The sequence below is a fragment of the Semicossyphus pulcher genome, unplaced genomic scaffold (assembly GCF_022749685.1).
Source record: "Semicossyphus pulcher isolate SPU_LCO1_2020_fin unplaced genomic scaffold, fSemPul1.0.p SCAF_10, whole genome shotgun sequence".
Taxonomy (NCBI): Eukaryota; Metazoa; Chordata; class Actinopteri; order Labriformes; family Labridae; genus Semicossyphus; species Semicossyphus pulcher.
Genome location: NW_027211604.1, coordinates 27866496 through 28139670, shown reverse-complemented (window position 1 = coordinate 28139670; position 273175 = coordinate 27866496). Strand labels below are relative to the sequence as shown.

At 41.4% G+C, this 273175-nt stretch overlaps 2 protein-coding genes and 1 long non-coding RNA gene across 9 annotated transcripts; all 3 read right to left on the bottom strand.

Annotated features, from left to right (window-relative positions):
- Window positions 1-34009: 34009 nt before the first annotated feature.
- Window positions 34010-92068, bottom strand: LOC138594043 (uncharacterized). Of its 4 annotated transcripts, none has more exons than XR_011308348.1 (4): window positions 91576-92068; window positions 53667-53729; window positions 35086-35123; window positions 34010-34566 (listed from the first exon to the last, which is right to left on the bottom strand). It is a non-coding gene; the product is annotated as an uncharacterized lncRNA (long non-coding RNA). The 4 variants fall into 4 exon arrangements; XR_011308350.1 differs by lacking the exon at window positions 91576-92068 and adding an exon at window positions 70366-70533; XR_011308352.1 differs by lacking the exon at window positions 91576-92068 and adding an exon at window positions 70056-70147.
- Window positions 92069-119961: 27893 nt separating this feature from the next.
- Window positions 119962-168277, bottom strand: usp25 (ubiquitin specific peptidase 25). 3 transcript variants are annotated; one of them, XM_069666838.1, is made up of 26 exons: window positions 168094-168277; window positions 160308-160385; window positions 159780-159924; window positions 158285-158408; window positions 154661-154823; window positions 151655-151741; window positions 149905-150042; window positions 147479-147555; window positions 145434-145507; window positions 144419-144570; window positions 140451-140578; window positions 140244-140339; window positions 139909-140073; window positions 139460-139692; window positions 139264-139334; window positions 138942-139170; window positions 137804-138064; window positions 136592-136731; window positions 135062-135235; window positions 133133-133228; window positions 131500-131678; window positions 128773-128851; window positions 128521-128600; window positions 126453-126576; window positions 122666-122858; window positions 119962-120852 (listed from the first exon to the last, which is right to left on the bottom strand). In XM_069666838.1, the coding sequence occupies exons 1-26, from the start codon at window positions 168133-168135 to the stop codon at window positions 120680-120682; spliced, it is 3501 nt and encodes a 1166-aa protein (XP_069522939.1). In that variant the 5' UTR covers window positions 168136-168277; the 3' UTR covers window positions 119962-120679. The 3 variants fall into 3 exon arrangements, with proteins under 3 accessions (XP_069522939.1, XP_069522940.1, XP_069522941.1); XM_069666839.1 differs by lacking the exon at window positions 135062-135235; XM_069666840.1 differs by lacking the exons at window positions 133133-133228; window positions 135062-135235.
- Window positions 168278-184621: 16344 nt separating this feature from the next.
- nrip1b (nuclear receptor interacting protein 1b) lies at window positions 184622-232321 on the bottom strand. Of its 2 annotated transcripts, XM_069672482.1 has the most exons (3): window positions 232106-232321; window positions 224723-224804; window positions 184622-190974 (listed from the first exon to the last, which is right to left on the bottom strand). In XM_069672482.1, the coding sequence occupies exon 3, from the start codon at window positions 190514-190516 to the stop codon at window positions 186875-186877; it is 3642 nt and encodes a 1213-aa protein (XP_069528583.1). In that variant the 5' UTR covers window positions 190517-190974; window positions 224723-224804; window positions 232106-232321; the 3' UTR covers window positions 184622-186874. The 2 variants fall into 2 exon arrangements, with proteins under 2 accessions (XP_069528583.1, XP_069528574.1); XM_069672473.1 differs by lacking the exon at window positions 224723-224804.
- Between the last annotated feature and the right edge of the window lie 40854 nt (window positions 232322-273175).

Sequence of the window (273175 nt, the reverse complement as noted above, 5' to 3'; positions counted from 1 at the left end):
TCTTGCTGCCTGGCTGCGAGTCTGTCTCTGCAAGTGTCAGCACCCGTTACCAACACACAATGCACTGTGTTTTGGTTCGCTTCCCATATTAGGTCCTACTTTAAGTCCGTTTATGTTCTCACCTGAATCAAACTGGGCCGTGGTTCACTTTGAAACACACCAAGTCTTTTCTTGCAGATGGTGGTCCGGTGGTTTGGTCCGCACCAGAGTTTGAGTGTGTGTTCACACCTGTCAAAACGAACCAGACTTTCTGAGTAAAGTCCGGACCAAAGCTGTCAGACGTAAAAGCGCCCTTAAACGGCTATAATAGGTACTGGCTGGGTCCCAGGTGGGCTACATTCAACTCATATAGGCCTTGTATGGAGCCAATCAAGGGCCCTTCATTGACCCACCAGGGCTAGGCCATGTGGGGTGCCTGCCATCGTTAGAGTTTCTGTGCGCGTTCCTGGTCAGAGCAATGTGAAGGCAAATGTTCAGACGGGTTGTGCTCTGCAGACTGTAACAGAAAAAAAACAAAGCAAACACTCACGTTCACTGTTCAAATAGAAGAAAAAGATCCACCCCTTTGCTTCCTGTGTAGACTGGAAGAAACGTGCCACCTGGTGGCTGAATGCAGACAATGCAGTAAAACAAGCTTTTCAGTATTAAACTGAGACATACCTCCAGCTGCTTGCACACTTGAATATTAATCCTTTCAAGAAAACATAATTAAGGTCTGGATCATTTACCATGTAGGTAAATGAACACCTCTCTGACACAGTGAAACTGAACATCAGAGTTTCACAGGGGTAGAACAGCCGTTATATTGAGCTGCGCAGGATTCAGAAAGTTTTCCACCCACTGTCACAGGGACAAGGTGAGACTCCTGCTAAGAGGCCGTGCTGAGCCACAGGAATGTCACAGCAAAATCTAATCCCTCAAAGCTGCCTCCATCCCTGGATTTATGAGCGGGTTCATGTCCCTGCTGTGTGCACCGCTCTCTGGTGGACCTCTTACACATCTTTGAAAAACAGAGCATGGACTCGAATGCAGAGAGAATTAAGATTAACTTGGTAATTCAACCTTTAACTGTGGAGAATGTTTTGTAACAGCAAAAGGTCAAATATAGAAATAAACCTCAGGTAGAACAGGAGGGTGGACTCTGCTGTGAGCTCTTCTGGCTGCCTCTGAAAGGCACAGGAAGTTCACTCTTTTTACGCTGAGTGTGGTATCCTCAACAAAACTGCATAAATAGGGAGTCCCATCTCAGCAGGCATTAGAATAGTTCATTTAAAGGAAAGATTCACAATGGGATAAAAAGACACTTATCTTTATAAACAATGTAACTCCAAATTAAAACACCACTTTGACTGTGTCATTCCTTATAAAACTTATGTTCTTAACCAGAAACTTGCAGTATAATGTTGAGTAGAGGAATATCTCACGTCTTCTTTAAGGCATGTGTCTGTGATGATAATCAATCTTTTGGACTCCTGTTGGTTCCACCATCCTTAGTCTCAAGTAATGGGCCTATAACAACACATAGACTACATCATCACTGCTGTGATTCAGAAAAGATCATCACAGCCGTAATGATATTGAGTACAGCATCACAACCTTAAACAAGTTAAACAAGAGGCAAATAATAGTAAACATTAATGATCAACAATAGATTTCTTTTTTGCTCCACCAACTCAACTAGTTCCACAACTTCACTGAAACTGGACCTTTGTTGCCAAGCAACCCAAACATCCTGCACTCTGTAGCTGTGTCCTAATCCACGGGGTGCAGCCTTCGAAGGAGGCGGTCCACGGAGGATGCTCCATTCGTAGCCTCCGTAGACCGTTAAAGCCAAACTGAAATGTGACGGTCTGGTCTACCATTGCGATACCAAACGCTGCTCCTGTCGCCTAGCAACAGGTAGCTAGCAGGCTAACTAAGTAGCATAACTAACGCTGCATAACTTAACCTATTTTTTAAAGATAATTTGTTTTAAGGGCTCTTTCGTTTTCTGAAACATGTGTGACACTAGCTATTCGATTGAGTTGAAACCAAAAACTTTTTACATATTAAAGTGTATTCCTCGGCCGTTTTAAAGTCTGCCATTTCGTTTGAATTGCCGCGCAATGCATCTCGCATTTGTCAGACGCATCTGGAGGAGCCTTCGAATTAGGGGAGCCTTAGAAATGGGAGACGATTCGACGCGCTTCTGTGACGCAATCGGCCTTCAAATAAGGCCTTCGAAGGCTGCAGCCGCTGGATTGGGACACAGCTTGTGTCTCCAGGTTACCACAGATCAGCTGTTTTTATCATGTACATTTATCTTTTTGTTTTAATTTATCATCAACCAGTGAGATAAGAGTCTGCTGTGTGATTCAGAGGTACTAGCTTGATCAATGTAGACATGCACGGTCTGCTGTAACGTTAATTAACAGTATTCAGAACACCTGGCTAAGGCGGAGTGATACACAGAGTGAAAAGTCCCAGTGATGCTGTTCTCTATATCAACACTCATGGAATGCCTCTCCAATCAGATTACTTGGTCTGAACTAACTGTTGTATGATCTTGCTTTACTGGGATTGTTGACTTTTAGGGACTCTTTGAAGGGAGTCACATCTTGTGTCTCCATTCCTTTCTGAGAGCCGATCATAAGAGCAGCTCATTGTTGCTTTGAGGAGGCAGAGGGTTAACATTCGTCTACACAATGTGACACTGCTATTCAATTATTTTCTTCCCATGCACTTCTGCGTCTTGTGACTGGCTGGATCTTACTCTAAACATTAATGGAAGGGGACTTGATTTCTTCTTTTCAGTTTTTATTGGTGGTTGGTAAATCAGCAGAAAGGTACGTTACCAACACCAGCTGGACTGGAGCAGAACAAGCAGACTGGATTTAGGGCAGGCATCAAAATGTTCGCACAATGCTGAAAAAGAACGACTCGAGTATGACTCGGTTCAGTTTGTAAGAGCTTCAGAAAAACAGGTTGTCTGTGAATTTTTTTAAAGATTATTTTTTTGGCTTTTTATGCCTTTATTTTATAGAGAGAGGACAGTGGATAGTGTAGGGAGAAAGAGTGGGGATGACATGCGGCAAAGGGCCGAGGGCAGGAGTTGAACCCAGGGCTGCCGCGTCGAAGACTATAGCTGTATAACTGTATATGGACCCCAGTTTAACTGCGGAGCCAAACCGGCACAATAAACACTGACTTAAATGAGAAAATATTAAAGATGCTACATACGTAACATATTATCTCCCATAGAGACATTTTGTCAAAGACTTCAAAAGCTTCGCCTTGTGAATAATGAAATGCAGTGGTAGAAAAACAGAGTCTGTGAGTCTTTGGTGGACACAGTGTGAGATGTAGCAGCCGTAGAAACACATATTTCAACCAGGAGTTTGTCAGACTGAGTTTGAGAAGTGGACGCAGCATCTTGGTTTCAAAAGTGAAGCTAATTCAGGCTGCAAAACTAATTCAGACTGTACAGAAGCAGATGATAAATGACCCTACTTCTCATGTGATTTATGACCTCAGAAAACTTTTTCAATAAAACATGATGTTTAGTTTGTAAATTATGGTCCCATTTAGACTCAATTAGATAAAGCAGGAGATGATTTAGGACTCGGCAACCTTGTCGACCAACCTTTATCCTCCAGGATAAAGGTGTAGCAATGCAAATCTAACCTCTCGTACAGATGTGGTTACCTCTGGCTGAAAAAAAGACAAGATGGAGACAGTATGAATGCCAAATTTGAGGCTTCGAAGGGGTATAGTTAACAAGCTTAATACAGGGTAAACACTACAAGATAATTAAGCCAGTTTGGGCCTGATTCCCCACTTCAGACTAAAGTAAGCACAGATGATCTCTCCAGATGTTCCTGTGGTGTGAGGGATGTTAAGAGTGATTTTACCTACCCCGATCTGCTCGGAAGAATGACGTGGTTGCACTGATTTCAAATCATAAATATTAAAAACATACAATATTTACAATCCAATATCCTGTTGTGTGGGGGGAACCCTGAGGACAGCCGAGCACGCACTCTGTAGATCGTCACGTGGAACCAAACGATAGCCAATGGGGACACAACAGCTGCAGTAATGGCGGCAAAAGCAAATGGGGAGCATAAAGTAACATACAGCCCATGTTCACGCTGTCTCCACCTCTTCATCCACAGTTTGTTCTATTTTCATCGGCAATTCTTCCTGCCCGTTATCTGCCATGTTTGTTTACTCTAAAGTCTCGTTTGACCGCGAGAGATTTAGTGAGATTTCCAGTGTCGAACTGGTTGTTGGTGAATGGATCTGTTATAACCCTTTCCCACCAAAATTAGCACGTTGATGCAGGTTTTTCAGACTCGGAAAGACCCGCTAATAAAAGCCGATGGAGTATACTCCTGTCTCTCTTTTCTGCTGCGTCACCATCTGACAGCACAAACGTGGCAGAAACAGGGCTAGTAAACAAATGGTACACACAAATAACTTACATTATACTCTTTGGTAAGCAGCATGGAGGCCAGTGAAGATGCTACGGTGGCTAGGTCTTTATTGTATCTATTACTCATTCAGTCTGTTTTTCAAACTCGGTGTCAACAAATTTGGAACAATGTTCGAGCGCTGCTCGGACAGAGATGGGCGGAATTTGTTGTCAATGTGCCTCATAGCATCGCACCGGAAAGGGGGTGGAGATCATTGCCGATCGGAGCTAAGGAAATAATTACCCCGGTCTGCTGCAGAGTCATATCGCTGCTCTCCACACTCTCCACACTACACAAAACTGTTCAATCTATCATGATTTGTCGTCACGTCTGTCACATTTTCAACATGTGTTAGGACTTTAAAGATCTTTTAGTGTCGTGACGTTGGCTTCGTCCATGTCTTATTCAGAGTCTCTATGACAAACCCAGAGTAAACGACCTGCTTAGCACCCAGTGGTATACAGACTGAGAAAGCAACTTGGTGAACATAGCTGAGAATGAAGCATCTAGAGAGCCAGATATTATCTTAGCAGCCTAGTTGGTGGAGACCAAAACAGAGGTAAAAGGAGAGTGAATATTGGACTTATGTTCACTATGTGACAGAAAACAAGATAAGCTAATTTTGATAAGTATCTGCTGTATAAAGAGCTAACTGTTTGCTAACACATATTCCTCATCTGTGTAGGGCATTGAAGTTTCTCAGAGTAAAAAGCAACTCTTTTTGTGATTAATAATTAAGAGTATTTTAAAAAGAAATGACGTGATCCGACTGTTTGATCGCTTTAGGCTGCTTGAATGTAAAGTATATCAGTGGCTGCTGGTTGACAGGCATGCCGGCTCATCATGTTGATTGTCTGTAACAGTTGTGTTATTCCCAGAGCGCGAGCCGAGTCTGAGTCTGAGCTTCATTAGTGAAGCGGTGGCAGCAGGCCTCACAGTCAGGTGTCTGTCAGAAGCACTGAGCGGACTGACAGACAGGCGGGTTTTATTAAGACACCAGACACCATCTGCTTCTTCTGACTGATGTCTTCACTGACTTTTCTCCTGCTGATTTACTACATGAAGTGATCAAGCATGTATCGCACTACACAGATAAAGACGCAGAGGAGCAGGATGTGGTCCGACTGCTGATGGCGGTCAGGCTGAGCCTCCTCTCTCTCTCCGCTCACGAGGACAGCTCAGACGATGAGATGAGTCGCTGCTGACAGCTCAGGATGAATATCAGAGGACATCACAATGTCAACATCAGTGAGGCTGCGGTCCAATCACAACACAGAGAGGGAGTGCGTTAAAGAGGGCTTGTTTACATGTTACAGGTTAAAAAGTGTACTGACCACTAAAGTCTGTACTCAGGGTTGAAGTGTAAGAAGTTACATTTATTTGATTTGTTTTGTACCTGGCTTGTAAAGTGTTACACACACACATTTGACATTGATGCATCAGTAATAAACTAATTATTTTTTGAATGTTTACATTTGTGTCAAAGTTTGTCGTGCACAGGAGTTTAGTTCAGAAGCAGTATTTTCACTGAAAGTAGCTCAATAAACAAAATACAGCTCAGACATGCTGTTTGCAAACAGTAGTGGGCACCAGGTGACAGCTCCACCCTGTGATAACACCTGGTGTGCTGTGAAACCAAAATAACACTGACCTCATCCTTAACGAGCACACACAGTTCACACACACATGGTTCCTCATTTACAGCCTCTCTGCTCCTAACAGTGGGACATGAAACACTGAGGGTGCTTCACAGTCTGTGGGAAAACACACAATCTGCAAATCATAACTGTACTGCTTAAACATCTTAGGAACTATGCAAAGCACTGATATGACCAGAGGGCTGCTAGAAGGTACTCCTGCTTCCTCCCACAGTCCAACGACATGCTCGTTAGGTTCATAGGTGACTCTAAAATTGCTCGTAGGTGTGAGTGAGTGAAAGTCTGTCTCTGTGTGTCAGCCCTGTGATTGACTGGTGATCAGTCCAGGGTGTAACCCCGCCTCTCGCCCAATGACAGCTGGGATAGGCTCCAGCCCCTCCGTGTCCCTGAACAGGATAAGTGGTATAGATAATGGATGGATGGACGAATGAGATGACCAGTGATAGCTTAAGGTCATGTCCACACGTACACGGGTGTTATTGAAAACAGAGTTTTTGCCTCCTTCATTTCCAAAAAAACCCCCCGTCCACATAAGCACGGTTATTAAAAATCCCTGTCCAAACGAAAACGCAAAACACAACAGAAACGCTGTCATGAGAATGCCACACCAACAGGCACAGAATCACGGCCAATCAAAAGTCTGAAAAAATCTATCCCGACGCCTTTGTTCCTCAATATAGCAGACGAGTAACTGTACATATATGTGTAAACATGTAAAAAGTCCTGTTAGCAGGTTAGAAGCATCACTGTTTTTCTCACGACTGTCATTTTGCAAGGAATGTCGCCTCATTAGTGGTGCGTCACCATGGAGATAACGGCACACAGCCTGACGTCACAAGCCAAAATGCTGTTTACCCTGCCTACACATCTCCATGGAAACAGAGTTTCTAAAAGTCCTCGCCCTGGCCAGAGTTTTACAAAAGATCAGTTTTCAGTGACATAAAAAGGCGTTTGTGTGGACGAAAGACCAAAACACAGAGAAAAAGCTACGATTTGAAAATCACCCGTGTACGTGTGGACATGGCCGAAGTGTTAGTATGTAAAAATACAGATATATTTTTACATTTCAGATTCTGATTGATGAGGAAGAGCTGTGAATTAACTGTCTGTGTCAGACTGTCTATCATGTCAGACAGGCTGTCATAACTATCAAGGTATAAATGTCCCAAATAATTTACTGATTTTGGAACATTTTGTTTGAAATTATTTTCTTTTTCTTTTAATCCACGTTTGGTCTTTATTGTTTCATTAAACATCCAGATCAGCGTTAATGCTTTTAACTACTTCTTAACCATTTCCCCTTTTTCATTTATAATACTGCAAGGAGTTTTGAAGTGGTTATGAATCAGTCTTAATTTATCCCTGATGCCTCGAGGTGACCTACAAACCACACCATCAGGAAGAAGATTTTTCTAATTACTTTAAATGTTTGCCGCTGCTTTCAGCGGGACGGATTCTGACAGAGCAATTTGAGGCACACAGACCTAAAAAGCCTGTATTTACATTCTCAAAGGCAAAGATTTCACAGAGAGGGGAGCAGGAGGAGATATTTTAGAGAATCCTACCCACACACGCGCAGGAAAGGATCAGCAAAGAGATCAAAGACAGAGAACTTAGTGAAGATAAAACAGCTGAAAGAGCACAGGCGACTGTATCTGACCCTCATTTGCTCCTCTTCCTCCCAAACAGGTTTGTAATATGTTTTTTAAATGATGAAATATCCTGTGAGACCTAGCTGTGAAGGGCCTATGGGTGTCCCTTTGGACATTACTGTAAACGATGTAACATTCACGTTGGCTGCAGAGCTCCGACTTAAGCTGGTGACACATGTATCAACTTTTACATCAACATCAACAGACAACGTCAACATCAACATCAACAAGCAACATGATGAGACACAGGGCAACGAGGCTCTTTGTACTCCTCTGTTCCAGTCACAACTACGCCGTCGCCATAGCAACCCCTAGTACGACCGCAATTTAAGCTGGTTCAAACAATTTAATACAAATCTGCTCACTGACAAATTTCACGGCAATAAACCATCTCAAACATGTTACTAGTTTATATGCAGTTATTTGTACCTGACAGATGTTCTCCACACTTTCACTCACTTTGAGTTTGTGCTTAGCTCTGCGCTAGCTGAGTCTTTTCTGTCTATAGTACCCGATCTGTTAGCAAGTTGCTAGCTCCAGCCAATGCTGATTAGTCTTTAGTTTTTGTATATTTTGTAAATAACTTTCACTTACTTTCAAAGCAGTAGGGGTGAATCGCCATTTTGTTAAACGCCTTTCGTCCTGTTTTTGTTAAGTTAGGGAGTCAGGTTCAGTTCATGTCTTTCTTTGTTTAGGGATTAGTTAGTTTCTCTGGGCTAGCTTTGTTTTGTTTGTTATTTTGGCCTGGATTCACCCTAACGCCTGAGTTTCTCTTTTTGTGTCTGTTGAATTGTAAGTAAGATTATTGTTGCAGCAAATAAACTGCTCACAGTTCAACGCACTCTCTCTTGTTGTTTATATGTTGCGCCCTCATCCCCTAGAGGGGGTCGTAACAGTAAACAAAGGCTCTTTCTGCAGCAGGCTGTTGATCCATTTGTCTGACTCTGACTCAGCAGCGTTGGCAACAGGCATTTTAATAAACAACTATATGAAAAAGCCAACCTTCTCTCTGATGGTCTCTTAGGCTTTTGTAGCTCATATAGAGACATCAGTATCATGTTTCATAACCAGCTGAGGTTCCTCACAGCAGATTTAAAACAAGTTGCATTTTTCTTGCTTCCAGAACAAATTCCCACACTGGCCAATTTACGACCTTAATAAAAGGAGGTGTACCGGATTTGTCCACAGGGGGCGCCAACACAAAATGAAAGCTTCTCATAGCTGCTTTAAATTTTCCTCTAAGGCTGGAGACGTGCTTGCTTTTTAACCTTGCGTCCGTGTACACAACCGGCTGATCATGAACTCATGAGCTCAGGCCGTATGCGACTGCTGGATGTGCCGGCTGTGGCTCAGTGGTAGAGTAGGTTGTCTCTCAATTGGAAGGTTGGGGGTTCGATCCTTAACTGCTACAGTCACAGGGTGAAGTGTCCTTGAGAAACCAAATTGCTCCCAGTGGCAAAGCCAGGCGCTATATGAGTACAGTCCATTTACCATGTAACAACAGACATGGCGACACTCGAGGAGGTTACTGTTATGTTCATTCTGAATTGTCATTGGCCTGGTGACTGCTCAGGCGACTGATGAGCGGTGGACAGAACACACCGGCGGCACCGTCCCCACTCCAACGTGTTCCTCCGTGCACGGACATAACAGTCCCAGACTTGTTTCTATTTAGTTTTGCAGGTTTCTTCTAAAACAGAACTCATCTGTCTCCAGCTGTGTGGACAGGCTTGTCGCTGTGCAGAGACATTGTACAGATGTGGATATTGGAGACTTGGTCTGTCAGCTTGTCATGTGCATACTGCATCGTAGCGTTCATTTTTGAGGAAGTGCACAGCCAACACTCCAAACAGATGTAGGGCACACAGGGTGGCCATCATGTGCATGCGAACGTGTAGTTAAAAGCACGTACATCTCTGAGTTAGTAATAAATACTTTTCTTAAAACAAAGGGCCTCATAATTGTGTGGACACCCAGTTAGTTTAATTCCAATCTCTATAAACAGACATCTGCATGCTCACAGCTAACAACAATCTGTTCTAGATCTTAAATTCAACTTGAGATAAGTTCCCTGACGCTATGCCACGAAAGCCGTTCAGCATTAAGATTTCCCGACTTCCCTGAATGCATCAGAAATTATCGATCTGACCTCCATTCAACAAACGAGCATTTAAAAAGTAGCTTTCTTCTCCTCTTGAGGATAGACCTGACAAAGCTTCAGTTTGACTCTTTACTAATCTGCATTGTGATGTTGAAATTTCGGCAAAGACAACTTCATTAAAGTAAATTTAATTAGAAAAGTTCAAGTATATCACAAGAAAAAAACAGGTTGTTTTTCTGTAAACAATGCAGCATGTGGAAAAGGAAGTCATGTCGCTAACCGCTGGCTATAGCCGATGGGATCTGAGATTAGGTAGACAGTGATGCTCAAACTGAATATTTTCCTTTTAGTTTTTTCCTGCTGCATCATTTATTTGTACTGTGAGTCCAGGGTTCATTTAAAGTTCGTCACTGAGAACCTGAGTGATCAGTAGACTTTAAGCTGTGCTCCAAAGTCAGCGAAGAGTCAGAAGTCAAAAGACAGAGTGCATGCTGGGAGGAAAACAGCTGCTGCAGCCTCTGATGACAAGAAGATGAATCAGTCCTTCAGTCTGGACTGATGTTAGTCCCTCTGCTCCTCACATGGAGACATCCTTCTTTATCATAAAGTCTGTAGAAAGCTTCTATTTCATATTCTTTTTAGCATATAATAACACAGATTACAAATCCACAACACAACAACCATCACCCGGCTTATCTTTCAGCTTGGTGTCAGTTAAAACCTGTAATAATTAAATAAATAAGAAATGAGTGTGAAGGTCAAATGTAATGTGATCCATTTAGTCACATTAATCTCACGTTAATTTACTTCTTCTGCTGTTAGTAGTTTGTCAGGTGTTTTCACACACACACACACACACACACACACACACACACACAGACGACATCAGAATGGGTGAGTGATGATGTCAGGAGTGAAGGTGACATTTCTCCATCAGACCTGCTGCTGGTTCAAACAGAACTGAGTCATTCAGAGGCTCGTCTGATTAAACTTTGTGTGTCTGATTAAACTTTGTGTGTTTAATCAGACACACTGATCAGCACAAAGACAGATCAATGAGCAGGCCCACGTCCGTCAGTATGAATGGTTCATTAATTTAAATCAACAGTTAATTAAATAGACTTATTGAATTATTGTATCTTGTGTATTTGTATGATTAAAAGAAGAAAATGTGTCCTTACAGGTCGACTCCTTCTAATCATAAAGATGAATTAGAGGCGTTATAATGAAGAGAGGTCTCCTGGTGGACTCTGGGGTTTCATTTGCTTGGATCAGATGATTAGAACAGAAGAACCAGCTGCTCTCACAGAGGCCGAGGAGCTGCAGATAAACCGTCTGAACGTTGGGATCAGCTCTGTGAACAGGCGTTTATAGGAATGAAAGCTCTGATGGACTAAGATAAGGGGGAGGGAGGGGGGATTCAATAAACTAAAACAACATTACAAGCAGTCTAAACAAACAGTTATTGTTTTTTCCAAATTGAAATGAATAGCTTAAACTCAGTTACATTTGAATATTACCACGCCAATCATGGTATATCAACTGATTGAAAACAAGAAATGGATATCCTGAGCCTGCGCTCTTAGCCCGAGCTCGTTTGACTTTCATGGAGACCTTTCCTTTACACACAGTGAAACTAATGACAGGTAGAGAAACAAAGAACCTTATTAAATGCAGCGACAAAACAAGCTTACATTAGTAGTCTTGACTCAAAATCATTAGTTCACTTTAGAGATGTTTCAGACCTGAACGATTGTTCAAAAAGAACAAATCTTTTGGAGGAGGGCTGTATGTATCAAATCAATGACCATCATTGGTTAGGAGAACTACAGAACTTATCACTTGACCGAATCTCTCTCTCTCGCGCTCACTGAGCGAGAATGGTCCTGGTGAACGCAGCGACCCGATTAGGAACGGAAGTGGGACGGAAGTATTTCAGGTGTGCATACAAAGCCAATTCACAGACGTGTAAACCACTGACAGACGAACACAAACTAAATTATTTATTTATTAAGACATTATAATGTCAGAAGGTTTTGTAATGGACAAGTTGGGCCCAGTAACTGTTATATCGTGATGATTTTACGAGAAGACCAGTGAATGCAACGGGAGCCGTCAGCGTTCATGAACGAGTGAGAGTGAGGGAGGAGTGAGTGAGTTACGACCAAACCGGAAATGTCACTGAACGACCTGGAGAACGATTGTGATGAACGAATGTTGCAGCTGAACGAGATCTGAAGCAGTGAACGATAGCTGCCATCTGTAGTTTACTTAAATTAAACATTATAGAACACTATGTAAAATCATTTGCCAATATTTGTATCTTTTCTGTGATTCATTTCATTATGATTTCACCGTTCATGCAGGAAATACATTCTACTTCATCAAGAGTGAACAGAAGACAATCAGCCACACTCCAATGTCTCACTGCAATGTAGCAACTTGCTCAGACTGAAGGAGCTTTGGCAGCATGTACTACATAAATTACAGCGAATGTAATAAAATGCAATGTTCCCCTCAGTCATGGTGCAAACAAAGTCTAAAATAAAATGGTATTAAATAACATAAAACAATGTCCTCTTCATGCACACACTACTGACTAAATAGTAAGTACATGTTTACAACATTAACATGTTGAAAACAATGACAACAACTAGAATAAATAATAATAATAATAAATTAAATTAAATATATACTTTTACAAATATAATATGATATAAATCATCACTTATGGGCCTTTATACATGTGTGTTGGTGAGTGTGTGTGCAGACCCTTGTGAGACCCTTCCCTAGGGTGACCATACGTCCCAATTTAATCGGGACCGTCCTGTTTTCAAGCTCCGTGTCCCGAGTCCCGACAAATATCTCTAAAACACTAACATGTCCCGGTTTTGAACAGGCCCTGTCCTGGTTTTGGACCACCTGCCTAACATTGTGTAGTCCCTCCTTTTGCCATCAAAACAGCCCTGACCTGTAGAGGCATGGACTCCACTAGACCTCTGAAGGTGTGCTGAAGTATCTGGCACCATCAAATTCAATCAAATCAAATTTTATTTGTATAACGCCAAATCATAACCAGCGTTATCTCGAGACACACAAAAAGAGCAGGGGTCCATTTCACAAAGCAGGTTTATTGAAAACTCTGAGTCTGTTAACCCTGAAATGAGGGAAACTCTGAGTTTTCCGTTTCACAAAGGGAGGTAACTTAAGCTCTCGGTCAGTTACCCTAGTAACAGACTCTATGAACCTAACCTGGTTGCGAGCAGGTTTTCTTCAGGAAACTCAGAGTTTCGCTCCGTCTCCTCCCTCTAGAATATAAAACCCTCATTCGACTTCCTCATTCATTCAGCCCGTCTCACGCGTGTGTTTAAGCGGTTACCGAATTAAAAGAAGAAACGTTGCGTCTCTGTGCTGCTCTGACCGCTTTGCAAAAGTCTTTTATAATTATGATAAAAAAAATCAAGAGACAAATCTGTGTCAAAGTCATCATTTTTAGATTTTCCACCACCACTGCCGAGAGCACTCAAATAAGACACCGTAAGTTATTGGATTTTTCTTTTTTAAACTAACACATTCAGTTTAATCAACATGAATTATAATGTATGTGAAGTCAGCATCATGTTAGGGATAAAGCTAATGCACATTAAAACAGCCACTGAATGATATTTCATTAGTTTAATATTTAAAATATGATTGAAGTGCTTCCATGTATGTTTTTTTCTCCCGCTGCATTGCTCCTAAATTAATATAAATTTTAGCTTCCGGTCGTGATTAAGTTTTAAATAAATAGACCAGTTCAAACTTGCAAATTTACTCGAGCAGCAGTTTCTTCCCACGCCACTTCTCTCTCTTTTGCAGCTGCAGCCGTGTTACTTTATTTTTCTTAAAACATGCTCGTATGCGCTGAACGTCCGCATGAGGATTTCCAGCTCCACTGGTGTGACGTAGGAGGACCTCTTTGTGTACCGTTGCCATGGTGAATCGTGGTGTCGGGGCTCCATTAATGCTGACTTTTTACAGTCAGTGTGCACACACTTAACTCTGGCTGAACCTACTCAGAGTTGATTGAACTAACTCTGATCAGCTGTTCTGGAACCGAAAACTCAGAGTTTCCTATCTCAGAGTAGATCGACTCAGAGTTCAGGGTTAGACTCAGAGTTTGTTGAACCTTCTTTGTGAAACGGATCCCTGGTCTAGACCGACTCTTTGTTATGTTATTTAAAGAGAGGCCCAACATGAATCACCATGAGTAGCACTTAGCAATATTCAGCACATTGGCAGAAAACTTCCTTTAACAGGCAGAAACCTCGAGCAGAACCGGACTCATGTTGAACAGCCATCTGCCTCGACTGGATGGGCCGAGAAGTGGGACAGACGGAGATGCAGGATAGAGACAGGCAAAGAGAGCAACAGCAACATATGTTCTTGTTACAACAACGACACATTTCCTTGTTAGCGACAGATCCTTTAAGTCCTGTAGGTTGGATCGGACTTGTTTGTCCAGCACATCCCACAGATGCTCGATTGGACTGAGATCTGGGGAGGCCAAGTCAGCACCTTGAACTCGTTGTTCCTCAAACCATTCCTGAACCATGTTTGCAGTGTGGCAGGGCGCATTATCCACTGTCATTAGGGAATACCGTTTCCATGAAGGGGTGTACTTGGTCCGCAACAATGTTTAGGTAGGTGGTACGTGTCAAAGTAACATCCACATGAATGGCATGACCCAAAGTTCCCCAGCAGAACGTTGCCCCAAGCATCACGCTGCCTCCAACGGCTTGCCTTCTTCCCATAGTGCATCCTGGTGCCATTTCTTCCCCAGGTAAGTGACACACACACACACACACACACCAGCTATCCACATGATGTAAAAGAACATGATTCATCAGATCAGGCCACCTTCTTCCATCGCTCCATGGTCCAGTTCTGATGCTCACGTGACCATTGTAAGCACTTTTGAGGGTGGACAGGGGTCAGCATAGGCACCCTGCCCGGTCTGCAGCTACACAGCCCCAAACACAACAAACTGTGATGCTCTGTGTGTTCTGACACCTTTCATCAGAACCAGCATTCACCTTTTTCAGCAGTCTGAGCTACAGTTGCTCTTCTGTTCGATCGGACCTTACGACCAGCCTTCGCCCATGACTCTGTCAGTGGTCATAATGTTATGGCTGATCGGTGTATGAATCCTGTGTGAAATATATGACAGCCAACATCAGAGTCAGATTTTAGGACCCACAGATAAAGATGCTGCTGAGACGATGCTGTGTTGTTTGTCCTCTCTATCCCCCGGCTATCTGACCTTTCTTTATATGGTGTCTTTTACGCTGGGAGGATAAATCAGCAGGAGCTAAAGGAAGGATAAGTCATCTCCTGGCCGTACTAGTGATATAATACTTTATAATAACATGTCTAGAGGGGCACTGAGCTGCAGACTGTTCCTCCTGTGAGCTGGAAAGCAGCGCTGTCATGGTCACTTTGCATGTTTTACTCAATGATAAAGAAAAAGGAGACTCCTGTTCATATGGAAATCTCTTGGTGTTTTATGTGTAATATTTTAAGGATGAGGTGCATCTATACCTTCAGAAAGGAAAAATGTTATATATAAACAAGAGCAAGACAATTATGTAATGACTGACTTTCAGTTGTAATTCATTATTTAAGAAGAACCAAACTTAACATCATCCATCCAAACTTCTCTGCAGGGATTCAGTCTTGTAAAGATTGTTGTGACCTCTGGTATCAGCAGCATTTGGGTTATTGCCTGAAGAAATTAAACAAGTAATTCTTCATGTGATTAATGATGACAGTGATTTATAGCTCAAAGTTCATCCAGCTTGGCTCGTGCTCTCGTAGCTCTGCAGGAATCATCTGAAAAGAAATATGGCCGATGTTAGGATATTTTTTAAATATAAAGTAGTGATTTAGTTTCTTGCTCAAACAGAACAGTTGGTGCAATGATCAAACTGATCATTGCACCAACTGCACATTGAGTGCAGCATTATAACCTTGGACGTTGACCTGCAGTGCAACATTTTAGGTCAACAACAGGACCAAGAGTCTTTAGCCACACCAGTAGCTGTTAGAGGCTGAACTGAGGCACAGCAGTCTCTTTCTGCTGCTGTACTTGCCTTTGGACCAAAACTGCACCAGGCTACATTGCATTTTAAGAACACACCCATGGGTGCACCGGGAATGAAAAACGCATTAGATACTAGCAATGATCATGATTGTTTTGCTCTGCACTGCTTTGCACCCAGTGCAGCACAGGCCACCAATGGTCAACAGCCATGCTAGCAGCTTCGCAGCTCTGTGAAGCTGTAATTAGCATGGATGTATTATAATAATACAGAACTGTGCTTTGAGTTAACGTCTAACATCATTATGCTAACATGCTCACAATGACAATGCTTATATAATGATGTAAAAAAGAGAGTCTGGAAGGCAATGTTCAAGCAAAGTGTTCTGAAGGTGCTCTTTGGTGGGGAACACAGAAATTCAAAAAGGTGAAAAAATCAAGGCGCTCTTCTGGGAAAAAAGTAAAAAGTCTTTATCCATTTGGCTATTTCATCATGAAAATGTTAAAAAAGAAAACATTGACGGGTCATGTTAAAAAACAAGCTGAGTCCTACAGGCTACAGCCCACTCGTAGTGGCACAAACAGCCTTCTTCAGGGTGGAGACCTCATCTCACAGTCTGCCACTTAAGTACATAACAGATAATGGCAAACACCTGAGCAGGAGGCAATTGAGCTCACAGGTGCAACACCTGTGAGAGTTAAAGTCACTTTGCTTACATTCCTTTATGTTGGTACAATGGCTGCAAAGGCCACATTTCACGGTGCCCTGAAGAGGTTGATGTAGCCATGTTTTCATATTTGCATGGTGATGGCTCTCTACTAAACAACCCATAAATACATAATGATGTATCCGGTATAGTGTTTACCATGTTTACCATCTAAGTTGTTTGTGTTAGCATGCTAGCATTTGTATTGTGTACATTTGTACAATCTTGCCTTAGTAGAACGCACATCTGTGCTTTGAGCTAGCCACTAAATTCAGCATGCTAACATGCTCATAATGACAATGCTTACATGATTATGCAGCAGGTATAATGTTAGCTATGTTTCATGTGTCAGCTGATTAGCTCTAATAAATACAGTGCAGCTGAGGCTGATGGGATGTAATAAGTGTCACTTGGTTTCACTTTAATGTCTTCTGTATGACAACAGACTTTATTATCAAAGGGAATTTTCAGCACTTTGTATGTGCACATTTTATTTCATTGCATGCTTTAGTGATTGGGAAAGCAAAGTCCTCCAGCTCCCAGAGTTGGAGCGCCTCACAGTGCCTTTAGATACCAGAATGCATTGCACCCATGGAGCTGCAGCTTCGGCTTTATTTCTTTTGTACCAACCTGTACCAACTCGTTGCTGATGAGTCTTCACTCAGTCGGAGCGTGCAACACTAGTGTTGGGAATTAAGGGTCTTTGAAGGGAGCCGGCTCTCACCTACAACTCCCATCGTTAGCACCAAAGAGCTGTTCAAAAGAATCCTAGTGAACACTATGCAACACACTCTCTGAGGCCCAATTCCAATCTCCACACTCACAGACTCACAGACTTTGAGGTGCGTTCCCAGTAAGTGTGTAAGTGCTTAGTGCTGTCCCTCTGTCAAATCACCAAGCACGTGAGGGCTTTGATGCAGACTTCTCAACGCAAAATTAAGGACTTCCTGTGAGTTCGCTTATCTGCAGACTTTTCTTTGGTACTTAGTTTAGTTGAGTTCATGGCCAACTATTCAACAAAGTTTGAACAAAAAAAACTAAATGTAAACAATGCGAGAATGGATGGTGACGGTGAACCACAAATACGTTTAATCTGGAAGTGACAACAATAATGCCTTTCTGACTTTTGAATGTTTGTTAAAATATGTAAACACTGTAAGACACAAATACATGCTGCAGGTCGACTACTTTGCTATTAGATTTAATGGCCCATCTGGTTTCCAGGCAACGTGTGATGCCATGATAGTTTGTCCCATTCCTCATTTTTCCTCTCAAACCCTCGAGGACTCACAGACTCGCGCACTGCACGCCTGACGCCATTAAAGTCCGTGAGTGTTCAGTGTTCAGGCTTTAGGGTGGAGATTGGGATTGGGCCTGAGTGTGATAACCCTTCAGTAGCACACGACCAAAACAAAAGACACCACCTTGTGGGCCGCGAGCTCCGGAGTCTATCGTGCCCATTCAAGTCAATGCTCATGATTCCACAGCACGCGCCGCAGTTCGTCTCCAATACGCCATGTACAGACCGGTACAGACTCCTGTTTTTATAACATCCACACACTGAAATCTTGAAAAAAGAACACTTTTAATAAGGTAGTGTCCTCAGCCATGGTAGAAGCACAACAATCATGGAATGATATCCAAATGAGCAGATAATCAACCTCGGAGATGCAAACTGAACTGTTGTTTGTGTGTTGCTCTGTTTAACGTTGATGTTATCGCGTGATTTTGCAATCCAGCTGCTTGGGCCAGCGCTCTGCTGCGCTGCGGATCAGGCACGCTTCCTGTGGGCGAGGGCTCGCGCCGTCTGACGGACCAGAACCACAGCACAGACGGAACGTGCCGGACACGGATGATGTGGGATCGAGATGTAGCCAGGCGACACTGATCGCCACCGACACCCTGTCCATAATTCTGCAAATGTAAAGGCTTTCATCAGTGGGCCATAGGCTCAATCACCATTGTGTTACCTCATTCGGCAATAGATAGAGACTTAACAGACATTTATTTAGATGAAAATCTTCCAGATTATTACTTTAAGACTCACTATCACTCTCATGATTTGCATTTCCTGATTCATGAATATCTGTGTGTGTGTACGTGTGCATTTATTTATGTACTTATTTACATTTTTTATGATCTTTCTATTCAGCTTGTTGTAAAGCACTTAAGCACAAACTTTTAAATCGCTTTATTAATACACTTGACCTTGACCATTTCACGGCAATCATCATCAATCCAGTAGTCTTTAATATATCAGTAGAAGTTGTTATCTCTGTATAAAAAGAAGGAAAGGTCTTTGGGCCTGTCGGTCTTTATGATGAGTCATTTCTCTGCAGTGGTTCATTGTTTGAGCAGCTCTTGGCTTTACAGCTTCAGGTAAATCAGTGAAGTGATGAAAAACAAACTCACATTATTTTCACTATAATGGGTTTGTGCTGATTGTTTGCCGTTCTGTACACAGTCCCTACACAGGCAGGTGTTGGAAATAAATCAGCGATAAGCACAGTTAATGTGAAACATCTTTAATGAGTCATACAAACCCCATCAGGCCGAGGAGACGACGGCTCTTCAGGAAGATATTTGCATAAGCGACTTACAAAACCAGCTGCAGAGACAAAGAACAAAACACTGCAGTGTCAGGATGAAAAGTGTTCATTACTGCCACCTGCTGGTGGACCTCTTCAGGTAAAGTAATGTCAGGTTAATTCCTCCTGACAGCCGGGCAGCACAGAGGAGCATGTTCTTCCTCTGAACTGTAAATTAACCTCGTTCACATCTTTAAACTGTTGTGCCACCATGTTTTTTCTCTCTGTGCCACTTTCACTGCTGTGATGTGTCGCTTATTTTCTGTGTGACAATGTCGACGCCTCAGCAGGAGTCCATACTAACAAAAGCAGTTATTTTCTGTATGATAATGTAGCTCGATATATGAGAGAGAAAAGCTGTCAACCTGTCAGCACCGCACTGTTAACTGATATTATTTAAGGAGGCACTTAATATGCAGTGACTCATACATCAGAGGACAACAGATTCTCTCACTTACCTGCAGTCTCCAGAGGTTTTAACCATGCAGAGAGCTGCTTTATGTCCAGGTTTTGAAGGATCTGTCATGTTTGTCACAACCTCAAAACAGTGGAGGGGAACAGAGTTTTGTTTATGTTGCTCACAGCCCCCCCACCCAGGAAGTGTGGCTCTTTGTGGCTGATTACGCCTCGTCTCAGGCGGAAGAGAAAAAAAGAAAGAATACAAGTCAGTTATCATGTAAGGAAATGTTTTGTTATATTATTTATTAAATCTTTGTCATAACTTAACTGAACACGTAAACATAAAGATGATGCGAAGATAAGAAGCGCTCCGCTGACCAGTTTTTGACCTGTGACTCCTTCTAAAAAGCTGTGTGTAGTTAGGACCATGTTACAGATGACCGAGGCTGAAAAATGCAGCCAACAAAAAAAGCACAAAAACTGCAGTTCCTCAAGCATCCACTAGAGGCTCGCTCCAAAAGTGAGCCGAGTCCCAAAGAGCCCCATGTTAAACTGCCAACTTTACAGCAGAAATGTTTACAGTCTGGTTCAAACTGGTTTTGTCTCTACAGCTCATTTCTCTATCCCAGTGAGCACCGGCCGGGATTTCTTTGTTGAAATTTGGTTGAAAACAGGGTGAAATCAGTTCTGATTCATTTTTATAATGTAATACAGTTATGACATCAACGATCCGAGACACATTTTTGTTGTATAATTTTGTTCATTTGTTCATTTTAGAAATGAAAGGGTGACGAAAGTGATGATTGTAGCGGCTTTTCTCCAAAATCATTTGCAGCAGAGGGTTTAATCAAGGTCTACACAAAAACATCATTTCAACACGTTTATTTTTCATACAAAAATACGTTGCTTTATGGGCTGTGTGATGTGAACAATTCAGACACGTCGTAAAGGGAGCAGTTTTGAACATTCCCCACACAAGAAGAAAAAAGCAGACTGAGCATGCTCAGGCAGAACGACCCCTGGATGCTGACATAGTTTATTAACACCTAACCTCACTTGTACAATCATTTTAGCCGCTATGTGACTTGAAAATTGCCGTTAATATGTGTGTGAGTGTGTGACGAATCTTGTGACAGAAGCAGGTGGAATCTGGTCTAAAGGCAAACGTTTAATCAACATCTTCAAATAGTCGGTGAAAAAAATTTAACGTCTTTTCAATGGAAAAATGCTGACTGGTATGCATTACTATGTATATATGTGAATTTTGATATAGCTCACCCATTTAAAGAATTTTTACGGCTTAAAGTTATGCATAATTAGGGGTGTGGCCTCTTTGAGTGGCAGTTGGGTGCTGCAAGCTGTTTTTAGTTGAGTGAAATTATAGCACTATTGTATTTATATCAGTGACTGAATATAAAGGTAAACAACACATCTCCACGTCCTCTCATTGTACAAAAGTGAAGCCAAATACCCCGTTAGCAGAGCCATTCGTCTGTGCAGCAGACATTTACCTTGTGGCCTTGACGTGTTGGACCCTCAGGTGGGCTCAGTCTGCAGCAGAACAGCTTCTTGTGTCGGTCTGAAGCAGATATTCACAGTTATGAAAAGTTCAATGACTGTAGTGGTAGTGTTAGTTACGTCTCCTCTCTCCGTTCCTCCTCTACTCTGCTACTCGGGCTACTGCTACTTTTGGCCTTTTTCCTGCAAACAAGGTGAAGCAACATCAAACTTTAACTGCTGTGATTCAAGGCTCTGAATAAAGTTCTTTCCACAGTTACTGTCCCTGTAAATCTGGATTATAAAACGTGTTCTTTCTGCAGACAATTTTACATCTCACAGAACAAAAAGGTAAAAGAATTAAATAAATGATAGGTGAATTCCTTTAAGCTGCCTTTAAAAGGATTCATGCAGACAGACATCACCGTGTGAACAGAACAGGATTTTGATGTTTGCATAAAAAGGGATGAGGTGTCATTGCACCAAAATGATAAGCTTCTTGCAAGGCCCAAGTATTCCTGTTGTTTTAAGGGATATACAAATGCACCAAGTTAAGATTTCTGACAGCAAAAGGTTTTTTAAGGCAACACTGTCTACCATTGTTGGTGGTATTCTCTGCTGAATCAATGTGAAGTATTTCAGAAAGTGTTGAGCATCAAAGAATACTTTGAATGATGTTTTGCACAACAAAAGAAAATGTTTTAATGTTAATTGTGTTATATTCTGGCCTCAATGTGTAAGAGAGAGTCTGATACAAACAGTTTATATAGCTCACCTGTTTAAATTATATTATGTGTTAAAGTTAAGCATAATTTACCTCTCTGACAGGTTGTACTGCGTAAAGATGTCCATTCATCTTCTCTCCCCTTTTTAATGGGTGTACCCCAAGGTTCAGATGTTGGACCAGTGTTATTCACCATTTATTCAGCTTCAGCTATCATTTAATCTCCTACAAAAACAGCTGCATAGCTTAATAATTATTGGAGCAGTTTTCCTCTCTGTGTTGGTTATGGGGATGTTATTTATGGTAGGGCGGCCAGAACAACTCTCACATCTCTTGATGCAGTGTGTGACTCAGCTCTGAGATTCATTTCCATTAGTTAAGGGACACATCATTGTTTTCTTCTCCAAAAGACTGGCCTACTCTAACAATAAGATGAGATCAGCACTTATATTTATTTATTTATAAAGCAATTTTTAAAAAAACTCCCCCCTTAGATCTGAACTCTGCTTTCTTTTATCGAGAGTAGTCATCATACACGCTCCCAGCCACGGCTTACCCTGCAGATTCACAGAGTTGGGAGGATCTGCGTTCTGTTTCTATACCTCAAATACTGACCACAATAATACCACTGAGACAATTCCATGTTTTAATTCCAGATCTTATTGATTTTAATGTTTTAATTGTTCCTACTGTTTTTATTGTTTTATTGATTATTTAAATTTTTTTTATTTCTCTCTCTTATCTGTTTTATCCCCGTTTTCTCTCTTTTGTTACCACCTAGCCTCCTCCAATGATTTTATTTGTATCTGCTCTATTGTTGTCTGTACCTCGGCACCACTTTAAATCAGGGTTCTCCCTCAATGTGTTTTCCGAGGATTTAAATAAATGAAAACAAATAATAATAATTTGGGGTGTGGCCTCTTTGAGTGACAGGTGGGAGCTGCTAGCTGTCTGCTAGCAGTCACCTCACCTAATTCAGTCACTGAACTCAACCTCTCGACTTTGTTCGTAGTGTTCAGGGTGCTTTAGGGGATATTTTTAAAGGTAAATGTCAGACAAATAACTCGGTTCTGTGTGGTTTATTGTAACAGACAATAAAAAGGCATAGATGGACAGAGCCTGATGTTGTAGTTTATTTAAACAATCCTCTGCAAAGTTTCCTTTAATTTGAGGAGTACACACTTTGGTCATTTGTAAAAAGAACACTTTGGGAAACGTTGTGTTTTGCACAGCAAAGGAAAACGCTTAAACTTTATTTTTAATTAAAAATGTAAATTCTGTGGGGAAAACGCAATAGTTTGTTGTTTAATTACACGATGTTCCTTTATTTATAAGCACACCTACAGACGTTTTTGTTTGATGATTTAATGGTGGATGGATGTTTATGGGTCCTGATGTTGTTGTTATCACATCTACCACTAGATGGCGTCAGAGCTCTCTCTGATGATAAAGTAGCACTGCAGCTCTTTTGTCCAATCAGCTGAGAGAGAGGTCTGCACATGAGTGTTAGACCTGAGGAGACCAGAGCATAATATTGACTGGCTCATAGTTACTCTGATGTTTATTATTGTATGAAGCTGAGGAGGAGCTGCAGAGGACAGTAAAGAAGTAGTAGGGAGAGGTTTATAACTGTTCATGTGTTGAGTTAATACACAGGCCTCTGATGTGCAGAGCTGTCAGTCACTGAGACGTTTCCTCTCTGTGTTTCGTCCTCTCACAGATGATAACTGTCTCTTTAACACAGTTAAAACACAGCAGCTCTGTCTGCTCGGTTCCAGCAGCTAATTCTGACACGAGTCTGTCCTCTCCTCTCATTTCCATCAGTGAGCCGCAGTGAAACGGCTGTATCCTCCGTCTCTGCTCTGATGGATGTGCGTCTGACAGGCTGATGTCTGAGCAGCAGCACTGCTGTGTGCTGAGCTCGTCTCGTGTGCAGGCACCAGTGAGCCTGTGAGGGACGGAGACATCTGTATATTCAGGTTTTCTGCTCCTGCAATGTGCTGCTCAGTGTGCATGGCGGGACACGAGGAGGTGCACGCTCGTCTGGCTGCGTGGCGAGCCGTGGCCGCCATCATTGTTGTGTGAGACTGTGAAATAAAGATGAATCAATAAACTCAGGATATATTTGTATGTATGTGTGTCTGTGTTCTGTGCAGAGGCCTATAGGCTGCATGAGGTTTACTGTGTCCTGGAACACAAAGGTTAAAACAAGCAGGATAACAGTCATTGATGAATTTTAACTTTTCAGTCATGTTTTCTGTCCTTATATAAAATATTAGCTGGTAGGTCTTCGGCTGGACTCACTGGTGAAGCTTGTCTCTACAATTTGGTTTCTCCACATACACAGAACTCTACGATACCTGTGTCTGACTATGCTGCTCGAGTCTGTTGATATTTAAAGCTAACTACTTATATAGCAGTGCTATGGGCTAATGCTAACTTTAGCACACTTACAAACTCACACATTCAATGCTAACCTGCTGATGATCAAAGTTTAGCTATTAGTCATAGTTAGGTTAGCCTGTAAGCTAAACTACGATGGTGAACATAGCAAACATTATACCTAAAACATAAGCCTGCTAAAAAGCTAACATTAACAAAGCATGCTATTATACTGATGTTTGTTGAAGTTGGCCTATAATGTTTAACATGTTCACCACAGCGTTTAGCTTACAGGCTAGCCAATAACGCTAGTTTAACTTACTATCTAACTGTAGCCATTAAACAAAACTATGATGGTGAACATGGTAAAACATTACACACACAATGAAAATGCTAACATGCTGATGTTTATTAGTGTTTTCTGTTGCTGTGTCCCAATCCAGGGGCTGCATCCTTCGAAGGTTGTATTTGAAGGCAGAGTGCATTTTTAAGGCTCCTTCAGATCCTGCTGACAAATGCGTCCTCCTTTTCCCAGGCCACCAAGGATCCGTTGGGTGCTGCCTTCATGGCCCAACGTATCCCGAGATTCATTGCGTGCCAAAAAGATGGCAGATCGTCAAGCGCCCTATGAATACACTTTTATGTAAGTATTTGGTTTTAATTAAATCAATTAGCGACAAATGTTAAAAACAAAAGGGGTCTTGAAACTTCAAATTATCTTTAATATAATAGGTTAAGTTATGTAACGTAAGTTATGCCAGCTAATACGGTTTGGCTGCCTACATCCGACCCCAGTTGCTTTAAAGCGGTCCTTGATACTCCGTCTGCAAGGTTGATTTATATTTCATAGTGATTTGGGCAAATTTATAAATAATTTATACTCCATATTATGTACATACATGGATCAAGGGGAACACATTTGGACAGGTTGTGACCCCTTCTTGGTTTTTCATACAGTTGAATAAAACTTTCAAAGTCCAATACAAACTCTGGGATTGATTTCGCAGCTAACCTGAGCTGAATTTGAATTTTGGTACTTTGGTACTGTGGGCTGTGTTTGTTTGGTGGTATCAAGCTAAACCTACTCTAACATTTCATTTTGTGAAATTTTTGGGGGGTTTTCACAACCAGCTAACTAGCTAAACTTGGCTCATTAGAACTAAACACAAAGCACACTTCAGGCTGATGGGAAGCTAATTAGATTTTAAGGTATTTGGCCATAAACAAAAATATTGTTGTAACATTTCAAATGCAACCTGATGACGGCACTGAAAGAAGACATAAGGGATCTCCAAAGTTTGTATAATTCATCTTGAGGGGATGGACAGAATAACAATAGCAACTGTTTTTGGAGCAATGTTAACTGCTGGTGTTAATGGAGGCAATAAATACATCATTATTTAATCACCTTAAACAAATACTAACATTTAGAGAACCTTTTTAATGCCTTTATTTCCAGCATGGAGGATAATGGTGTCTTGGTCTGGTCTTTCCAAAAAGACCACCAGAGAACTTCAGCTCATTCAGATTGCTGCCGAGTTATAACTACAACCAAGAGAACTAAAAACATTAAATCTTCACACTGGTTTACAGAATATATTTTAAAGTACTGCTGTTGGACTACAAATCACTCACTTTTCTTGGATCAAAACACAGCTCTGAACACTTTGAAGAATATAAACCAAGCAGGGCCCTGTGATTTTTATGATTACAGTTTTCTCTACTGTTCTGTGCTTTGTTTGTTGCATGTTTACTTAAACTGCTCAACAATCTGCACTTTTTAAATTTGTTTAGGTTCAGATTTATTGTATCTAAATATATATTTTCGTCGTATTTATCTATGATTGTTTTAAAGGGTTTTTTAAATTGCTTTTATTTGCCTTTTCTTGCCTGTGTGCAGCCCTTTCAATGCCTGTGTTTGAATTGTGCTATATAAATAAAGCTGCAATGACTTGCAGTTGTTTATAGTTACAATATGCCATGTAATCCCATGTGGTGAGGATCTTTTCAATAATACAAACAAGAATAAAAAGTAATTCATTCATGTATTCATCACACAAACGCTTTAATATGAGCTAAAATAAACTAAGCTTTAGTAATACATACTGTATATTGTTCTTTTGCATCTGGATATGGAAAAGTATAAAAGATCCAAAGTGCATATGGTATATTCATCTAAAGCACGCACACACAGGCCTCATGAGTTTGTGGGCTGTAAACACACACACACACATATATACTTTCAGCCGTACTCTGTGGCTCAGTTGATGTGTTTTCAGGCCTCATTTGCAACATTTGAGAAGCTTGAGTTGAGTTTTTTTCCCTCCGAGTGAGATTCCCCGAGGCCACGCGCTCACAGAGACACAGTCAGCAGATTGTGGTAACGTGTACAAGCATGATGTTTATTTTACTCATCACAAATCAGAGTCGTCTTTGTGCCCGGCGAGGGTTGGATTCCCAGGCTTCAGAGGGGTCTCTCTGAGCTGCAGCGTAACGTGTGCAAGCTGTGGTTGATTCGCTGTCACAGAGATTTGAAAAACAGCTGTGAAGCTCCTTCAGAAACGAACCAACACGATGCTAAATGCTGCAGTGAGACACCTCTGCAGGCCTGAGGGACAGGGTCATTAAGTGGAAGCTGTTAATCAGGAGGAAGCAGGTTATTTACTTTTAGTTTCTGACTGTAGTTGATGTGAAAGGTGCTGTTTGCTGTTGATATTCTCATAAAGTCACAACACAACGTCTTGCACAATAATTCCTGTGAGTAATAAACAAAGGACTCGTGCTGCGTTCAGGTCACTTGGGAATAATCGTGGAAAGGAAAGTGTTCTGACTTTAAGCACTTTGAAGCTTTAAAGACGTCGTGTTTAAACTTTTCTGTAGATTTCAGTTTCTCCTCGTAGCTTCGTCCCATGTGTGCTGTGTTACAGAGTTCATGTTTTACAGGGAGCCAAACATAGACATGTAAACCACAAATGACAAATCCAGTGAGCTGTGCGCTCTGGTGCTATTTTTTCATGTCAGCAAAAAACTACTGAGGTCATAAAGTTGTTTCAGTTTATGCTGAGCTGAATGAATGATGCGCTTGAGCACTTTCTTGTTAGTGACACAAAGATTCAGGGAATAAAGGCATCAAAGAGCAACAATCGACCTCGTTTCTCATGACCCAAAAGCTCAGCTGAACGACACTTTCAACTATATTATGAGATATTTTTTTACTCTCTAATTCAAAGGACATGAATGCAGCATCATTGCTGAAGTGAACCTACAGCAATCCACTTACTTGGACTGTTTTTAACCTTTGACCCCGAAACAGCAGCTGACAAACAACATTTTACCTACTTAGCATTCAGTAGCATTTATAAGCATTAGCATTTATAACAAATGAATTGTTTACAATGTCATTTTACTCATACTCATTTATATATTTGCATTTAGAAGTAGTATATGTATTCCTGCAGTCCCGCACACCGTGTCTTACTTCACCATCAGTGGAAATGTTTCCATTTAATGTGAGTAATAACAGCTAGCTTAGCTCATTTTAATGTGAATAACATTAGCAAGGTTAGCTCATTTTAATGTGAATAACATTAGCAAGGTTAGCTCATTTTAATGTGAGTAATAACAGCTAAGTTAGCTTATTTTGATGTGAGTAATATTTGCTAGGTTAGCTCATTTTGATGTGAGTAAAAACAGGTAAGCTTATTTTGATGTGAGTAATAACAGCTAGGTTAGCTTATTTTGATGTGAGTAATATTTGTTAGGTTAGCTCATTTTGATGTGAGTAATATTTGTTAGGTTAGCTCATTTTGATGTGAGTAATAACAGCTAGGTTAGCTTATTTTGATGTGAGTAATAACAGCTAGGTTAGCTTATTTTGATGTGAGTAATATTTGTTAGGTTAGCTTATTTTGATGTGAGTAATAACAGCTAGGTTAGCTAATTTTGATGTGAGTAAAAACAGGTAAGCTTATTTTGATGTGAGTAATATTGGCTAGGTTAGCTCATTATAAGAAGGCTACAGGGTTAACCGTTGCTATGGACGCAGCTCTCAGGCTATTTTTAAACAGAAAACAGAAATATAATCATTTTTAAATTAATAAAATAATTTCCAAATATATTGTGTCAAATAATTCATTTCGTAAGTAAAAAGCTGTGTAATTTAGGGGCAGGCAGAAGAAGAGATCGAGTACTAAACTGTTATATAACAGTAATCATTGATATATGATTATAAAGATGAACAATTCTTATTGTGTTATAACACATGTATTAACTGAATTTATCATTCATAAAAGACAGGTTTCATCAGGACACACTGAGGTTAATTTTTGACCTCTGAAATAGTAGCAATAGCAAAATCCAATCTCAAGAGCCACTTTCTAGATATAAACACTTTCAGATACATGGTGTCTTCTTCAGCAGGTGGAGTCATGGGGAGAACGATGAAAGCTACTGTGAGGAACCTTCGGTTTGCGCCGATCCTGGCGACCCCTGTAGACAAAGCGGTACCTCTTATCTCTTTGCTGATCTTGTTCTACACATGTGTAAGTATTTTCTGACAAAAAAACATCTGTACTTTACTTGAGTATTATTTGTTTGGGAAACGTATTACTTTGACTCCACTACATTTGAAAGACCAATATGGCACTTTTGACTCCACTACATTTCTATGAATGTTGTCGTTACTCGTTAATTTTGTTCTATTTTCTTTTCTCTTCTAAAATCCGAAAGACAACAAACTTTGTTTGTGTAGTTCTGCATGTGGTTTGTCTAAGGGGTGTTGCCGTACCTGTACCTTCCGTGTCTCCATGGTTGAACATAGAGCAAACGCAGAGCAAAACTCAGATTAAGCTGTTTATTTCATGGTGGTAATGAAGAGAAGGATCACAATTTACTCATGTATTCTTGCCTGCACTCATGCTGTTATACTTAAGTTTTTTAAAAAGCAAGTACTCGAGTACTTTAACTCAAGTAATAATAGACGTCAGTATCAATTTTCAGTCTGTCGGTCTGTTTCACAACCAGCTCAGAACTCTCTTTAAGTCATCGGGCATCCGTCTGTTGAAGCATACTATCAACACAATTAATATTAGTTTCACAGTATTCAATCACATATTAAAAAAAAAAATGTTTTAACATTCGTTACACACACTCTTATTTAATACAACAATGAGGTATCTTCCTGTCTTATTTAAAAATGTCTGCACAGCAGTTCAGAAATGTAAACCTCATGTTCAAAGAATAAACAACATCCTTTTTAACAGAAGACTTTTTAGCATATCACAGGAGGACAAGCGCAGGTGTTTACAGTAGAATTAATGATGGCTGTATTCCGTTTAGCTGCTTCAATTTCATGGTCCTGGTTGTCTGCGTGCTGACTGCCTGTCATGGCTTTGTCAGACACCTGAATAGAACAGAAGCATTTTTAAAGTTATTAACAGCTGTGCCCTTCCTCCTGTTAGAAGTCAAAATGTCCGCTGTGAAAAAAGCCCATTGAACCAGCTGATGAACATTTTTAATGAACATAGAAATATGAAGAAATGGCTGATTTGAAAAAAACTTTATTATATGTTTACACTTTATAAACCAAAGGCCATGCATGTATGTTTTTTTGTTGCTCAGAGGCAGCTATTTCATTTTGGTAATACGTTAATACACACATTTAATGTTTTCCTTTATTGTCAATCGTCAATAGTATAGTATTTACACACCAGTTACAGTACTCCTAATATATCTAACAAATATATTCTGTGTGTTACAAATCTTTGAATAAGTTCTTATGAATGCAAAATAGGGGGATTTATATTATTCTTACAATAAATTGTTAATTCCCTACAACATTCTGTTGACATGACTCATGATATTACTACAGTTGAGACATGAATGTGGGCAGCACATGTTCATGCAGAAGGCTAATATTCCTGCTGCAGTGGCGTGCTAACTGGCTAACATAAATTACCTCCCATTAACATGTAGATGGTTCGTTCAGTTCGTTTGATCAAACTTGCATGTTACACTGAGATCTGAGGCAGGCCGTGTCCTCACAGCGTTTATCATACATTCATGGTGTTTAAAGTTCTGTCAGCAGTTGAGCTCGCTTCAGCCCTAATCTGGATCAAAATCAGTCCCTGACACGACAGGCTGAATGAAAAGTGAGTGTTTAAAATCTAACATTGTTTCTATCACGCACAGGAAAACACTTTCCTCTCATTATCTCATCCTAAAGTTTGCTTAAATAATTTGGCAGGATAAGCTCATCATTATTCAGGAGGAGAAACCTGTTGTTGTGATATCATCTGCTTTATTTCCCTCTGAATGCTAAATGCTAGCACTAGCTAATCAGTTTCATCACTTTAGAAGGAAAAAGCTAATCCTGCCTGCATAAAAAAACATGAATCCATATATATAATATTTTTATTCAATACAAAATCAATTGATCCAGAGATTCAACAAATGTTACAACACTTTTATAGTTACAAGTAAAAACAGTTTGTATTGTAACACCAAAACAAAGTTACACATTTTTCCAGATGAATCAGCGCTGTGTGACAACAAGGCACTTTAACAAGATTTAAAGATGCAAACTCAGGATAACTACGACATTCATGGGGGTGACATGAAGTAAAGTCCCAGTGAGGGGGAGGGATAAGGGCGTAGTTGTTTCTTGGTCTTTTATTTCTTCTTCTGTTATTTAGCTTGTTGATTTATTTTAGCTTGTTGTTGTTTTTAATTTAAAATGAGGACAAATCTGAATGTTTTATTGCTGCTTCCTCAATAAAAAAGATTTAAACTACAAGTTTGTGCAGCAAAATTAAGGAACATAATTCAAATGAAACTGTCTGTAGATCTATGTGTGAACTTACAGCTGTACACATGATATGATACTTGAATCATAAACAAATCATTTCACATTTGTTATAATTCAAATATTTATATTAGTTTTTTCACATAAAGTATAGAATCACAATAGAACTCAACACTCCAAAATAAGGTAAACATAAAGATACAAAAGAGATTATTGCCAGGCATTAGAATTAAATTAAGTTCAGCATCAATGACATAAACATTTTTTTAAAAATTGAAAAATCAAAGAAGCAACTCTAAAAGAAATAAATGAAAATTAGTCTCGAAGTAGAGTAGATATTCCAGACCTTTTAAAACTTTAAAAAACATATTTAAGCTGTTGTAACATATTTAAGTTTAAAGAGGGGGTATCATGCTGTTTTCACAGTTTAATGTTACAATGTTGGATGTCCAGTTCAAATGTGTAGGTAAAAGCATGTTGGAGTAATCCCCATGTTTCTCAACTCAGTCTGCAGGCTGCTGTGAATGCCAGGTTTCACACTATTTTATTTTATACTTTGTGACATCACAAAGTGCAGCCTCAGCATGCTTCAGGGAGCTGGCCAATCAGTAGAAAGTGGGCTTGTGGGGACGGGGTCAGAGCTGACTGAGTTGTTTCAGGCAGAGGCTGTATGAGGGCCTGCACTGAGCACCAGTGTGAGAAACATGACTTTTTAAAAAAAAACAACAACTGTAAATTATGCTAAGCTGCTCCACAGGTATCACAAAGTGAAATATAAAGCTTGAAATTAGCATGATACATCCCTTTAAGATGGGACATTACCTCCTCCATCCAGCGCTTGCATGATGGTGGTGCAACTTTCTTCCAACTGAGAAGAAGCACCATCAAGCAAGGAACAGAATGCTATCGTGAAGAGCTTAGAATCACATTTGTAATACTGTTACTGACCCTAACCCATTGACTGCATTGTTTAGCTTAATCAAAAAGGCAACTGGGTTGAAGTTCTTGAAGAACTTCAATGGGGTCAATTTGGGACATAGCCAAAACATGTGGCTGAGGCTGGCTGGGTCCTCGCTGCACCTGATGCAGGTTGGGTCTAAACCAGGGTAGATTGTGGCCAGCTTACTCGCAGATAGATGTATTCTGTGCAGAACTTTGATCACCGTTTCACATTTGTATTTTTTAGAAACATTTGAAGTGTTGGTTTGTCAACAGTAACTAAATGCAGCTCTGTAGTTCATTAAAAAAAAGCTAAGTTTGTTAAATACTTTACATGTAACTGTAACAGTTTTGTAAAGAGTGTTTTTATTATTCCAACAGTTTTGTTTTTACCTTTTTTAAAAACCCATATACATTTAATTACACCCCTCCTAGACTTGTATATATAATATTGGACTTCTCATTTATAAAGTTAACTAGACTTTGACTTCATATCTGTGTGAGGATTTGTAACTCATTCTCTTAGTCTTTGGTGTGACATATTTAAAAACTTTTATTTTTGTTTGTGTAAAACCTTAACTTCATAGTGAAAGTGTTACCTGTAAGTATATGATATAACAAAGAGAATGTATTATAGGCTAAAGCTTCAGCCTACATTGTAATTATTCATTTATATGTGCATTTATTTAAAACAATTGTTACCACAGGTTGAAGTTAACTCAACAACATGCCTCAAAAGAAAGTGGGTTTTTAACATCCTTTGTTTAGTGACACCACAAACTCATAAAAGTTGTCAGGCTGAAAAACTGTCCAACATCTACTCACACGACACATTAATGAGCACTAATTTCAGCCTCATGCCGGTGTTTATTTGATGCGTCAGACCGCAGAGAGACAAATAGAAACACTTGCTGAGATGGGAGATAGTTCTGGCACGTATAACAAAAGCTATAGAATATCAGACAACAGCTTTATCACACAATTAGTCACAGCCAAGCAGAAAGCATGTAATCCAGTTACAACAGCTAGTGCAGGCAGGACTTTTATTTTGAAAAGACAGTGACTGCAGTGCTTTGGTACCTGGAGAGCAGATTTTATTTACTACGTTACCATTCATCTTTAGATTAAATAAATTAATATAGGTGTGAGTTATAAACCAGAGAAGAACTCGTCTAAGGCGTTCCTCTGTTTCTGCAGCTCCAACACTGCAGTGTCTGATTCCTTTTGAGTGTTTTATAAGGTGTAGTCTGTGCTAAGTGTGTCTGCTGGATGATGGGAGGTGTTCGTCTCTCAGCTGGCGGTGTCCCGAGCCGAGCCGGGTGCTTTGTTCGCGGTCCGCAGGGTTAATGGAGCTCCGTTCTGGGTGGTGAGGGAGGAGCAGGTTTCTCAAGCTTTCTGTGTCGGGGAAAAATTAGGATGCAGCCTCCGTTGTCAGAGCCGGGGAGCTGTCTGCCACTTTCCCAGCAGCCCCTGGGCCGGTGACAGGGAGATGGATGATATCTGCAGCCTGGCCGCACTGCTCCCCCAACACACACACACACACACACACACACACACACACACACACACACACACACACACACAGCCTCTAGTTCTCTCACACACACACACACACACACAAACAGAGCAAACAAAAACACACCTACACACGGCCTCTCTTTCCTCCCCTTCTTAGCCTCTCCTCGTCTTCTCTTTTCCTCCGACACACACACACACACACACACACTTAGAGAGTGTATGAGTATTTGTCTAATGCACCTTGCTCTTTGTTGCCTTTGGCTACAAAACTAATATCCAACATATCGAGGGGAATAAAAACCTCACAAGTGAAAACAATGAAAATGTTTTGAGGGGAAGCTGCAGGATTTCTTCGTTGTTTGCTCACATGGAATAAAACATCAGATTTCTAAATAACCAAACACACAACAAATTCAACTTTTATTGACTTTATTGAAATCATAATGTCGTAACATTCTCTGCAATTTACAATACAACATACGTATATTTCTTTAACTTATACAATTAAATTAAATGCAAAAAATGTAAATGAATGCATGTTGGAAACTGCACATAAAATACAGAATATTTTACTTACATATAAACATCTGCATCATCCAAGATACTTTGTACAACCATACCTAAGATAGCATAACTCAGCAGGCAGCATTAGTTATTATAATTAAAAGAAACAGACTCTTATTCTGTCCTTACTGCAGCTGAAGGAGGAGGCATGAGCCTGAAAATATGCAAAGTGTGTAAGTGTGAGTATGTGTCCTTAAAAGAAGTCCATCCTTTGCCTTCCTCCCTCGTCCTCCCCCCTCCCTGTCTCTCCTCATTTTCTCCCGCCTGTTCTCATTGTCCTTACCTGCGATCCCGCGCTCCGCCGCGCTGCTGATGTTCCTGCAGTCGGGACCGAATCCAGCGGCCGTGTCACCTGAGCTACAGCCGCTGCATACTGATGAGGAGCCGAGGGGAGGGAGGGGGGAGGGAGGTTGCTTGACTCTGCTTGCAGGAAGCGCCTCCTCCACTTCACTTCAATCCCCTCCCCACTTTTTCTTTCTTCTTCCTCTTCTTCCTCGTCGCTCTGGAGGAACAGAGAGGATACGGGCGGACTGTAAAAGGCGAAGGATGGAGGAAAAACAAGGAGAGGAGAGGGGACAAATAAGGCGAGAGCGCTGTTTGAGTCGAGGGGAGGAGGGGGGAGATATGGTGAGATGAGAGAGAGGGAGGGTGGAGAGGAGAGCAGAACGAGGCCCGGGTAGGGAGCGTGGGGGTGTTAGGGGAAACATCCATCACTGTTTTAAGTGACTGCAGTGGGACGGAGCTGAGTAAAAGGTCGTCTGGTCTCTTTCTGTGCACAGTGGGCACCTGGGCCGAGCTGAGCCGCTTCCAAATGACTCCGGGCTAATTATGTCGCGCAGGCCGTCTGTTACCGCAGCCTGACACTTTTACTGACTCACACTGCTGCTGCAGGAGCGCAGGCAAAACAAGGCCGTCATACAAACAAACACTATTTATCCTCCACTCTCACAAAACGGATTAACAGAGAAAGACTAGAAAGTAAGAGAGGTTTCAGATTTACGAGAGTTGTAATTTGTCTTACCTCTGAGCGCGGAGAAAGACAGACGATTGCCAGGACTCCTAGACGAGAAGAGATAATGATAGCAATTTAGAAACAGTGTGGGAAAAAAGAACAACACTTTACAAGGAGGGAAAACTTGAAACTGAGAGCAGAAGGTAGCAGAATGTATCTCTAAAACATCGGCTCTTTTGAGGCGAAATATCAAAGACAATCTCTGCAAAATTACGAGCCAACACGCTGTGATTATCCGAGTGTCCACCTGCCCAGGAGCTGAACGGATTCACTTGAAGACACACCTGGAATTTGTGGTCATGACCGGTTTCAAAGCGAACCAGCAGGATGTGACTAAGCTAGCTGAACGTGTGTGTTTGAGGAAGAAACCTGCAACACTTATATTTCTTATGTCCACACTTTTCATCACTCACATTTTGCAGACTGTATTGGACACGAGACTAAGGCTGCGACTAACAACTATTCGTATGATCAATTAAGCTTCCAATTAACTTCATTAATTATTCAGTCTATATAATGTCAAAAAAAAGGAAAAATGCTCATAACAACTTTTTAGAGACATAGTGACAATTGCTTATGTTGCTGTGGTCAGTTATAGTGTCTTGTCTTATATATTTGAATGTATCTGTGTTGACAACCAAGGCTAGTTGTGTTGGTGAAGACGAGTGTTGGGGTTTAGCGTGGGGGGTTTGTATGTACATTTCGTGATGATGATGCATATTATCTTGTACAAGAAAAAAAAAAAAAACTGTTAATCACAATAAAGAAAGAGACCAAAGTGACGTCTTCATTTAGCTTCCTTTGTTCAACCAACAATCAAAAACCCAAAGACTGTTCATTGACTCTCATAGGCGAAAATCAGCGAATCCAAATGCAACAGACAAGACTAATGGATTACCGAGTAGTTGTCGATTACATTTCTGTCAGTCAAGAGAGCAATTAATTGTTGCAATTTTGCATTAGACGAGAAAATAGCTGTTTGATAATTATGTTGCAAATTGTATTTTAAAATCAAACTGCTGACATGAATGTGTTATTCTTACTATGCTGTCAGGTTTCATATTTCGGATCGGCAAACCCAAACTAAGAACGCCTTCATCTACCTGCTGCTGCCGTCAAGTTCACAATCCCACCGTGACTCTGCTCAAAGAGGAAGTGAACTAACTGGTGCTACCTATGCTTTCATTATTTTTCACATTAAATAAGTAATATTATAATATAGTCCCTCCAATATTTTTTTAGGCTCTTTTATAAATAAGATCTGTGCATCGTTGTCTATTTACTGTGTCTATAAAAAAACAATATGAACACAGAGATGAAGAAAAGATCGTCCCATTACTTTTCTGATAACTATGATATCAAATCTCTGCACAACTCATCAGAACCAGAATCAGGCTTTATTGCCAACTTTACACATACAAGGAATTTGTTTTGGTGATTTTGGTGCAGAACAATTAACACAGAACAGGAATAAAAAAAGTAAAAGACTTAAATAGAACAAGATAAAAATAACTGAAAAAAAAAACTGTACAGATATGCAGGATATGAAGAGGCATTAATGCATAGAGTCTGATTTAGAGTCTTAACATTCGTGAAATCTTGAGTGACTGAGGGGCTGGATGAGAGTCCATGTCAAGTAATATAGACATTAAGAGCAGTTTAATATTTGGGTATTTGTTATATTATGTGTTTATGTAACTGCAAAGGAAACAGAAAAGGTTGGACACAAATATTTTTCTATGCCCACATTTATTGAAATGAAATGAAATGAAATACCCTTCCTTCCCTTTCAGTCTGCACAGAAACCCTGATGTGTGTGTTTCTGCAGCAGTAACAGAAAGTTTATATTTAAAACCAGAAGCAAACAAATTTGAATAAAATTAGTTTGCAAAATGAGCACCTGCAGTGTTAATGCAGCACCGTGTGCAAAAGGTGGAGTCAGACTGAAGGTGTAAACTGTGACTGGGCAAAGTTACAGCCGTTCATTTGTCTGGTGGCCGAGGGGTTAAAAGCTTCTGCCTGTGGCGACAACACTGAACCAGCTATAGGTCACATTCAAGTGCCAGCGACTAGACAGCCAACCTGCAAGACAGAAGCATAATTATCTCGGCCAGTTTCAGTTCAATAACTCCATCAAGCTGCTCGCCAGATAGCAGGTTTCCCTGGAAACGCCTCCGAAGTGAATCACAGATCAGACAGAGGGGGAGATAAGGCCGGACCCGGGGAGGACAGAGGGGGATACTCCCTCAAATACTGTGGCCCTTTGGACGACACACATGTTCAACACTGTCACGCACACATGAAGCAGGTCTGAGATCAGTCCAGTTGGCCGTGCAGAGACCTCTGGCCTGCTGGGCGTCGCTCCGCTCCCTCTGAGCTTTGTTGTTTGGTTTTCAATCATCAGCCTCACTTTTCCAGACTCCTGCTCTGTGCCCACAGGCCCCGCCGTGAAAATCCTCCAGTCTCAGCGCGGCTCGACTGTCCTTTAGCAGACACCCCCACCTCCCTCAGCACTTACTGTAATCTGAAAAAGTTAATGGAGTTTATCTGTCGCCGCCGTCGCCCAGAGAATAAAAGAGAAACTTTTGTGCTGTCGATGCACCGGGATAATTACATTACACATTTATACCCTTGATTGAATTAAAAACAAAATTAAATTGGATGTAGTGCAGACTTAAAGAGTGGGGGGAGGGGGGGGTTGGTGTGTAAAATGTGCATGTTTTTAAACAGGTGCATGTGTATGTGGCATCACAGGCGTGTGTGTGTGTGTGTTCAGGTGACTGTCTGGCCTCCTGCCGCAGTGTCTGGAAACTCAGACGTCCCCCCCCTCTGTTCCACGCTGCTCGGCTATCAGGCGTACCTGACGCTCCCCCACCACCCCGCTACCACCTCCCCTTCCCCCGCTGCGATAAGGGATCACTAAGCTGCTCCACCAGACAACACAACCCGACAATCAATGCAAAAAAAGAAGAGGAAAAAAGAAAAACAAGCCCTCTAATTCACTAAATCCATCTGATTTCCGCGTCAGCTCGAGCCCAAATCCTAACGTGGGGATAAATGTTAATCTGTCCTTATTACTTTTATCGGGGAGCGATGTGGCGGCGCGGCGTGTTACATGACCACCTCTGAACAATGGAGTGTAATCTCTCGCGCACACTCGGGTCCATCAGCTGGAGCCTTTGGTTTATCTACACCTATTCAAGGTCTGAATCAATCTTTCCTGCAGGAACCTGAAGACGAGCCGCTTGTCGCAGCAACACACTAAATGTTTATTTAGGACAGAATTATATTACACTATATTTATTCTCACATTCTGCTGAGGTGCTGCATCAGCTACAGGAGCAGACGAAAGAAGCCAGAGCTGAATTTCTGCTTCGTAAATTCATTCATTTGTTCTGCACAAACTGTCCCTGATTTATCGTTTGAGTAAAACAGTGTCATCAGCTCCGTGTAAACACACCACTGTTATTTGACCTTGACCATTTAAAGATTTATTGTGGCTGCATGTTTTTATATCAAATAAAAGATTTCATAAAATGAACATTTGCAGAATCAAGAGAAATTCGTTGCACTGCTCTTTACCTTAAATAAACCAACTCTTCTGTGAAATACACTCACATTTTATACGCTTAATTAATGACGCAGAAACAAAAGCGCTTTACCGAAGCATCAACATGTTTCATAAAGGTCAGATACCAAGAAGTCTATTAATTTGTCTTTTATCAAAAGAGATAAAATAGCAGCTTTTACAGAAAGCTTCCTCTCTGTCCCGTGTTGCATCAGACGCAGTGCATCGCTCAGATGAAACAGAAGACGTCTATTAAGCAGCGGCTCGTTGAGAACTAGTTTGACTTTGAACAAACTTTGTATTCCCTGTCGAGCGGAGTTACAAACTAGCCGGGAGCAGATTTTTACGGGGTGATATTTATTGGATCCTTGGCGGATTGCTCTGAGCATGCTGCTTTGTTACTGTTGGGGGAGCGGTGAGGATTTCATCAGTGGGCTCGGGTGCTGCCAGACTTTACTGCGTGTCAGACAGACCCTAATAAAACTGTCTGGCTGTTTGTGGGCACCAGCTCCGCTCTGGCTGTGCTGCGTCTGACTGCTCAGCACTTGTCGCACTGTGCTGGCTGTTTGGTATTCATGGGGCACGGCGCTCCTTCAGCTGTTGCTGGGGGCTCTGTGGCATCGGCACAGACTGATTAGTTGGCATCGGCATTGTTCACCATGAAACCAAACGGGGAGACGGGGTGAAAAAAAACATAATTAGGGAGAGAGGGGGACTGGAGACTGGGTGAGAGATGGAGAGGAGGGTATTAGAGAGAAAATCAATTGTTTTGAACTGCATTCCTAATATGGGTAATTTAGCAGAAATTAGGTTTTGAGAAAAGCACGCTGCCTTGGGAAAAATTGAAAGTTTAAAAACCAGGTCAAGCTGTAATGACGAGTGAAGGCACACCTTTGAAAAGCATAAAGGAAAATAAGTATTTTTCAACAGGCCTGATTGATTGTAATTGCACTTCTATACTCGTGTTTATTAGAGATCCCTGCAATATTTTCTTTCTCTGTCCAACGTTCAATCTTGTCTTTTTGATGAATAACCACGTCTGTGTCCGTCCTCTGCCTCCACTTTAAATATGCATTTAGACCAATTTGGCTGTGAGATCTTAGACGACAGCAGACAGAAATGATCAAATTACAAAAGCAACAAAATTCATATGGAACTGCTTCGACATATTTTTGTGCTCATTAAATGTGATGTAACATTATGTTAGATTTGTATCTTCTGTGGAAAAAGGACACAAGCACTTTCTCTCCACTGTCATTAAAATACATATTTTAAATCATTAACATGATAAATGTGATTTTTCAATGTAGCCATTGAAATCAATCGTTTATAAGCTAATCATTTCTCTGTGATTGTCATCGTTTATTTTCTTAAAACAACGTATATATGTTTCATGTCTGGGGGTTCCTTACATCTTCAAAATAGTTGATAAAAACTTTGTAACTTGCTTTTTTAATTACTCTCCTGAGGTAATTGTTTTTCATTGCTAAAATCTGATCTTGTTTTTTATATAATAATATTCAAACACTCATACAGCTGGCCGAGAAATATAACGAATGACGCAGTAAATGAAAAACCATAATGTAGATATGCTTAAAATACTAAATGAATGAATGAGCTCCCGGCGATGGATTCAGTGAGCGGGCGGCTAAAAAGGAACCAGTAAACCGTGTGTATTTAAACTTTCAGTTTTACAGTGTGAAAAACACACCAGCAGCACATACTGCCCTCGTCTCAGACTGCTGCTGCAGCGTCTGGAAGAAGCTGGAGTGATCAAACTCGACTGCTTGGTAATGGAGGATCACATACGTGCAGGCTGGCTCTGTGCGATGCTGTGCTGTGGTGCTGACAGGGGTTAATCAACACCAGTCTGGGGTGTGGTGGTTTGGTGGGGTCGGTGTCCTGCCATTTCTAATCAGATCATGTGTTACTCGAATGGTATTCAAACAGAGATGTTGACACAATGAGAGATTACAATGTCGGCTGACAGCACGGTGCAGCGTAGACGAGGGTTTCCGCTTTAGAGCGAATCACGAACGACGTTCTTGATGAATTTTTTGGAATAACAAAAATAAACGGCTATAACAAACATGCACATTCCTGCATATATTGTTGAACCAGGGCTGCAGTTTAAGTTACTCTTTATAAATGTTACGGAGGAGCCGATCGAACAAAAATGCTGCAAACATTCGCTCTTTTATTTTCTTTTCATGTTTCGACTCTTCTTCCTTTTTTAAGTCGTCTCCACCATTTATACATTTTTTACAGTAAATCGCTGGTGCTTCGTTCCGACTCCACCCTTGGAACATTCAGGAGAAAGACGATTGTGCCCTCCGCCCGCGTCCCAAGAGCCTAACCCGTGATTTTTTATCAAGAGAGCTCACAAGTTAGGGTCTCAGGGAGCAGGTGAAGTACGACAGGGTCTACTGAGGAGCTGCAGTCAGCTGCAGGGCACCGAGTGGCACTGACACCTTTCTCACTCTCTCTCTCTCTCTCTCTCTCTCACTCTCTCTCTCACTCTCTCTCACACACACACACACGCACACACTGTCTCGTCTTTAACCTCTGCCACTTAAAAGTACCAAGTTTGAGCCCAAAGGCACCCGACACCACAAAGTGTCTGTCTGTAATCAAAAAACCAAACAGCTCTGCACTCTGGATAAGAAAAAATGTTCTCATGATCCTCCTTCCTCCTCTGCAGAGAACTTATGTCGTTCGGCTCGAATCCTGTGCACAAAAAGACATGCAAAGGTAGAAACATTTCAGACTAATGCTCAAAATGCACCAGACAACAACAGCGAGAGAGCAGAGATGAGAAGGAAGACAAAGAGGTAAATTTGTTGAGCAAATGATCTTCCTGGCAGCACACAGACAGCAGCAGCAGAGGCTCAGACAGACAGACGAGCCTGCACTGCTGCTCTGTGCTAACTAGCCTTTGTGCTGGAAGAGGAAAAGCCCCCCAGCCAAGCAGCCCGGCTCGCCTTTGTCCTAAAGAGCGTCGGCTTGATCATCAGTCTGCGTCTCTCTTCCAGGACTGTTGAACCCGGACCAGTCTGCTGGACCGTCCGTCTGCACTGACTGATGAACCCAAAGAGCCACCTAGCAGCCTCAGCCTCTGGCTCTCCGCCGCAGGGCGAGCACCCATAGTGATCGGTCAGATATCAAGTAAAAAAATGCAGCGGCTGCTAACAAAACAGGTAAAACCGACTCCAACACCCCACGACGGCCGACCCTACCACCTTCCCGCCGAACTCTGCCGACATGGCGGCAAGCTTGGCATGCAATAAGTTGTCAGTGTCAGAGGCAACAAGCTTCAGTCAGACATCAAACAGCTTCGATTGAACTGAAGACAGCAGCTTCAGGCACAGTTTGAACCAGAGAATCCTGACGTTAATTGCCAAAAAACTGCAGTGAAATCAACAAAGTAATATTGAAAACATTCCCATGTCATTTTTGCCTGTCATGTACCCAAACACACCACCGACTGCCCCCACCCCCCTCCTCCACCTCGTCCCCCCATCCTGCCACCCACCTCACAACTCCTCCCCCTCAGACTAAAGAGAGAAAAAAGAATCAGATAGATGTCTCTGACTGTCTCCTTCTCTCTGGGGAACGCCGAGCAAAGTGGAGGCTTCCGGAAATGAACGCTCCGCGCCACCCGACGCGTTGCCCCGCACGCTCGCTCCTCCGTCTGCCACCAAGTCGCCTTTTGTTATCCGCCTCCAAGCTGAGGAAGAGGAGGAAGAGAGGGAGAGGAAAAAAGGGCAGCGGCGGTAGAAGAAGAGGGGGAAAAAGGGGGTGAAAGACAGAAAGAAAGAAAGAGATGAAGGCTGGGAGGGGGGTGAAGCCGAGGTGTCCGCGGGAAGCTGCAGCCAGACGCAGGTCAGTGAGGTGGGACGCCTCCCCCCTCCACCCCTCCTCTCTCTCCCCCCCCCCCCCCCCCCCCCCAGCACAGAGCATCGCTCCATCCCAGCGCTTGCATTGTCAGCTCCATCTCAGCATCTTCACCCCCCACCACCACCACTCCTCCTCTCCTCCTCCTCCTCCCTGCTCCAGACACTGGGACATCATCCATGTCGTGACACTGTCATCTACACCTTCTACTTTTATTTCTCCACCTCTCCCTCCTTCCTCCATCTTCACAGATCCAACACGAAAACGGCAAAAAAAGCCAAAAACATTTCCTTCCTTTAGCTGCCGCCGCCGCCGCCGCCGCCGCAACCAGCTCCCTCTCACTCATCAAACCCCCCCTCCCCCATTTGACCCCTCCACCCCCCAAGCCCTGCCTCTCCAGCATCTACTGCCCTTTACCTCCATCTCCACTCCCCCAGCCCCCACCCGTCCCCTCCCATCACACCAGGTCTGTACCTGTCTGCGTGTCTGGTTGTCTGTTACTCCCTGTCTGCAGCTGCTTGCCCAAAGTGAGATACTGCAGCAGGAGTCTGCAGCGACAGCCCTCGCTCTTTCTCTCCCTCTCTCTCTCTCTCACACCCTCCATCCAGCCTTTGCTGGTGAACACGTTCCTCCCTGTGCTGATCAATTTCTTCTCTTTTCCAGCGGCGTGCAGACACACACACATCGCACACACACACACACACACACACTGCAGCTAACTGCTTGGCCATGGAGGAGGATGCACTGTAGCGATGTTACAACTGTCTCTGAACATGAAGGCAGCTCGCACCCTCACATGCAAACACCCATCAACAGATAAAACCTGTGATACAAAATTAAGCGCAAGCAGTCGTCTGAGACGGACGACACACAAACATTGACGCACACACGCGCAGACAGAACTGGCAGCACCAGCAAAGGCGACAGCAAACAAACTAAAGACAGAGATACCCAAAGCAGCATGAATGAAGAAACACGAGTGACACCACACACACACACGCACACAGGCTGTCACACAGACACGCTGTGGTCAGTGTAAGCATGAACACAAACAGTCGCTGTCACAATATTGTGACTGAGGCTTGAAAGCAGCAGCGGCAGCGTACGACTGCTGGAGGGAAAAACATCGGCCGATATTCAGTCAAAGATTTACTCGATAAATGGAAACTGATTTTATATTTGTTGATTTGAACACGTGTGTAAAGTGTTTTCTACACATACACACACGTCTGAGTGCTGGATTAGCAGCACAGACACACACCAGAGGCCTTCACGTACAGACACCATGCCACCATACTGTAGACTGCCAATGCAATACTTGTCATCGAAGCTGCAAAAATTAATCGATTAATCATTCAGTTGATCAAAAGAAGATTAATTGCCAAATATTTTGATAACCAATAAACCGTTTCAGTGATTTTGTTCTTTCAAAAGCATTTTTCAAAACTTTCTGACATAAAAAAAAAGACTTAAAAACAATTAATCATGAAAATAATTGATAACTTTAATAATCGATTGTTGCAGCCCTTCTTATCATACAGACTAATACCAATAAAGCAAATAAATATCAAATGCATTTGAGCTCTTTAATCACAATTTAAAATCCAACTATTTAAGATTAAGATTCCCAAACTATTCTGCAAGGTTAGTAAAACGTTCATGTTGAAACGTCTTGTCAGCTAAACGTTCCTCAGATGGATGTCCCAGCAGGAACATCATTTGATGGTTGAGATGTTTCAACACCTGCTTCACTAATGAACATCACACACACCAGACAAACACCTTCCCCAAAAGTGAAAATGTGATAAATGTTTGCTTTATTTCTCCTTCTCCTTCTGTCTGGCTGCGATCTGCCCTTGACAGCTTGTTCTAATCTCGAGGCTTAATCACCTTCAACACCCTGGATAAATTAGGGTTATGACCCTGTGTGACACGGAGGGGGCAGGGAGAGAGATCTGCAAATGTTATCATTGATTGATTATGCCCTTTAATTCAAATGGAAAACAGCAGCTTTTTAACAGAAAAAGGCTGACTAGTAAAATGTCACTTCATCAAACATGGCGGATACGTCCGGAAGGTTCTATCCTACAGAGACGAACAGAAACAGGGCGGCTGAAAAAGCCGAAGATGTGTGGAAGTAATTCCTGCAGCCAATGTCAAAACCGTGGCCAGGTTGAAGTCTATGGGGGATGGTAGGTCTTCACAGATTGGCTCGGTGATGGCGGTGGTGACGCAGAGACAGGGGGGCTGGGAGTTTGCTGTGTGCTGAAGCCGGCGGGGCCAGCAGGCGGCCGTATAGGTGATCAATCAGCTCCATTACAGCCGTGTCACTGCAGAGTCTGGAGCTGTCGCCGCATCCCGCCCATCACCCCTCGTACACACACAAACATCGCTCGCCTCGTTTCAAGTCTAGACTGGAAATATAACCCAAACGACGTAGTAAAGCAGAAACACAATCCAGCCGCTGTATCAATGACACATTTTCACAGAAGCTTTGGGAATCGGAGCACGTCGGTATCTTATAAGAGCTGGGATTTGCCATCGATCAGAGAATACACAACCAAGTTGTTGTGACAGAGTTGAAGCAGATTCTAATTCGCTTGCTTTGAAATGTACCACGACAGAGCTTTTCAAAGCACCCAAAAATAGGACCAGCTCCATTGTGGTTGGTAAGTAGCACACACAATGAGCCCAGAGACATTATGCTGCCGACACTCGCAATGAACCCGCTCGTTTTTTCTACAATAAAGTCGAAAATATCTCCACGCAGCCCGGAGATTCATATCTGTGCCACAGATGCCAGGCAAGCATCACTCAGGTATCCAAACAATGGACTTATCTCAGTCACTGCAAGCAGCACAGAATGGGAACATGGAGCAGCAGAAGTAGGAGGGGGAAGGAGGAGGAAGACGATGAGAAAGAGGAAGAGGAGGAGGGGGAGGGGGAGGGGAGCAGGGAATATGTGATGAACAGCGCCTTGCCAGCCAGCCAGCCAGCCAGCCAGCCAGCCAGCGGGACATTAATGACGATCATGTCTTGTCACACTAGCTGTCGGGCCAGTCAGCAGATCCTGCCCTTGTCCCTGCCCTTCTCCGATCAATGCCATTGATCTGTCCCAGGGGTCAAGGGGCAAGAGCGTATCAATAGGGGGAGAGTGGCTGATGCAGCAGGCGGAGAGGGGGCTGACTCCAGACAGATCAATGACACCCCCCGTCTGCCATCGCTGTGTTATGATTATTCATTTGCCATTAACCCGACCACATTAAGGGAATATGTTTCCTCAGGAAGAAATAGTGCTCGAGGCTGCTCGCTTTCACGGGGAAGTGAGATTTTATGAGTTGGGGAGCTAAAGTACCGGTCTGGCCAGAACTGACAGGGTTCTGGTCTCAGACGATTTGTTACTAAGGTCTCCACCCGTCTGTGACGTCAAGAACCAGAAGCCAATCGCTGCTAGTGGAGCGGTTACAGACACGGGCGGCGATTGGCTGATTTTACAAGTACTTTATGCCTGAGTGTGACTCTCAGTGATAGATTTGGATGCTCTTGAACACCTGAGGAAGTGAAAGTATTACAAAGTCTCTGATATTACCTCTGTGTTCTGGGTTCATGCCTTCATGTCTATGCAGAGTTTCTGTCTCTAAATGGAAAAAGCAATCTGCCTTGTGATCACGACGTGTGTTCTGGATCAGATGATAAAATAAAAGAATGTTAGAAACTGTGTTTAACTGGAGCTATAAAGAGCTCTGAGTCTCCTCCAAGTCGTTTCTTATGGTTTAGGAGACACAATTAATAATTTAAGACATAATTTAATAAACTTTACATGCTGACAATAGGAACGATTAATTCATACCTTTGAGTTTTTAAGAAAAGTTTTAAGTACTGAGTTGACATGAGGCAGATGTGAGACTATACTTTTATCACCGCCAGCCCAAAAAACAGTTTGTGTTTATGGATGACTGCCTTTATTGTTCCGTGTTAATAAAGTTTGGTGTAAAGGTGACACTGAGTCACTGTCGGGCTTCATGGCACTGCCAGCACTTTGTTTAAAACTCATCTGTACTGCAGCGTACCAAATTAAATAAAGAGAATCTTTATTTTATTAATCCCTAAAGTCAGCTGAAGAACCTTGAGACTCCTAACCAGACCGATTTCTCAAAGGTTCTGCTACAGCATCGAGAGGCTCTGTGGCTCGATCCGCCCCTATCTAATCCCATAATTTATTTGTTCAACCATCCCATAAATGAAGGCCCAGCTGGAACCAATGACTTTTAGCTGTGCTGCTGGGGCAGCTGGACAGGGGAGTGCTGAGGCAGCAGGATTCACTGCAGCGATGCTTTTCCTCCACACATCTGGAGGAACGATTTGGGTTCAGAGGTGAGGAAAGATGAGAAAATCACGATTCTTTAAATAAACTCCAGTGTGGCACATCCTGACTCTGTATGCTCTGTTAAATTTGTGAGAGCTAAGGAAGAGGAGAGGCGGTTTGTTTTAGCTAAACTGTAAAATAAAGTATCCATTTCTGATTAAATAAAGAAGCTACATATGTTCCTGCCTCAGTAGTTCAGGCTGCAAAGCGTGATCCTCCCTCTGTGTCACTCAGCACACTCTCTTAGTGTGAGGAGGCCTGCATGATACCATGCAAACAAACTAATTCTGAAGTTTGAATATTAGCAACACAATTCCTTTGTGTTTCTGCTGTTTGGCATGGTTAACAGAGTAAATGTGTTTGTAACAATCTGAATCAAAGATAATTACAAACACAACAAATGTTTTTCTCATGCATTGTATTTTGTGCATTCTTTTAATATGTTTATTGTACAGGCTCTTATCACAATGACAATAATGCGACTTACTGTGCAGCCTTACTGTCTGTAGCCCTTTAAATAAAGAGATCCCACAATAACATCATAAAGTAGGCTGTGCTTTTTTACGCTGTCGGAGTTCCACAAACAAGAAACATGATTGGCATTTCATATAAAGTATGAAATAATGTCAGGCAGCTACATAGCTCCCTCAACTAATAACGGCCCTTTGCCATGCATTACATGGCGGTTGATGAAGTCTGCTCGGAGGGTGAGGAGCTCTTGGACCTTGTTGCTTTAGGTTAGCCGTTAGGTACTGGTTAGCTTCTTCTTCTTTTTTGGGTTGGCTGCCAACTGCTTCTGGCTTGCACATATAAAACATCCTCAAAATGTCACACCTCTGTCCTGTACGACTCGACTCTGTTTCGAACTTAGAGGTGGAACAATGTGCCCTCTAGTCCCTGTTTCACACAAAGAAAAATAACAGGACTTCTTTTGAGAATTATTTTGGATTCAGGGACAAAATCAAAAGCTTAGGCACTGCTTAAAACATGAAACTATAAGTTAGAACTAATATGCTCATCCAATATTTGTTTACTTATTGCACGTCATCAGAATATTACTGTGTGTACTGAGCAGGCCTTAGTGCAACGTTCCCGCCCTGTACAGTCTGTGTAAAAATGGCTTAAGTTTCATGTGAGTGGGTGGAAGCAGTAGCGATGTGAACCCTGGTAATGTTTAGCTGAATGAAGAGGCGTGATCTTCCTGACATTTGGGTTACAGAACAGGAGATAAAAGGTTGTTCTTGGGTTTCCAGGGATTTTATACGATCACATTCCCTCACAGAAACCTGTTCGATGACAATGACTCTGTTGGTGATATGAGGCTTAACAGGAACACCAGGCTTCAGTCAAGGTGTTAGTATCACTCCACATTTAATTACTGATGGTCTAAAAATAACTGCTGCCAATTAATCCCATTGAATATCTGCACTGATGGGAAACAAATGAGGGGTTTTCCAGGGTTGTCTACGTGTACAGGATTTTTTTGTTAATATAAAGAAGAATGGAAGGACTGGTTTTGCTGTGCAGCTTTATGTGTGTGGCTTCTCACTATAAGTGTAAAATAAATAGTTTCTCTTGATTATTCCTTTAAGTCTAAATACACGAGAGCCTGACTGAATTTGGATTATTTAAGAGTGATGAAGACAAGGAGAAAAGCAACTGATTACCGATGTGGTGGCACATACTGTAAAATAATAAATCAGCAACCGTTTTGATCATTAATCAGCGTATATCAAGCATTTATGAAAAATCTGAAGACTCTTGGTTTTGGACTGTTGGTTGGACAAAGAAGCAATCTGACGACATCGCGAGATATTGTGATAAGCATTTTTCATAAGTAAGTGATTACCTTTAGTGACGTGGTTTGAGCTGCTGCAGAGTAATGACTCCTCATAATTAACGTAACTTTAACTATTTCAGCTCACTCGCTGTGAATGGAAACACTGGCTGCTTATGTTAGCAAGCGTAACTGTAACATTACCGTTAACATCAGTCTGATGTTAGCTAACTGCAGGCTTGAGGAGTAATGGAATACAAGTAACGGCATTACGTTAGGATACAAACATAAGGCAACTGTATTCTGTTACAGTTAGAGAAAACAAGAGGTAATTAGATTACAGATTTATTAAAAATGGGGATTACTAGCAGGATTACAATTTTAAAATACATTTTAAAATGAAGACGATATAATACCAAAGATGCTCTATGACATCTGGTCTCTCATTTATAAACTGTCCGTCTGACCGTCTCTGATAACACCATGCACCTGCGTGCACACGTTACGACACTTCATTACACACAAGTCTCACAACACCGCTCCTCAAAGCAGCCATCATCAGTCTCTGGTTGCCCTGGCCTGTGGTGAAAAAAATGCTTTCACTGGGTGGAAATGGGACCAACATCGCAGTTCAGTGCACGCCCTGCCTTCCGGCTGTGAAAATGCTGTCATTATCCAAGGACTCGACATCTAATTTAAAGACACATTTACAGGTAAGACCAACTGCTAACGTTAGCTGCACATAGTTCCAGTTAAAAATGTTAGCTAACCTTTCGTCTTCTTCTTCTACTACTGAAACATGGTTTGACTCTTGGCAAAGTACATTTAAATGCACATAATTACCGTTATTAATTTAAACAGGCATTAACACATTACAAAAGTATCGACATTTCTTTTCTCTTGTCTTTATTTGCTGATTTAGTACTGAAGTAATGCAAAAGTAACTAACAGTATTCAGTTACGTTACTTTAAAATTGTGACACTTGGATTAGGTTACTGATTACATTTTTTCAGGTAATTAGTAACTGTATCAGAATACATTTTTAAAGTAACTCTCCCAACCCTGGCTAATTGGGGACGTACACATTAATCAGCCTGGCTCTGCTGTGCTTTGACTTTGAAAAAACCCAGTATCCAACCGCGGGACATCCAGTCTTTGTACATCTGACATAGATTACCGGCAATGACAGGCTCGTGTCTGACAGAATTAGCGGGCCTAGCTCTGTGCTGTGAGCGTGTGCTCATGTTTATGTTGCCAACGAGGTTTAATAACAACTGTGTGACAACTGACCACTTCATCCCTGTTCATTGTACGGTAACAGCTTTATATTTTCATTCAACTGTCATCTAAAATTTGCTTTTTTTCATTCAACTCTTGTCTCAGATTCGTCCAAAAATTAATTTTCATCCTCCCCTATCTTATTTTAAGGACCTCTCGACGTCCCAGGGCCGTTGGGAGGTCCTTAAGCTCGAGCCCTGGTCATGATGACAGCTTTCCTCACGCAAAGCATTGTTTTCAGCATAATATGACCTGGAAACAAAGTTTTCACAGATTTGCAGGCTGCAGTTTATATGAAATACTCCCACACTGGCCAATAGTATCGGCCTGTCTCTAGTATATACAATCCTCCAGCCAAAGGGAATCTTAATAAAAATAAATCTAAAGAGTAAACAGAGCCTGAAGGAGTATAGTAAATGATTACGTGTTTGATTTCAAAGTATAAAAGCATGTCTGGCTTAGTCCGGGGCCTGTTCATTGGAAACTCTGAGCATCAAACACCATAAAAAAAGATTTCATCTCAACTACTTGAAACCGAAGAGCTAATTGGACAGATGACAAAGGTTGCAGGAAGGTGGTCCACTCAGCCCTCGCCTTAAACACAGCGAGAGTGGTGTCATCCATCAAACCGGAAAAAAAAACACACTGTCACAATGATAAAGAACTACAGCAAGAAATTACAACAACCCTCCCAACTCTCCTAAAGCTGCATTTCACATCAGGTCGTCCTGAAGAGGAACAAACTGAGGTAACTCTCGAGCCGGTCGGCTCGGACATTTTTCTCCTGTGTGGTGCTTTGGAGTCGTTTTACAAGCCGTGGCTTAATGCCAGACAGAGATGAAGTCAGACGCTTTCAGCCGAGTGGACAAGTCTACAGTAAACAGAGACTTCAGTGTCGCCGAGGCAAGATTCAACCTGAAACTGGACCTCATGTCACAGATGCTCATTGTATAGAACTGCGGACAATATATCACAAGGCCTTGAGACAATGTATAAACATTCAGCTTTTCCCACACTGAGAAACCTGGGATATAACTGAGGTCTACGGAGGAAACAGCTTTAACAGCAGGTATGATAATCAAACCTGTACATCCGTCAGAAATGTATCTAACCTGAGTCAGCTGCTACAAAATATGAAAATGTAACGTGCATATGTAAAAGCACAGGACATGGCATTCACCAGCATGAATCTGTTCAGCAGAACAAGTCAGATGTATTATGATTATTATATTTCATATGTTGTGTTTATATCGAACCATCTGTGCATCATAATGTTTGGCACATAGGACTGATTCTGAGGACGCTGCGTCCCCACGCTCACTAAACAGACTGAGGTGTAAAACCAGGCCGCAGAGATGGAGCAACATTTGAAAAGCACAGCGATCACTGTGTGAAACACCTTCAACCACACAATTACACCTCAGTGACAAAATGGTGTTTCAAATACACCAAGAAATAATGATACTTCCAACATTTTGACACTTTGTGTCATTTACATAGTGGTTTTTCTTTGCAGATCAAAATGCCACAGTGTTAGTGAAACACTTAACTTTTCATTTGATCTAATAACAAGCATAAAGTTGCACTTATTCTGAATATTTGTCAAAAACTGGACTTATAATCAGGAACTTCAAGACAAGCAGTGGAAAGAATAGACTGTTAACATATTCGCTCTGTGTGTTTTGGAGTTAAACTGAAACCATAATGCAATCGATGCAGTACGGTTACTCCAGCTAACCACAATGTATAATGTCTAAAATACAGGAAGCTAATGCTAATTGAAGGTTTTGTGGCTCAGCAGGCAGGCCATGGCTAAAGGTCCGCTGTAAAGTGAGAACCTCAGGTGGGCAAACATTACACTTAAACAAAGAGTAAACACTTCATCTTACACATTCTCACTCAAGTTTTCAGACTTCTCTGAAGATTTTTCAGACCATATCTGACATGAAAGTACAAAAACTTAGATTTATATCATGTATATAAATCAGTTTGAAAACCAACTATTAACATGTATGTTACATTGTGTTTCTGTATGCTAGTATGTTGCCAGGCTTTAAATGTGCGATCATCTATTTGTCTTTGTCTCTGTTTATTTCAAACTCCTAAAGAGACGTCTATTCTCAATCCTCTCTGCACAAAACAGGCGCTAACTATAACTTTACTTCATCATCGTCTCTTCACATATTGAATAAATACGATTATATTATTGTTCCTCATGTATTGTTTTCTCTTTTATAAAAAAAAAAAACAATAATAATAATAATAATAATAAATGTTGAAATAGTTGAATAACTTATTTTTTCTGGCACATGAACAGCTTTATTTACATGTCCATGGAAACAATGATGAACAAATATAAAGAAAAAGTGTTTACTTTACTAAATCACTGCTTTGTATGTACGCACTTGCAATGAACATGAAATTGCGCCCATACTCTGGAAAATACTTTAATACTATATTTAGAAATAACGTGAAACAAATGTAATGCTTTGTATTCTGCGTAGGAACCCGGTGCATGTAGGCAATATAAGATTTCACTCTGCATGCTGCATCAAAAGCACAGACTGATGTCATACGTGTACTCCAAGGAAAGCTAGAAGGTTGTACAGTTAACTCCCAGGATGTAATTCTAAACCATACAACCTACTACCTCAACCCGGATGCACACATTTGCTACTAGAGTTCCTCTGATTTATTTGATAAACAACATATAACCTTTAGACAAAGTAACTCTGGGCCCTCTTTATCCGACACAAAACATCAGCACCACAAGCTGATGTTAGGTTAATGTGGTTACTTAGTCGTAGTTAGTTAATGTAAAGTTTTGCAACTAACAGAGATGTGCTTTACTGGGATGTTAGAATGAGATGATGTGATTAAAGTTCCCATGAAATCAAAATAGATATTTACGTTTTTTATCACATATTGTCACCTATATAATAGTATCTGAACAAGCAATGACAAACAAGTACTTTTGTAGGTATGCTTCAATATATTTTAGAGTTGTCATGTCCTTGAAAATAAAGTTCTGCACTCAAGGGCGTTTGTCAAATGGGTCCAATGAAAACATGTCCGTCCTCAATGACTCCTCCGGAACCTAACTGCGGCAAACACAAATCAATCTTCACAACAAGTTCCTCTTTAACTTCCTGTTTTTGAAGGAGACATGTAAATATGTGGAATTAAATAGCACTCTGCTACCCATTTCATGGGAACTTTAATGTCTGTATTACACCTATTTATATAACATTTAGGATCTAAGTTATTGGAGCAAAAAGAAAACAAAAGGTTAAAAGACGACGTTCACACCACAATGACAAAGACCCACAGAAGCGAGCTTGTGCTGACAGATTTGCCACAAGATCGGATCTACGGGTTTGTGCCAAATGGTTATAGCCAAAGTATCAAAATAAGGGAATAAATGACTTAAAACTTAGCATTAATCTGTAATCACTGTAGAACTTTAAAACTGGATGTGTTTGACAGGTCTTAGACAATGTATTTAGAGAGAGAGCTGTCACTCAGAAACAGAGTAGGCGTTCTTCAGCGTTCATTTAAAGCTCGACAGAGAGAGTGAGGCAAAAAGTATGTACCACAAAATGTTTTCAGTTCTGTTACAGAAACTGCAGCGAAACGAAATTCACCCCAAAATACAAAAGTTCATCAAACAGATGGAGAAAGGATTGTGAAAGGATTGAAAACTTACCCTTGATGGGAAGAGTCTCGCTCAGGGGGTCCTGCTGCTCAGGTCACTTTTTGGATCGCCTCTCTGAAAACAGGAAAAAGAAAGTTTGTTTTTAAACTCCACTCAATGGTATGTTACTGCTGATTTTTAAGAGCAGTTGCTGAACGGTAATGGTTTGTGAATTATTAGCAACATTATCAGTAAACTGCATCAAGAAATCAATGAGTAGTGTAAAAGAAAAAAAGAACAGTATTAGGTTACAAAACATGCCAGAAACTGTTCTGACATCAGATCCACATGAGGGGGAAAAAAGCACAAATGACTGTATATTCTTAAGTTTCTGTGCCTCGGTTTTGGAGCGCCACATGCCTCAGAAATCCCTAGATATGAAATTAAGTCCATAATAATAACAATCATAACTCTGCTGTGGACTGCCATACCAAACCAGCCCGCAGAATTGCCTTAGCAGCCCTCTTCCTGGCCGGCAGCAATGTGGCTGTGGTGAGAGGTTAGCAAAACTTAGCCAAGACCGCAGATAGCAGAGAGCGGAGCCTGAGAGGGATGCCAGTGTAATCAAGCATGCCACGGTCAGCTACCATTAACTGTGCCAGTGCCAGAGACACACAAACAACGGAAGATTCCTGCGGCCGCACTGCGACAAAGGACAGTCTGAAGTGAGCAGAGAGTAAAAAAGACACTTACCCAGATTTCTACTCTCCTGTCTGATTCATAATCTCTCTTATTTCTTTAGCCACACTTTCTACATGTGAGCAATGAGAATCGAGCGTTATTGCAGTTTCTTTTTTTTAAGTAATGAGAGGAATGATGAAAAGACCGAGGGGCACTTCTGAACCAAGCTCGCTGATACGGGTTCAGTTTAGCGATGTGCCGTCCGCCATTTTCTCCGAAACAAACAAGAACAAGAGCAGAAAAAAACGGGATAAAAACGATTAGCTGGCATCATTATTCAGAGTTTTCCCTCTTTCCTCCCTCTCTGTGTCTCTTTCTGTCTCTCTCTCTCTCCCGCCTGGCACCATTACAAACCCCTGGCTGCAAAGATCACATGATTTCCTACCAGAAAGCCACAGCATTCCCAGTAAGTATTCTGCTGACATTGTGAAGACATCTTTTGTCTAAATCAAAACGTTACCCCGGCCTGCCCCCCTCCCAAAATCTGGCACCTTCTAGGAGGGGGTGAAGGGGAGGCGGCAGTGTAAAGGGTGGTGTTAGGAGTCATGGCAACCTCTACCTGGCAGGCTGCCCAGCACCCTGAGGTGGGGAGAAGTAGGGGCTAATATGGTGTTGAGCAGGAATGCTAAGTGCCTTCCAAAGTCAACTCTATGGGCGTGCTGGTTGCTTAAGATTTCAGCTCTGATGCCAGAATTTTTTTGACAGAGTAAAGAGAAAAGACTGGACGCACGACACGCTAACTCAGACTGAAGCTCCTGATTCAGAGAGATGACTGGATCGAAGGTTATATGCTCTTGTTATTTTCTTTTAAAGCAAAAAAACGCAGTAGATGATTTGCAATATATTAAATAAGTCAATGAATGAATGTAGCTTTGTTGGAGGGTGCAAGGAAAAAGTGGGTTACTGATAGATACGAGGGTCATTTAGTTTAGTTATTTTCCATATTCTACATTTTAATTCCTGTTGACTTCTCTTTTTTCTGTGATTGAATAAATATGGCAGAGATATTAATGTGACCCTATAAAATGCTACATGAGTTAATTGCTTGAATAATCCTGTTTGTTTAAATTAAAATTATAATACATTCTTTAATCAAAAGACAAGACTGTCTTTCATGTCATCACCTCTGTTATTTTATTGTTATTACATCGATAGCTTAAACTTACAACTTTTAAGTGGAACAGATTTTACAGATATAAAGCTTTTAAACAAAAAAGACAGTTTAAAATCCTTAATCGCTTTTACTAGACCCCCTCTAGGTTACACTGCTTAAGCCTCAAAAACACAGCAGACTGTTGGAAATGTCAGAATTCAGAAGGCACACTACGACATGCCCTCTGGCGGTGTCCCAAGATTAAAAACTTTTGGGAACAAATACACGCCTGTTTAAAGGAGATTACTAGAGATGATTTTGAATTCTGTCCCAGGTTATATGTTACAGTACTTTCCATAGTGAAAGACTGTGGAAACACAGAACTGATCCAAACAGTCGTCATGGGGTTGACAGACTTTACTTAAGTTCCTTCGTATGGAGAATGGTTCACTGAAGTTGGGAAGGCCTCATATGAGCAACCTTTCTATAGAAAGAATGACAGGTGGGAGGACTACCTGGTAAAATGGGAAGAACACCAGGTCTTCATTTCAAAGGATACAAAACACTGATTAAAACTATGTAACTATTGTTTTGTCCGCCTATATGTACAGCTTAGAAACCCCGGGTGCCACTGGTGGGTGTGGTGCTTTTTAATATTTTTTAATATTATGTTAATGTTGATATCTGTCCCTGTTCAGTAAGTTAAGCCTCATAATTGTACAAAGTTCTGTTTATATCTGAGTGAACAAAAATGAAAAAGGCAATAAAATATAAATCATAAAAGACATCAAAACAAGCAAAAATACCAATGAAGGCACTGTATTTCTTTAGCAGGTGAAACTATTCTATACTCTCTTATCAAATGACTTATGATGTGAATACATTTTCACATGTGTACATTAAATTTCATTTTAGATAAATATTTTTTGTATTTAGCAAAATGTGTTGAAAAAAACACGTCTTATTTCATTTTTAGAATTTCAAAACACTCCAGGAAATGACGTCACCAAAATCAAAAACTACATTTCTACTGCAGAGTCTACAGGGTTTAGGTTTGAGCCTCTCAAGTATCAACATTAGACGAACTTGTCTTTCCACGCCTCCTCTACATTTAAGCCAGAACAGTAGCCAAACACAATCAGGTGGTTTGTTACAATAACACGAGCATATGCCACGGACCTGTGACTCACTAAAGAGCAAGGTATCCACCAGAGACGGGATTAAAGTTTGCCCCGAGAGCCTCACATACGCCGGCTCTCTCACTCAATTTAACACCAAACTGTTGAGCATCTGCTGCACTCGCACAGCTCCGGTCAACATTAAAAAGATAATGCTCTGTTTGTAATTGGAGCGGCAGAACAATGGCCAGAGCGGCTTCATATCTGTATTACTCAGATTATGCAGTATGAAATCTGTCTACATAGCATTTGTGTAGAAATAATTAAATCTTAGTTTTTTTGTTTCAACATATAATTATAATATTCGTACAAATATATATGGAGCACTTCTATCACATATTACTACATCAAAGTGTTGAGACGGGAGGAAGGTCCCACTGTAAACTCCACACAGAGATCACATATGGAAGATTTACTGTAAATCAGTACAAGCAGCAGCTATACTTAAGATATTCCTTGTGTATATCTGAACAGCTTTCTTTGTTTTAAAGTGTTTATTCAGAGAATATCGATGTCAATAAAGTAAGGTAAGACTTTAGAGCTGCTGCTAGAAATGCCAATTTAAAACAGATTGTTGTGTATGTTCTGGCAGCATGGTTGATATAAAAAAGCAGATGATGTTAGAGGAAACAAAATATCAGCAGTGCATAGACTATATATTATTCATCCAAATTCCAGTGTGTTATCATTACAGCCAGTGTTAGGTACCTCTGACTGGTGTGATGTTGGTGCAGGAACTAGTTCAAACAGCATCACCACATCTTTCATGCCATGCACGACAGGTTTAGCACAAAAATGGGAGAAGAGGCACTATCATGCATGCACATTACGTTGATTATATCACGTGCAGTCAACATCTCTGTACTGCGAAATAAGCACAAAAACATCTGTGCTTCTCTGCAAATCAAAGTGGTTCCTTTAACTTTTAGTCTTATTTATTGCAAACCACTGGGGGTTGGAAAAAGTGTCATCCTGGGGACATATAAACACCCTCCATCTGTCGAATGACAAAAGTGTGCTTAGATTAACTGCACTGTTCTTTCCTCAATGATTGACACTAAAGCTGCAACTAACAATTATTTTCCTTATTGATTAATCTGCAGATTATTTTCACAATTAATCCATTAGTCTTTAAAATGTCAACACATTGTGGAAAATGCTCGTCGCAATTTCCCAGAGCCCAAAGTGACATTGAAAAGACTCCAATCAACTGTCTGAAACCCAGAGACTTAAAGGATTTGCCCCCCGAGAATTGAGTTTGTGGTGGTAAACCAGAGTCATATAAGTCCAACGTTGAAAACCCACACGTAAAAGACAGCAAACAAACATATCTGCAGGACAAAGTTGAATAATCTGTCCATGTCAAACAAACATGGTTTCAGATTGGAGGCCTTCATCAGAGAATGGAGGAAAATTGAGGTCATTTTATGCGCAGGAGTTGACAGACAAAGATTCTCTTTTTGTTTTCCTAAATGAAAATAGGTAAAAAGGTAGAGATGTTCTGATACCATTCTGTTCTTCCTGATACTGAATTCGATACCAGGATGTGAGTATTTGCTGATACCGAGTTCCTCTTGTGTTTTATCAACTAAATCAGTTCGTCTTTCCACTCTGGAACAGTTTTTATACAAATTGTTACTGTGTAGGCTTCTGTTATGGAAAAGAAGAGGTTAATCTTTAAGGTGGATAATAAATTATTGCATCAGATTGTGCAATCACAGAAACCCTTAACCCAGTTTAGTCTGAATCTGCGCTGAGGCACTGCTGATACTGGTATGTGTACAGGAAGAGCTCTAAAACAAAGGCAGCATATCATTAGATTTAAGAAGCTGGAACCATAAAATGTTTGATATTTTTGCTTGAAAAATGACTGAAACGATTAATCGTTTATCCAGATAGTTGCAAATCAATTTTGTTTTGACCAATAATTGATTAACCGACTAATCGTTGCAGTTTTAATTGGCACGTGTTTATTAAATACTGACTGGCTGAGAAGATCTGATTAATTACCACGCCGTATGTATGTTGCACCACCCGTTTGCACATAGGACAGAATATAAAAGAAATAGTCCACTTAGACACATCCTCTTTGTCCACAAACACATGACTCGTCTTGCACAGTTAAAAGAGTCTTCAGATGTCTGAACAAAATGACCACGGAGGCACTGAGCCCCTCATCATTAAACAGAGTCAGCGAACACAGATCCAAAACATTCTCCTGCTGAGAGGGTCATTTCATATCCTGAGAGGCAGGAGGCCAGGGTCAAAGTTCAAATGAGAACGGGGGTGGTAGAGGACTTCCCTCGGGGATATACCATTGCACACCAGACAGGGGGGAAAAATCAGACAGACTACTCAACCTGGTAATACATACGATTGTGAAAAATCTATAGTGAGTGGGGGAGGGAGGTAGAGGTGGACACAAAAACACATTAGATGTGCACCGATATGAAAAGGCTTCATATCAGTCTGTTGAAAAGCCACAACAACAACAACAACAACAACAACAACAACAGACATCTGTGTAATACCAGAGTCATCATTGGACTAAAACCAACAAATCTGAGATATCTCTTTATAATGACCTTAAGAAATGAAGATTGTGACGATGACATTTGTCTGAAGTCTACTGCATCACAGCAGCTAAATTTGAAAGATGAAACAAAGGACAGAACTCAAAGACAATGTACAACGAGACATACATGTCACATACATAAATATAACAGAAGAGCATATCCAAAGCCCTTCAATGTACATTTGATCTGGGATTAAGCTACTAATCTAATTGTAGGATTATATGGTGTACAAGAGAGAACTCCAGTCTAACCTTATTAAAAAGTCAAAGGCAATGTTGTTGTCCTGCATTTACATATTATTATATAAGGGATAATTCATTGAATTTATTGAGTGGTTGGCCGACAATCACTGAGCAGATTTCTGATTGGTGGAGCAGTTTGACTTATAACGTGGTTCTGCCAAAAATGATCACGAGTAAAAAACAAAAGAAGAATTTGTGTACTCGTAACAAGAGATCAAAGATGGCTGACAAAATCAATTCTTTGTTTTGCCTTTTTGTAGACTACTGTAAAATCCAGAATATAAATCCCACCGGAATATAAGACGCAGTCTGTTTTTGGGGGTAACCCAGGGGGTAAAGGGTTTTCTATAGCTATTTATAAATAAAAACGTTTACACAAGTTATTTCAACACTATTCATTACAGCCTACCATCTGTTTTCACCATGTCGAATTCACTATCCTGCTAGCTACCGGTGCTGTAGCTAGCAGTAGATGGCAGCCAATGGTAACGTTGCTCGTTGTGAGGGTGGTGGCTGCAATAGAGGTGCATGTCCGTTGTAATAGGACTGCAACAAATTGTAAATAGGAGACGATGTAGCGGCTTGGACCCTGAGACACTTTCATGCGGACCGGTGACGTCGCCACTTAACAACCGGATAGCTCCATCATCTGGGTAAAATACCAAAACACAAAAACAAACCTCTCTCTACATTTTATACTGGTATATTGGTCGCACCTGTTTATAGGACACAGCCCACTTTTTAGATGTAAAAAAAAGTATTAAAAGTGCGTCTTATACACCAAATTTTACGGTAATTCGATGAGGTCAAAATGGTTGATCATTAGAGCAAAGTCTGAGTATGAAAATACCTGCTTCATTTATCTCTTCATGAATAACAATAGAAGCTTTATGAGAATCAGATAGTGAAACAAATACAATTTCCTGTTTTTTTGTATTAATCTCAAGAGCCGAGATTATTGTATGGGAAATTAAAAAGAACTGTGCAGACTAGATCTAGATTGAGACGTTTATCAAATACACAAAAATATTTGTACACAATGCTGTTTTAATCAGAGGCTGTTTACTTCATAGTTGGCATTTTAAAAAGTCGAACACATGATTTTGTTATCTTAACCAAAACCCTGCAAACCAGCAGCCAAAACTCTGAATGAAGATAATTGTGCTATTTTATTCTCCACAGGCACACCAGAGACGGGCTGTTATTTTGGGCTCAGAGCTTTTATCTCCATTAATTTAATGTTGCCTCAAGCCGTGACAGAAAAACAGTCAACAGGTTAATCCACACAGAAGTTTATGCAGTTCAGTTCAATGAGAGACATGCCTATCCAGCAAAGTCAGAGTGTTTGAGAATGGGACTTGACTTGCCAAGGATACAATAACACAATAAAAACCCCAAAATGCAAAGAATGTGGTGGATAACGTCCCTTTCCTGAGTTATTTTGCATATTGGGAAAAAAAGCTGCAGACTATGATTGGCAATGAATGAGAAAAATGAAGCTGCACACAATTTCCCCTGTAGAGAGGCCGAGTCTTACTGTGCCCTCGTCTGGCCCCTTTTTTTCAGTGTTCGGCCACTGACAAACACGATTTACAAGAAAATTCCTCACTTCAATATCAGAACAAATGTAATCATTTTGGCGATACAGGTATGTGCAAAAACTACATCTAAGAGAATAAAGACTCTTGCAGATGTTGCATCCCGTAGTACCAGCAACATAAATTTTGTAAAGTGAGCCCTGCAATGCACACGAGCAGTATTATGCCATCTGTGTGCAAACAGCACAATAAGCTAGGGCTAAACTAGGTGCTAAAAGCCAAATTGAAAATTCAGTAAAGAGAGAAGATCCAGGTTGTTTGTTTTTTCAAAATCAGTGAGAGATGCTTCCCATCGTCTCGGCTTTAAAATAAAATTGTTCATACTCTCAAATATTGACTAAACTGTTTAGAATGAGAGAAATTATGTTTTACCACATCGGGGTGTAATGTTGCTTTAAAAAGCTAGCAGAGCTTTGCCGTGCAGCCAGCCGGGGCGATGACTTTGCCTGACCCACCTGTCTGTTGATCCTGCTGCCTAGCACCAGACTAAACACTGACATTTTTACAGCGGCTTATTGGCTGTGGCTGACTAACAGGCAGCCAATCAGCGTGCAGGGAGGGACGGATGGAGGGCGAGGAGCAGACTGTGAGGGTGGAAGGGAGAGGAAGAGGTTGTGCAGAGACAACCAAACCTCATACAAAATCCCAACACGAAAGCACGCCAAGAAAAAATCTGCACCAACATGACACGCTTTCAGCACGTTGATACTTTTCCCTCTGAAAAGGGCGTCACACTCTGCATCTTAATTTAAGGAGACTTAATGATAGAGATAGCAGCAGTTTTTGCTGGGGTTTCAAATGTTGATCCATAACAATAACAAAGTAAAAGGGCGTCTGTTTCTGAAAGGCACTGAATTGATAACGGGGTCTGAGACGAGGCTGCTATCAGACCGTGCTTTTACTGTCGCTGGAGGAGATCAATACTTAATGAATTCCAAACGGCGGAGTTTCAGAAACATAAATGTATCCTACACTCGAGTGCATAAAGTAACCTCTGCGGATCGATGAATATGACATTACACACAGCCAGAGGAATGCATCTTCTTAATTGACCTGAGCATTTTCAAATTAATTCAAACGACAATTAAAATGGATCGGACTGTGCGGCACCTCCGTCCTGAAACATCTGAGAGCTTTTTACTGTGTGTGCGATTCACCTCGTGACCCGGCCTTGTGTTTTAATTACCGCTGTCTGCTATCAGGCAGCTCAGGCTATACGACAAAAACAATGGAGGAATGAAAGGCTTAGTTTAGCATTTACATAGTGATGGAATTAGCACTATACACAGATAAGGTTAACATTGTCCTCTAATCAAATGTAATTAAAAAGTACACAGCTGCTGTATAGAAATGTAAAGGGACTAAAGATGCTGTTAAACTGTTAGTTTTATAAATATGGATGCCAAAACTCTCCCTTAAGGAAACGCCTACGTGGTTACATTGTTAGCAGTTATTGTTTTAAGTTGCTTAAATATTAAAATTTACATAATTTGTTAACACCTAACAGACAGAGACGTAACAGCTTTGCTAATTTGACATTGTGATATTTATCTGATCTTGTTTTGCTCAGAACAAGTCATGTGAGTGGGAGTTTTTATGATGAGTTGTTGTTGTATTCTTTGTATTTTTAGTTTTTCATATTTTTCTGTTTGATGTTGTGTTACAGACAATATTTTAGCTTTCGGAAAATGTCTAAATATTTGATCATTTGTGCTTTGATGCTATGACAAAACTGTTCCTTGAACTTTCAAATGATACTCAATATAATTGAGTGCATGGTTTTAGTGTTAAAAAATGTGTCAGCCATTAGAAAGGATACTCGTAGAGATAACTGACAAATGCTCTTGACATTATCGTAAAAAACAAAACATTCAAACTGTAGGCTGACAAACAGAGCAGAGTGTAATTGCCATTAGCTCATTTTAGATGTATAACACACTAATACACCAGTAGAGGTTAAACATTAGTGCAGGTGAGTTAAAATCATTCAACACACTCAACTCTGAGAACGACAAACAGTTACACCATTATTCCTTTCAAAAGAATCTCAATTGTTTCATTATGACATTCAAATATGATTTAAACAGCCGAATTCAAGCATCAACAACACGCTCAAAAAGAGTGTCCAGTTTAAATCCCTCCAAAGGTTATCTGAGGAAACACTGCTGTGGTAAACAACATACTGGCAGCAAACAGACAGTTTTCAGCTTCTACCTGGCATAACATCTTAGCAACAGGTGTGTCCATTTCAAAGAAACTCAGACCATTATACGGCACAAATAATTTCAACAGGCTATCTCCAGAACAGCGCCCCGTAATCGACTACATTAAGGATGTATTCTCATTTAGGAGGCAGAGCAGGCAGTTATCATAATGATACCTTTTCTGTGCATGTCCTCACCAAATGCTTCTCCAAAGATAATCCCCCTGCACAACCTCTCATTATCAAAGCAATCTCCCCACAATGGCAAGAGGAACACTGGAAAGGACGGGAATTAGTGTAGGACTATGGAAAAATGATTGCCGATTCAAGACTTTAATTAGGCTCTTGCAAAAACAATCAGACACAATTAGGAGGGACCAGTCAATAAGTTAAACTCATAAGCAAGAAGCAGATGAATTAATATTTGATGATTTTTAAATGGCTGTTTGAGCTCAGATGCCTCTCGCTCACAGTGGGATGCTAGTTGGTGGAGGGAGACCACAGCTCTCACTGGGCTAATACAGCAGGTGACTTGCAGGTAAATCAGCAGGTGCAGCAGCACTGCCTTCCAATGAAAACAGCCATTAGCTTGTAATTGACTTCCTAAGCACCGTCTGAGTGGGTCCACTCTGAATGTTTATGATGTCCACAGAGCACCATACTGATTTCAACGAGGTCAAGCAACAACTTAAATACTACATCAACATTAAACTTTTCATTTGAGCAGGCTGTCAATTATGCCAAAGCCTAGTCAGATGTGTTAATAACAAGACACATTATCATCCATTCTTTTAACAGGCTGGAATAATTATAAAAGGAGCTAAAATTACACGTTGATTGCTTGCTATAATTATCAAGGCATTCCGTCAACTTTACTTCACACATGTTCAAAGGCGGGGTGCATTCAGGACCTCACTTTAAGCCATTTAAAATCGAAATACTGCCCTTGATTAATTTTTTACACCCATGATATGCTGTAAGGCTTGCCTAAGTAGAAATCAATCCCTAAAGTTTCAGTTACAATCTTACTGTCAGGCTAGAAAAGACAAGAAGCTGAGATCTGTAATTATGATGTTGCTCTGTTGTGTCTGGTTATTTAGAATAGTGATTCCCAAACTGTGAGCTGCACCTGGTGGTATGTAAAAGCCTCGCTGAAAGACCAAACAAGTGCACTATGGCACAGGTCCTGAACAATATGTTGATTTAACTTAACTAAAATTAGTTTTCATTATTTAAATAGTTTAGAAATAAAACTTCTAATGAACGGGCGACAAGAGGTGACGTCCAGTATAGCATGAACTGTTGCATTCTGACTCTTCTTTGTTGGTTAAAGGGAACATATTTTAGCTATGCAATCAATTTTCTATTACTCTAATGTGTTTTTGAATCACGTTGGTGAAGTTTGGTTTCGTTTAAAAAAAAAGTATACATTTTAATTTAATTATTTTTCGGAGCCTCTCCTCCCTCCTGAAATGAACAAGCTGTTTTGCCATTCAAAGGTTAGACCTCCCCCACATGTGCGATCCCACATGGGGGAGTGGCCGTCACTCCAAAGTTGTAGAAAACATGGCTGCTCTAGGATCGGTTATTCGGCCTAATATGTACGAGCCAGACTCATCAGGAGGTATCGGAATGGCAAGTTGAAATCTTGAGCCTGAGGTGAATGACAGTGAATGACAATTGGTCGATTTCAGTCAAAGCAAGGTCTTGCGTAGAAACCTGCAGCTTTTCTGAACGGCCCATTTCAGAGGCGACCTTTTTAAAATGTCATTCTGGAAAAACACGGAATTATGCAGTTTTCACATTTTCACTGTGAACGATAAACACCCGAAAATGTGAAACCCATGCACAATATGATAATATCCATTTAAAGAAGGGCTCCTTTAAATTAAATTTTGAAATGGCAGCAAGGTCCAGAAAACAGTTGAGCTGCAAGTGAGTACGCTGCCTCGGCAACAAGCCTTATAAAACAGGCTCATTCGTCTCCCTGATTCTCATAATTATTATTATAAACAACTTGGCAGTTTCATTATCACATTGTTGGTATCTGCAATGAGAAGTTGTACCTGTGAAATTTGGTACACAGTTGCACATGGTCTGAAAAGTTTGCTGGCCTCTAATTTAGAATAATCTTTTTTTTCACAAGGAAATATTAGGATTAAATAAACAAAATCTTACATTTTCAAGGTATAGAAATGCAGAATCTAAATATGGTTACTGACCTAATTTGCTTTCCTTTTGAACAGACACACAGACACAGACAGACATGTTGGGAACATCAGTGGACCTGACATCTGTGTAACACTGTATCATGTAGTGGATTTATTGTGCTATGCCTCTGTGATCTCCTGCATACAACCAGATCCATATGACACATGTAGACCTTCAGCACACTGTATGGTGCTGTAGATATGTAGGACAGCTCAGGGCTCGAAGCATGAAATCACATGCAGCTGGTCCGGACAATAAAGTCAGACAACCGTCCAAAGTTCATGTTCATCCATTTGGAATTAAACCATTTGTCTTTAATTATTATTCCACTACAAAAGCGTGAAATATCCTCATGTGTCCGGGAGCTCTGTGTGTGTGTGTGTGTGTGTGTGTTTATCAGTGTGTGTGAGGTGATGCACTCCAGTTGACAACATGTGGCTGCTCTCACCCCACAGCCATGTCTCCTCACAGAGCACATGTCAGTCAGGCAGAGGAGCGGGACGGGACGGAGCAGGATTATAAGGCAGCCTGGTGTTTCCACTGGGGTCTCCCCTGCTGGGCTACATGGTCCCCGCTCCCTTTGTCTGCTGTTAACCCGTTAAATTCCGTGGAAGAGCCCATTCACAAATGTGTCACACACCCCGGGGGGGCATTTTGTGAGGAATAATGATCTTAAAGGGGTTACACAGCATTGCCACTGATTCCAAACCCCCCCACGCATCACCCCCCCTCACACATTCATTTGTTTCATGGGGTGTTTGCGGATTCAATTATTGTCAACTGTTGTCCTGAGTCCTAACAAACACTTTCTAAAAGAGGACGTCCCAATGAAGTCAATCCACACCAACACAGTAGTTGTTAAAGAGACTCCAGCGTCCCATCATCCCAGGACAAAGAGGATTCTTGTATCAATGCATTTATGTATGGTTACCTATCGCTTAGCTAGTGACAAACTGATTCTAGTGCTGACTACAAGCTTGAACAGTTATCCACATGCTCTAAATTGTCACTATTTGAGACTATTAATGTCACTTTTGAATAACTCTCCAGCCAAATGACTGCACCTTCAGTCATTACAAAAAACAAGCTGAGCTAACGTTAGCAGCACCTAGACACACAGCGAAAGCTTTGCAAGGACATTGATATTTAGTGTTTTTAGTGACCTCTGCAAATTATTTGGCTACCAGTAAAACCTTCTGTACAAGGAACACATAACCTAAATACAAGCTAACCCCCGAGAAACAAGTTGTGCTAATTTTGCTAGCATTAGCTTGGATATCATAAAAACAGATTCTGTCTTAATAAATGAATTCTGGGACGATCATTTTTTAATTCTGTTTTTTGTAGTTGAAGTTTTGTTTTAAAGATATTTCTTTGAGTGGAGAAAATACTTCTTTAAATACTTACTTTTTAACATTATAATTGTGTTTTTTTATTTAACGGCTAACAACTACACATAACAATTACATCATCAAACATATTTCTGATTGGGAGAATTAAAACTATTTTGTAAGCCGTTCCACAGGGCTGTGAAGAAGTAAGTCTGGATTTCACAAATGTTTTTAAGAAGGATATATATTTACATTTTGATGAGGATATTTGACCTGTTATTACACCTTAAGTGCACACTGGTATGCAGTATTTTAGCAACAGTTCAGACACTTTACTTCTCTCCTGTGCTGTTGCATTAAGCATTCTTCCTAGCTAACAACATTTGTGTGCGTTTGTGTTACAGACAGAGATAGGGAGCGCACACGCGGGAAGTGTTGCGGGTTTACTTAGAGAAAGTGTAATTATACTGCAGTAATGCCCTCCATGATTAATGATGTGGGCCTCTGAAACCAAACCATCGGGCCATTGGCAAATTACCACTATAAAAATAAACCATGATGTGAACAGGTCAGCGAGGCCAGAGCACAAAATGTCTCATAGTGTGTATATATATACAATGTGTGAGTGAGCGGGGAACGAGCTCCAGTAACCCAATTAGTGTTCGTCCACTGTCAGAGACCAGCTCCATCTACATCAATGTTACGCAGCTCAGCAGCCAAAGAAAAAAGTGTTTTGTTGGCATTTTTGAGACAAGCTCACACATGTACATTTTAAAGTTGGAACAAAGCATCTCTTTAAGTGCTAAGCTAGTCCGAGTAACGCCTTTAGAGCTTAGAGAGCCAGAAACAACGTGCTCTTAATTCTTGTTGACATTGTCCCATCATCACGGCTCTCGAAGGGAATGTGGTGCAAATGAATATCAAATGTCTGACTGTATGACCTAATCCTCACTGCACAAGTCATTCTGAGAAACAAGGAAGCTTGGGCTGAATCTGACGAGCACAATAACCCTACCACTGCTTTGCTCCACGCACAAATTCCTGAAGGGTCTCTTAAGCTCTGCCGAGTCAAGTTCACATTTCTTGTCAAACACTGAATACACCGCTCTGTGCATAACCACATTTGATTAGTTCTCCACAGCCCCCTCCACCCAACAACACACACACACACACACACACACACACACACACACACACACACACACACACACACACACACACACACACACACACACACACACCATTCTCGGATGGAGAGCACTTGACTCGTACCCAAATTGAACTCTTATGCACTCTACTTGTATGAACGATAATGCCTTTTTGTAGCCAAACTGCAGTGGAGTATTTTCAGTGAGAGCGCGGAGCTCAGAGTAGCAGCAATCAGGGATTCTTGTGGTTTTGAATCAACATTTGGAGACGCCTGTTCTGCTGTCGTAAACATGACAACTATACAATTATCACTATGATCATTTGCACATTTATTTTCTGTATTTTCCACGTACTCACCACAAGGGTTAAATCAGAAAGAATTAACCAACAGAACTTTAAAGAATTACATTCATTTATTTATTTAGAATTACATTTATTTATTCCTAAAATGTTCAACAGATAACTGAGTGAAACTACACTTGATAATATTGTCCTTAATTCATCTCAAACACACACTATCTTTAAAATGTATCCTTTAAAGATTTGAAGGCTTCAAAAATAATATTCAATTGAGGCAGAATTGGACCTGATATCTGATCTGATGGTGTTTGAATGTGAGGACCTCTTTCTTTGGCAGAAATCTGCACTCAGATCACAGAGGGGGAATCCCTGAATGATGAATAAAGAGCTACCTGTCTGGACGTCATGCTACACTGATCATCATTCCACTTATGACAGTGATTTTTGTTTTGTTTTTTTCATTTGTATGGTTTAAAAAGGACTTTCACACTTGTCAGCACACACTTAAGTGGCATCTTCATAAATTCCAGCATCCAAACGCTACATGAAATGAACAAAACCCAACGTTTCAGCGCCACTAATTCATCCAACTTTATTGCACGTTCAAACAGATAATTAATGACCTATTAAACGCACGGCCCTGTGGTTTCTTATGAGTATGAATTTGAAGTGTGCATGCATCTTAGCATCAATCAGATGAAAGCCTGACAAACGGCCCCCTTCTTTTTAATAACAATAAATCAAAGCTAGCACATGGCCGTCTCCACGAGGGAGAGAGATAATCAAAAGCAGAGAGAGAGATGGCCAAACATCATGTCTAATGTCCCACAAACTGAGCATCAACTGTTTCCAATTAGGATTACAAAGACACATGCGAGAGATAGAATGAACCCATCCACCCTGACTCCCTTTGCACACAGAAAAAATTATATTTCACAGCCATGTTTGCTTTTCTTTTAGAAAAAAAATTAAATAGTAAATCTTTTTAATCACTCTCCGCTTGCTCTTTTTTTCTCTCTTGAACAAAATATGGGAAAATTCTCGCTCTTGCACGCCATCGTCCATGTTAGTTTTCTTTTCGAGCTTCTTTCTTTGCTGTTCAGTCACATCAGCTCCCTGAGCAGGTGAAGTCAGCCAAAGACTTTCCCACGGTCTGAGAGCAAATCCAACGCCCCGAGCCCTTCCTGAGGGCCGGCCATCTGTCCGCTCTGTTTGGAGTGTGTTAGGGGGTAAAGCGTCAGCTGCATGACCAAATTCAACGTTCCAACACACCCCTCCTTCATGAAGAAAAGCCCAAAGCATCCATTCAGCTCCACACACACACGCACATGCACACACACACACACACACACACACACACACCCACACACACACAGCTTGTGCCCAAACACAAACAAATCAACACAAACAGTCAGATGTGACTCCTCACATTCGGCAGATTTGCAGTCCAAAGCCCGCACACACAATCTGTTTTAGTAACAATTATGCTCAATGATCTGTTGAAGCTGCTGAAAAATACAAACATTTTACGTGGTTACGTTTTTCTGATAATTAAAAACAATAAATGTTGAAGAATAAATTCCCGTGAAAAGCAGACAGATAATTCCCTCCTTCCTCTTTTTTTTTACAAGTTGCTGTTTGGAGCGAATCCTCATTAAGATGAAATCGCTGCCTCTTAACAAAGGAGTTCAGCACATAAACCTTGACCTTTGCTCCCCGCGAGGATAAATCATCTGAGCCTCTGACTTCCACACAATACAATTTCAGCACAAAAGCAGCTCAAAATGTAGACCGAGAAAATGCAGGAACATTGTGGCTCACCGAAGAAAAACATCTTACTTTGAATTAGGATTTGCCACGATCATGTGACGCATTTCTTTCTTTCTCGAGCACATGCTGCCGCCCCCATCCCAAAGCGTCCCCCCTGCTCTTTTTTCCCTCCTCAAACTGACGTGCTATCATTTTATTTCCCCTCTCAAAGAGCGACTCTGCCGCTGGTGGATATGGTCCTCGCCCCGGCCTGACGCATTTTTAAAATGCGTGACATTGCCTCTGTGGGAGCATGAGAACGGAGCTTCCTCAATAGTAGGGTCCCCATACCCGGCCCGTAACCATGGAAGCAGATGCCTGCCCTCCCGGCCCTCCTTACCTCCTGTCGATCGCAGGCTGTGAGCTGCTTCGGCAGTGAAAAGAGGCTGTGCCTGCCTTTCTCCTCGCTCTGACCGAACTTGCCCCACTCCTCAAAAGGAGCCATTGAACAGGTCACTGGTCTAGACTTGTTTGCACGGTCCAGGGAGCAGCCTTGATGTAACCCTTGCTCTCCTCTCTCTCTCTTTCTGCCTGCCACACCAGCCGCCCAGCGACTGCAGACTGTGGAGGGGTGGCGGGGGGGACATTGGAGACGTGGATTTGAAAAGGAGCCCGTCCGATTTTGCCATTGTGCCTTTTCATTCATCGATCGAATGAATATCGAACCTTCTGTCCCTGCGTGTGTGAAACGGATAGCTTAGCAAGCATTTTTTTCTCCCCTCTCTCCTCTCAGGTCGTGTTGTGGGCCCAGTGCGCTGATTTCTTTCGCACTAATTGTAAGAACGTCGTTTTTATTTAAAACAATTATTCCTCTTTGAATATTACTGCTAAGTTTAAATCTGATGCAGCTGCTATTTTTATACTTTATTGAAGCAGAAATGAGGTCTGGTTGAATTTATCTCTCTTCCCTGCTCACTGAACAACCCGAGTTTGATTATTTGAAATGTTATTTATTGCTTTAACTCATTTTTACACATGAACAAAAAAAATCTAATCATTTACTACTGATTTAAATCAACAAGAGCATCATTTTAACTGTAATTAATAAGAGGTGCATTAGGTGCAATAATAGGCGTTAAGCAATTATATATCAAATCTTAAAGCAGGTTTAGAACTCAAGAATTAGCTGAAGCCCTTAAATCTATTAAATATTAAAGTCTTAGAAGACAAAAAAAAGGAAAATATATAAAAACCTAAAACAGAAGCTTGATTTGTTAAAGCTGCTGTTTGTGGTTGAAATCTTATTAAAGTGATTGTTTATTCACTTATTTTGCTTTGTTTCATTTCATTGTTTTTTATATTAAATGAATTCAGATTTAAAAAAGACATTAATGCGTTATCTGACCCAAACTAATAATTATTAATTCAGACAACATGACAAATAACCATGATTATCATTTCAAGTCAAAATACAATTAATGGGTCAAGTGCTGCATCGACCACAATAACTTAATCATTATTTCAGGGCTGATAAAATTCTATTTGTTTACTTTATTAACATAAAGTGTGTGTGTTTATATATTGACCTCTGCAGTAAATGCGTATGGGTAAGCTTTGACAGGACAGAGAGAGAGAGAGAGAGAGAGAGAGAGAGAGAGAGAGAGAGAGAGAGAGAGGAGGGCGAGAGCTTCGATGACAGCTTCAGTAAAAGGTGAGACGATCAATGTCAACATATCAATATTGTTCAATCAGGGACGAAAGCGCGGAGAAGGTGACTATTTGTTCATCTGATTCATAAAGCAAAACTCATTTTGCTGTTCAAGCTTTCATGACTTTTCCTTTAACATTAAAATGGGTGCAGGAGAAAAAGAGCTCAAATATATTCCTGCTTTGTTCTGATTTTTATCTTTAAATTGGGCAAAAGAAATAAACATAATGTTGCCCATAAAAGCCAGAAACACCTTCATCATCCCATAATTTTACTGAAAATCTTATAAATACATCTAATGCATTCTAACAGCAGGAGGTAAACACGTATTTCAACTGTGCTTAAAAGCACAAAGAGGCAAATCAGCAGCAACTCAAACAAGGTGAAAATCTAATTGTTAAGATTGTAAACACACGATTGAGAGTCAAATTTTTAAAAGCAAACCCTGCAGAGAGGAGCAGTTATAGCCTCCATGCTCCATGTGACAAGTTGCTATGCAGGGGCCAGTGCGAGGGGGCAGGAGGGGGAACAAAACGGGGCAGAAAATGAGCAAATTCAAAGGCAGAGGAAGGAAAGCAAAAGAACCAGTGAAGTAAGAAGGCGAAGGCATTGTGTCCGCACCACAATCAAGGCTGCTCCCACAGCGAGTACCAGGCCGGCCTGCGAAAATATTGCTACCAACGCAAACCCACATCCAAACAGCACAAACCCAAAGAGCTGCAGCAGGGGGTTCGCTGCAGGTCTGACAAAATATGGTTTCATGGGAAAATAAATGTTGCAACTTAACAGACGGAGGAGCAACAGTGAGAACATGCAGCGAAAACACTGACAACTTCTCATTAGTTTGAGTTTTATGTGATTTAGTAAAATCTTAGAAACAAATCTACACAAACATAAATATTTCTGAAAAATGTGGAGCTAAAAAAGTCTAAATTCTTCTGTATCAGGCCCATTATATAAAACAGAGATGTAATAAACCTGGACAAATGAGGAAATAGCTATTGTGATTCCTATTTATAACAAAAATAATAGTAACAAATAAAAATGTAATCAAATAAAGATGTAGCATATGGGAAATATTAGTGTGGTTAAATTATTTGGTTTAAACATGTTGTTTGCGATCTCTTCTACTTCAAAGGCAAAGTCTAAAAATGAAGGTATAAAGAAGAATCAAATAAACAATCCACAAAACACTGCAAAACATTATTCCTCCTTTTGGTTAAGAAAAGAAAACAGAGCTATGATATACTAACAACAGATGTGGCATGTTGGAAACAGAGCTGGCTGATTTGAGCAGGAACAATGGTGGAGAGAGGGGGTGTGTGGGGGTGAGGGGGGTGAGGAGGGGTGAGGGGATGTCTCGACTGAACCAACATACAACACAGCGGCAGGGACAGGCCGGCCAAATCTGCCACAAAGACACGCTCAAACCGTCCTGTCTCGTATTACACACGAGCACCACTTTTACACAGAGACACAAAATAAACAATATGAAGCGATAAAATGAGGGAAAATATGAATAAAAATACAACCAGGAAGCTTTTATATTTTTCCAATAAAAGCTAAAATCGTTTAATGCTCCCTGCAGTTTTAAACCAATTCCAAATTGTGCTATTTCCTAAACCTATCTTAGAATAAAACACGGTTAAATAAATACAGAAACACGACTTTATTTTCATTGTAACAAATTATCTGCAGAGGAAAGTGCTGTTTTTCTCACTGCATCAATCAAATTTTGGATGTGACTAAATGACTGTGAGAGCATAAATCTGTTAAAAGATAAAGAACAGATTTCTCTGCACCACACACACACACACGCTGACACACACACACACACACGCCCTAACAGCAGCTCTGGCAGATGTTCCCCGGGACACACGAGCAAACCAGCGTCCCATCATCACCACCATCCTGCCTGGAAACAGAGGCAGCCGAATGCCAAGTGCAGCTCCATCCACCTCGTCTGCTCGCACCGCCGCAAAGACACGACCCAGTGTCAGCGGCGCGCACACGCATCATTACGAGGCAGTGAGGCTGACCAAATACAAGGGAGCATTTGCAAGGGATGAGAAAACCCAGCTCCCCTCGCCTCTGATCGGATCCTGTGCCGGGTTCGTGAATGCAGATTGGGCAGACAGCAAAGCGTGTGACTGCAGCGGCTGACATGAGACAAATCTGCACAGCTACCATAAATTTAAAGTGGGACAAGACACAGACGAGGCTGATGACTGTCTGGAGTCTGGAGGTACATTTTTAGAATTAATCGACACCCCTTATGTGTAAAAAATATACATACATAAACGCTATGTATTCCTCTGAAAGTCTGAAATGTTCAAAGCCTCTCAAACAACATTTAGAGCACAATGAGACACTAAAACTCCCCTGAAATCCAAACTAATGAAATTCTTTTGAGTTGTCTGGGTGATGGGCTACATTAATTCAATGGCGTGACAATCCAGGAGACATGAGGCCTTTAAATAATGAATCTATTTTCAAAATTATCAAATGAACTAAATTATAAATTGTGCAAAGACAGTCAGATTTCAATGCAGTCTTTACAATTTGTTCCTACGTCTCTGTGGTCATGGAGGAGCCTCTGGACTTAATAATAATTTTTAATAAAAAGGCAAAAGTCAACTGAGTCAATCCCCACAGCAGCTCTTGAGTTGAACTAACTTGGACACCATAAGTCATGATCTGTTGTTCCTTCTCAGGGACACAAAAGCATGTGTGTCCCTCCCTCAGGTCAAGCCCATAGGCGGCAGCACAAAACACAGAGGGGCATCGTAATCTCCTAAACCCCCCCTGGAGTCGACCCCGCTCAAAATCAACAATAGAAGAAGATTCCAAACATCTTCACTATATTATCGGACTCATATTAGAATGAATCATTATGCCTGCTTATTACAATATTGTTTAAGAGGATGAAAACATAAGAAAATAGGTCAGTTCCTCTAAAGATGCACTAATTTATGGGATGAAACACGCTTTGGATCACAAACAGCGTGATGATTGTTGTGTAAGAAAAGGCACTTCCTGTGTTTGTCACAGCGACTGTCAGCAGAGTCAAACATTAAGCTTTTGAAGGTGCTTTAGAAGGTGAATTGGAACAAAAGGCCCCTCGCCATAACCACCACTCAGAGCACGCTTTAATTAGGTGTAGAGCAACAAATCCTCCCCATTGAGCGGCCGGACACTTGTGGTGTTGGAGTGGAGTGTATCGTCGGTGAAAGACTGCTAGTCATAACACTAGAGGAGTGTCCCCCCCCCTCCCTCACAAAGACACACACTGGTTCACTAATGCCTGTGTGTTAACAAGCCCATCGTCTGCTTCTCTAACTCATTGTCTCCTGAATGGGTGCTAATGGAGAGACAAAACAGCACACACACACACACACACACACACACACACACACACACACTAACACACACACACTGAGGCCCTCCTGCAACGCGCTGCTCTTTTTATAGACTCAGACTGAACACTTGTGCCTATAAGTTCAGAGCTGACATACCACACAGCAGCCCGTCAGAAAATATGCTCCCACTGAAAATCACCATCAACTCTGAACCTGGACAATCAGAATCATTTGACGGCTTTCCAATTAAAATAAACAACAATAATATGGAGGCAAATTTATATTAAGAGATTTAAATTAAGGTTGAATCAAATTTTAGAAACAACAGTGTTGAGTTTAATTATTCTACATCTAATATCATTCAATAAACTACATGGAAAATTCAAGTTGTGTTATGGCCCTGTTATCTTTGTGAAATAAACAAAAATCTGTTTACCTGAAAGCCTATTTCTAATTTTCAAACAGTCATTTGTTTTAAAATCTATATAAAATCTGCTCTTTTCATTAACTGTCTTAAAAAAAACAATACAATTAGTCGGTTTCTTCTCTTAAACTCTACAGTATAATAATTTGTTTTGTACTTTTCAATAAAATAAGAAAAGCATTTCTGTTTTTGTTGAAATAATTGTATCTTGTATTTTTCAGTTTATAAAATGTGAGAATCACTGAGGTAAAATGGCCGATATGATTTTCAAAAGGCTGAAAAAAACAGAATTAATTTTTCCCTGAATCAATTAAAACTCTACAGGCACACTTTTTCAAACTGTCCACACGGATAAAAGACAAAGTTACTCAGACTGGGGTCAAATATGGGTGGTGGGCTCTAATCCTGAAGGACAAAACCAGCATATCCACCGAGACAAATCTTGTTTGATGGATCCCTGCTGCTAGATCCAACCGCAGCAGTCCGGTCTGGGAGGCCCATTGTGTCAGAGACGCTCGGGAAGGAAACACACTCAGGATTTATTAGAAACGGGACTCCTCAAATACAATATTAATTCACGGACAGCGCGGTCAAAGCAAATTATCTTAATCCCACCGAGGCCTGTGCGTTCTCTCAGTGGGGATGCACAGTTTTAATTTTCTTGTTCCAGTATTTATCTGCTCGGACAGAACCACAAAAAAGATCTCACTTTCCTCGTAACATTTTTTGATTTTTCACACTGAAGTTTACATCTCTGTTTTAGTTGCAAATATTATAATAAAATATAGCTCTTCTTTAATGATACATACATTTCTCCCCAGTGCAAATTAACTTAACCTAATTATAGTACACGTAGATAGTTAAATGTGAAGGAACGATTGTATAAAATGAAACTGTTTTGCCCTTTTTATTCCTTTTAAGCACTTTGTTATTTATGTATTACACAATTTTCTGGCAAGTTTAACAATAAAAAACAAATAAAACAAAAAGTCTGTATCCTGCTAAAATAGTGCCATCATCCGGTGAGGGGATGGTGTGTGTGGCAAAAGAGCAAAGTGAGGGTTAATAAAATAAAGAGAGGATTTAAGAATGAAAAAAGAGCGTCTTCCTGGGATTAAGCATGGCTGTCTGTGTATGTGTTAGACAGAGACAGCGGCAGAGAATAAGACAGCGTTCAGCGTGCTCGAGTGTATCTAATTGTGTGAGTGCAATTATGAGCATCTGCTTTGCTCATCTTTGGTGTGAGCGTATGTATGCGAACACACCCACGCGTGTGTGTTGCAGCTGAAAATGTGCTCGTCTCTGTGGTCTGAGGGCAGAGGCCGGGCAGTGCCTTTAAGCCGGCTCGGGGTCAGTCCAAACACTGGCAGCTATTCATGACCAGATCAAGTTGATGTGAGATTCTGTCCCTCCTCTGCCCCCCATTTCCATATGAATGTGGAATATGCTAAAGGAAAAAAAATAAGCAGGATCCTTGTCCCAGGGAGCCACCACCGGGTGAGAAAACACACATTTGCAGGGGGGGAGCCTACATCCTCCCCCCACGGCAAATAACAGAAATATTGGCATCATAAGCACATTTAGATGGAATAATAAAAAACAGCTTCAACACAAACTCTCTATCTCCTCCTCACACACGCTCAAACAGAGCCAAGGTCAACTCTGCTGTCAGCCGGGCAGCTTATGAATCAAAACATCATCGCACACACATATTTAGAAATGCTTTATCATGAATGAGCACACACGCACATGCACAAGAACACATCCCAGTCACTCTGTATGAAGGGTTTAAGCAGACAAAGGGTTCGTCCTGAAAGACAAACAGCAGGAAGCACGGAAAAGGCAATGAACATGATGCAAGAGATGTACGAATCGAGCAACCCCCAGGAACAGCCAGAGACTGAAAAGACATGAGAGTAAAAAATGAACAAATATCACAGATCTGCATACCCTGGACGTCCTGTATCCTCCCTCTGCTATACCTGGCAGGCCCAGGCGGCATCAGACCCACGCCGTCACGTGCTTCTGCGTGTGTCTCAGACAGACGTAGGCCTCCTGATACACACAGACACAATGTCACGCGCTCCTATTGTTCCGCTCCATCGTTTGGCCGGAGACAAACCCCAGTCTGGTCTAGCTGTTTAAAGGTGGGCTCAAACCCACAGCGATGAGGCCATCTATTACCGGGAAAGTGAGGGGAGGGGGGACAGAGACCCCGAAATAAGGGGGAAAGCTAGGGTTATAACTGACGGTGAGCACCAGGAGCGACCTCAGATACACACGGATACAATGAACGTCAAAGCTCCTTTTCGGATTGAATGTTTTCCACCGTTGAGATGCATAAATAAGAAAAAATTTAAACATAATTTTTCTTGGTCATTTATATGGCCAGAAAGATAAAGATGTAGTGGAAGAGAACACGCTGATAGCCTTTTAAATCATCATATAATATATTTGACCCACCTTTTTAACTACCAGACATATCCCTGAGGTAAACTGAGCATGTGCAGAAACATGGTTAAGGAAAATAACATTAAAGTAACAAAGAGAAATAAGAAAATTGATTAGATATTACACAGATTGTTTTGCATTAAACATGATAATCCTGTGTTTCTATTGTTGGTTCTTTGCCTTCTGATAATCAAACCAATTCACTTCTTTTTGCTGATAATAGTAACCAGTAATAACAATAGTAAAATAAACCTCTGCATATCTGAAAAGGTATTACAATGATAAAATAAGAGCATGTCTAACGCCTTATCATCAGCCTCTTCTCCATCTAAGTCTAAACTTTTGTCCTCCTGGGCCTTTCAATAATTCCTAACTGCACATTTATTAAATGTGTCGCATTTTTACAACTTATTACTGCACTGCAGTTTGCACTGTAACTGTAATTTAAATATGTTGTTTCATTCATCTTAATTGATCCCATTCTGGTTGGTGTTGCTCGGACATTGTTCCAGTGTTTTTACATTATTTCCATCCTTCTTCACAGAACAGTTCAGCATTCCTCATTTTGAATTTTTTACTTAATTAAGCCTTGAAAAATATAAAAGGGCTAAAAAATGTCAAAGGATATGTTGATATTTTTTTAATTGAGTGTGGAAGCAGTCAGTGAAAGGAGTCAGGCTGAAGGAAAACACGGCAACAAAAAAAGAGGAACTGCAAAATGAGCCGCTCGTTTGAAGAGCAGGGAAATGTGCTTCAGTCCATACTTATCACCAGTACTATGTTTTTTAAATGACTATTTGTGTTAGGTATGGAAAACAAATCTGTTTTCCTCATGTCAGGAACAGCATGCATTGCTGGTTGCAGTGCAGTCATCATGAACAAAGCACCACAAACTCTAACCGCTCGGTATTTTGCAACAACATTGCAGAGTAATTTAATTACAACCATCCCATGTGCATTCAACTGCATTAATGTAAATTAAGTGAGTGAGATTCAGTCCAAAGTTCCCTGGCAGAGTTCCTTTTTGACTTTGTCCTCTTGTTGGGACTAACACCAGGCTCCATTTCACGACTGTTTCGAGCACTGTGAATCATGCTGCTCTGAAGTATCTGTCACTGCTAATCACCGGGCTTCAGCCACATGTGTGTGTACATGTTTTTATTTAGAAAGAGCCAATCAGAGAGCAGGGATTTTCCCTCCCGTGGTCTCCCCTTGTAGGACACAGGTGATACTCGTTAGGACCAGTTACTGAGAGACCTCCCCAAGATGTACACTGCACACAACCTGATGAAATCAAACTAAGTTTGACTGTGCAGTTATGTAGTGTTCAGCTCATCATTTTTTTGTGTTATATCAGCTGTGAAAACGTTCCATTGTGTGATGTTTCAGTGACCCTGACACAGTTTAAAAACAGACTGCTGCTTTCTGGGATATTACAGCAGTGATTTATTTTGCAGACATTACTCTGGTCTGGTTAGCATCAGCCCAGCGCCAGACACCTGTACAGCAGTCCTCCTGTATTTACACTGAGATAATCACAAAGGAGGATCTCGACCAGATTGTGTGTCTTATCTACAAAGAGCGCTCACTCCAGTCTGGATCAAAAAGTTACAAGAGACTCAAACAGATTAAAAACCAGGAATGTTTGTGCAAGATTTCAAATGATCCTGTCAAAACAGAATCAAAGAGAAAACCAGAAACTCGCTAAAAACACGGTGGATTTTTGTGGCAGCGCAGACAAAAAAGAAGATTTTATCCTGCTTTTTGCAGTGTCCTACTGGGCTGTTCTGGTCCAACTGAGTCATAGTGTGCGACCCTCTCCAGCAGCACGCCGGCCTCTGCCAGCTACACAAACAGTGAGAGGGAACATGACATCACCCCTCTATCATCCACTGGATACACTGGAGGCTTACAGTTCAGCAGGTTCAAATGCTGCATGCAGATGGAGGCTAATGTTAACTCACTGAAGCAAGAGAGCCTTGCTGTAGTGCGGCTGCGGCTCAGGAGATAAAGCGGGGTTGGCAGTTTGATCCCCGGCTCCTCCATGTTGCAATTTTAAGTATCCTTGAGCAAGACAACAAAGGTCACGTTGCTCCAGATGTGCAGGTCTGCCCATAAAGTGTGTGTGTGTGTGTGTGTGTGTGTGTGTGTGTGTGTGTGTGTGTGTGAGTGAGGGAGTGAATTTGAGGTGAAGATTTAAAGTGTTTTGAGTTTGTTTTTTATATGGTAGAAAAGCTGTTTGTGAATGCAGTCTATTTACAATGATTCTACAGTGACAGCTACCTTTTTAAACTTTACACAATGTGCTGTCCTGCCTAACACACATTGGTAGTCAATACAGTACAGCCTGACCGATAAATCAGTTTACCGATGTTAGCAGCTGATATGTCTCATGCCCATATAAAAACTTAGCAGAAAAAAACAGAATGCAGAAACAATAATGATTTAGAAACTGTCATCACATACTGTAAATTAGCACGGCAGAGTTTGCTCCTATTCAGCAGTTTAAAACACTGTCAGCACTGTCTGCAACACATGTAGCAGAGCATCACAGCTGAGCAGACAGAGGTCCACACTAGAATTGGTTGACAATGAATTATCATGCTAAATACTCTTTAATAGGGATGCATGATATACTCAGCACGTTATCGATATCTGCAGATTATGGCTTGAAAATCACATGTCGATATCGGCAGATAAGTCATTTTTCTGCCAATATTTTCAGCTGATTAAACAATGCTTTATTTCTGCCTAAATGCTGGGTGGTTCCGTAAAAAAGCCTGACGTAATGCTACGACATTAGCTCGGCGCATGCACCATACCTACACTAAAAATGTAACCGTCCATCTCAAGAATCTGCCAGTGGGCCACAACAATAACAGCAGGCATGATATCAATCAAAAACATGTGCCTAATATATCGGTATCAAAATCGGCAATCGGCAAAAAGGGTTAGAACATATTGGTATATCGGATATCGACAAAAAATCCAAAATCGTGCATTCCTACTCTTTAATTACTTTTTTTGTCTGTCATTGCATAAATTTGCAAAAATCCACCTTGAAAATGTACTTTTTTATTCCAGTTCAAAAGTTCACCATGCTGGCCATCAAAGAGGTAATATAAGAGTTTTTTTTCCTCTACAATATTGGTATCAGTCTCGGTCTCAAAAATCAGCTGGCTCTTATAAGATGGGGGTTTTGCTCTGGTTTGGTCTGAAACAGCTATTTTATTTTCCCTACAAGTATCTGACCGATGTGGGATTTTGGAGACCGATAACAGACCGACTTTAGATTGGAAAATTCAAAGTATTGTTAACTATCCAGTTGGAGTGTTGGTGAATTTTTTTTGCTCTATATGGCCAGTAAAAAGGTTTAAAAATCCCCAGATCAGAACATGGAAAACATATGTCATATATGCCTGTTTACATATACGTATATCTATTGATTTATATTGATGCCAATAATATCCTGATAATATCGGCCACCCTTTAAATACACTAAAGTGGTGACAGAGGGAGACAGACAACATGCTGGATGTAGGCATGTGTCCGATGTTCCCTCCTGACTGTACCCACAGTAGTAAGCTGACAAACCTCAGCAGGAGTAAACACAGACGAAATCTCTCTTAGCTCTGGGCGGCCCACCAGGCAGGACACATCAATTCTCCCCTTGCAATCACCACGTCTGCATTCACGCAGATTCCATTACACCCTGGCGACATCACACCCTTCAACAGCTAACATGCGTAAATGATTTTTGGATTTTGTCTCAGTTTAATAAACACAAATACTCCAGATTTGACAAGAGCAAACAAGTGCATGTTGGGTTTTTTTTTAAATGGGTCAGACTCAAAATGAAGTGTCATTATCACAACATAAAACTGTCATGACCCTGTGGTGCATTTTTCATTTTACCTATAACAGGAAAAACTGCAGTTTCTGACAGGAAAATACAACCTTGTCTAACTGAGGTAGAGTGAAGGCTGGTGGAAGACGAAGAAGGAACAGGAGAAAGAGAAAAAAAAACAGTAGTCCACCATGTGGCCCACAATCTATTCATTGCTCCCGTTTAATTTCTTTTGGGTGCATAATCCTTTCAGTTTCAATAGCAAATTTAACAGTCCCCAAGGCCTAAGCACCAGACTGGTCAATACAAAACCAGACAACTAATTACTGAGCGCACCACACTCTCCTCCACCCCCTCCTCCCCTCCTCCCTCCCCCATACTCCCTCTCTCCGGCAGCTGTGGGGTTCATGTACACAAGAGCAGCAGTCAGGCAGTATTAGGTTTCCACTTCCCAGATCTCCCTTAAAAGCCTGTCCCATAATGGCCCTTCAGTCACACAAACACGCATAGGGTTTCATACGCAAAGAAGCACACACAGTTGGACAAGCACATGTGAATATATAGAATCACTTGAGCCATTTTAAGATTCCTAAAATAGAGTTGTGCCTGCCCTCATTTGTTTTCTTGCTTTTCTCTTTCCTGCTTTTCAAAGCGGTGTTTCTGACTTTGTTGCAAATGGTTAATTGTTTTGATTGCATTGTCTCCTGGTGGCTTAACAACCTGAAAGTAAATTGCACGTTTACTGCGAGACGACAACATAAATGTTCATAATGTGTTGCAGTTAAGCACTAGCTTTAAGAGCGTGTAATTACCATGTAATTGACGACTTGTTTTCAAGTTATAAATTAGAGCACAAGTTGACAGGCTGTTAGGCTAATAAAATATGCTAAAAGCTGACCTACATCTCAGCTCTAAAGAGGCGGAAATGAGCAGCCGATTGATCAGTTACTCTATCAAAGGAAAATTAATTATTTTGACAACCTGAAATTTTTAAGTCACTTGTTAACAATAATACAAAATATGCTGTTTCATGCCTCTCCAGAAACATTTATGTAAACTGAATATCCTTCAATATTGGATGATATGTATCAGGCAGAACAAGAACATCAGCTTGGATTAAAGAAACTATGATTTCGACATTTTTTTGAATCATCGTTCATATCAATAAGAAACATGACAATAAGTTGCAACCCAAGTGATTGTACTTTTAGAATGTTATTTCTTGATTCATAAAACAAAATCCTACAATATCAATGATCACTGTATAAAACTGAAATAAAAGCTAAATTGTATGAAAACGACTATACATCATTGTATTGTATAAATACAGACTATACATTCCTCAAAAAAAAGCTTTAACCCTAAACAGAGGGCTAGCATGATTGTATTTTGGCTAATTTGCGGACAGAAGTGGATGCATATGGTGTATGAACCCTCCGCTGACCCTCTGACATATGGTACTTGTGGTGTTTTTAGTGTAGATGAGAAACAACTTATCCTCTGCTTCCCATGAGTAAATACCCCGGCTGTGACAATGATAACATGGTCATGATAGCATGCTCGGTGCTAACCCAGCCCCATGTTGTGTGGTGTTGTGACTGCTGTCCCATGCTTTACAGCCCTGCTCTATAAACAGACGCACTCTCCAGGCTTTGATCAGGACCCGATGCACACACTAACCCAGCACAGCCCCTAATTTGCTGATGGGTTTAAAAAAGTCCCTCAGTTAAGATCACTTCCCTCAGATAATGGGAAGAGTGCCCCCCCCTGTGACCTGAGCGGAGGGTTCTTTGTCTCACTGCTAATGTTTGCCTTAGCCCATTGTGTCTGCATTATCCTGCACCTCCACCCCTCCTCACAGCACAGCTTTGACGCGACACCACACTGGACTGCCCCTCAAAGAGGAAATACTAAATGTATGGAAGCCATTTCCCAGTGTGCCCCTGAGCTCTGTATGGGCCCCCCTCCCCCCGGACCCTGCCACCCCCCCTCCTCCAATGTCAATCTGACCACCGAGATGGTTAAAGAAGCTGAGCTGTTTAAAATGATGTAGAGAGAAAGACACACCAGGTCAGACATGCACACACGAACACACACATGCACACAACTGATGCCACAAAGAAGTCCAGCACCCCCATCGCTCGCAAACAAGGAGGACGAGCTCCTGTCAGCTCAAAGACAAGCAGACAAATTGCCTACGATCTCTTGACCCGAGCAGCTCTCCAAAATAAGCCGCTCTAAAATTAATGGAACCTGAAATAGGATAATAATTTATGTGCATAAAATGTAAACAGGATGCATTAAAGCACAAACAAAGGTCGGCTCAACATCCTCGTACCAGCATCAAATTACCTCCAATACAGCCTCAAACGTTGGCTCATGTATTGACACATATGCCAGTTCATCCACTGATCAAATACCAGAAATAATTTGCAAAATAAAAAAAAAATAAAAAAATACTTGTGTCACTGAAAAACAATTATTTTTACAGCTCCAGAATAGTAGCCTACACAGCATAAACAGGAAGCTGCCACCGGAGACGGTTCAGATCGTTGCTGCCATCTTGGATGTATTTTCGCAGCCACCAACAACCACAATTGTAGAGCGGTGTAGAACTGATTTCTGTCATTTATCATGTCACTTTAGCAAACAACAGTGCTGTGCTAGCAGAAAACATATTGATAGTCAGAGCTAAATGGCTCAAGTAGTCTCATATTAGAAACATCTTTGTCGCCAATACTCCAGTATTATTCTGCAAAGCTGCAAGTCCAACTGCTGCTAACATTAGCTCAGCTTGTTTGTTTTAAAGATTTGTTTGGGCCTTTTGTGCCTTCTTAGAGACAGTGGATAGTGTTGGAAACAGGGGAGGAGAGAATGGGGGAGACACACGACAAAGAGCCGAGGTTGGGAGTCGAACACAGGGCCACTGCATCAAGGACAGTAGCCTCCGTACATGGGCCAGCGATTTAACTGCTAAGCTAAACCGGCGCCCCTTAGCTTGTTTCTATGTGCACTCGTTTTTAGGTTAGGTTGTTGTTACTGGTTATCATTTACAAGGTATACACTTGGAGCTGAACCATCTGCAGAGGTCTCCGTCTTCACACACAGCAGTTAATTGAGTCCAGTAAAATCACTGAAAAAAGCAGTTTCTCTAACACTCTTCAGATGACATAAAAGAAAGAGAGATGTGTCAGAAACATCCTCCACACTGAATTGACATCCATTCCTACATTCATTGATTTTTTTCAGTTAGGGTCAAGTGTTAAACTATATAATAAAAGGAAGTCTATGGCATTCACTCTCTGCAGTTCTTTGGTCATGTTTTAAAAAGGATATACAGGGTGAGTAGTATTTACAGTATCACACTATTGGATTGATGGGTTTCGGCTGAATTATACATTCAGTTATCTGATAAAAATGTTATCATAATCTCTACGATTTAATGGCATATAGATTTATCTGGGGGTGGCTGGGGAAAGAATGAAATGAAGGGTTACTCATACACCTTCTTTCTGTCTTTCTTCTGTTCATCCTTTCCTTCTTTTTGCATTGCCTCAGTTTAAGGACAGCTGGATAAGAAATGGATCAGTGGTAAAGGGACACAGCGTCTCCATCACAGACATGACATCACCCCCTTTATAACCAACCCATTGGGGGCCATTTGTGCCAGAATTCAATGCTGTGTGTGCGTGTGTGTGTGTGTGTGTGTGTGTGTGTGTGTGTGTGTGTGTGTGTGTATCTCTGCATGCTATGAATTACGTTTTTGCAATATCTGTTTTATATAACTTCAAGTTCAAAGACCAACATGTTGTTCTACTTTTCTTATTCATGGTTATAAAAGGATTTGCTGAAAATGTAGCTTTGGGTATTAATCTATTACAGAAAACAATAAACACTTAACATCTGTGTTATTTTCCACTAGCAAGACTTGGCTCGAGGCATTAATAATTCACTAAAGAGCCTGACTTATGATGCATATCATCTGTCTTCATTATCTTAGTGTTGAATGACATCTTGCATCCATCTGTCCTCGATACTATTAATCAAAGTGAGTCATGCTTATGAATAAAGTTTAACTTGTTTCCAAGACTTCCACAGCATGTCTTCACATTCAGGGATAAAGTGTGTTGTTGGTCATCCTTTGGTCGCAGGTCGAAAGCTTTACGCAGAGACGTAAAGGTATATTTGGTGTTTTAAATCGTAAGCTTTGATCCAACACAACGCAGCAATACACAAGCAACTCACGTGTTCTGCAAGGGAAAATTGCATGTTTTGTTCATTAGTACAGCCATTATTATTGTCACAATACTGAAATGGCTACAGCAGAAGCAACCTACTAAAGCAATTGCAAAACATCTGTATGCATTGGTAATTTTTACCTAAAAATATGTAGAAAAAGAGAGGCTAAAGTAAAAAAAATTAAAATCCAAGTTCATGAATTGTACTGTCTTTGGATAATCACTGCCCACACTTTAATGGATACTCCTTGACGTCTGACTTCAAACTGCAGCAGCTCAGTAGTGGTGCCCCATTAACTGGGTCAACCTGGTGAAGGTCCCTAAACGATTTACTCAGAGGCCTCATGTACATCACATCTCCTGAGAATCCTCTCATCACACAGAGGCCTCCTTCCTGGGCGAGTGAGCCAAAGCACTGTTCAGAACTGCAGGATCTTCACAACAGAAGCCTGTAAAAGTCTTAACAACTTAATGGGAAGGAAATTAAAAAGACGTCCCAGAGTTTGGGTACATGTTAATATACCAGAGTTCTAACTGATGTCTCTCTATTTCTTATCATTCTTATCATTTTCTTAAAAAAGTCATTGATAATGTTTAATACCTGCAGAGCGCTTGCTGTGATCTTCCCTTTATGTTTGAACAAAACAAATGTTTAGAATGTTGGTTCATTATTATTCTCTACATGAAAAACATACCCGTGCTGTAACACAAAAATACACAAATAAATTAGATCTATAAAGTTTTAAATCATATAGGCCTACATAGTAAAGAAATGACATTGACAAACACTCTGGAACAGAATAAATAATGGGAAACGAATTTAAATAGGAACCAAAAAAAAAGAAAACAAAGCTAAACTCCAGGTGGCGATAAACAACAAAAACCCACAGGCTTAAAAGCCTAATAACAATAAGTACAATGATCCAAACCGATCCTGTTGATAAACCTTGACATGAACCGTTGCACATAAAGCACAGCACATTTCCTTCACACTTCAACATGCACATTTTCATGAAGTCTGCCATCATAAATCAGGCTGCCCCTCCAGTTTGAGCATTATCAGGTGCCTGGTCCTGTTGGGAACACTAAGCTGTGTGCATGATGTTTTTGTGATAATAAATGTCCAACCATCCACGTTTAATCAACAACCTCAAGAGGTCTTTCTAAGAAAGGCTCCTGTTCTCCTGCCTCCCGGGTCATGAACTCCTTACAAGAACAGCTGCATTGTTGGAGCACTTATTGTCATAACTGCTCTCATCATATTTCTTCCTGGAACAGCAGAGATTCACAGTCCCACACTGTGTGTTCACATTAGTCAGCAAAACTCAACTACAGGCAGATCCCTTCATCCAGTCCCAAGAGGGTAACTCGTCTGCAAATGGCCTACTTTCAGTGAAGAACCCAGGTGTATCTTTGAGGATACCTCACATTGTCTTCACTTACACTGCAGAAACAGCTTCCTAGACCTGAAAGCCTGAGGTTATTACCATATAGATTTCTTGTTCAAGAGGCAAATTCTGTTTCTGTGTCTTTTGCCCATATACCATACAATTCAGTGTTTAAGATGCACTTTCAATCATTTTCTCTTCATCTAAAAAGTGGGCTGTGTCCTATATACCGGTGCAAAAATTATACCAGCATAAAATACAGAGAGAGGAATGTTATTGTGTTAGGGTATTTTACCCAGACAATGGCGCTGGTTGTTAAGTGGTGACGTCACACCTCCGCAATAAACTGTTTCCGGGACCGAGCCGCTACTATGTCTCCTATTTACAATATGCTGCAGTGCTGTTTTGTGTTTTCCTCGCTTAAGCAACTTGATTGTTGCTTACGCTTTGTTGCGGACATGCGCCGTCATGATTGCCATTGCAGCCACCACCCTCACAACAATCAACGTTACCGTAGGCTGTCAGCTAATGCTAGCTACAGCAGTGGTAGCTAGCAGGATTGTAAACTCGACATGACGAAAACAGATTGTAGGCTGTAATTTGTGTGTTTTGAATGTGTTTAAAAAGAAAATAAATTGAAATAGTGTTGGAATAACTTGTAGACATGCTTTTATTAATAAAAAGCTATAGAAAACCTTTTTCCCGCTCCGATACCCCCAAAAACAGACTGCGTCTTATATTCCGGAGTGTTGTGGACAGAACAGAGAGGCCAACAGGGTTGTCACTCATTGCATTTACATGCACTTCAGTAATTTGATCACAACCCGAGTAAGGCAATACTGAGATTATTGTCATACAAACATCTTAACAAAGTTATGTTTCTTGCATTAAGGTTGTAACCTGAGTAAGCACAACTCGATTTACAGAGATGGATTACTCATCGATCTTTCAAATGACTCTCGACATGTAAACACCATACAGCCTGGTTTCTCTCAGCGGTTTTGCACCATGTGCCACAAAAAGCAACAGAGCGAACCAGATGTGAAGCAGTGACTTTGAAAAAAGAGCCACCAAATGTGCAGCCTTGGAAAAATAAAGCATGCATTATAGAAAACAACACATGGTTTTCAGATTGAAAGGGCCACTGGTTCTCTGCGTATGAATCAACACCAAAGTGATTCAATTTTACTAAACGCTCCTGTTTTCCATATCGGTGTAGATCTTCACGGATAATTATGGATGTTATCAACAACTCCTGTGATGTAGCTGCATCCTAATTACAATCATGGTAAATATGACAGGAATCACACAGTAGCACTATTAACGTGCCCTCTAAAAACAAAAAAAAAACGGTCTTTGGAAGGAAAACTAAAAGGTAAATCATGTGTTTTCTCTCTTGGTTGAGTGGCAGAAAAGGAAACCACCTCCTATTTCCTGAAGCGGTCAGATCCTGCCTGCTCTCTGAGTCTCTGTTTTCATCCTGAATGGCACCTCTGTCACTCACATGGCAGCAGCAGCCTAACAACTAATAAATCACTTCTACTAAGTGAGCTTTTCCTTTCACTGCTTGCAAACAACTGGGCTAATTTATAACCAGAGGGGGCATGAGGGAGAGGCTAAAACTGGCTGCAGAGGTCAGGCAGGTTATCTGACGACGTGTTTTCACCTGGCATACAGGACGACAAACAACGAGGATCGTCTACAGACACGCACCATACAGACAATATTAATACAAACATGAAATACTCCTGACTTACCAAACTGTACCAAACCAACTGACTTGACAGTACCTTTCAAAACACTTTAGCCTTTTATACTTGTAGCATAATTACCCCTATAAATTCAGTCATTTAAAAGTAATAAAAGGCTTTTAAATTACTTTATCGGTTAAAATTTGGTTTTATAATCAGTAGAAATTAAAGGCGATATATAAAAAGGAAATACAGCTGCTCCACAAACTCAAACTATCCCTTCAAGGACAAACAAAGTATTTTGAAAGGAAAAACTTTCCTCAACTTCTTTTTCCCTGTTCAAAGCAAAGAAAGCTTCGGGATGGCAGAAAACACAAAAATGTTCCGAGTTCATTTTAAATCTTGACATTTGTTCAAGTGCTGTGCCGGAGACAGAAAAGATCTGATATTCAAAAAAGGCTCCTGATAAATGTGAAAGTAGCCCACAATTCCTTTTCTCCTTCTCCATTCTGAGCAGGCAATTTGCATGTTTATATTTTGTTCCGGTTGAGACTGAAGCAGCAGCCATCTCAACCGAGAATAAAAGTTTCTGACAGTAACGAGTTCTCACAGAGAAGTTGTGCAGTGCAGCTTCATTATACTGTGACCCACATGCCCAAAATAGAGAACTAGATCCTGCAGCAGACAGTTTGTGTGTTAATAAAAGAGTAGTACCACTGACTGGAGCTTCTCGCATACTGTATGTTAAACAGATATTATATAAAAATTTATATGTACAGATAAAACTAAATTCAACATTTTTTAATGCCTTAAAAATCCTTCTTTAACTCCACCTTTCACAGGTGCCGGTCAAACTCTTCATTCCCGTGTTCCTAGGATGGTTAATGAACAGAGGGAGCGAGGGAGGCACAGAACGAGTCAGTCAGAGAGACGGCTTCTGATTTCTTCAAAGAGACGAGGGAGTGAGGTCAAAAACCCCAAACTGCCAATGAACCATCAAGGTGAGGCACATAAATCACAGCTCTGCACTTCAATAGACTCTGAAAAGAGTTCACTCTCTCACTCAGCCCAGCTCTTTTCCCAGACGTACGCACACTACTTCTTTTAGATTGCAAATAAGTGAAGAGTCCACAGAGTTTCAGAGTCTCAGAATTAATACAGAGAAGTTGTAAAGAACTTTTGCCCCTCAGAGAATGTCTGTCTGTTTAAACAAGTGTACATGGATTAAGGAAAATTATATTTAATGTTTAAGATTTCTGTAAGTTTCAGTAAAAGACATGTTTGTTGGGGGATTAGACTTAAACATGGCGCCACGTTTTATCTCTGAAAATAATGTGTATGTACAAACCAAGTTCAAGACACAAAGGGGTGTTGGCTAATATTATTAATTCTGTATTATTAATTATCTGATCATAAACAATTAGTGGGGAATGTTACTTCTACAAATTGCCAACTTCTACTTCTACAAAACATATCAATGTGTAAAACTGTAGCTTTAATATGCACGTGTACTGCTCAGAGGCTACTCCTTACATTTAGCACATAATGCAGTTAGTCAGTGAGCCTGGAGTGATGCATTAGTTTGCACTGCCAGAAACATGACCTCTGAAAAAAATTCTACATGGTTAAACCAACTGAAAATATTCAGCCACATGAAGCCCTTTTGTACTATCCACATAATCTGAATTTATGAGGCATTGTGAGATCTATAGCATGGCTTTGTCAACAGGAAACACTGTGAACTTGAAAGTTTAAGCTTCAGTCTGATTTCTTCATCAAAAATAAGTTAGAAAAGAATATTTGAGTGTCATTTCAAGCCACTATGGTTTAATTTTTGTAAAATAAATTAGTTTAAAATAAATAATATAGCAAAAATAAAGCGTAAATGTTTTCGAAGATGGTCAGGGTGTGTCGAAAGTCGATGCTCAATGTCTCAGAACCCAGACTTTAAAATCACAAGCCATTGAAAGAGTGAAACTACGAAGCAACTGATCAATTTCATCAGTTAAATAAAATGCCTCCACGATAAAAACCTCTAACAATCCAGCTGAAACTTGCAGCAGTTTACAGGTTTGGAGGCAGGCACATGTTTCGCAGCGACTATGTCAGACTGAAAAAAGTTTTCAGAGCCATTGTGCTGCCTCGGCCAAGTGCCTTTCTCTTTGACCCCTCCGAATTCCCTTCCCCCAGTCGGCCTCCGCTCCATCTCTACTCGCTCTACCTTGACCCTCAAAACCAAGCAAACCGGTACAAACTCAAGTGCACAAAGCTGCTCAAAAAAGGAAATAAAACAAGAACACATGAGCTTGGACTCAGTGAAAGGAAGGAGGGGGAAATTAGGCTTTTTATTCTAAGCTGAAACAACAAGAAAAACTCCAAATAGGTAACTGTGAATCAGAAGTAACGTTGAATCAAACACGCTGCTGAGAATTCAGGCTTGAGAAGACTCTTTGAGAGTACAGAACTTCCAAAAAGTGCAAATCGAGAAAGAGAGACGCACTCACCACAGAGATCCCGACATCCGAGCCCAAGAATGACAGATTCCTCTCTTGTCTATCTCCGATCCACTTCCATTTTTCTGAGCTCCCATATGGCACCCCCCACCCCTCCGAGAGGCAGAGAGAGTGCGACAGAGGGAGAGTCAATAACACACGGAGGGAGAGAGAGAGAGAGAGAGAGATAGAGGGGGGTATTAGTCCTAGTGTGGAGATGGAGGGGACTGTTGCAGCTGTGCGCCCCCGTCAGTATCTCCCCCAAATCCAGTCCTCTCCTTCTCCATGTGTGTCTGCAGCACCGCGGAAAAAGGCAACGGAAACAAAGTGATCCTCTTACACACAGCCCAGAGAAAGAGAGAGAGAGACAAACAGGGAGAGAGAGGGTGAGGGAGGCAGAAAGAGATAGGGAGAGAGAGAGAGGGAGAGAGGGAACAACAGGAAAGAAAACAAGTGAACTACTTAGGGCCGAGGCAGCTGGAGAATAGCAGGTTCAAGTTTTCAGCGTTTCCTTTGCTGCGTCGTAGGAACTCTGCCGGCCGAGTGGGAGGGAACAAGCCGGAGCTTCGAGGAAGCAAAGGAAAAGAGTGTATACCTTCCAGCTTCTTTCTGGCCCCACTTCTCCCTCCCTCCCTCTCTCTTTTCTCTCACTCTCTATCACTCTTTCTCTCTCTCTCTCTCTGTAATAAGCCTGGCTGCAACAACCCCCTCCTCCGGGCGCTGGAATGCAAGGCAAGAGTTTCAAGAGGCCCAGTTAGACAACGCTCAGAGTCTCTGCACCTTGACCTCCGGGTCAGCCGCAGTGTGTATCTGTGTGTGTGTCTGGTGTGTGTGTGTGTGTACGCAGGAGGGGCAGGGTAGCTTTAGTTGTGTCTGTGTATGCTTAAATTTGAGGGGCCAGCTTTCCCTCACCAGATCACATAACCGAGCCCGGACAGCCACTTGACAGAGATAATGCTGTCGGACATATACACGGCTGCAGAGAGTGGCAGTGAATGTGTATCACTGTAACATGCCACAATAGCTGCCTTCACTCTGTAACAGTAATTGTATGAAGCTGTTTTGTATGTGGAAAGATTATTACATTACTGACCCTTATTCTTTGAATTATCTAATTAATTTAGTCTGAGGTTTTTTGTTATTTTCATTATTTCTTGTCAACTGAATAAAGTGCTAACATTACCGAACCCTGCTGTTTCTAAGACAAGGGCTGGGAGATAAACCATCTTGAGAGGGGAAAACAATAAATTTAATAATAATAATTAAAAACATTGTACATTTTTACTGAATGTGGATAGATCTAACTGTCTATCACACAACAGAAATAGGGAAATTAGCTAGCTAGTACATGTGCAGATTATCGTCTGTGCATGCAGGAGCGCACGCCAACTTCACACTGCAAAGCATTGTTTGAGTGAGAGTAGGTGGTTTATTTTGTGTAGAAGATTAAAAAAGAGTAAAACCAAAGGACATGTTAGCAAAGGTGAACGTGAACACTGATTATCCTCAAAAGATGAGACAAAAGAAGGTGAAGGTGTCAAGTATATAGATGTTGGTGGCAGCTCGGCGAGCAGCCCCCTCGATGGACATCCAATGTCTGGTGAAGAGTGTTAGAGAGACAGTGATTTTTAAATAAAACTGCTTTATTCAGTGTTTTTTACTGTTTTAATCACTGGTTCCATTTGTTTTGAAGAACCTTTGCTATGCCGCAGTGTTAGGGCCACATTAAAGAAAAAGAATAATTTTACGAGAAAAGAAGGTGAAGGTTATCCTGTATCTTATTTTGAAGGGTAACATCAGAAGAGCAGCCAGTTGCCTGCGCTAAAATGACTAAGACCACGAGTCATTTTCATTTTCACTTTTCAGAGTCCTGAAAGTTCTGACAAAGTGGTGCTGGTGTTCCGAAAGATTAAATATTTTCGTATTTCGTTCAATAAAGAATACATAAATACAATAAATACAGCTCAGGCTAAAGTTGTGTTAAGCCTCCTGTGCAATCATTTATAAGCAAAACTTCACAAGATGTTCAATACTTCATACGTTCCTCATTTTAGTGCAGGCGGCTGCTGCTCTTCTGATATTTATAACATTTAGGCTAGAGAGTAACGACTTTATTCTCGTAATATTATGACTTTTTTCTACTAAAATTATGACTTTATTTTCGAAACCTTAATGTTTTTTCTTTAATGTGGCCCTAACACTCCGTTGTACTTTGCAGATAATTCAACTCCGGTTTAAATCTTAGAACTAGGGATGCACGATATTGAATTTTTTGCTGATATCCGATATGTCGATATTTTCCAACCCTTTTTGCTGATTGCCGATACATAAGCCACATATATATTTTCCAACAAATTGTAGAGAACATCAAGTCACCCCTGTAGCGGAAAAATATCATGCTTACTCTTATTGTAGTGATCCACGATTAAAGCCAACTGAAATAATAGAGAAATAGTGTACTCTTTTTCTCAGTGTTGAATTAATGAGACTAATAGGCTAAAAAACTGCCATACTACAGACATCTTGCACCCTTCTTCAAGCTTGACGAAAGAGGCGTGGTGCAAGTAGAGCGCGCACACTCGAGTTAATGTTGTAGCGTTACGTCAAGCTTTTTTAGGGAATCATTGAGCAGTTAGGCATAATTAAAGCGTTGTTTTATCGGTGGAAAAATTACAAATCTGCCAATGCCAATATGTCATTTTCAAGCCATAATCTGCAGATATCGATAACGTGCCGATAATATTGCGCATCCCTGTTGTGAACAATGAACACTGAACGAATCATCACCCAAACACAAGTTAAGCTCCTAGTTCACTGAGCTAATGTTAGAGGCAGCTCTGCATGAAGCCCCTCAGACATCCTATGTGTGTTGAAGAGCTTCAGAGAAACACAGATTTTTTTATTTCAATGAGAATTAACTTAATCTATATAATTTTACTGTTTTAAATTGTCTTCATTTAAAAAAAGACAATATAGCATAATAATATTTAATAGACAACTTTAGCACAGGTGTTAGATAACAGACTTTGTTCTTGAGTTTAACTAATCCACTGTCTGGTGTCTGTAATTATCAGGATATTAAATATTGATCAGTATAGAAAAAAATCATTATAGTTTTAGTTAAGTTAATCAGCCCTACTTATGGCATAGCTGACAACACATTGAAAACCCTTTCTGCATGCAAGATGCTTTAAAAGAAATATTTTAACAGGGTCTCATTTAGGAATTCAAACTGTCAGACACAACTAGACCTGAGGTTACAGCGCTTTCCAACAGTCTTTCATGTTTTGTTTTTTTTGTCAGATTTCAGATTGGTGGCAGTAAAACAAACACAACCAGACTTGGATCTGTTTGGACGCTCTGCCAAAAAAAGATTTTAAATCCCTCCAATCAGGCAGGTTTGCGTCATTTGAATCGGAGAAGCTGGTACAGTCTGCCAGTCAGGGCCCAGTATATTGTGGCTGTTCTGCTTGTAAAAACCTATTCTTCGAATTCATTCAAGTGTCCCAGCTAATACGGGTCCCTCCTGCCCTCTCTCCCTCCGTCTGTCTCTCACTCTTTCTTTCACACACACAGTACCCAGTACACACCTTGGAGCAAAGATATGTTTACTAACACTTAAACTGAGCTTAAAACAGGACGCTCGGATGTATCGACTAAGTCAAATTAAGAACAAATAGTCTTTGAATGTCTTTGTCAATTAGGTAATTTTCTTTTGCAAGTTTGAATTACTGAAATACTTAATGCATTCTGTAACAACAAATATCATGTATAAAAAAACACCCTCTCTTATACAGCTAAATAATATTATAGTAAAAAACAGACTCACCAACTGCAAATTCATATTGCTGCTGCAGCTACCAGGCCAGTCCTGACAGCAGCACCCTGACAGGAAAGGAAAAATATACATTATGCATCCACTTCCAGGACCCATCTGTGCTTATATCACAAAGTGAGGTATAATGAGGTTACAGACCCAACAGAAAAGGAGAAACCTTACCCAATTGGACTCTCAAATGCTTGCATAACACCTAATTCCCATATATTTGCATTTTTAATTCAGCTTGCATAACGCAGTCAGTCAGATGTTGTTTTGGTTGAAGGAAGATAGAAAAAAACTTTAAATTGAATATTAAAAGGTACTGTGAGGAGTATTTCACTAGTTATGAAACAGAATCAATTTCTACTGATACCTCTCTACAAAAGCAAACGACACCATCACCTGTTTTTGATGCCTGTCATCACACTGGATTATGAAGCTGTATTTTACAGCATGTGGACTGAAAGAGTTTCACAGCAAGTGAAACATTAGTTAAAAGAAAGCAGGAGCAGAAAGAGGACATACAGGACAGGAGCAGCAAAGAGATAAGATGTGCCACTTTGTCCACAGGGAATACCAAAATCGACATAAATTAAAGTTACTCAGCTGTTTTTAAAATGTGTAATACTGGTGATACTTTTGTTGATTCAGAGCTTGTTACAATAAATGCTTTAATTTTTGAATGATAATATTTAAGATTTTCATTTAAATAAATGTCTGTTAAGTCATTTTCTATCGCCGAATGAGGTACCACAATGGTGATTGAGCCTATGGCCCACTGATGAAAGCCTTTGCATTTGCAGTATTATGGACCAGTTGTCTGTGGCGACTTCTGTGGAAAAAAACACAAGCGGCGCCCAGTTAGTGACGTGTTTTCCATCAGCCAGCAGTGGTTGGTCTGCCAGAGAGGGTAGGCAGAGCTTAGCGGCTGCTTTTCCGCTCTCTGCAAGTGCTGCGAGTAAACAGTAATCTACTATGGCTGAACAAACAAAGAAAAAAACAATGACTACAGATACAACTTCAACAAGAAGAGAAAATCCAAAGAACAAGAAACAAACTCGACGCTCAGATGAAGCAAACAGCCTGAAAAGGAAAGCGACCGCCAACGAGGAAAATCAAGAGTTACAACCGGAGCCAAGCATGGACGTCACACATGCAGCACTGTCTGGATATCTGGGAAGTGTGCTCCCGCAATTACCGTTTATCACTACAGGTGCCGCCAAAGAGAACAAAACTGAGATCTTCGAGATTACCACTTTAAGAGCTATGCCAGTAAGTATAATTTTTAAAAATCTAATTACAAGGTAGATGTTCAGGCTACCACTCTTGATTCTTTGCAATGTCTATTTATAGTAGTTCCCTGATTTATATTGTGTATTAATTACAGACTGCAGAAGTTGTAATACATTTAAGGGAATACTTTCTTTTTCAAGAACAGATAGAGAGTCTCTGTTTGTCTAAACCTTGATGACTTATCCCATAGTTTAAGTCTATGACAAAAGAGCATTAAGGTAAACTAGTGAATTAGTGTTACATGAACAAATCACACCTTTAATCATAATCTGTGAGAACAGCTACTGATAAATATTCAAAATTGTTGATGGGGTTGCTACTATGTTGAACCCAAAATGTGCACGAAAAACTACTTTTTTTTTTACAGAAACACCTGCGTTAAATGTCCATTCTTGGCAAATCATTGATATCTGACAGTAGTAATGCATTATAACCAACTAAATTAAATAGGGACATTATGGATCACATGTTCAGTTAGGTGAATCTCCAAAACTAGCTTTTAAAAATTCAATTAGAAACCATGTTTGTACCAACAGCTGCTACAAGTGAGAGTGGAATGCCTCAGGGTTCAATCTCGGGCCTCCTTCTGTCTTGACTTTAGCTGCTTTCTCTGGATTATTTTATTCACAAAAGCACAAGTTTTTCCAGTATTGTCCTGCTGACAGCCGGTTCTATTCACCAAAAACCCAAACTGACAGCCATGAACCATAGACACTGAATGAATGGTCAGATTCTCATACTTACATTAAAGGAGAACAAAGCTCTCCATTCTTTGTTGGTAAAAGGTTTTGGAACGTTTAATATAGATGGAAACATCTTTTGAAATACATTTGCTCGTTACAGTTCACATTGTGGAAATCTGGAATGTATCTGAACAGGAAAAAATATCTTATTGTAAAGGAAAAGTTACTCGCTCCTTTGAATATGAAGCACAAACAGACTAAGAATAATAAACTTACCTTCAGTGTTTAGTTCCAGACTTTTGACCACGTAAACATTTCACAACACGGTAGCAAACAACATAAGTAAATCATCTGTCCTGCTTAAAACAAAATAAAATGACCATACTGACCAAATACAGCAGCTTTGACAGCGGCCCAAAGCTTCAGTATATGAAGCTGCAGGTTCCACCCTAGGTTCATTTCTGCACACTGTCTTCTAGCTTATTGTTTTGATTTGCAAAAGAGGTCAGTTGACATGCTATGAAGAGTGTGAAAGTCTGCTTAGAGTGCAGGTAAGGGCCATTAGATATGTCGAACAAACTTTCATCCAGAGGACAGAGGTTAGAAATAACTTTGTACGTATGTGAGTATGTAATTAAACCCAAAAAATGATATTTTCCCTTAAACCTACTGAGTTTTTAACTGGTTATGAAACAGACTCAGACCCAGACTTTATATGGTTAGATAAAGTTTGCTACTACTGACTGGGTCTGACGAAGGGATTTACCGCAAACAGACCAAAAGAGCCGTTATTTAAATCTTCCTGCTGAAGTCTGCAGTGAGTAGTAAATTATCCAGCTAAAGGGAAACAGAAGTGTTTTGTCGGAGATTACTGTGCAAGCACATGAAGGACGAGATCAGCAAAGAGATAAGACGTACTGCTTTGTCCAGAGGGGACGCCAAAATCAAAACAAAATTAAAGTTTCTCACAGTTGTTTTCACATAATTAAATCATTTTGATGCCAAAACATCACCATACTGCATCCGTTTCCCAGAAACGAGTAAACTTGAGTTCATTGTTTTTGCACGCTTGAAATGTTTCTCAAAAGGTTTTATTTTGAAAGTCTAACCACACATTGCTTATTTATCATGGCTTACATGACTTCAGGGACTGAATTGCAAAATTGATGCTAGAGGGGTACCAAGATTGTCGTTTAAAGCATAGGTCCTGGTTGGACCAGTTGCAAACAGCCTCAGTTCATATTATAAAAACATATAGAAATATAATATGATGGAATTTGTACATGTCATAGCAACAAAGCTCAGGTGTTAATATGTTTAAAGTTATAGGTACGCAACAGTGGTCTGCAATTTCACTCTGTGCCTTTGGAGGACGCTATCCACTTCTCCAATGGGCCCTGGAAAACCTCCGCCAGACGACATAAAGCGCGTCGTCTGGCGGAGGCCAGGGAGCTTGCTAAACTACACTTCCTCAATCTAGGACGCCGCCTCTGATGTCATGTCTCGTTCAAAATCCAAAAAGTATTTTGGATTCTGTCCCGCTCTGAGCCATTGCTTGCAGTGAAAACGGTAGTATTTCACTCCCGTCCTTTCAGAGGGAGGGGCGCAATGCACGCTGGGTGTTGTAGGAATGTAGAATGAGTGAAACCACCACGTTTGTACAACTTTCTCCACAGCTATGGCGCCAATTTAAAATATTATTGCTTCTACCAATTACAGAGAACACCAGCTTTGACTGACAGTGGCTTTTTCCAGGGGTAAATAGCTCGTTTAAGAGTTTTTGGGGAAATAAAAACAATTTAATCACACACAATTCATCAGACCTAAGGGAAAATGTGATCATACTGGAGCTAGTTTGATAAATTGGCCATGCCGATATAATATAGCCTATATAATGATAATTTAAATTAGCTTACAGGTGGTATCTCGTATCAGTGTAAATTTTGGTAGATAATTAACAAATCATTTGATGTGTCACTGTCACATAGTTTGTCCAACAGAGAGCTGGTCATATTTTTAACTGTAAATATATTTTTCAAGAGATCAGTATCAAAGTTTTACTGTATTTTCAGTATTTATGTAAAGAAAAAATATTCATGATTGATAGTTTTCAAACTCAAAAATCAAACATCAGTGGTTACAGATCCTATGATACTTTCTACTAGAGAGCACGATTGCTGTCCAGAGTCTCCTGGAAATAATAAATGTGATTACTTGAATCCAGCCATTTGTTTACAGATTAGACATTCAGGGGCCTTTAAAATCTAATATTCCAACATTTTAACACTATGATAAAGAAGTAGCCAACATTGTCTTGTACTGTATGGATCCTTCTTTGCAGCCTCAGTGAGATAAAGTATACGATGTCTTACAATGCATACAATATGCAGCATTGGTTTCAATACAATAATTGTAAAAAAAAAAAGCTTTGTAGAGGTAACACAAACGTTTTATGAGCTTAACCATGATGGGAGTTGTTAACAAAAATACCCCACCTCCAAAGTTTCACCTCAAGGTGTTCTTATACTGCAGGCATGTGTTAAATCTCAGGCTGTACTGTTGAGTCAGAATAAGATGGAACATGACTTTGAAGGGTCTGCTCAGTAAGGGTTCAGCTTTGGGTGCAGTATTGTGCAGAGAGGTTTTCAGCTTTGGTCCACACTGATTGGCTGTGATGCTGTTGTTCTTCTTCCTATTCTTATTCTTCTTTAAACACTACATGCAGCCTTGATGCATCTCAAGCCTGCTGCTGCCCTCCACAGGTAACAAACAGAAACACTTTTTTAGAAATGTGTATTTTCCCTTACTGATCAGCCACATCTAATACAAAAAAGTCATAAATAGCTTCCTGTTAACATGCTTCTAACTGTTTTAGATAAAAAAAAATATATTTCATCTTAAATTGGTAGCAAAAGGAAATTTCAGATACATTGCAATCATGCTTGATGTCTCTGCCTGTTGTTCATCTGACCTTATTGGGATTCAGTATATTATAACATTTTTGTGTGGAAAAAGAGGAGCAGATATTTATTTCTTTATCAGTGAATTTTTATGTAGAAAATATTTCCTGTGCTAAAAGGGACAGGAAAGGTCTCACAGCTTCTGATTATGTGAGTCTAAATGTGTGACGCCTCCACTTTTTGATTTCACGGCGATTACAGACCTTCAAACCATTGGAAAATTCTGTTTCCTACTACATTCACAGGAAGGCTACACCTATAAGCAGTCAGAGAAGTGTGTAAACACTCATAAACACACACTTACTATACACACAGGGGATATATAACTATAAGAAATGTTCTGAAGGTCTGAGGGCATATGATCAGGAGATTTTATCATCACACTGACTGAGTTTGTGTGACACTGAAGTCTAAGCTATGGTTGTACGTAAAACCTTTCATTCTTTTGGCAGGTGAAAAAACTACTCAACATCCTTCAGTACATCCTTATAAGATCAAATGGAAACCTGTAATAATACAGTCCATGAGGCGCAGGAAGTAACCCACTCTGTGTCGCTGTTAAAAACTAAGTTACTGCATTTTCCTTGTTGTGACTTTTTAAGGTGATATTTCATAAACCTATAAAGGCATAACCACATCACTGGCTGTGTGTCTGAAGTATGCCCAGAGGCTCTTTCTCCTACCTACAGAGAATGATTGTGTCCTGGAGGAGGCTGATAGGAGGTAAGACACTCACCTCAGATAATGTATAACTATTTGCTCAGCCTTTATAATACAGGTTGTGACCATGGGTCTTGCAGGTTTAGCAGATACTGGATGAATGTGGTCTGACTCACCTCTGGCTCACACAACAGTCTATCAACATTATCAGGTTGAAACTGTTAAACAGAGGCTAAAGGATCAGTTCGTGCAAAATGGCAAGGTGAGCTCAGAGTATGACATCTCGAGATATTTAAGTGGAGTTAAAGCAAATGCTTAAACTGGAAATGTTTAATTCCTACGGTCACTGGGAGAAGATCAGCAAGTCTGCATCCTTTGTAATAATAACCATCATCATTTCTTTGCTCGTGTTATAAAGTAGTGTTTTTGCACAGCAGCCAGTGGTACATGAACAGACACACTCCTCTCCAGCGGCGTCTAACATTACAAAGTCTGATAAGTAATAACTCCACTGCCTCGTCCCGCCCTATTGATCCTGCCAATAATAAACCTGTGACACTGAGCGCCCCCTACAGGCCTGGAGCACTTCTGTTGTGCGGACTGGATTTGCAGCGTTTTTCTTTTGAATGTGTTTTTGACTTTGCATCGTTTCTGTATGTGCAGCGGGTTTGATGTTAACGCATTTGTTTTGGCTTTCTGCAGCACGTTTTTTTCATTTGCAGCACTCGTTTTGGACTTTTGCATGTGTTTTTTAATTTTAACATCCTTTCTGAATTTGCAGTCCATTTCTTTTTATGGAAATTGTTTGGCCGTTGCAACGCATTTGCCCTTGTCGGCAGAGAAAGGTATTTTCCAAAGTATTTATTACATGATTTAGTTATAACAATCATACAGGCCAACAGTTATTAGTAAACTAGGTGTGCTTCCTGAGAAAGATTTGTTGTACTCCAGCCATGCAGTGTGCTATCATTTTGTGATTACTGTATGTTCTGTTTGGGCTATATACCATATGATTATGTTCTGGATCACATAGAATAAAATAAAAATAAAATGAATTAGATTAAAAAATACTAATAGAAACCAAAAGTAAAGAACCTGCTTGTTAAAGCTACTGCACGTGTAAGTAGTGTTTTCTGACAATAACCTCAACATGCTGTCTTTTAACTGTCAAACGTATCACTCACTGTGAATCTTTTCCATAAAATGTATATCGAGGCTGTGCACATGATGTCATGGTAGGCAGAGTCACTGCGGTTACACCCACTGATTTGCAGAAAGCACGTACGAAAACACATTAAAGACTTCTAAAAATGGGAAAGAGCTGTCGTGTGATTGAACAGATTGAACAAGAAGTGGGAGCTATCTTTTAACAGACGACAGAAAGCTACAGAAAGAGAAGCAAATCATTGCAATCCGTGCAGTCGTTCAGAGGAACAGCTGGAATCCAGGCACTGAAACGTGGATCTGAGTTTACCATTTTGTGTCATATATGGATTTTAACATTGGTAATTGGTAAAATCACACCTTAAGTTATAATGTTCTGACTACTAGTCATTTAAATAGCCAGTATCTTTCATTTATATTCTGTGTATTCTTTGTTAGCATTCATTAAAAACCACCTGATGATGAGCCTTGTGTTCTACAAACTGAAGTGGCGGTGTTTAGACAGTGTTAGCGATCAAAGACAAACTTAGTGTTCCTTATAAGGGGGTACGCCACAAAACAAGCATTTATTTAGCCAAATAACTTAAAGTTTCTAAAAATTATATGGAAATTTAGTTTATCATTAGCATCTTATAGATGACTGAATCACACTACTCGGCTTTTGTAATCCCCTCCAGATACATGTGTCAGATGTTAAAAGTAATGATGAAATCATGTCTATTTCCTGTACAGACAGGAAAATAAACTAACTTTAAATTCACCAACAAATCCTGCCTTGAAGTACGACCAAGCGTCAAAGCTTTCTTATGCCTTCAGTCTTTGCTTTGTGTACTTCTACTACGACTTTGAAATCAGTTGCATATAAATGTCAGGAAACACACCACATATTAATGTCCACACACCACTGTGTCTTTAGTACAATATAGGGACTCTTTTGAGTCCAACTGCTCTTGATCTAAGCAGATATTCATCTGTTTTAGTCACGTTTTTCGTCGTCTCCCCTACTGAAGGCAGCCATGTTGCAGGATGTTTTGCCACTCAGTCTGACTGAGGGGGCGTGTTTCAATGGGAAAGTGACATCAGTGTATATCCTTTAAAAAGACACTTCTGGTCTGGGTGTTGTAGGCCTATCTGTTTCATCTGAAACCAACCCAGTGGAAGATATAACTGGCATTAATATGATTATATAGAATTAGTCAATCTTCTGACTGTTGGTCTGGTTTGCTTTTGTAGCTCATACAGAGGCATCACTAATTTCAGCCTGTTCCATAACCAGCTAAAAACATCTCACAGGAGCTTCAATGGGATTAATAATGAATTAGCTATCATGATACTGCAGAGATAAACTTCACTTACCAATACCCCAGTATCACACTCTGTCTTGCTTCCCCTTCACAGACTGAAAAAGAAAAAACAAATAAATAGTGCACATCTTTATCTTGATTTCTAGCTCCTCAGTTTAGTGAATTCATTAGGTCAGCAGTTACCTTGCCTATTTCCAATTCAGCATTTTGATAATCTCATCTCACAGTGTGCAACAATCTTAGAAATGTTGATGTGTTAACATATTAGATTTCACTAAGGGAAACAAAATTACAACAGTCAAATTCAACCAGCATTCCTCGCAATTTAAGGTAAGTTTGTCTCTATGAGTGACAAAATAAAGGTCACCAGCAAAGTACAGAACAGGATTTTCTTCAGTCTTAAGTTTTGCTCTCTTCACACATGGTCAAAACAAAAGGAGGAATTTGTTTGATTTACTATAAATACTTTTAAAAAGTAGTTTGAACTAAATGATCAAATGAAAAAGTTAATGTAATCCCAAATTCCGACAAAATATAAAACACACGCTGGCAAAATGTCTAACTCAATTGAGTTTATTGCTAAAAAGCCTAACCTGTACACAGTTCCAAAAAAAAGAAACCTAAAAAAACCCAACAACACATTATTCATGGGAAAGTGTGGCGAATGTAAGCTTTGGTTTTGTGTCAACATCCATCAGTCAGAAACCAGCCTTCAAAGAATGATTTAGTGCTCGGGTAATGGCAAATCACAAGGGAATTTATCTTAATAATAATACACATCAGCCTTATTAAAAGAACCAGTTACTGTTTGAAAAACTCTGTAGTTGGTACACTGGATATGATTAAACAAATGAAAACATTACTTGAAGTTTTAGTACACCAAGGAGTCAATCCAATTCTCCATTTTGTCTTCCAATAAATTTTATAAGTCGATGGCTGCTCTAGACTTTAGAGGGATGGAGGTTATTACTGAACATTTTTTAAGACAAGCAGGATAGAGGAGCTCCTACATGTCTTCTGTTTGATTAGTCTTAATCGAAAATACTTCTTACTGTGAGGAGAAATCCACTGAAAGGCTCTAAATAAACAGTGGATGACAGATAAATGAAGTATGGCTGACTCTAAGCCCTCTTATGAAAATTAGGTTTATTTGACAATGGCCACTTGACTTTACTCACCCCCTGCTTGTCCTGCTGTTTCAGTGGGATGTCAGCACGAAATGAGGTACAAAAAGGACCCAAACGTTGTTGGCTGAGGCAGCAATTTTGCCGTTAAAAGACGTTAACAATGTGTGCGTCAAATTCTTATAGCGGTTTAAGTAGTTTGCACCTCAACAGCCTCTTTTAAACAAAATGTCTCATCATTATATACAGTTTTAACCAAATTAGAGGAAAATGAAGTATTAATTTACCAGAATAACAAGCCAACTAAGCACGACAATAACCGTTCTTATCCGTTAATTAATTAGCCTATGACATCAGTTAACAAAAAATAGTATTATGATAACTCCTTAAATAAATGTAAATTAAATTCATTGTTTTAAAAACGGAAACCAAATATAAGTTGACCACAAACACGAGCACGAAAATGTTGAAAAGAGACGCTGAAACGTCTTGACAAGTTGTAACATGTATCAGTCAGAAGGTCATGCCCGGTCAGAGCAGAGAGCCTAGAGGAACGAGATACCACCGGCTGGGTGGATACCACTAGTTGTAACTGCAGGTGAACGCAATGGATTATGGGACATTTTTGAAAACCAAATGCTAAAAGTAGCTTTTATTCAGACATTGTAGACCGATATAAACGTCAGAGACATTCTCGAGAATTACTGGCCTACTGTCTTTTATTGTCTGCACTGTTTTGAATAAATTGTAGACAATAAAAATATTAAGTGCTGCTCATGGTGGATTCATGTGGGTCTCTCTCTAAATAATATAAAAACAGAGTACAGTCTAGACCTGCTGTTTTTGTAAAGTGTGCTGTGATAATTCTGGTTATGTTTTGGTGCTAGTAAAGTGGACTTTTTAGCCATTGAAGTTTTAAAGCTCTACTTTCATAACTAGAATGGACAAAATAGATTTGATATGCCTTACTGTGATGTAATTAATATCACATTTATTTCTTATGGTGATATGATAAACAGTAGGCTATGCACTGTATCTCTGTGTGTCTCCTCATGACCTCTCACCAGGTGTCAAGATGGATTTTAAAATCTTTTTTTTTTTTCCGGATGATGTTTTTTGTAACAATTTCTTTAAGATATAAAGTTAATAATCCACACACACACACACACACACACACGCACACACACATATATATCTTTAAAAATGCTTTATCTAGAAATTAAATGGATGTAAAGTCAATCAAAATTGAATTAAAAAGCAATAAATTAAATAAAAGCATATAGGATTTTCAGATGTATAATGGTGTAGAATTAAATAAATGTAACACTTTATAGATTTATAAGAAAGTATAGGTCCTTTTGGATATAGGACGAGATTTTATTTTAATTTACTGAAATTATTTTTGTACATATATGTAGTTAACAGTATGCAACTCCTATCGGTAACAGTCCGATTAAATAAGATTAGGAGGCTGAAGCACATAAGAAAGATTATTATTTTAGTGTCGGTTCCAAAATGAAGCGGAAATTCTTCTAACAAATTCCTTTTATAATCCTGCAGGACTTTCTGACTACAGGGTCATCAGATATCCCGGCTTCCTGAATGTCTTCCAAACAATTTTTCAAGGTTAGAGCATCAGATTCATTTTCACCTCAAGGCTACTGAGTATTCTGGTGTTTTTCTTTATCCTGTGATTTTTTCATGGCTCCATTCTGAAGGTTGCCAGTGAGACATCATTTAAGTAGACAGAAGACAGTATGGGGAATGTTAAGTATTAGGTTTTTAGCAGCAACAGCAGTTTTCTAAGTGTTAAAGACAACCATGCAGACAGCTCTGACTGAAGCAGCGGGATGTTCTCCACTTGAGTGGTTTGTGTGAAATTTTGTGTGCATGCTTTTAACTGGGCTTTAGGCAAACGGAATCACTTTCGTTACACGTTGGAGTTTTGTCACCTCATCTCTCACTGTACTGAGTTTATGATGGTATACACAGATGAAATAGGCATCATATAAAACGTAGATTTAATTCTGACTGTACAACTCTCATTCCATGATCAAGGTAGCAAAAATAAAATAAAGTAGAATAAAATAAACTTGCAAACGTCTGCTTAGACTTTCAAAATAAAGCAATCAAGTTATAAAGCCTCCAACTAACATTCATATTTTATGACTTTTCTACGTGCAATAATCGTTAACACTTTGTTAATGTTGCAAACTGTCCCTCAATGACCTTAGTTAGTCTGGTTATGTTAATGTTTATTTATATTAGCTTGTGCACCAACACTTCTTGGTTTACATTTGGGAAAACATCATGGTTTCAGGTTTCATTAGTACTGACACTTGTTCTGTGACTTACGCCTGCATTTTTGCAACGGAATTTACAACCGGATGTTACGTACCTCCCTCACACGACCAGAAATCATGGGCGATCTGGACAACAAGAAGCTTTTCAACACTCGGAATTTTATGACCAACGTTCAAAATCTTACAGAGACATCACACGAAAAGACGAAGAAACAAAGGGTTCACCAAGTGCAGCTCTCCTTTCACTATCCATATTAGGAATGAATGAATGAATGACGTTTCGGGGGAAATCTAACAATAATTTTATGTTTGCAATACAATATCAAGAGAAAGCTGCATTTATAGCTACAAATATTAAAGTAAATACATAAAATGATGACATGATATAAATGTATTGATTATATAGTTTATTCAACATCACCATAGCAACATCTCGTCTTGCATGTTTCGTCGTTTTGTCCTTCCGTTTGTTTGCTTTTCCCGTGCCGTCCAAAAAGGTGTTGTCCGTCTGCCTGAATCCATGTGAACGCAGCATTAGTTCTGCTCCCATGTGAGACCTGGTTTAACAACCTGCTGCACAGACATGCAAACCATCTTAAAAATGTGTATTTTGAGTTCAGTGAAACCTTTTTGATGGTTAACAGCCTGATCAGTTCTTAGGTTCCAAAACATTGTCTTTGGTGAAAACAGTCGTTTAAAAGCTGCGATAATGAATCCATGTCGGCTTGGCTGCCATCACACCCAACATCAGTCATACAGACAACTTCTTCACTGCTGCAGCCAACACCAAGTTCACTGTCACATGCATTAGTCAAAGTGTTGATATAAAGAAAGGTTTTCTGAGGACAGCCTCATAAATACCTTTAACACCGCTTACTCCTGCTCCTGCCAAACAGCCGCAGGCCTCTAAATAAAACGAGATATGCCAAGTGAGCTGGCAGGAGGAACAATGCTCGCAGTGAGCTCCTCGGTGATCTGGGCCACGAGGAGGGGGTGGGGGGTGCAAATTAAAGAAGAGAGCTGAGGGCTGAAAGGGCTTAAGGTAATGATTCATGGCCTTGGGTTTCAGTGAATGTTTCTTCATATATTAAATGCATTAGACCGTTTTTCTTCACTGACTGGAGGCCAGCTCTCTCTTTCTGCTGATTGTGACTTTGCCTAAATAGGAAATTGAATGCTGGATGTCTGAGAGGTTTGTTTCCCTCTCTCCGTGTTCATGACTTCATTCCTTATTGGCTGCTTCTGAAAGAAAGGTATTCAATAGCACTTAGGAGTTACCTCATCAACACCAATTAAGAACTTGTTGAAAAGGATTAACCAGAGGCAGTAATGCATTTTATTGAACGTATAAAACCCCAAACGTCCGAAGAAAAATGTGCAAAGGCTCCATCATTTTAACACGTTTTAACCGTAATCCTGCAGGCGGGGCTACCTGCAGAACCCGGAGGTGCACAGTTAGTTTCACTTCATGCCATTCTTTACAGGTACTGTTTTTAAAGATATCAATGTATATTGGGGTTCTGTTCCCAGTCAAAAGCACCCAGACTGTTTCATGTCCACTTACATTGATGCCTAATTGTTGTTTTTAGCAGTAAATCACTCACCCACTCTCATTAAACACCTCACGTGTGAGCTATTTTTAATCAGACCTCTTTATGCTGGCGGGAAAAGTGTTCCCTGCTGTCTCTCTCGTATTTCTGCTTGTTTGTTATTGCACCAATAGTTCCAACAATCCCATAATCCCTTGTGTCCATCAGGTGATGTCACCTTTATATGCAGATCATGAACACAGTGCCACCAGGGTGTCTTCATGAAGGAGACTGGTGGCACTTTTTCAGCCAACACTCTAAGAGCCCTGAATGTCGGAGAACAAAAATAGAACGAGGGGATGTGAGAGGTGTGTTTTTTTATTTTAAATATAATTTTTTTGGCCTTTGCCTTTATTCGATAGGTGAAGATAGGGCAGTGAAGATAGACAGGAAATGTGGGGAAGAGAGATTGGGAGTGACACACACCGAGAGGCCGAGGTGAGTGGAGCCTCCGTCCAGGGGTCACCTGATTAAAGAAAGCTGAGCTCTGACAATCATAGACTGTATCAAATACAGAAGTAGTAACCATGATGTCACTCATTGGTTTGTTGACTGCCTCTTTTAAGCTTCCACTTCTGCAGTTTGTCAATTGGCAACTAGATTTTTTTTGAGCTGGAAGTGACCATCTTAAGACCAGAGGGTGGAGCTGTAGAAGAGGGAGGGGTCAGCAAACGCCAAGTTATCAACGCAATTCAGTGAATGACTAAATGATTAGCTTGCGAATAAGCTAGTTAACCAAAATGTTTCCCTCAGAATGAGAGTCTGTGTTGGTAGCTTGGTGGAGTGGTTTGTAAACAGACTAAGGCCCAATCCCAATCTCCACCCTTAAGTCCAAGCACTGAACCCTCACAGACTTTAAAGGCGTCAGGCGTGCAGTGCGTGAGTGCGTGAGAACTGCATAAAAATGGGAATGGGACACACTGTCATGACATCCCACACTGCCTGGATGCGTTATTAAATCTAAAAAGAAAAAACGCAGACCTCCAGCATGTATCTGTGTGTCTTATATTACAGTGATAGCAAACAATCAAAAGTCAGACAGGCCATTCATGTTAGTCATTTGTGAATATTTAACTGTTGTTACTTACAGATAAACATATTTGAGGTTCTCGTTTTTGTTCAAACTTCAAAATATGAACATTTCTTTACATTTAGTGGGGGGCTGGACAATCACATTTGTATACGTCACCAAGTTCGCTATGAACCCTGCGTAACCACCAGAGGAAAGTCTGCGGACATGCAGACTCATGGAAAGTCCACAATTTGGCATTGAAGTCCTCACACACTTGGTGATTTAACAGTGAGACAGACTGAGCGCTCACACACTTACCGGGAACGTGCCTCAAAGTCTGAGTGTGGAGATTGGGATTGGGCCTAAAATGTGTTCTTTGTTGTTTCTTTGCTGCTGTTTAACAGAAAATGTCCCCGTTGTTGGATCAATAAAGGTTTATTTTATCTTATCTGAAGATGCTATGAGTGCTTAGGGAACATAGCGAGCGTCTTTTGCACATATTTTGGTGCAAGAGAGTGAGCAGGAACTGATAAACAAAACAGGTTACCTTGAATAACCGGTCTTTTCATCACTACACTCGCAGTTCTGTGAGGGAAAGCAACCAGCCATCCTGACGCTAATGCAATGCAAATAAAAGTATTAGAAACCATCAACAAGCTGACAAGCTACGAATGGTGACCGCAGACAAATGCTAATTAGTGCTAACATAAATGACATAGATCATTCCAAGAATTTCTCTTAGCGGAAAAACTGGGGGACAGTCTTTGACTGTTTGCAAGAAATATTATTAGTCCAACATGTGTATGAAAAATTCTCCAAAGGGCTCTAACAATACAAACATGGCAACGCAGTTAAATTTAGTGACAGAATTAGCTGAAGAGACAGCTAGCAGACAGCTAGCAGCATCCACCTGTCACTTAAGCAACCACTCCACTGACTATGCACGACTCTAAGCTTTAATATCATTTTAATGGTTGAGTTGAACAAATATTCAGCCCTTTCGAATTTATCATGAATGTGAATTTGAGCTGGAGAGACTAAAATCTTTTCATGCACCAGGCTGTAAACATGTTTATTTCTGCTGTAAACATTTTAACCTTCGGGCTCTATGGAGGATTACTCTCTTTTGGAGCCAGCCTCAAGTGGCCACTCAAGGAACTGCAGTTTTCTGGCACTTTCATATTCATGGCTTCATTTTTCAGCCCTGTAGGTTTCAACAAGGTGGAAAAAAAGTGTTTAAGTAAAACAAACAGACAGAAACATGCTTCGTTCTGAGGTTGGTGTTAACTCAAATATTAAAGTGCACTCAGTCTGCTGCTGCCTACAGCGAGATGCTTATTTCCTTGGCAACTGAGCCGACAGCAACAACACAGCTGAGAAAACCCATGAGGAAAGATTAATGCCCGACATCACTCATTACAGCGAGATGTTGATTAGTGTTGCCCTCACTGACGGCCCAAAGAAGCACATCTCAGCAGTTTGGTGGCGGCTGCTGGGCTTCAGTAATGAGGCAGTCAGGCAGCCACCTCACCTTTTGTTTGTCCGCTGTGGAAGTCTTGTTTGGCCCGACTGCGTCTCCATGGATTTTGCACCTTGAGAGACCCCCTCCTCCTCACCTCAGCCCCTCTCTCCCACCAAGTTTCTCATCACATCCCGGTGTGCGGCGGTTAGCTGCTGTGAAGCACCAGCCGCTGGAACGGAGCCCAGATGGCATTTTTCTCCTGCACAACTTTTATCTGAACATAAAACACCGACCAACAAGAGCAGGACTCTCAGAAAGACCATTAACTGCTGAGTGAACAGGCCGCAATTTACCCGCAGCTATTCTCAAACCTGACTATAAAGAGGTGCTTGTTAATTGATATTCAGTTGAAGGGGGATTAAAGACCCACATGAACAAAGATGTTAAATATGTGTTCTGTGGAGAAGGCCCTCGCTGCTTTCTATTCATGCAGCGGCTGCAGATTGTGAGCAGAGTGAACTCTCTGAATCAGACTCTGCAGCTGCAGAACGCTGAGCTCCCAATGCACACTTTATTTTCTGCACATTTCTGAAGAACAAATTCTTCTGCATGCACAAAATGCTGACTCAACCAAAAGGAGAGTTAACTTTAGACGGAGAGGAAAGATTGTGTAACATTTATAAGCTACAAAGTTGGACCGATGCACCATTTTCTATCGGCTCCAAGTGCTTCACTGACTGTCACTGCACAGCTCACTGCAGTCGCACAGCAGGATGGGGGGCGTGAAGGTTGGAGGACTTCATCATGATGATACCTGTCTGGACTTTTAGCGTGGGAGGCAAAGCTGTCAGTTACAGCTGAAGACATTTAAAAACACTCAACAAAGACTACAGACAACATATTAGCAATGTAACACTAAAATCTAACATCAAAGGCAAGCGTAGGACAAACACTGAAACTGGGACGAGGAAATAAGTCACTGAAATTAAAATAAAAAAGGACATTGTGAAATTAGGATGAATTTTGACCAAAACGAGCAAATTGCAAAAGTGTAGGTCTTAGGTCTTGGCCACTGACTGTATCAATGATGGACGTAGTCTCAGTGACGTCACCCATTGGTTTCTGAAGAAGCGTTTTGAAGCCCGAATTGCGTCACTGCTGGGGGTCGCCATATTGGAAATGCAAGAGCCGGTTAATCCAGAGGCAGGCAAAGAGGCGGAGCACGAACGAGCGGAAGCCTATGGCTGAGGACTATGGGCGGGCCGCATGAATCAACCAGCTACAGCTATGAAGCTAGGCTATATGCACCTCAGCGTAGCTAACGGTTAACAACTCCTGACTCCTATTTACTGGCTGATGATTAAATAAATGTTTGATAAACACTGCACAGGCTAACAAGCAGCTAAAGCAAGCACAGTATACCTGCTACTTAGTGCTAAATATATATATATACAATAACACTAGCATTTAACTCACCGAAAAGCTGGAGCTGAGACTTGCAGGGCCAGAAAGTTCCATAAATCCCACAGAGAGATTATTTGTCCAAACTTTGAGTGAAAAAATCCCCAAAAGTCTCCAACAACACAAACAGGTGAAGTTAAACTCAGTGTCTGTGTCTGTGTTGAGGTCTAGCAGACAGCCAGCAGGATCCACCTGTCAATCAAATGAGCCAGTCCCTATAATTTAAGGCTTAATATGATTAAAACGGGTGTATTATAAAAGAAATCACCCCCTTACAGTTATCGTAAACAATAAAATCAGCTATTTACAACAAAACCGTTTTTTGTACCAGGCTGTAAACTTGTTTATTTCTGCTGTAGAAAAATGGCATTTTCCCACCTGCTGTAATGTTATTTCTTGTTTTCTGGAGCCTCAAGTGGCCACTCGAGGAAATGCAGTTTTTTGCACTTCCACATTGGCTTCATTTTTCTACACCGGAGGTTGCCGCTTGGTCTTGGCGCATGGATGGCTAACAGATTTAATAAACTGCACATTTCGGTTATTTTCTCCAGTATTATAAGCATTCATTCTTCTGTAGCATTCCGTTGCAGCATTCATTGAATTTGTTACCTCTAATGTGTTGAAAATAGCCCCACGGTTTGAGATGTACCATGCATTCAGGTGGCGTCACAACTGATCAGAAAAATTAGTTCCCTGCAGGGAATATTCACCTGACAGCCCCATAAAGCGTGAACAACAACTCAGAAAGCTGGAAACAGCTAAAAAGACTTGGCTAGTTGACAAACTTTGTGTTATACATGCAGAATATGAAGGACCGAAGCAAATGTTGGATTGATAATTAAAAACATTATATTCATTATCGTTGCATATATGCTTGATGTACATTTTTAGCTCACATGTAATAGTTGGAAGAACAATATTCCAACTGGGCCCAAACCACTAGCAGGTGAATGCTTAAAATCCAAGATGGTGCCAGATATGTTCTTCTCTACACCCGACCGAGTGCTGCTGGACCTGTGTCAGACGCTGTGTTCACCTTATCTTTATGTGCTCATTGACTGATCAGCAACTAAAAACACAACGGATAGTGAAAATTGGGCCATATTTCTAGTTAAAACAAGATAGTCCATTAGCTAACATAGAAAATGGCATTAGCATGCAGCCTCTTGCTAGCAAACATCGTGTTTGATAGTTTTGCTCAATACGACAAGAAAGGCATCATCACTAGCTAACAGTAATGTTAGCCTTGAAGTGGTTCAATGCCAAAATTAACTGTTGTTTAATGCTAGCTATGGGCTAACTATTAAACAATAGCCTACGTTCAAATTAAAGTTAGACCTTTACTAAGTAACACCATCAAATAGTAACGTTAGCTAGAAAGCGTGTGATAGCTTACCTTAACTGTTGTCTAACATTAGTTAATAAGGTTATCATTTAGCTTGGGGAACGTAGCGAGCATGCTAGTCTTTTGCACATATTTTGGTGCGAGAGGGTGAGCTGTAGCTGATAATTTTTTATCACTACACTCGCAGTTCTGTGGGGGAAGGCCACCAGCCATCCTGAACGTGTGCGATAGTTTACCTTAACTGATGTCTAACATTAGCTAATAAGGTTATCATTTAAACTTAATATAGAGTAAAATCTCCCTCCTCATTTTCATTATGTAATATCCTTTTAGTTGCTGATCAATCAGAAAGTGATGAAATAATAACTTTTTGTCAGACTGCCAATGTTTAACATGCTTTCAAACCTGGAACGAATTAGTACGACAGTATAACAGCATTTGAGCTCCCCATCTGTGACATCAGAGGAAAATTACTGCCGTGTGAATGTGATCAAATAAACCTCTAACTGTTGCTTCAACTATGAAAGACAAAGTTAATTAGAAACGTTTTCAATTAAATAACGAACCTTTAATATGGGAAAAAAACACCTTTATTTTAACACACTTTCATTTATAAATACATCTAAAATGAATCATAGGAAAATGTTCAATTTACTCGCGATGCTGTTTCCAGGCATTACTGCACAGGCAATTCTCACCTGTAAACAAACAGGAAGCAGACTTATAAGCAAAGAAACATGTGTACATTAAACATATAAATGCATATGCACACATGGAAATATAATTTCATATATTGTAAGAAGGCCTTGGCCGATGGTGATCGTACCATGTCAGCTGTTTTTCCGCTCTAACAACTGCAGGTCACGATTTGGGTCTGTGGGCTTTAAATTTGGATGCGGTTGGAAAACCAGTTGAAACCACTAATTAAGTCTGTCCATCAGTATCATGGAGTGAATGAACTGCCACTGTTTCTACTCTGTAATCATCACACAACCTGGCTGCATGCCCCACTGCAAGTCAATAGAAATAATGAGCAAAATTAGGGGATGCCCGTGCCAATAATCATAATTAATGCACCATAAGAGCTCTGCTCTGATAGGTCCTTCAAAAGGCCAACACAAAGGTGGTTAGCCTCAAACCACACACACAAACACACACACAGAACAATGCTAATGATAGCTCCTGCTCTGGTAAAACAAGGGTACACAAGGACAGCACGCAGCAGATCTCTACCTCATATTACATGTTTGCTGCAGGGTTAAATACTTCTCAACAGAAAGGCAGGTGATGAATCTGGAGGTAGATAATGATGAGCTAACTGGTGAGCTAACAGTGTATCGGGTGTCATAGCGAGGCTGGACGCTCTGTCAGTGAAGGATCAGTATGAAGAAGAGCTGCTTTATTTCAGGAGCCTGAGGTCAGTGTTTGTTTGTATTATGCCAAAGTGAAGCACACAGGTACAGAGCTGATAGTAGAAGCAGGTGTTTTAGCATTTCGCATATTAACAGATTGTTTAATATTAGTGTGCACCACAGACTGTATAAGAGATGGCCGACATGACAGCTGCCTGAAAGTGAAGCCAAACCCTCTCTATCGCCCCCTGCTGACTGGCTGCAGTACAGCTCATAAAGCCCGCCTCCTCCATGTTAACAGATGGGACATGAGTCAAACTATAAAATCAAAATACACCTCAAACACATTTTTCTCAAACATGGTTTCTGTCATTATAGTTATTTCTTATCATGCTGATGTATGTCCAAGTGTTCATTTTTCTGCCAAGTTTATTTTTTAATCAGTTATTTGATGCTGTAAAAATGATGATTGACAGCTCTGTTGACCAATATGGCTCCTGCAGCCGATCAGTTCTGGATTAGCAAAGTGGCTGCTCGCTCATTATTCTATGATGGAAAAATCCACTTTATGTTGGATGTTTAGTCAACATTGTCACCACCTGGCTCATGAGCCAAGACAAAGACATGTTTTTTAAACTAAACGGTGTAAAAGTTTATTAAAAAACAAACAAATTCAGAAAATATGAAGCTTATGATGAGTGTAAATGTCGGGGTGTCAGCTGATGGATGAGTGGAGGTAAAGTGGATGTGGGTAAAGTGTTGTATTGTGTACAACAAAATCTAGAAAGGAGAGACAGAGACAGAGAGAGAGAGCATGGGCTGGAAAAGCAAGCTGTGGAGACTGGCCAGGTGCTCCCAGGTGCGCTGAAACCCTGCCCACCAGTGACCTGCAACAGAGACAACACAGACAGAAAAGGAAACACAAAGCGGCCTCTGCTAAAGCGGGTCGGATCCTGGGAGCTCCTGATTCATCTTTACTCATATCATCATAAGCTCGTAATATTTACAAAGAAGAAGGAAACCAACCTGATGCTTTCCATCCGTAACTCTGCCTCAACTTGCCATCATCCCCCTCCCACCTCAGCAACCTGGTACCAGGGTCAGCACATTCAGAGGGAAGGGAGAGACACGAGGATGCACACCATGCCTACCAGTGACCTTCAGCAGAGACAACAAAAGGAAACACAAAGCGGCCTCTCTTTAAGCACGATGGACGCTACGAGATTCTGTTCAAGCTCCTTCTTAGTTCTCTGATTAATCACTTCACAGCCCCTCTGACTGACCTGATGTCTGTTTATCTGCTTAATAATGCATCAGTAAACAATCCTTAACATCAGGCTCTGTAATTTTGATGAACTGGCGCTTTAACTTGTGGCAGAGTAATTTAAGTTGTTGTATCAGTGCTTTGACTTATTACAGGATAGGATTTCACTAAGTATAGGATGTAAATAGTTCTTCCACATTTTCCATACAGAAGTTTGAGCTGTTAAACAGTCGATACGTGACAGAGCTGACAGTCTAAGTACTTCAAGATTAATCGTCTCCTTCTTTTCTGTTTAATGCTGAACAGTTTGTGTGCAGTAACATCGCTTCACGTCTCAAACAGCATCCAGCCAATGACATGACAGGCCTCAGGCTGTGGCTCAAACCGTGGCTCTGTGATAAAAAGGCCAGAGAAGACAGACACAATTGTAGCGGACAAGCTGTCAGCTGACGGCCCGACAACACAGAGAGGCGTGAAGGAATGCTCGAGCTATTGTAGCCTGTCAATAGCAGTTCATCTGAGGCCAGAGGCAGACTCAAAGGCTACGGACCATCAGAGTTTGTCAGGGAGCTCACTGAGTACGTGCAAAAGTTTGGTTCGTAGTTTGTGATCCTTTGACGGCTTCCGAACTTCAGGTTTGAATCAATATAGACCAAACACTCTGGTCTGGTTCAGGTCTCATTTCAAGGTAGGGGCAGACATGTTTAACCAAGCGGTCGCTCCATGTCTATTGTTCAGCATGAAGTGATCCAGTGGGTGTTAAATGAGAGCTTTGATATCTCGAGATAACGTGATGAATAAGTCGAGATCTTGAGAAAACAACCGGAAATTCCTCGAAAAACAGAGTAAATAATATGTACGGATGCATGTCCGCAAGTCAAAACCAAAGGTCCTCACAGGAGCTGTAAGTTGAACCTTGTTGAACATTGGACTTGACACCTCAGCCTTTCCCCTCAGAAATCAGATGGTATTGCACTGTCCTAGGCCTTTCTATCACACTCCACACTTACACACACCGACTGACGCTGACATAATGGGACTAACCTGCACAAAATATTATGTTACAGTTTAATAACATAAATCAATTAATTTATAGAATCTTTTCTTACTCCAGATCAAGTATTTTCAGAACAACAAAGTCTTAATAATAATAATATCAATTGTAATTGAAATATAACCAGCATGCATGACGCCCAGCTTATTTTCTCCAAACATGAACTCGCTCCTTAGTTGTCACATGTGTTTTTTTACTTACAAGAATGTTCTAGAACAGGAGGATTTGCAAGATATTCCTGAGCCGCATGACATTTCTGACCTTTGTCGCGCATCTTGATTTTGAGAATTTTCTGGTACACTTACAAAAGCTGGCCAGTGGATGGCTGCGTATGGGATGACTTACTGACGCCTAGTGAAGTGGCTGACCTGCAACCATGGCATCAAAACCCATGCATTTAGTAGGAACCACCTTTTGATTAGCTGTCCTCTGTAGTGACCAGCATGCATGAAAGAGTTACAATGTTTTTATTTCTATTATTTTGTTCTTTCAATCTACTTATGTGTAAAGAATTAATCTTTATTGGTTATTTATCTGGTACGCTATCTTTTTATTTATTGGATTTCAACTCATATTATTGTGACGTTGAGTGCTGAGGCAGATAAAGGAGTCGTAGAACGTGGGTGAGAAACACCTGTGAACAATATAAATGTGTCTACATGGATGAATTGTGTAGAGTTAGAGATGAATGTGGGCTGGAAGGTAACGAGATGTGTTTCCTGTAGTTTCTTATTGTTCATTATAATGAAGGTTTTGTGATTATATGTCAGAATATCATATCTGGAAAAATATTAAAACTCATAAATCATAAAAATATCATCCCATGTCACAGCATATTACTATTTAACTATTGCTTTGTATTGTGTTTTATGACGGCGCTGGTTGTTTTGTTTTGAATAAAAAAGTTCCCTCTCTTCATCTCGTGTTTGTTTGCAGTGATCAGTGTTCCCGGAAATTAATCTAAGTCCAGGAAATTAGTTGAAAGCAGCTGAAATAAAGTATTTTTATTCATGAATTTGACCAAATGCTGTGTGCTTTGGAGTTTCTGTGAGCACGTTAATGAAAAAAAGATTCTAATAAGCTGCAGTGATATATGAGGACACACGGGAGGAGACTGTTCCAGGACCATGTCAGTGTGACTCTACTTACCTTCTGCCAGTCGCTGCATCCATCTTCTTAATGTCCTTAATGAAGTGTTTCACTTCTATCCATCATGTGCAGTGCTGTAATAATTATGGCCGTACCTGACCCATTATTTTGTCAGTCGAATACGATTTGACTGTTCAAAACAAAACTACACAAAGCAGCGTCTAAATTTTATCTGTAAAACTTTTTTATCAGGTCTCCAAAAGCAACGCCAAGCGTACATCAAAACATTTCCTGACACCACTTTCTTATTTCAGATCACGTCACCATCATTTTTAATCATATCATTAAACCGAATGAAGGATTTTACTCAGCTAGTGAGCTAAAGTTTGTGGCAGCTCGGCTCAGAGCCCCTCCTGGATGTCCTGTCTGCAGAGAAGATTCAGAGAGTTGATCTCATGTTAAACTATTGCTGCTATTACTCAGGTTAAACTGTTTGGCCTAATTTCAGAATTAAAGAATATGTGCTTAAAGGGGTCATATCTTTTAAATATCATATTTTCATGGGTTCACATTTTTGTGTTTATTGTTCACAGTGAATAAGTGAAACTGCATAGTTCCGAGTTTTTCCAGAATGACATTTTTAAAAAGGTCGCCTCTGAAATGGGCCGTTCAGAACAGCTGCAGGTTTCTACGTAGAACCTTGCTTTTGCTGAAATCAACCAATCGTCATTCACCGACATTCACCTCAGGCTGCCAACTTGCTAATCTCCGATACCTCCTGGGAACTCCTGGGTTGCTGCACTTGCTCCAGTTTATCGTCCTCCCACTCAGGGTGCGATTCTGGCTCGTACATATAAGGCCAAATAACCGATCCTAGAGCAGCCATGTTTTCTACAACTTTGCAGTGACAGTGCAGTCTGGCTGCTCCCCCATGTGGGGGAGGGGCTACAAGGTAACTCCAAATACTGTCAGCCAATCGTGGCTAAGGTCTAACCTTTGGAGAGACTCTGAAAAATAATTAAATTAAAATATGTCTACAATTTAACGAAACAAACTTCACCAACGTGATTCAAAAACACATTAGAATAATAGAAAAATGATTGCAGAGCTAAAACATGTCCCCTTTAAATTAGTGAAAGCTCGGCACGCGTCCCACAGAATCCAACCAAAGAGTGTCGGAGATGTTTTTACTGCTTGTGATGACAGGTCGGTTTGTTGTGACACTCTGCTCTTGGTAAAAAACTTTATGACCAATCAACACTGAAGGTTCATTCTGAGACTGAAGTTTACAGCCCGTCATGCTGCAGCTCCTGCATTACTCTGTGTACAGTGGTGCAGCTTAAACTGCAGAGATTCAGCTGACAAAGCGGCTTCCTGACGGGTGATTCAACTATTCGACTTTAAGGGAGCAGCCCTATGAATAATGTCAGTGAAAGTGCAAAAAAAGTAAGAATCAACATCAGGCAAAACATTTGTTTATTTGGCCTAAAAGGGCCATAAATAAAATTTTATTCTCTCGATTTATTAACAAGCCACAGGAAGTCTGCGGCCGTCTACCACAGCACTTAAAACATCTCATTCAGTCCACAGAGACATGAGACCCATGTGAGAAACTCTGAGCCACTGATACATCTGAAGGCTCTCTCCTTCCTTGCTTCCTTCCTTCCTTCCTTCCTTGTAAAAATAAAACAAAACGTGGTAATACTGTACCAAACGGGAGGCAGAGTAGCGGGGGGATCCTGTTCACGCAGAGGGAGGGGGGGGGGGCTTCAGAAAGGGCTGTGAGCGTGGTCGGGGAAGCTTGAATCAAACAGCAACAACAACAATAATAAACTAGGAAAAACCCTCAAACTCTTTTGTTTTTGCGAAGCTGAAGCTGAATGTACTTGGCTTTCAACCACTGCAGGATGCTGCACCGCCACTTCTCCACCAACTTGTTCCTGTACTCCCTCCCAACAGTCCGTCCTCTCCTCCTCCTCTCCTCTGATGTGTTTCGCTTAAAATAAAAGTGAAATAATATTTATAATGATAAAACCTATAGCAGCAAAAGAGTAACAGAGGAATAACAGCTAGAAGCGAGTGACCCCTGGATTTATAAGGAAGGCATGGGTTACGAGAGGTCCATGGATTTGTGCCCCGGGTCGGGCCTGTGATCGGGGAGAGGCGTCCCTCTGAGCTCATCTCCCCTCGGTGGGCACCCTGCACACGGCGGCCATGATGCGGCCGAACCGCTCACACAGCTCCAGGGTGGAGTAGGTGGGCAGCTTGGGGGGGTCGTGGAAGCTTTTGATCTCCGTTGAGCAGTCCAGTAACTTGGGGAGGAAGTCGGTGAGCTTCTCCTGGAGGTTTGCTGGAAACACAAGAACAGACAGAGCTTAACCACATGGACCTTTGTAGAGGAAATGTGGCTCCTAAACACACAAATCACAGAGTAAATGTTTTCAATGTGATATCACAGGTTGTTAGAGAGCATGTTCAGCAACAGACACAGATAGTAAAACTCAAGTGAACAGAGGTCTGGGTGATAATACTCAGTTGTTCCTGAACAAAGGGAGCAGCAGAAGAAGCTCTCTGCGGACTGATACCACAACATGCTGATAAAAGCTGAAGCTTCTGTTTTTCTCTGTGGAGCTTCTCTGAACATTTCTCAGTGCAATCTGAAATGATTCATTGTTGCAACAAGCTTAAAGGGCCAGTTCGCCGGTTTTCAACCTCAGTCCTATCATGCTGTCATGGGGAGCTAATGCCATTATGGTAGAAAGAAAATGCCGTTTCGCTCTGTGCCTTTGGAGGACGCTATCCGCTTCTCCAATGGGCCCTGGAAAACCTCCAGGCCAGGGAGCTCGCTAAACTACACTTCCTTGATCTAGGATGCCCGCCTCCGATGTCATGTCTCGTTCGAAATCGTCAGCTTTGAACTGTAGACTGCAGACCTGAAGATTTTTTAGACACCGGTATACTCTCGTCATATTTCAGGTTCTGTACCGCTCTGAGCCGTTGCCTGCAGCGAAAACAGTCGTATTTCACTCCAGCGTCTCTCGCTGGGCCGTTCCTTTCAGAGGGAGGGGCGCAATGCATGCTGGGTGTTGCAGGAATGTAGAATGGGCGAAATCATGAGCTGTTTGACAATTTCAAATATTATTGCTTCTATTGATTATAGAGAACATCAGCTTTGATTGACAGTGGCTTTTTCCAGGAGAGAATTGCTCCTATAAAGGTCTGTTAATCTGCTGATAATTTAATGATTAATTAATTTATTGTTTCGGTTAAAGAACATCAGAAATGGTAATCAAATTCTCACACTTTAAAGGGGACAGAACAAACAGTTTATGGAACTATGGACATTTGGTTAAAACTAAAGCTTAACAATTAGCTAGTTTAAAACACACTAAAATGGATGGTATTAATGTTAATTAGAGAAGTAGAGAGTTTTCTCACACACAGAAAGCGAGGAGTTTGTTCACAAAAAGCTTCCTCAGTCTTGGAAATGGTTCAGTTTTGCAGCTTCCTCCATCGAGGAAACATCTGTCGGCTGTAAAGTCTGTCTAGAGTCTGTGTTAACTAACTTACTGCAATATTCCGGACAGAGGCACGCAGAGAGGTGGGAGAAGTTTGTGGCACTGAGTCGCAGAGGACAGTGGAAACCCTAAACCACCTGCTGAAAAGCAGCTAAAATAAGCAGTATCAAATTGATGCAAATTGTATGTTGAAACATTAATTTTTTGTCCATATTGCTCAGCTTTAAATCAGCGTGAGCAGATATAACAGAAGTGTTTATTATTTGATTTGTTAAGGACTACAACTCCTTCTGTGGGCAGCCATAAGTAGATGATGAACAATAACATGAAACACAGGTGTAACTAAATGTCTTCATAGGAGAAGTTATCAGTATTTTCTGCAGACAAGCTCCAAAATAATCTAATTTTGAAAACTTTACTTCCCTATTTGTTTCTTGATAGAACACCTATTTTTTGAAGTGTCAGGTTTTCCAGGAGAAGTGGAAATGCTGCACACTCTGAAGCCTTTCTGATGTGAAAAACGAGCAGTGGCCTGATTCTGCTGATCTTTGGCAGGGTTCAGGGGAATGCACCAGTAACCTACGACTTCAACTCTCCAGAAATATCTAACAGGCCGAGCGTGCTGCTCCTCTCTCAGGGACTCACACTCCATCTCTTGGCCCAGGTAGGAGCACCAGCGGTTCCTCATGTCCTCGACGGCCAGCAGGTCCCTCTCCGCGTCGTGGACCAGCAGCAGAGGGATGCAGGGAACCACCAGCTCGTTCATGATGCCGAGGCCCGTCGTCACCTCCGGCTCCTCTCCCGACTCAAACATGGCTGCTGCTTGCTCGTTTAGTTTCTGACGAGGAGATGAGGGAGGGGGGACAATAATGAAAGTTTAATACATAAGACTAAAACAATTGTCTCACACATTCATCATCGACAATAACTCCCTGTACATTGGCTGTGTTGTTTTTTAACATTCGACCAAGAGCCTGAGCCCACCCCACAGAAAAACTGGGTCATCTGTGCCCCCAAACTGACCCAGTTAAAACCAGAAAGTTCATATTAATAGATTTTGTAACACTTATAACATTTATCTGACTTTGAAGTGGGGGGGAATCATGCTCTAAGGCTTTGAACTACAGCTCCCAAAATGCTTTGGTGGTCTTAAACAGTAAGTATAATGTTCCTCAGTGGTAGGGCTTCACAATAAATCAAATAATAATCCTGATCACGATTTTGGTTTACCCACGATTTCATAATTGATTGACGTTAAAATGTTCTGCTGCATATCAAACCCCTCCTAAACTATCAGCCAGTCCTCCAGGGGGCCATGGAGAGGTTTGGGCTTCACTTGGGGGAGCTGGCACGCCAAGTCATGAGCGCCTACCCTGCAGCGGCAGTTTAGAGTGATAGAGTAAACAACAGAGACCGGTGTTTCGGTTTAACGCGTGACCATGTTAACTGGTGACTTTCAGCTGAATGAGTCTGTGATTGTCGTAGTTAGAGTAGTTGTGGAAAACGGGGGGGGAGTACGTTTAATGTTGGACATTATTAAATCAGAGTTTATTTTGTTACTGAAAATTATGATGGTAAATGTTCGGCAAAAACCTTTTCTCCATACCGAAGACGAGTCGTTGACGAGCTATAAATAGATCCTTGATAATAAAAATGTTTTGTTTTCTGAAATGACTATGGACTAAAATGTTATTGGTTGGCTGTCGGACATTTAAGAACCATGATATTTCAAAGCGTCAAGCACCGGTTAGAGATAACGGGTATCATGAAGGTGGTTGTAAACTTTCTGTTAGCCCAGGCGTTCTGCTTCAGGCTCTGTGCGTGCTCAAAGAAAAAGGGGCGTTTTGCGAGTCATTCGACGACTCTTCCCACTAAAAGGAGATCACCGGCTGTCTGCTTCAGTCACACTGTTTAAAAGAAGCGATGACTAAAAGTGATCTTTAGATGCGATGTCCTCATCGTTCTTTTACTGTTCGGATGATGAAACTAAATGTCTTAATTTTACCTGAAGCAAACAGGTAACAACGAGAAGAGGGAGATTATTTTCTCAAGAGAGAAAACGTAAAAGTAATGACTTAAACGTAAAGACTTCTTAATGACCGAAACCAGACTAAAACTTTAAAGGGTGAAATGACTTAGCCTTTAGACAAAAATTCTTATTAGTTTAAGACTGAGACTAAAATAGCTGCCAAAGTATATTAAGTCAATTTAAATACAGTTCAGTTGTACAGACTTCCCAGTATACCACTGTCAGGCAGATCTTTTCAACATTCAGGTCAAAGTGATTTGAGAATCTGCAGGACGTCTACTCGTGGTTACAGCAGTGTGAGCAGTGAGGTATGAAGCAAAACTCCATGTTCACAAACACATACATTCATTTCTGATCCCAGCGATTCTTTGGGTTAAAACAAACATTAAGTCACCTTTTTGTTACAGTTACAGTTTTGCTAACTTTCCAGAAAGAGACGAGATGTTGAGAGGTGAGGAGAAGGACCTTCAGGCACACAGGTCTCTGTGAGAAGCAGGATGTAAGGCTCTGCCCTCAGGTGAAATACGCTGTTTTTCCACAGTCTAACAGTTAGCTCCTGGCTATTACTTGAGACAACCTGTTATTTAGTTTGCACCACTGAAACTGTGTTAAAGTAGCTACTAACTATTCAAACAACTATCACTGGGTTATTGTGACACTGAGCTTACCTGTCAATCAAAGACATGATGATTGACAGGTAAGTTCTGCTATTTTAAGCCTCTTTATGGGAGGTTAAACACAGAGAATAAGATACCCTTTTATAGCATGAAAGACACTGACTCTAAAAATATGTAAAGCATGTCTTTGTGTTTAGATGTGCCGAATGACTCTGCAGATTTTGACACAAACCGGTCAGATCAGCAGCCAAACAACAGTTACTCACTCCCAGTTGTTTTTAGAGCAGCAGCATTCACCTTCCTCTCTCACCCCGTGCGGTGTGTGTGCCTTTGCCTCCCCGTCCCCCCCGGAGAGACTCCTCACAGTTGGAAATCCTCTGCTTCAGACTCAAGCAGCTAGCTGCCCTCTGGCTTTCACTTTGTCAAAGAGCACACTTCGCTCACTAAGTATTTTTTTATACTTGTGTTATCTTGTATAAATGTTTTTACTCCAAACTGCGTTTTCGTTTTCCATCAGTCATTTCACGTTTCATGTTATTTCTGCTGAACTTTTCTATTTGTTTTAATAGATAAGCATCAGACAGCTAAAGCACTCACAGTAATCCAGCAACAGACATCATTAATAGCAGTGAATCTCCTGCAGCCAGTGGAGCTAAAGTGGGTCCTGATGTTCCTGCCTGCATGTGGATTCAGGCTTTTCTTCCTGTTCTTGGCTTAAACCTCCTCGCTGTCACAGACAAACTCCCTGACCTCCTCTCTGAGGAAACGACCCGCTTTTCTGCGAGCCAGCCTGGAATCGAGGGACTGCGGGGCTGGATTTGCAAAACATCCAAGTACATTAACTGTGTCAATGTTAGCAGTGTTTTCAATTAAAACAAGAGCTGAAGGTAAACAGCTGAGCGGACGCAGCCAGAGGTTCTGGCCCGAGATCTGAGGTGAGCGATCGGGCCGAGGTTTGAGGTTAGACGAGGACAATCTTGTGTCTCATGGTAATGTGTTTACACTCGCTGGCCCTCCTGCTTCCTATTCCCACTCCAATGATTACATTATGAGCACAATGCGGGTGTAAGGTTACTGAGTGCAGCAGCAAGAGGGACGCTAAAGACCAGTATGAGGCTGATCGCCCCAAAATACCCTCAGCCCTAACCAATAATACCAGAGCTCAGCCTGCAGCCTGGTGGGGGTGAAATGAAAAGGGGCTCACATCACGACGCTGAAAGGATTTTCATCTGTCAGTATCAGATGAAAAACCTTCAGTGGAATCTTTTGTGGGCTGCGAGCGAGCCAAAGCAATATCTCAGCGAAAGCAATTTGATTATAGTAGCACAGCGCGGTATTGAAGGGGAAATGTCTGACGGTGTTTTGCTGAGTCACTTTAGCAGAGGAAGTTTGATACGGAGGGAAGAGAGTGACGGAGAAGAGACGGCGATCACGGGGGGAGAGCTGACAGACTCACGCTGCGACGATTACTTTCATCTGCTGATTAATGTTTAGATGAACTGATTAAATGCACGGTCTATATAAATGTCCATCCAAGTACCTAAAACTTGACGGAGATGTCTGGAAATGTCTCGTTTTTCCTGAGCAACAGCCCAAAACCCCAAATTATCAAGTTTATTATAGTTTAAAAACCGAAAAAAGCAGGAAAACATTTTATTTGACAACATTTTCTGTAGGAGGACTGGTTTAATCATTGCAGCTCTATGACAGAGCCTGAACAGAGGTTAAGAAATATGACATATAGGGCTAAACATAAGAAGCACTGTGTTTCTTAATGTTTCCTCACCAGCAAACACTCTCGTCGGTAATGACCGAGCAGCTCCTCGTCATGCCCTCTGTACAGCCCCTTCAACAGAAGCTCCTTGTTGTACTGGTACGAGTAAATGAGATACATCAGAGCCTCCACGTAACTGGAAAGAAGGAGGAAAGCAGATGTGACATTCAGATAAAGTAGTATCAAAGTTGCACTGAGAGTTAAAGGAGTGAACTCTGTGAGAGAAGGAATAAACTCGATGAACTCTCTGCACTTTAACTATGAAGCTGGAGGGCGCACAGACTGTGAGCTGCTGCCCTCTGCAGGTGGCACTGAAACACTTACAGGCTGCTTCAGATACAGAATTAATGTGCAATAGAGGCCTGCACGGGTCCAAAATAACTGAGAAGAATCCCAATAAAACCTCAAAAATTGTTATGAGAGCAGATTATTTTTGAAAATATACGTGTCTGGGACCCTGGTTTAGCTCAGTCGGTAGTGCCGGCGCCCCATGTCTAGAGGCTACAGTCCTCGACGCACTGATCGCAGGTTTGACTCCCGGTCTGCCGATCCATTTGGTGCATGTCTTCCCCCACTCTCTACTTCCCACATTTCCTGTCTCTCTTCAGCTGTCCTGTATAATAAAGGCCAAATGCCAAAAAAATTATTTTTGAAAAAAAAAGAAAATATAAGTGTCCCCAACCAGCTTTAATGTTGGATGTAATGGACGTTCCGTTAATGATGATGTTATTGTCCTGTCCTGAGCTGCTGAGATGTTTCTATCTTGCCAAACTTGAACGTTACAGTCCGCCCACATAATAAACTTAAAGTGCTAATCTCAAAGATCTGTTTCGTCCTCTTTGGCGGCACCTGTGGCGATAAACATTAATTGTGGGAGCACACTCCCAGATATCCAGACAGTGTTGCGTGTGTCGTCCACGGTTGGCTCCGGTTGTAACTCTTGATTTTCCTGGCTGACGGTCGCTTTCCTTTTCAGACTGTTTGCTTCATCTGAGCGTCGAGTTTGTTTCTTTTTCTTTGGATTTTCACTTCTTGTTGAAGTTGTATCTGTAGTCATCCATCTTTTCTTTGTTTGTTCAGCCATAGTAGATTACTGTTTACTCGCAGCACTTGCAGAGAGTGGAAAAGCAGTCGCTTAGCTCCGCCTACCCTCTCTGGCAGACCAACCACTGCTGGGTGAAAATTTTATCTATTACTCATTCAGTCTCTGTATCAAATTCATGTATTGGAACGATGTTCGAGCGCTGCTCGGACAGAGACAGGTGGAATTTGTAGCTGAGGTGACAAGGAGTCGCAGAAGTTACAGATCGAGCATAGCAATGCGCTGGAGAGGGGGCGGAGATTAGCGTGTCGACACAGGTTTCGTGTTCCCATCAATGCCGGTTGGAGCCGAGGCGATAATTACCCGGGTCTACAGCAGAGCCATTTGACCCGGGCCTGAATGCAGATTGAAACCTTTCCCATTAAGCAAAAAGGCCAGGTGTTAGCGAGTTTTTTGACCTGTGGGAAAGGGGCTTAACTGGGCGCCGCTTGTGATTTTTTCTGGAAAGTCGCACCAGACACCCTGTCCATAATACTGCAAATGCAAAGGCTTTCATCAGTGGGCCGTAGGCTCAATCATTGTGTTACCTCATTCGGCGATAGATAGAGACTTAACAGTCATTTATTGAAATGAAAATCTTCCAGATTATCACTTTAAGCTTCACTGTCTTTTCTTCACAGCTAACATGAAAGAAGCAAGGACAGAACTCAGTTTGACCTCTTTATGCGTCTTTTCTTTGAGCTTTTTCTCCCTCAGTGACGAAGGAAGACACTGCACACAGCGCGTATGTGTTTTTCTCATTATCACCGTGATTACGGCTCTTCTCAGACCCACTTTAATATTACACATAATAATAAACAGTCTCATGCCCACAGCAACAGACTGGGACCCAACCGGGCAGCAAATGGCCGTGATAAAATGTGTGTGTGGCTCCGTTAAGACCTCTAATGAGCAGCGCTAAGTTCATATGAGTCAACATCAAAGTTGGAGAAAGTTAAGTTAGACATTAGGAGGAGCAGTAGGAAGGCGTCAGCGTACTTTGTCTTCTGAAAGAGCTCCAAGCCGCTCATCATGAAGACGGTCGTCTCGCGGAAATTCCTGTAGGCCTGATGCCACATCTGATGAAGATAAAGAGAAGTTACCAAGGGCAGGCTAAATAAAAAGCAAGCAAATTGTGGCATTTTTATTGATTAAGTGTGTTAGAAAGGATAGAAAACAAAGTGTGCTGCATTAGAGGGAGTGTAAAAGGACTCAAATCTACTGTTTTTGATAAATAAAAGCACAGCTGACCTCATATTCGTCCATGTTGACCTCCTCCGGCTTAATTACGTCCAGTTTGGCACGTGCCACATTCATAATGCTCTTACATCTGTGGGGGGAGGAGGGGCAGACAGGAAGGGGAAGCGGCGTTAAGGACGAGATGGTGAGTCATTGTGAGGTACTCCAGGAGATGAAACAGTCCACCCTGCCCCGCGGCCTCAGCGTGGCCTAATGAATCACTCTTTAGTGCTGAGAGGAGAAGTGAAACACTCCTCCCGAGGCTCCTATTGAGGCCACATGCACACATAAATCTAATTATCTCGCTCAAAATAGAGGAGAAGGCAGAAATCAATTTTTCACTCATGAATATGGATTGAGGCCAACAAGCATGGCTGAAAACTTTTAACAGATAGTAAGAGGCGACACAGACACTAAAGACACATTCATACCAGGGAGGGAAATCTTCATATGTGGCAGCAGCATTAAACAAAGTCATGACAGAACATGTGTCTCCAAAGATTCGTTTCTAATCAAAATACAGAGAGAATAAAACTGAGCGTCGTCCAGACGAGACAGCACAGCAGTTTGCCCAGTACGTCTGAGTGAAGGTCTCTGCTGCCCTCTGCTGGCCGTTTTCAGAAGTTGATTTGATGTAAACAACTAACTTGATTATTTTAAGTGGATAATTATAAGACTAACAAAAATAAAAGCAGGTAATGCACTTTGTTGTAAACCAGATTGTTTAAACCCTCTAAAGGCAATAGAAGTCGAGGATTTTGCTAGTCCACCGAGAACTGTGATTTAATGAGCATTTTACTACTCGATCAACTGCAGCGCAATCTCAGAAACATACAGATTTTAATATAAATCAAATTTGATATCAAATATGTCGTATGTGACGTTTGTTTAGACAAAGTTTGATTCATCTAAAACACACCAGACACATTTACAAACAGCTCTAAAGCTGTTGCTAACAGGTATTTCTTTTAAACCAAACTGTTCCCTCAATTTTGGGATTGACAGTTCTTAACTTACATTTGTAGTCTGTAGGGCTGTCAATGAATATTCTAAATTCGTAAATATAACCGAATTGTAATAAAAAACGGATATTAAAATTAATATTCGATGTGAAAAAATCTGCACTACCGCGGCTGTCTCACGTGTTCTTGTTTGTCCTTGCTCGCACTTCTTGGTTATGCATCTTAGAATGCACATAACGTCACTTTATACGAGCTGAAACGAGCTGAAACGAGTTAATACAGCGGCCGTGTGGTGTGGTAATGATGGCGGAGAATTCAAATCCAGCATAACAGACGGGTGTAGGTATGTTCATATTTTTAAGACGCGTTTGTTTACCAAAAAAACCTGTCACAGCACAACTCAATCAGAGCGCTGAACGTTTTACCATAACCTATTATTTGATGTTAATTTTGCAGGTGTAGGAAGCCAATGTTGATCCTATAAAATCTTTGGATGCAAGTTTGTCTCTCGTTGTATTGGTATGTCATCTTGTGGACACAAAAATAAATATTCAAATACTTTGAACCTCCGTGTCTTTTTAGAAGGAATAATCGAACAGCGTTTTTGGCCCGTTTTGACAGCACTACTAGTCTGTGTTCTAATTTTCACTACGACGTTTACACAAGTGTAAAATATCAAAATAAGCCAATAATGACCTGTAATAACATCCTTATCATTATTAAGAAGGTGTATATAATATGAAATATTGAACTATTTGGGCCTGTGTCCACTAACAGCACCTCTTTTTATACAAAAACAATGCAGCTCAGCAGTTTCAGCACAAAAACGCCCTCATCAGCTGTTTTTTGTGGCTGCGCTCTCTGTTGAAAATAGTTTTGGAACGCCGCTGCGTTTGTCAATGTCACTTCTCCCTCAACGACCAATCAAAATCAAGAAGGGGCGGGACTTCAGATATCAACTTTGTCAACAACGATGGCGGAGGAGAAGCTAATCCTTTCGTCTGTCCGAGGGGGAAATTTCCAGGTGTAGAGCTGCTGCTAACGCCAGGACACGATTCCTAAACAGCGTTTTTATGTTTTCTTTGTAAAACCTCTCTGATTAAAGCAAATATTAAGCATACTGAGCAATTTAAACAGACTTAACAGTCACTATCAAGTGAAGCGGAAGTGCCGCCAGACAACTTTCGTATCCTAGCAACAGTAAGCGCCGGTGAGAAGCGCTCTGAAATTGAGGTCGTGGGTGCTGCCAGCACAAAAAATAACACTGGTGGACACAGGCCCTTACAGACCAAACCATCAACTCATTTCAAATGATCACACAACTGAATAAACATTTCTCTGTTTACTTCCTGAGTCAACACTCAGGAGCATGACAACTCACCAGAACATTCACTCAGTAAGGCTAGGCTTGTCCCAGATGTCCCAAACAGTCAGGTTATTATTGGCATATTTATCAAGTTACGTGGGGAATAATCACTGAAGGACCCAAAGCTAGTTGGTGCAGTGCTATTTAGAATTTAGGAGGAAACTAGACGAGGAATCTGGAAAAAAAATAATCACAGAACTCAAGTTTATAATTGATATTTTCAGTTCTGGTGATCGAAAACACTTTAAGTATCTTCAATACAAGCTGCGGGTTTTACTTTCTGCAATTTGATACACTGGTTAAAAAATGAAAGGTGCCATGGTGAAATAACAGACAATCGCACTTAAAAACTTTTTTTGGGGGTTTGGAGGGTTAAACACAAAGCATGGCAGAGTGATCAGTCTGACCCACCTCTCATCGAAGGCCAGGTTCCTGTCAGCAAACTGTGTGAGCAGAGTCCTCTCCAGGATCTTCTTGGGCGCCTGGTTCTGAATGAAGTACACGATGATGTGCTGGAGTCTGTAGTCGTTCTCAGGAGGCGTGTCCTCCTGGGCAAATCTCAGGAGACGGGCGTACTCCAGCTTTATGGCCTGAGGACAGAGACAAACAAGTGAAGTCAAGGTTAAAGAGTCTGACTCAGCTAAGGACAGAGTGACTTCTTATTATTTGAGGGTTCTTGAGACAAAACTTAAAAGGCAGCCTGCAAAAGGATTTACTTTGAAATATGTGGACATCATATATCATTTTTTGATCATGAAACAAACACTTGGAAATATAATGCCCTCTAACCTCGGGTTGAACACATGTTTATTTGGTTTACAGTTGGTGTCACAGGAAGAGGACTCAAAACCACAGCTTCGGTTGTATCACCAAAATTGCCTGTGCATTGTCCGATTTCTAACTTCATTACTGTGATTGACTGCAGAACACCCTTCTTAAAGTACAAGAAATAACTTGCTGTATATATGGCAATAAAAATAGAGGTGAATGAAGAGGAATCTAAACTGTATTTTTGAGGGTGTTTTTATGGAAATGTAGTTTTTCAGATCAATTTGAGGAGTGATCGTGGTTCATATGTTCCACATTTTATTTTCGAGTCTTGACTTTGACCACCCTGCCTCGGTTTTGGTCTTGACTCTGTCTCAATCAATGACTGTACATAAAAATGGACGACACGTCTCCATCTGCTCTCATTGTAGAAAAGTGAAGCCAAAATAGCCTCCGTGATAGGCGCTGCCATCTTGTGATGGTGACCCCGCATGCCGACGTGTTTAATGGCAGAACAGCTTCTTGTGTTGGTCTGAGGTTAACATTCACAGATATGGAAAGTTCAACGACTGTAGTGATTGTTTTCGTAACGTTTCCTCTCGGCGTTACTCCTTTACTCTGCTAATCAGGAACAGATCGGCTGCAGGAGCCATATTCAACAGAGCTGTCAATCATGATGTCACACCCCCTTTTTACAGCATCAAATAACTAATTAAAAATACACTTGGACATAAATCAGCATGATAAGAACTAACTATAATGACAGAAACCATGTTTGAGAAAAATGCATTTGATTTGACTTATGTCCCATCTGTTAACATGGACGAGGCGGGCTTTATGACCTGTACTGCAGCCAGTCAGCAGGGGGCGATAGAGAGGGTTTGGCTTCACTTTGAGGGAGCTGTCGTGTCGTCCATCTTTGTATACATTCTCAATCCTTCAAAGTATCTCAGTACACTCAGGTATTTGTCATGACTTGCTCGGTTAAGACGGCCTTTTCTGCTATAATGCTCGTCTGGATCTTTTGGGGTTTTTAAAATGCAATTTAAAAAAAAAGTAGTAGTGTTGACATAGCCTGAACACTAAACGCAGCCACATGTGACTTGTTAAGGTGAGTTACACTGTTACTGTGTTACAGTGATAAAGTCTTTCTTTCTGCACTGTAAAAAAAGAAAACAGGAGAAGATCAATGAGCAGATACACATGAAAGGAAAGGTGGATGGAGGTGGAGTGAGTGCAGAGAGAGGAGAGGTAAAGGAGAGATCATGATGTGTACCTTAAAGAAGGCCGCCTCAGGCCCGCTCTTTTCATACACCGCGCTGGTTTTGCCAATGGCCATAATTATACCCTGCATGTTGGGGGTCATCATCGCCTGCCCGGGAAGCAGGAACCACGTTAAACAAAACAACAGGTCCTTGTGACAAACCAGGCGAGGTAAGCCGCTATGTTACGTGCTCTGAGGCACCACTGCGAAGCAAACCACAGTCAGGACATGCCAGACATCACTCAGCAGTCCATGCGTGGGTTAGAGGGACACAAGTGTGAGGGACACAGCCAGTCAGATCAATGGCACAATGTGCAATCCTCACAAGGACAATGTGTGAAAACTTAACAGCCAGACGACAGCTGTGTGCGACAGACAGCCAACAGTGCAGGAGACTGACAGCAGTAACACTACACTCAGAGCATCGTGACCTACAACTACTGCAGAGAGCACGACACAAGAAAGATAAACGAGGAGTCCTAGATAACTGCCTGAATTCATACATATCAACATAAACGTCCCCTGTGGGTGCGTCTGGTTTTTGATTCGGGCTGTTACTGACTCAGAAGTTTGGAGCCGAAATGCATTTGGCTGTTTAATGTGAAGTTTTGATTATTTCTTCCTGTTTTATATTCTGAGGGCTTCACTAAACTCCTATCAGCCTACATCTCGCTAAGTATTTTAGCTATGCAATCAATTTTCTATTATTCTAATGTGTTTTTGAATCACGGTGGTAAAGTTTGTTTAGTTTTAGAAATTGTATATGTATTTTTATTGAATTATTTTTCCGGAGCCTCTCCTTCCTACCTTAGCCACAGTTGCGTGACAGTATTTGGAGTGACCGCGTAGCACTGTCACTGCAAAGTTGTAGAAACATGGCTGCTCTATGATCGGTTATTCGGCATTATATCAGGGATGCAAACAGGTAAGGTAAAAAAAAAGGTGAGAACATCGCGTAGATAGAGAAAACCTGCCACAACTAGAGGGGGAGAGATTTTGCGTTACATGCCCATTTCTAGTTACTTTAAGGTACATTTACATCTGCCTGAAAACTAATTCTAACAGCCATTATGGGGTAAAACAACCCTACATAAAGCACATGAAAGGAATCAATAGATGTGGGCGCTGAATTCATCAACAAGACAAAAACAAGAAGACAACAACAAGACTTCTACAGCGCCTATCAGAGTAAACACTGAATGAATGGCCACAGTATAGACAGTGTTTGGGGCTTCTGGGCACTTGGTGACGCCCTTCAAGATGGTTCTCTGAGTTTGCATTTATTAGAAGGCTCCAAACCACGTAGTTACCTCAAATGGTCCTGGCAATTCTGTGCTCCTCACCAATACTGCATCTAACCTGATCAACCCGGCCGGGTTTTTGGAGTGGAGGAGACCTCTAATGACATTTTAAAGGGCTGTTTTTAGAGTTTAAAACCTGCCATGCTTTTGGTCCTGCTTTGCTCTGTGTACAACGACATAAACAAAGGTTTAGAGATACGACTGAGTCATTATGGATGGACTCTGGGTCTTCTTGGCTGATGATTTGAATCATCAACTTCTAGGGGGAAAGCCATATTTATATGCAGGCAAAACTAACTTTTGAAGTGGACAAATTACAACACTTAATCGTGTCTTTCCCTTCAGAGTGACTTGCGTGAAGAAGCAGACCTAACCTTTCTGCAAAAGGTCAACCTGTCTTTGTGCCAAGATGCAAACTGGCTCAAGAAGAGACTTTTCACACAAGAGTAACAAACAGGTCAGTCTAATGTTTTCATTTTCAGCCTGAAGCCAAACCTGGATCCAGTCATTGTTAAGATTCTCTCAGGTGTGAAAAACCTCACGTAGAGCCATGTGAAGGACGCTCACACGGCATTTATCAAACAGGCACAGACTTCTGAGCACAACAAAGAGAGAGAGGATTCATCGGGGCGAGAGCTACCTCGTCATCGTACCCCCCCTCCTCTGACTCAATGACAAACGTCCCCACGTTGGGAATGGCCACCTCTACTGTGCGCTGGCCAGGGGACTCGTCGTCCGTGACGAGGTCAGGAGGAGGGGTGGAGGGGGAGCTCACCTGGACCTCAGGGTGGGGGGAGGAGGGAGGGGGAAGAGACTGTAGAGAGAGTGGGACAGATGAAGCAGGAAGGAGAGAGTACTGATGGAGAGGCAAAGGACATTAAATGTAGAGGGAAAAACTGAACTGTAAGAGAAACAGAGCTCATCAAATAAACTGACTTAATATCTGAACACTACAAGATTTGATGTGGTTTTCCCTTAAGACTGACTCTCTCTAAGCTGACAAGCTGACATTGTCTTTTCTAATCTAGGCTTGACAGACTAAATAACTTTCACTCCTTGTTCAGACTCACAGAGCACCGTCCGGGACATAGTGTTGGAAATAATCATGAACGAGGGATTAAGGGGGGGGGGAGCATGTCCTGAAACATCACTCACATGCCAATGTGTATTATGAAACATGTACTGTAAAATTCGGTGTATAAGAAGCACATTTAGTAAATTAAAAAGTGGGCTGTCATATCAGTGTCCTTCATACAGGTGCAACCAATATACCAGTATAAAATGCAGAGAGAGGTATGTTATTGTGTTACGGTATTTTAATTAGACGATGGCGCTTTAATCTAGCTAAAGCTTTGTTACGGACATGCGCCATCATGAACACCAGTGCAGCTGCCACTCTCACAACAATCAACGTTACCGTAGGCTGAGCTCAACTACAGCAACGGTATCTAGCAGGATTGCAAACTCCACATGGACAAAATAGATGGAAGGCTGTACTTTGTGTGTTTTGAATGAAAATAAATAGAAGTAGTATTGAAATAACTTATATACACGTTTTATTAATAAATATAGGAAACCCGTTTCCCTCTGGTAGACGCCCCAAAAACACACTGCATCTTATATTCAGGATTTTTCGCTATATTGTTGCTGTAATTGTTTCTGCTTTCCCTACTCGCCATGTAAAGCTCCTAATCGAATGTATCAGTTGGTGACTAAATCAATAGCTTTTTTCTACCAAACTGACAAATGAAAGTATTTTATTCTTTTGCTCAGTTTGGCTCTTAAATTCTGCACAATGTTCACTAGCTTGTTGCTAACTATCTTATCTGTGTTTGTAAGATGGTGAGATTCTGTGTCAAAAGAGCATTGTTCTAAAAATAAATTGTAAATAAATTTCTATGGGCACTTAAATATCACATTTTAGGAATAAAAACTGACATGTTCCCTCCTGTCTTGATCCTTGCTTGTGTTGTGTAATGTTTGATAAAAAAATAAATAAGACCCAGAGAAAACGATTACTTTGTTAGTTACTCATCGGCACACAGATGACTGTGTAATATAAAAAAGATAAAAATGCAGGTGACTACACTTCAGTTTGTTGACTTATATCAACAGACTGATGTGTAAAAAAAGATGGAGAAGAGTTGTGTGCTGTGAATGTTTTACATACAGCGTTTAACAGAGCTTCAGGGCTTCTCTCCTCCTGCTCAGCAGCAGCCCTGGAGATGGCTCTCTCTGTGTCCTCCTGCAGGTGTTTGGAGTCGTTCGTGGGTGACGGCTGCTCCATGTACTCAGGGTCCTGCTGGGGTGCTGCAGAGGGGCAAAGACACACATATCAATGGTTCTTTACTTTGCAGAAGTTGTCTTTTTAAAATCTTCAACTGATTTTCTGTTTCATTCACACACATGCCAAAGCAGCAGTGCACTGGGTGCAAATGTATCTACATTAGTGTCACTAGGATTTACCGACATCCAGGGTAAGATGTAGAGACTTCTGATTATGGAGCGCTGCCTAGATTAAATTCTAGTTTATGTGATAGCATTGTGTCACATTATAGACAGTATACACGGTGTGGATGTAGCCTCAAGGTCTGAGTGAAGTGAAGCCAATGCGCAACTGCATAAATGAGCCCACTTCTCAGTGATTTATTACATCAATAAACTTTTTAGTAACAGGGTTATGGACTCAATCTCTGAAGTCTTCTTCAAAACAGCATGATGTTCAGTTTGTAAAATATCGACCCTTTTAGAGTAAAATGTTTTGCCAGCCAAAATAATATCACAGTCGTCTTGAATTACTGAAGCAAACTGCTAACCAAGGTAGCGCTGCAGTTAGCTAATAACGAAGTGTTTCTTAACCCCTTGCTCCTCTTCAGTTACACCTTTCTGTTGAAATATCGTCACAAGAAACTTAGAAGGCGACGGCCAAAATGCCAAACTCCAGGCATCAGAACAGTAGCTTCAATGGATGACAAAGTCCACTTCATATGTACGGTCTATGCTCCACATGAACTACATGTTTGGGTGAATTACACTTCCATCATAAAAAACCTTTCACTGCCTAATTTAGCCAATCATCATTCTGTGTGTCACCTCTTAGTCATTACAAATGCAGAATAACCAACTTAGCTCACTTCTAATCAGCCAGGAGCTTTAAGTAAGACGTTTCCTGTGATATACTGTATATATGGTATACAATACTACATACAATAACATGTCAAAGGCGCTTAAAGCTCTAAGGCTGCATGCCAATATTTCAAGGTCATTTCCTGCTTCTTTTTAACTCTCCAGGGAACAGGAGTTTTCTGTATTTATCTTCCTACCCAGTATTGATTCTCAATTAAGTATTCTACTCGTCCATTCCGAGCGCCATGACCCTGACCTGCGTTGTCTGGAGGGCTGGACTCAATACTCATGGGCTGAGGAGAGGAGGAAGAGGTGGATGTGGCGGACGCCGCCGCGGCAGCAGCGGCTGCTGTGGCCAGGGCCAGCTTCTCCTGCTGGGCTTTGCGGGCCTGCAGGGCGTCCCACTCCTCGATCTCCTTGTCGAACAGCTCGTTGTCCTCCTTCACGTAATGCTTCAGGTCGGGGGGCAGTTTGTCCATGCCGCTGAGTATCTGTCCTGTTTCTTTGTCAAACTCCTCTGCACAGACGACAGACAGAGACAGTGAACGTCAAATGGTCTGCTAAGGAAGAGTTTGTGTTTCGTATTAACTATTTTCAACAGACAGAAGTTACTAATCATTTTCATCGCTTCACAATTACCCAAAGAGCAAAAATGCGTTTATTATTAAGACTCAAACCTTTCCTTTCATTGTCAGGTTCATAAGGAAAGTAGTCAGAACATTTGACTGCCCAGAGAATAACTATGAATTTGAAACATGTACCATTGTAAATTTAGCAAATGTTAAAACATAATTTGTTTAATTCTATCTATTCTGTATCTTCACTCTTGGGGTATGGTCTGTTTTTCTAAAATGTATCTGTTAACATCCCTAGGGGTTACCTCCAGCTTTAAAGGTACGAGATTATGTGATATCCAGCGATGGATGCTGAAATAACTACTGTAACATTCGGTGTCTAAGACGCACCTTTAATACTTTTTTTTTTCATCTAAAAAGCGGGCTGTGTTCTTTATACCGGTGCGATCAATATACCAGTATAAAATGCATCTTCATGGAGATGTATGTTATTGCGTTATGGTATTTCGCCCTCATGTGTACGAAAAGTAAAACATGTGTGTCTATCCTGGTAATGATGGTATTGCACGTGGCAGAACGTGACACCGGTCCCAGCATTGAGACCAGTACACCACCCACCCCTATGTCCCCCTGTATCTTTCAAATAGAGTGACACGATTTTGCATATTCGCATCGCAAATCTGCATCTTTGCATTTCCTTTGAATGTAATCTTGTTGTGCAAACAAGTTCTTTGCTTTTGCTCTTTAAATCATTTCTACTATACTTCAACAAAGATGCATGTGACCCCTACTGCTGGCTGAACCTCTGTCCGCGTGTACCTTCTATGAGAAAGGGCTTCTTGTCGTTGATGTACATGAGACAGTAGGCACTGGCGTTGCGGTATCCTCCGAACGAGTCCCTGACCAGCTCCTCCCAGGACGACTTGGTGACAGAGATGTCGTTGTACTTCATCCAGCAGCGCTGATGTGGGTCATAGATGTATGCCCAGTAGTGGCCCGCATTAGCCTGACCTTCATGGACCAGAACCGCATGAAGCCGGTACGGAACCTGGAACAACACAAAAAGGAAATTTAGCGACTGATCGACAAAGAGAGTAGTTGATTTTTATTCAAATGAGTGATTTCTGAGTGTTCTGTTCACCTGCATCATAGATTTGTCAGAGTACATGAGCTCGATGGTTCTGTGGATTCTGGTTATACTGCCCTGCAGATCTGGTGGAAGAAAAACATAAAGTACAATCTATTTGTAAGTGCCATCTTGTTTATTAATAGACAGGTAAATCATGCTAAAAGAACTACAACACAAAGGGCTGCACACAGGCGGAGGTCCGACTCACCGCGGGTGTCATTTTCCACCTCACTCCTCCAGCGATGCAAGCAGCCCTCCAGCACCCTCAGCTCCTCCTCAGTGATGTGTCGGGGGGCGGGGTGCATGGGGAGGTCGGGAGGAAGCCGGGACTGGGTGAAGGGCTTATGAATGGGAACTCTCTGCTGCTGGGCTGCAGTGGGAGCTGTGGTGGGTCCCGATGCAGAGCTCTCTAACGGGGGCAAGGAGTCCTGCTCGGCTGTGCTGCAGGGTTACAGAGATACAGTTTATACATTTGTGTTAGTGAGCCTCATGAACAGTAAGAGGGGTTTCAGGGAAGAATATCAAATTCTCCTTGCATTAGTTCGATGTTTAAGCTCTCCCTTTACCGCTCTCTAATCCTCACCTGACACTAACAGAGTAAATGGAGGAGAAGAAACAAGTTGAAACAACCAGTAGGTTATCTGTTATGAAACTTGCCTTGGTGGGGGCAGCTGTTGTCCTGTTGTGCCACCGGGGGGCGCTGATGAATCGATGTCTTCCACTGGGGAGGTGCACACTGGCTTACTGGAGGCAAACTCCATGGCGTACTGGAGGACATCTGCCAGAGGAAACCTCTTGGGGCCGGAGCCGTAACTCAGATACCTGAGAGAGAGAAGAAGGAGGAAGAGCGAGTGTCGAAGAAATGAGAATAGAGGGCATGAAGACAGACGGAGAGAGAGGGCATAGTCAGAGTGAGAAACGACTCTCCATGGCTGTGTGAAGAGCTTTGTTGACCTTGGCTTAAGAAACAGATATTAGTGTATAAGCAGTACCTCTCCAGTCGCTGCTGAAGCAGCGTCAGATGCTCTTTCAGCCTCCTGATCTCCTCCCTCTTGATCCTGGTTATCTCTCTGTTCCTGTCCATGTACCTGAAAACACCAGATCACAGCAGATACTTCAGTCTTAAAGAGACCTCAGGTTCATTAATGCAAAGACAAATACTGTATCTGTCATAAAGGCAGAGTTTATGTTTCTCTTACCTGTCCATGTAGAGCATGGAGGGGAACTCGAGCTTGTTGTGGATCTTCTCAGGTCGTCCCAGAGCTTGGTTAAACTCAAATCTGGACAGTTCAAAGGTCAACACAGGAGGGAGCTCTGTGAACCAGTGCTGAAAGACAGAGAAGAGATGATGTTAATTCTCTGGACTTTCCTAAATGTTTTTGGCTGCTGACTTGACCTGACATCTGCATAGCATCGAGGCAAAACAATTACAAAAAGCAAACCTACACAGGAGTTGTCATACCTCCACCGATTCAAGTGTAATTTCCCGTACAACTGCATTGACACCCATTTAGAAATTCACTTTCTTAGATGATTAGTTTAAATGGAAATTATTTCTTTTAATTGACAGTATGAGTTAAGAGGCACATGCGATACATAAGGAAAGAAAGGTAGGTTAATGCAAAGCTCCAGAAAAACATTAGAGAGCACACAAAATGTTCCTTAAATCATCTCTCTCTACATGTCATGGCCAGCCAGATCTGAACCCCGAATGTGAGGCGACGTGATATTCTGCATTTTCGAGGAGGTCTTTTACATTTACAATTAGCTTTTTTTTGAGGGGCACAGAAGAAAAATAGAAAAAGAACAGGCAACAAGAACATTAATGCTTTTAAAAAATCATTTCACATACGATATGCATATGATGCATGATGCAGATACTGATGAATTGTGAAACATAAGATGTACCTGGGAACTGATGAAGGACTGAGATGCGTTGTGCTTCACAATGCCCCCCCCCCCCCCCTTTTTTTAAAGGGGACATATTTTAGCTATGCCATCAGTTTTCTATTATTCTAATTAAGCAATATCACATGAGAGGGAGTGATGTTGTACTGAATATCAACACGGCTGTGATTCGGTCGTATGTATATGTATATGTATATGTATATTTTTATGTAAACATACACGGTCTGCCGCAATGTTAATTAACAGTATTCAGAACTCCTGGCTGAGGCGGAGTGATACACAGAGTGAAAAGTCCCAGTGATGTTGTTCTTTATATCAGCACTCATGGAATGCCTCTTATCCAATCAGATTACTTGTATACATATTTTAATTGAATTACTTTTTTCAGAGCCTCTCCTTCCTTCTGAAATGAACAAGCCATTTTGCCATTCAAAGGTTAGTCCTTAGCCACGATTGGCTGACAGTATTGGGAGTGACCGCGGCCGCACTGCACTGTCACTCCAAAGTTGTAGAAAACATGGCTGCTCTAGGATTGGTTATTCGCCCTTATATGTACAAGCGAGAATCACCAGGAGGTATCAGAATGGTAAGTTGAAATCTTGACGACGACTTGACTACAAGCTAGTGCAAGAAGGTAGCCTGAGGTGAATGACGATCACACCTTACCCTAACCTGTTATCTTCATGATGCCTGACAATAACCTAACAAGACCCAACCGTGGAGTACAGTGTTGTGGGAAAGAGGAGGAAAACACTATTGTAGGGAGAATTTGCCATGACAATCAGCACCATCTAAAAATGAGAACCTGGTTGTTTTGTGCACTGAGTCAATGAGACTTTATAACCGCCTTAATATGTCCCATGTAACAAATCTCAGATCAAATATAATTTATAATATTCCTGAAATGTATCACAGAGTGAAGCCGAATTTAAAACACAGTCAATATGAATCATTCAGCCTGCCCTCTATCCTCCTCCTTGTTGCTGAAAATGCTGATTCACCGCCTGGCAGGTAAAGCTGGTAGAGGGAGGAGAGGCTGGCGTGGGAGTGGGGCTTGACAAGAATTTACTCAGTTTGAAGATGTGTTGCAGATTTGGTTAAACAGTCTGCAAACATGTAGCTTTTATTTGAGTGTTTTCATACCAATGCACTGTTAGCTATGGTGGATGGTAGAGTGCAGAACAAGCAGATGAGACTATTCTTTCCTACATGGTTCTGATTGCTTTCTGGCTGTTTGCAGAAATCAGCATCATTGACTATTTACTTTCAGATGTGTTAGGCTGGCTCCAAACCGCAAGATAATCACTCTGATTTTGGGCCTGATTCCCGCCTGACTAAAGTAAGACAGATTTTTTGATGGTTCTAGAGATGATCTTGGCAGATGTTCCTGTGGTGTGAGGGATGTTAAGAGTGATTTTACTTCCCGGATCTGCTCAGAAGAACGTCATGGCCGCACTGATTTCAAACCGTAAATATTAAACAACCTTGAGGACAGCCGAGCACGCACTCTGTGGATCGTCACGTGGAACAAAATGATTGCTAAATGGGAAGCAAGAAGAAGGAAGTACAACAACTGCTCTTCTTGAATTTTCAGTAAAAAATCCCAAAACTATCATCACCAATTCCTCCTGCCCGTCATCTGCCATGTTTGTTTACTCTAAAGTCTCGTTTGACCGCGAGAGATTTCCAGCTGTGAGAGTCGGACTCTGCTTGTTGGTGAATGAGTCTGTAAGTGTGCTGTGTGGGTCATATTGTTGCTCTCCACACACTACAAGAACAAAACTATTCAATCTATCGTTATCTGTCGTCATGTGTGGGCTCTCTCACATTTTCAACATCTAAGATTTTAAACATCTTTCAGTGTGGGCCAGGCTTTACTGAACTTAGACTGACAAGAGTATTTGTTAAAGCTCAAGTGGTGTCCTTCACTTCGTTTACTCTTCCACTGTCTCTCTGCTTTGCTGTCTGTTTATATACGTTTGTCTGTGAGAGGAGCTCAGCCACACCCAACAAAAAACCATCACAGAGTAGAGAGGACAGGATTCCTGTGGGACCATTTGTTACAAAAATCCTCTAATCTCATTTACTGGTTCTTTTAATTGTTGATAAAATGATTATTATATATTTACAAACAATTAAAGGAGCAGTTCTCCCCTGGAAAAAGCCACTGTCAGTCAAAGCTGGTGTTCTCTGTAATCAATAGAAGCAATAATAATTGAAATTGGCGCCATAGCTGTGGAGAAAGTTGTACATTCGTTTCGTTTCGCCCGTTCTACATTCCTACAACACCCAGCATGCATTGCGCCCCTCCTTCTGAAAGGATCAGCCCAGTGAGAGACGCTGGAGTGAAATGCTACCGTTTTCCAGTCAAGGACATCATCGCTGCAGGTAATGGCTCAGAGCGGTACAGAATCCGAAATACGACAAGAACATACCGGTGGATTGTCCAAAAAAAATCTTCGGGTCTGCAGTCTACATTTCAAAGCTGACGATTTTGAATGAGACATGACATCGGAGAAGGGCGTCCTAGATTGAGGAAGTGTAGTTTAGCGAGCTCCCTGGCCTCTACCAGATGACGCATTTAACTTAATCCAGGGCCCATAGGAGAAGCGGATAGCGTCCCTCAAAGGCACGAAGCGATTTTTTTTAATGGCATAATGGCATTAGCTCCCCATAATAGCATGACAGGACTGAGGTTGAAAATCGTCGAATTGGCCCTTTAAGAGCAGGATTTCAGGGGCCATCCCAAGAAACTTAAAGTCACTTGCCAACGTGTGCTAAAGATCTGAAGTAAAATGTACTTATCATCCAGCTCCTTCACGTCCATGCTACTCTCATGTATTCCTGCATGATGTGAACGGCGCGTCCCTCCAGCTCTGCCTCCCGCTGATGGCTGGGTGCCACATTCATCTGTGTACCAGCCTGATAATTAGCTGCTCCCTGCTGCTGTGGGACAGTGTGAGGAAGGCTACAAGCTAAACAGAGGTCAAACTCTGAATAGAGCAGGAGTCACATAAAGGCCAGGGGGTCAGGCCTTCAGAGGGGATCCACCACATGACCCCAACATATTTAACCCGACTGTATAAAGTGAATCTGACAGCTGTCAGAGAGAGCGAGTTTGTGACTTGGTGTTGGGCTATAATAAAAATGATATGGCTTGCTACAGTGTTATAAACCTAAAATAGACATTCTAACTGTGTCCATATATATATTAGGGTTTCAATGGACTCAACTGTTATCAAACTGTGTTGATACTGACCTCTTGTCCAGACCTGGCAGAATTCTCTGCCGAGTGCAACGACTCGATCTCGCCCTCGATCATCGCCGCCTCCAGACATTCGTGGAGATCCTTGAAGCCGTTCACCTGCAGGGGGTACTGCCCGAACATCTCTGTGTTTTCAAACTTTTTACCTGTGGAGGAAGCAAACGCGTACAACATGAGCACGGACAAGAAATCAATTAAAAACCTTTCCCTGTTTTTAAATCTAAGCAAGTGAAATTTTCCTGTACAGTTGGTGGAATTTTTTTTGCTTGTCTAAAGTTATATTTCCCTTATTTATTACATTATTTTTGTTTTACATAGCTGACTTTGTGCAGAGTACTTCCTGGCCTGTCTGATGACAGAGTTGGGGTTAAGACAAAGGTAGACGTGCACTTTTCCAATCCACTTCTTAAAACTGTTTCATCCCAAAGCGAGAGAGAGAGTGGATGATACACATCAGATCACATACTGTACACAGGTCAAATGTTTGTCAGGCGTGACAGCAGAGTTGGAAAAGCAAAGAGCGTGAAAGAAGCAGCAGTAACGAGCCATTTCACACCCGTCTGCATCCGAGCTGATTTTCACTTGTTCAGCAGTCACTCACTCATCATTAAACAGCTGCACAGACCGCCCTGCATCAACTACTGATGAGAAGCCCAAAAAAAGAGAGAGGGGAGTTGCTAGCGGACATGCAGATGAGGCATTAAGGTCATTTTATGAGCAGCAGAGTCCACTGGCCCAGCTTTCGGTGGCTCTGGGCCAGTATTGTCATGCATAATAAGCACAATGTCAATCAGCCATCAAGGTCTTCCACAATCAATGCAACCGCGCTCCTCTTTTACATGGACCACATCTCATTAAGACAAGGTCACCTTTCATTACTCGGGGCGAGGACTTGCTTGCTTTTCTGGCTGATGCAATCAGACTGAGTTAATGCTTTAACTCTCTGTGGTTCTCCGGCTACCCCTCACTTTTTTCTTTTTATTGGCTTTCATTTAACAGCTCATCTCACCTTCCAGGACACCCACTGCCAGGAAGCGCCCGTAGAAAAGCTCCACCATGGGGTTCTTTGGCTTCTCACCCTCCCTGGAAGCAGAAAAACAAAGGACACAGTAGTTTACAGGAGATGCTCTGATTCATCTTTATATAAACCATGTACATTTGATCCACCGCTAAATAACTGTCGAATGTACGTCCAATCTTGCAGCAGTGACCTTTAAATATAACGGGCTGTGGTTACTAGGGGTGGGAATTGCCAAACCTTTGTGACAATAAGATTTCATTGCAATTTTGGCATAAAATATATTGCTATTTGAACTGAACTGTGTGCTGTACATACAGAGTCCGTCGCCTATATGTAAACATGTACAGGACACTGCTGTCATCACGCATAATGTTGGCTGAATGATCGAGGCAGTCACACAAGGCGTCAGTGCGTGTATTCCTGTTATCAGCAGCACGTTGTCCTGGTGCTGGTTAACACTGTGGCCACATAAATGAACAGTTCACTCCGGTGTGTTTACTTTTAGCAGCTTAACCTGCAGCGCACATACAACGTGTTGTTGTCGTGTGAGTCTGCAGGAAGTAGGATACGGTGATCTTTCCTTTCAGAAAGTCACACAGACTAAACACACTAAACATACATTTGAGGATCTTTAGAAATGTAACACAAATGGGACCCAAAACTATAAGGGGGGAATTCACTAAGAATGAATTTCGGCCGCTGATAGCTCAACAAATCTGCTCCGTCTCAAGGTCCGATTCACAAAGCAATTTGCACTAATGATATTCATGTGCAAACACGCCCATAAAGTGTTGTTTTGTGTCTGATTGTGGAGAGAAGCTGTCTGCACCTCCACTCTCTGCTGCACGGTGCTGTGCTCTCAGGCATCAGTTGAGCGTACACTGACGGATCTCAACTCCATGCACAGATCGATGATGAGCAGGGAGAGGAGGGGGCAGCTCTTTAACAATTTATTGTAAAGTCCGGACTCGACAGGTGTTTACTAGTTTAACTGTAACGCAGCTTCATTTTTTTAAATGAGCGCATAACAGCAGCTTGTCCATATAATAATCCCCGTCATGACTAACAGCTCCACACATGTGGACAAAGTGCGCCCGTCTGCCGGGGTTGAGCCTTGCACAGATTCTTTTTACAGACAGATACATTTTTTGATCTCACAAAAGGTGGATTTGTTGTCATGATCAGTGTAAACTCAGAGCGTGACAGCCCTTATAATAGTGCGCTGCAGTTACCACCAGCTCTCTGCAGACAGTAATATTTTCACTCTAACTGCGCGGTGCTGTCAGCGCTGACGTTTGTGAATAAGGTGCTTTTTGCACGAGGCTCATTTACATAGAAAGAACGTTTGCATAATGACTCATTTAAATATGTGCAAACGGCACCGGAGCAGAGACGCTGTTTGCTCTGCAGCACACTTTGGGGTGCATTCAACCCGCTGCGTGTGCTCGGAGAATGAGGCGGAGTCTTTTTGTGCCATTTTCACAGGTTTAGCGGGCGCAAAAGAAGCGCAATCCTTTAGTGAATCCCCCCCTCATTGTAGAGTTTATTCAACGTGTTGCTCCACCTGTTGTCTTGCTATGTATGATTGTTTAATTTGTTACCATTTTTAATTGTATATATGTTCATAATAACCCTGCATATATCTGGTACAACTTCCTACTATTTACGTCCTTTTTGTGGAAATGTCCCAAACGTCATTTTGTCAACATCTGTTTTATTCAATAGGATCAAGTTTTCAGTCCGTTCATCTCACTTGATGGACATTTATGATTTTAAAATGGGATCGACGAACAATGCTATAAAAACCTGCTAAAAATGTTCATGCACCAGAGTCAACATAGTTTGACTAAACTATTGTTACAGGATTTTAAACTTTCAGCAACTGGGAGCTTTCATAGTAAATAACTGTTATTCTTATAAAAGCTGAATTGATATTTACAAAATAGTTGTAATCTGTTATGTAATAAAATGAAACTTTGCATCTTTGTATCATCACAATATTGCAATAAGATGCTGTTTCCCGCCGTGGTTACCTGTCTTCTTCAGCCTTCATCTGGAAGGCGTCCTCCAGCCAGTCCAGCAGCTTGTGGGTGAACTCGCTCACATCCTGCTGTTGAGCAAAGCACAGACAGAACATACAAAATGACCAATTACATGGCTGCCTTTGGGACATGGAGATCACGGAGTCAAACTGCAGCTACAAGCAAGAAAGTCCAATCAGTCAAATCAATGGCACGTCTGTCATGTGCTGATGTACACTGAGCCTGGGATAAAAGATGACTCGTCTTAGTGGACTGATCGCTGAACCTCAAAGGGAACCTGCACGCCACGAGGCCACTCTCTCATAGACATCAATGCCGGCCGCTAATTCAGGTCACTGCCCCTCCAACCTGACTAATACACAGAGTAGTGACATGACTGATGAGCACAGAGGCCAGAGGGTTGACCTCAGTTAACCTCTGCACAGCCACTGGCTTAGTGTGGATGCTTATGTAAGGACGTGAACAACACTGACATGGGGAAGGCACTTTATAGATAAATGCACAGAACAGCTAATTCCTAGTCAATATTATATTTTTGCCAAGTTCAGAGGGGATGATGTGGGTTTGAGGATTAATAGTTATGGATAAGAGAGGTTAAGTGTCTTGGATTCAGTAGAGCTGAGTCAGGGGAACAGCAGAGATATTGAGCAGTGAAGCCTCTTGCTCAGAAGGACGATGAACAAAAAGGGGGATACAGGGTGTTAAATGTTCCTGGTTTGTGTGAGACAGTTTGTGTAGGAGAAAAAAAGAATGAATGATATCAAATCATACTGGTTTTATACAGAAATGATTGACATATTTATACACACATTTCTTGGTGTGTTGGTAACTGTCAAAATGACCTTCACCGCATGTGATAATGAAAAATACATCAACAAACTGCATTGAAGACTTTGCAGTATTTGTAATCAGTTTAAAACCTCAAGGCCGATAAGATTACAGAGAAGGAGACTTTATTTTGAAACACAGGCCAAAAAAGACATTAAAGCTGGTGTAGGTAACGTTGTGGAAAGAGCAAAAGTAAACGAGGTTTTACAAGTATCCAAACATAGAAATGTCAAAGCCACTCTCTCTAAACACAAGAACATGCATAACCTGAATACTGGTGCTTGTTGGGGAGTGTAGCACATTGTAGTCCAAGTTACCAAATCAGACTACCTTTCTCTGCCATTGTTCTAAAACTAGCTCTAGAGGCTTAAAGTAATAATCTCTTAGATTTTCTTGTGAATAAATGTCTGTTAAGTCTCTCTCTATCACCGAATGAGGTAACACAATGGTGATTGAGCCTATGGCCCACTGATGAAAGCCTTTGCATTTGCAGTATTACAGACTGGGTGTCTGGTGCAACATCCGCAGAAAAAAATCACAAGCGGTGCCCAGTTAGTGACGTGTTTTCCATCACCCAGCAGTGGTTGGTCTGCCAGAGAGGGTAGGCGGAGCTAAGCGGCTGCTTTTCCGCTCTCTGCAAGTGTTGCGAGTAAACAGTAATCTACTATGGCTGAACAAACAAAGAAAAGATGGATGACTACAGATACAACTTCAACAAGAAGTGAAAATCCAAAGAAAAAGAAACAAACTCGACGCTCAGATGAAGCAAAAAGGAAAGCGACCGTCAGCCAGGAAAATCAAGAGTTACAACCGGAGCCAACCGTGGACGTCATACATGCAACACTGTCTGGATATCTGGGAAGTGTGCTCCTGCAATTACCGTTTATCGCCATAGGTGCCGCCAAAGAGAACGAAACTGAATTTTCTGAGATTATAACTTTCAAGCTGGTGTTGAAAGAGTAGGAGTAAGTAGGAGTAAGAGCAAAAGTAAACAAGATCTTGAAAGTATCCAACCATAGAAATGTCAAAGCCACTCTCCCTAAACACACGAACATTTCTCTGCCTTTGTTGTACAACCAGCTCTCCAGGCTAAAGCATGAAGAAGACTCCACTCATGCGTAAAAAGCACACCCACAGAGTGCGTGTATGTAGACTGGCAGGTAAGCCATACAATAATCTTATGAAGTCCAAATGAAACGATTGGACAGGCTGGTTACAGGCCTGGGATGAGGTAAAGGGTAGCAGAGTTTTTATTTTACTTTATCAGATCATGAAAGTTATTGATTGTATAAAATGTATTGCCTTTCCTAGTGTTAAGAAACAGCTTGGATGCAGATATTTGTTTTCTTAACACATTTCAGAGCTTCTCCACTCTCAAGAATAAGCATTGGATTGATTTTAATATCTTTTATGAACTTGAAGTGAATATTCTTCAGCTGTGTTATCTAGGAAACAGAAGTGTCAGATCAGATCAGACTAAGGGCAAAAAAACTTGAATTGGGACATCACTACGAATAACAATAAGACTCTCCCCTTTGAACACTGCCTGCACTTAGTGAATGTTATTCTGCAACAGAACGAGGACTCACCTGCTGTGACTCACTAGACTTAAAGGCGTCTTTGAGGATTTCCACAGCCCGTGATGGATCCACATATTTCCTCTTGGAGCCCACCATGAGGGAGAAGAGGTTCCTCAGCTCCTGCATGAAGGGCAGGTTCCTGTGCTCCTGATCAGAGTAACAAGAAGAACAACTCAGTGAATCAAACCTCAGTAAAATCAGTGACTGAACATGAAAATACTCCCCGGAAAAAACACTGTTTATTACTGTTGGGAGGATGATTTGCTCGGCATTACAGGACCCTGCAGATTTTAGATTTTTTTTTTAGCCTTTCACGATCAATTTGCAGGTTTATTAATTCATTAAAACAATCAATCTTGTCTGAAAATGGCTGTGGAAAGGGTAAACCTTGATGGCATATTATTACAAGATATAAGGGCACAAATTTATAGGAAAAAGTGGCCGTTTTCAGTAAAGCTTTTTTTTTTCTCCAACATCGAGTCATATTACATAACAAGAGGGACTCACGGTGTCCGACTCTGCCTTAGCTCAACGTGCAGAAGCAGGTGGTAGTGAGTCTGAGCGGTCGTATCGTATTGTGTGGATATTATTTCAGTAGCCTAACTCTGCATTTCACCAGTTCTTATGATGGTTAATTTTTGCGTTTGTGCCAGTTGCACAAATTCTAGCTAGACAGGACATCAAGCCCACCGTTCTCCTGACAGGAAGAGGAACAGAACAGCTTTTGTGCCTGGGCGTTTTTTGTGCAGGTGAAGAGACAGAACTTTGGGACGGCACACACAAGCGCCTCGTCGCTCTCTCACACACTGCTCTGGCACCGTGAAACCTAGAACGGATTTACCGTTATAGAAGGCAATACAAAATGCAGCTGATACAAGCTGACACTCACCCATTACGAACTGTTATGGGTAAGTATTAATGCTCCCACTTGCTACTTCTCATGATTTGTTATAGCCTTTGCTATGTGATATGTGAGCACAGCGTAAGACATCACTAATGAAAACATACATATGAATACTATGAAAAATATATTTAATTCCGTCCCATAACTCTAGATCTTACCCAAGGACATTTAACATGACTTAGCAGTACACAATAACAGCCTTTCCTGTGCTTGAGAGTGAGCGATGCTGATGTAAAGATTAGATCCTAAGCTCCAGTGGGCTCAAAGTGCTAAAGTTAAAGGTCAGTGATTAAGAGCAGGGGAACTTATATGAAGAGAGGACTCCCACACTTCCACTGCAGAGGCTTAAAGCAGATTATCAACAGGCCTCTGACCCGATGGCGATCGCTCGGTGGGAAAAATATGGACAAACAAAAGCATGCTGAGAACTACTCTGCTTATGAACTCTTACTGTGACTCAAATGTACAAATTCAGAAACTCCAGGATCGATCCAAACACACTTTATGCATTTTCAATTCTGTCCTGCTGGAGAATAAAACATTTCACACTTGTTGGTACTTCTTGTAGCTAGCAGTGAGTTACATGAACAGCAAGAGGCCAAACGCTTGCTGCTGTAACCTCAGGCCAAGATCACACAGCAGCTGAACGGTGGCTCACAGCTCAGAGAGGGTCAAACCCTCAGAGCTGAAGCACTGCTAGCTGTGATAAAGTTATAAAAGGGCTGCCATGATGTAAACAGAGCTGACGGGAGGTCGCACACACAGGCGACTGAAGTAAAAAAACTTTACACTTTGTTTTTCCTGCTTTGTTTTTTTTCTACCTGGAGGCCACAGAGAGAAAGGCAGGGGGCTTACCTTCTGGTTGCGGGGCAGGTCATGGACTCTGGCTGGAGGTGAGTAGTTGAGCACCAGCCTCTGGAACTCCAGCAGGTTGAACAGAGACTTCAGGTGAAAGAGGGATAAAGACTTGTAAGTGACATCCAATGATAAGAAAGCCCTGTCTCATATACACTGTTTCATGCCAGAACAACCATGATAATGAAAAACGGTTGTCCTCATGTAGAGAGGCCGAGCTTGCTGCTTTTAGAATAGAATAGAAAATACTGCATCGCCTGCTTTTTGCACTTTTTGCATGCAAAAGGCAGAAATTTGTAATAAGGTAACACATTTACAAAAGGTGGCACATTTAAAACCATTAAACACGCTTAAAACACAACATATACATAATAAAACAGGCACAACAGAGATACACTGAGGGAGGGAACCAGGTTGTTAATAGTGAAAATTGAAGGGGTGGAGGAAGAGGAGTCATCTGTAATAGAGACTGTCTGGATTAATATCACTTAAACATGTCATAGGATGTTTCTGCAACATCAACGCTATATTTAAAAAATGACCGTAAAAATGAGTGTGCAAGACCCACTTTTCATCTTTTTTCCCCATCTAAAATGTGGGCTGCGTCCAATAACAGGTATAAAATGCAGAGAGAGGTATTGTGTTACCGTATTTTACCCAGACGATGGCGCTATAATCTAGCTAAAACTTCGTCACGGACATCATCATGACAGTCAGTGCAGTCACCCTCACAACAATGAACGTTAGCGTAGGCTGAGCTCAACTACAGCACCGGTTGCTAGCAGGATAGCAAACTCGACATGCTGAAACAGATGGTAGGCTTGTGTGTTAATTTGTGTGTTTAAAAAGAAAATACATTGAAATAGTGTTGAAATAACTTGTATACATGTTTTTATTAATAAGTAACTATAGAAAACCTTTTTCCTCTCGGATACCCCAAAAACAGAATGCGTCTTATATTTACTGTGTGACTTATATTCCGGATTTTACGGTAATACTGGCTGCTGAGGCGACCAGTAGGGACATGAAAGCTGAGAAACTCTGCTACATGAACGATGCTTGCTGTGAATGTTCCAGACTAATACCTGCTGCTTTCACACATGGGCTAACCTGACTTTGTGCGGACTTTGTAACAGGGGGCTGGCTAGAAAAGGTCTGCTTAAAGTTGGGGTCAGCTGATTCTGACATTTACATTTACACATGCACTCACCCCAGACAATGTTGGGACATTTCAGGAGTGCAGTGCATGTGTGAAGGGGCTTTAGTAATGTGCGAGCTCTCTTCAGACACAGGTAAAATGTCCCCATGGTGGCATGCACGAGCATGTCTGAAGAAGTTTTATTTTTAGGACAAATGACCCAGCCTTTCTACTTCGTGCGTTTTATGCCACAAGTGCAGCACAATGCTTCTCAGGCACTTTTCATGTATTTCCCACATTTTTTGTAATTAAAACTTTAATGATGCTAATCTTCTATACTGTTAAATTACATCCTCCCTTCTGTCAACTCCAATCCATCCGAGCCAATTTATAACAAACTTCCACCAGCTCCTGTTCATAAAACAGCAATTCATAAAGCTAGATTAAAAACTGTTGTTACATAAACCTGACCCCTTTCCTTCTTGCATGAAATAATAAGACAGTGTGTGTTGCATCATGTGATTCAAGTTCTGAAACACAACCTGAGGTGACGTAAGAAAGTGAGGACATGGAATTAATAAACAATTTACATAACAAGCAAAATCACAAATAATCACCAGGATATCTGACTCTGTTTGGTGTTGTTCTGTGACACATAACAAAAACTGAACACATTGAAGGTCAGGATGTCGAGAGTCGAGAGTTTTGGTCGTGATTTTGTGTTTGTGTTCTGATAGTGAAAGTGAACATAAAAGTCTTGTTGGGTAAGGAGAAAGTTGTTTACTTGAGTTCTTATATCGAGTGCAGCGGGATCAGGTTCAAGCAGTGACTTCAGCTCAAAGGTGAGGGCTGCATTACACACTGGAGCCAGGCACCATGTGATGGTGTATCCAGTGATCATCTGGCACATATCAGCTCAGGTCACATCCTACCACTGACTCACTGCACACAAGAAACTACGTCTTTGTGACAGTTATACTGTGAACTGTTTACTGTGTTTTCCTATCAGATTCAAATGACTGTTTTATCAATTACTGCTGAGGACGGCTGCAGAGGTTTAAAGGGCCAGTTCACCGATTTTCAACATCAGTCCTATCGTGCTACTATGGGGAGCTAATGCCATTATGGTAGAAAAAAATCCAATTTGGCTCTGTGCCTTTGGAGGATGATATCCGCTTGTCCAAAGGGCCCTGGAAAACCTCCGTGTCATCTAGCGGAGGCCAGGGAGCTCACTAAACTACACTTCCTCAATCTAGGACGCCTGCCTCCGATGTCATGTCTCATTCAGAATCATCAGGTTTGAAATGTAGACTGCAGACCTGAAGATTTTTTAGACGATCCACCAGTATATTCTCGTCATATTTCATATTCTGTACCGCTCTGAGCCATCGGCTGCAGAGAAACGGTAGTATTTCACTCCAGCGTCTCTCGCTGGGCCGTTCCATTCAGAGGGAGGGGCGCAATGCATGCTGGGTGTTGCAGGAATGTAGAATGGGGGAAACCACAAGATGTTTGTACAACGTTCTCCACAGCTATGGCACCAATTTCAAATATTATTGCTTCTATCGATTACAGAGACCACCAGCTTTGATTGACAGTGGGCGAACTGCTCCTTTAAAGTGTAGATTTCTGCATCCTAACAGTTACATGATGATGATAACAAATAGAGATATACTTGGAGGTTGATCTCAAACGTTTCCTGTTGCCAAAGAAGTAGGTGTTGGAGTGAAATACAAGAAGAAATGGCAAAAAGCCAAGTTGACTAACAAAGAGGTTTTAAGACAAAAAAATGTAGAAATGGTTTAATTTATTTCTAAATGTCTTTCACCTGCTCTTGGATCATCCATAATTAATGTCTCTGTGCCCACCTGTATGACAGCGCTGAACCAGCAGGTATTGCCGACATTTTTCAGCCCCACAGGGCAGCTGTCTATCCTCTTCCTGTCATGTGGGTTGGGTGAATCGCTCCATACTTCTGTGTGGGTGCGCTTCAGACTCGCCTTGTTCTCTGCAATGCTGGCCTCCAGAACTCTAAAAAAAAAAAGAAAAAAAAAAAGAGAGAGAGAAAGGAAAGAAAGAAAGAAATTCAGTCAGAGACATTTTAAAGACCAAGATGAACAACCGAATCAACCTCTGTGAGATTTTTGTATTCAGTGGACGTGGACGTAGCCTCTTGGTTCTACAAGTAAAGCCAATGAAGCAAGGTCCATCTACTCCAGAGGTAGCAAAAAGAAGTCCTGTTGTATTTAAGGCCGTTTTCACATTATTGTTTTGTACCGTAACCGAGTACGGCAGTCCACTTCTGTGGTTTGGTACAGTAACTTTCACACCTTATACGTACCGTACCTGACTACACATGAACCGTGCTCGAGACCACATTTTTAAGTGGACCTGAGTATGTAACACTGTGTCCACACTAATCAAACGAAGCAGACTTTGGGGTCAAGTGTACTTGAATCCGGGCCCGGGTCCCTAATGTGAGGCCCCCTAAGTCTACCAGAAAATAACTCTACTTCTTACTTGATTTACTACCTCAGTAAACATTTTCCTTATGAGTTCATGGTGTCAATCTCTAGTTTTAAGTCTTCTTCAATACAGCATGATGTTCGTTTTGTAAGTCATGGTCCTATTTGGAGTAAAAAAGAAGATTAAACAGGGTATGCATATGGTGTGGCTACCTGTCATGTGGTAACCTGTCAACCCTCTTGTTGAATATGGTCAAAAAAACAGATGGAAATGGTCACAATGCTAAAGATATCACAGTGGCTACGTCCACTTTGTATATACAGTACATATTCTAACACTGGGGTCCCTGTTGCTTTTTATCCTGCTCTGTATATCCTAGTGCTATTTTCAAACTTCCTCTTCTCGCTCTTCATCTTAAACATAACAGAGTCCCCTGTTCTGATCTGATGTTCGTCATTTTAACGTGTGAAAGTGAGGGAACACACCGGGTAAAATGTTTTGAATGTTTTGTAAATGTCTCTTTGCTAATATAGAGGAGAGCGATAACAAATCCACTAGTGTCAAAATTTAACAGCCCATGTATGTTCCCAACCGAGGTGTCAGACAGAGTCAATGATCAGTGCATTAGAAACATTTTTTATATTCACAACCTCTTTAATTTCACCCACATATGGAGCGAATTGCTCACAGTGTAGAGCTCTGCTGCAGTGTTGAACATTAGCAGACTGAGACCAAAACAAGGGCTGCTTTTTAAAAGTCCACGATTTGCAAAGACCCTACTTGACTTGCTTTTAGTCGATCGAAGCGCTGCACTTTTTGTGGCTATGTCATATAAAGAGCAATGCAGGAACAAGAGCATGGCAGGCTTTGTGAACAGAATCTCAAACTGTCAGTGTTAAACGTTCATGAGGTTTTCTACCAGGAGCTGAATTATGTGCAGAGGTCTATTACTCTCCTAAACAAACAGATAAATCGCTGAATAAAGCAGTTTCACAGTAAAAAATGTGTGTTTCTCTGATGCTTTGTAGCAGACACAGGACATCAGGGGGGTTGCGAATGGAGCTGCTGCTAGCTCATTTGTTGGTGCTCAGTTTATTTTAACATTAGCAGGTCAGGTTAGGTCAGTGTCAGTCTTGGAACCCATCGTCTATCATCTGAGGACGATATAGCCTCTGTGAACGTCAGGCAATCCAGTTTAGCGATAAACGACTTCCAGCCAAGACTTCCTCTTTCCGTGAGCTGCATTATTTACAGTCCAGTTAGCAACTTGAGAAGAGACCGTGTGTTCAGATCAATCGATATGTCACCAAAATAAATGGCGTCATTTCATGGTTCATTAAATCCCTTGGAGGAGCGCCCGTTCATCTGTTTGTGGTGAGTCTCAGTTTCACTGTAAACAGCCAGTTACACAGAGGCTGCACTCTGGCTTACTAGTGGATTCATCTCAAGTTGAAACTTTTCATCTAGAACAGCTTGTTAGCGGTTAGCATGTAGATGTCTGTTTATAGAGATTAGTAAGAAGCTAAATCATCATCAGATGACCCTAATAGGAGCCGGGATGTCATTACGATGGATTAGGTTGTAATCTGCTATTGCTCTCCACACGGACAGTTTTTCCTGCATACGCCGCAGCCTGCTGATATGTGATTGGTCAATATTACTCTGATTACAAGCGTAGTTCAAACAGAAACTAGGGGCTGGGTTCACAAAGACATTTTAGACTGGTCTATATGGTTAGGCCAGTCTTAATATTGCTCATAGATTAGTCTAATGCAAGTTAGACCGTTTCACAAAAATAAAGAAAAATGAGACACCTTCCCCCCAGGCCAACTCAGCTCTAAGACCCATGTTACCATGGTAACAATCAGTGTCACCTGCTGACCAGTAGAACTAAATTTTGAACATCTTTAATGGTCCTTTCAACGGTCGGATTAGCACTGTTTACTGTTGCTGCAATTTTTTTCCATATCCATTTGTCGTTGTTGTTGTTACACTGTTGGCTGAAAAATAAAATGCCCTTAAAACTGTTGAAATCCTCCAATAGACAAACATTATCTGCTGGTGTAATCGAATTTAAGTGGTTAGATGCAGTTACTCGGTCGGCCATCTTTTTGTTTTCTCAGTCTCAATTTACCCAAAATTAAATGCACCATAGTCCTGCTTAAGATAGTCAAGAACTAAGTGCTGAGTGAAACGGATGAATTTACACGTCTATCTGAAGTCTGACTATTTGTTGTATCTAAGCCATAGTCAAAGTCTATCTTTGTGAAACCGGCCCTGAAACACTTCCCGTACCAAAAATCCAAGCCCCTGCCTACAGAATCTCTGGAAATAGAGATTAGGTCAGTGTTCATCTTTAAGAAGTTTTTATAGGAGCCAAATTATCCACAGAAGGCTTCGACTCTCCAAAACAGACCTGATGATTACAATCAGTAGAAAACACTACATAAACATCCTCACATTATAAATTATTGATAGGGCTTCAGCTGTGTGCCTCCATCTGCTCAATAGTATAGTAAAAAAAAGACGGTGACTTCACTTGAAACAATAAGAAAGTAGTCAGATGTAATTGTTTTAATGTGTAGCCAATAGCTGCAGTTAAGGGCAGGTAAAAGTGTGTCTTACAGGTAAAACACGAGACTTGTTTAAACTGAAATAGAAGGTTAATGTGGTGCTGAACTTTAAAAACAGATTTTGAAACTGCTTTGTTTTTCCTGACTCATTAAATACTGACCCATTAAACTACGCCTGGATCAGACTCTTTAGGTTCAGCTCAGGACATCCCTGATTACAACAGGGGTCTTTTTCCTTTTCACTACTGATCAAAATTCAGTGTTGCACAACGAGAATGCAAACGAGATATATTTTCATCACACGCTGGGCGAAAACCTTAAGAATGTAGGTGGTTAGTGTGCATATTCATCCAAAGATTGGATGAATGTAGGAGTTTTTAAACTGTTTGGCTGACAACTAATGCGCCAAGAAATTCTGGACTCAATATCTGAACAGTTATGCCGTCAACCCACCTGCTGATGGCCTGCTCCTCATCAGTGATGCCCGTCTCCCTGAACGCGCGGTTGGACTCCTCCAGGCTGAGGGCGATGGCTCTCTGCAGATCATCTTTATCGTCTCCAGTCAGATCAATTACATCTGCGTTAAGAAACAAGATACGCTGATTTAACCTTCATGGTTTGAACTCACTTTAGGGACGCATTCACATTCAGACAATTAACACCTCCCTGTTGAGTATGTTTATATTTTTTATATGATTTTATTACAGTTTAGAATTATTAGTTGATGTAGATATTACTATCTTCTAGTTTTTATGTTTCTGGCGCTATATTTTTTTATCTGGTAAATATGACTTGCTGCTGTAACACCCCAATTTCCACGTTTGTGATTAATAAAGTAATCTATCTACTATCTATTACTTGATAATTAAACGTTTTATTAACACTTGCAGCTTCTTAAATGTAGCATCTTTAGTTTGTCATTTATAATAGTAGATTAAGGGTGCTTTCACACCTGACAGCTTTGGTCCAGACTTTTGGACTTTACTCTCAAAGTCTGGTTTGTTTGGACAGGTGAGAAGACGCATTCGACCATGGCCCGCTAGAAAAGACGGGACCCGGTTCATTTCAGGTGAGAAAGTAATTGAAATGTAAGCAGGACCTAATATAGGAAGCAAACTAAAACACTGTGCACTGTGGGTTGTTAATGGATGCTGACACTTGCAGAGACAGCCACGCAGCCAGGCAGCAAGATGAGTAGAGGACGGACGTGGGGGAGCAACGAGGGGAGGGCTTTAATAAAATTTTGGGCTTTAACAAATGCTTGTTGGAACACACAAAAACACAGAGGTGTTCAGACTGTTCAGTAATAAAGTAAAAAAGAATGGAGCTGATCGATCTGTGGAACAATGTCGTAAAAGTACAAACAACAAAACATGAAAGTCAGCGATTGTGTTGTGATTAACGAGTGTGTTCTCTCTCTCGCTTTGCTTACGTCAGGGAGTTCTCCCACGTGCAAATTCTGACCAATCAGAAAGCAGTTTCCTTGCTTAAGTTTTGGTCCTGGAGGCAAAATGCAACATTGCAACAATTTGGTCTTTGATTCGGACAAAACAAACGGACGTGTTTTTGGACTGCTGTTTGGACAAGAGATGCAATTTGAAGATTGTAGTTTCTGGAAAATTGTGAAAATCACAATTCAATTCTTTTTTTTTTTTGTTTACATTAAACAATTCCATCATGAAAATTAGCGTCCGATTAAGCAATAATTAAAAGGTTTGCTACACCCTTATTCAGAACCATTTAACCGTTTCACATTTTCTTTTAGGGATTATTATGTATAATGTTTTTTGATGTCAAAAACGCCACATTGACAAAGCTGAAACATGGTTTACATGAATTAAAATTAAAATACAGATTATTTTACAGATGGTGACCCTCTGTTATGAAACTGTAAACTGAGCTGACTTCATCTTTTAATCATCCCTGTGAGTTTAGATGTGCTGCTCACTTGTGTCTGCCTGGCTGCCCACGCTGATGTATCTGTCGCTCGCCACCTGGGACGTCTGGTAGTAGGTCGTCTCATCTTGCTGAGGAACCTTGGCGTTCTTCTCTGTCAGAAACGCCACAGCCTCGGCCAGGTCTCCATTGCTCACCTGCAACAACATTGTGTAACATCAGTTGGATATGAACAGAGGAGTATAATAAGTAGGAACACTCAGACAGGACTTATTTAAGACCTGAAGACTTTAGGATAACTTATTGTAACATTTTAATCTCTTCATTTCACGCTTTGGTAATTGTAACTTTACATCAAGTTTTTGGGGTAACTGCCCTTCTTATTTATGTAAATGGAGAGGACAAATATCACAATGGACAACCTCTCATTATAATGACATCCAGTTACACCATTCAGTTACGACCTTGAGCTATGGCAGAGCTTTTGCATTTGATCCCATTAGATAGTTAGAGTATAGCTTGTGTACGTGTGTATAAATAAGCTCTGTGATGTTATGGTTTGATGTGTTTGAGGATGTACCTGCAGGGCCTGCTGAAGCAGCTGAACGTCTGTGGTGCCTGTGACCTCCCTCAACTGGTTTAGTAACGTCTGCTGGTGCTGAAAAGAAAGGACACAAGGCAGTTAACAGCAGAGCATGAAGGAAGAAGGGATCCTAAAAAACAATGTAGAGGAAGGTTGTTTGATATGGCAAAAGTCATTATCAGGAATATAATGCTCAATATTAACGCTCAATGTGAACTTAAAGTTTTGCACAGACATGGATTAAGAAAGACAGAAGACAGCAAACCAGATATAATTGTATTGGACGAGAGGAGAATGGTAAAAGGATGTGAGACCAACAGAGAACACCGGCTGTCCAAAGTTTAAATATCTTAACTTTTTCCTGTTCCCCACGGCAGAATTTACACACACAAGCAAAAGCTGATTTTGCCACCTTGCCCTTCTGTTGAATTGTGTGTTTGTTTTTTTCAGTGCTGTCCAGAAGGTGTTGTCTGTCTGCCGCCTACTGTCTGCCGCCTACTGTCTGCCTGAATCCATAATGCAGTGAAAGTTTGCTCATTTATGGTGGGGCAAAAGCAAACTGAAGAAATGTCTAATATTTTCAAAGCAAACTCTTTTAAGAAACAGTTTGACTTGTTAAACTCATAATAGGGGGGGTGGGAATCGCAGGGTAACTCACGATACCATAAGCGATACATGGCCCATGATAACGATAATATCACGATACAGTGATTCTGCGATAGTTGATATATTGCAAGACAATCATATAATGATGCATCACAATATCTGAAGAACACAAAATGCCCCTATTAAACCCCAATTAAACCCCCAATCCATTCACATTACCCTCATTCATTTCACAAGCATCACCACGAGGAGTCATGAACAGGGTTTACGTTAGCCGGTATGTGCCGGCTTTTTGCCAGTATCACGTGTAGTTGTCTGGCACATAAAGATATCAACGGCCAAAATGTCTGGTGGGAAAATATGCCAATTAAATAATAAATACTGAGTAATGCCGTATTAAATTGGCTATTGCATTAATTAAACTTAAATATAAACTTATACAGCCTTTGCCTCCACTGTTAAAACATCGAGAGATGGACCGGCGGAGATGGCACAGTGCGACACATCATTTGCATCTCGGTATGATGACGGCGCTGCGTGGCTACGGCGGGATGAAATTCTCCACGACTTGAAAATCTAACGGGAAAATCTAATCCAACTAAACAAAACTGGCAAAGATTGCCAGCACATTTTCCATGTCAAGTGTGGCTGCAGAGCAAGGAAATCTGTTCAGGGTGCCATATTTTTGTAATATATCCAACCAAAGGATAACTGTATTGCACGAGTCAGGACAACGATTTAGTGCACGATCGATATTTTGTCGCAGCCCTAATACATAACAGTACATTGCCTATTTGTGACTGAAAGTGTAACACAACTTCTTAAAGCTTTCTAACACAAGTAAAAGGAATTATTAAAAAAAGTTTGCTGTACAAAAACAGTTTTATCTCAATTATCTTGTGTTAAATAATCATCACTGGCAGCTAAGGTCTTACTTGAAAATATACCACAATTAATCGCCAAGCACAACGGCACAAGGTGCCAAAATGGTGGTGATAAACAATCATTTGGTACAGTGTCAGTTGAAATATTCTTGATGGGTTAATAGTTTTTTTTAAGGATGATTGATTAACCATTGATATCAACTGATATTGGCAAATTCAGACCTATCAAACTTCTGACTGCACCTGACCCAGCACTACCCGGTGAAAGCTGAGAGGATAAACGAAAAACGGCTGCTTTATCCTCCAAATAGACTCTGGAAACTCAGACATTTAGCACATTATTTATGTAGAAAGTAACAAGTTAAAGGTAACCACTTATTAAAAAACAATCTAAATGTCAGATCACAGTGTTATAAAAACATATCCATTAAGAACTGATACAGTATTTAATCAGACCAGTCAATTCTCATCCCTGTGAATGAGTCCACTGCAGTCTGATGTCAAACCCAGCTGGACTGTATGGCCTTACCACACACACTTCACCTGCAGTGCACAGCTTGAATAAATGCACTATGAATAATGTGGGAGTGCACTTAATGTCAGCATCCACAGCATCTTGAGTGAGAGGAACACAGACTCCTTCCTGACTGCTTTAAACGGTGCAGCAGGCAACAGATACCAGTTATACAAGGTTACTTAACGGTTTAGGAGTCATAATGTCTGTTTCTGACACTATAGATTAACTGCACAACAAACATCCACTACAACACTATACAGCAACTCCATCACAAACATGTTCTGTACTTTACATTTGCAACATTAACTGTATAAAAGGCAATGAAAGCAAGCAATGCAATTTCCGAACAATAGCACAGGCTTTCATCTATGCTTTTCTCTAGAGCAGATTTTCACCATGAATGCGAGATGATAAAGGTAAAACACTCTTGGCAGCAATTTTAATCAAACAGTAGATATATTTCACCAAAAAAACTGAATTAAAAAAAAAACAGAAAATAGCTTCAGGTCTGGGCAAAATACGTTTCTAACGGGCCAAAGTGTCAACATGGCCTTATGCTGCATGCACAAACTTCTGTTTACAGTCAAATCAGATGAATCCCCTTCAATACCTAAAACCATGTTCTGCAATGATCCAAAAAATATTTGCGATCAGGTTTACAAAATAACAAGGTAGAGATATGGAAGTTACCACTTAGATGTTTAACCACTTATATGCTAGCTGGCTGGCAAGAGTAATGAGAGTCACAGCTGGTCCAGACACATACAGGCTATGAAACCAAGCAAGCATCACTAAATCTTTCTTTTCAACAGACTACAAGTACATTGAATTTAATTCTAGGAAGGCAAAATCTAATTTGGGAGGACTTTGTTGTTACTTATCTGAATCAATGTAAGGGTTAATAAAATTAGAATTAATATTATAAAAATTAATAATATTAAAATAACCAGTCATGCACCAAAAATTATGTACACTGTCATAATTTTCAGAGCCTGCTATTGGCCTGTTACAGATTAATCAATAGGAGCATGTTTCCAATATGTGCCCATGCGAAAAAATGTTTTCCAGTCCAAACTGCACAAAACAATGCTGTGGGATATTAAAAAAAGGACCCATCACATCGATTGTCCAGAGCGCTCTGATTCGATTGTTTACAGTACTGACCACTGTGTGCTGCACATGAAGCAGAGCATCACAGCTGAGCAGACGGTGGTCCAAACTATAATTGGTTGTCACTAATTTATATTAAAGTTACATATTGTTTAATAAATGATTTGTTTAAAAAGGCAGCCTTCTGAGTATCTTGGCATAGACAGTATATGCGCAGAAAAAGTGTATTTTCATTCCAGCTGAAAAATTCTTTATTTTGGCTGCCACATTTGCTAATTATCATTTGCATGACAATTTCTGGATTATCCCTCTCTTAAATGGGTACCGACATCTGCCTCAAATGTCCCATATTTATTGTTCTCTATTATTACCTTGGAAGAATTTATGCAGTGCTACATTATTAAATATACAGTATATTACCTATTAACAAACTGCAGACACAATTCAACTAAAAGGATTTTCCCGCATTATTTGACGAAGCTATTTCAGACGGAATATTTTTTTCATCATCACATTCATATGCCGTCAAAAACAAGTAGCCTAAGTAAAAAGATAATAAAATAAAAAGTTAATAAAGTTTGTTTGATAATAAAAGAAAAACAGGAGCCTTAAGCCTATGTGTTCATGCTTCTATTGTACATGTAAAAAATACCCTCATGCAGAACATTTGTAGCATTATTGATTTTCTAAAAAGGAGTCACAGACATTCATCGATTAAAAAAACTAAATTTTTTAAACTTGTCGGAAGGGCAGGGTTTAAAAAAAAAATCAATTTTTCTGATTCAAATCGGTTCTTATCTGAATGACACAATATTGATTAATAAATCCCAAGATGGATCTTTCTATATATATAAAATATGTGTAAAAATGGTTTCGTGTCTGATCACTCATGTTTCTGAGCGCTCCTGAACGCAGCATGACTCAAGGCATCCCACCGAAACAGCAGTGAGGGAGACATGCCCAGACTTGTTAACTGCGCCTACTACGGAGACATCAGTGATCGCCAACGGACTCTTTTTATCGTGTGTGTGCGTCCGTGAATATGTTAGTTAGTTTTGCAATGATGTTTATGTTACTCTCTGTTAGTGTCGGCTTTGGCCGCGAGTGTATTTTTGGCATGTTATATAATATGCCTTTCCCCATAACTCTTGTGTGGTTTTGTTCTTTGCACTATGAGATCTCTTGGCCAAATCTCGTGCAAGTTGAACCCCAGTTCGTTTAATCAAAACCATGAGCCAGATGTTCACACAAAAAATCTTAGCTGTCTTATTCATACAATTGTTTATATTGTGTTGACTGGTGTGTGTTGGTCATGTTAAATAAAAAGTACATGATGTAACTTCTTTGGGGTCAATTCTTATTGTAAACATTAAACATTTTGATAATGCACCAGGTTAGAGGTGCACTGATATTGTAACTGAAGTACCCCTAAACAAAACCATATCGAACCGAATCGGAAATCAAATCGGGACTTTGTGAATCGGGATCGAATCGAACTGAGAAATCCTTATCGATACGCAGCCCTACTTTACAGTTAATGGTTGACGATAGGTAAAGATCAGTTAATAAGGGTCAGCTATCGGTTAGAAAAAAAAACCTTCCCTAAACCATCCCTAAAAAGTAAATGCAGAAAAACTTGCATTTACAGCTAAGCACTGATACTGTAGTAACCTGAAGTATGGCACTTAATTCTTGTAGCCCTGGGGGACATGCTGTGTGCCTGGTTTAACCTGACTCCAGTTGCTTTTAGCTACAAGATTTTATACGAGTTTTCAAAGACAAAAAGGCTTTTCTAATCCCCAGGGGCCATAATGTCACTGAGGGAAGTGTAAAGAAAGTTCACAGCTTTGTAAGAGTAACAGCACATAAATAATGCACCACACACAGCCAATTTGTCTGTGACCAAGCTCACAGTTTACTAGACAAGGAAAGGAGATTATTACTCATGTAGCATGTTAGGTCACAGCAGTAGTTTAGTAAATACCAATATTACGCTGTGTACTATGACTTGTTTGACATGTCACTTTATGAACAAACAGGGCTAATTTCGTAAAATACATTGTGTAAATGGTCAACAGTTTTGATCAATACTTTTACCTACACATAAATAGTTGAAGAAAATACCGCAGGTTAGTTTAGTTATTATGGCTGACCGGATATCCTAAAGAGTGAATCCTAACTCACACCTACATCAGTTTAACACACTGCTGTGTTTTAGCCACTGCAGACAAGTAAACAAGAAGATGTGTGTTGGTCCCTGATAGAGACTGATGGATGCAGGTTTGTTGGCACAGAGAGTGGCGTGGTTGGTGAAGTGTGAGGGAAGTTACACCTCTGACAGATTTGGGCCAAGTCAACCACAGGAGCAGTTACTCAGATATGTGGGCACACACACATTAGATCTCATCCCCATGTGACACGTCTGGCATAACCGTTTGTCACTCTGGTCATCAGCCATTTAGAGGCAGCTTGTGAATAACACCACATAATTCTCAGCATGAAGGTTTCCAGGAGGGTGCAGATGAGGACATTCCCACTGAATCTACTATCACGTCCTCACAGCTGCTCTGTGTGTGCATGTGAAGGAGTCACAAACATAAACAAATCACACAGACTGGATTGAAAGTCCTTCAAACATTACCTCATCTCACTATTTACAGGTCACTACATGAAAACCTGGACCACGCCCTACTATCATGAAGCTGTAGAGACTACAGCTTAAACTCACAACACACAGATGCAGTGTCGACACACACCAAACTTTAACAGATTTGAATGTTGACTATCATAAAACAGTTCATATTAAAGCTAGAAAAAAAATTATCCATTTATATAAATTGGCCTCAAACTGCTCAAAAATGTTATAGCCAGACATACTAACCCATCTTTCCTGTCATTGTTGAGAAACAGGCTTTTTAACCTTGCTTCGTTCATAATGCATCGCTGCAACTCTTTTAACATGCACTAGACTTGATTTCACACATTCAATATAGTATGAATACAAACTTAATTATTGTTTATTATAAGTTTTATTTACCTTTGATTCTGCATTCAATGTATTGTATTTTCAGCTTTGTTTTAATCCTATTTTAATAAAATATTTCAAAATGTTCTATTATATGTTATACATTCTATTTTAATCTTTATTATATATATATATGTATATATATTCTATCTTATTCTAACCATTACTATCAAGTTGGTTTTACTTTCCATCTTATCCTTGGAGCCCTATCCTCGTTGTTATTTTCAGTCTGTCTATTTAGTTGTGCATTTTTTGTCCTCATTTCCAGGGTTTCCCCCTGAATAGTTGTTAGGCCCCTTGTCAAGTATCTCTTGACAGAGGCTGGCTGCCTGGCTACCAGCTTGCGATAGTTATAAGCATCAAGAGTCCAGAATCCCTCGACACACGAAAAGGGTAAAGAACACTGTTCTCTGCACTGCAAATTTCCTTCCTAGTGCATTCATGTTTTAACCCCTCCAAGTGACATGTTTCAGTCTGAGCTGTCCAACTTTAACTGTAGATTCACAGCTTAAAATTACATTTTAAAAAATCCCTGGGGCTTAGGCCCAGTTGAGAAGTAAACTCAGCCCTGCTGGGCCACTGGGTTTACAATACACTGGTAGGAGCCCTGATTTTAAACTGCTAGCTTATGTCTTCTTAAGCTATGAGAGCTTTATCAGATACAATTTCATGTAGTAGGCCTATGCTGCAGAATAAAGACACGCATTGCATTCAGTGTGATACAACATAACTGTGATTACATAACTCTTATGCAAAGTATTCTTTCTTTTCATTCATAGTAGCAGCAAACATCTATCCTACGTTTCAGCAGCATCAGTAAAGTGGTTACATAACTGTCCAGAGCTATGCAATGCTGGACATGGTGGTCACAAAGTAAATCCCATAACTAGGTGCCCAAGGAACAGACGTAAACTGAGAATACGATCAAATGTAACCTAATGATCTGCTTTCTCAGAACTATCACACACTTAGCTGGCTGTCTGGATAACGTTACGGAATCTGCGCCAAGCACTGAGCCTCGGCTGTGATTCTTCCTCGCCTCTGGCCACACTTTGTCAACAAACATATCACACACAGTATGTGAGGAGTAACCGGGGACACATCTGAACACACAACCAGTATCATTAATGGCAACCAACATCATCAAAGATCTTCAGCAGAGCGCTCCGTTAAGATAAAAAATGTACTAATAGCTGCAAAGTTGACAAAGGTAACGTTAAATCTTTAACTGTCACTTGGCCTTGTTTATTTCTACTGACGACACAGTTAGCCCAGGATGCTAGCATTAGAAATGTAACTATCGTAAATATGAATACGTATGAAACGCTAGCAATTGCTACTGTTACACAACTCACACAAACAACGATTAGAATTAACTTAACGTAGTACCCTTAGCTAGCATCGGCTAGCAAAATATTGGCTAACGCTTTACGCTAGCATAACGTTAGGCCTAGCGCAAATAAATCTAGTAACATTAAGAAACGGTTTCTTAGCAACGGGTGGCCAGCACGCCTAATAAAACGACAATTGGAGGCTAACCTAACTAACCAAGGAGCTGGCCCACCGACTCTACAAGTACTTTGCAGCCCAAAACTATGTAGCTATTTAGGCTAAAGTTAGCTAGCCACCAAGTTAGCTTACCTTTTGAGAATGCTGTTGGAGGACATTCTGCTCCACGGTCATGGCGGGTTCAGAAATAAATGTTATCAAATTCAAACCTGGATTTGCAAAAGCACGAGATAATTTTCACTAAAGCGAGTTGAAACACGATGCTATGACGTCCCCTCCTTAATCAGCGACATTACGGGCGCCATGGCAGAGTGACTAGCGCAGGTCGTAAGCAGGAATGAAAACATTGCTCCGCCTGGCCTGAGATCTGGGATCGATTACTCACGTCTTACTGAGCTGCATTTACGTCACGGATCAGACTTCTGTAAATAACGGATAAAAATAAGGATAACAAGATTTTGGCCTGGTATTTGTGATATTAATACTGGCCAAATCCTACCTGGAATTTGGCCGTAACAAAAACACATCTAAGTAAGCTACAATTGATACCTACCTAATAATTATTTTGTCAAAACAATTCATTAACGCTTCTTCTGAAAGAAAACCAACAACATGTATCTTTTTCCTTTTTGTATTGTGATGTATTTAAGTATTTTTCTCAGTTTGTCTCCATGACATTTTACATTTTGTCCTTTAAAATAAAACATGAAAGAATCACCATATTTTACTTTCGGAAACAAAAGAATGCTCTTACTGATATTAGTATATAAATGTCTTATTAGCAAAATAGTTACTTTTGCTATGTACATTTTTTTTTTTTAAATGCAAATCACATTTGATAAATTTTCACTTTCAATTGTATATCTAAGTCCTATAGGCTACCTATTTATATAGCCCAAGTACATATAGATATAGCCATGATATTTTATAAAGTCACTGAACAAGGCTATATATTTGCAGGACATCAGTTGCTAAGCTGAGTAGGCACTGCAGGTAGACCTTTAAGTTGTTTTTTTTTACCTTTATAGCAAAACTTACGTAAATTAATATTATTCCTGCAACAGATCCTTTTAACTTTTGGTTGCCGTACACAGTTTTACATGCAGAAGAGACAGAGTTAGCAGTGCAGAAACAAATTAAATAAGCCAAATCTAGCTTCAGTGCAAATAATCTATCCTATAAAAATGAACATACTTTATATTTTAACATTTCCTGCTATGAGATGTAGATTAACGTAATAACTCAACATCTTACCTACAACTGATCCTCCTCCTATTTTATATTCACAATTCATAATATTATGGTTTTAGACGGTTAGAAGTAAGAGTCACTGTAGGTGATACTGAGGCAAAGTAGTCTATTCAATTCTTAACGTCCCTTACCACGTCCCTGTTGCCATTTTTTTAATTTCTATTATTTATGCAATATATTGTAGTTTGGCATGAGTCAGGTAACACATTTTAGAATCACATAACTTGGGTTGGTCAGTATACAAACACAAATGATCAGCTGTTTCCTCTTGGTCTTTATCGACAGCTCCTTTAAGGTAATAAGTTATTCAGCCTCCAGGAGGCGCTACAATAACAGAGGCAAGACATGGAACCTCATTTGATTATCCTTAACCAGGTTTATGATGACAAATCATTTGCTTCATTATGAAAAATTGGGGTTAGTCTGCAGAGTCAGACACATCTCTACAACACTACTGCGGATTTGCTCTTCTGGAGTTGTGAAAAGAATCTCACTTAAATACAAACTCAAGTCACTTCATTGCAGCTACTTTGCACTGTTTTTCTATTTATGCATATCTACTGTAACATATTATTATAGTATAACATCATTCTTTGGTACATATACTTCTGCATTTTTATTACCTCATCCATTCTGTACAATTATGTCTGTGCAATTACTTATCATGTGCAATTGTTATTTATTCTGCAATATGTCACTTTAATTATCATCAACCATATCACCATAAAACACATTGTGTGTGTTTCTGACTTTGTGCATTTTTTTGTACAAAAACGTAACCATCCACAATAAGTGAAAGGTGTACATAGTGTATATATTTATTATTAATATTATCATTGCATTTTATTGTCTTTTTCTCTGGCCTTTTTGTTTATCCATCACTTGTTTTACCCTGCCCTTTACTTGAGCTGTTGTAACAAGTGAATTCCCCCCAATGGGGGATCAATAATAATCTTATCTCATCTGATCTTATATTGAAACACTTTAAAAGGATCCCTCTGCATAATGAGTATTTTTACCTTTAATACTTTAAGTATACTCCACTGTTAATACCTTCGACTCAAGTAAAACTTTAAATGACTTCAACTTATTTTAACACCATTTTGCTGACACTTTACTTATGTTCAGGGTATGAACACATCTTCTGCCCTTGTAATTTCAATGTAAACTTGATTCTCAAGTTTTACATAAGTAATGATCATCGTGGGATTAAAGCCATTTTAAAGTCTTGATATGATACATTTTGTCCGTCATGCTTTGAATATCACCATTACTAATATTATGTCGTTTTGGAGATCATCAGTTTAAAAGCAGTAGTGAAGATGTTTTGCCAAACCTGCATTTGAAAAAAAATAATACTAATTTTCATTGAGAAGGGGTGAAGAAAAAATCTGGCAACCCCTAATAAACAACTTTATTAACAGCACGCTCACACGTCCTATAAACCAGCCACATAGTTTAAACATGACACACAAAAGCACAATTGACCTGTGTGACATCCAATCAAGAGCCTTCTTCTTAATTTTATTTCTCATTAATCTTACCTAAATGATGATCTGTTGTTTGCTTTTTTTAATGTTTTCTTTGTATCTGTACTTCTTTTTTCAGTGTACCAAAAATGTTTTTATTTATTTTAGGGACATTTATGATCGTTAAACTTGCCACATTAGCTGCTCACAGGGCCTGACCTCTAAAAGCTTCACATTGTGTGAAACTCAGAATCAGCACTGTGTCTGGTCTGAACTGTGTAACCTGTGTCATATAACAGCTGGGGTCTGAAATCCAGGTTAAACAACACAGAATGTTACATTTTAAAGCAGCTAAATCATGTTGTCTGATTTCTGTCCTAATTATTCCGACAGATAAAATAACAGCAACATCCAAACAGCGGGCATTGAAATGTGTCAGCTGTGATTAATTCAGTGCAAGTTGGAAGAGAACAGTCCTCTCTCACAGAACTGGGTCATCCTTTAGATGTTCACGAATAGCATTGTTGTAAGAGTTATAACTGAAGCAGTCAGCATGCTTTGTTAACATGAACTGTGTCATCTAAGTAGCACATATAAATATTAATGGGAATAATCAGGACTCTGTGGGGGAAGGATTTAGCCACAATAACTGGGACATTACGAAGGAACATTTCATCAGGACATACTTTTAGTTTCATTTATAAGCAGGATGTTTTTTTTTAAAGCATACTGCGTGGCATTTATTTTATTTTACAAAAAAACACGTCGTCAATATCAATGCATTTCTGTTCCCAAAACCAGAGAGCTTAATCCAGTTCATGCTTTAGCTGCTGCTTGTTTTCATTCATCCTTTGGCCAGCAGGTGGCAGCATCCTCCTTTGCAGCTCCAGCTTGCATAATAACAGCCCAAACAACCCATCAGCAAGAATGTGCAGAAGGAAATGAATCATGAAAATGATTCCACTTGGTACATCAAGTAGCATTATAAATCACAAAGTCTGTTTCCAATTTTCAGCACTGCACCATAATCAATATTTTATACTTCTATGTGCTGAAATATTGACTGACCAGCACAGTGTGTGAAGGTTACCTCACGCACCCACAGCACCTCTGAAAACAGCCCTCCTTCCTGTCTGAGCAGAAACATCAGCAGCTGAGCTGCAGGCAGGAGGGAGAGCTATCAGTCAGAGGATCTGTGCAGCTGTCAGCAAACCAATCAGAAAACAAGCAGATGAATCAATTGGTGAAGTCAAACAGTAGCTGCTGCAGTGTGAACAGATCCCCGTCTGACAGGTTGATATAAAGAGTTCAGACTGTTTGTTGAAGATCAAAACGCTCCTGAAAGTGAGCCTGAGGCTGTCTGATGATAGCTTCACTCACACCAGGACACCTAATCCCACAATGTTCTCCTGTCTCATTCATAAATCCAACACAAAAACACAGTACAGGACTTTTTTAACTGTACTTTATTCTTTACAAATACTTTTCATGCAATTCTATCAATAAGGGAGTAAAATGGCAGCGCTAACTATGATAAAAAAGTACATGTAAGGGCTGCAACTAGCAATTATTTTCTTAATTCATTAATTATTTATCGTCATGATTAATCATTTAGTCTATAAAATGTCAGAAAATTATAAAATATGCTCATTACAATTTCCTAGTTCCTTAAGTGACATCTTCAAACCACAGACTGTATAAAAAGATGGACGACATGACAGCTCCCGAAAAGTGAAGCCAAACCCTCTCTGTCGCCCCCTGCTGACTGGCTGCAGTATAGGTCATAAAGCCCGCCTCCTCCATGTTAACAGATGGGACATGAGTCAGACTATAAAATCAAAATACACGTCAAATACATTTTTCTCAAACATGGTTTCTCTCATTATAGTTAGTTCTTATCATGCTGATTTACGTCCAAGTGTTCATTTTTCTGACAAGTTTACTTTTAATTAGTTATTTGATGCTGTAAAAAGGCAGTGTGATGTCATGATTGACAGCTCTGTTGGCACCTGCAGCGTTCGGTTCCCGAGTAGCAGAGTAGAGGACGATCGGCAAGAGGCGACGTAACTAACACTAACACTACAGTCATTGAACTTTCCATAACCGTGAATATCTGCTTCAGACCAACACAAGAAGCTGTTCTGCTGTTAAATACGCTGCTGACGTGTGGGGTCCTTGCTGTTTTTGGCGGTAAGTTAAGTGTGTGTTTTGATTAGTGGAAGTTCATTGTCTTTCATAATGACACTGTCGTGAAACCTTTGAGATAACTTCTTCTCAGCCTTTATTTAACCAGATTTGTCCCATTGTGATCAAAGATCTATTTTACATACTATATGATCCTTGTTTCCTGTGTGGATTTAATGCGTGGCTCCTGCTGTTTTATTCTCATTTTTTGTTGGACTTTAAGTTGGACCTTTTGTTGGACTTAAGTTACATGGACTCTTGAACAGTAAGCCTTTATTTTTGCCTTGTTTTTTGTGTTTGAATAAATATCCTAGTCAGCATCTGGGTCCTCTCCCCATTTTGTTTAAACTTAGATCCTGACACCGTGTTTCCCCAAATGCAAAAAATGTAAATAAAAAATAATTAGCAGGTAAAGAATTAAATGTATCAAAATATTTTTCTTGTTTTCTAAATTTGGCACATATTCTGCCCGTAAAATAAGACCCTTACTAAACACATCAGTTTGAGTTGCACACACTTTATGTACACGTTATATCACAAAATGTTAAATGCACCCATGGTCCCCTCCTCTCTGCTGCCCTCTGGAGTCTGTCCGTGGACATACCAGGTTTTACTCACTGTCCATGTTGTTACTCTGGGGTTTTACAGACTGGCCTGGCTCCAAGGCTGCAGACTGATACTGTAACATTATTGAGACTGAGGCATTTTATTTTTATTAATTAAAGGCTCGCAGCCATTACACGTCTCTGAATCTGGCTGACAAAGCATCATCCATTATCATCCACCCGCTCTACAACAGAACATTGTGGCAGTCACTGTAAGGAATTGAGTTGTGATCATTTTTATGAGTGTAGTCTCTCATTTAATGGCTTTAAGTCCAAATGAGTTGGCACAGGCCGTATGAAATTTGATATAACTGTAAGGATCTCCTCTGGAAGCAGGCAGGGTGCAGATTCTCAGAGAGGACACTCATTACACAGTATGTCACCATTTTACAGGCCCAAAGACTGCCACTGCTGAATTGGTAAATCTTAATAATGGGTATCCAATTACACATAATTCCTTTGACATATTCTCTAACATGAGATCAGTTTATATAAAGGAAATGAAAATATTATGTAGCTACACATATAGGGGAGACCGGGGGCAGTTTTAACGTCCAAAATAGCACAAAGCCAAAAAGAGAACCATGAAACTCCTCATGCACATAGTCTGTGATCAGTGTGGGTAACATTACTTTTAAAAGTAACTCATCAGATTACTTTTGTGTTACCACAGTTAAAAAAGAACAGCCTAGACAAGTCACTGATGAAGAACTACAGGCCTATATCAAATCTACCACTTTTAAGTAAGATAATCGAAAAGGCTGTCTTTCAACAGTTGAACCACTTTTTGACAGTGAACAACTGCTTTGATGTCTTCCAGTCAGGCTTTCGACCACACCACAGCACTGAGACGGCTCTCGTCAAGCTGATTAATGACATCCGCTTAAACACAGACAGTGGCAGAGTTTCAGTCTTAGTACTACTCGATCTCAGTGCTGCATTCGACACAGTTGACCATAAGATATTACTCGACCGTCTGGAAAACTGGGTTGGACTTTCTGGCGCAGTACTAAACTGGTTTGGTTCTTAGCTCTTTTGTGTCTCTAGGTAATTTTACATCTGAGCAGAGAAAGATTACATGTGGAGTTCCCCAAGGCTCCATTCTTGGGCCTCTTCTGTTTAACATCTACATGCTTCCACTGGCTCAGATTATGGAAAACAACAAAATTAGTTACCATAACTATGAAGAGGACACACAGATCTACATCACAATGTCACCAGGGGACCATGGCCCCATACAAGCCCTAGTTAAATGCATTGAACAAATCAAAGAGTGGATGTGCCATAATTTTCTTCAGTTGAACAAAGACAAACTGAGGTAGTTGTTTTTGGAGCTGAGGAGGAGCGATTAAAAGACAGCGCACAGCTTCAGTCATTAGTGTTGAAAACCACTGACCAAGCCAGAAATCTGGGTGTAGTCATGGACTCAGACCTGAATTTTCAAAGCCACATTAAAACAATTACAAAGTCGGCCTACTACCACCTCAAGATTAAAGGACTTATGTCTCAGCAGGATCTAGAAAAACTGGTCCATGCATTTATCTTCAGCCGACTCGATTACTGTAACAGTGTCTTTACAGGTCTCCCTAAAAAATCAATCAGACAACTGCAGCTGATTCAGAACGCTGCTGCTCGAGTCCTCACTAAGACCAGGACAGTAGACAAAATACATTTGTGATCTAGTGACACAGTACGAACCATCCAGACCCCTCAGGTCGTCAGGGACAGGTCTGCTTTCTGTCCCCAGAGTCCGAACCAAACATGGAGAAGCAGCATTCAGTGCATGCAGGTCTGCTGAAACACTCACTTCTTTTAAATCAAGCCTGAAGACTCACCTGTTCACAGCTGCTTTTTATTAAACTATTTTAATACATTTAATTTAATAACTATTCTAATGATTTATATCTGCACTGTAGCTTTTACTCTTTTTCTTTTATATTTTCGCTTCTATTTTAGCTGTTTTTATTTTATCTTCACTTTGCTTTTAATGTCTTGCTTTATGATGTGTTTCTTTGCTTTTGTTGTTTTGTGTAAAGCACTTTGAATTGTCTTGTTGCTGAAATGTGCTATATAAAGAAACTTGCCTTGCCTTGCCTTACCAAAAATTAAACCTCCTTTGTGACGTGTTACACATGTCTGTTATATTGTCAGGATGGCGTGTAGCCTGCTGTACGTGTACCTTTGAATGTATTGACTCTACCGTCATTGCATAGCCTCGTTTACGGCCCATAATCTGTAACAGGAATGACAGACGCAGTATAACCTTTACAGCTCTTTATTATGCTATCAATCTGACAGTGAACTGGGCAGAGACATACATTATTAGTCACAGCTGTTTCCATGACAACAGCACAACACGGGCTCATAGTGCCACCAGTGTTGTGGAGCTGTGTTTAGCTGCAGATGCTTCTCCACATTTGAAGTCGAGCTCTTCACGGCTGATGAGCACTTATCCTCCAGACACAGCTTACATTTCACCGTCATGTTGTTCTCGTCCCTTTCACACAAATATTCAAAATAATGTGAATATTTCCACAAAGTAAACGATGTCCTCTCTGACATCTCGCTTGTTGAATTAGCTAGCTAACACAGCTGTGTTTACCTTCCACTGGTACGCAACTACCTGCCAAGAAGGAGGAGAGAAACAGAAACAGTGCTTCAGGGATTTTCCTTTTGTGTGGCGACAAAAGGAAAAGTGAAATACGGCAATTTAATCTACGGCAACAGTAATCTGAGTACTCATTAGGACAGTGCACATTAATCAACCTATCAGTAACACACTTCAAAGTACTAGAGCTACATTTCGTCAGTTTTCCAAAGGCAGGTACATACAAAACATAAAACAATTAGCATTTCTATTTATCCCAGTCCCAATAACAATTATTAATAAAAAAAAATCCACAAGCTTATAATTAAATATCATTACAGCACTTTTAAGAATCAATACAGTATCAGACAGTATAATATCACAATATCCAGTTGTTAAACCCTTTTATTAACATGAAGGTATTACATTTGTTGTTACAACTGCCTCATATTCTGTAACAGTTGCTCCTGCACGTGTGGGAAGATGTAACATTTGTCTTATTATGTGTTGTTCAATATTACTCTAACTCTAACATGGCTTTTGAAACATTTGATGACTGTTAAAAAGTAAAACACAGATACAAACTGGCAAATATTTTTATGGAAATAGTCCAAGGCTTTTGAGTTATGACATCAAAACCAATCAAAAGATTGTTACAAATGCACCCGGTCTCCCCTTTTACAACTGTTGTGTCTTTTGAAGTTGCTTCCCTTGAAAAAAGAGGGAAGTGTATCGATCAAATTCAAACCTCAGAACTTATTTTCAGCACAGCTGAATTAAAGTCTTCCAACAGGATATTTATCTGTTATAAAACATGAAACCTTAAAAACTGACGTGTCATCTCAAAGCTATTTGTCTTCAGACTGAAGCCTGCGACCGTATATGAGGCCCTGGTCTTCATATAAGCAAGATAAGCGTCTGTGTGCTGAGCAGTCAGGGGAAATTACAGAGCCAGCCAGAGACTTTAGTATCTGATCCTCACATTTAATATCAAACACAGACTCGGACGTCCATCAGAGATGTTAATATGTGATACAGAATCTACCTGAGAGTCTTCACAGCACAGCGAACACAGTTCAATGTATTCTGTTGAAAACAGTCACGGCAGAATAACACATAGTTCATTTAATTACAAACACTGATTGTGTCCTTTCTCTTTGCTGTTTTTCCCCAGAGTGCAATATGAGCATTGATTATATGACAGAGTAAAGAATGAAGCAGTTAAACCCTGCTGTTGCTGTATGTAGGGCATCCTGACAAGATCTCTGTTTGTGACCATTTACGCCATTTTGTAGCTCTCTAATTCTTATCATGGTCCAAATTCACCACAGCTTGTCCTTTCAGTGGCCTACAAATTAGACTTCATACTATTTTTTCTTTTAAAAGCTGAGTAAATTCGCGAAACAAGAAATTGTCCACATGAATTTAAATGTTTTACCACAATGTTAAATGGAAAGGAAGAAAACATAATTTCCTTAACCCTAATCTCTATTTACAGATTCTACATAGAGATGTGGAATGCAGTGACGCAGGGACGTGGATTTTTAGTTAGGCAAGTGTTCTGGTTTCTGTTTGTACTATGTTTGTAGTCCGAGTAATATTGACCAAACACGTATCAGCAGGATGTATGCAGGAAAAACAGTCCGTGTGGAGAGCATCTTTTTAATTTGAGAAAACGATGCTGTTTTTCCCATGATAAGTTAATTTCAGTTCAAAACTCGTATCTCCAGAGCTGCAAAAGCACAAAATGTGTGCTGGCGTATTAAAATGACGGGAGTTAGCCTATAAGCTAGCTACAGCTTCGGCCCTGGAGCAGAACAACTGTAAGTCTCCGCTGTGCTTCCTGACTACGGTCGGGACGCTGAAGCAGGAAAGGTTAACAACGGCTTGGCTCGTTAGTTTCCTCCATCGGTTTGTAGCTGGCAGCATATTATCGCCACCTGTTAGATACAAGGCACACGACTTTAAACGTGACAGCATTCTGGGACTCTGGACAGCAGGTTACTAATTTGTTCGTGGGTTTTCTACTGTGTTTCAATTTTGAATTCAATCACATTGTTACAGTTCAAACTATAAATATTTCACCACGTTCGAGCGATATAGCGAATTTAGATTGGAAAGTGGCAGCCTTATTGGGAATGTGTTTAATTTTGCAGCTATTTATTCAGAGACAAAAGTATTGGACTAGCTAATATTTTGACCTGATGATGGTGCTACTTGAAAGTCAGAGGAGCACTACAGTTCTTACAACTCAATAACTCGATAGATAAAATATGAGCAACCAGGAGAGTTAGATAATAAGGACTGCAATTTAGCATTTTTGATTCATACAACATTTCTTCACTCCACCTGTGCCTTTTTTTGTTATTGTATATTTATTTTCCTTTCTTTTTTGCACAAACTAAGAACTGAACTGAGCTCTTGAGCATTACAAAATACTGAACTGAACATGTTAACTGTTTAATCCCTGTTCTAAGTACTAAATCACATTTTCACACTTGTTTTGTGCTCTTGACAATATTTTTGATGTATGTATGTATTGGTCTAACTCATGCCCTCCTGAATGCCAGACGCTGCATTATTTTTTCTGCACGGCTTCACGCTGAGTGGAACATCTGAGCACAAACTCAAACTGAGTTAAATTTGGCATGCTTGGTCCTAAATGGCCCTTAGCCCCCGCAGCACAAAGTTCACATCCCAAGCTGGTCTGAGCCGGACTGGTTGACACTGATTTGCCCTTTCTCGTTCTGCCGGGGATTTTCAGAAATGTTTACTTGGAAAGTTCATGACCCTGCAGATCAACGACAGCATCATCACTTGTGTAGAAATGCACAGGAAATGAGTGGTTAATATATTTCCTGAAGAGGAGATTTTTGACATGAAAGAGTTTCATCTGAGTGAGGTGACTGTTAACGTTGCTTTCTCTGGGTCTAACCGAGGCTAAGTTAAGGTCAGAGTCAGGTCAAGAGTGGAATTAATCAGCTCTGAAAACATCATTGAGCACAGAGGGGATTTGCTGCTATCTTTAGGGATCAAAATAACCTTTGCTTAACTTCTGTGAAAAGACTTAACGAGACAATGCTTCCACTTCTAAAGAGATATGCAGAGTTAGAAGACGGGCAGACGGGAGATTGACATTGCTAGTTCTCCCCGGTCAGTTTGTAAAACATTTACCCTTGTGCTTATCTGACACGGCAAATATCTTCCATGTTCTTTCAGTGTCAGCCAAGATCTCCAGCTGACAGGCTGAACTGTGGACCGCAGGGACTCTCTCTCATCATGAATATTACATTCAGTCTGTTTACATGCCTGCACACGGCTACCAATATGGAAGCTTTATAATCAAGCAGTTTTGATCAGAAGCACCAAAACACGCGATACATTATTAATATTTTGGTTTCTCAGGATGTGAAAGTGCAAACTTTAGTGAACCCCCGTGGAACTAACGTACAACATTTACATATTATTTTGACCCAGATCATGATCATTTCCTAAACCTAAGGTAGTTCTAAGCCTAAAGCTGACATAACTGCAATTAAAAACAGTTTCAGATTGGCAGGTGGCAAAACAAACATCTTTTATTAATGTACAAGTACACTTGTACAGAAAAATTATTGAACCTTTTTAATGCAGGAAAAGTAAAACACAGTAGTACAGGCTCTCAAATGAACTCACAATATAAAAGTATAATAGAGTATCCCTCTGAAGGGCTTTCCTACCAGCATTTCTGTGCTAAGCTAACTGAACCTCGTCATGTTTGGGCAAATATTAAACTTAAATCCTTCTTACTAAAATAAAAATAATAGAACAATATGTCCCTATCCAGTAAAGCCCCTTTTATATCGCCAGTTAAAGGGGGTACTGTTACACCTCTGTTACATCTCGAAATGCACAGAGGCAGAATAGAGGGGCAAAGTCGCTTTGCCTCTGAGCCAGCAGCGGAGGTGGTAACACAGGCAAAACAGCGTCAGTGTAAACCAGGTTGTGTGTGTGTATGTTTAGGCATTGTGCGCCTTTTGCGCCTGCAACGCTGTAACGCAACGACAAACACACACTTTCTGCTGCCGTTGCTTGGTCCAATTTAAAATGCTAAAGGCGACGTAAGGGCAGAGCTTTGTTACAGCGCTGTTGCATAATTGCAATGTAAAAAGGGCTTACGGTTTAACTCTTGCTGTTGGGAAGCCAACACACAATGATGCAAAATAGATACAATAGATATTTACTATTAATCGCATGGTTGTCCATTGTGTACCTTAAAGAGATATTTTTCAAGTTTTAATTCTCTTATCAACATGGGAACGGACAGTGCTTCCTGTATGTAAATGTACAGAATATTCTACAGAATAACCTCAAAGGTTCTGCATGCTCAAAAAATATGCTGAAAACATTACACGGCAAACTGAAGCCCAACAAGCAACAACAGACGGCATGTTGACCTGAATGGAACATTCCTAAGTAATAAGTCATTGAGTCTGCAGCAGGAGATAAAAATATCATTTTCGTCAAACTTTAATCACTTAAAGACATTGTTCACAACCTGGGGCTCTCTGCATCAGCTGTGTGCTCGGCCAGCAAGTGGTATTTAAGACTCGACGTACTCCGGTGGTAAATGCGTTCACATCGACAGTAAATACAAACATCTTTTGTGTTGTCCAGAGAACCATCTAGCAGGGCTTTGAGGCTGAACTTACCATTTAACAGACCTTTATCTTGATCCATTTCTGCTCACAGAGGTTTGTTTCTGCTGGGGTCATAATAATAGAACGTGTGTGCGTTAATAATATTTACCATTAAATACATTAAAACTAAAAAAAGTAAGTATTATAGTGACATTAAATGTAGAGGAAACATGGAGGGGATAATGGTAAAAAAAAATCTCTATTAACAAAATATTTCTACGTCGTCACCTCCGACCTCTGCAGACTGGTTTAGGAATCAGAAGCACTTGGTGAGGTTTAAAAGTGTAGTCACGGTTGCAGCTGAGCTAGCAGTGAAAATGAAAGGAGCAAGAATCTATGTGTATGTTTATAAATTGTCTCTGTTCAAAGTTACTATGAGGTGAAAGGTCTTCTGTGAGTTTAATCTTAGGGTTAGAGCAAATATTAGGCACATAAACAACATTTGAGGTCACATTTTTGCCAGTTTATCTAAAGAGACGACTCAGTGTGAGCCGACAAGAACATCAGTTTGAAGCAGGAAGTTAGCCAACACTTCCAGGAATCATACCGCACTTTTAGGAAGCTTATTATTTTTTTTCAGGACAGCTAACGAAGAACAAATTATCATACTTTACTTTTAATTTCGTTCTTACTTCTTAACAAGGGTCTAAAAGAGGAACATAGTAGGTGTTCCTCTTATTGTTTCCGGCCTTTCTGCAGAAGCTTATTAGTAATTCATGACTAGTTATGGCTTCATGTATGTAGAGCAGGAGGCTACAGGAAGCAGCGAGGGTCAAGAGGCTGTCAGCCATGAAAGGAAAGAAAGGACTCAAGCCACGCTGCCACTTGTCATATTTACACAAAACGTTTGAAGAATGGTGAACGTGATGCTGGGGAGGGGGGGGGGGGGGGGGGGAGAGGGGGAGGAAGGGGGGAGGCGCTGCTGGTGGTGTGTGTGGTTTGTGTTTGTATGTGAGGAGAGGGAGGGGAGGAGAGAGGCAGGGGAGGGGGGTGGCACAGCTGCAGGCCAACAGTTGATCCTGTCCCGGGAAACAGGATCAGCCAGGTCAGGGCAAGCAGGGGAGGGGCAAAAGGTCGTGACCCCTGGGGGTTAAGGAACAGACTTCACAAAGAGGTACATCTTCAAAAGCAAAGGCCCCACTGGGGGAAAAGCGGTATAAGGTTGAGAAAATAAACCAACCTGACCTCCTTCTTTCAGAGCGGGAGTTTCCCCAGGTGTTTGCTTTAACCTCCTTATTGTTGGCTGACTTCACACGCTGCTCTCTGCTGCAGAAGCACTACTATATACTATTTATAAAAGACCTAACAGGCTTTTTATTGAGCTTTATTTATTGATCTGTTTTCTTTTTAGTATTCCAACTTTAAATATAGTGTTAAACTGAGCCTTATTTATATTAAAGTTTACTTATTTGGTGCATTTGACCTTTTACGTCTGGCTTTAAGTCATTATCTGTCAATAAACGTATGTAGACTCTGTCTCTGGTGCTTCCTCACTGTGTATTGATGAGGTTTGTGATAGCGGTTCTTCACTTCCTGTTTTACGTTTTTCTTTTTGAATGCTGTTACAACAGAGTTCTTTATTGCATTAACATGTAAGAAAAGTCCTGTACAAATAAAGTCTGATTGACTGATTAAAGGCAAAGTGCAGAATGATTTTTATTGGTTTATTTTTGCAAGAAAGTGAGAAATTTTGGCATTTGTTTAATATTTTCTGCCTTTATCACACTCAAAACCCATAAAATGCTTATTATATTCAGTGTGTTTGTTTACGTAACATGTGAGGTCAAGCCATGTGCTCAAAGTTCAAACACTTGCATGAGGAGAGGGTGATCGAACATCTGTGAGCATATTTATCACACCAATCACCATGACAAGTAGTGACAAGTGTCGGCTCTGTATGACCTCCATGTGAATAAACAAAGCACCAAACAAAGAAAGTCAATCCCATCAGCCCTCGAATCTAAGCACAAGCAGAAACAGTTAATGCGTTCCCATGCAGATAAACCCTCGAGCGAGCATGTTAAGTGCAGTCATTAAGTTGTTTGTCAGAGAAAAAGCATCTGTAACGCCAGGAAATAGTTTCTGGAGGCCTCATAACTATGAAAAGCCTTGTGTGGGACTTCCGAGTCCTTGGCCCTTTGGTTGTGTCACTGGTGGCCTGGTGTGCAGGCAGCGCTCACATCCTTTTGGCTTCATGCTGAGGTCAGGAAATCAAAGAGAGCAGCCACAGACAAACAGCCGATTGTCAAGTTTTACACCTTGACCTCTGCTTAAACTTGTGACTCGCGCCTTTATGTTTGCCGCTGCTTTAGCAATCGGAGGAAATCAAGAGGTTACTGGCGGTTCAGCCTTGATAAGAATCTTGAAATGGAGAAGTTCAGCGAGGGGAAAGGTTAGCGGGAGTTTAAAGAGAGTGCACTCAGTCATGGGGAGTATTAAATAAAAGGGAAGTCAGGGCTGGGGAACTGCACTGCGATTTCAAAAGTGCACTGCAGACAAAAAGCCGTCTGTTCGCTCGCTGGACTTCATATTCAAACCCAGAGCAAGGGAAGTTTAGCTTGAACTCATCTTCACCTTTAGGAAGTCTCACGCTACGGGCTGTTTTTCTCAAGTCAAGAGAATTATCACAAAATGGACAACGTTGCAGACAGAATGCATGAATTCAGGTTTTGTGTTGACTATACAATGAGATCTATTTTGGGCTCTGAATAAAAGATATATGCTCAAGTTTCTGAGGCACATCCTTGGGCTCTGAGTGTACATCTGGTGACCTCCACGTGTCCTCCCTCCTTTCAGTGTCTTTCCTGCCTTTGTTACGACTCAGCACTGTAGTGAACAGCAGCCAACTCAGAAGCAGAAGTTTTAGGGCAAATACAGGACATCCTCCTGCTCTACTTTAATACAACAGTCTTTGATTACAGAAAGTGCAGCTTGGCTTTGATGTCCTTTTTTAAACATAATAATATTCTTTATTGTGAGGTATTTGGGTGTCTGGTGCCACGATTTACCAATTAGTTGATTTGGTTTATGTTAATATGTTCTTTAAAAGTGACCACTTATATAAATTAAACCTGGGCTACACATAAGCATTGAACATTTTAAAGGAACACATTTTTACAATGGCACAGGTTGTCTTCCATCAGGTTGGATGATGTTTTCTCTAAGGAGTTATGTGCTGGACGTCTCTTGTCTTACAACCGAAACTATAAACTGTTTTTTAGGCCAGTGGTTCTCAACTGGTCTAGCCTCAGGACCCGCCACCACCTCCTTAATGACAGTTGCGACGCAAATTTCGGAAAATTATCAACCTTTATTTAATAATAAATGGTGCAGTTTGGACCTGAGGCGGCTACCTGACCAGCAGGTAACAGTGCAAGGAAAATATTCCCTCTACAATTTATTCAATTAGACACCTTTTTCCAACAGACATAAACTAAAAAAAGTACAACATAAATGCAACTACTGTTGGGCTCATTAAGTTTCAAAAGTGTAAATGTAACTGTATCTGGGATTAACCAATCAGTGCAGACACAGTGTGTGAATAAGCTACACTTCTACTGCACGCACGCCATGTCCTTCAAAATAAAAGCACAGCATAGACTTTTTGCCACAACTTTTTTTGTTCAAGCACACATCCACGACCCACTTTTGGGTCCTGACCCACCAGTTGAGAACCATGGATTTAGGCCATACCATTTTGCTCATAAAAACATTAAATCGTATCTCTTCAAGTGCAATAAAACATGTATTGTCTAAAATATTTAGAGTAACACAGATGTGTTTTATGGTGGCTGATAAACTAGAACACATCCTCATTTTGTTCACATGAAAAACACTCTTCTGAACGGCAAACTAGAAAGAGAGGAACACATTCATACTCGGTCATGCATTTTAGTACTTTATTTCTGAGATATCAGTGCAAATGAACACCAAAAATGAAAACATAAAAAATGAAATAATGTTTCAGGTCTTCACATGAAAAAATGAAACACCTTTTTTATATTTGCTGCTACAAATGTATTTCTTAGATGCACAATGCAGATCTATGATTGTACGTCAATCCCCCACTATAGCCCCGAGCTCTTTCACAGAGCTTTGTTAACCAGTAACAGAAAAGAAAATCACAAAAATATTCAATGCACGTTTATTTTTCACACATTTTAATCAACTTGCTCAACAGTCTGTGGTTATTTAGGGACTGTTCATATTCTAGACGAACCTCTCTCTGTGATAAAAAAGACCTATTTTAAGACTTGACATTTTCCCCCATCACCAGTAGGGATACACAGGTAGTTCCCATGCGTCTGCATGCAACAGGCAGCAGTGAGGAGAGTCAGACATTATTACACAACACAGCGCAGGATAGATTATCATTTACCACATAGAGACACATGCAAAGAACAAACCAACCAAAAAAAAAGATGGGCATAGCATCCTCTGCCTTTGTATGTACACTTGTACGCATATAATTCATATTTACATATCAGGGCATTAAAAACTAGGGTAATATCTTTTCTTAAACATTACAAAATAGTCATCTTTCATACTGAAAGTACTATTTACACAAATATATTTAACCATTGTGAAAATGTATTAATAATCGAAGAGACGTACTTCATGGGTATATGTATTAAAAAGATCACAAGACTAAATGGATAAAGCGATGTGAGAAATTAACTGAAAAGAATACAGTACAATCAAAATAAGGAGCTAGATAGCAGAAATCCCTCAAGACACCAAAATGTCTTGGTGATTATTTGGGGGCAGGTACACATATCCAGCTGCTTTGAAAACAAAGATGTACCTGTGGTCTTCTCTTCATTATCATGCAATTCTTTTGACATTTTATGGGTTTAGAGACTGCCACAAAAATAAAAGATGTCTGAAAAACCACAACAGTTAAGAAATTATGAAAAAAAATATCACAAACTGTCAAATTCTCAACAGATATCAATACTGACATTTTTTTACTACATGCCATTAAATTATTCTGAAAAGGACACAGAGGGCTCAGCTTCAATAGTGCAAATTCTGGGTGCTCTTTTATATTAAAATCTAAAGAAAAAGCCACGTGCTCCTCACTCAAAGTTTTTGTGTGCGTGAAGCAAAGTCATGTGGGTTTACCCAGGATGGTGAGACACGTTTCTCAGACACTGCAGCCTTCTAACTGTTGCTCTAGAAACCTGTTTACATACAGTTGCTCAACTGTAAACACCACACATGCTGTGTTGACCCATCTGCTCAAAACTGCACAATCTGCAAACACTTCACCCTGAATTTGCACTGTCGAATATAACCCCCAAAGGTTAAATTCAAAGAAAAGCATAATTCAATGAGTTGTGACCATTCAAACCTCCTTTGATATATTCTTACTCCATTGGTAATTATACTGCACCATGAATCTTGAGGAAAAAGCAAGACAAAGCATTCATCATAGTAGGATTCTCACTGCAGCTATTGCAATGTGAAATTTGTTTTCAAGGTCCTCTGAATGAATTTATCATGTACATTGTTGTTATAGACTGCTGTGTCTGCCCTAGAATGACTTTATTTGGAATCGTATCTAAAACTGATGGGGCGTTGTCTATCTGCAAATGTTCTGATGGAGAAAATAAATAAATGTCCAATGAACTGAGCACTAACATTTTTGGATTCATCAATAATAAATGTAGCCGGAAATGTTCTTTATCAATGTTTTATGGCGGGCAACAAAGAGGACATGGAATAGTGATATGTTTACAATTCAGATATAAATAATAAGTGTAAAACAAGACCAAATTGTAGAGGAGGACTTCATAATTGACAAAATAAAATATGTTGTGCAAGATAATCACTGATGGGGAAAGGTCGAATTTGTGTCAGTTGTGTAGTTTTCTTTGAATTAATTGGACATTTTGCTAAGACGGACCTGTTTTGTACCATTCCATGACCTGACTATTTAAAATTGATAAACCAATTCAAGTATGCATTTGAAGTATGCATTTGAATTTGAACTTGCTCTATTTCATTAAAAAAACACTTTTTCATTCTTTATTTTTTGTATCATCAAACCAATTTGGCAAGTCATTAAAAAAGGGAAAAAAAAAAGAGTCAATGAATTCAATTCCATATTGTATTTTTCTGTAGTTGATACAACTTCTATTCAGATGATTGGCTCAGCCCCTGGCTCTCATGGCTGTGCTTGTCATTATGGGTTGGTGATTGTGGGGTGGAGCTCAGACTGTGTTCATAAGCATGCATGTCACTGATTGGCTCCTCTTTAACTCTGACCACAGACTGGGTTCCCTCCATCTGATCCCTCACCTCCCTCCTCAGCTGAATGCTGCCCTTTTGCAACATGTAATACAAGATGGGGTTGGAACGAGAGAGCCGTGGAGAGTCCAGGTTTGAGTCACAACCCTCATCTTCCTCGTTCTCCTGACTACTCCATCGCACAGGGCTTTCAGGCTCCTGTTTAACTAGAGTAGGGGGGTCTCGTTTTTGAGTGACTGGCCATGGAGCTGGGTGGCGGTTCCAGGGGGTGCGTACAGGGCTGTCACCTGCAGGGGGTGTGGGCAGTGGTCTGAGATTACTCGGAAGCCCTGAGTTGAGAGAACCATGGGGGTTCCAGCTGGGCAGGTGGAGGAAGCTGTGATTATGGGAAGGCTGACTTAAAATGCTGCCATTGGCCTTGCCATTGGCCTGCAAGACAGAGGGACTGGGTGTCCCCCGGGGCTGCTGAGACAGCTCCTTCAGGCAGTTGTCCGAGAGCAGCAGCTGTTTGAGCACATTAAAGCCCCGGCTCTCTCTGGTGAGGGTCTCGCTTGGTGGGCTCCGAGGGGGAGCCACCTCTTCCTTCGGACTCCTCTGCTGTGCAGGCTGTTCCTGCACAGCAGGACAGGCAAACATGTTTGTGTCTCCACTGTCCACTGCTCTTGGAGAGCTGGTATTATTCAAACTATCAGTCCGATCCGAGCAGAGGCGCCTCTTCTTAGGACTGGGGCTTGGATACTCCCTCTGTTCCTCTTTAACCTGTCTGGGCTGTAACTCAGCCTGCATTGCAGCACTCGTATAGTAGGTAGCAGTCTGTTGTTTAAGCAACTGGCTGAGGAGGCCATACTTTGCAATGACCTCTGTAGGCCGTGGTTCTGTTTTAAAGTCCTGCCGAGAATCTGAAATGGGGCTCTTCCTCTCGTAAGCACTAGGCCTCTTTCTGCCACTTGATTCTTCAGAAATGGCTGAGGACGGCCCCACCTCCTCCATGATCTCTGTTTTGACCTTTACATCCAAAGGGGGCCCATTGGAGCTATCACAGATGATGGATGCACCAGGGATCTTCTCATAGCACCCTCCTGCCATCTCCGCACTCCTTCTGCCACTGCCAGTGGGCCTTTCTTTGCGGCTGACAGTACCAGTAGCTGAGCCTGTTCCTAGAAGGAGCTGCAGCACAGTGCGCCTCTCTAGAAGGTTCTCAATCTGTGATGAAGGAGGAGAGGCTTCCTTCTGACTGAAAGGCGTGCCACTGCCTGAGGGTCCGTCGGAGAGTGGAGTGGTGGTGGTCCTGTGGATTGGAGCATTCAGCCTTTCCAATAGGGCAAGGGGCCTGCCTGCATCGAGCTCCTGACCTGCCCCATTGGAGGGGATGGGTGGAGAGGAAGAAGCTGTGCCACACTGAGCCAGATTCTGTAAAAGTTTACTGGCACTAAAGGCAGGCTCTGAATCCTTTTCAGCAGGGAAGGCTTTAGACTTACACAAATCCAGTGGGCTAGACTGGACATGTGGGGAGGGGTATGAGTATGGGGATAGTGCGCCACTAGGATCCCGACTAGGTGGGTAGAGGGGTTGGGCTGGGGCTACAGGTCTCTCTATAGGACTTTTTGTCCTGGTGTCCTCCCAGGGCACTAGTCCCTTTGGCTGGCCTCGAGACATGGTGGCCATAGTTATATCAAGTGGCAAATCCTGGTTACCTGCGCTTTTATTAACCATCTCATTATTTCTGCGCTCAAGAAGCAGTTGCATGAGTGTGAGCTTGGGGTGGGATTTGAGGTCAGGGCTCATTTCAGGCTCCTTGTTCTTTGGCACCTTTGACCCTGATGACTCTGGCTTCCACTTGTTTATTAAAGATTCTGTTAGTTTGTCCAGGGAGGATGTAGAAATAGAGGAGGAAGAAGAGGAAGAAGTAGCAGTGGAAACAGAGGAGACAACAGTTGAGGATGGTGAAAAGGTTGTGGTGGAAAGTTGAGCAGAAGCTTGAGGAGAAAATGCAACTGGGGTGGAGGAGAACACTGTGGTTGAAGAAGAGAGAGTAGATGTATAAGAGGAGAAGGAGGAGAAGGAAGAAGAGTTGATGGTAGTTTTGGGCCCTGTTTCTTGTGTATTGGCCCGGCTTTTAATGGAGAGGTCAATGGGAGAGCAGCTTGAGTAGGAACTCTCTGCATCACTGCTGTCCTTGGTCATGCTTCTCTCCTGAGTGGAGCATTCGCTGTCTGATGTGACTGAGGAGGAACCGCTTGGTGGCAGAGTTCCACAGCTGTCTTCCAGATGCCCATTCTTGGTCAGCTGCTTCTGGTTGTTGTGGTTATTGAGTAGCAGCAGCAACAAGCTGCTGCATGTTTGGGGGGGACGGGTTGGGCGTGAGTCAAAGCCTCGTTTCTCCCTAAGTGGTTGGCTGTGAGTGTGGTTTGGAGCATGTGGGGGAGTGGGCGGGGAGCTTTGGCTGTGGCCACGCAGCAAAGAGGGGCTCTGTGGACTGGACAGGGCCGTTCGAGGGAGTGTTGTCGTGGTTGTAGTTGTTGTTGTCATTCCATTTTGGGTTGTTAAAGAGCTTAATGTGTCTGGGGCTCTGGGTGGAGTCCCTCCCACACTAGGAGGCCTTGTGTCCGGGCCATACTGCTGGTTTGCCATGGCAGCTAGTCTTTCACTAGCAGATCTTCCAGAGAGCTGGGCTTTGAGCGCATGCTCTCGAGAGTACTGCTGGAGATGGGCTTCACTGGACAGCAGCAGGGCCAGTTGACTGCAGGCCACACTGGGCTTGGGGGAAGGTGCTGGACTAGAACGAATTTTCACCATGTTGGCCACTGCCTTCAGACGCTCTGCACAGGACACTGATTCAGCAGTTGTAGGAGCAGAGGGAGGGGTGGCACTGTGTGCTGACCGAGGTGATTCTGGGGGTCTGTCCTGACTGTGTCCCCGGCGACTGTAAGGTGTGTTGCTGTGATTTTGAAGTTTGCTCTTCCTCATTAGGCCCTTCAAGCGGCTTGAGGCTGTCCCATACACTGGAAGGGGCTCTTTGTCCGCAGGTGGTGCCTTGGAGGGAGAGGAACACTCACTGGGGGGTTTATTGGAGTGCTGAGACATTGCCACACTCTGAAGCCTTGAGCTGAATGACTGAAGCAGGGAAGCCAACAGGGTGCTTTCCCCACCATGAGGTGATCCTTCTAGTGTTCCATTTTGTAGGCCACCTCCTTGGCCATTCAGCTCCATTGAGGGTGAACTCATCTGCTGATTCACTGGATCATTCCAGGCTCCAGAGCGCAGCAGACGGGCCTTCTTCAGGTGCTGCGAAGAACCCAGCATTGGCCCGTTGGTTCCAGCCTTGGGAGCTGTGGGGCCATGGCTGGGCAGTTGGAAGGGCCCGCCTACCTTGTCACCCTGCTCCTGGTTGCTGTGGGCAGCCTCAGACCTCCCGCTTGCCGTGGCCCCAGGCCCGGCTACCACTGGATGCATCAGTAAACCTTCCAGATAAGTTAGAACAGCTGAATCCTTGTGTGTCTCAGGGCCAGGCTCCTCCCCATGAGTCATGTTCAATACTAGGATCCCCTCGTATGGTTCAGCACTGTTACTGGGAAACAAATGTCCACTAGGTCATCTGGTTGACAGTGGCATGTACTTCCTAAATACCAAAAAAGAGGGCAGGCAATTCCACTGAGTTAGCCTGCAGGGGAATGACGGATGCACTGGCCGGATGTGATCCCTCTATGTAGTGGGCACAGTCAGCGCTGTGGTGAAACAGCAACCATGGTTGGAGGCAAACGGGGGCAGGTGGGCCTCCCAGGCATTGTTGTATGCCTTTAAACACCGTAGGATCCCAGAAGGCCGAGATCCAGGCTTATGTGAGTAGTAAGCGAGGAGTCAGCGGGATTTCACCACAAAGATGTTGACACATTCCGTGGCTGTGGATGTTTGGGATGTCTGTCCTTAGGCCTGGCTGTGGTTCTGTCAGTGGCGCCTTTCAGCTTTGCAGATCTCACATGGGGGACCTATGGGAGTGAGTGAGAGAGAAAGGAGGCAGGGAGAGAGGGATAGTTGGGTGGGGAGAAAGAGGAGAAAAAGGAGAAACTGTGTGAGTAGCAGGAATTTGCACAGCACTATATCACATTCATTTCACCACCTCGTCTGCCATCTCTGTTACTTAGCAACATTTCAGATTGACTGCACACGGCTCCCTCTCCTCTCTGCACTCTCCCCTCGCAGCCACTGAACAGACGACAAATGTAGATTAGGCCTGATTGGATCCAAATTGAAAATTCAAGCCCACTACCTTGAAAACATTCAGGTCGTGAGCTGTAAGCCCCTCACAGCGATGTCTTTCAAAAGTGAAGGGCCTTGTGAGAGCTGTGAATAATTTCTTATGCAGCTTGTCATTTCAGTGGATTATCCCCCCCACCACCACCTCCTGCTCCTTATGCACTTGAGCAGCGTCTCATACGATGCAACCCTCAGTCTTCATGAAGCAGGAGCCACCCACATGCACACAAGTTAGCATTTAAGCATTAGTGTCTATGTACAAGCGTGGAAACGTGCACTAAGACATACATACATATATGCATACTTTCACACACACAAACACACAGTAAGTAAAATCTGTTTTGGTGACTACTCGGTCTTACAATTGCATCATCTTTATAAACAACTGGCCAGCTATGAATCCTACACCAAGCTTAGCTCTTTTGAGCTTGAATTGTTTTTGAACTAGAAGCACAGAGCAAAACTGACTTGATGTGAGCCCTGTTTAAGGGTACAGTACAAAGTCAATGAAGAATCACAGCAAGCATTTACTGTACTGACAAGCTGTACTGGACTGTCAAGTGTGTGTGTTTTTTCTGTGTTCGTATATATGGAGGTGAGGGTGGCTTCAGGATCAGGTGCACCTGTCACACCACACCACTGTCAGGAGGGCTGAACTGGTGACACTGGGGTGAGCCTTGTGCCAGTTGCCATGACAGTGTCAGCGGCGTTGCCCTAGAAGACCTCTGCTCTGAACCCTGTCAGCGTGGTTTCCGTGGATACAGGACACCTCCGACAGTCCTGGCCGCATCCCATAAAGGTTAATTAATACAGAGTTTCCACCTCAGCTCAGCTGCTGTCCGTGTCCTTTCCCGAAGCCGTCCTCACCTTTGGTGTCCGCTGAGTGGACCGACATAGTAGGTCACACAACAGGACAGCAGCCCTTGATTATGACGAAAGGCCATGGCAACCCACGCAGCCACCAGTCTAAATACTTCACAGAGAACAGTAGCCAGGGCCAAAAACAACAAGGCAGCAGGCCTCTAATCAGGCTGAAATCCATCCCCGCGGCCAAGGTCCACAGGTTGTCATGACAGTAAGGGCAACAAGGTGGCACTTTTAACCCCTCTTTGAAAATGAGCTGGGATTAGAAGCTGGATTTGAGTTGAACAGTGCCTAATTAAGTCTGGGTAGCAGAAGGAAACCAATCAAGTTGGATTTTTTTTTTTACAACCACAGGTAGCTGAGGTGCCTGAGACTGTGTGGCATACAATTAAATAGGATAACTTAACTGAGATTGACCCATCAGTGTCAATCACACTTCAAGGCCATTTCTAAGCTGTTGACCTGAATCTGACAACAATAAAAGCCAACCTGGTCCTACTGGGCCATCTGACGTCTGCTGTCATGCTAATCTTAGATGCTCAGGATTAGGGCTATTTCCACGCCAGTGAGCTTAACGCAATTATAATAGAATGACCAGTTTGATCAGCACAATAAACACGTACACAAGTTTACCTTCACATGATACAGACCCCTCCCCAGTTAGTGAGAGAAAGAATATAAATGGAAAAGAAACACTGACACACGCATTCAACATGGAAAATCCTGTTAATCTCTTTGCTGCTGGCAGTGAACCTTTGGAATTACAGTTGACCTTGTCTCTGTTTTTGCCCAAAGAAACTTCAATACAGAGCAGACGAGGCTCCACAGGGACACGATGACACAGCACTATATTAGTTTATATACAACAGAGATACTCTATTCACTATCTCACATTAAGTACTGTTTTGAAAAAAAGTAAGGACCTTCAGGCTCTTGAGAGGCATGTAATGACAGAGCCGATGTCAAAAAGCCCTGTTACAGCAAGGGCAAGAGAAAATACGTTTTCCTCCGTGACAGAGCGCCGTTAAATAAATGACCTTAATATAGGGAGAGCTGTCCTCTATACAGAGCCCCTAAAGCACACAGCCCTCCTCCTTTGCTCCCTTAGAATGCGTGATGTGTGCATTACTATTACATTATCTCCCCTGGTGTATACATGTAAAATGACCTTACACATCTGTTAACATGTCATCTCATTGGTAGTGGCACCCAAAAAGCATGACCTCCTCCCCCCTCCCCCACCACGGGACACCAAAGCACCAATGAGCTGCTCTACGGTTTCTGTGGTGATTATCCATTATCCTTGACAATGTCAGCCAATGACAGAGCAGGCACCATTCTAAAGTGATTTTTACCCCTACAGTCGGCCACGTACATGTGAGAGGGAGGGCAAGTGACGGGGAGGGCAGAAAGCTTCATCATCCACTGGCTGGTTGGCTCTTCGTCTATTTGTCTCTCTTTCTGTTTCGCTCCTCTTGTACTTAAAAAGACACCAGGAACAGGAAAGGTCACCGCACTCTCAGCTGCTTTGTAAGATACGTGAAATTACCAAAATGTGCTGATGCAGATGTCACGGATTAGATCTCAAAATGTGAATTTCATTCCCTCCACTGACCTCTAGATTACACCCACTCCACCACCACCCCTAGGCAGGCATGATCACACTGGCTGGTAGCACAGCCTTATTTTATCTTTAAAAAGTGAGTTCTTTTAATGACCTTCATTGTTAGGAATGGTAATCCATTTAAGCCATTTAAAATGTATGAGACCAAACAAAAGAATTAAAAGGGGGAGAGCCAAAGGAGCGGCAGTTAAAGCCAAGGTCATTCATGCCGCCAAGGCTTTTCCACTTGATGCAACAGCTGGTGTCCATGCAAAGCTCTGGGCGTTAATAAAAAGTGACAATGCTGCCCGAGCGGTGTGTGTTACTAATGTCTGACACCAGCCTGGCAGATGTGTTCTCCCTGCATTTAAGGGGAGTCAAGGTTAAAGGAATTTAAAAGGAGAGGCGATGCCTAAACACTATTATATCATGTAATCTGCAGCCCAGCCCTGCTGCACATACTCAACAGGGTAGCTCACTTACACATGCGGCGTGACCGCTATTTGTAAATTCAATATGGCCTGACATGATTTAATAAGACAAAACATAAGCTACCTGACCAAATGCAGTTGTTCGAAGCCTTCACCAAGTGAACAAGTGCACCAAAGTTGAATTAAAAGCTCTTGTTCACCTTGAGAGAGGTAAACAAGAGCAGGACATGCTACCGAACAGCAGGAGAGCTAGAGCAAGAAGATGTTTTTGCAGATAAGTCAATCAGGACAAAATAACACTGAAATGCAATACACAGACACACGCACGCCCACACAATGAGAACTAGGGCGCTCTGACCCACTTCTTAGGATGCATTGACCAAACAAGTCATGCATAGCACACATGCCTCCATGTGAGCACACGGAAAGCAGTGGATCTACCCCGCATAAAGGAAATGTGATGCTGAAAAATCAGACCTCTTGTGTTAAGTAGCACAGGCGATCCATTGGGAAAAATACTTTGAGCTCTTGTATGTGAGGAAGAGCGTGTGATGACTGAATGTTAACATTTCAGACTTGGACAAAATGGGACCAGAGTGCTAAAGTTCTTGGCCTGCATCTGGCCTCGGATGAGGAGTGTGTGGGCGGATTTTAACTTCATCTGCACTCATCAGTACAAAGAGTTCTCGGGGTTGAGAGAGAGCAGAGAGGAATTCATGCACACTGATGAGTCATCTAAGCGGTTCAGAGCCCAGCTGACTGGCGGAGGATCCAGCCAAACTAGCCGGCGCAATGATGATATCACTGTATCACAGAGCTGGACCCTAGGTGCCCAGGCCTGCATGGATATGCTTACAAAATGTTTGTGTCCATAGTAAATATTTGTGTGCCATTTGGAAGACCCACCCAAGGGCCATTTCCTGAGTGGCTGAAAATTACTGCATCAATTAAACACACACACACATTCCTTCCTTAATGAGCCGTGCCTGCCATCAATCTATACCTGATTCATTTCTATTGGGCTCCGAGGTAATCTTCTGCTCACATCGTCTGTCCAAAATGGTGCTCATTTCCCTCCCGAAACAACACACATTTTCCATTTGTAAACACTGGTGCTGGAAATAGGAACAGCTGATTGCCCCATGGCCAGCACGCCAACAGGCACAAACAAGGCTCTTGAAACAGACTGCAGTGGTGATGTCTGAGGGAAATGGGCCACTTTGCAATTGAGATCAAATGTCCCACCGTCAGGATGCCCTGAGAGCTGGATAAAACCAGCTAGAAAACATCGGCCTTTAATGAATCATTTCCATAATATCCTTGGCATCAGCCCTAAGAAGGCTGTAGCCGTGAGTCAGCAAGATGTCTGCCTTTATTGGGTTAACAAAGTACTGCTGCGTTTCCTTTTAACTGTGAGTAATCTGGGAGAGTTTTGGAGTAATATGCCGTGTGACCGAGGTCTAAGTGACGGAAAAGAAGAGAACATATCTCTGCTATCATTCGGCCTTTCGTAATGCTCCCATTGACCTACTTTCTAGTTTTTAAATCATCCTAATGCTCCGAGTGAGGTTGGGGAATGATATTACCGGGTACAGTGGCTTTTGAAGGGACATTCCATCAGAATCATTAAAAAAACATATTTGTATTTGTTAATTTTGAAGTAAAATTAAAGGAATCTTTTAAATGAATCAAGATAGATTTAACCCAATGAAGTTTAAAACAATTATGCGTAACCTTTTCCAGGAAAATCTCTCAAGCAGCACAAATCCAGTTGGCAGGACAGAGCTGAGTACATGCCAATAAACAGGAGACTTCAATGAGATTAGTCCTACACCTGGCCCTCATGCCCTGACCCGGTGCTCGCAGTGCAGTAACAAAACAGATCCACTCTAGATACTCCTGATAGTCTTAGAATTTAAATTAGGATCCAGGTTATGAACAAAAAACACTTAAATACAAGTTTGTAACTTGGCAATCAGGTGAGGTGAGAACAAACATGGGTACCACCTCACCCTGCCCTTCTGTGCTCTGATTGGTTGATACTACTGTACTATAGTTAGCTGGGACTCGTTACTTCAGAGTTTGCCTTGAGGGCTTCTGCTAGGTATTTTTTATCAAACAGGAGTACAGATTGAGTTATGACCAAAGCAATTATATTCTCCCTTAATTTAACCATAGTGTTGGTGCCTAGACCAAACCAAACTGACGTTTCACACCATTAACCTCGTACTTTGTTCGGTTCAGGTGCCGAAACTGTTTGGTCAGGTTTAAGAAATTACCATTTTTGGGTTAGGATACTAAGTCAACAGTGTCAGTTGGTTTTTCACCAAAAGAGGTCTCCGGGGTCAAAGTATTGCGTATTTCTAGCTCCGTCCACCAGTCACTTTAGAGCTGAAGAAGCCTTTCGGATGAGAGGTGAAACGTCTTCAAGAACTTCAACCAAGTCCAGTTGCCTTTTGGATTAAAGTTAAAATTATCTTTCCAAGCCAAAAAATAGGGGGAGTCTATCGGGAAAAAAATTATGCATGACAAACATTTTCCATACAATGTCAGCTGACTTTGTACAACCAAACATAAAAAAGACATTCTGCTGCAACGAGGTGCATTTAGAAAAAAAAGCATCAAGAAAATAAAGTACCAGGACAACAACTACAAAACTGTAACTCTTGGATGATGAAGTATGCTTCCCTTGTTGAACAACAGTGCTAGGAGAACAAAATGAGTAACTGCTGCTTATTGTACTTCCCCCACAATAGAAGGGTTTTAGATAACACGATAAAACAAGCTACAACATGGCTGCCACCCTGCCACCCCAAAGGACCTTGTACCACCCTGCACCCTGTTGTTACACAACCTGGAGAAGACCCAAGTCTAAGCTTTAGACACGCAGCCTCAGCTATTCAAGTTAATGTTACAAGCCTCATGCGAGTCATTTTAAAGCAAAACACTGGACAAAACAAATTATTAAGCTCGGATAACCCTGGTCATTGGAACAGCAGATTATATTGTAATACTGGCTGTCACTGCCTGAGGGCAAAGACTTTAGCTGCTGCATGGTCAAAAACACAAATGAAAAACAGACTCTTTTTTTTTAAGTCACGTGTTGTAGGAAGCTTTAAATATTAAGTTGTGGTCAGAACTAATCTGAGTAATTAATATGCTAATAAAAAAACACATCCACTACCTTTGCATATACATGCAGAAGCATGGGGATTAAAAATACAGGCCAGTGCTACACAAAAGTAGTGACACTTCTTCAAGACACTTGACCCCAATGTCTGCTTCATGTGATTAGTGTGAACACTGTGTAGCGTACTCGGGCACGGGTCCAATTGAAAAGTTGGTCTCGAGTATGGTTCATGTGTACTCGGGTACGGTACACATCAGATGTGAAAGCTACTGTACCAAAACACGGAAGTGGACTGCTTTTTATAATGTCTCCTCCGAAATCTGCGTATGCGCACAGTACCGCCGATCTCATCCTCTGAACTGCACGGCCATGGCTGATGCCGTAGGAATGTAGGTGAGAGAGTCGTTCTTGAGATTTTCTCCCAAATATGAATGAGGCATAGTGCGAAGGTCGGCTCCATTGTATGGGCTTGGGAGCATGCGTTTGGCACGCTTTACGACACTGGAACGACAACATAGACTCTTCTTGTCCTTGTTTTTGAGGTGCATTACCACTACTGCTGAAATTACCGGGGGGGGGGCAACCGTACTCGGGTACAGTACGAAGCAATCAAACCTAATGTGAAAACACCCTGCAGCTCTCAGCAAACCCCATTAAACATCAGACAGAGGTTTTCCCTCAGAAAGAGATTTTAAAGAATCTGGTAAAATACTGTAAAATGGCTCTTGAAATGTTTCCATCTGCTCTGGCTTCTCAGAAACATAAAGCTTTACATGCACCATAACATTTTTAAGACACACTACTTTCCCTATTTTAAACATTTTACTGCTCATCAGTTAAAGTATGAGTCAGCGCTACTGGTGACTACTGCACCATCCAGGATTTAAAACATTACTATAATCCCAACAACATCGTAATAAACAGTTGAAAAGCTTCATTTAAAACATGTATTAGCTCGATATGAGGAGGTCTTTAGGTGTTTACAGCTCTAAAAGATACTTAATTGACCTGTTTATTACATGTTGGGGTTCTAAATGGGACTTAAAAATACTGCCAATATCATTAGGATATGAGATAAAGTTATCTCTGTCTCTTAAATTTTTATAATCATTATATAACATTATACAGAATGTGAAAGCTGAGTTATGAAATGTGTACCAAAGAACTGTGTAAGATAGAGTTAGTAGGGTATTTCACAGATAAACTTCCGGCTGTATTCTTCTTATTCTCGTTCTTTGTTTCTTTTGAGCCTTTTCTTGATGTGTGCCAAGTTTCCCATGATCTCCAATAGAGCCAGAGATAAATTCACATCTTATAAACACTAGGGCAAAACACTTAGTTTGGCTTGGCTTCTCTTTCCTTTCAAGCATTCTCCTCAACATTAAGTCCTAAAAGCTGAAACACGCTGATCTGTACTACTTCCTAAATACAGCATGGTTACCTGAACCCTACAATAAAAAAGATATGAGGTTCTGTCTGAGCTGTTGTTTGTTGGTGTTTGTGGATTTACAAAATAAGATTCTAGAAATGTGTTTGGTGTTTTTTTTTCACATTACTGCCTCCTTTGGTCGTCTCAGACACTGTTTCACTTGTAAGAGAGTTTGGAGAAGAAAAAACGTTTAATTAAAATACTAGAATTGTCATTGGCTTCACAATGCATGTGACAGGTGTACGGTTCATCTCCATGCATCAAGTAATGAGCCTATGTTAACAGACCTGACCTATCACTTGTGATAACTACCTAATAATGCTGAAATAATACATCATCTAGTACTGAGTTTAAACTACAGCCTGACCGGAGCTATCAGGGCGATATGGGTATATCACAGATATATCAGCATCTCGGTATATGTTATCGGATGTGTGCCAATATGGTTCTACTTCATCTCTGCTGACTGCCAGAAGGCGGTGCTTAAAGCCCTTAGTGACAGAGCGCTCTGGTGGTCATAGAGCCGTAGTTACATTCGTAACTTTGCATTTTTTTATGTGTTCCAGAAAGCAATCCTTGGGATGATTTTAAAAAATGGTGTCATACTCGAACTGCATAGTTTTCAATCCTCTCAGCGCTGCCTGCAGCACATGGAGCAGAGAAGGTATTGGCCCGCCTGAAAATTGGTTAAAAATGTAAATAATGTTAAATATTCTAATAAAGTTATTTGCATAAGAAAGCATCCTAATGAGTTCTTTTGCATAATCGATGCACAATCCACACAGAAAAAGTGTTTTTAAATTCCAGCTCAAAATCGGTTTTAATTATCTTTCCCAGTCTAATGTCAGTATTGGTCTCACACATTCCACATCAATCAGGCTTTTATTTAAACTGGTTCTGTTAAAAACAGGTGGATTTGATAAGACTGTGCTTCATTGGCTCTCAATGGTCACATTTTGCCAGTGAATGGAGGGCTCATGATTTGGGCTGGGTCGGGGACAAGCGGTGAATACAAAATCCTCACAGTGGACAAGAGCTATTTACAAACCAGTGCATGCATCTGACAAGCTGAAATAAAATGCGTCATTTGATTTGAATGAAAATTTCACAGCTGAAAAAAATATAATTTAGTCTACTTGTACGTGATTGGTTAAGTCACCAATGACAAAAGTAGAGGGGCAGATTAAAGGAAGTGTTCTTAGTCTGTGGTGCTCAGCTCTGGTTGTCATCACTCAAACTACTCCTGCTTTGCTCTCTAAGCAGAGGTTAATTGTAATTAATTGCCTTCACCTGGCAGCCCAGGTGTGATCAGTCCCTGACTGAGTAGCTAGAATGAAAGGTTACTCTGATTTTTGCATGTTATTTATTGCTTGGAAATAGACCAGGTTGGCTTTACTGTAACCAGGAGGAACACACTAACTGTCAGCCAAGATGCAGACAAGCACGGGGGCCGAGGCTTGCAGGAAATGAGTCTGTCTTCCTTCAGTCTGCCACTGACTATTAAACCAGACAGAGAGAGAGACAGACAAGGCCAGCACCCAACTGCAGCCGGCCTATTATTCCACTGTAATGAAGGAGATCAAGAGGACAGAGAGAAAAGTATTCAAAGGTAAATGTAGTAAAAAAAAGTTGAGGAACACTAAGCCGAATGCTAACACAGGTATAGAGCTGTGTTTGGGAGGTGAGCGCAGACACACATCATGCTCCCGTACCTTGTCATCCTTAGCTGTGGAGGCTGATACAGGTAAAGTGCAGTAATCAATTTGCTCTACTGGCAGGAGCACTCCTTTAGAATACTAATCAGGCTTCAGCCCTCCCCTCTTCTCGTCGTTCTCTCCATCCCTCCTCCTCCTCCTCCGCCCCCTCTGCCTTTCTCCTTCCTCGTTCACCTTTCTCATGACTTGACACCCCCCCACCCGCCGCCCCCCCCCCTCCAGTGCCCCAGACCTGACCAAATGCTAAAGGAGGGCGGGCTGTCTTCTGCACAGATAACTGCTGCCACTAATCAAGCCTACGTGCACCGGGGCGTGGGATTAAAAGAGCTTGCACAGCTTGACTCAGGCACTGAATGGTGTTAGCGCTCATACACACACACGTACGAGGTCAAAATAAAAACCTATAGGGAAGCCGGCAGCGTCTCGTCCTGGAAGCACACACACACAAACCCTCAGACGAGCAAACAACACAACAAGGTCAACTTAAAAGCTGATGTTAGGTGAACATTCTCGGGCTATAAAAGAACACACACAAGGAGATTAGATCTAAATTTACTCTGCCAGTCAAACGGGACTCTGTGGTGAGCCACCCATCTCTATCTCTCAGAACACATGTCACGCAGGGAGCCGCAGTGTTGTGCGCATCTAAAGCGAAAAAGAGGAACAAACTCGACTGTGAATTGACAGGGCCTTAATTCCCGTTCGTTTTTCATTTGGAGAGATGGCTTACAAAGGAGGGAGGGTCTCTACACCATATCAAACACATACCAGAGTTGCCTGGAGGCTGTAACAAAGCGTCCGCGATGTTACACACATACAGTACACAGGCGATAGGAGTGTGTGTGTGTGTGTGTGTGTGTGACAGAGGGAGAGAGAGAGACAACGCCACCCTATGCATCAGCAGGGATATTTCATTATGTACATAACGAGTGCCATTAATCGCTCTTAACAAGAGGACACAACCTCACCTTGGCAGTCTCACACGCGCAGCAGGAAGGTGGGAGGGGGGTGGGGGGGTTGGGGGCGGGGGCATGGAAATATCTACAGTGCGCACAGAAATTAAAATTCACCACGCTCAAGGATCCGCCGCCTCCTTTTGACCGACCACATCGCGGGGGCCCGGGGGTGTGTGGAGGCACGCCAGCAGTCATATAGGAGCTGCTCGTCTGATGGACACATAAAACACGTAAAAAAGTATAAAAAAGGAGGAGAGGAAGAGGAGGAGGAGGGGAGGAGAGGATATAAATATATAAATAAAAGTGGGGGGAAAATGCCGCAGTGGCGTTTGCCAGCGGGGGCTCGTGCCCTTGACATACTGACACGGGCGGAGAAAGGAGGGGGTGCTGTCATGTGACACTCCTGTCATTCGCCTGTCCACCCGCCTGCCTGGCCACCTGGCAAACACCCCCCCAACCCTAATATCTAGCCCACCTTCGTGTGACCTCATCCTCCCCTGACCTGACGCCGCTTGCCCCCCTCCCCTCCTCCACCTATGCCCACCGCCGCCCGCTCCACCACCACCCCTCTGCAGTCCTAGCACCCCGTCCGCCCCACCCCTAGCGCTCTGTTGTCTCCCCCCCTCCCCTCTCCCTCCCCCGCGGCTGTGCAGCAAGGTCAGGCGGGTCACCGTGTCCTCATCTGTAATCCGCTGCCATTCGTCAGCAGCCCCGGCCCAGGCTGGAGGAGAGAGAGGAGAGAGAGGAGAGGCAGGCGCTCCGACGAGGGGAGAATGCCCAATTAGGCAGCTGTCACACACACACACACACACACACACACACACACACACACACACACACACACACACACACACACACACACACACACACACACACACAGCTCAGCACAGCAGAGCAAGAGAGAGAAAGAGAGGAAGGGAGGGAGGCTGCAGAATCAGCCTACTGTCCACAGACAGAGGGGTGGGGGGGTGGGGGGGTGTACATGAATCCTTTCAGCTGTGAGTGTTTGTGTATTGTTTTGGTGTGTGTGTGGAGCAGTTGCGGGGGTCAACTACAGTTTAGACATGTATGACTGCTATCTGAGGCATGTCAGCAGGTTGTGCAAGTGTCTGAAGACACGGTAGTTAAAGCCACGGAAACTTAAATCCACAAAAGTCCCGGTTCTCTTTAATTTAGCCTCTTTTGTAAATAAAAATGAGCTTCTAAAAACTAGTTTCCCTCCGACGTTGAAATATTGTCATTTAAAGTTTCTGTAAACGTTTCTCATAATGGGTCCAAAGTGGGCGTGGTTATGTTAAATAATTAACTACAACTCAGTCCAATCATAGAACAAGTCATACGGCAGCTATATGGCTGATAACACCCAGTGGTGTATCTGCATGCCGAGTATTAACAGCTGATTATTGACGACAAGTTGCTGAGTGTCGACCGTGGTTGTCTATTTTCGGCCTCCATAGTTCAGTGCGGGATGTTGATGATCTATTTGGGGCGTTGAGTGGGGTTTAGTTCCGCAATAATATACCACAAGCTAACACTACAGAGCTATCATCTAGCTTACATAGCATGTGTATGCTAACTGCTAACTATGATATGGCTAGCAAAGCATTTGTAACTCAACATTCAGTGACAAGTTTATATGAATATTTTTCAGATTGCTTCTGCTCCATTGCTTCCTCTGATTCTGACTCAAACAAGTTGGACTACGCTGATAGCCTGTTGCACCACTGTTGTGGGCAGGGCCACATAGACGTCAATCAAATTGACTGGCCACGCCCACACAGTCTTGGTCTAAAGAGCAAAATGGGCTGTTTTTTGACAAGGTTTTGTTATAGGTATGTATTTGCCGAAGAAGTCAGTCAGATATCGTGATGCATCATTATATGATTGTCTTGCAATATATTAATTATCGCAGAATCGTTGTATCATGATATTATCATTGTATCGTGATATTATCGTTATATCGTGATATTATCATTGTTTTGTGATATCATCGTGAAATTATCGTGGACCGTGTATCACGTATCGCTGGATCGTGAGTTACCCTGCGATTCCCACCACTAATGCCTAATAACGCTCTTCTTTGATATCATATTTGCTCGCTAACTCATTTTAGTTTCCAGAAGCTTTAAATGAAACATTATGCCCATAGGTCTACTCCTATCTTAAAATGAAACCAAGTATTCTGTTAAGTACCTTTCTCATCTATAAGCACAAGATTGATGACATGATCAGGGAGAAATGGTTCGATGTACACAGGGCCAGAAAGACACCACAGGTCAAGCTTTGTCTAATGGCCAGTTGGCCAGTGAAACACATCCAGAGGACGGGTCACACAGCCAAAGTGGAGTGGAGGGGAAGCACCACACTGAAATACTTTACAGTCCCAGACTAGCAGCAGATATCAAATGGGTGACAAATATCCCATAATTGGATCATTCATCACCAGCGAACACATCTGTTTTGAGTAATGGGAAAACTAATCAGCAAAAATGATACAGAGACGACTCCATGCCAGGCACCGGAAGATTTATGCTCGAGCGATTCAGGACTCAAGCCTGTACCTATTGATTGTTTAGTCTAAATGCTTTTTCGTTTAATCAAAAGAAGGAGTAAAAAGTGGTACTATGCCAGCTGGGTGATGAACAGGTGGGATTGAATGCCCTCGGGGAGCTGGGGCAGACGGGTTAAAGAAAACTCCCTTCGCAGCCGTTTCTACATGCGTTCCACTTTAGGTGTCAAAGTTCACCAGGGTTCAGTGGAGCTTCAAATCCAGCTTTGAGTGGTTAGGGTTCAAACGGATTGCGTCACAAGTGCGAGGGACACTTATCCGGTAAATCCTGTCTGAGTAGAAAGTACAGTTCATAGAGACTTAGACGAGATGTCATACAGACAGGATACATATGTTCTGTACCCTGTGGCTCGGCTACAGGTGTCGTGTGTAAGCTGGTCCTCCCTGCCAGCCGATCATACAAAGTATAATGGAGGACAATGCAGGCGGAGGGAACATGACCTGTTACATTAATACAGTTAGAGCATGCAAAGGGGATAAACAGCGAAATCCCCTGAGCTACCCTCCACAGAGAGGACTTTCTCTGCAGCAATTTGAATGTCAATTTATTATTCATCAGTGGAAGTCACTTTTTCCGAGGTAGCAACTCTCATTCTCTATCTGTATTCTGCGGCTGAGGATGAACTAATGTACTGTTTATTGGCAGAGATGGACAGTAAAGCATGTGAAATATTAGCTACAAGTACAGGGATTAGAATTTAAGATTCAGTAATTACACTACAGTTGCTAATCCCTTTAACGCTTTGTTGCTTTGACATGTTGTTGACATGTTTGCTCTCTTTAGATAGTGGGTTAACATCATCGAATATGCTAAGAGCCGGGGGAAAGGAGGGATGGACTTGGGCTGCCATAAATTCCAAAGATGTCTTATTATTCTAATGTTGTGTTCTCACCTGGTTGCCACAGGTACGCCTACATTCATTTATAATCTAGTTCTGGTTTGAGTTTTAGGGCGTGTAACCTGCGTGTAAGATAAGGTGGGGACATTGCTGTGTCACTGAGGCTAAGCTAGCTGTTGTTATTAAGTAAATCCCTCCAAATTACAGGCTACCTGTTGTTAAACCACAAAGTCTAATTTTCTGTTTGTACACATGTTGGAAACAGAAGATAGGATGAGTGGGTGCGGAGGATTTGGAATTGATTAACTGCACATTTGACCGAGCTGGGCTGGGCAACACAACAAGTAAGAACTTGTGCATTACTTCAGCTGCTATAAGTACGTAATGTAAATACTTCTTTAATGTGAGAAGTTTGCAAGTAACGTGTCTAACTCCATTTATTAGTATCTTGTTCTCTAGATGTAAAAAAAAATGTGTGTTTGGGACAGAACCCAACAAATATCCTTATCATGATTTTAATTAAGTAACATCACACTCAAGGTTTTGATGTTGTACTGAATATTATCACAGCTGTGATTCGGTCGTAGGCACGAGGCTGCAGAAAATCATAGCTGTGCTGATATTCAGTTTAACATCACAACCTTGACTGTGATATTGCTTTTATACAACAGTTATACAAGCGGCAAATAATAGTGAACAGTCACTTATCAACAACAGATTGTTTTTTCCTCCACCAACTCAACTAGCTTAATTCACTGAAATTGGACTTTTGTTGCCAAGCAACCCAAACATTCTCCTGCACTTTGTGTCTCCAGGTTACCATAGATCAGCTGTTTTTAATCATGTACATTTATATGTTTGTTTTAATTGATCATCAACCAGTGAAATAAGAGTCTGCTGTGTGATTCAGAGGTACCAGCTTGATTAATGTAGACATACACGCTCTGCTGTATAGTTAATTAACAGTATTCAGAACACCTGGCTGAGGCGGAGTGATACACAGAGTGACGAGTCCCAGTGATGTTCTTCTCTGTATCAGGACTCATGGAACGCCTCTTGTCCAATCAGATTACTTGGTCGGAACTGTTGTGTAACTGTTATTATCAAAATATAATTTTTCTCCATATTATTCTGCTTAAGTGTGAATTTGTTATTTCCATTACACCATTATATTACTGTTTCTCCACTTGTACTCTTGAATACTCCTTTTACAACACACCACAAACTGACTTTGATTGAATGCATTTGACTGAAAACTTGAAAAATAGATGTGAATATGATAGAAAAACAGAAATACACTTGATCCCAATCCTACAAGTTAATAAAAAAGGCAAACTGTGAAACCCTGAAGAGAGAAGAGGTTCTATAAAGTTCATTTAGGTCACAGTAAAATCCCCATCAAATCCCACACACACACTACAGGCCCCTGTGAGAATACTCTAGTAATGTCTGTTGGGCTGTATCACTGAGCGGCTCCACCCATCTCTCTGATTGTTATTATAATGACTCAGTGTTTCGTGGGCCAGTTCTCGCTCTGCTCTTCCAGCACTGAAAGTACCTAAAGTGCTCCCAAAGTCTACAGATTGTAATCTGTGATGTCATATTGATGCATGGCCTGAAGCGGCTCCATTAGCGGCCTGACTGACTTTGTGGATTCGTACAACGTCTGCTTGTACTTTTACATCTACGAGGAAATTTAGATGATAGGAGGGCTATTAGTTCTATTCAAAATAACCAAAGCTTATCTTTTCTCCAAATTACTTTCACCTTGTACTTCTTTTTCAATTCGTTTTATGTTAGTGGAAAATCATGAGAAAGAGTTCTTACTCATATCTTGGTGGTAAAACTAGGGCAACAATATACATTTAAGCTAAATTTCTGCAAAAATGGGGTTACAATAATGAATATTGTGGGAAATCCTCTTCACTTCCTGTGTCAGAGAAGGTCAAAGGTCAGTTCCATATCTGAGCACCTGGAGTGAGTGAGCCAGTGTTTACCTAAATGACGAATCACTACAACATACAGTTTGCTGCCAAGAACAGGGACTTGGACTCCGGTCCTCGGGTTAAAGAGCGAACAACTCCACTGCCTTGAATGCACCTCAGATTTAAACGGCTGTTACAGTCGTGTTCTTAATGCAACAGGCACTGCAAGCTGACACCTGACTGACCGATGGGCATGAGACTACAGTGTAAACAAAAGGTGGACAAGCAGCTCAGCACATGGATACTGTTTACTACTACACCTTATTAACGCTGCTCTCTCAAAACTACTGTGCTGCTGATGAGGCCGTCAAACTTACAGCTAACAGCTTCACAATCATCACTGGCTTGTTAAAAGAGAGAATGACGTCCTTGTCATTCCCACTGTTCTCGCACTGTGTAACTTGGGTTCAATGGGGACGACCTCACAGGAGACGTTACGGCAAGGCTTTCTGGCAGAAAGCCCTGAAGGCAAACACCTTCTGCTACCGTCTTAGCTGGGTATTCTTAGTACAGACATCCTGGCAGAGGTGAAGAGGTCGTTGAAGGAGAAGAGAAAAACAGAGAGAGTGACCAAGCAGAGACCGGCTTTATGTGCACTGTCACTGATAAATAAACCAATAAATAAAAACAAATAGATAAAATATGATCGTGGTTGGGTTCGACGGAAAATATCAGATAGTGACTTAGTTGTGAATTTTGGGATTAAAATATTAGTATTTATTTGTTTACATCTAATAATTAGTAACAATAGTGGATTAATGAACAGTAACCTGCAGTTTTTGATGCACACAAAGGCCATGTCCACACGTACACAGGTGTTTTTCAAATCGTAGCTTTTTCTCTGCGTTTCGTCAACACAAACACCGTTTCAGGTCACTGAAAATAAATCTTTTGTAAAACTCCGGCCAGGGTGAAGACTTTCAGAAACTCCGTTTCCACGGAGACGTGTAGACGGGGAGCGTTTTGGCTCGTGACATCAGGCTGTGCGCCGTTATCTCCTTTGTGAGCCGTCACTAATGAGGCGACTTTCCTTGCAAAATGACGGATGTGACAAAAACAGTGATGCTTCTAACCTGCTAACAGGACTTTTAACATGATTACACATATATATTGAGGAATAACTCCACTTCAGTATCAGTCCACACATATGATTCCCCCCTTTCTCAATGCGCCATTGCAGCCCGCCAGTCTTCTGGCAATAGATTTTTTCAGACTTTTGATTAGCCGCGATTTTCTTTTTCTTCTTTGCATGACCGGGTTATATCGGCGCCTGTTGGTGTTGTTTTTTCGCATTTTCGCTTGGACAGGGATTTTTTTTATAACTGTGCTTGTGTGGACGGGTTTTTTTGGAAATGAAGGATGGAAAAAAACTCAGTTTTGAAAAATACTCGTATACATGTAGACATGGCCAAAGTGTGAGTGGCGGAAAAACAAGACTATGAGCTTGTGTTTGGAAATTGCGTCGTCTGCACAGCACTGTAAACTTTTACGTTTTTTTTTACAGTGTTTATGTGATATAACTAGTTTAAATCTACAGAACACAGCCAGCTATATAAGGGATATAGTAATTAACCGACCCCAACTGATACCAGAAAAAATGCTATCTACCAGTAGATTTATTCAAAGAAAATATATGGACACTTTATAAACTCATTTCTAGGTAAAAAAGTTGCCCACAACTGTTAAAAAATATTAAGAAGTTTAAATTATCTTAACATTTGTAGAGTGGATCTAAGGGGCGCATAATAGGGGTGGGAATGGCAGGGTAACTCACGATATGTTACATCACGATATCTGATTATCTGAAAAATACAAAATGCCCCTCAAAAGATGAAGTGCATTATTAATGTATTTAATCAATACAATTTGGTATCAGTCAGTAAATTAAATTCACAGAACTATAGAACAAGTGAACAAATTAAGACTTTGGATTTGGAAGTGGCTGGCACAGCTCTTAACTTCCTTTTCACTGCGGTCTTCTTCTTCGGCCATTTAATTTCCATTCACGTTACCCTCATTCATGTCACAAGTGCCACAGTGAGGAGTCACGAAGCAGGGATAAAAACAATTGCAGGGAAATCATTTTAGAGCGCCTTATATTTGTAAATTAATAAATCGATATTTGCCGCCAGTGTATTAATACCCTAAGGTTATAATAGTCACTACACAGGAACTTAGAGCCAACACCAATCAGTCCTGCCTGTACAGCAGGGTGTTTGCTTCTTAGAGTGGTCATAGAAGGTGAAACGCACTTGAGCTAAAAACACACTTTAGCCTCAACCATCAACTGAAGAACAAGTGGAAGAAACTGCCGTTGGTTCACTGTCCCTTTAAATAACTTTAAGACCTTTTTTCTCTCTCTACCTCCCTCCCCGGAGGTTTATCACTGTGACTCTTCTCTCTTCCATCTTTCCCCCTCGCTCTCTCTCTCCCTCTCTCTCACACACACACACACACACACAGCCTGTATGTGTGTCTGGCAACTACAAAGCAGTTAGCCAAGCATCTCTTGGCTCAGTGCAGAGAGAATAAGACACTCTCATTACTGCCCTTAAAAAGCTCTCGCCCTTACAAAATCCAGCAGAGCCAGACAGCGGTGCAGAAAGTCACAGGAAAAGATTCAAGGAGTTAAAGGCTACTTTTCCCCCTTACAACTCAATTGTGTGTGTGTTTGTGTGTGTGTGGTTGATGGTTTCTGCCCCCCTCCCTTCTGTTCCCCTTTCCTGTTCCTCTTTAATGTCACAGGGCTGGCTCATATGACCTTGAGCAGCAGCGTTGGCACGGCAAGAGCGAGAGCTGCCTCGCCTGCGGGCGCCCTTGAACTGGATCTGCAAGACAAAAAAAAACCCTTCATGCGGCCTGATAGACATCTCAGCCCTCCTCCTCCTCCTCCTCCTCCTACCCCCACCTATCCTCCCCCTTTCTCCTCGGCTCTTTTATTCAATCTACGCCACTCCTTATCTGTTCCCCCTGGTGGGAAGAGATTTATCAGGATGCTGTATCTTTAACCTCTCTATCAGACGGAGATAGAAACAGAATTTCAAAATGTCTGACCGGCCTGCGCGGGTTTATTTTTAAACCTCCTCCTCCTTCATGCACAAGCCCCGTGCCATTTCAGGAGAGGGGGTGAAGGTGGGGGGTTACTTTATGGAATACACCTGTGTGATGACATGGCTGTCCACTCCAGAGGTGTTGTTTACGTACGAGGAAATTCCAGCCAGTGCTTCCTCCCCCCTCTGCTCTGAGCCATTGGCACACAGTGACCTGTAGCTTCAAAACAAACATCCCGGCCCCTGTTCCAGGGATGAGCGTCGGCTTACCGGCCGATCAAGCCTCCCGGACTAAGAGAAGAAGGGTGTTGCCTCAGAGTGTTTTGACAGGTTGATGTTGACCTGCTGGGTCCGAATCAAGACCTTTGATTCTCCAAAGAAAACATCGAGGTCCAAAGTTCAAAGTCTGGCTTTGCACTGTCCAAGTGTGCTCTTACATTATTCTGCATTCACGTGGATTCAGGTAGAAGTATGACGGCAAACTGGATGTCATGTAAGTTGTAGAGAGCAGGATGGTAAAATCAGATGAGGCCTGCAGAGAATTCAGACGACATTAACAGCAAACAGCAAAAGTTTAAATATTTAAACTTTATTCTGTCCGCCGCATCAGAATTTACCATCGGCTGTTACGCAGCTCCGACACATAAGAAGAAAACATGCTGATCGGAAGAACAAGAAGCTAATCATTTTGGTACAACAACCAACACGCTGCCTCTTTTAGATACATAAACAAAGGCTACAGCAAGTGCAGTTCTTCTTTCACTGTCCACGTAGGAAGTTAATGAATAACTGTACGTTTTGAAGGGAAATAATTAGATTACTTTAAAATTAAAATTACTTGAAGATATAATCTCAAAGATTGTCATGTAAATAAATGTCTGTTCACTATCTCTAGCCGAATGAGGAACACAATGGTGATTGAGCCTATGGCCCACTGATGAAAGCCTTACATTTGCAGTATTACAGACCGGGTGTCTGTGACGACTTTCGCAGAAAAAAATCCCAAGTGGCGCCCAGTTAGTGACGCATTTTCCAGTGGTTGGTCTGCCAGAGAGGGTAGGCGGAGCTAAGCGGCTGCTTTTCCGTTCTCTGTAAGTGTTGCGAGTAAACAGTAATCTACTATGGCTGAACAAACAAAGAAAAGATGGATGAAACAAGCGAAAATCCAAAGAAAAAGAAACTAATTCGACGCTCAGATGAAGCAAACAGTCTAAAAAGGAAAGCGACCGTCAGCGAGGAAAATCAAGAGTTACAACCGGAGCCAACCGTGGACGTCACACATGCAGCACTGTCTGGATATCTGGGAAGTGTGCTCCAGTGTGGAAACATGTTGTTATGAGTGTTTCGATGTTTTTTTCCTGGTGTTCAGAAGGTGTCGTCCGTCTGCCGTCTACTAATTTCCTGACTCCCCGTGAACGCAGCATTAGATCAGTCTACTGTAAAAGCACAAAGAAAGGTTTTATCAGCATGTAAATATTGCGGCACCTTCCCTGCAGCTGTGACTCCGGCCACCAAGGTTCAAGTAAGACGGTAAATATTTGCATTGCCCTGTTAGAAGCTATGTGTTCAATACTGGCTGTTTGAAAACCTATAAAAAGGCCTTTTTTTCTTTTGAACATACGGCACACACACTGCATGATAGTGTGTTTATGTGTGTGCGTGCGTGTGTGTAGAGCTCTGGGCTCTCTGAGACTGGACCAGCCCTCCTGCTGGTTCTCTTCATGCCTGACCTTTCAGAACTGTAATGTTATCACATGTCATACGCAGGCCTGCTGGAAACCATCTGCTGAAGGCGCTGTGACTCCCTATCAGAAAAAAACAACAACACAGCCCGGGCCGGAGTGGCCGAGTACTGGTTCGGACTGGTTTGTTTCTCAGCGTGTCTCACCTTCACACAATCACACACGTAGGGAGACAGACGGTGACGTGCACACACCCCCTCTGAGGCTGTTGTTGAGCGACATTAGCCATGAGCAGCCTCCTCAATTAGTGCTAAGGGGCTTTCGCACGAAGACATGAAGTTCTGCGGCTAAGAATAACACGAGGCAGGTCCGCTGCCCGGCAGAGGCAGGCGGGACGTGGGAGCTGTGACACGGAGGAGCAGAGCCGGTGTGTACTCACCGGAGTCTCGCTGCTAATCCGATCCCCCGCCATGTTTAGCCCCACCTCGGGATATTATGTTATGTTTGTTAGTGTGACACCTCGGCTAATAAGGCTGCTTTTTACACCGAGCGGAGCCAATATGATTAACATTAGTCAGGACTGATTCAGAAAACGGCACAAACTCTAATCAACTTTGTGTTTATTTGCTGTGAAATCCCTCCCATCAAAAACAAGAATCTGGCTTTAATCTCAGGGACATTGCTGTGCTGAAATATTAAAAGCCCCCACTATAGATCCCCCCGCCCCCCCTGCAGAGGAGCCAAAAAGCAGGCCGGGTTGTGGAGGCACCACAGTGTCCTGGGAGATTCATTACAGGCAGATTTGTTCCACATAGTGAAATATGAGTGAGCTCTACTGCCTGAAAATTGCGTTGCTCCATAAGCAGAGGCCGATGCAGGAATAAGCCCCAGTCCTGCAGTCTGAGCTCAATACAACAGCCACAGCAATTATTAGTGAGGAGGAGATCAAACCCAGTGTTTATCCCGCTTTGTCTGTGCAGACACAAAGGATGTGAGACAACGAGCCTCAGCGCAGACACATTTCAAATCAATATCAAAATATATTAATATTGGGTGTCTGCGGGCGATTTGCCACAAATCCAGACGAGCAACATTTGGCTTAAACGTGTTTAGTTGAACATAAAATCAGCAGCAGGAGAAGTTAACCCTTTGAATTCAATAGAAATGAGTCTGCATGTGCATACATTTGTATTTTTGCCTATATGTAATTTCAAATGCTTCATATCTCTAGATTCTGTACAACCTAAGCAAACATGTTATGTTAGTAAATAAAGCATCGTAACTACTAAAGGTTTTATATTTTTGTCAATAAAAAAAATTAAAATACAATAATCCCCCGCTGATTTAGCTACGTAAAATGCGTCATCTGGTGGAGGCCAGGGAGCTCGCTAAACTACACTTCCTCAATCTAGGACGCACCCTGGGTGTTGTAGGAATGTAGAATGGACGAAACCACGAGCTGTTTGTACAACTTTCTCCACAGCTATGGCGCCTATTTCAAATATTATTGCTTCTATTGATTACAGAGAACACCAGCTTTGACTGAAGGTGGCTTTTTCCAGGGGCGGACTGCTCCTTTAACACTGCAAACGTTTTTTGACTTCTGTACATTTTTTAGTTTTTAAGATACGGTCAGTTTAATGAGCAGATTGCAAAAGTGTTTTTAGTTTAATCTGCAATAGAAATACAGTAACTACATTGTAGTTTTTGCTTATTGTGATGTCATATCTTGAAGTAAATTCAAATGCTTTATAGCCCTAAAATCTGTACAACCTAAATGTTATGTAGATTTTTAATTATCCTCTTGTTATTATGGTTTTAATTTAGATCAACTATAACAGGATTATGTAAACAATCATCTTCCGGGCCAGATTGCTGCAGCCAGCTGCTTTTTTCACCACATTTTACACCTCATGTGACGTAACCAAATGACATCATGAAGGAACAACAACATGATGACGCAAGCGACTGAAGCCTCAGCTTTATGTTGCAAAAAGAATGAATGTTATAGCTGTTATACTTTTTAATTTAAATCAATTTACACAGGATGATGTAAACAATTATATCCTGTGGCCATTTTACGGCTGTCCGGGTGTTTTTACGCCATCTTTTGAAACCGCACGTAACGAAACAAAATGAGGTCATAAACAAACTAACAATGTGATGCTGGAAAGACGGGAGTCTGAGCTTTGGGCTGCAGAAAGAACGACGGCTCTCGCTGTTATTGTTTGTATTTCACATCAATTTGAACAGGATGATGTAAAAAACTGCAACACGGTTAAATACAAGCTTTTTTTGGTCAGAATAAATATATCTCAGGAGGCTCATGGAAGCAAATTATCTGCTCATATGTCTGCTTTGGCACGGATGATATGCAAAGAGGTCATCGCAGCTGAATAAGCATCTGTATTGCTCGTTTCTAAACCACAGTTGAACTTGGTACAGTAAATAACCTGACCTGAATAGAGTCGAGCAAATCTGGGAGAAAGTGTCCTATATTTAGAAAACAGCAACGCGTGTGTCAGAGGGAGAAATGTGAAAAGATCGTTCACTCACAGCGCGTTTGAGCCCGTCAGGTCTGACTGCGGTAATCAAACCATATTACTGAAGCTTGAGAGGGGAAGAGAGGAAGTTATAGGAGGTGGCAGAGCTTCAGAGGGTCTGTGTTAGCTACTGTACGGCTTATATGTGCCTGTGTGTTTTTTTTTAAGAGTGGGGAGCGAGGAGAGACCTCGGTGCTCAGCTTGGGGCATATAATCTATGGTTCATTTGCAGCTTTTCTCCCCAGTATGACAAGCCGTTTACAAGACGTAGCCTCTGCCGCTGACCCAGTTCTGAGTGGCTGCGTCTCGCGACAAGGCCCTGCCTCCCCATCAGGCCCTGCTCCTCGTCTAACTGACGATAACACCGCCACCCTCTGCCTCCGTGAACTGTGGGAAAAAAAAATAGGTCGCCCTGACCCACTTTTCTTCCTCTTTTTTTTTTTCTTCTTCTTCTCTCTCCCCTCCCTAAGATCGTGCAAGGAGTTCTGCAGAGCATGATCGAGGGAGACAGAAAGAGAGGGAGAGGGAGAGGGAGAGAGAGAGAGGGAAACAAAAGAAGTTAAAAAAGACTCTCTCTGATGAGTCTCTGCGTTTCAGAGATGCATTCCTGTGGCCTTTCGAATGCAGGCGACTCTTATCAGATGACCTGCTGTATGTGTGGTAAAAAAAACAGCTCCTACGCCTCGAAACCACAATGGCTCCTGAGGTGAAGCGATGCATCCGTCTTGAAAGTGAACGAGAGGAGCCGGCTCACGTTTAGCAGTCGATTTATTTTCCTTTTTTTTTCAGAAAGGGTTTATTAATACAAAGCAAAGGTGGATCCTATAACATTTGTTAAAGACGATACTTCTCATTTTGAGAATCAGATTGCTTTAAACAGTGTTGATTTTTGTTTCACATTATATAACACAAATTAATAAAATATTAGCCTGTAGAGAGTTGTATAACTCTTTATTAACCCTATTTTTTTCGAATAATGTTATTTTTTGAAATTGATATTGACATATTTTAATTGTTAATCGTCAGTATGACCCAATATATTTTAATAAAGATCAATCATGACACATCTATAATTATTCATGATTGTTTGTCAAACATAAAGTAAAACTATGTGATTCTGGAAATGATTAGGCTTAGCGTAATTACATTTAATAATCTAAGTGATACATGTGCACACTTAAATATGAACATGTTAAATTTGACTTAATCATCAAATAAAGTGGTTCTTAATGAGGAGCAGTTTGGTAGTCTGATGCTGATCCGAACACATCCATGCTGTAAAAACCAACACAATTCATCTGACTAGCTCTTAGACAAGACCTCCCCCTTTTCCATCATCAAATTTTAAGTTTTAAAATTATTTTGTAACATTAAATGCAGTAAAAACAAAACAAAACAGGTTTAGGTTAGTAAAGTAGGCGCCCCATATACAGAAGCTATAGTCCTCGATGCAGCTGCTGCAGGTCCGACTCCCGCCCCCGGCCCTTTGCTCCATGTCATCCCCCTCTCTCTTGTCTTGGCTCAGCTCTGCACTCCAAGCCGGCTCTTAACTTTAGACTTCCCTTGTCACACCACCACTTTGTACGTTCATTGATGATGTCATCGCCAAAGTAACATGCAGTAAAGAACTGTGTAACAACATGGTCTTGTTTCAATTTTAAAAAGAGTCTTCAGTCTTTTTGCTAAATAAGCAAGGCAACATATGACCTGAGCTGAGCCAAATCACCTGGCTCACTTTAAAGAGCCTACATGTTTTTATGCAGTTTTTTTTTATCTTATGTCATTTAAGTAAAAAACGTCACCAGCAAGCGTACAATCTGATGACATAAAGGAGGGAAGAATTAGCTAAAAGTCGTCTCTCAGTGAGCGGAATGAAATTATCCGGCTCACTGGAAAGCACCGCAATTCCCATCACCGCTGATGTGAAACACAGTGCACAGGCCTCACCCTCCTCCTAATTTCACCATCTCCCCTTCTAGGTGGCCATTATCTCACGCCTTTCTCAGAATGCTAAATGGGACCCTCTGCCTTATTTAAACACAGACGTACACACTCCTTTTTGCAGTCATTTAACACCCGTGAAGGTATTGCATGTCATCCAGCCTGAAAAAATGATGAGCCTGTCTTGGCTTGAGGGAGATATTACCGGGCTAGCTGAGCCGGGAGCTGCCCTAATGCCTGGTAGCATGACACTGGCCCCCTCGAATGCCTCTGTGTGTGTTAGGACAGCTCATGATATATCTCAGATCACGCACGGTACTGCTCTCATGCAAACCTTCCCCTCATTAAGCTGCGTTCACTCATGCTTTGCTTTAGTAATCCCTCCATACATTAACCACGGCTCTCCCTGACAACAGCCGAGAGTTTCATTCATTTATAAAACAGATAGTTTGCTCTGCGACGCCCTTTGTATCAGTGTTTGACGCCTTTGTGCAATACCTCATCAACGCACACCTTTGACTGCTAATTTAAATATTAATGCTGCAGCCAAAAATCATCAGTCATCACTCACCGCCTCGTGTCGCCCAGCAGCCTTTGTTTAGCTTCAGTTCAGAGAGCTATATTTGTAGGCGTGAGAGTGACATTTAATTATTACCTTTTAAAAACCTTTTACCTTTAAAGACCCTCACTGAACTGAACAAAACAACTTCAGCTACCTCTTCTTTTATACTTTCATTCTTTGGTACGCGTGTAGACTAAAGTCTGAATGTTCAAGTGAGCCATTAAATCGATCACACTGCAGCTTCTTGTTCTTATATGTGATGTTTGTAGGCTTCCTATGTGTTTGAAAAAATGTTGAGTTTTGTTATGTACGTGAAACAAAATAGGGGAGACAGGGGTCAGTTCTCACACAATTTTGAGTTGTAGTATATTTTTGTTTTGGAGATATATCAGCTTGTTTGTGTTGGTCTGAAGCAGACGTTCACAAATACGTTCAGATCTACTCTGCTGATCCAGAACAGATCGGCTGCAGGAACCGGATTTGTCGACAGAGCTGTCAATCATCATTTTTATAGCATCAAATAACTAATTAAAAGTAAACTTGTCAGAAAAATTAACACTTGGACCTAAATCAGCATGATAAGAACTAACTATAATGACATAAACCATGTTTGAGAAAAATGTATTTGACGTGTATTTTGATTTTATAGTTTGACTCATGTCCCATCTGATAACATGGAGGAGGCGGGCTTTATGACCTACACTGCAGCCAGTCAGCAGGGGGCAATACAGAGGGTTTGGCTTCAGTTTTTGCAGTGCGTAAAGTTTTAATTTGAAGCTACTTTGATAGCATAAAAAGAAACAAAAGAACCTCATAGCTAATACATGTCTAAAGCTAACAATTGAAAAAGTGGCTAAGCTGTTAGCTTCCCGTCTAATTATAACATCTACCAAAACTTTTATCACAAAAACCTACTGTCAAAAATTCCTAGGAACCATTAAATGTACATGCAACCATTAAATCTCCTCAACTTAATCAACTTTTTTTGTGTTTCATACAAAATGGTTAGATAGATGTGAGCATGACATCACACTAAATACTTGCTATGAACATGATGAAACCGCGCCCTCGACTTTGTAATAAACACTGTGACAACCAACCAAAGTCTCCCCTACACCAATGTACAATGGATTTGAAAAATATTTTGATGGCACAGTTCAGCTTAAGTTGATTTTACACATCAAAGCTCTTCTGATCCAACAGCACGACTTAAAAGTGGTTAAAAAAACATCTTACAAACAGACGGTCAGATCGCTCTGCGGACATTAGCACGCCTTATGTTAGCACCCGAGTGTCACACAGTTTGTCCGCACAAGAACATTAGTCCCACCAGATGCTAGCCACAACATGTGTTTGCGTGTGTGCTCATTTGCATCAGCCACAGTTTGACACTCCACTTTAGAAACCAGAGGAGGGTTGACCTGCCGCTAAACTCTCACCAGCCCAGTGCTAAGCCTCTGCGTGCTAATGGTGACCCAGAGCACACAGACATGTTGGTGCCTCAGAGACGAGTCATGAAGGCCGCTGCTCCACTTTCCTACGCTGCCAGACACGCTGCTGTGCTGAATTTTACTTTTTATGTGTAAAGTGCAGCAAATGTGACCAGAGACAGAGAGAAAATGGCCGTTGGAGGAAGTAGAATCGGGTGTCAGGTCTCTTTATTCGGCGGGGGCTGGTGGAGGTTCTAGTTCCAGTTAAGGGGGTGGATGTAGGTCAAGCCCTGCCTCCTCGTAAGCACCAAGGTCAACGCTGAATAGAAGGGAAGGTGGCTTAGAGAGAAAGAGGCCCTGGATAAACCACATTCGTCTGGCTCTTGTGCCAGCACCAGCCAGACGTGTAAACACAGTTACACAAGCACACAGCTCCTCTGTGCTAACTCCAGGTGTGTGTACATGTATGTGTGTGTGCGTGTACGTGTGTGGGCAAAAAAAGGATCTCACATGTTATACAAGCTTTACACGCTTTACTGTAGCTTCCAATACCCTTTATAACTCAAACAAGGCTTAACTTAAAATGACATATGAGTTAGCGACACACGTGTTGTGCTACTTTTTGGACATAATACGGTTATACAACAGCAGGCAATGGGCTGGGTGATGACAACGAAATAAGATCGCAATAATTACCTTCTACATTCTTGATTATTGATATTTTTACTAATCTATGATGTAATAATTCTGTGTTTAAGAAGTATCCCGATAATGATGAAAGCCTGAAGACACCAGAGGGTTTATTGGTTAAACTATAGAAGACAGTTTAGTATGCATTACAGTTGGCAAATACATATTTCTAGAGCTGTATTCTTTGTTTTTCTCAGTAAAGATAATCAAAACTGGTTGAGACACTGAATAAAACAACATTTTTCTAACACTATGTAGCAGACAAACGACATCAGGAACGTCGCGAGCTGAGCTGTCATTAACTCAGGTTTGTACCAGGACTTTTTAATCCGCTGAGGTATCCTCCTCCTCATAACAAACAGAGCCAGTGTTTAAATCAGGTAAAACAAAGAATAAAGCAGTTTCGCGTTAAACATCAGTGTTTCTCCGACGCCCTTTAGCAGACACGAGACGTCAGGAGGAGCTGCGAGCTGAGTTGTGCTAACAAGAGTGTTTAAGTTGATATACTTCAGTTTTAATGGTTCACAAGGTTTCTACCAGGAGCAGAATTATCTGCTGATACGCCCTTCTCTTCAAAACAAAACAGAGCCAGTAATTAAACCTGATAAAATACTGAATAAGGTAGTTTTACATTAATAAAACAGTGTGTCTCCAGTGCTCTTTGGGAGCGCTTCAGGGGCTGGGAGTTGAGCTAACAAAGTTAGCTTTGTTGTTAGGCTAGGATTTCTTTGGTGTTCATTGTTGGCAAGGTTTCTGCCACAAGCCGAGCTATCCAGAAAGGTCTTATTCTCTCCAAAACAAATGGATCTTTAAAGCACAACAAATAAAAACGCAAAATTTCCGTTTCATGTTTAAATCTGCGTTTTTTAATGCTCTTTGGTGGGGTGTTGGGGCTGTTAGCTAAGCTGCTGCTAACTTTAGCTCAGCGTCTATCTTCCTTAGCTTCAAGATATCTGATGACTTAAATCTTTCATCCAGTTTAATTATATGCTTTAAAAGGAGCAGGATCTAAGACGTGACAATGGCCTGACTTTAAACAGTGAGAAAGAAACTGGCTGGAAATGTTTTAAAGTCCTGCATGCAAGCTAAAACTGCGAACTGTTGCTAACACTGTGTTGTAGGCTGTTAGATCTATCCACATTGAGTAAAATTTTGTCAGAGTCACCAACATAAATTGTATAACTTTCCCGTATTTAGATACTTTTGTCTCCCAGACATAGGCGCCTCTGATGAGTTGAGTTTGATAATCATCATCTAAATGCTACACGCTACAGGTACACCCTCAGACTCCTGTCTGTGTGAGCTTAAAGGTGCATCCGTGCAGGTGGAGATTGATGACTGATTTTAAATGTCACATCCCAGCGGGTGATCACTTTTATTTTACCTCTCTGCTAATCAAGTAAGGTTATGAAGAGATGGGACTACAGGGGAGAGCACTGCACTAACTTTGCCTGGATTTAAGTTTGATTCCAGCTGGGGCCGCATGCGTTTGAAAAAAATACCTTAAACTTTGTAAACAACTTGGTTAAACAAAAGTAAAGTGGAAAAATAAGGACACTCTTAAAGTGTGGAAAATTACAATGAGCTTTAACAGTTCTTTTCAGTAGAAGATACAGGGCATGCTCATCTGAAGCCTCTCTGTCCATCCTGATCAAAGTCTCAGCTTTGTGTAATGCCTTACTCCTTCCAACACACAGTCAGTTTTATTAAAGCTGAAGAATATGACATGTCTCAGCCTGTTTTCTAATAATGTTACAGTGAGATGAGAAGGACAGAATTTGAGAACTAATGACACTTGGCTCCACAGAGAGTAAAGAAGAAAACAAGATATGAAATTAGTCTTTGCTTCTTTTAGTAGCTGGAGACCCTGTGAGCAGACAGGATATCAGATATGAAGCCAGAAGGCAGCAGAACAAATACTCATTTTAACTTTAATATAATGTTGAATTTACAGTAGCTGCTCTGACATGTTTCATGACCTGACAAAATGTCCTTTCTTTTGCTGAATTATGTAATTTTGCTGCACAATTTTGAGTTATTTTGTATTAAGTTGTGGATTAAAATGTTATGATGTCACTTCTTTAAATGCTTCTTTGCCGCCTGACTGAAAACATCTGCATTGCGAAAGACATGTACATTTCCTATTTCCAGGTGGATGAGTTGAACCATTTGAAGAGGACCTCTGCACTGTCAGCCATTGGAGATCACTGTGTGTATTATCCTGTTTAAATTGATCTGCAAAGTAAACTATAATGGCTAAAGAGTAACCTACACTACTTACATACCCTAAACAATGTATACACTGTATTTCTGTTGCAGTTAAAAATATCTAATCACCTCTGCAGTCTGCTCATAAAACTCAGATTTCAATGAACAATCAACATTATCTAACTTACTAACACTTACTCACATGTGCAACACATTTCTGTCACAATATACACAGCAGGTAACTAGCCATAAAGCACATAGGGGAAACAGTGTCAGTCTAATTCTCCCATTCTGCACCTGTAGTTTAAAAACAAAACATCTCAAGGGACTTTTATTTGTTTAAAGAGTGGCATTTGACTAGGGTGTATTTTTGCATGCTTTAAACAAAGTGGGTTGGGATCTGGATTTATCTATCTATGTGTTTAACACATCCAAGAGCTAGTAAGTTAGCTTACTAGCAACAAAAGTACCCTGAAACACAGACAGCAGCATGCTCTGCAGCGAGACAGTGAGCCAGCGTGGTTTAAACAGCACGGCAGCTGTAGGGAGTGAGTGAAGGCAACTGCAATAACACAAACCCAAGCAGCCAGCTCACTGTGGACATGAATCACAGTGGACATGGAACAACCTTTCCCTGACATATGCTGGTATCAGTGATTAAGAAATAAGAGGATGACTAAACCTGCTCACTTCGTCATCTTAGTCATACTTGTGGCCGGCTATTCCTAAAATTCAGAGAGGGGGCAGGGATTGTTAGAGACAAAACGCTCTTTCTGACATGACCTTGACCCCTCGTGACCTTAGGGTGATTACCCAATTGAATGACAGCCCCCGCAGCTGCATTGCATGCCCGTGGCGAGTGTCTCCGTCCCCTCCTCCTCGTCGACATACAAGGTCAGGAGAGAGGATAGGGGGTGAGATTGGGTGAAGGGTGTCACATGATTTGATCTCCTTCTGGAGAGTTACTTAAAGAGCCCCGAGCAATCAGGTCAAGGTCACGCTCCAGCCTTAATGCCACAGAGAGGAGTCTTTGAATGTGTGTGTGTGGAGGATAGGGTGGAGGATTATCGATACAAAATATTATCACAATATTTTGCATGGAAAATTATTAATCTTTTACATAAATAAAAGGGTAATAATTTGTACAAAAAACTAAGCTTTTTGAACTACAGTGATTACTTTTTCAGTACACTAGATAATACAATAGATAGATATCACAATATGACAGTAATTATGTCACATCATGATTAAAGTATCGTGATAATATCGTATTGTAAGAATGTCGTATTGTGACTGAAGTATTGTGATAATATCATATCAAGGCTCAAGTACAGGAGATAATACCATATTGTGACTAAAGTAATGTGATAATTTATCATGACTAAAATATCGTGATTAACGTATACTGATAATATTGTATTGTGACTAAAGTATGGTGTGATCACACTGCGAAAGTATTGCGATAATACTGTATTGTCTCTAAAGTATTCTGATCTGTCAAAACTAAAGTACGGTGATAATATCACATTGAGATAAATTATCGTGACAATAACGTATCGTGAGAATATCATATCGTGAGAATATCATATCGTGATAACATTGTGACCAAAGTATTGTGATAACATTGTGACCAAAGTATTGTGATAATATCGTATCGTGATAATATCGTATTGTGACCAAAGTATAATATCATATCCAGACTAAAGTATCTTGATAATATGGTGACTAAGGTACAGTGATTATACTGCATTGTGAGTAACGTCATATTGTATCGTGACTGAAGTCTCGTGATTTAAGTACGATGAGATCATATTGTGAGTAAACTAAACTAAAATAATGATAATATCAAATCGTGATTAAAGTATCCAGATAATATCGTATTGTAAATAGAGTGTCTTGATAATATCGTATCATCAGGTCTCTGGCCATTCCAACCCCATTATACGACATTGGACAAAGAACAGCTGAGCGTGAGGAGGGGTGACTATTCCTCATGTTCAGCAGTCCTCAGTCCTTGATAACTTGAAAACACAAGCTACGATTCTATTAGCTGTATTAATCTTCCTGCTTAGTGGACACTTTTATTCAAAGTCACTTACACGATTATCACTCTTGCACATCTCTTTCCGTTTCTGCAGCTGGATATTTACTGGAGGAATCCAGGTTAATTGCCTTTGCTCAAGGGCAGAGGGTGAGCAGAGTATGAGCCAGCAATCTTCTGGTCACCAGTCCATTTTCCCAAAGTAATAGGTCATATTGCTGCCTCAAGTCATCAGCCCTGCACTCTCCATCTCCTCTCAAATGGCCTCTCCACCACCGGGCGCCTTCTATAACACAGTTATGAGAACGCTGTATACTTCTGAACCACAGAGCCTCTCGGTCTGTTTACCCAGCTCCAGTGAGGACGCACTGAATAACACCACCTCACTAATGGATGTAAAAGTGGGCTGAAGGTTCACAAAAGGACAGCATGTTTCAGAGATTCAAGAGACCACTTTCAGTGAAAGAGGGGGGCTGGGGTTATGCCAAATGTCCTCGGCCCTTTGCTTTGTGGTGCGGGAGCGCTTCCATTTTTTAATTTAGAGATGTGCCACCTATTTAACCATGTTCTGTTAAAGGATGTTTATTGAAAGTACAGTCACTGATGTATTCATTGATAAATGTGATAAATGGAGCAAAGGGAATGTCGTAGCCATTACAAGGCTTATGCAGAGATATAAGAAGATGGACTCTAATTGAATGTTATTTAAGACAAACAACAAATAATCTAGTTTGGAATGATGTGCTAAAAATAAGGTATGTTAAAGGAATTCAGTGACATTCCTCCACTGAAAACCAGGATACTGTGCTGCAGATCCGCCTGAACTCACATAGCTCCGACTCTCCACGGCCACCCGCACAGGTCCCTTGTTGCCCAGCAACAATTCAGCTCATCACTAGAAGCCAAAAAGTTACACAATTACAGTTCAAGCCAAAAGCGGATTTGGGGCGTTCAGCATGTAACATCATTCTGCAACTCCTATAAGATATGGCTCTGATTGAATGAGGAAGAAGGGAAACCCCAGCTCGAGCAATTTTCACGCATCCTGCAAAGCCAAGCAACAGAAATATGTGAGTGTGTAAAAAATATCCCAAATATTGACTGGAGATTGGTGCACTATGAACACCACCAGTGTTATAGCACTAGAGCTGCTCTCAGGTACAAAGTTTAATGATGCCTGATTTTTCCTGAACTTAACCTGTTTCCCAACGGAAATAAATCTCAGAGACACAACCTCCAGCCTATACTGCATATGCCCCCACCCCTGCTCCCTCTCTTCCTCCCTCCCCCCTCCCCCTGTCGTCCTGTGCTATATATCCATCATTCATTCATAAATTCTGAAAACTCCTCTTTAGTTAATTGCCTGGGAAAATTTAATTTCAAACGAAAGCTTTTAAAAGAGAAAGATATAATTAAGTTGCAGGGATCTTTCTGCCCCCTCCTTGTACTCAGGAGGGGTGGGGGGCGAGGGGACATGTGCTGCGAGCCGTGCAGCTCTGCACTGCACTGCTCCGTGTCAGGGAAGTCATACACCCATGTTTAAAGCAGAGCGTTACGTAAAGCCTCCCCCTCTGCACAGGCTTACTGCACCAGACGCTGTGTCCTTGCCTGGGCTGCTCAAGGTTCCCAAAAGGACGGGCTGCTAAGAAGTTGGGAAGGACGGGGCCCTGTGATAGCCTGCAAAGAGAGGGAGGGAGGGAGGGAAGGAGGAGGGGGGGGGGGAGCTGCCGCCTGTGACAGCTTTGGACTTTGAATTCAGCGCCAGACAGGCTCATGCATCAATCCCTCAACTTACAAAGACAAGCCACTAACCTTGACGAGGCCAGGGACTCTTCAGGAATGAGTGGCATTTTCACTTAGCCCCGGCTTCTCCCCTGCACTGCTGCCACATAACCTGGTTAAAATAAGACACAGTTGAATAACAGCCGACCTTAGTCTCTGGACTTTGTGACCCTTTGTTCTAGCCTTCAACCCTTAGGCCTCTTAGACCGTGCCAGGGACATATGCAATAGTACATTCAGAGGCAACACTAATAGCATTTAGTACACAAGGTGCAGCAGCCTCGTCTGATGCCTGTCGGAAGCTGTTTGGTTTGAGTGAGGCCTGACGCAAGCTCATGCGGATCCATGCTCGCTATGATCCCTTAGATCAACGACTATATTATCATAGAGTCAATTATGTACATCATCAGACTGTAGCAGCTAAATAACGGCAACAAAAGCAGACATTTATCTTAATCTGGATGTTCAGATACCTCTTTCTCCTTTCTGATACCTGAATTTGAAAGGTGGCCAATAGGCCTACCGAGTACCAGTTTGTTTGACCCACCCCTCTCAATTGTTTCTGCTCAAGAGCACTGAAGAGATTCTGAACTTTAACGTGAAGCTGCTGTATTCAGTGTTTTTACCAACCAGTTGGTCGTTTTTAACTCTACTTTTCACCAAGAAATGGGTTTTATTCATCAGCGGTCTGGAAGTTAAGAGAGAAACAAGCTGTACTAAAGTTAGCGGCAGCTTGGCTCGCAGCCCCCAAAAGCCAGCCAAAGTTCTTTAGAGAAACACAACATTTTGATGTGAAACTGCTTTATTCATGTCAGTGTGTTTTTGAGAGGAGGAAACATCTGTAGATAATTCGTCTCCAGTTCAAAATCTCAGGAACTATGTATAATAAAGGAATCCTAACCTAAAAACAAGCTAACGTGAGCGGCAGCTCCGCTAGCAGGACCTACTTTGTCGATCAAAGCTTCTGAAACTGCTTTATTCAGTGTAGGTCTGACTATCGTTACCTTCTCTGCGAGCACTGTTATGTTTTTGTTATCCTCACGAGATTTACTTTTTAGCTGCTCCAAATCAGTAGATACCATTGAAAGCCATGATACCTCCACAAAGGCAGCATGGTGCAGATAGCAGTGCTACTGATTTGGAGTGGTGAAGAAGAATTGGTTTCAGGTTAAAACAAGCTGATTTAAATAAATGACTGACATTCTTGCTGTTACCTAATCCTGCGTTTGAGACTGTTTCAAAGGCATTTCCGATCGTGTTATTGGTATCGAAACAACTCTAATCCTTTGTATTCCTCTGCAAGTAAACAAGGCTCTTTATCGCACGTACACACAGGCTGGGTATTCCTCCTATCTGTGAGCGTCTGCCCTCATTCCCCTCACAGCCCGCCCACTCTGTCACGCCTGTGACATTGGCCTGCTTGTGGCAAAGCAGAGACCTTCCCCTCGTGTGACTGCAGCATCCTGGCAGCACGCTCGCCACAATGGTAGAGAAACCTTCCTACTGCACCTCCACAGCCCGGGGGCAGCAGCGGCTCTGCTACAGGAGCAAGAGAGGCAGAGAGGGAGAGAAGGAGGGAGGGAGGGAGTCAGTTCCACTCCGCTCCTCTGCTGTGACCACACCAGCCCGGCCAGGAAAAGAGTCAGCTCCTCTCACATCACCCAGGAGGCTCTGCTGCTCCGCGCTCCCTCTCCTCAGTCTTTACTTAACGTATCAGAGGAGAGGGACGGTGCAGGTTTGGTGTTGAGCTGGTGGCTATGTTACCACAGTACAAGGTACTCTGATGCTGTTTCCCTGCTCTGCCTCATTGATCGGCACAGCTAGGCTTCCGCAGCTGTTGTTTTCAAAGCGGCCCGATGCTTCGTGAGGGTAACGTGTAATTTATTCGACCCGCAATATCTTTTGTCTTTCAGTCTCCCTCCGCTTTAGTGAGCAATTTCTGCAAAGTCTAAATAATTCACAGTAATTGCAATCAGCAGCGATCAATCGGCGGAGATAATTGAGGGGCCTGTCATTGCACCAAGGCCAAGGTGAAGTGTGAAGGCAGAGGGGTTGGAGAGTTGGAGGTGGGGGTGAAGAGGAGGGAGGAGGAGGGGAGTCATTCAACAGATGAGCTCTGGCTGGTATAGCTCTCAGGGGTTGCAGAGGAGGCGTCCATCTTTCTCCCTCGCATTTCGTCATTCCAGCCCCGCATCCAGGAGCGATGGCTGTAAAGACGCATTTAGCAGATCCTGCCTTGTCATCAAAATGAGTCCCATTGACTTTGGTTGCCTTCTGTTCATGACAGAAGCACCAACAGGAGCCGGAGTGATTGTCTCTGAATGAGATAGTGCTGCTATAACTGAGAGCCCTTTCCAAACCCTTTCCTCTCAGCAGCCCACAGTGGGAATACTCGCATACTGCCCACACAATCATCTGATTTCAGACTGCAAATTTCACTTGAGGAGTTTCTTGCCGTGTTTCTTATTCTTTGGATTTTCTAGCTGCAGAGAATTACACTAAAATGCCATATAAGCAGTAAACAGCACGTTCCACATGCCTCTTTATGTATCTGCCTAACTCAGTTAAGATCAGCCCCGAGCAAAGCTCCACTCATAGTATTAATGTCTGTATTGTATTCATTTTTTATTCGATTATGTTGGCTTCAGTCGCTACATCAATCCGTGTATGTTTACACTTTAATCACTCAAGCCTTGACGTTTTAGCCTCTTCTTTGTCATCTTCATTTCAAGACATTTTCACCGTGCCAATTCTATGCAATCTGGCTCATGACTTGAGCATATGATACTGTAGTCTAACACTTGTGCGTATGTTTGTGTGTGTGTGTGTGTGTGTGTGTGTGTAATCCATTGAAAGATAAGAGGTGTGGAGGAGGAGGAACAGAGAAGAGTCATGAAGGAGTGCTAACATCCTCTTAATAGTTAGACACTCCAAACTGTTCACTTCAAACCAGAGCCTGACTGATACATCGTACAGACAATATTTTTGGGCCTATATTGGCCTACCATAGACATATCAGTATGGGTGATGAAAAGTTTCTTGTAGAACACATAATGCAGAAAACAAGGGTGATCTAAAGAAGCACATGTAGCAGAGCATTACAGCTGAGCAGTCTGTGGTCTGCACTTGAATTGGTTGTTAAAAATTATTTTACAAAATTATTTGTAAGAATAAAAGACTTCTGTGTACGTGGTCATATCGGAGCTAAATCAAATGGCTATTTTCATTGCAGATCAATCAAAAGTTCACTATATCAGCCTCCATATCTGTGTTTTGTTCATCAATATCAGTATTGTTCAAACATTTGCACATCAGCAGGGCTCCACCTCAATCACTTTGATTAACATTGACTGGTCTTGTGTCATGTTTTTGTCTCGTAATTTGAGATTAATGTTTTAGTCCAACAATTAAATTTACAGCATCATTGTTGCAGTGTAAATCTCTGCCCAATAACAGCAGTAGTATTGAGTATTACTGTCAGAGCAGAGTGTCCACTGAATAAACAAACAATAAAAAGAACAATAAAGTGATTTGGCTTAATGCATGCTCCGCACAGATATTAAAGAGCCCAAACAATTAGAGAAATGAGCCTGTGGCCCAAAGGTCTCTGGTTTGAATCCTCTGTGGGCTGACAAAGTACGAGCCAGTAAGTAGATGAGAAATGCACTTCTATTCCTCTACATCTACTGTCAAAGTGCCCTTGAACAATGTTCGGTGGCCAACAACACAAGTGCTGGGCAGCTCCCAGGTCTATAATAAATCAAAAACTCTGCAGTAAATGCATGACACTTGTTCTGCTAGATTGCACATTAGTTTGTGTTTTCGCAGAGTATCTCAGCAATCAAAAAGCGGGATGTCGCCCTCAGTTCTGTCTGCCCTGTGTCACATGTTATTGTGACTGACAGATTTACAAAGAGAGGGTTTGAGTTGGCACGGTGGTGGTAGTTACAGAAGCTGTTAGTGCAGATAAGTGCCTGGGCAGGTACTCCAGTATCTGTGGCACCACCCTTTATAAAACACTACACTTCTACATCAAATTATTTAGAGGAGAAAGGAAAGTCACCAAGAAGAAGCACTTTAAAGATTAATCGATTAATCGTTTTTGCGGTAAATAGAAAACGAAATCACCAACTATTCTGATAATCGATTAATAGTTTTGGTCATTTTTCAAGGAATAAAGGTCAAACATTATCTGATTCGAGCTGTGTGAAGATTTGCTTCTTTTTGTTATTTATGGAAGTAATTTATGAGAAAGAAAAGTCCCTAAGAAGTAGAGCTATAATGATTAATCAATCCAGACAAAATTTATTGGTACTTTTTTTGATTAATCGTTTAGTCATTTTTAGAGCTGCAACAATTAATCGATTAATCAGCTGAAAGAAAAGAAACTGCCAACTCTTTTTGGTAATCGATTAATCGTTTCAGTCATTTTGAAGCAGAAATGTCAAACCTTATAATTCCAGCTTCTTACATTTGAGAATTTGCTTCTTTTGTAATTAATTGCAGTAAAATATGAGGAAGGAAAGCAACTAAGAAGTAGAGCTGCAATGATTAATCGATTAATCGGTTGAAAGAAAATAAAGTGCCAACTTTTTTTGATAATCGAATAATCGTTTCAGTCATTTGTAAGCCAAAATAATAAACATTTGCTGGTTTGAGCTTCTTTAATATGAGGATCTGCCAATAACTTACTGTTATGTAATGACAAAGAAAAAAAGCGAGTGAAAGTCACAAAGAAGAAGAGCTGCAATGATTAATCGATTAATCGGTGGAGAAAAAATTAATCACCAATATTTTGATAACTGACAGTCATTTTTCACAGAAATGTATCAATATTTGCTGTCTCCAGATTCTTCGATGTGAGGATTTGCTTCTTTCTTGTTATTTATGGAAGCAATTTATTAGGGGAAAAAAGTCACTAAGACTAAGAGCTGAAAAGATTAATCGATTATTTGATCCAAAGAAAATTATTCGGCTACTATTTTGATTATTGATTCAACTTTTCAGACATTTTTTAAGCAGAAACTTAAAACCTAAATTTCTGACAGTAAATGAATCTTCTGTGGGTTTTTGACTGATGGTTTTACAAAAGAAGCTATTTGAAAACGTCTCTTTGGGCTCTCGGAGATTTTGATGAGCTCTTTCACAACTTTTTGACATTTTATAGACTAAAAGATTGACGGATTAATCATGAGAATAATCGGCAGATAAATCAATAGCCCTGCTTAAAAGCAATAAGCAGTGTGATTCAGTAGTGACTTTTACTTATGCTACAGTATAAGAAGATACATCATCCCTTGCATGACTATGACTGCACCTGCATGAGCACAGGCACCGCCACACGTCAAAACATTCCACCTCCATAAAGCAGCCGTGGTGTTTTGATGGCAGATAAGACTTGCTGTCATGAAGAGGAGCCAGTGGATCAGAGAGTAGAGTGCAGAGTCCAGTCTTGTGACTGTTCAGCAGCCTCGACATCATTTGCATATGGCCATTTGAATGTCCTCTGGTTCTGTTGCAGGCTACTGCACATCACTCAACAGCAGCTCCCTGGACAATAGCAGATGCCCGAGTCAAATCGAGCCACGTCCAACACATAGGATCTTTGAGTTACAACTCTCCAACGCAGCACAGAACACTCAAACAACAGCACTTTAGCAACTTTAAAAGTTGGGCTATAAATGTGCAGGTTTTAGTTATCTACGGCAAAAGAGGACAAGCTGAACTACCTTGAACATCTTGTGTAAGTTCAGGTCAAATAATTAAGCAGCTTAAACGCTCAACAAAAGAAAGGCTAAAAGGCAGACCCCCAGACACAGACAGTATTTAGCAGGCTTTAGAAAAGTTTGACTTTTCCCCACATTACTTTTTAGTCTAAGTTACAGAGATTCTGTGAAAGGTAGCACATTAACTCAACACACGTTTCTTTTTTCTTGTCTAATCCTTCTATTATGAAACCCAAACAGGTTGCAGCTGGGCAGCTTTGTAAACTGCCCTTTCAGAAGCTGAACTGAAGACGTACTCTGCCCTCTTTCCTGTAACTCACAGCAAACCTCAGCCCCTGACCTTTTGCCTCCACACCGGAACAAAGTCCAGTGAAGCAACAGGACATTTCAGGAGAAGGAACACCTACGCAAAGGCCATTCAAGAAGCCTCCCTGGCAGTCGCTGAAAAACATCCAAGTCTCTGAACTCTATCAAAACATATCTGACATGATGACACAGTGATGTGACAGGCTGCAACTGACCAACTTCAACCCGCTGCAGACTGAAAGAGTCTGCGTCCAAAAACTCACAGTGGTTACAGACATGCAGATTTTTTTTGCATGTTCTGTAAAAAGGCCAAACAAAATCAGCATTAATACGGGTTAATTAAATGGATTGTTTGTAGTGCGTTAAAGGGCCAAATGTTACCTCCATACTGATTGTTATATTTGTAAAATTAGATAGCAAAACAAGGATTTGCAACAGCTTATATCTACACTGTATTCACTGTACATGCTAATGGGTTAGTGCCACTGCTACTTTGTTTACTGACATGTTTAAAACTGAAAATAACACTACAAATATGCTCTGTCATAAATTACTACAATGTAGCAAAAACATATGAGAGTAAAGCGCTCACAATAGTATGTCTATGAGGAAGATTTCTCATCAATTAGCCTCAATAACCCTTTTTATGACTTTATGCCATTAGGTCATTTTCAAGGCCTTGACGTTCATTCAAAGCTCTATTTAGCGCATGGCTTCCAGTAGTAATGTACAGACTAGTGTAACTGTGAAGTGTTTCCCATTGGTGGTGCTAAAACGACTTATAAATAGGAGGCTGTCTACTGTTTTGACCCAATGTGATGAACTAGATTCACATTGCTAACGTTCCATTACAACACGGTGACACGGACAGCCGCACAGTGTGTATTGTTATTAAATTAGGCCATAAGGTGTCATTATTCATTCAGTCCTCATGTGGACAGTATGTGACAGTAGCCTAAATTACACTCCGGTTACATTGGATTTGGCTGCGCTCGGTCCGTACATGAAGATAAATTAAATTCAGCCCATTTTGACACATTAATACCTCATTTACAGGCCAAATTTACCCGGAATATAATAGCATGGGAACACAGACAGTGGTCGCTATTACTGAGCGTTTTGTGGGCTCTAACAGGAGCGTATAGCCCCGCACACAGCCAGGTCTATTCACTTCTTTATGCAGCGTTTTCATCGCTATATCCATATGCGCCTCTGCTCGCCTTACGACACACATACAACGCTTCCTATCCTCGAAAAAAAACACGCTTTCACCTACAATAATCCTCGACACCGCGTTCTGTATGTGGAATTTTCAACCCCAGTGGTAATAATAATCCCCCTGAAATGACAGTGCGTTTATCTACAGCACGTAGAGCCCCTACCTGCGTTGTCCACCCCACAGTCAGCCGGAGAGGCGCATCGTTATTATTCGACAGGAGGAGGCAAATCCACTGAAAACGGTCGCGTCTGTCCTCTTGACACTCTCGGCAGGAAGCAGGGAAGGCGAGGCAGGCTTTAAAAAAATCAAAATTTTAGTCCAAAATAATGCCTCGTTTTTTTGTGCTGCGACTGAAAGCGGGCAGAGGTGTGTGGCGTGCAGTCTGAGGGAATTGTTTATTCTCAGAGTCCCCTCGCTGTGGAGAAGTGAGCGGAGACAGCCACACTCCTCCTACTCCGCCCGCCCGCCGCTGACACCACCCTTAAAGGAACAAGCCTCCGCTGGGCTGCTGTACACACTAACCCTGCTCATAATGATAATAATAATAATAGTCGGTTCCTTTTTAACCATAACCATTTATACATTTTATAATATCAATTTAAGTTTTAATAATTTTTTTAAAGAGGAATAATTGTCTCTTGTTACTTGTTGTGATTTTTAACTGTATATTATTGTAGTTTATTTGTCCAATCTCATTATCTTATTTTGATTTATTTCAGTGTTTTTTAATTTATTTAGATAAAGTTATACAATAATTTCCTTTGTACACATTTATGTTGTCCATATGTCTGCAATGTTTGCATATTGTCACCATGTTAATTTAAGTATCAGTTGTAACACTGTTATCAATACATTAAAGCACACTGGGTAGTTGTCTCCCTGTTTTGCACATTGTCTCTGTACAGCTCTTTCTTCACACTTAGAAAACATATATTGTGCATGTTTCTTATAATATTATTTTATTTATTTATCTATTTTTCCAATTATTTTTATTTATTTAACTTTCTTAGCTGTGGGAGTACTGCTGTGTACTTGCTTTGTTTTGATTCATTTTCTAGGTTAATTGTTTTGCACCAAAACACAAAGACAAATTCCTTATATGTGTAAGAGTACTCACAAAGAAACCCTGATTATCATCCTGATTCAGAAACTATTAACAGGGACAGTACTATTAAAGTTTCCTGTCGTGGAAAAAAGCATCAGTGACTTCCACTTTCATCTCTTTCTATTAAACACAACAATCTCCAAAAAGGGCTTTACAGTAAAACATGAGCAGGACACAGAGTCGAGGAAGGAAGCTTTAAACGTCCTGGTTTTACAGGGACTCCATCGATATTACACACAGTGTACTTTTTAAGGGGGAGCTCCACTCAGCCTGTAAAAAACAAGGGACATTCCCTGGGGCTGAATAACTTAAAACCTGCAGTTCCTCGAGTGACCACTTGAGGCTGACTCATAAAGTGAGTCATTCCCCATAGAGCCCCATGTTAAAACGTCCAACGCTACAGCAGAAATAAACATGTTCACAGCCTGGTACAAAAATACTGTTTGGTCTTTATTCCTGACAACTTCACAGGGGCTGAATTTTACCCACTTTACTTCCTCATATTAAGGCCTGCAAATATCCTACATATGTCATGAAGTGTGGATATCACATTAACAGGCCAAGGACAAGTTGTGAGCACTAATTAGCAGGTATTCTGTGTCTTGTACACTGTACCTGGCTTGTTAACTTGTTTGTCACACATGGATGTATTTGTGGCAGCATGTCTGAGGGAGTCAGGATTGTTGTTGGTCTTTCCGAGCAGAAAAGACAGCGTAGTGATGGGAAATCACCAAGTACAACTCCCCCCTCGGGTATAAAAATATGGTCTCTTCTGGCATTTTTTCCACAAATTGTTGGTTAATGTCACAATGGCTACGTCCACTTCTTATCTACAGTCTGTGCTGAAAACATATTTATAATGTCTACTGTGGCAACCCTGAAAAAAAACAAACCCAGATGATATCATCAGGGTTATCTCGGTCCGGGCACTGGATGTTCAAAATAAAATACTATTAAGTTGCATTGTGGGAAATGTAGGATCCAGTATTTGTCGAGCTTCAGCCAGTCTAAGGACCAAAAGTCTGCGTATATGTGACTCAGCTGCATTTAGTTTGAACATTTTTTAATCGATGTGACTCTCATAAGTTTCACAGCTTTATGGAAGTGAAACATGAAGTCACCAGTGTGACCCTGAAAGGCCGAAATATAAATTGACTGGATCATCTTCAAAGCACTTTGTTTTTTATTTAAGGAATAAGATTGTCCTCCTTTTGTGCTAACAGAAAACGAAAGTAAAATTTACATCATAAGCCAATCTCCTTACTTATCACCACGTGTTTGTTTTATAGTGAACAGTTAATTACCAATTAATGTACCCATATTACTACAGAATGTACAATAATTCCTTCTCCTATTCCCTTAAAGCATTAGCAGGTTAATAAAATGGCCTTTAAGTAAAAGAATTAAGTAAGAAGTTCCCCAACCAACCTTTTAGTCAGCATCTAAACAAATCATTAGGCCTCTCCTTGGACGAGCTCCAAACTATGAGAGTTTAAAGAATATATCTGCCATAGTGGTGCAGATTTACTACCTGGCTCAGCACACAGCGACCAAGTGGAGAAAATGAACAACATCAACTGCGTCGAGGTGCCCTTGAACAAGGCACCGAGGCAGCTCGCAGGTGTGAACGTGTGTCACTAAAGTGTGAAGCGGGGTGTCATTCACACTCAACAGATGTGCCTGTAATGGAAACTTTGACTTACTTTAATATGGCTTCATGTTTTTCATCAACATTATGAAGTTATAGTTTTAAAGCCTCAGGGAGTTTGGCTTTAAGTAGTAAGAATAGATATGTGTTATTAAAGTTAAGAGTCTTATTATGCATACACCAAAATCTGAGTTAAAATAAACTTCTTATAAATAAACTTATGTATTAAGTATTAGAAAACCAGATAAAAAAATTTTTGCTGCAAAAGGCCAAAACAAATGCATCAACATCAAACCCGCTGCAAATACAGAAACGATGCAAAAACACACAAACCCAGAAAACACATGCAAAAGAAAAACACTGCAAATCCAGTCGACACACGAAAGTGGACCATTAGCAGCTGGAGATATACAGTACTTGCTTTAAACTACACCTTCGCTTGCGCATGATGGCTGCCATGCAATTACCATTCTGTGAAGCACGTCCTCAGAAATTAACGCTACACGTATGCAAGATGCAGTATGCACATGAACGGAATGAACATAACAGTAACCTCCTCGAGTGTCGCCATGTCTGTTGTTTACATCCCGCACATAAGGTAGCTGCGTACGACCTGAGCTCTCTGGTGCGCCCTCTAGAGGTATCCTCCAGTAACACGCCTGGTTCACAGTTAAGTATGTGAATAATTACGTTCATGACACAGCCGGTTGTGTACGTTAACGCAAGGTTAAAAAGCAAGCATATGTCCGGCCTCAATCTTATGTTGACGGCCTTAGCTTCTGTTTGCTGACGATGATCATGCTGGGTGTGCTACAATCTAACCGCTTTATTTATGGTCTGTTGAATTAAGAGCATCATTTTGTAATAAATATCCAAACATGGCCCGGTTCAAACTTATTATCAGGAGAGTGAACTGAATCTTAAATGAGAAAAATTATCATTTGGATTGAACTTATACGTTTGAGATGCTTACTAACCTGCAGATAAGACACAATAGTTTAAAGGCTGTTGGGAATTTGTGTTTGCGGTGACTTTAACATTGGACCATCAGCAGTGTCAATGTAAACTTGTGATTGTGCATACTAATAACTTTCTTTCTTCCTGACATCTTATCCGTGCTATCAGGTCCAGTGGCCGGCAGCTCGTCTCTTTGACATGGCCTTGAACATAATGTCTCTGAGGACCTGGGGAACATCAGTGTTCTCATGAATAAGAACACAACAACATAACCTACTTCCACCCATCCCTGTCTCTGTTTCCCTTTTCAAACCCAGGATGGGGGGGTTGACTCCTCCCCCGCTCTGCTCTGCTGTCACGTCATGCTGGGTTATTGGCCACTTGTATTCAGCCAATTGGATACTGTGCCTTCTAACCTGCAGTGCCCTCACCGTGGTGTTTAAACAGTCATTCAGTTCATTGCCAGCAGTATAAACAGAAGCGGCACTCAACACGTCAGCCGGCTAAATTGGATAGTTTTCTTTTACAAGGCTGTTGCTCACAATAGGTGTTACCTGCAATTTGCATTTTGACTACAACAGCAGTTAAAAGTGTGATCAAAGTCCTCGCCAAAGTGCTATTCATAAAAAGTTGATGTTGCGTTTATTGTTGTCGTGCGATTATTGCAGCACGAGGGCCTCTCAGGACAGGATTTCTGAAGTTTCAGAAGATCAGATTGGCTCAGCGATTTGGATGGCATCTCACCTTGTAACCTCTGAACTGGAGTGACCTTTCATCTTTGAACTCTGACCCTGAATGCCACATAAATGGAGATACAATATCCTCCCTTTCATTCCTTCCCCCAGCCAGAAGAGGCTGAACTTTGGCCCCGAAGCTTTTCACAGAAATGTGGTTCAGGAAACTGTGTCCTTTGACCCGGAGCAAAGGGACAGACTCTGACTCACAGAAAAGTCTGAGGCCTTCCTCAAAACAATTTGTCATCATTTTATTTATGTATGAGGAATAAAGAGGGCTTGGTTATGTAAACAGGAAGTGTTTGGTTTGATACAGCTGTGGCTGGTGACAAAACAAGCAGAGATCGGGGAAAGTGTGTCGCATTATTAAAGGGAAGGTTAACAAGCATTTAAACGTCATTAGGAGACGGAGTTTGTTGTTTTATAAGAGTCAGTTTTTACAATCGTGTTAACACAGTGTCGTATTAAGTGTGTAAAACAGGGCTGGAGCTGGACTTTTTGAACTGAATGTGATCAAAATAAACAGAAGATTTTCACATCTTAGGAGATTACTTATGGCAACAAGAGAAAGGCATGACTGCAATCAGAATCAGCGTTATGATCCAGGTATGCGAGCACATCCGAGGAATATGACTCCTGTTTTACATTACTTAATTGTACATAGCAACAAGCTCACAGTTATATAAATTACTATTTTACCTTTCCCACCAAAATTAGCATGTTGACGAAGGTTTTTCAGACCCAGGAAGATCCGCTTATAGATGCAGATTGTCTCTGTTCCCATTGCCAGTGAAGTATACTCCTTTTGGCCTCTTAACTGCTGCGTCACCGACATCACAGACGCGCCGGAGACAGGGTTAGTAAACAGTGAAGATGTTACGATGGTTAGGTCTTTATTGTATCTTTTACTCATTCAGTCTGTTTATTAAACTCGGCCAGACAAATTTGGAACGATGTTCAAGCGCTGCTCGGACGGAGACGGGCGGAATTAGCTGAGATGACGAGGAGTCACAGAAGTTACCGACGGAGCATAGCATGGCGCCGGAAAGGAGGCAGAGAGTAACGTGTCAACACGGGTTTTGTGTTCCCATCATTGCCAATCCCACTGAATGTTGGTTGTAACCTTTCCCACTAAGCACAAAAACCGGGTGTTAGCAGGTTTTTTGACCAGTGGGAAAAGGGCTTTAAACTACTATACAAGCCTATAGATAAATAAATATCTCTACATATATGAAACAAAAACAACAATGACATTTGTAGACAGTGAGACAGTAGTGCAATGGTAAAGGGTGCAAAAGTATACAATCTGGTAATATAGGTTATGTAACAGGTTGCCTTGTATATAGGTCAATAAATAGATATACCAAGGTGCATATCATGTCATAACATCACAAAGAAAATTGTAACTAGCATTAAACAACTTCCTTCAGATAAAAGTATTCTGCAAGGCAACATTTTAAGCAGAGATATCAGATATGTTTCGTCTGTAAAACACTGTTATATCCATTTCGATCTGCATGTCAGCACAAGTTCACTCAGCGGTCACTGGGGCAGATTATCAGTCAAGTTTTTCAGATGAGAAACGATTTGAGAATTTCCTCAATCCGGGCATAGAATAATCTGACTCCAGCCGGTTTAAAATGTGTCTTTTACAAACATGTACTGTACTCTTCTGAATATTTCACGCTAAAGACAAAAACAAATACATGGAACACATATGAATGCATGGGCAAAGGTCAGTCCTGCAGCGGCGTCCTTTTGGACCTGCACTGCAAACAGAGGAGGGTTTAGATTCAGACGCCTGATTGTCTCAGAGGGAGGGAGCCAGAGTGTCAGCAGACATTAACCCTCGACCTTTGACCTCTACTCCCCAATTTCAGCTGCAGTGTCTCCCAAGGTTTGAAATGAAGGAGGGCCCTCTTGGAGGGGGGAGGCAGGTGCGAGGTGCAGTGGGAGGGCCCTCTGGAAGTCACACCATACTGTAACCTTTGAACTGGAATGAGTAAGGGATGGTTGTGACATTCCTCACGTATACAGCTGCAGGGAAGCTTCTACTATAACATATGACACAGCAGAACCGAGAGGTGACCTCTGGGGCGGACAAATAAAGTCAATGCAGGAGTTCCAAACCTGCAGTTCCTCCCGTGGCCACTTGAGGCTGGCTCTGAAAGAGAGTCGATCCCATAGACCTCCATGTTAAAATGTCAAACTTTACAGCAGAAAAAAACATGTTTACAGCCTGGTACAAAAATAAACAAATACACTTTTGGTATCTATAGCTAATTTCCCAAATTATGACAACTGTTTGGGGGCTGAATTTTTGTATAACTCAACCCACTGAATTAATTAGAGGCTTAAAGTCATGTATAATTAGGGGCATTGTCGCAAGCTGCTGTTGCTAGCTTCATGGTGTCTCCTCAGCTGAGTTGAGCCACTGAAAGATTTTGTGCGAAAGATAAAAACAACAATAACATGTACCTTGCTTGTTTGCTCACAAAGCATTTGTAATACAGTGATGTATTTGTACATGGATTCAGAATTGTGTCTCCTCCCAGCAGAGAAGACAGAAAGCCGTCGTGATGAAAAGACAGGTTATCATAAGTGACCTGGTTCGTTCCTTTCACCTGCTGCTCCGTCTCCCACCGGAGACATGTGCGAGCAAACAAGTGGCGTGTTTGTTATATTTTCCACAGGCTCTCTTAGCTTCTGAAGAATAAGAAAACCTTAATCATTAAGGTTCCTCCATTAAGGCTTAATGGATCCCACAATGGTGAATCTTCAGGTGTTACACAGTAAAGAGAACAGTAAGGAACACACTCATGTGGTATTGTTTGAGGAGTTATTGCACATGTTGTATTTTACCTTTATCAGAAAAGTGCAAAAAATAGTTAAACATGTACATTGAATGCGCTTATATTATTGCACATATATGACTGAAGTGTTCAGTCAGTGTATTCTCTACTGGGAGCAGGCTTAATTGAAAAGGCTGACTGCAGCAGGAAGGAAGGATTTGTTGGATGTCTTTGTCACTCACCGCGGTTGAAGCAGTCTGTCACTGAAGGAGCTCCCCAGTGCTGTTAAGCCCCTTTCCCACTGTTCACAAAACCCACTAACACCTGGCTTTTTTGTTTAGTGGGAAAGGTTACAATGTGCAATCAGACCCAGGTCAAATGACTCTGCAGTAGACCCGGGTAATTATTGCTTCGGCTCTGATCGGCAATGAAGGGAACACAAAACCAGGGCCGACACGTTAATCTCCGCCCCCCTTTCCGGCGCGATGTTATGACGCGCATTGAAGTTCTGGTCACTGTCGCGTAAATACAGAAGAAAAACATACAACAACCTTGTTCTTTGTTTAGAGCAAGATGCACCAGACAGCGAGGTGAGAGAGCTTCTTCTGATCCGAGAGGAAGAAGACGCGACAGGTTTCCGGCGCGTTTGTGACGTCAGACGGTGATGCAGCAGAAAAGAGACCAACAGGAGTATACTCCATTGGCAATGGGAAAAGAGACAATTATTAGCGGGTCTTCCCGGGTCTGGAAAACCTGCCTCAACAGCTAATTTTGGTGGCAAAGGGGTATCCTGTGCTATGCAGGGGGTGGGAAATGTTCCCCATGAGAGATGATAGCTTTGCCATCATCCTCCTGTCTCCCACCACCTCCACAGGGTCGAGGGGTCACCCCTTCTAAAACAACTCCGGTCAGCTACCACCACAAACAACCTCATCCTGTTGGACATAGCTTTGATAACGTAGTGTTTGCAGACCCCTCACTCCTCTTCAACTTCAATTTCTGTCACAAAGGACAAAGTCCAAAACACCAGGTGAGGTCATGGTGGCTTCATCCACTTCATGAGGCATATTCGGTTCCTTCACCTGTTTTGCTTGTATAAAAAAGTGCCAAGGCCACACAGTTATTACAACAGGGAAAACACAGGAACAAGCTGCTACACCTACATCCAGCTTCTGAAGTGACTCTAACAAGGTCAGAGCCTGAACTTGAATAACACTGAACAATGCCTTCACAGGGACATCTTTTAAACGCTGTCCTTGTGATGAGTGGATTACTCATTAACGAGTGAAACTGTCTTTATTGGTGCAACAAACTATGGACTATGGAGAAGGAAATGTGTGACCTCTGTTCAAAATAAACAGACAAGAGTGATTATGAGTGGATTATGGCAGACATGCTAAACAGCCATCTCTGCCGTCTCAGTAAATATTCCTCTTTTGTCCTTGAAGAGTGTCAGGGGGATGAAACTGTGTCTGATAGACGAGAAAGATAATTCCAGTACAGCGCTAAGAGAGGAGAAACATGAAAGTCACAGCTGCCTCGGTGAGAAAAGGTGTGCCAAAGCGATGATTCAATATGATGACCCCCATCTCTCGCTTTTCACATTATTTTTTCATCAGACGCACAATCAGTACGTTCTGGGGCTATTTAAGATACGCTGCCAGGAAAGGAGCTCCAGGAAGGCAACATTATATTTGACTGAGGTCATCATGGGACATTGAGAAATGTCTTGTGTGGTGCTGTGATCAGACAGTTGATACTGCGCTCACCGTCCAGGTATGTCAGTGTTATTTAGTGCAGCAGCTCCGTGTTGAGTTTCTCTGGAGAGCCAATGACCGCACTGAAAGGATCCTCAGTCAGAGCAGCGCCCTGCGCAGGGATATCATGATGTTAGGCTCACAATAGAGATGGTGTCTGCTTTCCCATTCAACAGTTTCTTTAGTCTGCGACCTGCGCAGAGAAGAAAAGGCTTTATAAACACCTATGGTTTCAAAAAAACAAAAAAACTCTCCAAGGCCGTCCAGCCCCGAGCTGTTTTGTTGAGGTGAAACTGCAGAGAGGTTATTTAATAGTTTACATGACCCAACACACACATTGCGTGCACATTTGAGAGGTGCAGCAACCAGGTTGCTCCAAAAAGGATATCCTCTGTTAATAAAACAGCTCGTTATTTTATTATAACTCTATTTTTATTTCTTTATTTACATGTTTTATTCATGTATATATCCTTGTACCCTCGTGAGCTTCGAGCGTTTTAGATTACTCTTAGATTTGTGTCTTGTAATTGAGGAGGAGCCAGTTCATTTAATCTTATACACATCACTTTGTTAACTTTTCTTTAGAAAAGTCCACAAAAAATCCACTAAGGAATCTCTTCTTTGATGCACTGTACTCCACCCTACTATCACACTGACTTTGGGCAGTCAGCTTTGTCAGTGGAACGCCCGACCAGATGACATTAAAGCTTTCTGCAGCTTTAAAGTCAAACTGAAAAAATGTTTAAAGCAACTCAAATCTGTGACCAATGACCTCAAATTTTTTTCTGTATCCCAACTTTTATCTTGACTATCAGAGATGTGTCACTTCTGAATTATGTTTCTTGTTTTGTTGTCTTGTTTATTCACTGATGTATTTATAACCTGCCGTCCTTTCATTTAGTGTAAGCTAACTCCGGATCAACATGTTTAAAGAGCAGCTCCACTCATCAGAGATGTGGACTTGGACTTGCAAGTTAATAATTTGAGACTTGACTTGAGGCACATTGACTCAGACGACTTGCGTGTGTTCATAAGTTTGAATGTTAGCTGTTAAATATAAAATGCTAAAATTCAATGTTGTCAAGTTTCTGTCTAACTATCAAGTATGTATGGAGCGCAAACTGGGAATCATGATTGTGATTGTCGTGATTGGATGACTGGCTGTCAGTCTTCAACTCCTCGCTATGGCAACACGCAACATCAAAGACCCCAAAGAGAGTCCTCATCAGTCGTACTCGTTACTATGGTAATGCTGTCTCAGACCAGACAATCATCATGGCTGCGTCTGTGCCAAGATAATACAGATACAATTCACTGTCATACTTTTTGAACAGGTTATATAAATTGGCCAATAATATCATTATTAGACGAGCTGCTAACACCTTGTCTTTTCTCTTTATAAAGACCGGAGGTAAGAGTGCTGGATCTTGGGTGGAAAAAAAGTGACTTGACTTGAGACTTGACTTACCATAACTAAGGACTCGACTTGACTTGACTTGACTTGCCCAAGAAAAATGATTCGAGACTTGCTTGAGACTTGGACCAAATGACTTGAGACTTACTTGGGACTTGACCAAAGATGACTTGGTCACAACACTGTCATGTTTTAAGACGTATAAAATGCTCCGCTTGAAGTAATAAATTGTGTCTGATGTGTTTTTTCTGCAAAATACGTTTAATCACCTTGTAAATATCCTCCCAAGGCATCTCCTCCTTCTCCCTCATTAAAAATTTCTGAATCTGCATAGGCCCCGCCCACTATGTGCTACGTTTCTCCTTTGGTAAAATTACAGCCCAAAGCAAAACATGTATCTGCCGTCGTTTAGTGGCAACTTTTTGAAACTTGGCTACCTTGAAATGTATTTATTAGTAGTAGTAACGTTAATGTCAGTAGTGAGTTTACAAAAATTACAGTTACAGCTGGCTCGCGCATCGCTGATGTGGTTGCCATAGGTTACACATAATGATATGCATAGCGTCACCCCGTCCATTAACGGGATTGGCTCCTTAGGTTTGTGACGTCTCAAACCTGCCAATCTGAAAACATGTTGTTCAGCCTGTCCTTGGTATGCTGCAGTTTAAAAGCAGACAGGCCCAGCCATGGAGATGACTGCTGATGTTGTCCCTGATGTGTCTTGTAGCACATGAAGAACACCACATGGAGATGTTTACAAGGTTAAACACTGGATTTGCACTGGAGGGGGGCTTTAACGTACATGGTCACTTTAAAAACAAACGGCACATTTAATGGCCTTTTTACATACCTGTATTTTATTTCCCTTTGATTTATCTTATTTTATTAATCAAATGATCTCCCCATTCAGAAAATGTTAATGACTTTATATTGAGCTTCTTCTGGTACTGCCATTGTAAATGTTGCCCCTCAGTGATCTCTTGAGTATAAATAAAGGTTGATTGATTGATTTCATCACTTCCTTTTTTATCCCTGGCACGGCCAATGATGCGTCTGTGAATGATTGTGAGGCTGCTGACAGCAGAGGGAATGTTTACATCTCCGTACGCCTGTCCTCATATCCAAGGCTTCACCCAAACCCACTCGCTCTGAAACAGAAAAATCAAGAGGAATTTTGGAGTTGTTTTTGGATAACTGTCAAAGCATGGGAAAACAGGTCACTGCGTAAGCGTGGCTGCCTTTCTTTCTGTGTGTGTGCGTGTGTGCGTGTGTGTGTGTGTGTGTGGCGCAGATCACGCGTGTGAATAGGAGCGCAGGCAGGACTAGGTCGACTCCTGTGTGGGTGAGCCGCCTCACGTCCCCTCTGTGCATGCACTGGCCCTGCATCTTGTTGACCTAGTTGGTGCTCTTTGACTAATCCCTGACGGTTCTGCGGGTGGTCTGGGAGGAGCTCTCCTCCGGTTTCCTCTGCATTTGAATATCAGATGGCAAAGGCGGGGCCTGCTCGCCCAGAGAAAAAAAACATCTCTGAACTGCCAAGGGATTTGACTGGAACGCCTGCCAACACAACACGCAATGTTTTTTTAGTGCTCCCTGCACCTCCTCCCTCCCTCTCTCTCTCTCTCTCTCTCTTGTGTGCTATCATTGGTCTACTTCTTTCATCCACTTGTCTGACATAAAAGGCAGCCATATTTTTTGCACATATTGACCCAGCGACACTGATACTTTCACTCTGCGTGTGTGTGTGTGTGTGCGTGAGTGCGTGCGTGCGTGTGTCTGTGTGTGATTAGAGGGCGGGTGGTAGTCTGGCTATCAGTGCTGGTCTCTCAGATTACACATGTAACAGGAGTTTTTTCTCTCACACACAGCTGACATGCTGTCTGCTTGTATGAGGTTTTATTACTGATGTTGATCCGGTTACTCTTTCACCTTGTGCTTTATGGCTCCTCTACACCACTCATTTACTTGTTATTTATAAGCATTATGAGTCATAGGTATGCTGCTAACCTGTTAAAATCCACCACATTGGCTGTGCACTGTGTTCATAGTTATGTCAGTAAGTGCAAATACTTACTGTACTTACAGTAATAAACTGGAAGATTTTCATCTAAATAAATAAATGTCTCTTAAGTCACTATTCATCTTAGAATGAGGTAACACAATGGTGATTGAGCCTATGGCCCACTGATGAAAGCCTTTGCAGTTGCAGTATTACAGACTGGCTGTCTGTGGTGACATTCGTGGAAAAAATCACAAGCGGCGCCCAGTTAGTGACGCGTTTTCCATCAGCCAGCAGTGGTTGGTCTGCCAGAGAGGGTAGGCGGAGCTAAGCGGCTGCTTTTCCGCTCTCTGCAAGTGTTGCGAGTAAACAGTAATCTACTATGGCTGAACAAACGAAAAGATGGATGACTACAGATACAACTTCAACAAGAAGTGAAAATCCAAAGAAACAGAAACAAACTCGACGCTCAGATGAAGCAAACAGTCTGAAAAGGAAAGCGACCGTCAGCGAGGAAAATCAAGAGTTACAACCGGAGCCAACCGTGGACGACACACGCAACACTGTCTGGATATCTAGGAAGTGTGCTCCCGCAATTACAGTTTATCGCCACAGGTGCAGCCAAAGAGAACAAAACTGAGATTACCACTTTCAGTAGAGTTTTCAGGTATCTGCACTTTACGTGTCTGTATTTATTTTCCTGGTAACTTTTTACTTTTATCCGCTACATTTTCACACAAAAATACTTTTTACTTCTTTGTTGCTCGCCGCCTTCCCAACATCAACAATGATTTCAACCTAAATGATTGGGACAATAGCACATGGAAAAGATGAATCCTTTGTGTATCCATCAGTGCAAATCATGTATGACAGATGTGACATGACAAAAACAGCTACAATATGTCTCAAGACAAAACAGACAAGAGGAAAACTCAAAAGCAGCGAAGAGGCGTTTGTTAATGTGATGTGGGAGCAGATTCAAAGCAGCAAGAGATTCCCACATTAGAGCACAGTTAATGTTCATTATTTTCAGCACATTATTTTATTTTATGTTAGATAGATCTAAGTTTAATATATATAGTCTAAAATATGGCGTAAGGTTTACTTAGCTTTTCATAAACAGAGGGACACGTTTGTCTTCATACTGTGAGTACATTCAGAGCCTGTACTTTAACCTTTACTTCAGTAAGGGGTCTAATTTTTGCTTCCTCTTTGTCAATGATTTGATGTTAAAGGTGTGTTGTGCTTTTTGTGTTTGTAATGTTGAGCGTGGCCTTCCTGAACAAACTAAAGCAGCTGCCCTCCGAACGACTCCTCACACATGCAGGTTGGCCTCACACGTTTGATGTGCACCTTTTCATTTGCTTATGCAAATTATGAAAATACAAAACAGGATATTAAAGGGTTAATGTAATAGATACTGCCATGTTTATGTAAAACACCTTCTGAATGATGTCACAGACGTGTCCATTTAAAAGGAAGTTTCTACCACTGTTCTTTTGCAGTAACAGTGGCCGTGCACCGCCTGTTTAACTTGTGTGTGACGGATAAAGCAGCAATGGAACGACTAATCCGTAGTCAAAGCTGCTGTGTTGATGTTGGTTTTACACTGGACGGGCTGCTTTGTTTGACTGAGACTTTAGTGGGAGGACACAGCGGGGGCTGAGCTAAAGAGTCAAATATCAGGGACAGAGGCACCTTACTGTCCCTGCTGCACACACACACACACACACACACAGATGGTGGTGAGCGAGGACAGTGAAAACACCGCTCAGTGTCCCTGGGCCCTCGTCCTTCCTCCACCCATCCACCACCAGCCGTTCCCACGGGGCCGTTAACATCCTATTGACCCTGCTCACTCATTATCAGATCAGCATGGAGCACACTGGGGCACTTTAACCCACTCTGTATACACACACACACACACACTCACAGACACACACACACACTCTGGTTGCAGATTACTCTCCTCTTGGAGCTGTATTTTGGCCCCGCTGCTTCATAGCAACCCTACCCTCAAACCCACAGTGGGGCACTAAGCTAGCTTTAGCGCTCACTCCTCAGTGCTCAACCAGCGCCCACTGCTACGTCTCCTGCACAGATGCTGGTGCGTCCCGGGGGATGGCCCCGGCTTCCCAGCATCCCCCCGCTGGTTGTCAGTAAACGTGTTGACATAAATGTAGTGTGGCTACTAATGAGCTGCCAACCAACCACCACTGTCAGCTCCTTAAGACCTGTCAATATGAGACAAGGCGGGCTGAGTTTAGCTCATTAGTCCAGCTGAGAAGTCTAACAATAGATTAAAAGCATAGAGCTCACATTGTTTTATTCATCTGAGCGAGGAGAGTGTGTGTGAGACATTAAAATGCAGTGTGGACATGTGTAGTCTGCGAGAGGCCCCTTCATGCTATTGAAATTCATGACAGGTCCGAGGTAGTGTGATACTCATGTAGGCACAAAGCCTGCAGTCTAATGTTTATTGATAGCAAAGCCTACATAGGCAGTTATTATTTCAAGGCAGTATGGGGAGGCTTAGTTTCAGTGTTTGCATGTGTGTGCGCGCGTGTGCCGCCATGTGTGTATGTGTACACGGCCTCAGTGTTTGTTTGTGTCACACAAAAAACAGATTAGTGAAAACACTGAGGTAAAATAAGCAGCCTGACCTTGCTCTGAAACTGAAAGGCAATCCTCTGAATGATCCGCGGGTCAGTAGCTTTGTCCTTCAGACAGTTAAAGTCTATCCTTCTCATCCCCTCCCTCCCTCCCTCCTGCCTGTCTCACTCTCTCCTCCTCCCTCTCTCTCTCTCTGCCTTTCTTCTTCTACAGTACTTACATTCACGTTAAATCCTTCTTTTCTGCACCTTATGTAAAACTTATTCTCCTCTGTTCTCTATCCCTGCAAAACTGTCTGTCTTAACGTGGCACACACACACACACACACATGCACGCTCACACACACTAATGCATTCATAACTCTTGATATGCATGTCATCTTTTCATGTTTGGTCTTTGAACACGCTGTTTGTGTTATTTCAAGACGTGATTGTTCCTCATGACAAGCCGTGATGGCACTGATGTGTCTGATCTGTCGCTGCACCTCAAAGGCAGACGAGCGAGACGCACAGGCGGCAGCAGATACTACCAGCCATATTAAAGACTTCCCCCGCAAACTCTTTGAGCCGTGAAATGTTTGACGCTTTAAGAGCGTAGCTAAAGCAGGATGCCAGGTGTACACTGCCCCCCCCACATCCCTTCATGTATAGGATGCAAATGTGTCAGCAAGTTCCAGATGTCAGTTACGCAATGTCTAATTACAGCAAGATGGGGAGCTTGGTTTATTACTTAGAAAGTGTGTGTGTTCCTGCGTGTACGTGCTTGTACACATTCGCACGTTCAGGTGTCAGCTCACTGGAGATTATGTTTTAAACAGACATGCTAGCATCCACATAAACGCCTCTGGAAATATGGTTTAAAATGGTTATAAATTATTTTATGATATAAGGTTAGCATCACGCGAAGAATCTGCAAAAATCTGGGTCAAAATATCCAAAATATCCGCCTGAAAACTCCAGATGTTCCTGTGCTATGATGTATGTTGAGATAGATTTTACCTCCCCCGATCTGCCCGGAAAAACGACGTGGCCGCACCGATTTTAAATTGTAAATATAAAAGTGATAATCTCGAAGATCTCAGTTTCGTTCTCTTTGGCGACTGTAATTGCGGGAGCACACTTCCCAGATATCCAGACAGTGCTGCATGATGTCCACGGTTGGCTCCGGTTGTAACTCTTGATTTTCCTGGCTGACGGTCGCTTTCCTTTTCAGACTGTTTGCTTCATCTGAGCGTCGAGTTTGTTTCTGTTTCTTTGGATTTTCCCTTATTTCTGAAGTTGTATCTGTAGTCATCCATCTTTTCTTTGTTTGTTCAGCCATAGTAGATTACTGTTTACTCGCAACATTTGCAGAGAGCGGAAAAGCAGCCGCTTAGCTCCGCCTACCCTCTCTGGCAGACCAACCACTGCTGGCTGATGGAAAACGCGTCACTAACTGGACCCCGCTTGTGATTTTTTCCATGAAAGTCGCCACAGACACCCAGTCTGTAATACTGCAAATGCAAAGGCTTTCATCAGTGGGCCATAGGCTCAATCACCGTTGTGTTACCTCATTTGGCGACAGATAGTGACTTAACAGACACCCCGAGGACAGCCAAGCACGCATTCTGTGGATTGTCAAGAGGAACAAAACGAGCAGGAAGCACAACTCGTGCTGTAACATGTAAAGATTGAGCTGTAATATGTACAGCCCATATTCACACCGTCACGACTTCATCCAGAGTTTTTTCTGTGAATTTTTAGTAAAAAGTCAAAAAACAATCGCCGCCAATTCTTTCTGTCATCCGCCATGTTTGTTTAGTTTAAAGTCTCTTTTGACTGCGAGAGATTCAGTGTTGAGAGTCAGACTCTGGTTGTTTGTGAATGAGTCTGTTAGGGTGTTGTGTGCTGTTTGGGTCATATGGTTGCTCTCCACACACTACAGGAACAAAACTGTTCAATCTATTATCTATTATCTATTATCTGCCGGCATGTGTGGGCTCTCTCACATTTTCAACATCAAGATTTTAAACATCTCTAAGTGTGGGCCACACTAAACTCCCTCTGAGAAGGCTCAACACTCACCACTGGAAATAGATCATCAATGGCCCAAACTGAACTCCTGCAGCTGAAAACTTCTGTCGGCAATCAACCACAACGCTGTCAATAATCAACCATAGATGATGCTAATGCTAAATAGCCAAACAGCTGCAGTGTTTTTGATCTAATGATTGGTCAGTGGAATTCTTTGGAATTTAAAATTTGTGAAAGATACATGACAATATGTTGATTGAACCTAATACTTTTAAGATGCTTAATAATATGTGCATAAGTTAGAGGGCTCATTAGCATTTGGGTGGCCATTGGCTTTACAAATGAGCTATTACTTGTATTACTCTTTGCTAGTTTGCTGTAAGTGTACCACATATTTCGTATGTTTCGATGTGCATGTTCATGCACTGTAAAAGTAATTGCCTACATTTTAGTGATTATATGCTGCAACTTGATAACCGAGTCCGTGCAAATTATTTATATTATTTGTATTGTCCCCTAATTTAACACAATTTAGTTGCAGCGCCATTGTTGTACCTTTAATCTGCTGCTGAAGTATGATCTTCTTTGAAGACTGATAAACATCAACGAGGTCACAAACTTCTGAATGAGGCCAAACCGACAGGAAACAACACGCGAGGTGAGTCACATCTGGGGTTAACTCAGGTGAACAAAGTTTAATCTCCAGATCACGATGGAGCGTTAGCATACCTTAGCTTATCTGGGTCATGTGATGAAACGTGCCGGAGATGAACAGATAGATGGATATCTCACCAGCAGCATCATGCACTTCTCTCTGTGTAAGCTAATCTGTAGATACTTCATTTTCACTCGTATGCTGATGATAATCAACTGTATGTGTATGAACAGCTGCTCCGAGCTGTGACTCTATTTAATGACTGATCGGGGCAGGACACAGAATAGAACTGATGTTAACATCTCTTTAGGTTATCTTTATTATTTCAATGCTCTCTCTAATGATTGGTTGTGTATGTACATCTTTAATGTTGGAAGTGTTTGTATTTTTGAATGAATTTGAATGCTTTTCCTTTTAGATCTTCTGTGCTGGATGTTTATTATTGTTTGATGTAAAGCACTTTGTAGTCTGTGTTTTTTCAAAAGGTGCTGGATACAGAAATTCTAGCTTACTTTACAGACTTTTTCGTCTTGACAACTGATGACAATAATTAATCATCATAATTACAATAAACAATGTTTACATGTATCCCTTGTAACATCAAGGTAATAAGGGCCCTTTAAAGCCCAGTTCAGAGTGATTTACAACACAACAAAACAGTTTTAGAATGTTGCAGGACAGTGCAGCGTTGTGAACTGGATAGTTGAAGCATCTGAAGCTTTTGCGTGGAGTTTCAGAAGATTTGACTTGTCAAATCTCCAAATGCAGCCAATCAGGAAACAGCATAAATTGGCGTGGGCACCCTGTCTCTGGCGCTACAGTAGCCAAAGATGGCTCCAGATCCTCCAGAACTCTCTGTCTTTGCCGTTTATTAATCAATGTTACAGCTAACATTGTGAGCATGTCACTGTCACTGTCATCCACTTCTTTTTATAACGATAACAGAAATCCAGCTAGATAATTCATGTAACCTCGGCCTAATACTAACGTTATAGTATTAATTAAGGTTACAGTATTAACGCAGAAGTAGTGGGGTATGTCAGTGCGTCGTTGCTATGGAGACAGTCAGCTGTGTCTGTGTGCGTTGCGTTGCTTTGATTTGAACGGCCCAGTTTAAGAACGTTTGCGATCACATGTCGGGGGATTCTTTTGGCAGTTGCATCCAGTCTCGTTGCGAATCATTGATCTGAACTGGGCTTTAAGCAAGAAAAATGAAAGTGTTCCACTTCCTGCCTTTGTGATTGTGTGCCCTGCCTTCATTGTTACCACCTGTGTTAATTAGTCTCACCTGTCCCTGATTACCCCGCATGTGTTTAGTCTCTGTGACTCCTGTGTTTTCCCCTGTGAGTTTGGTTAAGATTTATTTTGTGGACTCTCCTTGTGTTTTCTCTCTTTGTTGGATTACTAGTTGGACCTTTTCCTTTGGATTGTTTCTGTTCCGCAGTAAACTTTTTGCTCTGCCTTTTGATTTAGCTTTTTGTCCTTTTGTTGGAAATTAAGACTCTCTGTTTTGCAGACATTGTCCGGGTCCTCTCCCTTTTTGTTCAAACATTGAACCTGACAACAATACATTTAAAAACATTTAAAATAAAACACATTAGATAAATCAGGAAATGTGTCCACATAAAAGTATCTTAGTTTTCAGAAGACACTCAAAAGAGGACACCAACTCTGCCAACATTGTTTCCTTTCCTTCCCAGGATGACCCATAATTGTCCCTCCAGCCCCATCATGAAAATGTCCCTAGACTGTATGTAGGAAATGTAAATGGGGCTCATTGCTGTTTTGCAATGGGTTTGATATTTTGGCCTCCACTTTTGGTCTATTTGGAGCCAGAAGTGACCATATTTAGAAAAGAAGATGGGAAGGAGAGAAGAGAGCGCTTGGCCAAAGCTTAGTCATCCAATTAATGCAGAGGGCTCAATCATTTGCTGATAGTAAGATAAATTAAAGTGTTTTCAGCAGAATAAGATTCAATACAGTAGAAGTTTAATGATAGAAAAATTAGTTATAGAGACCTGAACTGTTTTAACACTAGAACCGCCAGGGGTCACAGTATACCTAAAACTGCCAAGGGGTAAAATTGACCTGCTATTAGAATGTATTGATTTTCAAGGTACAAGGTTCATTTATTCATCATTTTACAACACAAATTTGTGTTATGAAATGCTAAATGTGGTGTCTTTATGCAGCTTACAAAATGACAACATGACAATGAAATATATCAATAAACTTTATTTGCAAAGCACTTTCTGAACAAGGTGCTTCACAGAAAACCAACCAAACAACAGCATCCAGAGACCTCCCACCATCAGACTCACCTTCACTTGAGGCACTGAGTAACTCTAATGCCTGATTTACATTCATGCATCTCTTCCTCTCATCCATGTGGAATTGGAGTTTATGACTTGATGAGCAACTTGATGACACACAGTAGTAGAAAAAAAGGAGTTGCCATAGCAACATACAATGTATCAATCTATAGGCGTGAAATGAATAGCGCGAAAAATGAGAGTAATATATGAGGGTAAATCTGACCCGCTGGCAGTTAAAGGTATAAATGGCCATTTTTAAAACTAGCTAACCTAAGGTTTTTAATGGAAAACAAGCTAAACTTCAGCATTTCAACGCTACTTCAAGTGTTACCTCAAGTTTGAGGATTAAATGAGTGACCCCCTCTTGTCCAAGCCTGGCAGTGATGAAGAGATAGACGTTTCCTTTTCTAGCCTTGACCTTTAGCTGTGTCGGGTCGACCTCCTGCGCACAGGAATAGCGCTGTGTGGACTATCACAAACACGAGACATCCATCACTGGAAATACATAAAACACAGACTGACAGCGTGTAGAGCAGGCGAGGCACAAAGCAGGACAACACGCAGGTTTCTCCAAACATAGTTAAAGCAATATGTTGATCAACTACAGGTTGTCAGTGCGCTAATAAATAGAGCTGTGTGTGCAGTTATGTTAAAAAAGGCTGTTGTATTATTAGAGCACACTGACCCCCACCTCCCTCCTGTCCTACCCCCACTGCCTCCGCCACTGCCACAGAATGACGGATCGATTGAAGAGTGACAGCAGTGAGGAAATAGAGAGAGATTCAGGATTTACATCGTCCTCTGACACGCTCATATAAACGCCCCCCAATGATAAAGAGACTACACTCTGACAAGGACGCCAGTCCTCGTTCAGCTGCGCACAAGTTAAAAGATTTGCCATCTCGCTTCCCTCTTTCTCCCTCTGTCTCGCTCTCTTTTAGCAGATTTCAGTGCAAAGCATATAACCTTTGTGAATTATTTAGTTTATTGACCTCTGCAGGGATTTAATATGAAGGTCGTTTCCTGCTGGCAGAGCGAGCGCCGGCGGGGTCCTCAGGTGACACGGCCAAGGTCGCCCGTCTCCCTCCAGTTAATAATATATTTGTCACACGCAGTGTGTTAGCCCCCGACACAGCGCTACTGCCTTCCACTTGATTAGTGCAACCAATAAGGACTGCCAAAGATAATAAAGTAGACATTGGCTTAAGGAGATGTGTCAAATGTCCACAGCATCTCTCTCTATCTCCCCCCACACAGATACTCTGAGCACGAACACACACACACACACACACACACAGATTCACACCCTCTCCCCCCTCCTCCTCCTCCTCCTCCTCCTCCTCTCTGTTCTTGTTTTATTGTTTCCTAGATGAAGGTTAAAGGGAGATGCTGAACAGACAGAACAGCCGGAGGGCTGTGGAGAGCCTGGCTGCCTGTTTGCCTGGCTGCGGCAGGCGGTGCTTTGGGTACCAGCAGCGAACAACCTCTGCAGCCCCCTCCGCCCCTCCACAAGGCCACACAGAGCACTGGTGTGTCAGAGGGGCAAGAGGGTGAGCTGGCCAGAGCCACAGGGGCAAGTGGGTTACAGCATCTGACATACAGGAGGGGCAGTAGAGAGCTGCTGGTCCCTGACCGTGCCTGTCACTGATAATAATCACAGAGAGCTATGGAGCCTGATTAGCACTGAGACAAAATGGCGCCCCATAGGTGAAGCCCAGGTGAATTATGGGGAGAGGAAGGAGAGCATTACAGCCGGGGTGGCAAATATATTCTGGCAGGATGCTGTAATGAAGTTGCTGGAGTCTGAGAGGATATAGAGCTGCGGGTTTAAATCTTTAAGGGGTGAACAAGCCTTAAGTGCAACATTATTGATCTGATTGTATGAGTGCTGGTGATAATGGAGAACACAGGAGGCCAAGCAATGGCAGGCAGATGGTGGTGGTGTAAAGGTGTTGCAGTCCAGGCTGAGCTGCAGTCTGTCTCCTGTTTGTCCTTCTCCTGGAATAGTTTGCATCAGGAGGTCGCTGCAAGGTGAGTCTGACAGGCACAGAGCCGACACCTGTGAGATACTGGAGATAACAGCTGACAATGTCAGGTATTACACACGCTGTATGTATGGAGGGTACATGCAGACACACACAGGACATACAGGGGTCATCCAAAGTAACACAATCATCGCACAATATTATCCAACACAGCAACACCTACAACTAAAACCTTATAAACATTAGTGGTGTCAAACAATAACACAGTATCAATTGAAAATGAATATTACATGCTAAAGTTTTTGAAACTTGAATTCTCCAACGTTTTGTTCAAGAAAATGAATTAACTTTCAAAGAGTCCAACAGCAAACCTGCTGTTTTAACTCTCCAGTTTGGGCATCTTGATATTTGGAGCTGGAAGTGACCATATTTGGATGAGAGGGTCGAGCTGAGGAGCGAGGAACTAGTGAGCTAGTATAAGCTAACACTAGCACTAGCTTTGTTAGCATGGGGCCTCCATATTTCAAGGTAACCGTGATACTAATCGGGATGCTAATTTTGGCCATTAAATACGAGGCTTTAAACAAAATGAACTAAAATAATGAACAGCTAAAGGTTTTTATTAGGTTGGCTTGATAGCATTTCTAATTTACACATCATGCTGCACTGAAGAAAACTTGAAACAAAGATGAGACAAAACCTACTGTGAAAATGTTAAGGAAATAAATCAAGTGAAAAGTAGTTTCTTATTCTCTGTCATACATTCTGGCTGTGTTCGCAATGCCGTACTATATACTGTACTACATACTATATACCACATACTATATACTACATACTACATGCTATATACTACATACTACATGCAATATACCACATACTATATACTACATGCTATATACCACATACTACATACTACATGCTATATACTACATGCTATATACTGTGTACTGTGTTCGGCAGTAGTATGTAGTATCGAGGAGCTTTTCAAATTCATTTTGCAGTATGCTACGCCAAGGATCGTTTTTTTGTTTGTCACACACTGCTGTTCAGGCCACCTCCTGCCTTTACCTGTGGTGAATACACCATCCAATGGAGTCTGGCCACTCCCAGTCTTACCACGAGCATCTTCTGGCATCCCATTCTCCAAGGGCCTCCTACCTGGTTCACCCCACTCATATGCACTTCACTGTTCTGGGGCCCTACTATCACTGTGTCACAGAGCACTGTCACCCACAGATCATATATAAGTAAGCTGTCATCTGATATAAATACACAGCTCTGGAGATGTGCGTGTATTTAGATCTGAAAACACACCATGAAATGATACTTTCTGGGCAACCAAGAATCTTGCTTGACAACCAAGCAACATCTCATGGTGTATTTTCAGTGTATGGTATGTAGTGCACATTTAATGAAAGAAATCAAGACATTTCGCCAGATTTATTGTTTACACAATGACACAACTCTCTAATCTAATGTAACACGCCAATTTGACCGCCAGCACACCAACACAACTCTCTCAAGTTGAGCAACGCACGAACAACGCAGGAATAGATCGGGCAGGCGGGACGGATGGGGGACTGACAGTCTGGTCTACAGAGGATTTCCTGTTTCCGCCCTTACCCTAAGATGATTTGTTTCAAGGGCTCTTTCCTTTTTTTTTAACATTTGTATCTCGAGCTATTTCATTGAGTAGAAACCAAAAACGATTACATTTAAAGTGTATTCCTCGGCCGCGTAAGAGTCCGCCATCTTGTTTGAAGTGGCGCGCAGTGAATCTCGGGATGTGTTGGGCCACGAAGGATACACCCGATCCTTCGGATATGAATAATCAAGTAACAAGTACAGGCCGAGTCTTTGAGCGACATACAGAGTGTTTAAAGTAAAATGATGACATCAAAGTAATAACTCACATTGATGGGACCACAGCAAGGCTTATTAGCATTGTGCCTGTTGTATCTAATGATATTATAAAAGTTAATGTACCAACTAGTCAGTAGGAACCAAAAGTCCTACTCACTGGAGAACACATTGGAGACCAAGACGTCTGCACAGGTTAAGCAAAAAATATTTTTTTCTTGGAAAAAAACATGATTTTATGATTTTATAAATGTTTCTCAGGTGATTCCCACAGAAACAGTTTTCCTGCTTTATTGGAGTTACCTGAAAATGAAAGCCCAAAAACCTGAGCCCCTTTGAGATGATCCCATGTGAGAGTGTGTCAGTGGGCGCTGATGGAGCTGATATCCTCCTAAATTAAACAGCAGAGAACAAGTCAGGATGGGAGGTGAAATGTGCCAGAGCATTAGCATGATCTATGATTGGGCTGCTGGAAGGACGCAGTACATTTTCACAGAATGAATAGTTTTGTTGAGTCTATTAATGACCTTCTATTCTAGACCTTATTCTCTATTATCTGAACTGCCCAGCACCATCCATAACTCTCCGATCTCTATCTTATAAATCATTGTTCCATCCTCATCTCTGCTCCATCGTGACAATTAGGCTCAATGCTGGGATTCGTGTTTGCTAAATCCAGATTAACTCATCCCACCTCTGTATCTATAGAACATATGAGGAGGATTAATGGATACAATGCGCTCCATTATATTTGAGACTGTCTTGTGTCAGAGGGAATTAACATTACAGAGACCTTCATCGCTGCAGTGAGGCCTAATGCAGGGACGGGACACGTTTTACAACCTTAAAGGGATAGGTTGGATGTTTTTGAGCTGGTTGTTTGAGGTAGTTTCATAATGACTTTATAGCCTATAGAAGATGGTGGTCAGCAAATTAAATTTAAAGCCATTAAAAGAAAAAAACAATATCAGTTTAAGTGTATACTACAATATTTGAATATTCCCATCTCTTCACCTTGACGTCAAAAAGCCAATTCCTTTGGAAATTATAGCTGCGTCTCAATTCAGGGGCTGCATCCTACGAAGGATGCAGGGTACAAAGGATGTGTTGTTCACAGCCTGCATAGCCTGCGAAGGCCGAACTGAAATGAGACGGTCTGGTCTACGAAGGATCACAAAGCGTTGCTCCTGTCCCACAGCAACAGGTAGCTAGCAGGCCAACTAGCTAATATAACTAATGCCATGTAACTTTTTTTTTTTTTTAGATTATTTTTTGGGCATTTTGCCTTTGTCATACAGGAAAGCTGAAGAGATACAGGAAACATGGGGAGCAGAGAGTGGGGGAAGACATGCACCAAATGGATCAGCAGACTGGGAGACTGCAATCAGTGCGTCGAGGACTGTAGCTTCTGTACATGGGGCGCCTGCTCTACCAACTGAGATAAACCAGCGTCATGTAATGTAACTTAAACATATAATCTTGAAGATTTTCATGTAAATAAGCGTCTGTTAAGTCACTATCTATCACCGAATGAGGTAACACAATGGTGATTGAGCCTATGGCCCACTGATGAAAGCCTTTGCATTTGCAGTATCACAGACTGGGTGTCTGTGGCGACTTTCGCAGCAAAATCCTCTTTCCATCAGCCAGCAGTGGTTGGTCTGCCAGAGAGGGTAGGCGGAGCTTTTCCGGTCTCTGCAAGTGTTGCGAGTAAACAGTAATATACTATGGCTGAACAAACAAAGAAAAGATGGATGACTACAGATACAACTTCAATAATAAGTGAAAATCCAAAGAAAAAGAAACAAACTCGACGCTCAGATGAAGGAAAACGGTCTAAAAAGGAAAGCGACCGTCAGCCAGGAAAATCAAGAGTTACAACCGGAGCCAACGGTGGACGTCTGGATATGAAGGAAGTGTCCTCCTGGAGTTGCTGTTTATCACCATAAGGTGGCACCAAATAGAACGAAACTGATCCTTCGTGGCCCGGGAAAAGGAGGATGCAGTTTTTTCGGGCGCATCTGAAGGAGCCTTCGAAATAGGACAGACTTAGACTCACCGCTGTGATGCAATCAGCCTTCAAATACGTCCTTCAAAGGATGCAGCCCCTGAATTGGGACACAGCTTAATGTTTGAGTCAGACAAGTACCATGGCGAGCTCAATCTGAAATCAAACTTCACTTTTCTTGAGATTTCAAACATGGTGCATGCAAACAGAATGTCCTGCTCAGCATATAGACTTCACTGTGTTGTGATGTAGACCTCAGACAGCTGTGGCTAACTGCGCTGAACACCAACAATCCCCTCTTAACACACTGGATTACTCCACGTCTGCAGTGATTATTTTGCTGAAAAGGATAATGTAAAACCACCGTGAAAAAAAAACAGATAGCCAGTTTATTGCACCAAATATAAAGCTAAATAAAGAAGGAAACAACTCACCAAACAACCACAGAAGTTTTACTGGGTAGGCCTGGCCTGTAACTCTGCAAAGGTCATTCCTCTGTGTTCTCTGGTTCATAAAAGTTTCCCTCTTGTCTTTAATTTAAATGGCATTTTGTTGTTTTCATTATAATTTCATTTCTGGTGTTTGTATTTGTCTCGTCTATAAACCGCTGACCCGAACAGCTAATCTAATACTGAGCACGGCGTGCGTGGGAATACTGAATCTTTGCACAGTTTAAAATATAGTCCGAAAGGGAAAGGGGCTGTCTGATGGCAAGATGAAGCAGGGAAAATATTTAAAAATATAGCGTTCAATTACAGTGGTATCAAATCTTTAATGATTTTATATGGCTAACATACGATTTGTGATACTGCCCCTCTTTAAAAATGTCCCTTTAACATTATTAACAAAATATTCCCTGTGCAAGTTTTAGTCCAGCAATGCTCTGAAAATGCTAAACACAACACTAACAGACTCAGAGTGGATAAAATGGTCAGTTTGAGCTGCTTGCACATTTGACTCTGTGTGTATGTAAAGCTAATGACAGCCTCCTTCGGGGATCTCTCCTGCAGGGCTCCCCCAGGCTTACGACTGCAGAGGTCACTAGTTCAGACACTTATTGGCCTTTTCATTAAGGCGCACTGGGGGCAGAAGTCTGGGGTAAGGTCTCCACTTCCAAAGTAACTCTGTGGCTCAGACCTCATTTGCAACCAGACAAGCCTATTGTAACAGCAAATAAAACAATATTGATTTTGCAAGTGGCAACGGGGCTGTGCATCTTATTGATCAGGATCAAGCACTTATCACTCTGCAGACCCAGAGTGTGCCAGTGTTAAGCGCAGGTCTCAGGTCTTAATTACGACGGTGGCCTTTACATGGTTCCTCGCCTAATGATGCTCCAATAACACCGCTGAGTTTGACCTTCTGCGCCGGCCAGGCGGACAAAGGTGCAGCTCCTCTCGCACAGGAAACAACTTTACTGTTCAATAATTCTATTAACAGAACTGACCTATATTTAACACATATGATATTCTTGTTATTTCAGCTTTTACAGTCTCTTTGGTGCTGTATCTATTTACACTAGGTCTCTCTGTCAGAAGAGATCCAAGAGACCAAAGATGTCAGGGTGACCTTGTGGACACAGTGACTGCTCTGTTAACAGAAGGTCACAGTTATTAAGTTGTGATTTATCCCAGCAAAGCAATGGTTAATACTGACCTTAGACTTAATCCACGTTGTGTGGTAGCATATGTAATACATTTAAGCAATTTATACTTGTACTCACTGAATTCTGTGAGTGTAGCCCCTTCTTATTAACCTGGCTGCTGTAGGAGCTAGTTACTCTGCCCGTCAATAGTTTGAGCACAAATGACATTATGTTAACATTAGGTATCAATACAGATTACCTTACCTAACAATAATAAAAAAGTAGCTGCATTATTTTCATGCAACTCAATAATAACCAGGGTTATAGCCTAATAGTTTTAATTTTTTATTTTGTTTACATTTTATTTTAGTTTTAATTAGTTTTTAATGCAGTTTTTATTGTTTTAAAATGCTTAGTGTTAGTTTAGTTTTTATAAGTGATAATAAATCAAAAATATACAAAATGTATTTAAATAATAAAAAATAAATATAAATGAATACATTTATGTATAAAATAATAAATTAATTATGTAATTAAATAAATGTACGAAACAAACTGACAAAGACGAAAACTTTAGATATTTTCTCTGTAACTCTAATTATAATCTAATAATTTATTTTAGTTAGTTTTGTAAAACACACAATACAGTTTCAGTTAGTTATCATTTTTTGCTATGCCTCACTTTTATTTTTATTTCAGTTAATAAAAAACTTAAATCTATTAATTAATTAATATATTATTGTTTTTTTGTGTTTTCTTTAGTTTTCGTTGATAAGCTTGATAATAACACTTGGGATGATTCTGACAAATACAAATACCCTGTTATATTTTGCAGATAATGCTTAAGTTAAATCTTGAATGTACAAGTTGTTACTTACAAAATATACAAATACTTCCTCCACCAGGTCTTAATCGTTAGTTCACACATGTGTTCAGCCTAAGTCAATGGTCTCATTTTTGTACTTTTGTCTGTTGCTCTTATCGGCTACAGTGACATTAAAGACAGCACACAAGTTGCTGAGTTGTTGGAAAGGTTTTAAAAAGTCCTCAGCTTATTTTAAAAGGCAAATTATTGTCCAAACTGTCGTGCAAACATCCATCACTGTCACAGACTGACCTCCTGGTTTAACAGGATGCACCCATCATAAGTGAGTAATGCTGCTTTCTCGTGCAGTGAACAGTTGTAACATTTGACATTTGGGCTGCACTCACTTTAGTGGTTTTAATAATCAGGTGAAGGTTTGTTTACAACGTGACTGATTATCTGAATGCTTCTTGCTCCTTTGCACTTGTACTTGTGACGCTGACAGTATTAAAAAGATGCAATGAAGGTAGATTGAATCAGAGCGATTCTGTATGACGCTCAGGCTCCAAACATTAGAGTAAATTCTACATCTTTCAGCCTCTGCGCTGCATTCATCGACTGGAGGCAGCAGGTCTTGGTCCATCCCTTTGTGCAATTCTTTTAACGTCATATCTCTGAATCTATTTTGGTGGGTAAAGGTCAATGGTCACTATTACAACATTTCTGTCCCAGTCAAAACAACACCATCCGCAATTGATTAGTACGGTGGCCTACAAGGGCAATCGTGCTGCATTGGCCCACACCGTTTCCCCTACAGGCCTGGAGCTCTTCTGTTGTGATGACTAGATTTTGAGTTTTCTTGATATGTGTTTTTTTTTTACTTTGCATCATTTCTGTATTTGCAGCGTGTTTCATGTTGATGCATTTGTTTGGGCCTTTTGCAACAGTTTTTTTCATTTGCAACACATTTCCGCCGTTGCATTTGCTTTGGACTTATGCATGTGTTTTTGAATTTGTATCGTTTCTTCTACTGGAAACCTTTCAGGCCGTTGCAGCACGATTGCCCTTGTCACCCACCGTAGATTAGCACACAATCTCTCTTTGCTCTGTCTACTGTCAATCACATGATCTGCAGAGAAACACAAAGAGAGAGACAATCTCTGGTGTTATGTCCCTCCTGTAAAGGACCGTCGTGCGACCTCTCCTCTTTAATGTAGGCCGACTCATTCTGTTAAATTCAATGCTTCCTGGCCAAAGTTACTCAGTCTTTTTTAGGGAAACATTACTCGACTGGTTGGCAGAGGGATTCAAAATCTAGGCGAGGTTGTAATTCTCATTGATAACAAATCCCATAAAAATACCAAAACCAATAATTTGTCCATCTAGTTTGTTTAGACATGCATGTTTAAAAAGGTGTGTTGCTTATATAAACTTCCACTTATTTAAAAGGCTTAATAATAATCATAAAACAGCTGCCACTGTAGTTCTTAGTCATATCTTTTTTAAATGCAAAGATAAAATGTAAATGTCAGGTTGAAAATGTCAGACAGGCCTCTGGAACAGATTGCAGATAATCTTCTCCTCTTTAAAGGGCCAGGAAGCACCGCTGTGTCAACTACACAGTGAATATTCATGCAGACTATTCAAGGTGTTTGCATGCTGTTATAAACTTGTTGTGTTCTCGCTCGAGCCTCTGTGACTCATCTCACTCAGGTTCAGCTCCACCTCTGAGTCTGCAGTGGCTGAAGCCTCGGCAGATGATCGCCCCCAGACTGAACTGAACATAATGATGAAAAAATAAAATGCAATTATCCTTTAACAGACACTTACACATACAAGCCCACAGCAGCTTATGGTAATGCCATGCACCTTTTGCATGTGTTTATATCATCTGCCTCGGTTAGGTTAGGAAGTACGGTTTTGATCCTCAGAGATGGCATGCTGTCTGAAAGATGCACTACATTATGAAAATAAAATAAACCATTGAAAAACTCATGAATATATTTACTCAGCCCTGCCAGGTCAACACACCTTGATAAGACCATGAAAGAAACAAACATGCAGCGTGCAAAGACGGCGATAATGTGCAGGGAGGAGAATGTGTTCCTAATAAAGTGATGTATTAGACATGGTTAAGATGCTCTTAACGGCACATTCAATGTGACATGAAGTACAGCTTTGTTTTTTATCCTGAAAGTCACAACATGTTTGGATAGGAAAAGATTTGGCCTCTACCTGTAAGGATTTATAAAACAGTCCTCTCTGAATGTAGCGGGGATCTCGGTCATAGATTAGCGGGCTAAGAGGGAGCACTGCCACTCAAGGTTCTGCTGTCAATCGTTGAATCTCAGTACTAGGTCAATCAATGGTTCCCCTGCCCTCTGTCCCTCTCTCTCCTCTTCCTCTTCCTCTCTCTCTCTTCGCAGTGATCTTCTCAGATCAGTGGAGGAGGGAGAAAAATCAATGGAGTAAAGTAATCACTTGGCGGAAGATACAGCGAAGGCCCGAGGCCCGCCCAGCTACCTGAGTTCCATTTCACGCATCACCGGCTGCAACACAAACACACAGCGCTCGCCTGTACTCCCATCTTAAACAACATGAGCAGCGCGACGCTCCGCACCCCCTGTGACCTATTCCTCCCCAGAGGAAACTCCCAGATTGCACTGCAGCACAGCCACTGTCTACCCAATAGCTGCCTATTGATCTGCAGTCCTACACACTCAGGCTCTGACAGCCATGGCCGCACCACATTTCCAAAATGCCAAGTGGCAAAAATATGCCTCCCTGCCTCTGACATCATCGGCTAATGCGCACAGGGACGATGTCATGTCGAGCCCCTGTTCGATAAAGCAATAGTTTTACAGCTCCACAAAATGGTGCAGTGAGCCATTTAATAAATTACACAAAATGGCTCCATTTGAATTGAGTCATTCACCATCAAGTTGAGGAGTCTCGAGCTAACGGTGGCAGGTGGGAGGGGCTGGCAGGGGCTGAAAAAGACTGAGGTTTGGTTTGGAGTAAAACAATAGCTGTGTCCCAACCCAGGGGCTGCAGCCTTCGAAGGAGGCGGTCTATGGAGGATGCTCCATTCAAAGCCTGTGTAGACTGAAATGAATTGGTCTGGATTTCCTGTTTGCGTCACCAGCTGTTCCCGCCCTTACCCTTGCGTCACCAAACTGCCGCCCCTGTTGCCTAGAAACAGGTAGCCAGCGGGCTAACTAGCTAGCATAACTAATGTCATGTAACTTAACCTATTAATTTTAAAGATTTTAAACTTTTTTAAAGGCAGCTTTCATTTTTTTTCAAAAACATGTCTAACGCTAGCTATTCAACTGAGTTGAAACCCAAAACTTATACATTTAAAAGTGTATTCCTCAGCCGTGTAAGAGTCCGCCACCTCGTATGAATTGGCGCGCAGTGAATCTCCAAATACATTGGATCTTTCTTGGCCCAAGAAAAGGAGGACGTATTTGTCGGCCACATCTGAAGAAGCCTTCAAATTGGGACAGCCTTCAACGCACCACTGTGACGCAATCGGCCTTCAAATACGGCCTTCGAAGGCTGCAGCCCCTGGATTGGTTCTCCGTTTCATTGTGTCAAAGCTAATGAGCTGATTATGAAGTGCTCTTTAAGAGAGTGGATGATATATTGCGACATATTCTAGCAATGAGAATGCTAACATGGTGGAGCACACACTGATGCCAAACGTGACAATGAAGAGCCCGAGGACTGTCTGAAAGAGCTGCATTAAGACTGTACGTCAGCATTGTGAGCTAAAAATATGCACATGTGCTGTGTGCCTTGGGCTAACGTTAGCTAAAATTGGCTGCTAGCCAGCAGGACTTGTGTTACCTCTTTTTCCGCTGGTATCTAGCCAGTGCTACTGTTTTTGCTCACAGCTGAAGTATAGTACTTAGCTAAAGTATCGGTGACTATATTTGGTTTGTGATGTTCGCAGTTGTATTTTTTTGGTATGCATTACATTTGTTAATTTTTAATGCATGGAATTAATACTTGTACATATAGTAACCTTCTATTCAATTCAAGCTAGTTGAATGTCGTTTTTCTGTCGTAATATTTTCGTTTGTTGCGTGAAAAAAACATTTGCACCAACTTTATAAATGTCTCCCCCATTCACAATTCCCTGGCCTAACTGTTGTCTCTGGTAAGTCGACGATGCTGCAAAGCTAGTTAAACTTTCATCCCCTTTTGTCGAGTATTTCTTCCACTCACTCATACGAATTATTCGACCTCTGACCCCGCTCTCTCCCGCTTACATTTGGAGCAGCCTTCACCGTATGCCTGCTATTACCTTTGGCTGGCTTGAGAGGAGAGTGGGTGGAGGGTCACAGCGGGTGGCAGGAGGAAGGAGCCATGGGTGGGTATTTGTTTAACAATTCTAAAAATGCAAATGATAGTATACACTGAAGAGCGGCTGTGCTAACAAAGGACCTAAGGGAGAGGTCAGCAGAGTTTCAGAAGGGTCAGGCAAAGGAGGGATGGACGCCGCATTAAATCCTAACAAGACAGATTTCAGCATGTCCCCGGGTCTCAGCAGCCATGTTGTTTATGTATGGGGTCAATACGGGCCAGTCATTTCTGCCGGGGTTATCCATTTTAAGCTGCCCTTGTTCGGCTTTCGTGGCTTTATTAGTTTGCATTGAATCAGAGGGGAGGCAGCTGTGAACTATGGAGTATATGAGGTTATGTTTTGGAAGAAAGTCAGCTCTTAATATACTTATCAGACATGGTAAAATATTGCTTTGAGCAGGAGAATAAATATGCAATAGTTAGTCTAAGAAGTGGGTTGAAAAGGGCATTTGAAATAATTGAATGCTAATTTAAATACTGAATTTAAATGACATGTTCAAAGAAAGCACATGTAGAGGAGCTAAAGAATATTGTTTTTATAACAAATGACTACTGATTTAAATGCAAGGATTCTAGATTCAAACTTGGACCATTTATTTACCATTTACCACGACAAGACAAACATCACACCTATCTGACTATACAATGGCTAATGAGCTCCATTTTTAGCATAGAATTTAGCATCCTTGAAGATATTTGTGAACTTTTTTTAAAGATAATTTTGTTTATTGAATACAAATGGGTATTTAGCCCAGTTCAGATCAAAGATTTGCAACGCAACAAAACACTTTTAGAATGTTGCAGAGAAAATTGCAGCAGTGTGAACTGGTTAGTTGCAGAGCGTCTGAAGCTGTTGCGTGGAGTTGCAGAAGATTTGACTTGTCAAATCCCCAAATGCAGCTTTAGAATTGAATGATGTAGCTATTTCACTTCGGCCTATCAGGAAACAGCATAAATTAGTGTAGGCACCCGTTCTTGGGCGCACAGTAGCCAGATCCTCTCTTTCCAAATTGTGTCTTCAATGTTTTTTAATCAATGTTACAGCTAACATTGTGAGCACGTCACTGTCACTATCATCCACTTCTTTTTATAATGATAACAGAAATCCAGCTAGATAATTCATGTAGGCCTAATTCTAAAATTATATAGTATTAACGCAGAAGTAGTGGGGTATGTCAGCTGTGTCTGTGTGCATTAGGTTGCATTTGTTTGGGCCAGTTTTAGAACGTTTACGATCAGATGTCAAGGGATTTTTTTGACAGTTGCATCCAGTGTCTTTGCGAATCATTGATCTGAACTGGGCTTTAGGGTGAGTGCTACAGGAAACTAGTGCTAAACTCATGTTTTGTTTTTTATTTTTTCATGGAAAGACTTTGCGACCAAGCTAGCTTGAAAATGCTTGCTAACAAGCTTATGCTAGGTGTAACATGTTAACTGTATTTGTTTAATGAGTTAGCATGCTAGAGTTTGCTTAGTAGTTCTAAACTGAGGCTTATAGCAGTGTCATTTGTTTTAAGCCATTTGAACCCAAACCAAAGTACAAAGTACTGTCTTCCATAAATTGCTCTCCAACAACTGCAAGTGTTACCTCTTTTGGGTGATATTGGCTAAAACTAAAGTTTCTAGCCACTTTAGCTAATAATTTAGCATTCTTGAAGATATTTGATAATTTCGTTAATTGAATACAAGTGGGTTTTGGGTTGAGTGCTTCGGGAAACTAGCCACAAACGTGTGTGGTTGTTTTCTGTTTTTTTATGGAATTTGTTGAAAATAGCACCAAGATTTTATGACCAAGCTAGCTTGAACATGCTTGTTAACAAGCTGATGCTAGGTGTAACATGTTTAATGAGTTAGCATGGTAGAGTTTGCTTAACAGTTCTAAACTAAGGCTTACAGCAGTGTTTGTTTTAAGCCATTTGAACCCAAACCAAAGTAGGCCTACTGTTCTCCTACAAAAGTTTGTTCTTCTACAAATGCAAGCTTTGTCTCTTTTGGGTGATACTGGCTAAAACTAAGATTTCTAGCTACTTTAGCAAATAATTTAACATTCTGAAGGATATTTGTACACGTTAAATCTAAGTGTTCAATTCAATACAAATTGATTTTGGGTTGAGTGCTACAGGAAACTAGCCACAAACTCATGTGTCGTTGTTTTTTGTAAGTTGTTGATAATAGCACCAAGATTTTGCAATCAAGCTAGCTTAGACATGCTTGCCAATAAGCTAATGCTACGTTTACCAGGTTAGATGTATTTTTTAATGTGTTAGCATGCTAGAGTTTGCTGGCAATATTTGTTTTTAAACCTAAACCAAAGTACATCCATCCATCTAAACCACTTTTCCTGTTCAGGGTCGCAGGGGGCTGGAGCCTCCCCCAGCTGTCATTGGGCGAGATTGCCAGTCAATCACAGGGCTGACAAATTTACAACAATTTACACTCACATTAAAAGCTACGTGGAATATAAAGGTCACCACGGTGCACGGTGAGAACATGTAAACTCCACACAGAAAGGCCCCTAAACCAAAGTCTAAACCAAAGACCAATGAAATATTCACCTGATGATGGCGCTAGATGGCATCAGTAAATCGCCATTATTGCAATTAATTCTGAGGGAACCACGAATGTGGGAACATAATGAAAATCAATCCAACAGTTGTTGAATTATTTTAACCAAAACCACAACGTGAACTTCGGGGAGGAAACAGGTGTCGACTAAGTCAGGAGGCTTCATCCTTTGGGGACCATGAATGTCTGTTCTAAATTCAGTCTTCCTGATAGTAGCTGATAGATATGTCCAACCGGCACAAACAGGTGGACCATTCAATTTGGACTTTACCGTGCTTTGAACCTCACTTTTGTCACTTTTCATGTTTATTAGTAGAATGATTGACCTGCTTATCGGGGGCCACCTTAAAAATCTCCTTCTCTGGTCATTAAGAAATGTATTTACTTTTGGCTGCTCTTTGTTTAGCCTTACTTCTTATGCATCAGTCATTGCAATGACAAGCTGAACTGCTGCCTAAGTGTTAACATTTTTTAAGTGTGTTTGACCACAGACAGCTCTGCTCTTTTACGCTACAGACTGATCTACATCTTAATCAGGCTCAATACGTTTAAGTAAGGGGTTTGTTTTACTTTAATGGAAGTTCAGGCTCCATTTAAACGGACATAAATCAAGCAAGACACCATCAGCACCCTCTGTTTTGGCATGAACATGACAAACATTTCCCGTCAGTGAAGTTTCTTTAATAGCCTTTTAATGTGTGATAATCGAGGGCAGGTGTTTATTTATTCTCTGCTTTTTCGCCAAAACATGCTCCAGTCATGTAAGGTGAGGTTTAGAGCGCCGTGGCCCGGCGCTGCAGGAACGTGGTCACAGTCAAGGCCGAGTCTCCAGGATGTTGACAGCAGAGAGATTACTCAGTGGCAAACTTTAGGCTCCTCCGTTAGCTTATAGGCAGAACATGTTCCTGAGTGGCGCAGGGTCACCCTGATCTCTGATGACTCTCCTCCTCCTCCTCCTCCTCCTCCTGCTCGCTCCCTCGTTCTCCTTGTCTGTGTTTTTTTTGTGATGTTATCTTTTCACTCTCCTCCCACTCACTGCTGTTCCCTGAAGCTGTCTCGGGGATGAACGCCTCATTGTTTTTGTCCTTGCTCTGCTTTCCAGAAGTGCGTTGCTGGATGTTGATGTCGAGCTGCTTCACACTCTGTTTGACCTTTAGCTTTTCAAAGGAGGGGAGGTCACGTCGAGGCCAATTACGCTTGATTTAATCATACAGTTCACTTTAAATTCAAACTTTAGTTTCAGTCATGAGGTGATTATTACAGACAGTTTGTTCCCGGTTCATGAGTTGTAACTCACGTTTGGCTTCCTTTTTCTCATCATAAAATGATCGTGTTTCTGCTTCTGACAGCTGAACTTGCTGCTCTGAACTCTCACAGGGAGCTTTTGGCTGAGAGAAGTTAAACTGTTCTGCTACAACCCTTGCTGCTACATTAACATGCTGCTAGAGGAGAGTCATCATTCTTCACTTTATACTCTTTTATGCAAGAGATTTCTTTACAAATAATGTCCTCAATGCGTCTGCTGATATAAACCACTACACATACACAGATAAAAACAGCAATAAACATTTCAGTCAAGCCATTATTCCAAGAATGTGATCAGATAATGTGTTAAACATTATATGATTAAAACTTAACAGGTGTACCAGCTGGGTCTTTCATGTCCTTCCTTGTTGCCGTGCTAATAGAGACAGAGTGGATGGCGTCACACTCTGAAAACCACGCCCAACGAAGTGTAAAAACATGTGCAGCCAAGTTCTGAAAGGCAAACTAAATTCCTGTAACTAGCTACAAAAAGTGATGACAAAATTAGTTGCCAACAAATGTACTTGTTGATAATAGTCGTTTACGTCTGACATCGCTGTGCATGGATATAACATCGTTTTTACGGAGCTGAGTTTGCTGAGGGGTGAGCAATCTCGCATCCTAACTATCTCTGCTGAGAGTTGCACATGAACGTGAATGAATGTTCAAAACAGCGACCGGGAGGCGACAGGTAAACGAAACATAGCAGAATGGCGGCAGCAGATGCACCATCGCTTTCTGAAACTTCACATGCATAAATGAACGTCCAGCTAAATGTAAAAGTGTTTGTGCAATTCATTGTCCGACAAGTCGATTAATTCTTTCAATACTCGAGTACTAGTCGACTATCAAAATAGTCGTTAGTTACAGCCCTACAGGTAAGATCACAATATTATCTTTTAAAGGTCGTAACCAGGCCGTGCATAGCCTAGCTTGAACCTCTATGGAGCGTCAGGATCCGTTTCTACATTCTTCCTGCTGAAGTTTAAGTTCTGTAAATACTACACCACACAAATCTGATTTAAAATGTTTTGACATATGACAGCACAGAGTGTAGGGCAATAAGGTGCATGGAAACACAGGAAAAGAAATCAAGCTGTGCTCACAAATCTACGCAGATAAAGATGTCACATGTTAAAAATGAGCAGCGAGTCGCGTCCCTTACTTTGATGTTTCTTACAGACCTGCAGTGTTGTGACCAAGTCATCTTTGCTCAAGTCTCAAGCAAGTCTCAAGTCATGTTTTCTTGGGCAAGTCAAGTCAAGTGGAGTCCTTAGTTAAGTCAAGTCCCGAGTCAAGTCACTTCTTTTCCACCCCAGATCCAGCACTCTTACCTGTAGTATCCGGTCTTTATAAAGAGAAAACAAGGTGTTAGCAGCCCGTCTAATAATGATATTATTGGCCAATTTATATAACTTGTTCAAAAAGTCTGACAGTGAATTGTATCTGTATTATCTTGGCACAGACGCAGCCATGATGATGGTCTGCTCTGAGACAGTGTTGAGTAGTAACGAGTACGACTGATGAGGCTTCTCTTTGGGGAAAAACATCAGGATGTTGCGTGTTGCCATAGCGAGGAGTTTGCGCTGCATACATGTTTGATAGTTAGAAAGAAACTTGACAACATTGAATTTTATCATTTTATATTTAACAGCTAACATTCAAACTTATGAACACGCAAGTCATCCGAGTCATCATGCCTCAAGTCGAGTCTCAAGTCATTTATTTTTTGTCAAGTCCAGCTGCGAGTCATCAAAACAGCGACTCAAGTCAAATCCAGTCTAAGTCACCAAGTCTCAAGTCAGCATCTCTGCAGAACAGAAGTATTATGCATGACATGTGGAAAGTCTGAAGATCCTGCAGAGAGGACAAACCTTGTCGCCATGTCTCAGGGATGCTCAGCTATATATCAACCATATGTAGAGGTCATGATGGCCTAAATGTATGAATAAAAACTGCATCTGACTGCTTAACATTACATTTAATGCGACTCTTCCCTCTGGTACAAATATAATGGTGTGTTATGGACATAAGTATGACTAACAGAGCACCATATTGTTTTTGACAACTGCCAACGTCTAATCAGTTGTCTTCCAGTTGTTGCGTGTTTTCTGAAGCCGTCTAGCGCCACATGTTGAGGCGCCATCCATCTGTTTACCCAGGTTGTATCTGTTTGTTTCTTATTCCGATCATGCACACTAGCGGGTTTCACACAAATCAAGTGCACCTTCAGATGTCGTTTCTCCACAGGGGGCTGAGTGATCGAGGAGGAGACGCTGCGCCTCCTCATGAGGGCTCTAAAATTGATGTGCCCTTTTGGTTCTAGTGAGGGTGACCTTAAAAAATCAGAAACACTCAGCGAGCGGCACAGTCACTGTCTCACCGCTGATCAATCTCAATCCTGCACTCGGCTCTCCTCCACGCTATTCAGACTCGGCAGCAGTCAAACACCGAGTGCTCATGTGCTTAAACTCTTGTTATGTGCGGGCAGGTTGAAAGAATGCCACACAGCCGCGCAGGCAGATAGTGTGCGCTTTGTTGAATATTGAGTGAATGTCTTGTGCATAACTACATTATGTCAGATAGTGAGACAGCCCTGATGGAAAAAGAAAGCTATTAGAGAGGATGTATGAAGAAGCAGATGGTCCCAGAATCCAAATGTGGCGGGCCTTGACTGCGACTGACAGGCTGCGAGTATCTGACATCGGCTCAGACTCGGTGAGGAGGAAATTTGGGGGTAAAAGTCTCTTTGAAGCCGAAGGAAAGGATGCAATCAAAGCTTTTATCAGCAGCCGGCTCAGGAGTAATTATCTCACTTTGTCTGGCTTTGCATTTAGTTATTTGATAATTACTGTTGTCCCTGGAGATTTCTCATTAGGGTGTTGACCTTGGGGAGGTGCACGCACCATTGACATCTTAACTACAGAGCGGAACATGCTTGCATAATGCACATGGAGGGACACTCTGATCGCATTGTCCGCTGAGGGCCAACTGGAGCGGAAAAGGCAGTGGAAGTTCAGGAAGCGTGGATAAAAAACTGAATGTGATGAAGTGCTGCAAGGGCAAGACGTCTTCAACGACCCCCCCCCCCCCCCCACACACACACACACACACCTCCTTCCTCGCCTCCTCCGCACACACACGCACAGAGGGATTTCAAACGCCAGGACACACATACACGCTCCCTATAGCCCATTACCTCAACCTGCCTCTCCACCTCCCCCTGACCCTGTCATCCCGTCCTCCCCCCTCCGACTCATTACTCCCTCACCACCTATCTGCCGCCGCTCTCTCCAGCCCTCCACCTGTTCTCTCCCCTCGTCTCGCGCTCGCTCGCTCCCCGCAGCTCAGCTCTCTGTTGATGTCAAGGTAGGCAGCGCGGTGAGTAATTCTCCCAGTGATACCGGCTCCTGACCTTTCATTGCACCTTAAGGAGAGAGGGATTTCTCTCCCTTCCTCAGCGGCGTCACTCCTCATCGGCCGTGACGGCTCGTGGTGCATTGTGGGGCTCCGGCCTGGCCCTGGACTGAGAGCGAAGTGAGGGGGGTGCTGGGGCTGTCAAAGCGCAGAGTGTCATGGCTGACCCCCCAGGTGGCCTGCAGGCTGACAGCAGACAGACCTGCTATTTGTTGCCTGAAACACCTCTGAGGAAGATGTCAGGTGGCATCACAGGCGCACATCACCTGCCCCCGAGGCCTCTCCACGCACTCTGCCTTCACTTTTATGAACAACCTCCATCCAAACTCTGTACAATGACATACATCACATCCATACAGCTGCCACCAGCCTTTGAGCAATGTCCTTGTTCAGGGTGTGATTGAAAACCTCTCTCTTTCTCTAACTGCAGCATCATCACCTTAAAGATGGAGTCTCTTTGAAACTCCTTCTCAGAAAGCCAAATGTTGAAATAATCCTCCACACCACTTTACTCTGCAGTCATAATCCTGTGTTTCGTCTGAGCGCTCCTGACAGTCAGCACTGTGGTTTAGAGCAGGGGGGGGGGGGTCCTCGGTGTTCTGTGGTTTTCCACTAGAGCAAGGTGTTTGATTTCCTTCCTGCCAGCAGCATAACCGCTGCAGAAGACAGAAAGCAAACACATTTGATCACAACCCATCACAAGAAACGAAGGCATGACACGAGACGGTGGAGCCATGGAGTTGTGTGAGTTTGATGCGGCTACTGTTGCATCAAACTTTTGTTTTCTGGACAGCCTTGACTTCAGCATTACGGCCCTTGCATTCTTTTTTTGGAGCCAGGATTGATTGAGTTGTTTATCTCTTGGATTAAAAATGCTACGAGAGCTTGTGGAGCATTGTTAACTCGATGTTCTTTTGCAGCAGATGTAACTGAAAAGAATCGGTCTACTCATCACTATGTCAAGCCAGGAACGTTAAACACAGTCCCTGATATCTGCTAACTAGTGCTCCTACCAAACTGACCAAAAAACTGAAGCTCAGACTTCTTGAACGACCTGTTCAGTACAATAAACTGCACAGGAGGACGTACTATATTGGTGCAAATATAAGACGACCGTGATTATAAGCAACCCCCCTTAAAGTCATAATCTCTAAGATCTCAGTTTTGTTCTCTTTGGCCGCACCCATGGCGATAAACAGTAATTGCAGGAGCACACTTCCCAGATATCCAGACAGTGCTGCATGTGTGACGTCCATGGTTGGCTCCGGTTGTAACTCTTGATTTTCCTGTCTTATATTTTCACCAATACTTTATAATTTATGTGATATTTG

Excerpts from the sequence above, each read along its gene's own strand:
- usp25 (XM_069666838.1), bottom strand. The coding sequence starts at position 168,135 with ATGACCGTGGAGCAGAATGTCCTCCAACAGCATTCTCAAAAG. Across the intron at positions 151,742-154,660 it reads GGTTCAGCGCTGTCATACAG|TCTCTGTTCAACCTGCTGGA; the intron begins GTGGGCACAGAG and ends TTTCACCTGAAG. Across the intron at positions 128,601-128,772 it reads TCAACATGGACGAATATGAG|ATGTGGCATCAGGCCTACAG; the intron begins GTCAGCTGTGCT and ends TATCTTCATCAG.
- nrip1b (XM_069672482.1), bottom strand. The coding sequence starts at position 190,516 with ATGACTCATGGGGAGGAGCCTGGCCCTGAGACACACAAGGATTCAGCT.